The sequence below is a fragment of the Odontesthes bonariensis genome, chromosome 21, assembly GCF_027942865.1.
Source record: "Odontesthes bonariensis isolate fOdoBon6 chromosome 21, fOdoBon6.hap1, whole genome shotgun sequence".
Lineage (NCBI taxonomy): Eukaryota > Metazoa > Chordata > Actinopteri > Atheriniformes > Atherinopsidae > Odontesthes > Odontesthes bonariensis.
This window is the reverse complement of record NC_134526.1, coordinates 20,738,869-21,027,226: the sequence shown is the minus strand read 5'-3', so window position 1 is coordinate 21,027,226 and position 288,358 is coordinate 20,738,869. Positions and strand designations below refer to the sequence as shown.

The following is a 288,358-nucleotide window of genomic DNA, read 5'->3' as shown; positions in this document are numbered from 1 at the left end:
CTTGTCACATTCTTGTCAACCCCATGAGCTAATTTACCCATGGCTCAGGTGTTAGAGTGGTCATCTTCCAATCAGAAGATTGGCAGTTCGATCCACAGCCCCTCATTTCACCAACAGCCCCCCTTCTATTGCACCTAAAATACTTGTCAGTGAGACAGCGTAGAGAAATTGCCCTGCGGGTGCAAACCTATAATAAAAAGGCACTGAAAGAGATTCTATGCAAATGGGTCAATAAAAAAAAAAGATATTGTAAAGTACTTTGTTTCATCTAGATAATGTTCAATGTTACACAAGTGTGGAGCATTTATCATCACTTTTCAGTGCGTGGGGCACAGCTGCGTATTGCCCATTATCCTTCTTTGGGGGTAAGTGATGCACCTGCTGCCCCAACAGTAAATGCTGTCATGAAAGTGTAGTTCTAAAGTGTTTACTTATAAACAAGTAACACAGATCATGTGGGGAGGCCAGAGGGGAGGAAAGGGACAGACACCTGAATTCCAAACATGGAAATGGGCATATATTGTCTATATAGATCACTAATTACAGACACTGCTGTTTTTCACATCCCCTTTTTTCAGTCTGTAGTTTGACCTGCAGTACTTATTCTCACTTTCTTTAATCTATAACTGTGCTACTTTTGTTCTTTTTTTGCCTGAAAATTACTTCAAAGTTTCACAGACATTTTAAGGCATGGTGATACATCCCAACAATAATGATTTACCAGTTTGGTAAACTCCGCATGTCCAAAAAGGATGCTTTTGGTGTGTATTGTGATAAACATTAAAAGTTATTTTCTTCAAGGGATCAGCAATATCATGAAAGTAAAAAACTAGTCAAATATAAGAAGCTAATCTTGCTAATGGATTGCTCAGTTAGATCTGACTCTATACCAGTGTTGCATGTGGATCAAACTTTTTCTGTCACGGTTTGGCAATGGAGACGAAGGAGGAGGACCCAGATCCAGACACTGGACAGGAGCCAGAAGGAAACTTAAGGGGTTTATTATGAATATAAATGAAAATCACAGCCACTGCTGGAGAACCACAAAACTAAACTAGAAAAAACAACAACACCAAGGAAGAAATATCAAAAACTAAACTGTACAAAACCAAGGAAGCTGAATCTATCCATGGGGATAACCATGGGTATGTAGACGGGAAAAATCATGGGTAGTTTGATGGAGGATCTGACAATGACTGAGAGGAACTAGGAGACTAAATACTGTGAGGAGAGTGACTAGTGAATGAGTACAGCTGAGGATTATTGATACAGGTGAAGGGAGTGGATCTGACGACCGGCAGGAGGGAACTGAGGAAAGGTGAGGAAATGGGAAGGCTAGACTAATAGGAAAACTAAACAGACAAACCAGAAAAACACACAAAAATACATGGATCGTCACATTTTTATCACCCATCCATCCATCACCCATCCATCCATCCATGTTCTATACCCGGTGAATCCACCGGTCGGGTCGCGGGGGAGCTGGAGCCTATCCCAGCAGTCATCGGGGTACACCCTGGACAGGCCGCCAGTCCACATTTTAATCACGTTTTTAAAAATTAAAGAACCAAAAGACAAGAAAATCAGGGAACGCCTTCATAACTGATGGAAAAACAGTTTAGTTGTTGTGTAGCAATTGAGAGAAAAGTTGAAATAAAGAAACATATCCACGAGTCGGTATGGCCACAATTTTGACTGGTACTATGTGCGAGAGAGGCCACCCTGTGTGTCACGATGGATGCTTTCAGCTATCAATTTTTGTTTTTCTGGAGGGGCAAAGATATGAAAATAAAACAAAACATGGAGTGAGAAAGAGTTCGAAGACTTTTTGACAACTTGTCGCTGGTGATTCTGCAAAATTCTCGAGCGCTGCGGAAGTCATGATTGAAGCAACTGGGCGAATGCTGCACCATGCTAATTTCCAGCCGGTGGATATGGAAAGGCGAAGAAAAACTGAAAACAGAAAATAAGGAAGTGGCCGTATCTGTAGCCCAAGATATTAACACAACAGAGTGCGTACAGAACGGAGACAGCAATGGAGGGAGGAGAGAGAAGGTAAATGTATGGTACCATGAGATATAACGCAATGTCTGGTTATCTCCTGAAACACCTGGTAAAGAGGCATAAATAATGTAAAGCTGACAGCAGAGAATGTAAATTGAACCTTTAATATGCAAAAGGATAAAAGTGGAATAAGGAATGACAGGAATGTCATTCTAAGGGTGGGTCAGCATGAGAAGACAATAAACATAGTATTTACTGTCTATACTATACAAGATATTGGCAAAAGTATTCATTCACCCATCCAAATCATTAAATCCAGGTGCTCCAATCACCTCCATGGCCACAGGTGTATACATTCAAGCACCTAGGCATGCAGACTGCTTCTACGAACATTTGTGAAAGAATGGCTCGCTCTCAGGAGCTCAGTGATGAATCACGCTTCTCCATCTGGCAATCTGATGGGCGAGTTTGGAGATTGGAGTTTGGTGGAGAGAGGATTACGATGTGGGGTTGTTTTTCAGGAGCTGGTTTTGGCCTCTTAGTTCCAGTGAAAGTGTCAGACGGCGAGTCAGGTTGCATTACTGCAGGTCTTATATTTGTTTTCTATTATGTGCCATATTTTAACTGCATGTTATGTTTAATCCATTTTTGGTTATTATTGGTGTGGTAATTTCCTTTTAATTAAGTTTAATTGCATGTTTAGGAATAGCCGTGTATGATTTTTAGGCAGTAACTGCATCCTCTGACGGGGAGCTGCACCAGCCAATCGGCTGCTGCAGCCGGCCCGCAAACTGATTGGCAAGCAGGCCAGGTATACGGTGTCCATTTTAGGACATCCTCAGACTCAGGTGTCAGACTCAGAGAAACCTCTGTCATCCTCAGATAAAACTACCTCAGCTTCAGAAAAACCTCTGTCATCCTCAGATAAAACTACCTCAGCTTCAGAAAAACCTCTGTCATCCTCAGATTAAACTGCCTCAGCTTCAGAAAAACCTCTGTCATCCTCAGATTAAACTGCCTCAGCTTCAGAAAAACCTCTGTCACCCTCAGATTAAACTGCCTCAGCTTCAGAAAAACCTCTGTCATCCTCAGATAAAACTACCTCAGCTTCAGAAAAACCTCTGTCATCCTCAGATTAAACTGCCTCAGCTTCAGAAAAACCTCTGTCATCCTCAGATTAAACTGCCTCAGCTTCAGAAAAACCTCTGTCATCCTCAGATTAAACTGCCTCAGCTTCAGAAAAACCTCTGTCATCCTCAGATAAAACTGCCTCAGCTTCAGAAAAACCTCTGTCACCCTCAGATTAAACTGCCTCAGCTTCAGAAAAACCTCTGTCATCCTCAGATTAAACTGCCTCAGCTTCAGAAAAACCTCTGTCATCCTCAGATAAAACTGCCTCAGCTTCAGAAAAACCTCTGTCACCCTCAGATTAAACTGCCTCAGCTTCAGAAAAACCTCTGTCATCCTCAGATAAAACTACCTCAGCTTCAGAAAAACCTCTGTCATCCTCAGATTAAACTGCCTCAGCTTCAGAAAAACCTCTGTCACCCTCAGATTAAACTGCCTCAGCTTCAGAAAAACCTCTGTCATCCTCAGATAAAACTACCTCAGCTTCAGAAAAACCTCTGTCATCCTCAGATTAAACTGCCTCAGCTTCAGAAAAACCTCTGTCATCCTCAGATAAAACTGCCTCAGCTTCAGAAAAACCTCTGTCATCCTCAGATAAAACTACCTCAGCTTCAGAAAAACCTCTGTCATCCTCAGATTAAACTGCCTCAGCTTCAGAAAAACCTCTGTCATCCTCAGATTAAACTGCCTCAGCTTCAGAAAAACCTCTGTCATCCTCAGATAAAACTGCCTCAGCTTCAGAAAAACCTCTGTCACCCTCAGATTAAACTGCCTCAGCTTCAGAAAAACCTCTGTCATCCTCAGATAAAACTACCTCAGCTTCAGAAAAACCTCTGTCATCCTCAGATAAAACTACCTCAGCTTCAGAAAAACCTCTGTCATCCTCAGATAAAACTACCTCAGCTTCAGAAAAACCTCTGTCACCCTCAGATTAAACTGCCTCAGCTTCAGAAAAACCTCTGTCATCCTCAGATAAAACTACCTCAGCTTCAGAAAAACCTCTGTCATCCTCAGATTAAACTGCCTCAGCTTCAGAAAAACCTCTGTCATCCTCAGATAAAACTGCCTCAGCTTCAGAAAAACCTCTGTCATCCTCAGATAAAACTACCTCAGCTTCAGAAAAACCTCTGTCATCCTCAGATTAAACTGCCTCAGCTTCAGAAAAACCTCTGTCATCCTCAGATTAAACTGCCTCAGCTTCAGAAAAACCTCTGTCATCCTCAGATAAAACTGCCTCAGCTTCAGAAAAACCTCTGTCATCCTCAGATAAAACTACCTCAGCTTCAGAAAAACCTCTGTCATCCTCAGATAAAACTACCTCAGCTTCAGAAAAACCTCTGTCACCCTCAGATAAAACTGCATCAAACCTCAGAAAAACATCTCAAAGGAGTCAGGTCTCAGGAAAAACGGCCTCAGACTCAGGTCTCAGACCAAACGGCATCAGGTCTCAGACCAAACGGCATCAGACCAAACGGCATCAGACCAAACGGCATCAGACCAAACGGCATCAGACCAAACGGCATCAGGTCTCAGACCAAACGGCCTCAGACCAAACGGCATCAGACCAAACGGCCTCAGACCAAACGGCCTCAGACCAAACGGCATCAGACCAAACGGCATCAGACCAAACGGCCTCAGACCAAACGGCATCAGACCAAACGGCATCAGACCAAACGGCATCAGACCAAACGGCATCAGACCAAACGGCATCAGACCAAACGGCCTCAGACCAAACGGCATCAGACCAAACGGCATCAGACCAAACGGCCTCAGACCAAACGGCCTCAGACCAAACGGCATCAGACCAAACGGCCTCAGACCAAACGGCATCAGACCAAACGGCATCAGACCAAACGGCATCAGACCAAACGGCATCAGACCAAACGGCATCAGACCAAACGGCCTCAGACCAAACGGCATCAGACCAAACGGCATCAGACCAAACGGCCTCAGACCAAACGGCATCAGACCAAACGGCATCAGACCAAACGGCCTCAGACCAAACAGCATCAGGTCTCAGACCAAACGGCATCAGAGTAGCGGGGTGAAGTTGGTTTTATATTCGACATTCGCCTATTTTCCGGCGGTTTAATTGTAATAGCATCACGAAAACCGCACCAATTAGCATAAGGATGGTATTAATTTGTACAAAAAACTAAGACTAACATACCACAGGCTTTATCAACTCACCAAAGTAAGCAAGTCTGGCGAAAGATCAGAGTAACCGCGCCGAATATACTTCTACGGCAGCCAGAGCGCTTAGGGACCATCGCAAAAGTGTACGCCTTTTTTTTCTTCTTTTTTTAATAACTCACTGGATATTCAACCAATGAACACCAAACCACTTCTGATGTGTTTGTGTTTCTTCCTGTAGAGATTCAGGTGGAGGCTGCTGCGTTCTACACAGGAACACCGTACACCTTTTGGGAGCATCTGGCACCAATGGAGGATCTTGATATAAAGTTACCGGAGTCTCACAAATGAGAGAGCGCCGAGTAAATAACCTCTCCCCCGTCTGCGAAGATTTCTCTTCTTCTTTCACTCTGCTTCTTGTCCTAATCATCCTGAATCAGTTATCTTCACACTGATATTGCGCTCTACATACGGATTCGTTCAGGATTTTATACATTACCAAAACCCCACCCTTCTATCATCTCATTGGTCCTCAAAGTCACGGGCTATACATGACCTAATTACTTTATCCTATTTTACACCCATACAGGGATCTGCAAAGCCGCCAAACAGCTATTTTTTCCACACTCTTAGTGCCGACTCATAGGATACTTCAAATTGTTGTCAGCTTTGCTCCTAAAACTTAAACTTTCCCTATTCCGTCATTAAACACTCTTTCATTTATACACTCAATAAATATTTAGACTTACCTAATTACTTTATACTATTTTCACCCATACAGGGATCTGCAAAGCCGCCAAACAGCTATTTTTTCGTCATTCCTAGTCCCGACGATACTTCAAAATGTTGTCAGCTTTGCTCCTAAAACTTAAACTTTCCCTATTTTGTCATTAAACAATCTTTCATTTTACACTCAATAAATATTTAGATCCATCCCTTAACCACTCCCTACCTAAACTCCTTCCCATAACTCCTCCCCTAACACCACTCCCCCTAACCCCTCCTCCCCCTCCCCCCTATAGCCCCTCCCCCCACACCTCGTGACCTGGGGTCACTAGAGTTCACCTGTCACATCCAATTAACTAATTAAGTTTGACAAAAGGGTGTTACTTTAAGTGTGTGACATTAATCATCGGTTTTATCGGCGATGTTTGCCGCTTAAGAACGGACAGGATGCACGCCCCACGTTTTGCTTTTTAGTTATTTTTTCTTTTAGAATTTTTTTAATGTTTTTTTCCTCACAATATGAAATGTTGTGAAATCTACAAAAACATTTTTGTCGATTTTTTTTAATATAACCTAAACAAAAATGAAGAATAAAAAATAATGCATGGTCTCAAAATCCCCCCCCCCCCCCCCCTTACATAACCTACAGAAAACCACCCAGACTTCGCTCCAAGACAAGATTATTTACATGCCAGTATTCAAAAATTAAATGCTTGAATTAGGTTTTCAGTTTGTGTCAGACAAGATCAAAGCTGATTTTATGTCAGTTTTACAAATGAGGCTCCAGGTTCTAAACACATACCCCACAGATACAAAAAAACACAAGACCAGATGCATGACGCATGAATTATGTGAAATTCTAAGAGCGCAGAAATCCGCAGTGAATCATCAGTTAACTGCAAAAAGAAAGAAAACCGTGTGAGAGGAAAGAGAGAGCAGCACAGAGCTTAGAAGAGAGAGAAGAAGCAAATATAAAGAGCAGCGAGGTGTGAGAGAGACGGCAAGAGAGGGCGAAAGAGAAGAGAATTAACAATTGCAAAAGTAGAACAACAGATGGAGGGACAGGGAAGGAAAGAATGGGAAAAAAAGAGTGAAAAGATGTAAGGAGAGGTGGTACGGAACAGAGAGAGCTGCAGCTTACTTAATCATAGAAAACAGTAAGTTAAATAACTTACATGTCCATCTTCTTGGCTACACACTAATGCAACAAGAAGTCCCACTAAGACTCCACTTTATATGGAAACCTATTAGAGCAGCAGATAAAGAAATAAGGAGGGTTTGAAAAGTTTGAAAACAGTGATATAAGAAAAATCTATTCAGTACTTAAGATTTGGTAATTAACCTCCATTTGTTTCGACTTTTCTCCTTCTCACTGTGGAAGGAAAGATAGAGGCTGCAGTGGTCCTCTTGTTCCCAGGCAGGCAGACTTGGCTAATTGAATACAAAATCAACACTTCTCTGCCCTGCTTACACGCTACACATGCTAAGTACCTCCATTAGAGAGAACTGAAAGGGTAGACGCAGTAAAAGCAAAGAGAAACAAATGCTTTCACAACACTTTGGGTCTCTCATGTTCCATTATGCATGCATTTAAAATTGGAATAGGAGAAAAAACAACTGATTTTCTACATTCTACCCTTTCGATACATGTCAGCGAGGAACTGTCCTCAAAATTTTGAATAAAAAGGAGCTAATTGAATACTTTGTGTTGACTTACATGCTAAATCTTGGCATGCGTCAGAGGCTGATATCGCGACATATTTACCGATGTTGACACATACCAACTTCATAACATCCACTCCGTGGATCTGAACTTCCTTGAGACTGTACAGTACATTAATTGCTTCCCCTATTTGGTGGTTAAATAAGTATACACATGAGATGGGTCCTGCATGTGTCACTATCTGTGAGCGTTTATCTATACTCAGCGGTCACATTACAATCTGTATCGACCAGCATATTGAGCAGATAATCACTAAACAGCTTACAAATGATCAACCTTAAACAACTGAGAAAACATTAACATCCTTTACAGTCCGTTTCCAACCGTAAACTATCAATTTGCTCTCTTCATGCTTAAAAATAAAGCATCCGATACAGGTATAAAAATTAATCGCTAGAGATTAAAAAGAATGAAGCGAAACAAGAACATTCCTTTTTTATTTATTTGTTTATTTTTATTCCTGTGTTGTGAGTAGCAAAAACAGCTTGTGATATCACAGTCTATTGTATCTATTTATGTGCCCAATGCCACATTTATGGATCTGACGCCTTCTCATTTATGTTGAAAAACAAATAGAAGTGTTAAGTAAAATGTTATCTTAAAATGTTGGTTGTAATGGAATGCATCAAATCTAACTGAACCAAATCATTGTTTTTAAATCATCCCTGGATTTTCTCTTACCCCCTGTACGTAGATAAGAATCGTTTTGTCAGAGAGATGCACGCCACCAGTATCTGCTGCATCTCAGTCTGCATTTTGTAAACATGTGCTACGAGTCCAGACCCTCATTATAAAGACAAAAATTAGGCTTTTTCCTTTTTCCGCACTCAAATTTATTTAGCCGTTTTCAAAAAGTTACCTCATTTATCATCTTTGTCGTCATTTTCACAGTTAAACATTTGGTGTGATCAATCTTTTAATTTAACTTTGTTTTTTTCTTTTTTGCACCCCCGCAATTTGAGTCACCCAGTTTTTTCATTTTTCTTCAAGCATTTTCAACTTTTACAGCAATTACCAGCTACACAAATTTGTGGACTTCACACGTCAACCTGATCTCACAGATAAATCTGAAATAAACACCCTCTTTGACATTTTGCACCACCACCGGATTCCATGATAACCTATTTTGTTATGCAATTACATCCTGGCACTACGGAAACAACAGCAACTGAAAAACTTTCCATGTCATGGTTGACACACCCCAGTGAAAATACAATAAAGACCAGCAAATGTAAACTTTTATGTGCAGGAGGGGATGGTGGTGAATAGTGGCTCACATTCCCGAACTCAACTATTGTTTCTTTTTCCTTATTTTTTTCACATTTTCAGGCCCTCTTTCTGTGTGGACGTTTCCCACTATTTTCCATGTGTCAGCGAGGGTCAAAGTGTCTGGATGGGTGGTGGAGAGAGGAGAAGGACCCAAATGCATACATGGGTGACAAAAAGTCTTTTTGAAATCTAGTCTTTTTTCACTAACAAAAATATTATATGCTCGACCTAAGATGACAAAATTCTCAGGTTAGAGGCTATTGGTAGTGCAACGTCAACATAAACCAAGCAATGAAACAAAAGTGCAGCAACTTATTTACAAGCAAATATTCTCAAACTGATGGCAATTCCTGATGACCAGTGGCAGCTGCTTCATATGAAGAAAAAAGAGGTTTGGGAATGAAAAATGGGGCAAGTGTAAAATTGATGCAGCAAGAGGAAGGTTGAGTACACATATGATTGAATGAGATTGAAAGGCGGAAGGAAAAGAGAAGCACAAAGGCTGCGGGGAGACCAGACTGAAATGTGGAAAAATGGATGGGTTTAAAGAGAAGGAAAGGTGGAAGATAAAGGAGTGGAAGGGATGAAGGCTAGTGAGCAGAGGGGAGCACAGAGATAAAGGTTAAAGGGGATCGGGGAGAACAGGATTACCACACCCCTGCTTGCTTCTTCTTGCTTACAAGGAAGAACACAGCCACACAGGCAGAAAAAACCCCAGAACATTTCTACTTACCAAACCTTCAGTCACACGCAACTTGTGCAGCAAAGAAATGTGGCAAAGCTACAAAGAGGGCTTACAGTGCAATAACAATACAAAGTGCATTTGTACCACAGTGGATATTACATCATAATGCATATGTTTCGTTAGCATACCTCAGTGTAAAAAAAAACAGTTAAAAAAATTTTGAACTCTATACAAAAAACACAAAAAACTGAAACTTGTTTATATTACGGCTGTCAATTTTCCTTCTAAGTTAGACCATCTGACTTCAAGGAAAAACCTGTTTGAAGAAATGAAAATGTTAGTTCTTCAGACCATAGATGGATGCGCCAGGTCATTCTAAGTAGAGTTCCATGTGAGCCAGCAGATGGCGATCTAGAATTAGTTTGATCTAATGCATGGCCTGCCCTGGGAACTTACTGATAAAATAAGTTAATACTGTGTTTACTAAGTTGCAACAAAAATTTAGGAAACTAGCAGTTATCCTTGAAGAAAAAAAACGAGCAGCCTCACTATAGAACAACAAATCTGTGGACTTGCCAGCCGAAAGGGCTGAAACGATTCTTTGAGTTACTTGAACGGCTCCATTACAAATGGTTCTTTAATCCACTTAAATAAATTTCTGCTCAGTGGTCAATGTGTTTCATACAAATAATTAATACTGTCACACAACCAGTTTCTGTGTTATGTTTTTTTCAGACTTGATTTGATGACGCGATGGAAGAAAATACTGTAGTGACAACAAGGAACGACATAAGGGAAAAAGATGAAAAATGTAAGTTTGGAACTATTTCAAACAGAAGAAAGATGAAAATACTGTACCATGTGCCTCTTGCGAAACCAAATTAGCTTATCAGAATAGTTCAACGTGGGGCTGCACGGTGGTGTGTTGATTAGCATCGTCGCCTCACATCAAGAGGGTTGCAGGTTCCAGATAACTGACTGTAGAGGAATCAGTTTGCCATCTGAAATCAAGAACTTGCACTCTGGACATAATGTCATCCGACCATAATACCATACCATACCAAAAACTGTTTTTACCTCAGTAGAAAGTGATCTCCTACAAATAGTTAACAGCTCACTGGCATCAGGCATTTTTCCAAAGTCACTAAAGACAGCTGCCATTAAGCCACTCCTAAAGAAGAGAACTCTAGATGCCTCTATGATGAACAACTACAGACCTGTCTCTAAACTCTCTTTTATATCTAAGATTATTAAGAAAGTTTTATTTAACCAGCTCAACGACTTTCTGAATGAAAGTGGAAGTCTTGATAACTTTCAATCAGGCTTCAGACGTCATCACAGCACTGAAACAGCTCCGGTCAAAGTGTTAAACGACATTAGGTTGAATACTGATTCTGGTAATGTTTCAGTCCTGGTTCTGTTGGACCTCAGCGCTGAGTTTGATACTGTAGATCACAGAATCCTGTTGCACAGGCTGGAAAACTGGGTTGGACTTTCTGGAGCGGTCCTTAACTGGTTCAGGTCCTACCTAGAAGGCCGGAGTTATTTTGTTACAATTGGCAGCTATGAATCTGAGCGAGTGGCCATGACTTGTGGAGTCCCCCAGGGGTCAATTCTTGGACCTCTTCTGTTTAACTTGTATATGCTCCCTTTGGGTCAGATATTGCAGAACTTTAACATCAATTATCACAGTTATGCAGACGATACACAACTTTATGTGTCTCTGTCACCGGACGACTGCAGCCCAGCAGACGTACTGTGTCAGTGTCTGGAGGAAGTAAACACCTGGATGAGAGAGAATTTTCTACAATTAAATGAAGACAAAACTGAGATCATTCTGTTTGGTAGCAAAGAGAAGAGGGTCAGCGTTGGTAAATATCTTGAGACTCGGAACCTTACAATCACTGACCAGGTTCGTAACCTCGGAGTGTTGATAGACTCAGATCTGACTTTCAGCAGCCACATCAAAGCTGTCACCAAGGCAGCTTTTTACCACCTCAGAAACATCAACAGAATTAAAGGTTTCCTCTCCCAAAAAGACCAGGAGAAACTCATCCATGCATTCATCTCCAGTAGACTCGATTACTGTAATGCTCTTTTAACTGGACTTCCCAAAAAGAGCATTAAACATCTGCAGCTCATCCAGAACGCTGCTGCGAGAGTTTTAACCCGGACTAAGAGATCTGAACACATTACACCAGTTTTAAAATCTTTACACTGGTTTCCAGTCAGTCACAGAATATATTTTAAAAGCCTGCTGATGGTTTACAAATTCTAGAACGGTTTAGGCCCAAAATACATCTGTGATATGTTCAGAGAATATAAAGCCAGCAGAGCTCTTAGATCCAAGGACTCAGGTCATCTGGTCCAGTCCAGAGTCCAGACTAAACATGGAGAAGCAGCATTTAGCTGTTATGCTGCAAACAAGTGGAACAAACTGCCAGTGGAGATTAAACTTTCACCAAATGTAGACATTTTTAAATCCAGGTTAAAAACATTTCTTTTCTCATGTGTCTATGCATGAAATCTGCACAATATATATATATTTTTTTTTTCCACTTTATTTATTGGTTTTCACAATTTAAAATGATACATAAGACATACAGAAATACAGAAATATAAGAAAACCCCCCACCCCCCCACCCCAAGGGGACAAGCAAACAATAGAAAAAAAATAAAATAAATAAAATAAAATAAAATTTAAAAATAATAATAGAACATAATAATTAAAGAAATTAACACAAAATAAAGGTGTGTGAGAGAACATTCATGTGGTTTTCAGTAATGATGAATGACAATATTACATGACATATATACATGACATATCAAAACGCTATACCTGTCCGAGCAGGTATGTAATAAAAGGTTGCCATAACCTGCTGAAATTATTATTAGGACGTCGTAAAGCCAGTCTAATCTTTTCTAACTTCAAGAGTTGTAGCGTATCTCTAACCCAATGTTTGTAGGAGGGTGGAGCAGCCTGCTATGCACAATATATTTTAACTTATATAGACTGTTGCTTGTTTTTAATCATTTTAATTATTTTATTTATTTCTCTCTGAATTTTTTTACGTATTTTTAATGCTTCTTCCACTTCCTGCTGCAATGCTTTTATTTTATGTAAAGCACTTTGAATTGTTTTGTACATGAAATGTGCTACACAAATTTGACTTGACTATAAATATGTTTTATAAACACTGTAAAAGAAAAAAAAAATCAATAATTTTTCAGTTTTTGATTGGGGCCTTTCTGTGTGGAGTTTGCATGTTCTCCCTATGTATGCGTGGGTTCTCTTCGGGTACTCCGGCTTCCTCTCACCATCCAAAAACATGCATGTTAGGCTTAATTGGCAACTCTAAATTGTCCCTTGGAGTGTGTGTGAGCGTGCATGGCTGTGTGTCTTGTTGGTCTCTGTGTGTGGCCCTGTGATGGATTGGAGACCTGTCCAGGGTGTACCCTGCCTCTCGCCCAATGACAGCTGGGATAGGCTCCATCGCCCCGTGGCCCTAAGGTGGATTAAGCGGTTATAGAAAATGGATGGATGGATGGATGGATGGAGCAGCTCAATGTCAGTGATACAGCATCTTAGTAGAAAGCACCTAATTCACACATCCAGTCCCAACAGTAAAACAAACACAAGGTAACATTTCACTTTAGCATTTTAATTTAAATCATTATGCTAGCAAAGACCTGAAAACTCTGAAAAACAGAGGCAATATAGGGGAAGCAAGTAGATGCTGACTGCTGACACTGGATGACATTGTGTAGAAATCAAACACCCAGCATTCCATACTGTTATTATCAATATAAGCATTGTGAATATTAATAGAAAATATGTTTTTTTTTGTCATATTGCCCAGCCCTAATTGTAGCTATATGTAAACACCAGATAATAATGTAACAATTGCAGTGAGTAGTGTGAGCAAGTGCAGGGAAACCTCTCAGCATGATAAATGAATACATATTAAAAAGCCTCTTTATTAAGGCAAAAGTATTTCTTATTTGATTACATAATTAATCACTGTAATAATAATTGATTGAAAACGTTTATGTACTATCAAACTACTTTCAAAACTATTAGCTAAATAATGGTTTGCTGCAGTCCTACACCCAAGGCAATATAGGTACCATAAATTAGTCAACACCTGGAGTTCAGCCTTATCTGGCTGCCTGTTATTTGGCACAGTTAGCCACAATTGGTCCCTTGTTAGAGGCTCCTAAACATGCTATTACTGACAAGAAAACCAGGTTTGAATACAAGGAAGTGCCACTCATTGGAATTTCTTCAACTTTCTTTCCATTTCTTTGGAATATTGCTATTTTCAACATGAACGAAACATTTGTTGATACATTTATACATAGTCTCGACCCCTTACTTGGGGGCTGGCTGGAAAATCTATCCAAATAAGATTTTAGTGACTGTTGAGAACATTTGTGGTCTCATGGGCCACCACTCAGGAACATTTCAGATTTCCCGTGCTTGTGTAAAAACGGCTGATAATTTTTGGAAAAAGTGATGCCCGGATGTCTATAGGCCACACAATATCATCAGTATAATAGATACTGAGTGCAAATCCATCTTTTTGAGCGTGTGCGAATGTAGGTTTTGATGTTATTTCTTGTATAGTGGTTTTCCAAATGAATCATTAGAAACTCTTTGCAATAAGAACGAATATGCCAGAGCATAAACACAAATGCTTTGTCAAAAGTTAAGTGTTATTCATGATTGCATTACTGCTGAAAATCCGTTTCATGTTTGCAGCAAAACTCAGTAGAGAAACAATACTCTTATGAAATGCACAACATCCACTTTATTCAAAGAGTAACATCAATTGAAGTACAGCCTCTATCGACTGAGCACATTGTATAAAAGCTAACGAGTAAAAAGGTGAGAGCTTATTAATGGAATGAGCACACGTACAAACATACAATTGCCATTCAGGACTCACTCTGTAACGATTTCCATGGTAAACAAAAGGGATTTGACTTCAAGAATTACTGAGTCCACAAAAGTGTTAGGGAGAGTGTGCATGTTAGAGAGAATGTGAGCTGTCATTGCCTGAGGGAGTCAGTCAGTCGTCAGGCATGCTAAGCTTGATAAATGATGTGAGCTGTTGTGTCAATGATTATTTACATCACAATGTAGAGGGTATTCGTCATGTTTGTTTACGTCTGTCCCTGCGCATGCTTTATTATTATCAATGATGAGCTCAAACAGGCCAATGTGTACTTGTTGAGCAGTGGTCTTAATGTAGTGTGATCCTGGACAAGTAAAAGTGCATCATGATATTAGGATGTTGTGCGCGTGTAAGTGCTTGCTGTTTAATTTGGATGAATGAACTCTTTGATCTGTGTTGTTTATATGCGCATTTTTATGTGTGTCTCTATTTGAGGGATGAGGAGCAGACCAACTGATGACTGATATCGATTAAGGTGAAGAACTCATTCATTTCAGTCTCCTATTTGGTTTGAACTCGTATTGATCCAAAGTTGGATACAAACACACAAACACATATTTGTTTGTCTAGCTATCTATGTGAAGACATCTGTTTGCCCCATGGATTCTCTAGCCTGTTACCTAATCAAATCTTTAAACACCACAACCTATTCTCACTCCCAGCTTATCAAATACCGACACTTCGTCAGGAGCACACTGTGTTGTTTTTAGATGCAAAGTGTACCCTCACAGCAGCACTTTTGGACTTTCTGGGCTTCCCCAGCTGATAATATAACAGCCCTATCATGACAAGGTGGGAAATGTGTAACAAAATGCAATTTGTTGTGTGTTGTAATATGTATCCTTAATGCTTTCCTAACCCTAACCAAGTACTTTTCATACATCAGTAGTACAATATTAAAGTGAAGGAAAGGAAAATATAGACATAAACATGAAACACAGTGTTGGAAAACCAGGAAACTAGAGTACAGTAGTGCGAGCCAATAAGAGGCAGAACTAGGTGCAGGAACCCAGAGAATGACAATGACATGAAACTACACATGAAGCTGAGCAGAATATATACACTGAGGGACTAATGACAAATGATCAACATATGTGGCGTGACAATAAGACACCAGGATCAGGTGGATGGGAAGTGCAACTGACTGGAATGAAGCATCAGAGCAGAACAGTAAAACAGAGGCCAGCCTTGATCAACCCTGAACCTTTACCGAGCAAGTACCACGACAGCCTCCGCAGTTAAACAATCGAAGCGGAGCTTAAGCAGAGTGACGATTGCTGTGTCCGATCAGAGTGAAAGCATTAAATCAGGGTCAGTGGTGGGAAAAAAAAAACAATGCTGCATTGGAAGTCATGGATCATAAAAAATGTGTGGAGGCATGTTTTTATGTAAATGCATGTGTGTGTATGTGTGTGTCTCCTCTGGGCATGTTTTATCCAATCACTTGTCATCAGTGTTTCTGTCAGTCTGCCAAGAGGAGCCCTCTATTAGTGCCACCGTCTTCTTATAGCTGTCCAACAACAGGCGCACACACGTGCCTTCAAAAACACACCACAACCCAAGTCTGCTTCTTTTTGGGTTTGGTCTTTTTCTAGGGGTACAAAAACAACATTTGCTGAAAATACATGATCAAATGGTAACATCTTGACAAAATATTATACTTAAGATTGAAATATAGTTAGACTACTAAAGTGTCAAGGATCGTCTTTCAAGGTTCGTAATGAAGTTCATTTCAAAACATTAAAAAAATCAAAAAGAATTGTCACCAGTACGTGAAGATAAAATTGTTGTGACATTTTGCAATCCACTGCATTGCAGAGTGCTAACTTCAGCCATACTTACTGAAGTTAGCAGTGTAACCAGTTAGCCCCAGCCGGTCCATCTCACTATAAAGTTCAGTGTGCCTCATTGCATCTTGAGAAAAAGAGGAAGCAGCACTGCCTGGAGAGCATGATCTTCTTCAGTTCTACTTTGCTCCTGATAATCCCGTTGATAATCATGTAAAACAACAGTAAGTCAATAAATTAAACCGTGATGAGCATTCTTTTCCCCTAAAGGCAGTTTGTGATGTTTGCGGGGAGGGGACACAGTATTGTACATGTATATGCAAATACATACATATGCAAGTGGAAAAATGTACTGATGATGCTGTTTGACAACGCAGCTACAGGGTACGCAAAATGTACACCCTCTCAAAATTATTTCAAATCTTTTAGCTCTTTCGTTTCAGTTTAGTTTCAGTGTGATGATGTGCACTGAGTTTTATGTTCATGGGGCTGTTTTACAATGTTATAATTTTTGTTGTTGTTCAAATTGCTGCACCTCAAAGGCTGCTAAAGACTCTTTGCACTAACTACACTTTATATTGTTTCTGTAAACGTTGATGCTGCTCTATCATCAGTGCAATAATTCTCACATTCTTAACCATTCCAGTGCAATAACTACGAGTGCAATATAAACAATCTGTATAATCTGTACATATATTTTTGCATTTACACTTACATTTATCTTTTTTTGTATATGGGCCTATTATACATAGTTTTATTCTTTTATGCCTTTTGTTTTTCAGAGCACCACTGCAATGTTGTTATGTTCCAGAAAGATAATGACAATTAAAAATCTTGAATCATGAATCTATTATTGAAAAGTTATAATGTTGCAGAATAACTTATTGAGAATCAATCATTTAGTCGACGGACTGTGGGAAGACGGAAGTGTGGCAGAGAGAAAGAGAGAGAGAGGTGTGGTTGACATCTCCAGAGATCACTCTGAATGAATTGGGATGATGTGTTTGTAGCTGGGCAACAGCTGAGTTGATGACATCACATGCAGCGTCGGCAAGTAACAGAGATGAAACTCCCTCTGGAGACAACATGAACAGAAACTAGCATCGAAGAGTTCATTATCCGGGATGCATAGATGCGTCTTCTCAGTAATGTCCAGGATTATACTGTTTGTTGGCATTACTAATATGCAGCTCAACGGGTTTGAATATATAATGTGTCAGCTGGGAATCTACACTGCTTATGTGAAAAATGATTAAGAAAAAAGAAAAACCTAACCCTTTAAGGCGATTTCTTACTTTTTATTTACTATTACTACTTATTTATGAGTAGCCGGTATCTTGCCAGAAAAAGACAGATGTCAGAGCAATCACCAGAGGAGGAAGTTTCCACCCTCTAAAATGACTCAAACCTCAAAAATGTCACCTCTATGAACTGAAAAAGAAAATTGGAGTTGTTTTAGATGGAAATAAAAATGGCCTTTTTCCCATCAGGAAACCAGGTGATTCTCCAAACTATGAGCACTGTGACCTCTGTCCACTGCAGACGAGACACTGATAACTTACGAACACTCCACACAGCTCCAATTAATAAAAAAAGAAAGAAAAAGAGATGTGCGATCAACAGCCCGGTTGAATCAGAGGCTGTGAACATACCCTCCTCTGATGAGAGCAATCTTCATGAAAAAGCCGAAAACAACTTCATTTTGGTTATTACTTGCTTTGTCAATGAGAGAAAAGAAAAGTCTGAACATGAATCAATAGATCATACTTTGTAACATTTTCACAAACTGTTGACTTTTGTTTCATCTTTTTCCATTTGTAAAACTCAATGGACAAATTTATACTTAATTCCACTCTTTCATTCAATGAATGTTGCAAAATTCAGCTGGTCAAATGTATATTTTATTCCATCCTCTGTCTTTGAGACAGTATTTGCAGCTTGTCCGTCACGGCTATGGAATAGCTGATACACACAAGGAGGGACCCAAGAGCAGACTGACACAGAGAGACGGGAGAAAGATACTGATTTATTGGTTGTAATGGTGGAGGCTGGCGGAGGTATCCAAAGATCTCAGGAGAGGAACGGTAACACTGGCGAACACGGGTAAAGGCACAATAAGACATAGGAAGGCTTTCGAATGACACCGAGAAGCGCTGGTGGGCCTGATTACCAACAGAGACTGTGACAGTCTGGCGAAGACTGGAGCTCCTGCAGATCCTTAAGCGGCAGCTCTAACGAGCTCAGACGAGCAGCAGGTGTGCTGGCAGGAGCAGTCAGGACTCCGCACCGGACTTCCTGGATGCTGGATGCTCAGCCCCGCCTGGAACGCAGAACAAAACCACAATACCACAGCCAAGTGCAATCATGACATTGTCAAGCTCTCTCCCCCCATGTTAAACAGCCCAGGAATACAATAATTCCACCCATGTTCCCAAAGGCCTAAAGATAAAGTTATAAAAAGTGATACAACATAAACCAGCCAGGAGACGATGGGAGAGACGGGCTGAAAAGAAGGAGCCAGAACAGAGCAGAACACATTTGTTGTTTTGGTTGTCTCAGCTGAAGTTTCCAGAATGGAGTTTGCCTCCGACCACAAATAACATGATAGGAATACTGGTGCTTGCAAAACTGTCAAAAACATACAAACAGATGAGTAAATCCTGATTACTCTGGAAAATCCAACTAATTTGCTCTCGACCATCTATGCAAGATCATCTTTTCAACTGAAACTATTTTCATTGTGGTCATTTTCATCCATGCATGGCACACAGTGACACATTGTCGTGGTTTTGACTGCACTTGAGCACATATAATTGGAAGGAAATATAGTGAAGAGCTTTACAGGTGGAAATATGTCCAGATGTTAGTCCACGCTGTCCGTGCACACACTGGATGTTATTCAGATTTAATGTTGCTCTTGAGATGGAAAAATTCTCTTTTGTCCCTTTGGTTTAAGAAGTCTGTTGACTTCCTGATAACCCCAACTCATTCTGGGATCCTGTGTTGGTCATTGAGGGAAAACAGATTTTTACTCCATCGGGGGAAAGGTTTACACTTTTTGGGGAGGTTAGTTTAAGGGGGTCTCGGAAACTGTGTTATCTCAGATTTAGAACAGAGCACAGAGCAAGGGGGGCTCTTTTGTTCTTTAAAGATAGCCCCCACCTGATTGGGGTATAAAAGGGATATGTGTATTTCTCCTCTTCGCTCTCTGTCCTGACTTGTGCAGACAGGAGACTATTCAAACGCTATGTGCCTTTGAATAAAACTTAAAGAAAGACAAAATCTGGATTTTCTCTTAATAATTATTTGAGTAATCTTCTTACCCACTACACTCTCCTGTGCTTTCCCTCCTCATTTCCTTTGTTTCACATGATTTATTTGCTCTCTCTATTTTTTTTTGCCCCCCCCCCTTCATTAATTACACCGATTCTTCGCTCCTTCTGTCTCTGTGACTGGATCATTATTTACACTCCTAATTCCCTCTACCCCCTGTCTCTGTCTTTATTTATCACACGCTCACTCCCTTTTCTCATGTCTATCTCATTTTCTCCGCTGTGTCTTTCTTCCCTCATTTTCGCTAATGGATAGTTTGCGCGCAAATATAACGAGTCAAGAAAAAGATGAAAAAGAGATGAAAGTGCGCAGATTAAAGAAGAGAATGAGGCCAAAACAAAGGTGTCAGAGGAAAGGGGGGAGAGATAAAGGGTGATGGAAAAGGGGAGAGCTTTAAAAGAGGAAGGGAAGAGGAAGGAGAGTTGCGAAAAGGATTGACTGAGAGGAATAATGAATGATGGGAGAATGGATGGATAGCATGATGTAATGGAAAAGGAAGGGATAAGCGACATCCCCCACCAGATGGTTTCCAAAAAGAAAGATTTGCTCATCTATCTCTTCATATCTATAAACATCGAAGTCATCACGTAGTGAGAATTAATCTGTCACTGTTGGGACGTGACTAATGAAAGTGTAGTCATTGAATAATTTGTTAACCTTTATTGTGAAACTGCAATGTTTTGTACTGTGGGCCAACGTAGCTATCGCATGTTGTGTGAGGAGTCTGGGTTGATGTGAGGTAGTTGGAATCTGGCAAGATTAGCTTGATCTCAATCAATATTCATCACTATGTGTACATCTTGGGGGATGAGATTTTTTTTTACACTTCGGTAATGCTTCGGTAAGCTTGGCTCATCAGCTCGGTCTGTTTAACCGATCTGGATAGCCTGCGATAGTTCGTCCAGTCTTCTACCTGGAATTTTTTGAAAGTGCTTGGTTACTGTTCTACAGACAACTTCCCAGATGGTTCTGTAACGAACCATCTGTAAGAAGCCATCTGGCCCATGAAGCCATGTCTGCTTTGCTTCTATTTGGGATAAGGGCATTAGTTAAAAGTGAGTGACTGTGAATTCTATTGAGTGAGAGGCAGAAATTCGGATAACATCTTGTTAACTGATCAGTAGGGCACTGTTCAAATCATGCTGGATGTTAATCAACTTTATAACTACATAGCTATGCACATTTGTGTACTCAACATTTAAAAGAAAAGCTCGCACTTCATCAGAGTTCTCCATCATTTATGGGCAAAATTATTTGTCTTTGACAGGGACAACATTTCTATGTCAGCATGCAATAGTGTGAATGATTTATTTATGATCACTGGCTGTGAGGGTGTGTGTGTGTGTTTGTGTGTGTGTGCATACATGTGTACACTTCATTTAAGAAGTACATATTGTATTAATGGTTGGAAGAATTAAGTGTTTTGGTGTCAGTGTGACTGAATTACGCCTGAGGGTGCATTTAGACATCTCCTGTGCGCAGGTAATTTATCCATGTAATGAAATGTTTAAATATTTGTATGTATGTATATAAGTAGAGTTTGCATGTGTGTGTGTGTGGGTGACCATGTTTGGGTGTCCACATTCTGATCCGGTTATACCTTTATTGAATTTAACGCTTCTGTGTGCAAAGGTTACTGTGGTGAGAAATACTATTATTTTCTTTAATGTGCTGCTGTTACTGTGGAATGAGTCCTTAATATCTACAGATGGGTTTTTTTTGGAGTCGTGTCTACAGCAGCACCACAACCGACAAACCGAACACTCTCTTGAGAATGCTAGTGCTACATGCTTGGAGGAAGAAGCTGAGGCGGAAAGCAAGTTGAAATCTCTGACTTTGTCACTGGACTGACAAGTGTTAAGACCTGGCTCACTGGGCTGCAACATAAAATGAAGACTGAACACAAGGGGTCAAGAAAGTGCTTTATATTTTATTAAAAGCCAGCCAGTGTTAACAACATAATACAAGCAGCAAGTGTGGTGACCTTCACTGTAAGGCACAGCAGGTCAGCTTTATGCACACTTTCACAGGTGCAGATGATAAAGCACATGCACCAGTGACGATGCAGTACATGCTTATGTATGACAAGTGAATATAACACAGTGGAGACCTGGCATTATATAGTTGATGTTTAATATTGCTTAATAAAGCTCAAAAGTACAAAAATCATCGAGCCTATCGACTTAATTAGCGATTCTGCAGCTCAAGTAAGCTAGCTCCAGGTTGCTAGCTCTCCACTGATTGTTACTGTTAATTTCAGCCTGTAGGCTGAAGATCTGCATGCACCCTGCAGGAGTGCACCAATGAAGGAGCAATCAAACCTTGGAATGATTTCTGCACCAGAGTAGGATTTTTAAGAAAGGATTTGATGCATTATATATATGTAAACTGATACTGTACAAGATCCACAGTTTATGATCGTCTAAAGTCATCAGTGCTTTATCTACCATGGCAGGAGCTGAATTTCTGTAAAAAGACTGTTAGTATGAATGTGATTTTTGAGGGCCAAAAGTTTCATCAAAATTTATTTTCATCTAATTTTATGAAATTCATATGTGCATCCATCTGCTCATATGGCCATGGTGCCCATGTTGTAGTAGTTCACAGTATCATATAAGAAGGATAATTCCGAGGAGTTCAATAAAAGAATCAGTCTTGAGAAATGACCCTGAACGAGTTGAATTATGGACTGTGAATTTAGTCCAGAATTTCAAATGGTGAACTTGAACAAGTTCATTTTTAATCCATGTGAACTGAACTTTGAACTAGTTGTTAAATGGATCAGGTATTTGAACATAGTCCTTACAAGCGGCCTCCTAAAATGAGCCATTCGTGTTTATGAGTGTACAGATGAACATTTTAACTATCAATACCGATTGTAACGTATACACCTTCACTCTATTTACCCTGGCTTTCAGTGATCACATGTTTATACCGGTCGCATGGAGGGAACCATTTCATCTCCCCTTCAAACTCTCCCCTTTACGTGGTTTTTGATCACTTTGTTTCCTTACATGTTCCTCTTCTCTAACGCTCTCCATGTTCCTCTCCTTTCGTTTCCTTTTGCTCTGTACCTATTCTCTCCCATTTTCCATTTACTTTAACTTCCCTCTCCTCTTGTCTGTTCTTCTTGGTTCACTCCCTCTGTTTCTCGCTCAACATGACCTAATTTCCAGTAGCAGCCAGCGCAGACATCTGGGCTTCGGCTCACGTGCCAGAAACGGCATGACACCCCTACTGGGGAAGGGGTTTAACATGGGAGCGCAGGAGAGAGGGATGAAGAGGAAAAGAACACAGAGATGTGGGAGAAAGATGGAGGAAAGTTGACACATGAACTCGGCCTGATACAGTTAGAGGCTGGGAAGGCAGCTGCTGTAAAATGGTTATTAGCTATTAAGAGTTAGCAGGCTTAACAGGGTCACAGAGGTAAGCAGGCTAAGTTGCTGTGTAATCTCTGTGTTAACCAGAGATCATGTCGTGTGCATGCAGATCAGCCGCAAGCTGCATCTTCGAGATTCCCACTAATGCATTATCCTTCTGTGTGTTTGGTCTTTGAAAGGCAGGCAGTCACAGGGACATTCATTTTTCTGCAGAAAGTGTATTAAAAAAAGCATCTGTTGTTTGTAAACACCTGTTCTGCATTATCTTCCACAAGACAGAGCTAGAACCTGTGAATGGAAACTTGCACGTGTAAACAGTTCTTGATTGGAGACAAATTAGGAGTTTCTAAATGGAATCCGACCATTCTGGTATAATTCATCTGCCAAAAAGACAAATGGCTCTTGTAACCACACACCAATGAAAAGTTTAAAAATTTTCTCGAGACTTTCTTTGTTTACACTCCTTTCTCTCCATCTTTCCCTTTGTGTCTGTCCATTTTTGCACTTTTATGATCATTAACCCTCGAATATCGGTTCTATTTGTCTCTTACAAATGTTTCGTGTTAAGTTTCTCAGTTCCTCCCTCTCACTTATTTTAAAACTTTATCCTCCGTTATATTCTTTAGAAACATCTCTCAGTTCACCCTTTAACCTTCTTTTTATGCCTGTTAATCTCCTATCATTTCTTCATCACACACACACACACACACACACACACACAAACAGCTCATCCTCATGCTCCGTATTCATCTCATTCGCATTCATCCTTTTGGGGTTTCACAATTGTTTGATCACAGCTGAACTTCCAAGTGAAAAGAGTTCAGTTCTGATTGATTCACACACTCTGATCACTCACTCCTGGGACATTACATAATCATATAGAAAGGTCAGTTTGTCTGTCTCCTCAGTGAGATTGTCCTGTCAAGTCGCATTTTGTTCCAATGAATAAAACACTGCATTTGGCCTTTCATGTTTTGGCTCCTTTGGGTCAGAATTTCTTATTACTCTAAAATAGCTAGGAGAATAAAAGATCAGATTTTTTTTTTTTTTTAGTTCAAACAATATGACTTTATTTCCATTCCTAACAAAAAGAAGGAAAAAAAAGGAAAAAAGACTGAGGTGTATGGGCTGCATGGTTAGTACTTGCAAACACTCTCTTTGGCAAATGTCAAAGCTTGTAAATCCTTTCAGTTCTTGTTTGGGGTATTGTCACTGGTTGCTCCTGCATGAGGTTTGCAGCTCTGTGAAACGCATGATCTTTCTTTCACTTGTCCTTTGAGTTTTCCCCACAAAAGTTGCTTGGATGAGTCCGCGACAACTGATTATTTAATCCAGTCTCAAGGTACAACACGGATGGGTCACACAAAATGTACTGATTTGTGTTCATAGACGGGATTTTTGTATCTTTTTCATGTTGCACACGCAAAAACAACTATGGAGGAAAGCAGTGTCACAGCACTTACGTCAAGTAGTCCCATGTTTATAGCTGCTTCGTGTTTAACAGGCAAAAAAAAAGTCTGTATTTCGGGGCTGGATGAGGTAGAGGATGGTGCTACGTGCCTGGCTGTCAAGTGTAAGAACAAAGATAGAGTCCTGTGCTGACAAGTTTTCATGTAACTTTACTTTGTAATGTCCTTTTTTACATTCAGTTGCTGTTTCCTTGCCTTTTCAGTCGCTGTTTTCTCTCTGTTTTACACAATTCAAACTACCTGGTGAAGATATTTAAAAAAAGGTGGTTAGCTGTTTATCTCCCACTAATTTTTGACTGTTTGTGTCCAAACCTTTGCATGCTATTGTACAAATGGCACCTGAGTCACACAGGATAGAGGGTTTACAAAGCACGGGACTGTATCACCAAAATTTAAGGTCAGCATCATGATGACTGTCGGGCAGGTTTAGGCAATAACAACACTTTGATTGAGGTTGGCGAAAGTCACAGCTTAGCTACTCTATTTTCAGAAAAATCTATTTCTTCCACATGTTTTGCAGAAAAATCGTTCAATAATAATTCTGCATTATCTACAACAAATCCACGACAGTATTTTTATAAAAGTCAGTTGTATGAATTGAAAAGAGAAGGTAGAAAAGAAAAGGCTTGACGGAGAGTTGATATTTGAGACTTAACTAAGTTAAAGTATGACTGGTTTGCGTGATTTGAGAGCCACAGAGCCTTTCTTAACGACTCAACACTTTTCTAAAGAGTGGAAGGAGTGCACTTATTGATTCATGCTGCTTATTTTCCATCTTCGTAAATTCATTGTGCTTTCCTTCGATTAACTTTCCAGTATTTTCTGCCATCTTTGTCTGCTAATCTGCTTTCCTTCACCCTCATCATGTTTTTTCTTTGTGTCCCATCACTCCTTGTCATTTATTTTTTTTTTCAGCTTCTCTTTTTCACTGACCTCCTCCTTCTCCCTTTTTTCTAGTACCTCATTTGTGTCTTTCTGCTTCCTGCTCCAAGGTCAACGCAGCAGCAGAAAAGGTAAAATAGGAGGTGAGGAAAATGTAGGATGATTTGGATGAACGCACAATGAGGGTGTGTGGATCCATTCGTACCTGTGTATGCGTGTGTGTCAGACCGAGTGAGGCAGAGCGTATAATGGGAAGTAAAAAAAAAAAATACAGACGCGTGCAGATTGCCATCTGGTCCCATTGAAAACGGTTAAGACTAAATGCAGATGGTTGCTCTGTAGGTCAATATAATCAGGTTGGAGCGAAGACTTTAGAGGTGGAAATCACAAATGACTTGGCTGATTTAAATCACTTCCCTTTCGTTCATTTCAAACATTTGAAGTCACCGACTACTCTGTTTGTTCACTTCCTGGGCTGCAGAAATATACTGGCCCTGAAAACTTAAGGAGAGAGGGAGGAAAGAAGGTATTAAGTCTCAACTGAACACATTTTGCCGTCACTCAGAGGGTGGGCTGAACACAAGGAGAACCAGAATCATCCATTGCCACGTGTTAATGCCATACTATATAATGCCCTGCTGCTGGAGGAACTGGCCTACAGCCCTTCAGGAGGACAACCCAGAAGAAGCAATCAGGAAGACGAATCAGTTGGAGCCAAAGCCTGCTCAACATGTGGTAGGGCTTTATACCAGCCTAATAACATCACTGTGTCCACTATTTTCTTAAGCATTTTATCCCACTTTTTTTCCCTCTGGACACAATCATCAGACTCAGAGATGAAAAAAAAATATATACTGTTCAAATGTAGATTGTGATGTAATTATGAACCCCGTGAGAAGGCTGTGGCAGCGAATACCGAGGCTTCAGATGATAACGTGCGAGTTGTGTTATATAGAGCCAACTGTCATATTAGCATACACTTACCACCTTGCAGAGACTTCACCAAAGTAAATAGTTGCTAACACAGTATTGAATATAGAGCTCTGCCCATGATCTCTTGGTTTCTAAGGCAACAAGACCCACCTGTACACAGGAGCAGATTCCCCCACTAAAACCAACCCCAGCAGGAAGTGATGAGAGTGCCGTGAGTGGTTAGAGGAGAACATGACATGAGCAGTGATCAAAGTTAGCCTAAAAAACTCTGTGGACCAGTGAGCTCCTCTATTCTTCTTTCTAATGTACTTCATCTGGAACATTTAGCAGAACCAGTTCTTACTGGAAAAATGTTCAGGTGTTAGAGTGCATATACATCAGTATCTATAATAATAATAATAATAAAATTTATTTATAACGCACTTTACATTTACAATAAAATCTCAAAGTGCTAAGTATCAACTGGGGCACAAATAGTAAAGGGATCTCATGTCATTTTTCGTCTATTATTAAAGTTCCTGTTATTGAATTGTTTATAGAGGGAATGTGAGTAACAACATGGAGATGTAATGGTACTCGGGTTTAGGCCCACCAAGTGGCAAAAAGACACTTGACCTGATGGCACCACAATAACATTTAGAATGAAAAAGATCTGTTGTGCAACCAATCCTACAAACTGAATCAGCAAGAAGTCTGGCTTTTCTCTTTTACAATAAGACAGCCAAATGGATGGCTGCAATTAATCGAGACAACAGGAATCCAGACCTGAAGAAAATTATTTGCTGGGAACATCGTTACCAACGCGTTAGATTTTTTGGGATAAACATCATTGCTGGACAATATTTCTATAAACCAGACAAGATAGCCTATTTAACATCTCTGATGTATAGCCCATGTAATTTGGCTGTGTTTGACCAGAAAATTACACTTTACTCTACTATGTAACAGAATTAGCTGAGATGTACTCCTGGCTAACAGTTTTCATTACAAAACTTAAAATAAAATAGGAAATATTAGTATAAACCTGTCTGATCTCCACTGGAGTCCTTGCCATCTTAGTTTCATTTGCAAATCCTGCTTTGAAGAAAGAACAGGTATCCAGGTTTTCATTTGCCTTCAAGCTTTGCTTTGTGAATTTTCCCAGGTGTATAAAAGCAGGTATATATAACGCAGGACATCCAAATCCTGACTAGATGTTAAGGCCTTTCATCCACTGATTCTTGATAGGCCACGAGAATCCCTATAAAGACCAACAACCTTTCATTTAGAATGCTATTTTTACTTGTTATTCGCTAAATCCCACTTCTGGTGACATAAACTGTGTTGAATGTTGACCCAATACAGTCACACATAAAAAGAGATGCTCTGGGAAAATAAAAAAGATTAAGCCACCCAGGAAAGTTAAAGATGGCAGGTTAAACATTTCTTGGCACTGGCTCAAACTAAGGAAATTATCTCCACAGTTCTATAAGCTGAGTCCCGGTCTGATAGAAATATAGTTGCTTGATTGACAATTCACCAGAGTCAGCATCATCCATTTTAGCAAGTGAACATTCCCATATTTTCCAGTAACAGAAGGTGCCCTTGACAGAGTAATTACTGTGTTTGCGTGAATGTGTGTGTGAATGTGTAGTTTTCCCCTGTTGCCATCTGTTCTTCTTTGCCTGATGATCATCTATCTCCCCATTAGCTGTCAGTCACTCTGCTCCGTGTGACAGCTCACTGTCTGAGCTGCGTACTGTAGCCTCACCACCACACCTTCATGGAAGTAAGATGCATTGCAAGACATAGTGTCCAGTTTGTTCAGCCATTCAGCTGACAATGTAAAGCCGTAGCTAGTCAGTTGTTCATATAGCCGTGATTACTTGATTTGTGGTCCTCATCTGCACACTTCTTTTGACAATCCATCCATCCGTGGGGTTGTGGGTTACCTTCAAGTTATCAACTATCAAGATCGTGTTTGTTTTGTGACATAAATGTATAAATAAAAAACGAATGACATACATTTTAGAGGTGCGAAGGGATGTAAAATGTACCCTAAAATTCAAAGCAAAAAACAGAGGATTTGAGAAGGCATCAGCAAGAATGCAGCACAATGCAGACTGTCTTTTTCTTTTTTTTTCCGAGGCTTTGTTGCTTGATGAGAGAAGTATGCATACTGATGTACGTGGCACAAGGAGTTATATCACACAAGAACAAGGAGTTATATCACACCTTCAGCATTTTAAATGAATGCTGCTCTATGAACATCAGAGAAATGTCTTTCACCGGTAAAGCACCCTCTTGGAATCTTTTCGTAACAGCTCTAACAAGCTCTTCGCCTCACTTTTCATCACTGCTTTGTTGGCAACTGAAAATCTTGCATGGAATCCTTTTCTATAGAATACATGAACAAAAAGCTTGTGTTTTCAACAGAGTTAGGGTACAATTATTTTAGACACTTGCTGTAAAATGTGGTTGGGATCGATAGACAGCCATTATAACTTATCTGACTTGTCATTCATAATATGTACTTAGTTTGGTTGTTTATGTAACATGTATATCTACCAGATCTACAAACTGTGTTGTACTGTAAACAATGTACAAGGATAACTAGAACAGACAACATCTTTTTTTTTTCTCTTTAAGATTTATCCTCAACTTCTCACATTCTTTCCCCCCCCCTCATCCCCCATTTATTTTCTCCGGGGGATAAAATGCATTTGGTTCTAGTGAAATATTTATGCCCCAGTCACAGCACTGGCACCATGAATCATACATCTAAAAAAACTGAGAGTGAAAGAGGCAAAGGGAAGGGGAAACAAGGAACGGGGAAAGAAATAAAATAGATAATTATAGGGAGGAACTGAAAAGAGATGAGCGGCTTGTCCGAATGGGAAGGCAAAGGAGAGGACATGGTTAGAATCATAAACCAGACGTCAGTGGTGGATGAATGGCTGAGATAAGCAAGATTACAAACAGGGCAATGTTATACAGGCAAACCAGGGGGTAAGTGGAACTGTGGGTTTTAAAATAGGCTGCACAAAGCGTTTGACATGAACTGGTATGACCAGATTTGCCTGTCGTGTTTCATTACAGAAAATAAAAACCAAGGGGGCCAGAATTCCAACGGCAGCAAACATTTATTCTGTCAAAAACAACACACACTCTCAAAATTAGCATTAGGTTGCATTCGGGGGAAAAACTAAAAAATAGGTATGGGCAGTGTGGTTAATATGCTAAATTAAAATTTTATGGACAAAATGGAATTGATGGAAGTTCGCTATGTGACTACAGCGGCTTTATTTAAATACTGACAAACACAGTCCACCAGCAGCATGGGGCGTGCAAACACTGAGACAAGATGGTTAAAGGCTAGTTTCTAATCTGTCAAATATCATAGGCTGTAATTGTGAAGGTGACTGTGACCATTTCAGTTGTAGATGATATTTGGGATGGGCTGTGATCACAATCTGTATATCTTATATTGTGTTTTTTGGGTTTTTTTTTATTGCCAGGTATTACCTCTCCTTCTATGAGTCATGTCATGAATTCCATAATCTCCCATGGCTTGAAACCTTTGCCTGACTTGACCTCCTGGCCCTTTGTGAGTATTATATACGCTACTCCTCCTGGTAGTGACCTCGGGTACAGGGACAATGCAGGTGAAAATGTGCAGTGTGAAACCGTAAAGTCAGAGTGGATATGCAGTGCGTATGATTCCTCCTCCTCCTCCTTTGACCTTAACCTCATTCTGTATTTTTCTGCCATGCCTGTTTATCTTTCTTTTTGTGAAACACTTTCAGGTCATCTTACATATCCTTTAGCACATCAAGAAACATTTGTTTGGACAGTTAATATGTTCGTCTCATCTATTTCTCTGGCACTTCAAATAGATTGAAATGAGCACATCCTCTCCCCGTGTGTTCTTTTTCTCTGCGGCGCTTCCCTCTGGCAGCAGCTGCCGCGCCCATGTCAAACGTAAAACAAGTCACGCTTGTTTTAATTGGCACACTTAGGAGTAGATTTACTCGACAATCAGAGTAACTTGTTGGTAAAGAAAATGCATTATATTTTTTCGAGATTAACATTTTTTTATTTTTATTATTTCAACAATACAATAACAATAGTAACCGCCCCCAGCAAACAGACCCCTTCCAAGCCACCACCATCCATGCTGATCTCTTTTTGGTTACCAACATCTACTACTGTGCTCCTTCATGTAGCTACACTATTTGCATCAATGTGGACAAGACATAAATTAACTATAACAAAATTAGACACAGAAAATAGCTCCAAACAAGGTTGATACATCAAATTAGTAAAATAAGATAAATAATTGGTTAACAGAAAATAAATAAATAACCATAAGAAGAAGCACTGTTATGTATTTATCCACCACTACTTAAAACTTGCATCTCTCCACTATATGACACCTTTCAGGAGCCCTTTAAAAAGTTCAAGCATTTGCCCCACTTTGCTTCATGTAGATCCAGTCTGCCCAGTCGTTTATGTGACATTTTTTCAAATGCTGCAACTCGTGCCATCTCCACAGCCCTCTCTTGAAGAGAAGGCACTCCCTCTGTCTTCCACCCCCCGACAAGTACTTGTCTGCCAATCATGATACTGGTTTGGATATAACTTTTGATAAGTTTATCCTGTCCTGTCAGAACTGAATGCTCACCCAAAATAAAATAATCTAGGGCTAAATGGCATTTGTATCTCTGCAATCTCACACAAGTTATCGTAGATATTAGTCCAAAATTGTTGGACTTTATCACATGACCATAAAACATGAACTAAACTACCTTCCTCAGACTTGCATTGCCAGCAGTTTGATGTGGGTAATAATCCTAATACATCCTAAAAAAATGTATTATAATATTCAGAACTATGTTGATTCTAGTGTAGACTGGCTTATGTTTTCGTAACCTTAGAACCGTCAGTTTTTATCAAAAGAAGCCCCAAGTCCTACTCACTTTCTAGTTTGTTGATACCGTAGCACAGAGAGGACAAACCGTACACTGGCTCCACTGCAGAGCAGGCCTTTGGCATTTCATAGAGTCACTCCAGGGTTTTTCATTTAGTGTTAGTTCAGAAGTTTATACAGCTAGATGTCACTCCATTGTACATACTGGACCTTTAACAGATGTGCCACTCATAATGATATTAGAACGCATAAAGAAACAATTCTTTTCGAGTTAAGAATACATTTAGTGGGAATGTCAAGGACTTCAAATTTTGAGGTGAGACAGAGGAAGTAGACGGGAAAAATAATCTCGTTGAGCCGTACGCAGACTGCACATCCAGCATGCTAAACATTAGGGAAAAGAGAGAGCCAGGCTTTTTCGTTTCCAGAGAAAAATTTGTTTCAGATAAAAAATTCAGCAGAGGAGCAAAGCGTTGGCTAAGTGACAAGGGAAAGAAATCCAGCAGCAGCAAGTATCCCTCAAGTGTTACAAAAGACCTGCGTAAGCTCATCTGAGACTGAAGGGGTGCGGGGGGGGAGGTGGGGTGGGGGTGGGGGGGACTGAAAAGAGAGGGCCAGGTGAAACAAGGTCAACGCTCAACTTCCACTGAACATTATGAGAGCTGATTATCTCCAGCCTTCACCCACACGTAGGGCCCTCCCTGCAGAGTGTTCATCTGTGTATGTATGTTCCTCTCTTCCTGTGTGTTGTTATTAATGCTGACATGGAGTAGCTTCTGGCTATTTGCTTACCCTGTCCTCTTTCCAATTCTTTAGTTAAGGCAGATCACAGACACGGCGAACAGCACTCACATACATAACTAACATTAAACATGTCTGTCCCGAGAGCAAGGTTCAAGGCAAAACATCAAAGAGTGGAGGAGTGTTTCACATCCAAACTCTTTTTTTTACTGTGAATAAATATATAGCCGCTTTGCCTTTGGCTGTCAGGCAATTGACTGTGCATGTGCTGATGATATAGAATAAACAGTATGACATAGGATACGTTTGCATTGCTTATGACAACACACATATATACATGTGTATGTATTTATATGTATATAAACATAATTATGTATAAAGAATATGATTGACTGTCAAAGCAATGTTTTAAATAATGGTAAGAAAAACTCTTTATTGCTTTGACTTCGTGTCATTGGATCTACAGCCAGAACATATTTGTTTTTTTTTAACTTGCGTTCTTGCTGACATCCGGCTCTGTTGATGGCCTAATTATTCACATAAAGTAACGGTTAATGCGGTGCAACAGAGATTGATCATTTCCCTGCCCACAGTATTTGCCTGTGCAATACGCCTTTTACCAGAGGATTTCACTAGGGTGACACCCAGTGTACTCTGGGGCTGTATTAGACTTGTGATTTACAGGACGTAAACGATAAAGATAATAAAGGAAGTTTGGGTTTTTGTTGACAATTGCTGTAGTAAAAGCAACACATGCAGCAGCATTGTAGATACTAATTTGGCCCCTAATTGAAGGATGTTGGACATCTGGTTGCTTCTACTCCTTGACTGCCTATAGCTTTAACTTCTGACCCCCCCCACCTGAGAGGACACGCACTAGTGACGCTCCAAACAATTGCAGGATGCATGAAGTAGCCATCATAACGACAACAATTCACAATTGTTGGCATATATGGCATATATTTATATAGGTATATTGTAGTTAGGATATTTGCAAACTGAAGAGTAGTTAAAAAGGGGTGGGTCACTAAAAAAAACATTGTACTTCTTCCCATTCCTTTTTCGAACAATGTGTGGTGTTTTGTTATGTATGAGCATTTTATGTGATTGAATTTTTTATTATTATGTTTTTTTAAATTTCTCTTTTTCTTTCTTTTGTATGTACAAATACTTACATACATTTTCTTTTTTATACATGTTCGAAAATAAAAAATCTATCTATCTATCTATCTATCTATCTATCTATCTATCTATTTATCTATCTAATTAAAGGATAATTGAAGGATTTCTGACCAATACCTCCCATGAGATTTGCTTTCGGACAAGTGGGTGCCACGGGATTCCTGTCTGAATGACGCCTTCACGTGTGAATCATCTAACAAAAGGTAGCTGCATTAAAAAAAAAAAAGAGGCACCAGACTACCAGAATTTACACAACTAAGTCACAATTCGATAAAAAAAAAGGCTTTCTAAATTACATGTGAGATAAATAAATCAATAGAAAGGAGAGAAAGGTACATAAAAAGTTAACTCAGCAGTAAATCGAGGCCTAAAATTATACATATATAAGTAAAAGGCGGCGGTGAAAGTCAAAGCATGGAGTATAAAACTGTGACAGACTCCCCTAGCTCTGTGTTGTACTATAAAGTCCTCCTTTAATCTTCCTCTCAGTTTCATTTGTTAAGTCAAATAGAGCCATGGGCCATATTTTGTGACTGCGCACCCCAAGTCCTGGTTATGTTAAAACCACTTGCTCCCACGAGTTTAAGATCAAAAGACAAAAAAGACGGCAATACAATTTAAGTAGGTATTGATGAGCTTTATTCTGCACTGCTCCAAACTTTTGCTATGCAGTTGGAATGACAAAAAGAAAAGAACTTGGCAGCACTGTCCCAACTGAGACGACAGCCAATCTACTCCTAATTACCCAATTCTTTTAGTGAATTGCTCTCACACAGAGGAGCGGAGGGGACGTATAGATAGATATATATATATATTGTCTGAAAGTCTTCACTGGAGTGATCACTTATGGGGAGATGGGTAAAGAAGGAAGGATGTGCTAAAGTGGAACACAATCCAGCTGAGAAAGCTGAAACTTTATGAAAGGTAGTCTCATGTGGTTCCACTTGTTCAGTCAGTTGAAAAATCCTTCAGTGGACCCTGAAATTCACACTTTTTTTTTTAACTAAAAGGAGAAAAAGCTGCACCAAACTATGGCTTTCATTCCTACGTCCGTGGCTTCTGCTTTTTGATCCTTCTATAAACTCTCAAAGATGCACAAAGAAAGTCTTTGTCGGCTTCCTGTGAAAAGTTTTAAAGTTCAACAAACGTTCAAAAACAGCCCAAAAAGTGTGTTAAGCAAAACTGATTCTAAACAGCCGGCGCTTAACAGCAGTGAAACATGCCACACAGTAGCTTCTGAGCGTTTGAACTGATAATGGTGAAAAGAAAAAAAGTTAAGCGGCATATTAAGAAATTATAACACTCTAAATTAGAGGAGACTGGAAAGCCATGGCTTAGTGAACAAAGACACAATCTCCCAGGAAAGACTGATGTCATAGCACAGCAACTTCTGGCACATCTGTGAGAAATGACTTCCTCTACTCCAGTCCATACTACAAGTTTGAAGTGCAGACCCCTGACCTCAGTCTGATCCCACTTTCCCATATCAAAATGAATAATAGATATTAAAATTTCCCATAGATTGAGTAACTGGCAGATGGGACGGTGTTTTCTGGATTGCAAAGCTGTAATGAGGGAGATTTTGAGACCTTCCTCTCCCGCTGCTAACATGCTTATTGTAGCGTTAAATGGCATGAAATATAATGGTGTATTAGACTATAATGAAAGCTCAGCTCCATAAGAATACGAGGGACATGCACTCAATTAGATTCTTTTTTTTAAGCACTTCATTAATGTGCATACAAATGTGTCTGAACATGGTTTGTTATGTAAAGTGCGATTTGTCAACAAAATCAGAGAGGCGCTACATGATGTATATTTTGTATACAACGTGACCGTGACCCTCATGGTTGCCATTTTTACACTTCACATGCAGTTACTTTCACGACCACTAGAGATTGCATGTTCTCCGAACTTAATCGTGCTGTAGATCATTTCTCCCGACATGAACAGATCATGGATGGACATGCTTTGTGGATGAGAACAGTCTTGCTGAAGTTCGTGTCCCTATAAAAAGCATAGCTCAGCCTCTTCATTTTTCGTTAGTTTCCCATTCACAGGAGTCCTGTATGTCCCACTGTCATTGCTTTTCTTCTTTTATCTTCTTTATCCAATATTTCAAGTCGAAATAGGCGATAAAGGAAAAGGTGGACCCTTTGTTCTATCAGCTGGAGTAGCACTGGTTATGTTTCCATCTTTCTTTCTTTGTCTTTGAATTCATTTATCTTTTTTTTCACCTGTTTTTTTTTTTCCCGTTCAGCAGTCCTATGTTGATGTTTTTGCCCAGGAGGACATTCCCCCCTGCTGTTCACCTCTGATGTGTGGCTACTGTTTTTTAATGCAAGAACTGTTTTTGACAAAGTGCATTTAATTTCACTGCCTAAAGCGATAATAATACAAATGGCTGTGAGTATGTGCCAGTTGTCCCTGAGGCTATTCCTGTTAGACATATGCAATATGGGAGAGTTTCACTTTAACACGTTCAAAAATGGACGTGTAACCAACTCTCAGTGAAATAACGGTATGTGAAATGACTAGTTTTTAGATGCTTTCATTTTTTCCTGCTATTTGGTCATTAAGGGTTGCAAACTCCGAAAATACTGTTAGTTGTTGACTTTTTATGCCATATGTTAGAAGATCATTGTGTGATTAAGTGAACAAGTGGGTTTGCTTACACTTGGAGCTGACAGACTCTAATAATGAACATCAATCTATATGATGTTAAAGTCACGCCCCAGCGGTCATAAACCCCGTAAAAACTCATCTGTGTGCATCCAAAATGTATATTTAAACGTTTTTGGATAAACTCATGCCTTTAAAATGTCCTGGGATAGGACTGTCTCTTTAACCTCATTCAGTGAATGGCGTGTATGAATATGATGATCTGGCCCCACCCACATCATAGCCAGTGGCCGAAACCTATCCTGTCTATTATAAGCAATGACCAATTCTAATACTGGTGTAATTCATCTATGCAATTTTATATCCAATGTGTCACCACTGTACATTCAGTGAAGCCCAGTTTAGAATAAAAAGGAACTTCAGCCATACAAGCAGTATGCACCAGTATGCTTGTTTTTATTGCTTTCTACACAGCACTTTGCACAGTTTTCCCCTCTCTTGCTGTTTTTACATGATTGCTTTCATCTGACCTTATTTGATTTAACTTATTTCCTTATCGTCCTTGTGTCTATGTGCAGTCGTAACCAAAGTAATTTCCCCCGGGATTAATAAAGTCACTGTCTATGCTTTCAACAATTCCAGGGCTGACTCAGAGGTGTTAGCTTGCCCAGTGCTTCCAGAAGAAGTCCAGCTTTTGGGATTTGCAGCGAAACAAGAAATGAGAAGCCGCGCCACTGGGCGATCAATGCAAGCTCGCATGCCATGGAAGCTTTGGGAGGTGTGCCATGTTTGATAGGCCAAATGCCGGGGCTTCTCAATTGGCCTTGCTTTTGTTGCATTCTCCACCAAGCCTTGGTTGACTTTTCCTTGTACCCAAGCTTCCCATTTCATCTGTTCCACACAGCACATGCAAATTAGCAGTACAGCCCCAAATTGTAGAAAATAACTATAAGGCTATGCCTACCATTTAGACACCAATACATGCAAAGTCTGTGATTGCCAGCAGAGAAAGAGGTTATGCAGTCTTGTACATCTTTGCTGCAGCATTTGGTTGGGAAAGGTCCTACTAAAATCTGGCTGCACACATACACAGAAAAATGTACTGTAAAAGACTATCCTGTTGTTCCAGTTGTCAATGCTAAAAAGTTCTTGCCAGAGGAGGGAAGGATATGGACAGGGTTTTAATACATATCCTAGAACAAATCATTTTGTGGTAGGTATAGTCTAGTGGTTAGCGTCATTGGCTGGTAGGCTTGAAGTTGCAGGTTTGAGACTATGACCTGCTCTCAACAAAACTAAAAGTAGCACTTAAAGTATGAAAAAAACAATTTCGAGAAGGATCAACCTAATACAATCGGAAAATAACAAAGGCAAAATTAATAGCAAAATCAACTGAAAAAAATAGCAATACTACACAAAAAAAAATGCAATTCAGGAAAAGCAATACATAAATTGTTCTAGCAAAAGCTATTGAGAAATAATAAAAGTTAGAGCAATGTTATAGAACAATTATACAAATATAAAACTACAACATGTAATTAAATGAAATCAATAATTACATATTTCTACATTTATTTATCTTCTTATTTGGTCTCCTTTATGTTGACATTTTTCTTATTTCCGCATGTATTCTTTCATTAATTCATCTCTTTATACCACCCATCTACTGGCCAAAACTCTTTACTTTCCTTTTGCATTAGTGTTCTTGCATTTGTCACCATAGTGCTCCATGCGCATATTTCCTATTTTAGTCACTGAGAAAAACAAAAGGCCTGTCATGAACTTTCCACCTAAATATCCAAAGGTCCAACTCATTCAGGTCATCATCATTTTGATGGAGGTTGTAAAAATATAATAAGTAAAGAAGGTTCAAATCATGTTGAGAGTAAGATGGAAATGTCATACATTGGCCAGTGATACACAGGTAGCACCAGTACGTGAGAGAAAATAACCACAATGACGTTTACTGTCCGTTCCTAGTTTAATGCGTACATGAAAACCAAGACTCACATTAAAAGAACAAACATAAACAGAGAGAAACTGAGGTAGAGTAAAACCTTCCATGGCACATAAGAAAATAGCTCATGCTATATGTCCCTGCCAGTCTTGTTTTTTTCCCCATAGTTTTGCATCTTTTACAAACTAGAGAGACGAGTGTGGGACAGTACTTGGGAAACAGATGCGTCATCTGTGGTAAAAACGCTGAAGGGGATCTGTAATGAAACTCATCTCACTGGCAGGATTTTCAGTGACTGCTCAAATCAGATTTTTCCACTCGTGTGGACACACTTATATCTTCATTACAATCTAAACAGTGAACAATCTGATTCTGTACCTTCTTCGTTCCCCTGTTAAGATGGCGGGGTGACAAATTTGGGTCTTAAGAGGGGAGGGAAATGCATGCTTGCCAATGTTGGTAGTCATTATGGAGGATTCTCATCCATTCTGCATCGGCTCTCTTCATGAAGACTGAGGTACTAAAACACATCCTGCAGGCAGGTGACCAGATACCCACATGTGGATCATACGCACCTGCGAACAAATGTGGATTCATACACAAATTTTCAGCAGCTTGGCAGATATTGAGTGAGTCGTATAAGTTGTTCAGCTTCCGGATTCTCTAATTAGATGATTTCTAATTAGAGATTTAATATAAAAGTGCTTCGTGTTGATATGAAAAATCAAGAATCCTGCCAGAATAACATTTGCTTGGCATGATGAAGGTGGACACTATTTTGATCCTCAGAGGGAATTGCACATTCCTTCATTTGGGGAACCCTGTCACTGCATGTGACAGTGATTAATGACACATTTATTTCTGCTTTACTCTGACTGTAAACTGACACGAACTTGGCAGTCAAGTGCAGTCAGAGTGACCACGTTTACATAATAGTAGAAAAAAAATTGTGCCGTGTAAAAAATGCATAATATCATTTACGAATTAATGAAATTACATGAAAATAAAACTTCTCAAAGCCAGACTAAACAGATAACGCGTTTAAAGATCAAATCACTCCTGCATGAAAACGCTCAAAAATGAGTCAAATGATAGTCTTTGTTGCTCTGTATGTCCTCCAAAACTCCATATTTTAGTAAAAATGGTGAAGTGTTTCCCAACAAACCTGCTCTTCTTTCCATTATTTTATGTTGATTTTTTTTCAGACGGCTAAAGGCATCAAAAATTGTGATTAAACAGCAGCCCATTAAGACTGCATTTGAACTCGTGGTCAGTCAGACAGTCGCTCTGCTCTAATGAAATCCTGATTTTTGTAACTACATTTATCTTCTGACAAAATCGTCTTTCAAGGAACTCAAAGACGATGAAAGATGTCAAAAGATATTGTACAGTGCATAGTTCTGATTACTTTTGGCCTGTTTATCTCGTTAATGTATATAATACTCAATACAATCATATAGGTCATTGTATGAATACCTTATTTTACTGTTCTCGTGGCAGCTCACCCTCCCCTCTCCTTATGGGAGCTCAGATTCTGCTGCTTCCCATATCACTCAAACACAGATGTGTGGACTTTGAAATGGGCTGCCTAACATTTTATTTGTGAGTGAATGAATTTTACAGATCCATAAGTTTGCAAAATGTAAATATCTTTAGGATAAATGCCCAAACACATTGTGATTGTGTCATTTTCACTGATTTAATATCTATTGGAGGGATAATGTAAAAACACGGCAGATGACTTTGGTTAGTATGATTACACAGAAGATGACTATAGCGCATTAACAGAAAACATGGACGGAAACGTTATGCAAGGGGTATTATTACTGCACTCAAACACACACACACACACCCAGGGGCAAGCTTGTATATACAGTATATATATACACACACACAAACACAAACCTTCATCCAGGGTGTGACATCACTGTGAGGCAAGCCTGACTTAGGGCAGTGTGGTGGTATTATATAACGCAGCTGGCCAAGCACGGCAAAGCGTTTTCATCTGGGCTAACAACAACTCTGAAAAATATTGTTTGCGTGTGTGTATATGGAAAGAGAGAAGAGACATGTTAGAGGAGAAAAAAAGTTATGTTTACCAAAAGAGAAATGGCAAAGAGAGACAATCTGTCGCAAGTCGCATCATTTGTCACATGAGTGTTGCCAGTCAAAGCTCAATCCAACACAAGGCTACCCTTTATTATTCACCAGAACAGAACTTGAGAAGAATCTTACATTTGTCAGAGGGTTGTAACACCTGACGATGCCAAACCTTCAAGCATATACACGATATTGCCAAAAGTATTCACTCACCCATCCAAATCATTAAATTCAGGTGTTCCAATAACGTCTATCACCACAGGTGTATACATTAAAGCACCTAGGCATGCAGACTGCTTCTACAAACATTTGTGAAAGAATGGCTCGCTCTCAGGAGCTCAGTGAATTCCAGCGTGGTACCGTGATAGGATGCCCCCTGTGCAACAAGTCCATTTGTGAAATTTCCGCCCTACTAAATATTCCACAGTCAACTGTCAGTGGTGTTATAACAAAGTGGAAGCGATGAAAGCGTCGGATGCAGTAGGGTAAAGCCCGCCATTACTGGATTCTAGAGCAGTGGAGACGTTCTCTGAAGTGATGCATCACGCTTCTCCATCTGGCAATCTGATGGACGAATCTGAATTTGGTGGTTGCTAGGAGAACGGTGCTTGTCTGACTGCTTTGTGCAAAGTGTAAAGTTTGGTGGAGGGGGGATTATGGTGTGGCGTTGTTTTTCAGGAGCTGGGCTTGGCCCCTTAGTTCCAGTGAAAGGAACTCTAAATGCTTCAGCATACCAAGAGATTTTGGACAATTTCATGCTCCCATCTTTGTGGAAACAGTTTGGGGATGGCTCCTTCCTGTTCCAACATGACTGCTGCACCAGTGCACAAAGCAAGCTCCATAAAGATATGGATAAGCGAGTTTGGTGTGGAAGAACTTTACTAGCCTGCAGAGTCCTGACCTCAACCAGATAGAACACCTAATGCACTTCTGGAAGAATGGCCAAACAGTTCCTTAAACACCCTCCTAAACCTTGTGGAAAGCTTGCCCAGAAGAGTTGAAGCTGTTATAGCTGCAAAGTGTGGGCGGGCGTCATATTAAACCCTATGGATTAAGAATGGGATGTCACTTAAAGGATAAGACCGGTTTTTTGACATTGGGCCCTTGATTTAACATTATAACATGATGTTCTACTCACCCCTGCTTGTTGTTGAACATTTGGAGCTGTTCTGAATTTTTGTCATAAAGTGGGTGTTACTGATGTCATCATCGTGCTACTGCCACAGACAGCCCACAGACCTGCTGCCTATTTATTCATTCGGCTAAAATTCAAAATTAGTAACCCGGATTTTTTTAAGTAAGCGACGCACCTCCACGTTATCAGTGCTAGTGTACAGTAATTAATAAATTATAAACAGCATAGTTTGTGCCTGTATAAACTTGCCCATAGGAAACCGTTTCATGGCCGAATATCTCAAGAGAGCAGCCAGACGCCTCGCGAATATCTTCGGAACAGCTCCAAATGACCAACAACAAGCAGGGGTGAGTAGAACATCATGTTATAATGTGAAATCAAGGGCCCAATGTCAAAAAACCGGTCTTATCCTTTAAGTTCATATGCGTGTAAAGGTAGATGAGCAAATACTTTTGGCAATATAGTGTTTATTTGTAATCGTGATAAGGAATTCTCAACTGTTTTACACATTTCCATCCAAAACAGGTCTTTTTTGTAACAGATGTATGTTTTTGTAGGCTCGCCTGACTATTTGTCATGGCAGTTTTCTCAGTCTCTCTGTTGTCAAACAGCTGAAAAATGAACAGAAATGATTCATTATGAAAGCAAACTGGCGGAAAAATAGTTTGGTAGTAGCACTGCAGATTTTGCTCTACTCGTGTGGTCTGTATTTATCTTTAACACCTCAGAGAAATGAGAGGACGGCAAGAGACGGAGAGCAAAGGAATAATGAAAAGAGATGGACAGGAGATGAAAGGAGAGTAGAATTAAGCCTTTGTGTGTCTGTGTGCAATTTTCAGCCGGCAGGCGAGATATCTGAATGGCTGTCCCAGATACCCAAATAAGTCTCATCGCATAATTTTACATTACAATTGCTTAAGTCAGCAGGGATAGCACTCACATGCACAAACACACTTTGTGCACATGATTACCTCAGCTCCATTATCTGCCTCTCATGTTGCCTGGCGTATCTGCCCCTGTATCACTGGCGAGAACTTTGTTCGATGGCTAAGAGTGCTGAGATTCATCCATCATAATCAAACACACACACCGAATGTACCCAAGCAATGAAAAAAAAAAAAAAAGGGAACACAAGCCCTCCCCGCTTTATGAAGTTAAGTATCTAACGAGTATATCCATTTATGATTTATACTATGTGCATCATTTTCTGGGTCTGTTCGTGCGTGCTTGCACAACAAGGCAGACTGATCCACAGCAGGCGCTCTTTGACTGTTATTTAAGCGCTGCGATTCTCCATGGGCAGACATTTTACTCATATGCACGAGTGAATGCGCACACGCAGCCAATTAACACCTTAGTCTCCCCCTGGTACACCGCAATCAAGCTTTGTACTTTTAATCAAACATGAGTGCTCACATTGCTACACACCTGCATTGTGATCGTTCGTATTACAAAGGCACACACAGTTTTAGCAGCTCCAAATATACGGGCAAGTTCGGCAACAAAATATTAGCCTGTCTCAGTGATTAGCCTGGAACACAGTTCGCCTCCAGCCCACGCATGCTTGTCTATCATCATTTGAGAGGGCAATGTGATGGGATAGGAACACTAGGGCATGCTTATTTATGGGTTATTCCCCACATGGACACCTGCTTTATGCACATTTTGGTTAAAATCTGTACTCTAACTGACTCATGAATGGTATACCCGCCAACATCTTATTAATTTCATTTAGTAAAAAGCCAAAAGTTGAAGCATCTTTAGCAGGTTTGCTACATCTTTTGTAAATCAATGCAAACTCTCATCTACCAATCTAACCAGTTTACCATTGAATTCATTTTGTAAAAACCTGGCTTGTGCACAGAACAGTATTCACAATCACAAAAGCGTGCTTGCAAGGAAGCAGCCTTCCTCCAAGTGCACAAATAAGGTCCCATAAGTACAGGCTGAACATGCTCTTCGTCCTCCCTTCACACTCCCAACTTCTTCCAACATGCTTTTCCTGTGAGGTTGACTTTTGAGACTATGGCAGTGGGGACATTCTACCGTCTCAGTTAAGCTGCACTTTCTTTTGTTTTCTGTGCAAACAGGAAGTGGTGTGGGTGTGTTAATGATGGCAAAAAGACAGTGCAACCACCATTTAATTACTGTAACTATTACTGCTCCCATCACAGCCATCCATACATTTTCTATACCTGCCCCATCCAGTTCAGGGTCACAGGGGAGCTGGAGCCTATATTAGCTGCTAGAGGGCAAGAGGCAGGGTACACACTGAATAGGTCACCAGTCCATCACAGAGAAAACGCAGCCCGCACTGACATTTACTCTTAAGATCAGTGTAGAATCACAAAAATACCTGACATGCAGGTTTTTTTTGACTGTAGAAAGAAGCCAAGAAAACCCCAGAGAAAACCCACGCATGCGCAGGGAGAACTTGGAACCAATCACAACTTCTGACAGCAACTGTTGTTGCATGCTTGCTTCTTTCACTACTTTCCCTCTCACCAAGCTCCTTATCCCATTTCCAGAGCTGCACACAGTCGATTCCTCCCCTCGACTCCTTCTCCTCGTGTCTCGTTCAATCCAATAAGAGATGTAAGCAGAGAGGTCGAGGTGACAGGTGTTTAACGAAACGAGACAACTTCGCTTTAGAGCATCATTTTAAAGAGACATCAAGTATATATGACAGGTTGCATCTCGCTGCATCGTTTAACAACTATTTTCTGGCAGCCCACCGCTTTCATTTTTGTCAGATGAGCACAAAATCACACTTACAAACATTCCTTACAAACATGCTGAACAAAACTTATCCCAGCTCATAGGTATTCTGGGCAAGCTTCCTCTCTTTTTAATCCTCTTCCTTCCAGTGCATTTAAGAAATCGAGACATCTTTCAAAATGTTTGGCTCTGACTGATTTTTAGGTAACGCGCTGGAGGACGGAGGAGAGAGGAACCGCGTGGGTGTTGAGCAGTTCCGAGCTCCTATAGGGTGGTTAAACTGCTGCTTGTGACACTAGAATAGAATCCTTGTGAGGCAGCATTGCACAGAGCAGTATAGGTGAGCAGGGCGCTGTGACCAGTACTGCAGGCGCCACACCCAAGCTAAAACCAGCATCCTGCATTTGATACGAGACTTTGGAGGCAGAGACGGTGGCTCATCTATTTTCATTGGGTAATTAATAGTTCCACACTCCTTTTCAGCAGGCCCAGGTGTAGGCAGCATGAGTAATAGAGGTAATCGCACTCAACAGGAAGGACTGTCAGTAGTTGTTTGACTTGCATGACAAGCAGTAAAATAAAAGCAGTCATTGTAATAGAAATAACGTTGTTCCTGGTTTTAGTAGCACTTGTAAATGTGGTGCTGGTAGTGCTACGGGCACTGTTGGTAACACTGCATGAAAAAGTCAGAATCCTTTTTTTTTTTTTTTCATCAGTATCCTGATGCGATGTGTCCACGCACACCGTCGGAAACGACCCGTGCTCTTGATGAAGGAAGGTGCGCGCTCAGCTGTATCTGCCCTTGAAAGCTTCTGATTCTTGTCGCTGTGCTGTCGTGAGCGATCCCCCACTCTGTGATCAGAAGAGTGCGCACTCCTCAGATCAGAGTACTGTGACAGGGATCAGAAGTTCTCAAGTCACAGACACAGCTAAACGTGTGCCCGCCTTCATTCAGAGCGTGGTTGGTTTCTGACAATGAATAGGGATTTCACAAGTTCAGCTGCCAGTGATATTGAAATATGTTTGAATTATCCTATTTAAAAAATAGGATGTCTTTCCTCCAATCATTAAATCATTGGCGACAATGCTACCAATCATCCTAAAAACAAATTTTGCTACGAAAGACCATCTTAGGTGTAAGCCAATGGAGAAAGAACTCTCTTTTCAAGTATTCAAATTTTTTAATCACAAACGCTGTTGCACTCGTGATCTTTATCACGTGAAAATGCTTGCCATGTGCGCAGCATTGGACGTAATAAATGTCTTACTTTCTGCACGCCAATCTCTTGGTGAAAGCAATTTTTCGAACATCCCTGACTCGAACTGTTTCCACCTCTTGGTCCTGCTTTAGTTACAGACATATCTGAGCCACAGCTCATTGGCCAACAGAGATGTTATCAAACTGTAACAAAACATATTTTATAGAGTTTTGTCCTGGGGCACAATTGTATCTTTTTATTTCTGACTTTTGAGCAAGAGGACAAAAGTAAGAATTACAGTCTCATGGCATTTGGTGAAACTGACATGAGGAGCGATTTGAGGCGAAAGGGGTTTAGTACTAGTGGTGAAGTAATGACTGTCAACAAGGACTGCTGACACTAAAAAATACACACACATCATAACATCTACTGCTTTAGTTCTGAGTTTTCTGAGAGTTCTGCCCTATCTACAAAAGACATAAAATGGGGTTACACGCATTCAGTTAAATACAGTACTCTGAATGCTGTGCTGGGAGAATGCTCCTGTGGAACAGAGGTGTCCAAACAGAAGTTGGCAAACTCAGTCAAACAACCTGCTGGTCTCCTATATGACTTTTATCACTATTTCATTCGAGAAAGAGCAAAACAAAACACTGAATTGGATTAAAATAGGTCACGCAGTCTGAGTTGCTGATGAAGATGAAGCACTGCATCAAGCTGTGTATATAAAATCGTAAATATGCCGGAGATGTCAGAGGATTTAGCCTAACATTTTTATCTTTTCTGCTCATGGCTGCTAAGCTGGAACAAGTGTTTCTTTCTGGTGCCTCTGACCTGCCAGTTGATCTGTATGGCAGCAGCCACTGCACCTGATGAAATATCGCTGCCTCCTTTCCTGCTTAAAAAAAAAAACGTTTTTGATGTAATGATGGAATAGTGAGTCAGAACAAAAAGCCAGTCAGCACAGGGCCTGTGTCATCACTGTGCACTCAGATTGGCTCAGACTCTCCGGCAGCTAATTACGTGCAGGTACGTTACAGTCAACTGCAATGATGTATGGGGCCTTTCATCAGGAGGCGCAGCGCTTAAAGGTCAAGCTCGGTATACGAAAGGAGCATACAAAGTCATGTTCAGTCAAAATAGGCGAGTGAAAACCCAAAGTGCACAGAGAAAGAAACTTTCATGTGTTGTGCTTTAGACACAGCTGCAGTTCGCCTCCCTCAAAAGACTGCCTTGAAACACACTCACACACACAGATGCTAGCCTACATTGGACTGTTGCGGCGTGTTTTGTTGCTTTAGCCCTTGGGCTCTTTTCTCCCTCTGTTCTCTTCATCCCCAGCAGAGAGAGAGAGAGATGGGAAAAAAGGAATCATCTTCACTATTTCTATGTAGAGCAGAACTTTGCTTTTTCCATTATGCCCGCGTGAGAGATTTGGTCAACCAGAGAGACTGTGCAAAAAAAACGCTTTGGATATTTCAAAAACATGTACGCACGCACACTTCTACATGTTTAGTGACTTAGCTGAGGTTCTCACCCACAGAAAACTGGAGTAAGTAGTGCTGCTTCACTATGTTGTTTCAGGACATGTGAAACAGGACATGCAGCTGTTTGTTGGAACAGTGGCTGCTGGGGGTAAAACCAGTTCCTCTCATACCACCTCAGGCTAATAGCACCCTGCCAGGAGGACGCTATCCAAAACAGTTTAAAAATAAAGATATTTGATCCATATAACAGGTCATGCTAAGGAATATATTTAGCTTCATAACTTTGTTAAGTTAGATATCAGTTTTTGAAACAAACAGTTGGAATTCCAGACGGAGCTCAAGTGCATATATGTACTGGGCTGAATTATACAAACAATCGGAAATAACAAGGAAATAACAAAAATTATAGCTCGACTAGGCCATTTAATTGGACTACTGTTCTTGACTTGATATACAAGCTTGAGAAGGGATCGACTTATTGACCCAAGCATGTCTGACTCCACTATGAAAGTTTTCCTTTCAGCTTTTTAGTGCTCAGTTTAGCTGGTGGCAAATTGGTACCACATTTAGTGCTGAATTAGACAGCTTTATAGTTTTGTACATTTGGTCAAGAGGATTTCTAAAGGAAAAGGGATTTAAAAGTCTGTTTTAAGTCGGGCTTAACACAATATTGTTTTTCTAATTTTAGATTAACTTACTGCGTGTTTTGAACCACTGTGAAATATGAAATAGAAATGCTCTCATAATCAAAAAGGAGAAATTATAATAGAAATAATCCCAAATGGATAAATGGAAAAAACAGAGATCTCAGCTCATTGTGCAAGGGCAAGGCACAATCAGTCAAAATAGTAATACGTCAGGAGAAAGCCGCAAGCACAATTATTTATTTGTGTCTCATTGATGCAGCCTTTACAGCACAAAGAAAATCCAAGGTCTCTGACAGCGGTGAAGTGGGGCAAATGAAAAGCTTTAGAACTGTGTTGGAGGTGATGCTGACTCGGTTAAAGTCTGTCTGAACGGCCTTGAGGCTCTTTGTGAAATTACACCCAAAAGGTATAATCACACAATCAGAAGAGAAGATGTAAATGCACTGACATCCTATCCGTGAAGTGCATGAGAGAGCACTTTTGTCACGCCCACGGGACTCATGTTTTAAGTTTTATGTTTTAGGTTACGTTTTGGTTTTTAGTCCATGTGTAGTTTTGGCATGTTTTAGTTTCCCTTCACTCAGTTAATTAGTTTAGTCCCCTCACCTGTCTGTCATAGTCACCAGCTGCACCCTGTCTTCAATCACTCCCAGCTATTTAGTTTCCAGTCTCCCCCGTCATTTTGTCGGATATTTTCGTTACCCCCCTACCCTGTTACCTTGCTCACCTACCCACCCACGTTACCTGTGCTACCCATGTTCTTTGTCACCAGCCTGAAGCTAAGTATTTATTTATTCCATGCCTTGCCAAGTCCTTTTGTTTGTTTTTCTCAGTCACGTTTTTGAATCCGGCTCAGCCGTGCTTTTTGTTTGAACTTTTATTTTTATTTTTGTGAAATGAACCAAGTTTTCTTTTATAAGTCCGCATCCGTGTCCAACATCACCACCCCACGCTGACAACTTTAGTTCATCTATGCTATAAATGACGTTTTAGCAACAATTAGCCAATTATCCATAACTTGTCTGTACATACAGCCCTGTGCAAAAGTCCTGAGCCACCTGTAATTTCTTTATTGCCATGATACGATTGTAAAGGGAAACATGAGGAAAACATCAAATGAAACACAGTGAATGAGGCAAAACGTCTATATTTTGGTATGACCTCCTTTACTCTTCAACACAGCCTGAACCCGCGTAGACACACTTTCTCGTAATTTTCCCCAGACTTCTTAAATGACATTCCAAAGCTCTTCTTTGAACGTCGGCTACCTTTTTGTTCCGTTCTCTGTGAAGATGATCCCGCACTGCTTCAGTAATGACGAGGCTCTGAGCTCATTTGGCACACCGCAGCCTTTTATTCCCCATTTCCTACTTCTTAAGAATGCCAGCAACTATTGCAGACAATAGGTGAAAAAGCAGCTATGGTCTGAGGAAAAACAATTTAAAAGAGCTATAGGAGACGTGGGAAACTTATCACTGAAGACCACTTTAAAAGATCAGAAGAAAGTCTGGATCCTTGAGGGCAAGATATGAAAACAATAAGGGATGGCTCAAGACTCATGCACAGCACTGCCAACTACCATCAAATTATCAAGCACACTCAAAATGACTTATGACTGTAAATCAGTTGAAGTAAAATGAGACAGGTTAATAAGGTATTTTGGGTTAAAATGCCATTTATTGGCTTTTTGAAGCACGGCATATTAAATCTTTGTTACATATACAAAAGGTTTAAGACGCTTTATTTAATTCCTCATCGGGTTTAATGGCTTTAGGGTTGTTTTTATGGCAGATTGTCTTCCATGTGGTTGACGTATAGCAGCTCCCATCATCTCTGCCACAAACTGTCATCGGTTCAGTAAACTCCACTGCATCACTCGACAGAGTGTGAATACTGTGCAAAAAATTCAAGTGTGTAAAATATAATGTGTTTTTATTAACAGATGGAAGTGAGAACGAAGAGCCTCGCCACACGGGAAAATTCAGTCATCGGTCCCGAACAAATCTAGCCTGTTGATTTGAGAAGATGTCACAAACACTTAGATGGCATGAAGAAGGAAGGATGACAACTACATTTACACACGCATTCGCCTCACTAATAAAAGGAATAAATCAAAGTAGGCTTTCTCTCTCAATCAAGATTTCCCTCACGGTGAATGAAGATGTCAGCATTATCTTAAATTAGCCAACACAACACAAATATATGCAAACACACGACAAAAGTGTTCTGTGCAGTGCAAACCACAGAGCCAATTAACTTTATTACTGGCTTAACAGCAGGAGATGGCGGGATTACATAACACAGGCGTGTGTGTGTGTATTTACACACATACACCCACACAAAACTGAACTTTTTGATGTCCCACCTGCTCCTTGTATGCGCCCAGGCGTAATCTCATACATGTAACATGACGCACACGTGTGCACACACAAAAAGCCCACAGATTGGTTCATCACTTTCGGGGCAATAAAGCCCAAGTCAAAACACATACACACCCATCACCTAAAGTGTTGTTTTAGAAAAGGTAACATATTAGAAACACAGAGGAAATTGGTTGATCATCAAATAGGAGAAAAGCCAAAATACAAACAAGTGTGTCAAAGTTTAAACCATCATATTTAGTCAATGTCAGCATACAATTTAAAGTGACATGATGTTCATGTAAGAAAGTGGGTAAAGATACACCCACAGCTCTGATCAGGTTATCACGAGGTAAGAGTTTTACCTTATTGCACTGAAAACCAGAACAGCCACTAAAGTAAAGCAGCATGGGGCTTACTTTGAATATCACTGCAATCATTATGGGATTTTTCTACACCAATTTTCTCATTGAAACCACAGCCTGCAGTTGCTGCCAGCTGAGAAAAACAGGACTTCAATTACTCTATGGTACCTGATTTCATTGACGTAATTTGTCTTTATTTCCTTCTTGATTTAAGGCTGTGGGAACCAATGAGGCCGCTGCGTAATGCAATCACGAGCGTGTCAACGTGAAACTGATGGGTTTGCCCGGCACACACACAAAACACACTCACTCTAAATTGGTTGAAAAGTTGATTGTATTAGCTCCACAGATCATTTCCATGTTAAAAACAGCAGGTTTCTTATCGTTGAGGTTTGAATTATTAATTTGTTTTTGCAGCAGTTGCTCACTTACTGTTGTGGATAAAAGAGAGCTAAGGCTGGCCTGGGCTCAGTCCTTGTGCATCCATTCTCCAGTGTCATTGGGGGCTCTCTCAATCACTCCATATCGATTATCATCCATGAGCAATGTTTGAGTAGCAGTGACTCACTAATTGTTGCAGCTGCAATTTCTATGAAAACCTCTTCTCATTTCATTACAAGTTACCATCCTGTATTTACTAAAAACGGGGTCTTACGGAACAGAGCAACCCAGTGCACTTAGTCAGGGTGACCAGATGTGAGTTTGTGAAAAAGAGGACCCCTCAGCGGCGGGGGTGGAGGGATGTAGTGTATGCATGTGGCACCATGGCCATGTAATGCATAAGGTCCAACAGTCAACTTCTGCTATGTGATGATGAGCTTCATTGGCCTTTCAGAACATTGTAGCCAATAGGCCCACTTTACACTGAACTTTTCCACTGAATCTGCACTATGTTGGCTACTTTCCACAGTAACTTGTCTCATTTCTTTTTTTGGGCCAAAGATTAAACAAAGTTTAACTCTGTGGGGAAAGTCCACTTTCAGTGTGGCGCTTTAATGTCCTCTAAGAAGATCACTGTTGGCCAAGTGTTAATTTTTCTGTTCAATGTTTGCCCCTTTATAAAGCAATAACAATAAATAAAAAAATATATGTATATATATATATGTATGTATGTATGTATATATGTATGTATATATATATATATATATATATATATGTGTATATATATATATATATGTATATATATATATATATATATATATATATATATATATATATATATATGTATATATATATATGTATATATATATATATATATGTATATATATATATATATATGTGTATATATATATATATATGTATATATGTATATATATATATATGTATATATGTATATATATGTATGTATATATATATATATATGTGTATGTATATATATATATATATATGTATATATATGTATGTATATATATATATATGTATATATATATATATATATATATATGTGTATATATAAATAAAAATAAAACCTATGTCTTTATATTGCTACAGATTAAAATAATTGCTTCCCATGTCATGCACTGAGCTCCCCATGCATCACGACCAAGACGAAAACGTGGGTATTTTTTCTGGAGTTGTCTTCTCCCCTCCCATTCTCACTTCCACTGGATCTATGCTGTAGATCTATGCTCTAACCCTATGAGGAGAGTTTATCAAAATAAGCAAGTTTGAGTAATGAAACACAACGCGAATCGGATGTAAACATATGTGAGGCTAAGATGGAGCAAAGACGACGAGTTTGAATTCCAGCTGGACGCAATTTTTAGCTCTCCAAAAGAGGACGTCTGGTCAACCGAACTGCGTCTCATAGTTTCACTTATGTCAGATGAATAAAACGTAAAAAAAAAAGAACTGAACCGAGCTTTGTATCGACAAGCCACAAAATCCACAACACATATTTTACTCCTATGTTTTCATGCACGTCAGACAAATATCTAAGGACAAATTGCAGCGGAGCATTCGATGCAAATGCAGTCTCTAAATCGGGGCTTTCACTTTGTACTTTCACGAGTCTCCAAAAGCCACGTTGCAGATCAACGTCTTGATTTATTGGTCAAATGATGTATCTGATCAAACTGAAACAGAGACCTCATTTTGTTTCATAATTAAATGCAAATATATGCTCAAACACACGTCTGTTTTTACTAAATGGTTTTGAAGAAGTAAAGGCTACCTGAGAAATGCTCGCTCCTGTCTTGAGCTAGCTTGCAAGCTCAGGTTTGAAAAGGTTTAAACTCGAGCTAGCTTGTGTGTCTTTCCACAGGACCTGGGAAGATTAGAGGTGGGGGGAATAAATAGATCTTTAGATGCATCGAGATGTTGATGTGGACGAAACTGAATCCATCCACAAATGTCATAATTAGATATTCAATTTCATTCAAAACTAGCATATAGAGGAACTTAATGAGAAACCACATTACATGTTTCCAGTTAGGGAAGGATGAAAACACCTTGCTACAAACCAGAGGACAACGAAGCGTGAACAAAGGAAACCGACTGGAATTTACAAACTATCCCAACGTTTTGTGCCAAGCATTTGTGTCCACAATAAATCTCAGAACCAGGGTTTCTGTGAAATGTTGCATCTCAAAGAGAATTTACTGAGACAGTGATCTTCACCCTTTACAACAAGACCAAAAAAGAAACCATGGAATCATTTCAGTCAGCACATTGGATAACTCTAACGTGTGATGCATGCCACACTGCCTCAGAATCTCATGCCACCGTAACAGTGCACTTTATTACAGCTGATTGGTAGATGGCTTCTCATGATCATTCATTCAATGTTTTCTTAGGTGTAGGCATCACAACTGTTTTTGTTCAGGTTTTGGTAGTGTTGTCAAAACCACCTAAACTGACACCAAGTCGATAACAGGACCAGAGTACCTCGAAACGGAGCCAAGACGGAGACTTTGGCAGGTCGAGAACATGTTAAAACCAGCGCCAACCCGGTTAAATGTTGACAATGAAAACTCTAAGCACTCATCAGACTCATCCAAGAGATCCACTTTAAAATAAAACACTTGCAGAATACACGTGCGTGTATTTATTAGTGCATAATATGGAATTTCTTGTTAAAATAACAGGTTGAGCTTTAGGTCCGAGACTCCTTCCTGTGTTTTGTGCGGACAAACAAGTATTTATATTAACTGTGTCATTCTTATGTTCATTTTTATGTGTTATATCAAAACACACAAGCACTAGGATTTGATTGTGTTAAAAACTAAACTGACCTGTATAGGTGTAGAAGTCAAATTAGCAAAGCCAATAAAGCAGCCAGTCTATTGGATCAGCATATTTTTCATTGATTGGCAGCATTACTTGGTCCTCACGCTGGTGTCAAATCTTAAGCTCTCTCATTCAAGCAGGGGAGTTGTTGCAGTGTTTTTGTTTGACTTGACATTACCCAACACTGATATCTGACTTTTGTTGCACATACTTTATGTGGCCTGTCACAGAGGCCAGGCTCAGAGGCGAATATTCATCTTCTGGGACAACTCAACCGTCGTAAACTTAGGAAAGTTAGAGCTTAAACTATGATGTGGATTTATACACCTTTTCAACTTTCGGATCAGATGATTTTTCTCTCTCGCACTAAATCTTTTCAACCAAATAAAGTCAGTGTCAAGCCTGTAGTATGAAGCCACCAGTGGGTACCCTACTGGTGCAACACCGACTGCTATCTACTGTAGGTAGGGAAAAAAATATTCATATGAATATTCGTATAAATATGAACACAACCCTACTTAAAATGATAAACAAAATGTATGTCCCTGTAACCCCCTGTGATGAGTGACCCACTCATCCTAAGACATCATGCAACATTCAAGTTTATAGAATCCTGTCCAAGACCGAGACACGGCCAAGTAAACAAAGTCAATTCTGAGACGAGATCGAGACCACCCAGTGCTATTTAACACACGGGTGTGACAAAACAATATCCTGGTTTGGTTTAGACACAAAGGCCAAGAGCTTACAGTTTCCTGCACTTTAGGATACAGATATGCAACAGTGTTGCCCTGTACATATAAAAAATCACAGCTCTCCTGTGAATTTAAGGGTTTGATTGGGTCCGATCCAAAACCTGCGACGCTGACGTTAGGTGTGGGTCACTGAGTGTTGTTTTACGTAGCATGTACTCCATAACGTGTTCCGACACCTCTGTTCCTTAATGTAGTTGGCTCGTAACTGTAGGTTTTGTGCAATCGTGTAAAATGTCCTGTTAGCAAAGTTAGCACCTGCGCTGCTATGGCTAAGTCCACCATGTCCATGTAAATAAAGGGGACATTGGCACATATTCGTGAAGTTGAACCAAGTTGATAGCGGTGCACATTACGATGTCGCAGCCAAAAGCCATGTGTTCGAGTCCTCTGTAAAATAAACTTTACATCCAGAGTTAGTGATAATCTTCAGCCTGGAAGGCATTTTTTTTACCCCTAAATGTTCAGTTTCACTGCCCAAAAAACTGTGTTTGTATGTGTTCAATAGACATAAACACATAGAACAATCTGCAGTTATCAAAATATCCATGTTAATGTACAGGACCTGAAATGCTTTGTTAAGTTTAAAATACAAAAGCCTCATCAGGTTTAATCCACCATATTGTACAACTACTATAGAAAACACTTGATTTGATGCAAAAGGCCACACTCTGGGAGGCTCATGCTTTGACCACGATACAAATGCATAAATGGTGGTTCACACGCAACATGCATTTCCCACGCTGAGACGGAAGAGACGATGCCCATCATGGTTTCCCGTTATGTAGAATAGATAGACGAAGCGCAAGAGAAACAAGATAAACAACCCGCATTCATACGCCGGACTGGATCTCTGACCCTGATGCTCTACGTACACTCAGATTCCAGCACATTGCTGAGTGCATTTTTCTAATGTGTGGCTTCACTTTGCATGAGTCTGGAAGTTACAAATCCAATAAAGCTCCTAAACAGTTCTACAGTAATTCTGTCCATGAGTTAACAAGGAGGTTGTTCTGCCGAAATCTACTAAAGTAATAAAGTAAGTAGTTATTCAGTATTTAGTTAACAGGCAATTGTTATGTTTACCCTGAAGTTACAGTGCTCCGTTCATTTTTATTGCCTCCAAGTATACCGGAATTTTGCATCCTTCTTTAACCTTTGTCTTGTGTTAGGGTCGGCACAGACCCGTTTTTAGGTTTTAAATGCATAAAATAACCATATAAATTTGTTTATTGCATCAAGGCTTTATGACTTTGTCAGGAACCTCTATTTCAACAAAAAATTTTTCACTAAATTTTAAAATTCTCTAGTTGAAATTAAGACCTTTATGTTGTCAGGGTCGGTTTCGACCCAGTTATAAAAATAAGATTATAAAGCAATAATTAGAGCCAAAACTGAAATCACAAGTTCACTGTCAGCCAACACATTGACAGCCAGCTCCTCTCCCAATCATGTGAGCTTTAGGGGATTCTCATTTTGCCTTGTTTTAACCCTAACCCATTTTTTTTTTTTAATTGAAATTGAGGGGTATACTGACAAAAACAAGGCCCAGGGGCCCACACCAAAAATATTAAAACCAATATTTTTATGGATAAGGAAGCCTAACAAGGTAACCAAGAGCTGAGAAACAAACTGGATGATAGATCATTGTTTTTGGTGTATTTTCCAACTAAATTAAAACACGGGTCAAAACCGACCCGTTAACATAAGAGATGGTAACAGGGAACTAACACAAGACGAAGGTTAATAAAGAACAAGCTTTAACACCGTACATAGTAATGCCCCATTTTGATATAGGTATGAATCCATTCAATCGTAAAGCAGCCTACCTAAGACGAGGCTCTTGTGTGTGAACAGAAGAAGTGAGGTATTGTGAGCGAAATCATTGCGCTTTCATCCTTTTTGCTCCTCATAATCAGAACTACCTTTTTCCTCCCTGGCCCCCTTTAGAGAAGTTGAGAATAATGACGACTTTTGTTGGCATGGGTACCTTTCAGGGAGTGCGTGTTTGAAGAAGCATAATAGGATTAAAGATTCCTGCTGTTTGGACATATATATAGCGCAGAGCAGTTTTTGAAAGGGATGTCTATACACTCCCGGACTAAGAAATGTACCGGTGTACATGGACGTGTCCAAGCAAAAAAGCAAAATGGGAGAGCCGGGGGGGGGCTGCCCGAGCCAAATGTTTGTCTCTCTGAATCAAATGAGAGGGGATTTTCTGAGGAGGAAAAGGGAAAATGGAAAATGACAAAATAATTGAGTGCTCTTTTCTTTCTCTTCTCTATCTTTTACCTGCATTCTGCAGAAGAAGAATGATCTGCCAGCGTCTTTTTTTTTTCTCCCTCTCTAGAGCTGACACAACCACTCACAAATATTTTTTTCTCTCACTAACACACACACACACACCTAAGGCGCCTCTCAGTTTGGACCACACTGTTGTTGCGTCTGTGAGATCAGATGAATGAACACCCCCATTTCAATTACTGACCCTCCTCTGGAGCCCCACTGGCTGTCTTGGAGGCGGTCTCTCACAAGTTACACAACTTCCGACCGCCCTCTTAAATGAAAACTGGTGAGGTGTCAATACTCATCACGGAGAGGTTTCATTTCTCACCTGAAACCTCGGCAAAAATAGGAGACGGCTCTTGTTCTCTTATCACTGTTGAAAGCGAAAAATCAGGGTCAAAAGGCTGAGGGAAGAGAAACTTAGTCGATGTGGTAAAATGGGATGGAGGAGATCATGTAAAACAGCCCAACATGCCCATGAATAGTGTGTTTAATTCCCTTTAAGGAAAGTATTTTTGCATTTACATTTGGGCTAATGTATTTTCTTGAAAAAAAAAAAAAAAAAAAAAATTATATATATATATATATATATAAATTTGTTACATTTTTACAACAAGGTGAAAAGCTTAAAGAAAAAAAAAAAAGAGTACTTCACTGCGTTATTGCAGCAAAGACAATGATGCACTCATTCTGACACACCTTCACACACAAAAACACCCAAACAAAAGTACATCTTATGAAAGTTAGTTTATCGGTGTTTAAGGCAGCATTTAGTAATTCTGCAAGTAAATACTTAATCCACACTAAATACTTGAATTTTAAATAATAACATTTTCTTATACTTTTCTCGTCCTTTTTTTAGGTCAAAGTTTGGTAGAGTGATTCTCTTTAAAACGATTTCAAGATCCATTTTCATAATAGATATAGAAAGAATCGTTTCATGTTTCCGGCGATTAAAAACTACTAAAACTGTTCTCAAGGCTTAATGTGAATCAAGCTGCAGTCACCTCATTCAGATCGAGAACTAACTCAGGTAAACTGACACATGGGCTGAATTTGAATCGATAGCCCCTTTCACACTGAGGAATAACCCGCGTTTAATCCGCGAATTTAGCGTGTCCGCTGTTGCGTTCACACTGCCGACCCGGGCTGCCGCATCAACTCGACTCTCGACCCGCGTCGGACCCTAGTCTTTTTGCCGAGCCGAGTTTGGTGTGAACGCAATTGACGCGGGTCGGACGTGGGCGTGGCGTGACGTGAGGAGTTTAAAAGACAGAATGGACAGCTGATTCAGAACAACAGCGACAGGTGAGGACAAGTTTTACTCTGTTTTAGCCTACATCAAGTTGGAGACATTTTTTAATATGGCCAACTGGGGAGACGAGGAGGGCCGCGAGCTCCTCAGCCTCCGAGCAGAGGACGTTATTTACCGCCACATTTCGGGGACTATAGTGCTCTTGTATTCTCTGCATATGTTCTTCGGCGGCATCTCATGTTGTAACCATCCACACCCCGTAAAATAACATCTCCATGAACTGCATATACAATTGCAAAAACGAGTCCTCAAGGTGTATTTAACCCTACCTCCGACGCATGGCTTGTGCCTACGTCATTGTACACGCCCAGCATTTTATGTGTTTCGTGTGACGCTCTGCCACTAGGCAACGCCCCCTGAACTCGGCTTCAGGCGACACGGGTCACCCTGACACGCCAAGCGTTCACATTGCTCGACGCGGGTCGAAGGTGCAATTTGGACCCGCTAAGGTAGCGGGTCGCAGTGTGAAAGGGGCTGATGATAACCCAACGTTATTCACTGGACCAGTTTGCATTTTGAAGAAGAAAAGAAAAAGAACATGGAAGATGGTTGTAGAGGAATTAAATCAGAAATCATGGACGCGTCATGTTGTCGTGTTAATTTCACATGTGTGTGTCCATCATCATACCCAAAAGAGTCTGAATGTCATGTTAAATGTGAATAAAATGAAATGAAATGATCTGCAAATCATTAATGCCTATATGTAAAAGGCAACAAGATAAAATATTACATAATGAGTTGAGGTGTACGATCAGTTGTTTTTAAAAAGTCATGACAAAAAGAAAGACAAAAAAGGGGTTTAAAAACGAACAAAACAAACAAACAAAGGAAAAAGACAACTGAAGAGAGCATCCACGGAGGCAGACTTTGTAAAAGACTGTGGGCAAATAGTTCAGTAGTTTAATAATTTAAACACCTACAGTAAAAACCATCATAAAAGATTATTAAACTCAAAGAAAGTCCTCGTATGGTTGTAAGACTGAATAATAAACCACTAATAAACATAATGGGAAACATTTTCCTTTTAAAACTACTGCGTCAATCTCCTCGTTTTACAAACACTTATCGAGTGGAACGGGTAATGCAACACCGGCCCATGCCACCTTACTCCTGTCCCATCTTTCTTGAAATGTGTTGCTGGCATCAAATAAAACAACTAAACATGAACACAGTAGAAACAAAAGACACCCCATAACAAGTTCTCCCAGCATCTCAACTTTTTCTAAACAGGGTTATCTTATCACTGTGACCCCTCAGACTTTGGCTCTTTTTCTTATTTCCATAAGAAAATCATCAAACCACGCCCTCTGCTAATCTTTCCATGAAAAAAACAAAACAACCCAAAAAACAAACTAAACTCAGGCATCAACGAGCTCCACACTGCTTGCTGTACCGCTGCACGCCTTTTAAGAAAAGAAAAGAATTGTTGCTATAGATTAAGATCATGTCGGTGTCTAAAAGCTGCTCGAATACAAAATCCATCAACATTTATCTGTGCTTCAATCACATTGAATTCTTACAGAAAAGTCTGTAATATTGATACCAGCGCTTTTTACATTTTAGGTCAACGCTTATGATGAGACAAGTTACTCAAGTGTGGTTGACAGATGTCAAAGGTATTGAGGATATACCCTTCAAATGGCATTTTAATGTCTTCCATTGTCACAAAATGCATAAATAATGTGTCCCGTGAACGGTTTATCAGCAGTTCGGTGCGATTTTTACAACACCATCATGACCTTAAATTTGCAGAACATTCCTCGCCGTGGTGTCATCAGAATCTGGGCACTGCAGCGGGTGTCGATCATCTTTTGTTTTCAAAAAATGAACCCGGAAGCTCAAATAGAGCAAGCAACAGTGACAGGAGGACCGAATACAAGTGACAGCTAGCACTCCCCTAAGTTCTGATGAGGACACACGGACCTTTACCTCATTCCGTCCTGCTGTTTAAGTGGATATATACAAATCATTTCTAAAAAATGTCGCAGTTCGCGGCCTAAAGCCGTGCGCAAATGTTAATATGACGAAACATCTGGACCGTGAATAGATGTTTTCTGTCTGTGAATTCACCAACACGAATAAAAATCTGAGGAATTAACACAAAAGCAAAGTTAAATGTGTGTCAGAGTAAATTTCAAGAAGAATAGTGTTTGATTTAAGGTTCGCTATCCCTACAGCATCTTTCCTCGTGCCTTAAAATGGCTAACAGTTTATTTTCAGCAGTGCGTTATTGTATTTATTGATAATTGTAACGGTTATATACGGTTAATAACAGTAGATCACACATTTTTCAGCATGAAACAATATTTTGTGAAGTCCCACACGTCTCGACTCATCGACGAGTGAAGTGAGTTACTCCATTGAACACTATCCCTGTTCTCGCAGAGGTTAATACATTTGAAAAGGTCATTTGTTCCCAAGGAAATTCACGACTGAGTGGCAGAAGTAACCTGCTGAACAAATGTGGCTCTGAGGAGACTCTTTTACAACTACACTGGTTTCAAACCACACAGCGACAAAAAGTAATGTTACTACATGAAGTTCTGAGTTACTTAGCGCCAAGTACAAGTGCTTTAGTGACTCAGTTTTTAGTACTTACTCCAAACAGTGGTGTTTTTTTCTGTTTGTGGAGATTTAGGAATACATATATATATACATAAATTAACTTGTTTGGAAATACTGTGAAATAATTATAAAATCACTAGTGTGAGTATTTTGCCGTTCTCGTTACAATGAGATTCTTCATCATAGATACATACATCTTTGCCTCATTTAAAATGTTTGGGTACACAAACGTCCAAGTTTCAATTCGGCTTCAACTCCAGCAAAACTATAAGTGAAACAAAGGCAAGTCGTAAACACAGCAATAATTGGATTATACATACTTGTGGCCGAAGAAATGAGAATTGCAGAGGGTCAACAACATGTCAATCAATCAGAGTGGTGATATACGTTACATATCACTCAACAGTAGACATGGAAAATGATTTTCTCAGGAGTGTAATGCATGTTCCATTACATGCACAGTATTGAATTAAAACTCAAAATACAAAAGCCTTCATAAATTGACATTATGTCGACAACAGAACGAGCAAAGCTCTCAGTAGCAAACTGTAATACTCTCAGAACTCTTTGTTTGACACTGCTGACTCGTGTGGTGTCAGTGAGCAACTTTAGCCCAAGTTATTGCTTAAATTACACATATTTTGTGTAATTTTGTCATTTTTGTGTGTAGTTTTTTTGGCTACTGTATATCAAACGTCAATACGAATGAGTCAAAATGGAACATTAGAGCACGAGTATAGAAATTTGGATTTATTGCAACAATGCTAAGTAAGAGATATATATTTTTTTACCTATCAAACAAGGAACAGATTTGTATTCTACATATTTGACTTTTTGAGCTTTGCAGTGTTAAAAAATAAATAAATTATGATACTGCTGACTCATCTGAGAAGGAGAATTACTGTAATCTGACGCAGCACATGGTTTGTTACAAAGAACCATATGGGAACTTGTCATTGGAAAGTGTTTGAACTTCAAAGTAAATCAGATTAAAGTAGTTTAGTTGGTAAGGACAACAAACACGTTTTTTTTGCTGAAGAATGCCTTCTGTCCCCTTCCTTCACTGAAGAAATATCCTCAACTTCCCGTAAAATGGATGCTGTAAGCGTCAGAGTTAACTTGTTTACGGGCTGCTTTTGCTGACTGCTGTCGCACTGAAAACCCGCTCCGCTGGTCCGCCAGTATATCACACTGATTGGTCTGAAACAACAGTTTCTTTGCTCTTTTCACCACAGTCAAAGCCTGGAGCCCGGCAGGTTGGATTGCGTTGTGACCGGCTTGCTGGTTTGCGAGAATTAAGCTGCCTTGTCAGGGGTCAGATGCCCAAACGATGCGTACACACAAAAACCACGCTCAAGCCTTTTTTTTTTTTCTCAGACACAAACCAGAAACAGAAGTGACACAGTTGTGGATGATATAAATAACTGGAGCTGCGACACAATGCCTGTGCATAAGGATGGCCCCTCTGGGGTGTTGGAGGAACTTGTTAATGCGATTTAATGAACATATTTAGAGATCCTGTTGATTTTTCTGGCACACGATGCCCACACAGCAGACCGGTCTGGGCCAGATCTGGCACTTCTGGCCAACTGTTGCCGTGGTAAGTGAACCGGATGTGGGCCAGAATTGGCAATGGTGGCCCGCATCCGGCCCAGTTTTGGCCCATGTGTGGAGCAGCTCTGGCAAACCGGATCTGGGCCAGTAAAGGGCCGACATTCTCTGAGTTATGTGGGCCAGATGGAATGCATCATGCGGGCCAGAAATGGGCCAGACCAATTTTGCTATTTGGGGGAAAAGTTGGTTCATGCACCTCTTTGTGTTCACTTTAAACGCCATTCTTGACGCGCCAAAATTGACGTTACAAGTGCTGGCGCACTGGGCACTTTGGTGTCATTTGAGCCAGTTGTACATCGCCAGTTTTTTGGCTGCAAACAGGAACAGCTGTAGGGAAGAGTATGCGAACAGGTCCGCCTCGACAGGCATCTGCGGGACCCATCAAAACACAGTATGGTACAACAGTTGTAAACAATGCTCCACAAATAAGACAGACAAAAAAATACATTTCCTTCTCTCTGCTTTACATTTGGTTTAAGACGGAGCTCTTTCTTTGCCATTTCTATTGTTGTATCCTCCATTTGATTGTGGTCCAAACGGTACCTTTTTTTTTTTTTTATAAATATGCAAATGTTTAGTAGAGGAGTGTCCACATCCATTCATGTCTAAATATAGGGGTTGAAATCAGGCTGGGAGCATATATGCACAAAGCTGCTTTTCTTTGCATGAAACCAGTTTTATTCATCTGGCGACAGGTGTGAAATTAAATGAACAAATAAGTAAAGGCGATTCAGATTTCTACAGTCGAACAGAGAACGAAAAGAGCAGAAAATAGAAAGTTTATATGGATACAAAGTCACAGGTGCCCTCTAAGGTAGAGGCAGAGGTGAGAATGAACGTAACGATGAGTAGTAGACCTTTTTGTCTTTGACTCGTCTTGATGAAAACCTGATTTCCAACTGGATCCGTGCGACCCGTATCTTGAGCGAGAGACATAAATGTAGAAGAAAACACATTTAGAAGCGAAACAAAGGAAGCCGGTCGAGGATCGGCCAACGCTTTCTCCCATTTCCGCCGCGATAATCAGCAACCTTCAGCTGACAAAAGAGATTGCTTTTATGCAAGGTGAGAAAAAGCTGTTGTGACAGGACATTGTGACAGGACAGCAAGCCTTGTGAATGGTGAAATTTTATTCTAGTCGCTCTACAGAGAGAGAAAGAGAGAGAGATAGAAAGAGAAAGAGAGATAAACAGTGCCACTGTACAGAAGAGCTCTTGTGAAATTCACACAAAAAATATTGTTTTAACTCTTTATAATTCTCCATGATGATGTATTCCAGTATGAATTTACAAGCGATGTTTACAGGTGTCATTTCTAAATATATTCAAAATAGTTCCTTAAAAGTCTTTGAGGAAGTATTAGTTTAAAAAAGAAAAAGAAAAAAAAAGCTCTATTCTTACAGCAAACAATAAAGAAAGAGGTCTTGTATCTTTGGAGGGATAGCAGACTCAAAGTAGAGGGTTGCTTTTTTTTTTTCTTTTTTTTTCTTCTTCTTCTTCTATCTTCTTCAGAGTTGAAGTCCTGACTACACGTGAGGGAGAGGGAAGAGAGAAGCAGAGCTGGTGATACGGTAATTCTCACCTGCCATTGGAGGAAGAGCGAGGATGTCTTGCCATAGCAAGCCGAGCCCTGACCCCTGAGCCTGCCCCCTCCTGCGGGCAAAACGTGGCCCGGTGAGGACCAGCTGGCCAACTGAGGAAGTTTCACAGGGGTCAGGTCCTCGCCGCCTCCCTCAGAACAGCAGCAGCATCTTCGTTGTGTTTAACACAGATAACTTTTTTTTTTTTTTTTCCTCTCAAAATATGTATATACTCACACCTGGTTACAACGCATTATTGATCATAACATCATAACCAAAATGAACAAACAAACGCAAAAAGAAAAAAGAGAACATAAAAACATAAAAAATTGTTACATTTGGGGTTGCATGCCATCACCTCATTAATTATCATTAAATGTAATTAAAATACATTTTTCTGCATTAAAAAGAGCAGGGTTGTCATCACAAGGGTGTGTCTGAGAGTGTGTGTGTGGGTGTGTAAGTGTGTGTGCTTGAACGCAAAACAGCATCAATTTACATGACAGTTCTGTAAAAGTCGAACAAAATGAACAAATCATCATGAGTTCATAAAACACAATGGTGCCGTTTGATATTTTTACATGTGCATATTGTTCACTCGTCAGCTTACGCAAGCAGCATGTGGAGGTAAATATATGATAAGAATAAATATGCAGATAAGATGCAAATAAAGGAAAAAAAAAGACAAAATGTTACTCTTCAGTCACCGCTGGGTAAGCTGATTGGGAAGCAAGGAGAGGTTCACTGCCGTATCCCAAGAGTGCACAACAGTGATAAGACAGTGGTTGTTAAAAGCGATAAAGATGAAGCTTGAATTGAAACACATTGGCTAATGCAGTCAAATGCCATTAGAAAAAAAAAAAAAAACACAAAAAAGAAACACGGAGAGGAAAGAGAGAGATTCCAATTTGTGTATTCCACATGAGGGGTAGCTTTTCTGGGAGATGTTTGAGTAACACCCTTCATTCTGTTAAGGGGGCTCAGTTTGGCAAGAAGCAGAAGTGCACGCAACACACTCCGTGGTGAGCGAAACCATTTAAGCCCCCCTGCCGTCGTTCCCCTTTCCCCCCCTCATTCTCTTCCTCTTCTTCTCGATTTACTTGGGTTGCAAGAGCTCGGGCACAGAGCCGAACTGGAAGACCTTGGACTAGTAAACATCAGAAGGAGAAAAGCTCGATTCTGCTTTGTAGCCGCTATAAATAGTGTCTTTTTTTTGTGTTTGTTTTTTTGTTTTTTTTTTCTTTCCCCCCCTATCTCATTTTCTACAAAAAACCTGCGGCGCATCGTGTTCTGTTGCTACGGCTCCCTACAAATGCGCAGAATCCTCCTGAGGTATTTTATTTGATACAATTTGGCTTTGTGAGACCAATCAATCAAGCAAATCAGCCACTTAAGATCGTTTCACGATTTTTTTCTTTTTTGACTGTACAATTTGTACAGTTTTATGCTACAAAAAAGAAAAGAAACAAATAAATACAATATAAAGAAAGTGTTTCGTGGGCACAAGTGGAAATGGAAGTTTGTGCATGTGCAAGTCTTTTTCTGCTAAGTGCTTTCGAAAAAGAACGAACAAAGAAATAAATGCATAAACAATCGAAGAAACCAAACGTTCTGGTTCACGTTTCGAGCTTACCAGAGTTCCAGATGTTCCACAGATGGATACGTAGTCGATGAATACATAAACAGTGGAGCCTCCTCGGATCCACCCAGCTTGTCCAGCCCACCCCTTCCCACACCCCACCCAAACAACACTACAAAGGCAAACAAGGGATCAGTCTTAAGCAATCGTCACATCCTCAACAGCCCTGGCTGATTGTACATCAACAAACAGTTGGGTCATCCAAAAACTTCTAAACAAGATCTTCGGTTTGACTGTAGCGATTTAAAGAAAAAAAAAAAAGGATACAGAACCACTATCGCCACACAAGCCCACCAAACTTTACACAAACCAACAGAAAACAAAGCGAATCGTTATCGATCACACAGGAGATGTGTCATGTTGATGGAGGAAGGGAAGAAGGAAAGAAGGAAGGAATCGTCAGTGTTTTTCATAGCTAAATACCCTGTTTCTCAGTGGCAGGGAGGTCCAAAGACAAAGCACACATCAGCGACCAGCTGCCGATACAGTGACAGTGGACACGGCTGTGTGATCTCATCCTTTTCTCCCTTGTATGTCTCATCTTTGCTCTCTTCCCTTCCATAGTCACCGTGCTTGTTTGCAGCCACAGCATGACACAGGTTTACTAAGCACAAAGGTCAAGGATCAAAGTCTCGATTGTACAAATATCCATCCATCCGGCAAGACTCAGCCCCATTCAAAAAAACATGTAAGATATGCATCTGAAGTCGTATTTGTGTGTATTTTCTCTTCTCTTGACACAGAAAAAAAAAACACATGCAAAAGAATCTACTACTCTTGATGGTATTTTTCAGTAAGCTATGCTTTCTTTCAAAAGCAAAAGTGGGAGAGGTTTCAAAAAACTAATGGCTATTGTGCTACCAAATAAGCAAACACTAAAATCCTACATAGGGGGATCTGAACGCCAGAATCCCTTATAAATCTTATAGCTCAATAGAATAAAAAAGCAATACTTTGCAATTATTTTTCTATGTGCAGTGCCACAAATGAAATGCCCATCAGTTGCCTCAGGTTTTCTTGCTTTTCTTCCCCTTTCTATCAGTCATTTTGTCAGTCTGTAAACATTATTCTTTGATAGCACCTACATAACTCTCATCCTCTCTTCACTGCGGTGTCCCTCAGCCTGGGCTTAAACACAGACAACCACAGTCTGACTCAACTTGCAATCCCTATCTGCCACAAATGACTGGTTGCTCCACTCTGTCATTTTGCCACTCACCCTGTTCCTCCCTGTCTCTCCTCCCCCGCTGCCAGGTGTCTCAGCAGCCATATTTTGTCAGAGTAACAAGCAGCAGACTGTTGGACGAGCTCACTGCGACACCCCTGCCCTCCTGGGATGTCTCCACGTCAGGACCACCCATCTGGCCGCCCTGTCAGGCCTCTTCGCCTCAACCAGTGAGCCCCATGCCTGACAGTGGAGGTGGAAAATGAAAAAGAGGAAGAAGGTGGGTGGGTGGTTCAAGGAGTTATCTCCTCCTTGCCTACTTCTAATTCCCCTGTCATTCAATTACTCTCATCCTCCTCACACAGTTCGAGCTAGTATCAACGGACCCTTCCCATACAACTGCAGGCGTTCCGCAACACTATAACATAAGCTTTCCATTCCAACTAATGGGACTGCTCCAATTCCTTTCCCCTTTGAAAAGCCGGGGACAAATGTTTCCCCATCTTATTCTTATTTCTGGATACCTTATGGCAGAGTGCTGGCCATGCTGCCAACTCACTGGTACATGGGAGAGAATTGACAGAGACGGTGAAATCGTCTGTAAAGAGAATAGTTGTAATACCGTCACACCCGAGTGGGCATAAGTTCTTTTCGATTACAATGTCAAAGACAAGAAGAAAAACGTAGTGCGGCTATGGCATCCCTTACTGGATAACATAGTTGATAAATTATAATACAAACCCAGAGAGGAGTATTAAGGAGAGAACACAATGTTCCTTATATCAACTAAACATCTGACTCCAGACTGGGAATTTTCTTATACACCCGTCTATTGCTGAACTGGGCTGAGTTTAGGACGCCACGTGGGCCTGGGTATGCACTAGTCTTATTGGCTGAGTAAGGCATCACATGCTCTTTATTGTACATGTCATTGGCTATCCGCCCGTCCCTTGAGCAGTATGAAGAGGTGGACTTAACAGAAGAGCGAAGATTGTTCGCATCATTGCGCGTTTTGATGGGGGCTGCTCCTAGGGCCGCCGCAGGAGAACTTCCTGCCAGCTGTTTGTAAATATCAGAGGAGCTACGCCCATGCACCAGTCTGCTGCTGGTATCATCCGTCAGCGAGTGGCTGAGGAAAGGGTTTTCCGAGCCATGGTTCGGGTACAGGGACTTGCTCCTCTTGCTTTCTTCCAGGCTGTGGTTAAAGAGCATTGATTTTGACCCAGAGCCAAAAAGTCGTCCAGAGTAGGGACGCATGCCGAAGAGGTTCGCGTAGTGCGAGTCAGATGCAGAGTCGAAGAAGCGATCCTTCTCTTTGAGGCTGACACTGCGTGCCGGTCGGCCCAGGTCTACATCCTTAGGCTTTTCAAGCATGATGTTGTCAAAGGAGTGCTGACGGCTCAGCCTCAAGCGGTTCCTCTTTTGGACATGCGGCCCATCTGTCTGTGGCCAATACAGACCAAACATTTCGTCTGGCTGTTGCTGCTCTTGGTGGTGTAGGGTGGGACTGAGCAAGGGGTCTGCAAGGAGCTGGTCCTCGCTAATATCATATAGGTTGGCTGTGTGGAGGCATGCCTCACAGCGATTATAAGGTGAGCGCGTGCCAGAGGCTGAGGAAGTTGCAACAGGTGTATATGACCCTCCTGGCTGGTAGCTAGCGGTCACTTTGGACAAGCAGGAACGGCAGTGTGTCTGTTTGTAACGATCAATGGATTCATGAGGGGACAGAGAAAGGTTTTTCTCTTTCAGGTTGTAGTGTTTAGAGTAGGCCGAGTCTGGCAGAAGATCTGAATCTGGGTGATGCAAAGGTGATGAGTTCAGATGAATGATGGGCTGCTCACACTTCCTGTAGTTTTCACTGTGGTCCGAGTACATTTCAGGGTAATCCAAATCGTCTGCAGCAAGACCGTGACTCTCGTGGTAGTGCATGGGGTCTGAATGGAGGCTCAGCTCTCGGTCTGAGTCAATGGTGTAGATTTTCTCTCCCCCTCCTCCTCTTCCACTTTGGGTGGTGCCGCTGACCTGCTTAGTTTTTAAGTAGGACAGCTCAACTTCACTGCAGTCCCTTGGGTATTTCGACGTCACCGATCTTTTTTTTAAGTTGTCCTTGGGCTTCAGGTGCTTGTTGTTTTCTGGGTCCTTGTAGGAGGCTGCCCTGCTTGAACAGTCAGAGATGTCGGAGTGGGCTGCGTCCTCGGGGAGGTAGCGCTGCGTCTTCATCGACAACCGTGGGTCTGGCATGAGCATGTCCGGCATTGGAGAGGGCCCTGGGGGCGCAGAACGAAGCGTGTCCATTGACTTCTTCCACAGCGTCCGCGATGGCTTGGCATTAGTCTGGACCGAGTCGGCACTCACTGCGACTTCCACCGTATTCGGATTGGCATCATTCAAGGTCAAAGGATGCTGACCACCTTGGAAGATATAGTTGTTAAGGTGGTCTTTATGGCGGTTAGCAAGATAAGACTGCAGGTCACCCGTGTCCCCATAGATCATATCTTTGGGAGCATAGCTTCGGTTGTCAGCATAGATGAAGTTGCCCTTCTCTGCCATCATGTCCATGATCATGGGGCCAGCTGAGTGCATGAATTCTCGTTTGGGTGAGTTCATGCGGGAGCCACTCAGATTAGACATGTTGGTCATCTGTTTGGCAGACTTAATGAGCTTGAGCATTTTGTCCTGGGGGCTGAAGTCAAGATCTGTCTTTTTCTTCATGTCAATGTGGACTCCATGGATGCAGCTCCAGATTCCCTGTGTAAGACATATGGATGAACAAAGAGCAAAAAGTGTGAGAGAAATACAAATTAATTAGATAAAGAGATAGAAAGAGAATGAAACAGTGGTAAAAAAGAAAAAGAGGAAAGAAACAGAGAGACAAACTGTATGGTGATTACTTATATGCTTTAGCCAAATATATCCGTGCCCTTTAGGCTTTATGAAAATGAATTACATTGTCAAGGACTCAGCAAATCATAGCAAAACTGTATTGTTTGAAACATTATCAAATGAGGCCATCTTTCACTGTCTGTGAAATGCACCTACTAACAAAGAAAATCTGACTGAGGCTCACAGTAGAGACAGAAGTTGATTTAATTCTAAATATGAATCCTCAAAACAACCATATTTGATGAAGTTAGAAGGAAAATAACGGAGTAAATAAAGTGACTTGTGATTCAATCCAAACACATTAAAACGACTTTAAACGACCAGCAAAACAAAAAGTTTTCAGTATCATCACAACCAGAAAAGCAAGAAGTGTATGTTTTCCAAAGGGGACACATACGAGATATGATGCAATGCAATGAAACAAGCCTTTCGGCAGCTCTATTAATTTTACAACACGACTGAAAACTGAAAGCTTGTATAATGTGAAAATTAACCAGTGCACTGAGAGTTCATCCAAACTACGTGGTCAGCAGTGCCCCCTTGAGAAGCTGGTTTCATGTTTTATGTTTCTTTTGCCCCAGACCAGCATTCAAGGAACTCTGAAGTTGATGAATTTTGCAAACCAATTACCCAACTTGGATCTTTAAAAGTTAAAAGCAAAACACCTATATCATTCTAAAGAGATCATCTCACACTGAAAATCAGACAGTTGAAGACCCGAACGGATGCCTTTACGATTTAAAGGTGAGAATAAGAGCAACAAAAAAGCAGAAAACACTGAATTCATACTTAAAGGTTCACTAAATGTTTACTTTGAGGGCATTTTGACTCAAAATTACTCATGAGAATGGCTGACATCTTTCTCATGATCCTCACTTTATTTTCTCTCAAAGAGCCCCCCCCCCAACCCACTCCGCTGCCTCCCTCGGATAACGTCTACATACGGAGTCACACTGCTTTAAAAATAGTGCAGAGACACTGCAGTGCTTTTAGGGATGCATGTCCATGTCTTCTGCTCTCACCCACAGCCAGAGAGAATGCTGACCTTTTAGCAGAATGAGAGAGAACACATTGATTAAACGTGGGTTGCTGTGGTTTCACCCAAAAAAAAAAGAGAAAAAAAATGCTGCAATTAAGGTCTATATTTATCGATATTCAGGGCTGCCTCGTGATCCCCCCTCGTGCCTCCATCCCCTTCCTTCCCTCTCATCCTCATCTGCACAGCCCTTCCTCTTCTCTCTTGCTTCAGTCAGCGTCTTAGTTTAGCTGTAGCTCTCTGTCCCCGCTCTCCTCCCTTATTCAGTTGGCAGCAAATACAAAAAACAAAGGCCTTTCTGACCTCAATAGTGCAGCATTAGCCTCTAGTATAGCTGCAGTGCTTCACTGCACCTTATAGCCTTGATCGTGACCACTGTTAACCCAGTGAGAAGACCCTAGGCTCAGATATTCGCACAGCCACATATTCACTTGTTTTCATACTCGGTTGCTTGTTTGTGTGTTTAACTTAGATTAAAAAACTAATTTTGTGTAACGTAGCAGGCGATTTATTTATTTTTTTCTCCCCCCCAAACCACTGAACAGGCTAAAGAAAAGTTTGTTCAACGTGGCTGCACATGCAAATAAACACCTCACAGACAGAAACTGCTCCTTACCCTACTGATGGAGAAAAGAAGACCCGGCGTGCCGGTGCAGACTCCGGTGAAGCAGTATCTAAGCCTCCAGTAGAACAGATGCTCCGAGACAAAGGTGATGAGGGAGAGCCCCATGGCGGTGGCCAGCATGTAGAAGACGCCTGCCATGTTATCCACATCCAGCTGACTAGACATCACCTCGTTCTTCTCATTGTGGCAAATTCCTGTCAGCCACTGGGCTTCCAATTCTTCCATTTCACCTGTAAAGCAAGTTTTATTAGTATATTTATATCATATTGTTGCAGTACGAACAATTCATATTTAATTATGAAAAAAAAGAGTCTTTGTCCAAGGCTATCGTTGGAGGCAGAAACGATCTCTTCTATAAGTCCTTCTTGCAGCAGACCAGAAGAAGCCTCTGCCTGAAGACACTCGGACACACACTTGTTCAATAACTTGGTTGCATAGAGGGTGTGCAGTAATGTCCAGTTTTTTCTTTTTAGCAATTTATGCATCATTTTTTTCTTTTTCCCAGCTCTATGGGCTCCAGAACGATAAACAGCATAATAGTAAAAAATGAAAAATGATGATTAATAACAAATGATTGAATTCAACATCCTTCACTACATAAACATGGTTTATATGTGTAGACTCTGATTATATAATTACATTTTAGTAAATGCAATACTTTAGATCAGTGGCCTCAAACTGATCCGTTAAAGGGCCGGTGTGGCTGCAGGTGTTTGTTCCAACCCTGCAGCAGCACAGCTGACTTGTTTCATTCAATCAACTGAACTGGTTAAGACCTTTAGTGCAGACGGTTCAGTTGATTGAATGAAACAAGTCAGCTGTGCTGCTGCAGGGTTGGAACAAACACCTGCAGCCACACCGGCCCATTCACGGTTCAGTTTGAGGCCACTGCTTTAGATATACAGTACCAGTCAAAAGTTTTGTCGAACTGATTTGTTGAAACAGCGCAAGCTCCTGTCAGGCATCATAGCTAAGATGAGTAGGCACATGGCTCAACACATGGGTGGGGCTCATAAGGGAATTGGAAGAAACACTAGTGGAGCTAAACACTAGCTACTGACCAGCAAAATTGTCACCCAAGACTGGAGATCAGACATACAAATCTCTGAACCTCCTGGATTAACTACAAGAAAGGCTACGACACAATGCCGCGCACATTGATACGGGAATGTATCAACAGGACACTAGGAGGCTTCATCAAGAACTTAATGGTGCTGTGAAAGACAACCCTGGAGGCCAATTCCTGGCCAAATGCACAAGTTAACATCAAGTGCGGTATCTACTAAGAAGATGCTCTGTCCCCACTGTTGTTCTGTACAGGCCTGAACCCCCTGAGCCACATCATCACAAAGAGTGGTTTGTATTCTTTGGATACCGGTTCCAAAGTGGAGCAACCATCAGCCACCTCCTCCACGTGGATGACATCAAGCTGTATGCCAGGAATAAGTGAGACATCGACTCAATGGATATACAGCAAGGACATTGAAATGCCATTTGGATTTGATAAATGTAGCTTATATCTGAAGGGGTTAACCTACCAGAGAGCACTATAGCAGATGTTCAGGACAGCTGTACCCAACCGTGGGATCCCACAGGCTAATGGCGACCATGAGAAGGTCACAAGGAAGTCAGCCACAACCAAGTACCTACAAAGAGTTTGAATCAGGCAGGTCCTGAAGAGTCTACATAGGAAGAGCAAAGTCAAAGCCATCAACACATATGCTCTGCCAGTCATCAACCTGGCAAAAGGAAGAGATAGAAGCTACTGATATCAAGGCACGAAAGCTCCACATGATGCATGGGGGGCTTCACTCCAAGTCCGGCACTCTAAGATTGTTCACTAGGTGGAAGGAGAAAGCTGGCTAGTTAGCGTTAGAGCCACTAGCTGGGATGAAACGGCAAATATGCAGGAATACATCAGGAAAATGGCCCCCAGTAAAGAACTGCTGAGAGAATTTTTCAGGCAGCTGAAACCCAGGGAAGGAGAGAAGGAAGAGGAGGAACATCTGTGCTGAGTAAGGGTTGGAAATCCCAAAGTCAAAGTGGGATATACCTCCAAAGGTAGTGGAGCATGACAAAGCTGAACTCCTGTGGCACTTCCAGATCCAGACTGAAAAACAGGTGATGGCTAACCAACTGCACATCGTGGTGTTTGACACACTGCAGAGGGAGGCAGTAGTGGATAGATGTAGCAATTCCAAGTGACAGCAACAGCAAGCTGAAGGAGGAAGTTGAAATATGTGGGAATTGAAGGCAGCAGTGGTACCAGTGGTAAACAGACCACTTGGGGCCACGACCCCCAAACTGGGATCAGCAGATCCCGGGGACAACATCAGAAACATCTGTCCAGAGGAACACAGTTCAAGGAACAGCTAAGATGCTGTGTAGAACCCTAAAACTCCCAGGCCTCTGGTGGAGGACCTTTGCTCTATTTTGGACAGGCAGTGCATGATTCTAATGCAAGAAACAAACCACTTGAACAACAAGCTCCTAACATTTGTGGAGGAAACCACTGTGTTGTGCTTTTTATTGTGGTTATTTCCTTTGAGTCTAAAATACAAAGCTACAAATGCTCAGAATCTATCTTTGCTGTACTGTAGAAACTGCTTCGAGAAATCCCCCGAAAATAATGTGAAGTTAACTCGTAAATTAACCAATAGGAGACATTTGGGGGGAAAATAGAGAAACCAAAATTTGTTAATATCTGTATAATGAAGGCCTCAAAACCTGAGTATCTTTGGTAGTACTTGTTCCTGTTTTATATCATAGTCTGGGCAATGTTTTCTCCAGAATGTTCTCTGGAGTTTGATTGCAAAACGTAATTAATTATTTTCAACCACAACAAACAAAGCCATCCTAAAGGAATAACAGACCCTACAATTAAATACTTCAAAACATAATAACCGTAACAGATTAGGCACACAACCCCTTTCGTGTTTCATATGTTTTCAGGTGCAGCTGCTTTGCAGTACGTCTCATTTTGGCTTAAGAGTAACTTTGTAAACCTGTACATTCATTTTTAACTGCTTTTTTTTTTTTTTTTCAAGGCCTGTTTGTGTCACCAGCTACTGAGCTCACCGTCCCTTCTATGTTGTTTTGTGTGTTATTAAAAGGAAGCTGGAAAGCAACAAAGACCTTATCTTTTCTCATTCCTCACTCTGTGTACCCTTCCCTCCGTTTCCCCTCCTGCTCTGACTTCCTCGGTGACATTTGGCGCGTGGCTAATCCAATCTGTGTCATTCAGGGCCGGATAACTAAGGCTGCTAGTGGGGAAAGACAAATATCATGGTGGTGCTCAGCTTTGTGTCTTTGGGTGCAGACTCACAAGACATCATTAACCCTTAAGTACAATTGAAGAGCATCTGTCTCATGTAACATTTGTGAGTACACTAATGGATCTACCCAGGCCTTTTAATCATATTATGATAAGCTCAGAATTAAGACTGATCTTTAGGTATCAAAAGGTTACTCCTTTTTTTTTTCTTTCCCTTTTCTTTTGAATCAAGTGCATTCAAAGCTGCGGGAGTGGCCACTGCTCAAGCTGCTGCTCTAATTTTAGGGTAGAGTGTTGCTGAAATCCAAATGCTCTCCTCTTACAGTATAAGGAGTCACAGGGCTCAGGCTAAAGTCTGGGAGACAGTCAGTTGGAACACAGGATGAAATGTCACTAAAAGTTTTGTCCACATATTTAAAATAATGTCTTATTTTGAGGAATCTACGGTACTGCGCAGAAGTCTAAAGGGCAGCCCTGATTTCTGTATGTTTTTCTTTTTCCAAGCAGCCAGACTTTCTTGTCATCTTTTTCAAAGATCTTGAGCAATAGTTCTCCAGGTTTTCTGAAGGTCTTCGGCTACACATTTTAAGTCCAGTCCTTGTGCCTGACCATTTTCAGAGGAATGTATGTTTTTGTTTCTGAAGCGACTTAACAATGACCTAAGAATCTTTCAATGAAAAAGGCCCCTAACCAGTGTTGTGTTTGCACATAACAGGAAACTTATGGAAGAAACCAAATTTAAATGGTGTCCTGAAGCATTTTGTTCCTAGCAGCCTGTTGCAAAGACACATAACTTGCTGACATTTCAAGTTTACATTTTTGGTTGCATCTACAAGAAAATACCGAAGACAACACAGGTTGACAGACTTTAAATAGTCTTTTTGCACCAGCAAGGCGTTTTTTCGACGAGCTGTCAGCTGAAAACTTTCATGGCGTGCAGTGTTGTCCTTCAAACATTTCAGGATAGATGACAAGAGGATGACAAAGGAAGAGGCAGGCTTTAAAACTATCGACAGAAGTTGGTCAGTATCTAAAAGTGATGTCCTAAATCAAGCCAAGACCTGACAGATCCATCTGGCTCCTCAGTTGATTGATCTACTGTTCTCTGAAGCCTCATCACAAATGGTCTCTGTAAGGGTGGCTGTCGAGAAGCCATTCTTATGGAAGGGAAACGTGAAGAAAAGGCTGAAGTATACCAAATGAGGCAAGAATTGGACAGAGAATGGGTGGCAACAGGTCTTGTGGAGTGAATGACCTCAACATTATTGAAAACTTGTGGGATCATCTTGGCAGATACGGAACAAAAGGCATCCAAAGAAGGGCTTTGAAATCTCCTGTGAGAAGCTCGGAGAACTATTCCTGAAGACTACTTAAAAAAATTACAAAAAAGAGCGTCTAAGAGGGGTTCAGGCTGTGCTGAAGAACGAAGGCGTTTTCATACAAAACTACGACTTTCAAGCTCTTTAGAATCAGAAAATCGTAAAAATTTGATTCGAGCTGTGCAAGTTCTCCAAAAAAAAGAAGAAGAAAGAATTTCCAACCTTTGCTATTATGAACCTAAAAGCTATGATCTAACCCAGTTCATCACTCTGCACAATGTGCATCTATCTTTTGGCTCTTTCATCAATGCTCAAGCATGAGCCGCTCCTAAACCTTGCTGAATGATATTTAGATTTAGGCAGATAATAAACCTGCTTTACTATAAAAACTAATAAAGATGATTGCATTTGTTAAGGATTTTTCTCAAGGAAATTTTTCCTGCTGTCGCCCAACAGGTAAGATATTGACTTTATTGACCAGCATATTTAGTCTCAAGTAATTATTTTTTTTGTAACCCTAACAGAAAGAGCCCTCTTTGTGTGTCCCTTCATGAAGTACCACATACCCTCCTCCCACACTGTGTCTATGTGATCTAGTAGCCTCTGCCAACATAAATGTCACTGTCATCTATCAAAGACCAGCCCTTCTCTAACACTCTCCTTGCCTTTTTTCCTCCAATGCTGCGTGTTTCATTCTCTCTCCACCCTCTTTCTGACCACTGCACACAGCACTGTCCCTTTCCTGATCATGTTGTCACTTTTTCACCCCCTGTTTAGTGTTGCCCCTCTCTTCTGTCACCTAAACTCTATTCGGTCTCTCCTCAGTCTCACTCTCACCCCCTCTTCTCACCTCCACCCTTACCGTTGTGACTCATTTCCTTTTTTTAATAAACAAATTGAGCGACGCTGAGGTTTTCAGTGTGGCATAAAGAAACAAGAAGGAGAAGACTGGATGCCATTAGTGAGGAGCAAAACAAAAGCGGCAAAGATGATTTTTTTTTTGTCAAAAATATGGCCCGCATACTCTGAAGCCCGGATAACATTCAGTTAGACAGGATTATTGCAACACCGATGTTCATTTAATCAACTTCAATGCACTTTATGCCAGTGGCTGAGAACACTTGCATCAGCAAAATGCTCCTGTTGTAAAATGAAAGTGAATCTGTCACTAAAAGCTCTCGCTGTCTCACTTTCCCTGTTTTGCAGCAGGAAATTGTTTATGGAAAAACCTCAGAGGCTACTGTAATAAAGGAATGTTGTGATTCAGATCGAGTGGAGTGTACACACACACACACACACACACACACACACACACACACACACACCCGCAGCAGCTTTGGCTCTGCAGAGAGGAATATATTAGAATAACTTACACACTCTGCCCTCTGTTTAGAGCCGTCTTTGTGTCCAGAATAACATCAAAGGACTATTTATACTTCACTGCTTTGTGCTGTCTGCAGACAAGGAAGTGAAAATGCATGTGTGTGTGTTTGCATTTACTACAATGCTGGCAAAGAGCAATGCAACCTTTCGCCTTTCGGATAGCGAATGGTGTCATACACGCGGAATTTGCATACGAGAATGCTGTGTGTGGGATTCTCACCATCTCCGATGATTGCCAGGATAGCCAGATCCACCTGTCGCTTCCAGTAGGAGCCTTTCTGAAGAGCAATGCCGTAACCAGTGGTAGCAAAGATATACCTGAACACAAGCATGTCCACACACACACACACAGAGAAGCACACACTTTAACCTTTGAACAGATATTTCAACCTTTATTTCTCCAGATGGCTCCGACTCTGACACTTCATGTATATCAATGCGCGCAAATGTTATGAAGTGACAATTTAGGTCACGGCTGTCAACTAAAAGTCATCAAAAAAATGTCACGAAATTCATTAGGACGGTTTACTTCTTAAGACAACACTGCATCTGGAACTGTAGTGACAATCTGTCACAAGATCATTCAGGTGATGTGACTGCTCGAAAAGTTGAACTCCTCTCAACTTCCCGAGACAAAACCATTATATATACTCCTAAAATATCAAACAAAAATAAGAGTAAGAGCATACTATACTTTTGGGCTGATGCCATCACAAGTCAAATTCATTCTAAAGAATCTTTCACCGTGTATATATTAGCATAAGTACTGTAGGAGGGGATCTTTCTGCACCCAATATAGGGCTGATAGATAACATTTTGTGTGTTATTGCCCATATCTCTGTCCTTCAAAACTATTCCACATCAAACTTGTCTCAACAGTGTAAACCCGAAACACAAATGAGCGAAAGGATGACACTTTTAAGGAAGTGTAGCTTTAGTTACCCGCTGCCGATGGTCACCAGCTTACATCCCTCATCTCTTCCAGCCATGTAGTTCAGCACCGCTGCATCGTAGATGAAGGCGTCCAATTTGCTGAGAAGGGAGACAGAAAAGAACAGAGGAAACCAGAAACGAGTGAGGGGATGAAGACAAAATGTGACGGCTCCCGCGGTTCTCTAAAAAGAGTGAGCGAGTCGTGCACAGGATGAGACAGGAGGCAGAAGAGGGTCCCGGTTTTCAGAGTGTGTTGCTTGCAGATCAATTGTGAGGTGTTAAATCATCTCCAATGGGACTGCAATTCGAGCGTAACCAAACACAATAGACACAGTGGGCTATAGCGGCGGTTCAATACAGCAGGCCTCACTGATGATAGGACCTTGGAGACACATGGACAACCTAAACAAACTTTAGACAGACACAAACATTTACACTGTCTTGCTTTCTCTCCCTCCGTCCACACAGAGACCCGTAAACAAGTCGAAGCATTACGGAAAAAGATCCCAGCCTCAGACTGACATTTCCAATGTAACTGATACCCTCAGCAGCCACTGCTCATGCACAAATATGCACACTCAAACACTCTGAGCCCTGCTAATAGTCCAGTGACTGGCTGGCATTTACTGAATGTCAGACCCAGCACTCTAACGAAGGCTCACAGCCGATAGTTTAGCTGTATAATCAGCTTAAACCACCACTGGCTCCATCCACTCGCAAGCTGTGTGTTCAAATGTGTGGGGAACCGGGAGGGTGTGTCGGCGAGCTTGTGTGATGAGGCAGATGAGAGTGCGTACGAGTGCCTTTCTAAGAGCGCTCTTATGTCTGTGCCTGTTTGTAGGCACAAGACAGATAAATAAAGCTCTGAAGCCATCAGCCACCACACCTCTGTAAAACCTTTATATGTGTGAATGATGGGCACCAGCAGAGATTCTCTTCCCACATTTCATCCAAAGCTTTGAATGTCACCTCTCAAGCTGGAAAATTATCGCTTACTGTGACTCTGAATCGTATTTTACACTTAACGCAGGACGACTCCAAGTACAGCACATACAGTCGTGAAAGAGAGAGGAAACCCTCCATCAATAAATTACAACTAAGGTTTCATGTCATAATAAAAAAAATAAAAAAAATCAGCTCGTCCTTACCAGGTCTTACAACTGAGTGAATACGATCTCAAATGAACAATAACATGACGTATGACACCATGTCCTTATTCATTTGACCAAAGCTAAGACAAAACGCAGAAGCAGCGTGTGAAAAACGAAGGTGGGAAACTAAATTTCTCAACTTTTTTGGAAATGGGACTGATAATTATCATCATTGAATCAGAGGTTGAAAACTTAATTTGAAGAAATACTTAAGATGTTTTTATATATATATATATATATATATATATATATATATGTGTATACATATATACACACACATACATATATATAAAGAACAGGTTTCACTATAATACCACTTTGTACCATTGGCTGTGAGTCACAAAAGTGTCTAGTCTGCCTGAAAGCCAACAGTAGAAAAAGAAGATGGAGTCGCCGGTGCTGGTAGCAGCAAATACAGGGCATATGAACAGGTAAAGCACGGTGATTAGAAAATGTCTGAAGCTCCTGGCAAGGAAGCATTACCTTTGCCAGGATCTCCTACAGAGAAGCAATTTCCAACAACAGAGCAAAAAAAAAAAAAAAAAAACAAGCCAAAAGAAGAGTAAATATTTGTGTTGCTTTTCTTCACTGGAAATAAATTTTGGCCAGAAAAGGTAGCAAAGCGTGTGCTGTTAACATCGTGGATGCATAGCAACAACTTTCTCAGCTGATTCCATGGTGTCAGCTTGCTGTATGTATTGATGGGATGCTGAGCCAGAGGAACAGCAGTGGGTTAAACTAGGATGTATTTTTCCGGTAAGTGGGAAACTCATACATGGCTACAGTGTTAATAGGTTTGGGATAAAAAATCCAGCAAATCATAACTCTACGTGTAAAGCGTGCTGTGTTATCGTCACCAGCCTGCACGTTATCAGCAGCGAGATCAAAATGAACCAACGCTCGTCCTCTTGTTAGCCGTTAGTCGGCCATTTTCCTTTCACTGAGATGATTTTTCTTTCAATTAAAATGGAAGGAGTCAGTGGTGTCAGCAGAGCCTGTGAAAAAAGAGGAGTCATTGTACCCTTTTGTACCTTAAAAAAAAAAGGTAAAGAAGTGTAAGCCATCACACCCCATCTGGTCAAACTCTTGGCTCCTTGTTGTGACAATTTGCTGAAGACAAAAGTTTCCAAATCCAACCTTTAAGAAGTGGTCTTGAGGGTAGGTTATTTGGTCAAGTCAGAAAACAAAGCATTGTTGTGAATTCAGTCTTTTGAATGTCTGAATTTACAACAATAGGACTGGTACAACTGCTACGGTAATGCCCGACATATGGGAGCAGCTACAGGCTGCTGGGGTGGGTTTTTGTCCTTTCGTGTCTTTTTATACATTTCACTTCACAAACATCACTCAGATATGCTCAGATAAGTGCCAATTCCACCAATGTCCTGGTCGGTTGTAGTCCCCTTCTACAGAGCCCTCCTGTGTTGGGAAATGCACATCCCATAACAGTTTGTGACGTCTGCAGGTAGGACCTTCTCTCAGTGTTCTTTCTGATGAAGTTTATAAAATACTGGCTTGCTAGTTTCACCTTCTTAAAGCTGCCGTCGGCAACTTTTTTTTAGTCATATTAGCTTGAACTGTCATGGGATTCTGAAAGTAGAATATTAAATAGGCTGTTTAGGAAAAATCCCGAATTCTGTAGCTCCCTTTGAAGCCTGTAATCGTGCTTGCAAAAATCGAGCGCTCCCGGCTGTTTTTAACCAATCACGTTAGGTTTATTATTGATCTATTATCTGAGCAGAACAGTCACTAACCACGTCTTCCATGCTGAGCGTGAGTCTGCCCCCAGCTTGTGTGCGCGCACACTGGTGTGAACTCACGTGCACAACCTCGTCCACAGAGGGGGAGGGACCTGAAAGTTGTATCAGTTCGAATTTTCCGACTTTAGACTCGGAATTTTGAAAACCTGCCGACGGCAGCTTTAAAGGGGAACTGCGGTATTTTCAACATTAAGCCTCTTTTCTGAGACGTCTGCAATGTTTCAGAACCCCCCTCACCGCTTTTTTGATGTTTAATGCTGTCTCTGGTATTTGCCTAATTTTGATTCTTCTCAAAATGCTTCAGAACGGCAAGTCTTGTGCATGTCCAGAAAGGTCCGTAAAAGCACAATAAACGTCCGTTTTCAAAATAATCAACTCACCGGAGTGGTTACTGGTGTGCACTGGTAATCCATATCAAATTTCGTTGCGAAAAGTTGCTTCTGTCGTGTTTTATTTGGCAGCTCGTTCATGCTCGCACTATTTTCTTAGCGGTGGCGGAGTAATATCAACGAACATCCAGTACAAAATGTAAAATAAAACACGACAGAAGCAACTTTTCGCAACAAAATTTGATGTGCACACTAGTAACCACTCCGGTGAGTTGATTATTTTGAAAACGGACGTTTATGGTGCTTTTACGGACCTTTCTGGACATGCACATGACTTGCCGTTCTGAAGCAGGTTGAGAAGAATCAAAATTAGGCAAATACCGGAGACAGCAGTAAACATCAAAAAAGCGGTGAGGGGGGATCTAAAACATTGCAGACGACTCATAAATGAGGCTTAATGTTGAAAATACCGCAGTACTCCTTTAAGATTTCCTCTTAAGTACTGTATGTTAAGGAAAAGGTTAAGGCACGATGAATCCAGGAACCCATCAGATATGATCTAATGCAGTGGTATTCAGACTTAATGTGTGCTTTTATATTTCTTGGCAACTTACAGGATCACATACCTGTTTGTGAGTCGTTTAATCCTTGGCGGTACTGAACAGAGGGTCACTTGCTAGTCCTGTTCAACAGAGAGGCGTAACATCCCGGTGATCTTTATTTAAACCCGAGTAAGGAATACCAACTTACACAAGCAGATGTGGGGGGGAAAGATGTAATTCTGCAACAGCCTGGCACGAGATGATTGGGTTCTCTGATGCAGAAGCCAAGCGAAACTGATCCAGAAATTTGAGCTGCCCTGTGGGAAGCTTAAAGAGCTCTGCACACTCCTCTCTCGCGCCGCAGGTGAGTTTTTTCTGCTGAAGATTCCTGATTCACAATTTTTCCTGACGCAATTCTTAAGCTACAAGGAGGAAGATAGGTGTCTTTCACTTTGAAGTACAAAGTGCAGCCTTCGCCAGCAGGTCACGTGACTGCGTCGATTGTCTCTTCAGCTTAACGTGTGTGAGAAAGTGAGCCATTCACCCACTCCCCAATTTAGTTCTGCTCTCAACTATCAGTCAAAATTTGACGTGTCACGGCTGTAAAAATTCTGACAATTTAAACACCGCTTAAACAGATGAGGTTTTTAAGATATTTCTATAGCTCACAAAAAAATGGACTTCATCTTTAGGAAGTACTAATATAGTGAATCATAAATGATTATTATCAGTATACTTGAATGTTTCAATATCAATACAGTCACAAAACCCCACAACATACCTGGACTGTGTTGGACGGATACAATACCATTAACTTACAAGGGATTTATATTATAGAGTAATTAACATTTTTTAAAGAAATACACCAAGATATTTCTGTGAGTTAACAGCCGGTCAAGGCAGCGGTGCGCATCATTGAAAAATGTCATGTATATTTGTCAGTTTATAATTATTCAGTTACGAAATAGTTTTAAAACATCGGGGTCTTCATGATTTAGGTCCCATCGTGTAATCAAATCAATTCAGCTCTTCTGTGCACACTTTTGGTTCTTGTGGCTGTAACAGATTCTGTGTGTAAAGCCTGACAGCATTATGTGCGATCAAAGCTAATCCAGCCATCAAGGCTCCAATAGCTGCATGCTGCAGCGTTGCTCATCTGCTAATACCACAGAATAGAAATATCAATGAGGGTATTACTGACTGCCGACACCTGCAGTTAGCTGGATGTGTAGACACGAGCGGCTGTTTTCGTTTCGGAGCATTTCGCCATGCGTGCGTGCCGTATTTGTTTGCTTTCCTGCTTGTGTGCGACACTGTTAATACGGCACCACGGTCACGAGCAGCCGAGAGTATTACAGGTGGTGGTTCAAGCCGTCTTTACTAGCTTACTTCCAGTGGTCCTATGACTTATGGATGAGGGATAATAAGCTGAAAAACACAACTGAATAAAAAAAAAAAAAAAAAAAAAATCAGGGAGCATGAATTACATCTTCATATTAGAATAAACACTCAGTTTCCCCTTCTACTCACTGTGCCTCGCTTTCTCATTCCTTCTCTTATGTCCTCCATAGATCTATTTTTTTTAATTCCCACCAATCAGACGATTCTGCCTTGGTCTCTTACCCCACCCACTTTGCCCCATCAGCCCTCTGCCCTCTCGTCCTTTTCTTTAGTTTTAACCCTTTTTGTCTTAACGTTTCTGTCCACACTAAGCCACTCACTGTTCCAACCCGTCAATCTGTCCTTGGTTAGCCTTGCGTCAACACCCCCCCACCACCTACCCCTCCTACACACACACACACACACACACACACCATCAGTCCTACTATAGAAAAGCGGCACTAAAAATAGCTCCTGGTCTGCTCAGCGTGGAAGCCCATTCACCCACAGTCTCAGAAGACCTGTCACACACAGACGCAAGCACACACACTCGAAAGAGAAGTACACTCACACATGAAATTACACACAAAAAAACCCAAACAGAAGAAGCGTGCAACCCTACAGCCTTTCCCAGGTGAGCCTTTTTTTTTTTTTTTTTACATAAATGACTGGTGTAAAAACACTTAGAGACTTACAGCTGCCACGCACTGATTGTGTCCTTACCCTGTTTTGAGGCTGACAAGTGCGTCCTGGACTCCTGTCTGATGATACTTCACCATGTACTGGTGCATAGCAGGGTAGTTCTTTCGAATGTTCCTCTCTGTCGATCCGTTTGGAACCGTCCCAAAGCGGAATGGAGGCGAGTATGCATATGGGTTCTGAAACTGTGGTGGGATAAAGAGTAATAACAGCAGTGGCTGCGGTCACCAAATCAAATCAAAGCAAAACTAAATCAAACAGCAGTGGTGGTGGATGAAGTCAGCAGATCGTCATTAAGGAGACATTAGTGTTAATCGGGAGTTCAACAGCACTTTATAGTTTTAGCCTCTGGTGGGTCCCATGTGGAACCAATGTTGTTCTTAACTTTGTGTTATTATCATAATTCTTGACTTTATTTCATCCCATTATTTTATTTTGTCTTATTTATTTACATTTTAAATGTTTCTTCCCATTTACTTTTGGGTATTTAGCAGCGATTCATCGTTTGGTGTTTACGAAGTTTGCAAAACAAAAATTTCCTAATGGAGAACAATGCGATTTTTCCGAAACAAGGGAGAAAACCCAGGGATAACTTTACAATTAAAACATTATTCCAGTTACTGCTCGAGAATGTTTTCTGAACGATTTATGGAACTCAAACTTCTAATGTTTGAGAATTACTTCTAGACTGCCTGTCTCTGCTCAGAAGTCCTTGGCTATCAAAGCTCCAAGATACCAAAGTGAGCTTATACACTTAGCAGGGCCTTCCAACGGGCACCTGTTATTATTGGCACCCCTCAAAGTTTCGACAGAAATCATCTGGATTGGCAGAAAGTGCAATTTTTGTGCACCCAAATGTGCAGACTTCTCGCAAAGCGCCACGTGACAAGTTGGGAACAACACTCTGCTTCTAAAAAACGCCAAATTCAAACATTTGATGTTTTTCCCCCCGTTTGAACCACCTATACTTTATTTGCATAGAACATATTTAAAGGATACCCTTGCTTCCATTTGTTCTTCTCTCCTCACTCTTCCTCTATTTTTTTCCCTCTCTGCCCGAGCCCAATGTTCCTTCTTAGTTACAGTGTGTTAGTGTATGCGTCAAGAGATTCTGTAGTGGTGTGCTTGTCACTGTGGTAACAACCTACTAAGTGTCAGAAAAAGGGGAGCACTGTGCCCTATCAGTTGCACTACAAGTGTGCATTACGAGCTTCATTCTGACCCCGTCGCGTGAGAGTAATTTCTATATCTAATTAAAATAGCTCTGCATGATAATTCCAACATCTTCACGTCCTTTTTTACATATTCATACAGCACATTACTGACTCAACATTTAGGCAGTGCATGAAGGATTTTATTAGCATATTATTAGCACTGATGCGTTCTGCTCTGTGTCTGTTGAACACGCATAAACTCATCCGTTTGTTTGTTCGGAGTCTGCATTGTTTATGCGAGCTGCTTACGGTGCAAATGTATCTCAGAGTATTTCTCGGTAATAATACACGCTTGCATCCGCCTGCATCCGTGTGCGTCTCTGTTGTGTAATCGGGTCAGAGTGAGGATGCTTTTTCAAGTCAAACTCCACTTTGCGTTTGAGTGCGCATGCATACGCAAGTGGTGATGTCATGCAGTGTGTTTGCCAGTATGACAAGCAACAGCCCTCGGGACACACGCTCTCCTAAAACAGTCTTTACTATTGTTTCCCTCTCTTCCCTCAACTTTCCTTCGTTTGTGCCTCTCCAGAGGCTGAGCGGAGACTTTAAGGTCAGGAAAGGGTAAATATGGCAAGGGGGGGGCTCACTGATGAGAATCTTCGAGCCTGCTGGGGGAATTGGGATTGGAAAGGCACTCTTCTCCTTCTGAATAATTACCAATGAAACACTTTTAAGAACTGCACCAGTGGCTGTAGTCAAAAACTCCCTGCAGAGAAAAATTAAAGAGCAGCGAACAAATCTTTGGTTGCGGGACAGCCTAAAAGAGACAGACCTGTCCACTCATGGCTCACTGCATTCAATAATGAATTATTCAAACAAGCATTATGATTTTTTTTACAATTCTAGATGCAAAGCAAAAACAAAAATGCTTAAGTTCTAAGCTTATTTAAGTAGACTCAATCAATGATTAAGAAAAAAATGATATTTTATGTACAAATAAAGCTAAAAGATGTGGATAAGCAAGGATCTTCGGGAGTGTCTGGCCCCTAGTGGCTTAATATTATGTAGTTACGCTGTTTTAAACTAAAATACACAGCAGGTTCAAGACACGTCATCACACATACCGTCACTGTCCTAATCGTGGCTCAATTTCCAGTCTCATCTCTCTCGGCATGTCTCTCTGAATGGTCATTTACCCATTTTTGTCTGCTTCACTTCTTCCCTTCTCCTCTTTGTCTTTCCATGTATATCGTTTACTTTCTGCTCCCTCATGCCTTTCCTTCCCCAGCCTCAGCTGTCAGCCTTGCCCATATCTGTCCGCTGGTTGTCTTGTGCCATGTTGTACGTCTTGGCCTTTCGCTCGTCCTCAGTCAGTCTCCTGCCAGTTGACGTACCCTTCATTCCATCCCTCGCCGTCCTCCTTCTGCACGTTGTCAAAGCCCTTGACATCCGCCTCTCTCTGGTAGTATCTCTCCATACATCTAATCTCTGTCTCCAGGAACTCTGTGCCCTTTTATCTTGCTTTTCTTTTCCATTTCTCCACATTTGGCTTGACCTTTTCTCTTATATTCTAACCCATCTTCCTCGTACCGCATGTCCAACCTCACTACATATCTGTTGTTCTGATGAACTTGGTAGAGAAGAATGTAAAACAACAGAATTCAATTTAAACTGGAGAGCTTAGCTATACACTAGCATTTATCATTTCTAGTCTTGTACAGACTCCATCATCGGGGAGTTTTTCAGCCACCAGCACTGTTGCAGACCCACAGAACCAGCCCTTTCGCACTAAACCAACAGATTTGACCACTATCACAGTTTCAAGTGATGCGTCCACTTTGATTTTTTTGAGTAGGGCCTTCTGAAATCCAGTAGCTGAGTGTGTTTGTACCTTTTAACAGCACCTAAAGTGATTCTTCCATCATTTTCTTTTAGGCATACTTTAGCTCAAAAACTTGGATTCACTCTGCATGTCGTTTTATTTCAGGATTATTTTCCAACTTCTGTGCATGAAAACTAAGACTTTGTGATATCGAGCTGAATTAAAGCTTTCACATTGTGATCCAGCGAGTTATTACTTCCACAACTAACGTCTCAACTGGAAAACAAACCATCATTGAGCCATAACAACGGACTATCTTTCCCATTGCTTGGTCTTTACCTTGTTGTCTGAGAGCCCGGTGACTTGGTCGACAAACTCCTCCTGAATCATGAAGGCAGCCAAGTTGGCAGTGTAGGAGGCCAGGAAGATGACAGCAAAGAAGGCCCACACTGACACTATGAACTTGCTGGTGGTTCCCTTTGGGTTTTGCACTGGCACAGAGTTGTTAAAGACCAGACCCCACAGCAGCCACACGGCCTTGCCCATGGTGAAAGAAGGTCCGTGGGGGTCTGAGAGACAGAACGAAAGAAAAGACAAGTCGGATGGTGTTTGTGTTGTCGAGGCCGACGGTGATGCTTCATGCAACATATCAGAAAATGTCGATTTGCATTTGCGTGCACGCTCACCTTTTCCCTGAGCCAGGTTTCTGTTGAAGCCAAGAGGACTGATGTACTCAAACATGAAGACAGCCATTGCAGTCACCAGTAGGAGCATCACAAACATCATCACCCACACTGATGCACTGAATGGCTCTGCGAGAGAGAGAGAGAGAGAGAGAGAGAGAGAGAGAGAGAGAGAGAGAGAGAGAGAGAGAGAGAGAGAGAGAGAGAGAGAGAGAAAAACACAGAGATTAAGTATCAACATGTGTTCGGTCAGAACTTTAATATCCCACACATCAATTTTCCCGGTTTATTTTACCCCCGCCTCCGTGTTACAATTAACTGAAGGATCAAATCAATATGCGCACACACTGACGAAACGAACATCAAGAAGCCGGGCCCTGTGGGCTCGGAGGCCCGGCAGAAACCCCTCGCACACACTCTCATTTGACTATGTACGGTGAAGGAAACTCTGGTGTCAGCACTCCTGTCCTCCCTCTGAGCTCACAACACTGCTGCAGAGATTAAACTCTGCTCTAATGTACGGGGGAGCACTGCTGGCAACCGGGCAGCCAATGTGTGTGTGTTCGAGTGATGTGTGCGAGTGCTGGCAAGCGGCCATTTTCCTGCTAAGCCCTCATAATTACCACTTTCGCAGCACTAACCGCATGCTGCATACATGTCAACGTGTGTACCTCTGTGTGCGATCGTGCCCGTGTTTACTGGAACGTCTATTTCCCGCTTTTACGCCGGCGTGAGCCTTTGTGCAGGAAGTTGGACGTGGACGCTCGGCATCAAACGAACGTGACTGAGCAGACAGCACGGGGATCTCCGCGGTCCCCACGGGTTTAAACCCTGCAGTTAAGTCCCTCAGGTGAGTGAGTGCCATTGTGGCATGAAACGGGAGTTGAGCTAAATCTCTCGGATGGAAAAAGCCCGTATTGACAGCTGTGTAGGAGAACTAAATGATATTGTCAGCTCTGCATTTCAGGGAACACGCACACAAAAAAAAAAAAAAAAAAACAAGCATGCAACACTGACACAAACTGAAGAAGCAAACAAGACGGATCATCTTCCGCTCGTTTTACTGGCCACCAACGAGCAGCTATTTACCGAGAAAGGCTGACGGCGAGACCGTTCCATTGCTACGTGAGACCATGACGCTGATCCCAGTTTCTACGAACGGGACGGAGAAATCGATGACCTCAGAACGCTCCTCATTGATCGTCAGAGATCCGACGGCCATGACGGCTTTCTTATAGACCACCTTTTAGGGATTGAAGATGGACGAGAAGGGGTGATTAGGGATGACCGATGGGAGGGAATGGAGGAATGGAGAGAGGGTGTGAAGAAAAGTCAAAATTAACATGACGGCCACTGGTTTGACAGAATAGCAGACAAAAACTGAGATTTGCTACAAATTTTACATTTAGCAGGAAAAAAGTGCATGAAAAAGAAAGTACACCCTCTTTAACTAAGCGGTATTACCTATCAGAGGCCTTGGCACGAGGCAAACGCTGCCTCAGATGAACAACAACACATGACATAATACTCTGTGTCATTATCAATTTGATCAAACTCAAACCAAAAAGCAGAAGCACAAAGTGAAAGACAAGTACACCCCGACTACTTTTTCTCAAGCAAAAAAAACTAATAATACAATTGTTTAGGATGCCGTTTGTTGTTATTAATCGGAGGTTGTACTTCCAGAAGTATTTTGGTTTTTAATCGCACTCTCCATTTTAATATATTCAATATGCAAGCAGGAGCCAGTACTTAACAAGATGAAAGCCAGACAGACTTCAACTCAATGAATGAAGTCTGCTATAAAAAAAAATATGGACAACCATAAACTTTACAGCCTTAAAATGAACTCCGGGACTACCTTCAAGTGAGGGCTGATAATTAAAAAGATGCAAAGGAGGTTTTTTTTTTTTTTGCAGAGATGGTGACATTTTTACAGTTGGTGCCAAAACCTGAGACCTGAACAGCTTTTTTTCTCTCTCCGTTTTCAATGTTTTGCGAATTCATCGGTCAAGCTTGTCATAGATATCGCAACTCTAAGGATATATAACGTCTCTAATTATAGCTGAGCTTACCTCTCCCACCATCCCATTCCAGACATTGTTGATTTTCTTGCCATGCTTGCCGTTGGTAACCAGGTACAAGTCGTATGTGAACTTGACATACTTGGCAATCTTCTTCAAAATATCGATGCAGAAACCTTTGCAGCACTTTTTAATGTAGGTCCCACCAGCCTCAGTCGTGTTGCTGCAAAACCACAGAAACATATACATTCATTAGCCTTGCTAATCGTCATTCTCCATGCCAAAAAACAATGAAAGAAACAGCATGGGAAGAGCACTTAACAGAGTCATTAAGCAAGTTAATTATTGGCTGATAATTAAAAGCCTGAACATGGGAATCTACTTTTATATCTGCTTTTGCAAACCCTGTGTAAGTTAAGAGGTCATCTTTCTTTCTGAGTGAAACACAACTTGATGAATTAATACGACATGCACCAACAAACAAATATCACCCTGAGACTTTTTGACCCTAAAGTTTTGGGTCATTCTGTTCGGGAGTGACAGAGGACTCGCTCCAACCCCGCTCCTCCCTCTGTGTCTCCAGAGGAGGAGGATATGACGGCGTCGCATCTGCAAGCCTTGTGCCATCTGCGTGTGTGGATTTGAGAGCTGGAGAGTTCAGACACCGTTTCACTCACGCACACACAAGAGTGCGCGGCCACCTGGGAGTCTCATTTCACTTTCAGATGTGTGGTAATCAGAGGACGATGACCTCGTCCTTTAGTTTAACAACACAAAGTTGACAAAGAGCGGAGGAAAAAAAAAAGGCAAAAGGAAAAAACTTCTGCAGTGACTCAGAGACGAAACTCACTTTATAGCTAATTTGTGCGGGAAAAAACATTGGCCAAACTCACAAGTCTTCCATTAATCTGTAAAAAAAAATGTCTCTCCTACAGTTCCTTCTTTCCTTTCTCCAAACTGGAAAAGATTTTTTTTTTTTTAACAGTCTAATAGGAAGGGTGGCAGGGTGGTTATTGGTTCAACTCTCAGCTGGGGCCTCTCGGTATGGATGGCCAAATAGTTTCACCCGAAAAGGAGAACTTTCTGCAATCTTTCAGGGGGATTTTCTATCGATGCAACAAAGAACTGCTGATTTAAGCTGGTGAGCCATTTGAAAATGAACTAAATCAGACGAGCTCCATTTAAAAGCCCCTGCCAAAAATATACCAAGCATTTGCAAAATCGGATTTCCAGACGAAGCGACATTGTTTTCAATTACTTTTCCTTATCTAAAAAAAAAAAAAATATTGAAAACTGAAATATTCCTCGTTGTACGATCCGATCCCTTTTCGATTTTCCTTTGACGTTTACTTGGCTGACAGACATTAATTATTCAGAGGCACGGCATTTGTGACAGCAATGGCAACACGTAGAGTAAGAGATATAAAGCGGATGGATGGACCAGCACACAGAGGGAGGGGCTTGTGCGAACTGAAAAGATTTCATAACTTGCATTAAGACTAATAAGTTTGCCACTTAAGATCCAGGGCAAGATCCCCTACTTTAAATAATCAAGCCAATTACCATAAATGATTGATGATAAAACAGTTTTCAGAACCCTCATGCAGTCCTCTTGCAGGAGAAGCGTGAAAATAACAGGAAAAAGCACAGCTGAGTCAGGTTTCTGGCCGTTTCAGCTGGCGGACAGTGACTGACCGCAACACATAGGCCAGAACTTTAATAGCTGCCTTCATGAACACAGTGTACCCACGTAGGAAAGCCATAGCAGAGTTCAGGCAGTGAGAGCATGTGATGCTAGGGAGGCAGTTTGTGAAGTTGATATAGAACCACTATAGGGCCTGAGGGGTCTCCAGAGAGGGCAGTGTGGGTCCGTGTATGATCGTGTGTGTTCGTGTGAGTATGGCTTGTTCTTAGGCCCAGCCTGGATGAGAGAATTTACGCTTCTGTATGCATGGATACCCTTTAGACCCCGATCCAAGCCCTCCGCCACTCCCCATTCTCTGCCTCTTTTATCCCCTCCATCTATCCCTCTCTCTCCAAATGGACACTACGGATGCTTGAGTGGGAATTGCGCTGTGGGAGGGCGGAACACAGCCGAATGCATCGGCCTGTGAGTGGACATGTGGCAACAGAGAGTGGATATGAGCTCGCGAATGTGTGTCTGTGTTCCTCCTTGGAGATGCTTCATTCTCCGCCCTACTTCACAGTGATTCCTTGATAATCTCCTTCAGCCTCTTCCCTGAGATCCTATCACTGCCTAATCAGCTCCGTCTGTGTGTGTACGTGTAGTTGTAGCTTCATATACATGCATGTGCACGTGGAATGAGTGGAAAACAGGGACGCCAGTCTCACTTTGTGTCCGCGAGTGTGTGTTTTCCAGTAGAGAGAAACACTAATACCTTTTTTTTTCCCACAAACCAATTACATGCTTTGATTCAGCACCACTCAAGCCTCTCAGTGACACACACACACACACACACACCATGTGTGTGCATCGGGAACAAGCAAGAGGCAAGAGGTATTTGGGCGTTAGAGAGAAAATTGGTAAGAAACCGAAGAGAAGTGCTTAGTTCAGCAGTCGCCTCCGTTTACTGGGGGAGGAGAGAAGCTGCGGCACAGGTCGAACACTGCACCTCTGTCATCGATCAAGAGGAACGCAGCAACAGCGCCGGAGACGACGGAAAACGGACGATGTGGTTTCATCACCTTGAATGCGTTTCATCTCATTTTGCCAACCACATATCTCACACAGAAGAAGTGTGAACAGAAAATTTGTGTGTTGAATGTTTGCTACGTTTTACCTATGTACCTATTCATCGATTCCTTTTGGAAAAAGGCTAAATCCACTTAAAAAAAAATGCAGAAATGTGCCCAAAGACATCAACCTTACTAAGATGTCAGTATGGATAAGATTGATCCCATAAATAAGGTCATATATGGAGTGAGAAAAAAATCTAATTAATCTATGCCAAGTCTTGATCTTAGTTGCATAATGTAGATATGTCTAAAACTTCATCGCACTATTACATCGGAACGAGTTTTTCACATTTTTTTAGGAGGACCGTCGCTTGTTTTGGGCTTATTTTCAGAGCTTGGGTTGCTCGCTATTGTCCTGATATTGTAACTTGTAGTTTCAGGACAACATGTAGGAGTGACATGCAGTGATGGTACCACTACTTGCTCTGTGGTCAGATAGATCAATGTCAGACTTACTCTTTGATATGCTTCCTGCAGGGCACAGAGTTCCTCATGCAGGTACCAGTGAGTCGCTCTACATCCTCCACAATGACAAAAGGTTTCTCCTCCAAGGTGACGATGGACAGGTGGTTGTCGTCAAGCTCAGCATCACCGAAGGAGTTGAAACGTGGCCACACTGGGTACTTAAATGTCAGGCTGCCATTGTCCAGCTTCCCCATCTGGTCAGAGGGAGTGGAATTAGAAAAAAAAAGGTTATGAATAAGTTACTAGTTGCCTTGAGAAAGTTGGCACATTTACAGTGTAGATAGAATGGATCTCGTGAAGTGTGAGCAAGCTAATGTCGGCCTGCTTGTTGTCGGGGTTAGACCTATGACTGCACATTTGTCTCATTTGTCTTTTGAACTATCGAGCTCATCTGTTGGAGGCGGTTAAAAGCAAATGCGATTATGTAATGTCATTGCAGTCCATATAAATGGATAGTTCATTCTAATTTGGCACAAAGGCACACGTAAAACTCCAACCTGCTCCAACAATAAGTGCTGGTGTGACTGTAGACACAGCGTAACAGGATTAAAAGTATGGTGAGCGGGGATGGATGACAAAGTGCACATAGAGGTATTGCTATGAATCTATTCACATAAATAGATGGCAAAGAGACAAGGGTGTGTGGGACTCTAGTAGTGACTGAATAATTTAGAAAGTTTTCAGAGCTGTGATGTCACAGATTCCCCTATGGATGCTCTTTACCCATCCACATCTGTCTGCAAATATATATGTGTGTGGGCATGTGTGCATGAGTGTTTCTGTCAGACAGCGAAGGCGGCGAGGAAGACAGGAACAGCAACAGGCACTAAGGCTTTGCTTGACTTTCAATTATTAATAATACAGGAGCCAGAAAATAGCAGAACCCAGCTCTCACTCTTTCCCTCCATCTCAGAACATTTCCACCATCTCACGCGTCTCCCTGTCTTCTAAGTTCACAAGCGGCTCGACTGTGGAGTGGAGTGGACAAACGGGTACACATATATATACACACAGTCAAGAAAACACACACCTTCATGGACATAAATGTGATAACATAGCAATAATTCCATCAACCAGTACCAAAGAAAGAAAGGTTAAGATTCATTTTTTTGGTTTATTTGTGAAAAAAGGGGAATTTCTTAAAGCACCCATTTGACACATTTACACGTCTAACACACATGGCGACGGTTAATCGGTCACACCTTTGACCCTGGAGTGATGAGACAATGGTTGTTACCCACACACACACACGACTCACTCTCGCACTGTTGTCGCTTAGCCTGCACGCTTGGCTAAGTCATTAACAGGCGAGCAGAGGGGAGGAAATGAAATTAGCATTTTAATTGTTTTGCTTTGAGTGGTTTTCTACCCTCTGACAGGGATTAGAGTCTCCTCTCTGCTTTTAGTCAGCACGGCCGTCAGCAGCTCGCTCTGCTGTCAGCTGCATCCCTCAAACTGTGCGTGCGCGTGTGTCAGATTTTGCGTTGAAGAGAGCGAAGCCAGACGGTGCGCTGAGGTGGCATGTGTGCAGTATCTGGAGTGTCACCTTCACTCTCCAGGGATAGGCCACGTTTGGCTATCTGTCTTAGTCCAGCTGTTTTGTATTTCACAGGTGAGTGAGTTTGCGTATCTACACACATACTTGCATGTCTTCGTGTGTTAATGTAAGAATCGGGGGTAAGGTGGCAGAATACAGAATTGAAGACTAAACTGATTGAAAAAAGCTGTCTTTGTAAGACGGTGAAGAATCCAGGTTTCCTGTAACGTGTGTCAAAACTAAAATGACAGTAGAGAACAGTTTCAGTAAAATTCAGAGAGAAAAAAAAAAAGATACTGCAAAGGTCACATCAACCTGATAGGGTGGACTTTTTATTTTTTCACCTTTGGACCTGGAGTTCTAACAGATATGTTAGATTTCTAGGTAAAATAGAAATTGGGCTACAAAAAAAAACAAAGAATATGGAAAACTTGAAGCACCACAAAATGGCACCACAACAACTCTCGCTAAAGGGAGCAGAACACCTAAGATATCAGACGAGACAAGAAGGGCATATATCAGACAGAGCTGAACAAAAACAAAAGACGAAACAAAAAAAAAAGAAAGAATAAAGGGATCAAAGGGATCAAAGGTAACTCCGAAGGAACTCCACAATTCCCAAAGCGGGGCCTTATGCAAGAGAAATAAAACACGAAACACATTTGGAGTTCACTCAAATGCATCCGGTATATTCCCTGTACCTGTGAAGAAGGTACTGTGGTGAGATGAGTCTAAAACTGAACATTCTGAAAACCACCGTGTGTGTGGTGCAAATCGAAAACCCCCGAAGACAGCATCCCAACAGGAAAGCACGGTGGTGGCTGCATCGTGCGGACTGCAAAAGCAACACTCTGCAGTGGTCAAAAGGGGGGAACATTTAAATGTCTTGTTAAAGCCCACATCTCAATTCAGCTGAGAATCTGAGACATGAATGAATGTTATACTGGTGGAACCCATCCAGCTGGAGCTCAACAAAATATGGGATGTGGGGAATAGACCTTTGTTATATTTCTCACGTGTTTCACCCAAACAAACATTTTTCAGCTTTAATGTGGTCGTAGTGTGGTTGGAGCTCAGGCGGTAGAGTGGTCGTCTTTCAATCGGATGGTTGCCGGTTCGGTCCGCAGCTTTCCATGCGCTCATGTCGATGAATCCTCGAGATCGGCCCTCGGTGAGTTCTTCAATTCCAAGTCGCTTTGGATAAAAGCATCTGCTAAAATAAAGAGTCATGACAAACTGGGGCACCGAAACAGCGGTGAAACTTTTCAGTGTTCTTTAGGGGGAAAGCTGCGCCTAGCAACAGCATCCCAAGCTGCTTGGTTTACTCACCCAAAGTGTGTGGTACAAAATGGAAGAAAGACGTGTCTTAAAATCCTCCCTAAAGTCTATTTTTTCCTTGTTGGAAGCACTACTTCTTTCTCTTTTTTTATAGCTATATACACAGTAGGGTAGAGCAGATACACTGTAAACCTAAACCTGAGTAGACACACAGCTTAAAGAATGTTTGAGCCATTCAGTCATGTCTCTAATCTTTAGAGACATGGTTCTAATTTGGTCAGATGAGTCAATAAGCTAAGAGGAGAGACAAATGCTCTGCTCAGATGTTTGACGAAAAGAGAGGATGAGGAGGAGGTGGAGGAGGAGGAAAAGAAGCTGACTTCAGCAGCTCCTCAGCTGTCCTGCTGCTCTCCTCTTCCCACTTCCTCCCCAGTCTCTCCTTTGCTCCAATTAAAGAAAGAGATGGGGGGGGGTGGTTATAAATTAATGCAGAGAAACCCGGGAGGATTCTATTTATCGACCGGCAGGGAAGGAGAATGCTGAATCTTCCTGGATGTAATACCAGATATTACAAGTACGCAATACAAAGATGGCAGTGCAGGAGCGAGCGCGTGCGTGTGAGATGACAGTTCGGCCGGTGGGAGGTTACAGTGATGGAGCCGGTGGGATTACTGCATTGTGAGGAGCAGCAGAGGCATTCCTATGGCATCGTCACCCTGTAACAGATACACAGCCACTTGGTGATGAAATGCCACTCTGCCCGAGAAGAGTGGTGCATCATTTCTTTCTTTATTCTCGATGGAAATCCCTCGTTTTGTTTCAACTACTATCTTTCATTGGCTATTTCTTAATCCTTTTCTTCTCTTTATCTTGTTTTTAATCTTTATAATATTTATGCCACGTAACTTTCATTTTCTGTATTTCAGAATCACCTCTCTCTTTCTGTATCACTTTTTCTGTCATACTGTGTTTGACTTACACACACACACACACACACACACACACACACACGCACTCAAGGGCTATTATCAACCAGGACCCAGTTGAACAAGCGAGAGAACAGGATGAAAGAAGAAAGAAAAACAGTGTTCGGGGATCTTACGCTAAGCACCTTCTCTGTGCTGGTCTCTCTGGGAGAGTTATCATTGTGGCAAGTTGCATTATGGGAGAATGAGTTCCTAATAGCTTGGAGAAACCCATTCAGTCATAAAACAGTATCTGTCACTCCTGTCAGACAAAATTATGTCGGGGAAAATGGATTCTGCTTTCCCTCTCCTACAGCCTAGCCTCTGAATGTTTGTGTGGACGGGAGCGTGTGTGTGTGTGTGTGTGTGTGTGTTGTGTCTGCTTACATGTGTCGGGGTGCACGTGCGGGCTAATGTTTACGTGTGAAAAAAACGAATGCAGAGAGGAGGGACGACGACGGAGCGGCAGAGCGAGAGAAAAGTACGATCGCTGATGTAGACTCGTTCCTCTTTTATTAAGACTCGGAGAATAACGAGGCCCAGATCAAAAACACACATCTGTGTTTGTGTGTCAACTCGGAAGCGTGGGCGTATGCACATGGGCTTTAGTGTGTGTCTGCTCTCCATATTGTGATTCTTCAAGCACAAATCCCATGCCGTCTGTAATAATTATTTGGTGAACTGGCTGCAAACACCGTGTCAGTTCCTGAAGCAGATCCGCCCCCACTGCAGGAATAAAACACACATTCCCGCTTCGAAAAAGTAAAAGGCAGTTCTCCCTTTCAGTTGGTGAAGTAGTGTCGAAACTCTCAACTGCAATCAAAGGGTTTTAGACTTTCATGGATGACAGATATTTTCCTGTCAGGCATGATGCGTATACTGTACATCCATTGGTAGAAATCTGGGTATAGACAGTGTGGACATATGAAGTCGATGCAAAATTGTGACAACCGACATCAACGCCACTTATGTCATAAACACATATCCCGGTAAATATTAGTACTTTCCAGCATCAACATTTTTCTTTCAAGTGAAACAAGAAAAAGAAAAATACTTTGAATACAGCAAGACATCTCACAAAAGTTAGAGTCTCACAAACGAGAGACCGAGGAACTAAAAAGACACCTGAGGGAACGTCTCGCAACTTTTTTAGCCGTTTGTTTGCAGCGGTGAAGGCGGTCCTGTGCCAAGGATTCTGAGATGTATTGCCCAGACTGACAAAAAAGCACATCATTAGATAAACTGACAACTGACAGTCAACAGAGAACAATGCAAATGGAAACAAAACAGTTTGATCTGGTCTGATGTGTTCTTCTGATGAATTTAAATGCAGCGTTTCGGTCATTTGAAAGTCACTGTGTTCCGTTTCGGGGACATTTTCGCACACAATATACCAACCTTTTGATTTCTGAAGCACAGTTATACTGCAAAAATACAATTAATATAGAGGGCACTTGCAAATGCTTTGAATTATTAATCATTGGCTTGGTAGCGACATCTATCATCTTTGTAGGCAGATAGGTGGATTAGACTTCTTCTTTAGTTAGCCTATTTGTGTAGAAACACTTAAAACCATATTTCTTTTCCACTCTAAGGCTTTTATCAACGACAGCCTGGGTGCGTTGCAGAGACTATCGCATATGAATGCTTTAAACGCCCGAGTGCTGAACACCTGTGGTGGGTGGAACAAAGAGAAATCACACACCTGCTGGTGGCAAAGATCCAGCTCTTTTCACTTAAATGTCCCCTTTTAAATTTTTTCCCCCTTTCATATTTTTTTTTGGTCTCTTTCTCACGCTCATTTGCTCTCACCATCTCAGCCCATCTGTCTATCTCTTGCTCATCTCGGTATCATTCCACATTGCTCTCCTCTCGCTGTCTCTGCATCCTGTGCCCCAAGGGGACACATTTTATATTTTTAGTGCATATCCATATTTTAGTGCAGTTACTGAATTTTTACCTCTTGATCATCGCGAAAAGTCTCCTCCACTCTCTGCCACTTATTTCTGGTGCATGGGTGGGACGGCAAAACCAGAGAGACGGAGAAGCTCCCAATTGCGTCTCCTCTTTGGGTTTAGGCGTCTCTCTTGCTTATAGTCTCTTTCTCTACACCACAGCGAAGTGGTTCTGATCAATTTCATGGCTTCTCTGTGTACAGCACACTACCTCTCCTCAGCACAACAACAAAGGGAGTGTGTCTGCCTGCATGAAATATGAAAAAGCTCGTCTCAAAGATTGGGTGGATACTGTGCGGATTGCGGCAAGCTAAACTGCATACTGTAAGGTGTGACCTGAATAACGACCAGATTGATCGCGGGCCAACTCTCTCAAAATGTCTTCCTGTCGATGGCCAGTGCTGAAAGGTAAACATTACGCACATGCACACGCAGGAGAGCAGTGACCCCCCCCCCCCCCTTGCCATGCCAAAAAACAGAGGTCTCTGGTTTTGATTAAGTGCAGTTTGAGGGTGCTATCAGAGAGCACATATCACCAGGCTCAGAGACAAAGGGGGGGAGGAAGAGCATAGAAGAGAAGGAGGGAAAAAGGCAGATGGTTGTACAGAGAAAAGTGAAGGAGAGAAGGTCCAAATTGGGGGAGAAAAGATTAGAAAAAGGAGGGAGAAAAATGCAGAATCTGATGAGTCAAAAGAAATGACAACGATGACAAGAAACACAATAATCAATCAAGCTTCTCTTTTTTTTTTTTTGGCCCATTCGGCTCCTTCCTGCAGAAACACCTCTCCTTTCCTACACCTCCCTCGAACTTGTCCCTTCACCCATTCTACACTATGAGCTATAGGGACATTAAATATGGTGTGCTCAGGTAGGTGTGAGGCAGCCAGATGTAGATATAAAGATGCATGGCCGCCATTTAAAGTCCATTACAATCCCCAGTATATCATTTACAGGGGCCATCCTTTAAAGGAGCCCCCTCGTCGTTTGTAGGAATCCATGAGCATGTTTTTAAACGGGCCCATTGATCAAATAGGTGTCTTAGGATGGGTCAAAGGTCGTGCTTTCGTTAATGCTTTCAGAAATTATCACAGGCTTTGTTTCGCCCTGTTTTTCAGAAAGTTTTTTGCTTCTTAAATTTCAATTTTAGCTTCTACAACATTGTGCTGGTAGTCATTTTCTAAATTGTCTCTAGTCAAATAAGTATTAAGTCACTCAAGTCACTTTACTACACTTCACTTTATTCTTATAATTGATCATTACAATTTCCTTCAGGATCAATAAAGTATCTATCTATCTATCTATCCATCTATCTATCTATTAAATGAACTCCCTGGCTTCACCCTGTTCTTGCTTTATGGCAGTGGTGTCAAACTAATCTGTGAATGGGCCGGTGTGGCTGCAGGTTTTTGTTCCAACCCTGCAGCAGCACAGCTGACTTGTTCCATTCAATCAACTGGACTGTTCAGTTGATTGAAAGAAACAAGTCAGCTGTGCTGCTGCAGGGTTAGAACAAAAACCTGCAGCCACACCGGCCCTTTCACGGATCAGTTTGACACCACTGCTTTATGGTGTTTCAGTCAAATCGTGCGGTCGTGTCAAAATCCTAAGGCGCACGACCAGTCGAAATGGCGCTCGCCCTTGCGACGTCCATTTTTGTCACATTTCGGAGAGGTCGGGACCACAAAGTCTGTCAATGTGCCAACAAATACAATTTTGTGTCCTTGACCGCGCACATCTCCGCTTTTTCTTCGGAACGGACATGAAACTGAATGCACGTTGGGATGCAGTTTCTTGGCAAGTTGTTAAACGATCATAAAATGAGAGATTGTCGGCTTTAACGGGCCATAAAGTCAGTGTTTGAGGGCTGAAGGGATTTGGTGGTAGAGTTACACAAGACTGTCAACCAGGGGATGCAGCTTGTCACATTTCTGACTCAATACGTTCTTTACTTATTGTAGTTTAAAAACTTCATTTTTCTTTTTTTTTTTTAAACAATCCTTGTTAAGCTGCCAAACAATCGTTTCCAAGGTTTAACCCTACGTGATTTCAAAATATATTCACTGAACTGACGTAAACGTAGATATACTGTATGTTATTCTAAAGTTAACTCTACTTTAACAGTAAGTTAAAGTGCTAAAATAAAAAAAAATAAAGCCTAAGTGGGTAAATTTGATCATTTTTTTTTACATATTTTGTCAACACCAACAATAATAATAATAATAATAATAATAACAACATTTGAAAAAAAGAAGAATCAGCCTTGAATACCAAACTCTTTGATTAGTAGAGTGAACGTCTTGGTGTTGAAGCGAAAATTGAACCCGTTTCCGCATGCAAACATAAACCCACCGAGCCAGGCCCCCACAGGTATGGATCCTACCTTCTCCCACTCTCTCTCCTTGTTGAGAACAATGACCATCAGCTTGGGATTTTCTTGGTAGCCGTCCTCCGTGAACGACAAGTCTCTGCCGTCCCACGTCACATTCATCATGTACCTGAGAACCGAGGAGCAGAGGATGAGGAATAGCAGGACGGACGACGAGAAGTAAGACGGATGAGGGGGAAGAAGAGGGGCGATAATGGGAAATTCAGTAAATGAGAGAGTGAAAGGAATGAATGGTGGTGATGAGAAATAGAGGGGAAATGAAATTGAATTACATTAGCATGTGAAAAGTCAATTCACAATCCACAGGCATTACTGTCCTCTTATATTAACACAGACTCTTACTGAGGGTTCTAAAGTCATATTTTATTAACATGATTGAATTATGAAACTGAACCAAACAAAAGTATTCCGGTGTAGTATTTAAAAAAAAAAAAAGGAAAGCATGTTAAACTGCAGATTGTTATGGTGGTGCAGTGTGGCTTAACGGCTACTATAAACACACAAAGGAAAATAAAGATAGCGCCCCCCCCCTGTGCAAAAAGTACTTAAAGCTGCAGTCTGCAGGATTTGTTGTTGTCATACGTAAAGTCCTAATTTTTGGCATTTTAAGAGTTTACATGATCTATCAGAACGCTTGAAGTTGAAAACGGTGACCTCCGTAGTCGCAAATTGCAAGAAATGCTTATTTTTTAACCGAAAAATTTATTCAACTTCCTGTCCCGCCCAATCAAAACACGAGAACTCGTGCACGTCTACGTGCACGCCAGATTCGCGTACACGACTCCTCATTCATCAACTCACCTGTCATTTGCGATCATGGAAGACACAGTAAGTAGACTAGCCCGTAATAAAGTTCAATAGTCTAGATAAATAAGCGTGGGGACGAGCCTACCTTGTATCGCGCGTGCACAATCGGTGATTGACAGGCAGCAGAGCCCAGCTCGTAACCTGATTGGTTACCTTTTACCGGTCCGGTCTGCAATTTTGTAAACAAACCTGCTGGCTTTGGAGGGACCTAGCGGGACATATAGGGGACCTAGAGAACTCTTTTTTTTTTGTATCGGGGTATTTAATGTACTACTTTCAGAATCCCCGGACAGTTCCAGGCATTATGCTTGAAAAAGAGTTGCAGACTGCAGTTTTAAATGTCAAACAATTAAAAATGTTATCACGTCTAAATGAGTGCATTACCAGCTGTTTTACTAGCAGGGTGTTCGCCATTATTAATTCTATTTGCTGTTTTCACTATATGAAAAAGAAAGCTTTACACCGACACATTTAAAGCCCTTTCCCACTCAGTATTTTTCAGAGCTCGACTGTTAAAGGAGTGCATGGTTAGCGGGGTCATTTCAGCCTCATTCTATACCTCCTGATTACTGCTTATTCCATAACCAAGTTACCCTGCTGGTTCTGTGTTTTTCCCCGAGATATTTCAGTCTGACGTAAAGGGACCATTCCCTTTTGTTCTACTTATGAGTACCCAGAGTCGATGCCTGCAGGCGGCCAGCAGTCAAAGCAAGCAGGAGGAAGTGCAAAAGCTAAAGGCTTCTCAGAACAGGGCCGCGAGAAACGCAGAAAAGCTACAACTCACAACATAACGTTGTGTATATCCACAACTTGTCACGTCTGCATCAGATAGTCGCATAGAGTGGGCCCATACTGCCGAAGTGTTCTTGAAGGCACCTTGGACGCTGTCGTGGCGTGGACACGCTACGCCGGAGGAAGTGTTAATCTGTTTAATGCAGTTGTGACACGGTGTAAGTATCAACGATGCACTATAGCTCTCCACGGCAGGTAATACAATGGCTACTCGTGGGTACATTATACACTCCCTTCAGATATCCCTTTCAGAGTGCGTTTGTGACATACACAAAGGAAACATTCTACTCGTCCACTGCAGAAATACTGCAGTTATTTGGAGGCGATAGAAATTTGACACATCTGACATTTTATACACATATTGTACAAAACCTAAAGCCATTGTCAGTCCACACTACAACACATCACACACATGCACGCACACACGCTGTAATGGTTGACCCATATGGCAGGTCACATTAGCTAAGATGGAGGGCAGTGGGGAGATATTCTTGGGTCCGCACTGCCTCCACATTAATCACGACTGTCCGTCCCCACTCTGTCTCCCTCACAGCCTCTGTCAGCGGTCATGTACGACACAGCAGAGACAGCTCCTCTCTTTTCTTCCTCCTCTTTTCCATTCTGAGGCTGGGCGAAGGGGCAGACTTCTAAATGGAGCATGTGCCCACGTGGTATCTGACTGGAAAGCCACAGTGGACTGCAGAGGGTGAGGTGTTTTGAAGTAGTGTAGGACATTGTGCAATATAAAGCAGGTCAGGAATTGAAAGATTTGTACTCTTTCAGGACTTAATGACAAAACAAAAAAAAGGTTGCTGTTCATGCACCGTTGTCCTAACTTTCAAAACGTAATATTTTATTTACAACCTTTGATTACTAAGTGACAGTTATCAACTTAAATTCAGTCATGCGTCTCTTTGTCCCCCTCGTTTTGCAAATAAAAGCACAAGATAAAACCATGAAAATCATTAACCATCATACAATAAACTACATATAAGTGTACTTAAACTACTGAAATAACTCCCACCGTTTATACTGCAGACAGACTATGTAACCTGTGTCTTACACAAACTATAATGGAGATATCAGATGGAGATAAGGAGCGTGTTTTCCGGTTAAAGTAATCTGATTGACTTGCACGTATCTGGGTGAGTAGAATTAGGCTATTTGATTGGTCATGGGATGCAACGCCTGGGTCAGTACCAGTGCCAAGGTTGCCCTTTTTTTATTGACAGCCCACTTCACACTTTGGAACAATGTAGCAGCAGGCATACTCACTGATGATGACTTATATATATATATATATATATACACACACACACACACCTATACCAAAACACATGCACACCACTTTTTGGAATAATACTGTACGTTTGCAGTTCAAAAATAACTGAACACTCTTGATATCAAATTGAAAATGAGTCACCATTGCCTTACCTGATCACAATCACTGAGAAAAAAAAAGATCAAGGCAACTAGTTGATGAGAATATCGAAATAAACCATCTTTTCTTTACTTTAATGACAAAAATGCACGTTTATAACAATCAGGATGCACACAGGACAGGGGGATTTTGTGTGTGCATGTGTGTGCGTGATGGCAAGATTTCTTTTGGACGGACGCCCATCGAACAGGTGGACTGATAGGGCGTTGCTAGGATACGGGCACAGACTAAAGTCTGTATGCTGCAGAATGACCCTAATCATCCCTGCACACGGACAACTATTCCACACCACCGCAACAACACTCCGTGCAGCACCTTATGCTCCGAGTTAAAGTGGGGACCAAGTAGCACAAAGCTCATAGTCCATTTTCGCTCTCTGTCCTGCCTCCCTTATATTTGCAGCCTCCTTATTCATCAAGGGAGGGAAAGAGAGAGTACATGGGTGGGGAGACAGCAGAGATGGAGCACCCACAGAAATGAGATTGAGTATAAAGACGAATGAGGCTGAGAGAGAGAGAGAGAGAGAGATGGAAAGAGGGTATGACGGGAGAGGAAGAGGACTAGGCCTCAATAGAGTTGGGATAAAAATACATGCAGTGTTGTTTTTTTACTTCCTTCCTTATTTCAGAGTAAAAAAAAAAAAATACTTTGAGGTTGAATGGGTGGGGGTCAACTGCAGCAGAATAAACATAACAACTCCACAGCAACAGGGAAATAGGGGCATAACAAAAAGGTAAAAAATCATTCAGGTGAGACTGTGGATGGAAGATATAGGCGATGAAATATCACTACAAGACTGGAAAAGGGCATGTATAAAGGCTCAGAAACAAACAATTAACAGCAATCTGAAACTTATTCAGTATAAGTGGCTGATGGGTACATACATAACCCCAGTCAAATTACACAAGTTTAATAATAACATCCCTGATACATGTATTAAGTGCAATGAAACAAAAGGAACGTTATAGCACTGCATATGGGAATGTGTGATAGTGAAATCCTTTTGGCAACATATTATTAATATGATCGATCAAATATAAGCTAAGAAGTTACCACTGGACCCTAAGCTTTTCCTTCTGGGCATATATCCAACTATACCACACTTACAAAGTAAAGAATCTAGACTTGTAGATATGTGTATATTACAAGCTAAACGTATCATTTCCCTTCATTGGAAAAAGGTTGATGGACCAAGAATTGGACGATGGATTAAAGAGATGGCATCAAACATGACAATGGAAAAGATAACATACATTATTAGACGGAAACAACATGTTTTTGATGATACCTGGAGACCTTTTATAAGTTTTCTAAGACATGATGCTAATGTTGGTAACTTGCTCCAGCAAGAAGAGACTTTGAGGGAGTAGAATGTCTGTGTGATACGATATAATGCTCTGAGAAACGCCCTTGAAACTCATTAGCGCTGTAACTGTTTTCAGTACATATATTTAAAAAGTATGTATTATTATATATTTATTCATTTCTCTCTATTTCTATGTTTTATTTAATTAATTAATTTATTTATTTATTCACTTGTTGCTTTTTTACTTTATCTTATTTTTAGAGTTTTAACATTTTTTACTTATACTTATTTGGTGGGGGGAAGAGGGGAGGGGAGGGAGAATAGGGAGGAAAAGTTTGCTTTGTTGCATGTATTAATGCCTTGTTTGACTTGATGTAACTTGCAAACAAAAACTAATAAACACATGCATTCAGGTGTGTGTTAATCTAATGCCGAGGAGGAAAGACATCAGCAGTGATCTTAGAGAAGCAACTGCTGAGTCCATTCTACAGCGAGAAAGGTTAGTTCCAAGTAAAAAAAACATTTAAGACGGCTGCCGATCTTCCCAGGAGTGGACGTCCCAGCAAGTTCCCCCCCAAAGCCAGACTGCGCAATGCCCAGAGAAGTAATAAGAAAAAAAAAACAAGAGCTACATCTTAAGACTTTACAAGCCTCAGCTAGCATGTTAAATGTTGAAGTTCATGACAGTACAATTAGAAAAAGCCCTGAACAAGCATAACTTGTTTAGAGAGGCTGTCAGGAGAAAACCTCTTCTCTCTAAAAACATCATGGCAGCACAGCGTAGGTTTGCAAAGTTACATCTGAAAAAACAAAAAGACTGCTGGAAAAAAATGGCCTTTGGACGGACGAGACCAAAGTGGAGATGTTTGGTCATAACACACACCATCCACATCTTTCAACATCTACTGGAAACTAAACAGCATATCCGTATAAACACTTCATATCAAGCATCGATTGTGGCGGTGGAAGCAGTGCGCGGTCAGTGGTGTCAGTTTAGTAGGACGGCCTCTGCAGTTATGATTCTATCTTACTCTATACTTCCAGGTTACTGCTGCAACTGTGCTTCCACCGCTCCTTTCCCATCATTGTGAATCCTTAAAAATGAGTTCATAGTAAGATATTCTGCTGATTCTTTTCCACGTTCTACATTTCTTCTGAGGCGGCTTTACTACAGGGGGGGGGAAGAGACCACAACGATGATAAGATGAACTGTACAAGGCGGCGTGCGTCAAAGATGGAGACATCCATCCCTGTTAAGACAAGGACCAGTCAAAGTGATGATGTATACTGTCGGGGTCCTTGAGATCTATGAGGTGCACATGCACAAGCGCCATGCCCGTGAGAGACAAATGAGGAAGTGCGGAAAAAGATGGAGACTGCCATTAATGCTGATTCAGCTCTTTAAGAGGACCCAAGGGTCAGCTGTCATTTGAAAACACAATCCTCCTAAGGCGGAGTGTGTTAAGTATGGCATGAAGGATGACTGTAAAATGTGAAGTAAATGCTAACTCGGCAGTCTCCCTGCCCATGCTCTTGTGCGTATTTATGGTTGTGTGTAAAGTTTTTCAGTTTTTTCAAGCCTGCGGTCGCAACATATACATCTACATAGCCTCTTTAGAAGGATTTTTGTCTTTGAGCTCATCATATCTATATTAGCTTGACGTCAACACAGAGAAATTTGAATATTTCGCGTTTTCTCCAACATGCAAAACAAGGTTTAAGACAAGGATCCCTGCACAACACTTACACCCACTCTCATCCATACCAGGCTTCCTGTGCCATGGGACTAGTTTCAGTTGCCATTTCATACTGACTCAACACTGCTCACACAACCCCAATTCCCAAAAGTTGTGACACTGTGTGAAAGGTAAATAAAAACAGAACGCACGGATTTGAAAATCTCATTTATAAACTCTACTAGTGGGACCAGGCGCTTGAATCCCTAACGATTCAGCACAGCACTCACCTTGTATGGAGTGTTTTGGGGCGTTTAAATGGAGGGTAAGAGAGAAGAGTGGAACAGTCTACCTCCCCTTGCTTTCACCGTTAGGTGGGAACAGAGGGGAGAAGAGGAGAGAATAGACGAATAAGAAAGGTCAAAATCAATATTTCCATCAATATTTGATCAAAATAGAACAAATCATTGCTATCTGTTTCCCAAACAGCTTGCCAACAGCTTCCCCACTTTTCTTTTTTAAATTAGGGTTATAGGGATGTGATTGAAGCCACCTAACGATTCTATTGCAGTATCTGCAGGATGTAGCAATCACAATCTTGCTTGGTTGAAATGTTGAAATCATTGTAATTTTTCTCATCCACAGATACGTAAAACTCTGCTTACTTTGTTGCTTTGCGAGAGCTCTCGTTCCCTGTCACATGACGCTGTAATGTTTTGAAATTGGATTTTTCTTCCGAGCACTAACCCACACATGTTTGCGCCCAAAGCCAATTAAGTTATTTTTTTGGTAATCAACTTGAGAAAAAAAGTGAATTGTGGGGCTGACGAGAGACTAAAACCTTGAGGTGGAACACCGGTAAAAAGCAATGGTCTCACGACAGTCAGATTTTGTCCATCAACCTGGAGGTTCCTGAATAGGTCATTTGTGTAATCATAACAGAAACCTCTTGCTATTATTACAGCTAAGATTAATGCAGCATCTGTTGCTCCTCATGCCCCCTGCGACCCTAGACAGGATATAGTGGACACCAAGAATGGGTGGGTGGATGTTCTTCATCGCTGTAGCATTTTATTTTGAAGAAATATTTAGGTGCTACACATAAAGACAGTAAAGAAAAGCTTGGAGTATGCCGTCTTTAATTTATATAGTGACAAGATTGATAGGTCCCTTGTGAATAGGAGATCACATTAAAAAAAGGTCCACCCCAATCACTTATCTATGACTTAGCAGCTCACTTAGACATGGAGGTGACACTCTGATATGCCGTTAGTATTAGCAAAGAGGAGTTCATGTTGAAAATTAATTTGATTTGCAGTGTTGATTACGTGGCGATGGAGAGAAAAAAAATGCTCCTCTGACTCTAGCCTGTTAATGGAGGCTTTGTCTTATTCACAGAGCCTGAGGTAGCTCTGTTCGGCCTTGCAGTTGGCACTTGTTATCGTCTGAATTAAGACTTTGTCATCAGTTTGTCTTTGTTCTGCGTGCTTTCTTCATAGGTGAATATATCAAAAAGACTCATCAGCTCCTGTAAACTCATGTCTTATGTATGTGAACACTGCTCGATTGGGTCTGGGGTGTAAAATCTTGCCCTTACAACGTCTTAAATGACTCGGTATGTGTGTGAGGCCTAAATGTGGGTGTACACATGTGTATTTGTTCACTTCTAACCCTCATATATCAGGTCAAGAGACTGAAATTACCTGTCAGAACAAAGTACAACCATCAAGCCTTTTCCACACACACACACACACACACACACACAAACACACACTGGCTCACTGATAAATAAGTGCTTAAGTCTTTTAAGGCACACTCTTCACCACAGCAAGGTGAGCCTAGCACTGTAAATCTGCCATGACAGAACATCCTCTGATGGGGGGACATTTCTCTTGCTTCCAAAATATACACACACACACACACACACACACACAGTCATGCACACAGACACACGCACGGATGCACATATTTTTTATTTTTTTATAGAGCACAGGCCGTCACTCTGTCTGATTGCTGCACTGTCCAGCACTCTTAGTTGGTCATTTGTCTCTCGGGTTTTATTTAATTCAATTTTTCTATTGCTGTGCAAAAACATATTCATCTTGGATGTGTCAGAGAGGATTTATCATCACATCTGTCACAAGCAAAGCGAGTAAGGTAAAACTCCACTGAAAGCCCACAATGAACAGGGCGGTTCCAGTCACTGGACTTCTGTCACTTTTGTTCTTTTATTCTCGCAAAAAAAGAGCGTTGCTGAATCGTGACACGTTACAGTCTCACTAAGGGCCAGAGGCAGCTTGCACTGGAAATCCAACTGCCGATCCGACCACACTGAGTCCGGGAAGCCAAACTAATTGCTATATGAACGCTCGTAAGAAAATGCTGTTTGTTTGACATCTTGATTAAAAACAACTCATCAATTGAAAAAATTAACAGAAAAGAAGAAGGGAACAAAGTCCCGTCATCCGCCCACCTCGCCGTGTCTGTGTGTGTTTGAGCATGTGTAATGACCGTGTCCTCCTATCGCCCCCGACCGCCGCTGAAGATCTAACAACCCGCACCGGCCTATGGCCCTGACCTATCGTAGACCAATCATGTTTTATCATTTTCTGGCCCTGAAGCCCTATTGGCTGAGCCCTCTCACCCACGACACAGCCATCTGTGGAACTCATCACCTGGCAAACAACCCAGTCCAGCAAAGCATGCTGAAAACATAATCACCTGGCTCCGGATATATGATTACTGACAACATAAGAGATCTGTAAAGGTGGAACTGGCATTTAAAGACACTAAGGGGTTATTATAACAGAGTAGCTCTCTTTGCACAAAGTGACTTTGAGAAAGTCTTCAGTTACCTCTGTGTCTACTACAGCTGTGTAAACAGGCAGATAAAGAAAACAACCGTGGAATATTAACCAAATAAAATCAGGCGGATTCACTGGAAAAAAAAGTATTAGTGCATTTGCTGCATGTCATTCCCCCTCTCTCTGTCCTTTGCTTCCTGTCTCTATCCAACTGTCCTGTCCATTAAAGGCATAAAAAGCCCCCCCCCCAAAAAAAAGAAAAGAAAACGCTTCTCATCGTACTGAAAATGAATGACGCCAACTATAAAATTAATATTATGCAGACTTTTGAAATTAAGACTACAGGTCAACTCAATAATTGGTCAGCTGAGAAATCGGGCCGATTTTTGTCATTTTTTTAAAATGAGAAACTGGCCGATAGCTTAGTGTTCTACTCAGATTGAAACGTCCATCTTGCTCACCGCTTTGGTCATGGCGTGATCTCATAGGGACATCAGCACAGGGCCATGCTCACTTATGCATTTATACCAGGGCTCAAGGCAGTCTGCGTCATAAACCGTAGGCATCGCCGCAGACAAAATAACTGGAGGAACAGCTCCAGAAGGAGTTAGGATTTATGAATACATTTTTAAATCAACTTCAGAGAAAGCCTAAATATACGAAAAAAATACAAAACCCATTTCCGTCGACCTCTATCAATGACGGGTCGAAACCAGATGATTATAGCCGCCTCAAAAAGAAAAGATCTCAGAAAATCATTGGATGAGTTGGATCATTGGCTCTACGAGATTTTTTTCCCCCAACGTTTCAGCAAATGCTGTCTTAAGTCGACGATTAAAAAAGTAACAACTGCAAGCGGATTTTACACACTGTTTCCCACACATAGACTAATTCGTGGCGGTGCGCCACAGATTAAACACCGGCCGCCACATATTGCGTTTCGTTATAATTTTTTTTTTAACGCTATTTAAAAAATACTCGGATTCGTTAAGCTGCATTTCCTTGCTGCTCTCCCTCCGTCTCTCTCGCATAGCCTACTCACACACACAGCCCCTCCCCTCCGTGCTTCCCTGGAAGCGTGGAAGCTTGCTAGTCTCAGCGTCGCGTAGATTAGCTCAACCGAAAGAATTCACGAAAGGTTGGTATCACGTACACCTTTATAAAATCACACAGTAAAAAGTCCTATAAAAATATTTTATATTTTGAATACATTGTTGTCCCGTCCCGACCCATAGCAAACAAGCAATTACGCCTTCTTTATAAAGTTAACTAGTTGCAAGTTTGCCGTAAAAAAAAAAATGTAGTTGGGTTGTCGAGGTCTAAACACTAGCAGCTGTGAATCAAATAAAGTAGTTTTTTTAAACTCTTAAGGCTGAGTTATACTTCTTTTTACTGCCCTTGCGCTTTCTTCTTGCGTTTATGTAAATGGCTCGAGACGTTTATACTTCATTTAGCTTTGCCGGCGCTTGCGTGTGCTGCATGGCGATTCACCGCCAGGAGAGTAGGTGGAGCAGCGGGTTTTTTCAATGACAAGCCTACTATGATGAAAGGAAATTCATCGCCAGGACCTCTTCGAGTGATTCATGCTTCTTCTTCTTGTAAATAGCCGGTATTTTGTCAGATTTTCAACACCTTGGGGGTCTAAACGACTACTTTCTCACCTGAAAATGTTTCAAATGTTGCTAAAGTTATATATTTACAGAGTTTATAGCTTAAGGGAAATCAGCTTTTCAGGCCGGCTGATTTCGGCTCGGACAGGAGTGAAGTGCACTGTGTGTAAACGCTCTGCATACTGTCTGATCAATGAGTATGCCGTTTTCAAGTAGTAGGCTTGCGTCTTTTCTTGCGTAAAGTTTAGAAAAATGAGGTGACACACGCAAGCTCGCATTCGGGGGCTTGCAACCGCGCAAGGGCTTGCGTTTCTCCTTGCGTCTTGCTTTGCGTCTTGCGTTACCGACTATAAACCAGGCTTAAACCAGGCTTTACACTGAATGTTTGCTGCTTCAATCCAGATGAGTATTGAAAAATATTTTCCGCGATTGAAAAAGAGAAGTGCGTGTTGAGGATGAGGAGCAGCCTGAACCGGAGGTATCAGTCTGAAACAGCTGAACCGGTGTAATTAGCTATGTTATTCATTTGTTTACAATGAAGATGTGAATATCTGCAGATAAGCCGCACCTGTGTCACCCACCGTGACACAGGTGTCACACATCCTTACGTCCCCCATAATTTTCCTTGTTGGAGAAACTATCCAGGTTCTTAACTCCCAATGTGACATATATGTCACATTACAGATCTCTGACAGTGGGGGGTGGTATTCTGGAAAAAAATTCTGAAATGGGTTCTATGTGGTCTATTTAGTCTGTGTTATAACCCCCTTAATAAAGTTTTGTGTGACCAATTATTAACAAAGGAATTATTTTGAAGAATTTTAATTTTTTACACCCAACCAACCAACCCCCCCCACCCCCCCCCGGCCCACCACCACACATTGCCTTCACATCTGTGGGAAACACTGTTACACAAATGGGCAGGTGGTGATGTGGTTTACATATCCAGTCAATATGTTCTTCATACATTTTAGATGTTCACACAACATGGAAGACATTCCCATATACATGTTTATGCGATCGTCTATCAAGATTTTATTGTTGTCACGGAGATGAGCTTGGATATATGGGCCTTTGGCAGGCTCCTTGAACAGGTGAATAATATGAAGCTGTCATGCAAGGTCTCCTGATGACAGTGATTGATTCTCTGGATGGGTAAAGTGCAGTGTTAGCAATTCAGAGGGATTGACTTTGGATCCCAGCTCGCTGGTCATGCTAAGGACTTGAGGTGGAGCCTCGCTCAGGGCAATGCCTTAACTTTCATTCATGTTTCCATCGTAGAAATGCAGAAAAAGAAACATGCATGTACAAATGGTTCTTTTAGAGTGAAATCAATCGGTGCCATTCGGAACAATTTTAGCGACGACACAAAATTTCAAATAAACATTCGAAAAATGGTCATACGTTGCAAAAGATTACACAAATATACAATCCTTTAACCCGAGGTCCTGAAGTTAGACGAATACAACCTCAGAAGAAAAAAACAAACCTGTCGGGTCCAGTGGCTGCAGAAAAAAGCCCGAATCATCAACCCTCCACCACCGTGCCCGACAGCTGGTGAGAGCCGTTTCAGCTGATATGCTGCCTTTTATTTTCTCCAAACGTCCAAAGGACATCGGTCCAGAGGATGGCTGGTTTGTTCAGATGCAACAAAGGAGCTTTCTCATGGTGACCCTTCCCTTCCTTTGTCTTTTTCTGACAGTACTGTCCTCACTTTTTACTTTTTAATCCGCCAACCCAGGCCTGTAGAGTCATGACATGTAGCTCTTGGGTGTTTTTCCTGGTGTGATTTTGCATTTTTTACCGTTAACTGCATGCATTGGGAATGGAAAAGGTGTTGGGCAGACATGCGCCTGTGTTTATTTGGAGCTACATTTCTTGACAATCCCTTTCAAGAGTAATCGTTTCTAATCAACAGCCGAGACAGCGTTTCTGATTTCATTTTTTGGGAAATATGTCGAGGAACTAAATTCTGTCATTAACGCATAAGAATGTCAATTTCACACATCGTTATGTCAAACAGAAACAACACTAGGATGTAAACACAGGCTGTGTGTGTGTGTGTGTGTGTGTGTGTGTGTGTGTGTGTGTGTATCTTCCCCCCTCTGACAGATGGAAGACCAGACAGAGCTGGCAAGACCTGCAACATCTCCCACTGGCTGTTGGGGGGGGTGAACGCGTGATGAGAGCGAACGAGAACTGGAGGAATAAATGAGAAGAGGGACAGAAGGACTCATCGAGGAGCTCTTCAATTTGGGAGAGCACTCATTTGGAGTGGCCTCCCGCTGCTACCCCACTCTCAGTTTCTTCCCTTGCCTCTTTCTTTGCAGATTAAATCACAAACTTCCTCTTCAAATTCCATTCATCTCCTTTTATTTCCCCCTCCTTCTCCTTTAAGTCCAACACCTCTTTATGCTCCTAATTGTAATTCTAAATCTCTTAGTCTTATAACCATCAGTAATGCTGCAGCATATTTCGCCACTCTTACTCCTTCATGCGGATTTGTTTATATCTTATGTGACATTTTGCTTACTTATGCAGTGCGCTTGGTGGCAGCTTGCTCGTCTTCTCCATCTGACCGTAACAGGACGTTTTGGCTTCAGGGATGTCGCCGTACTCCTCCAACATGGCCGCCGCTGCCGACGTTATGATCCCCAGGCCGTCACGAACTCGCGCCTCCAGCGGGTAGTCCCAGTCGTCATACGACACTGAAATCATCCCCGACGGAAACGCCTCCGGGGTTATCTCCGGGTTGCCGGTGGTGAGTGACGGCACAATCCAGATGTAACCGAATCCGGTGAGGCCCAGAGAGCGCGCCTCGTCCAGAATATAGACCGCCTCGTCCTTGGAGCAGTACAGCAGGACCACCGGAGACTGGACCTTCTTGAGCATGATCTGAGAGCGGCTGTCTTCCTCCACTGCATCCAGAGAGATGATATTCTGCAGGTCCCAGCCCACAAAACTGAAACAAGAATAACGAGGACAGTGAAGAAATGTTAATATCTAACTAATAGATTATTAACTTCGCCCAGGCGCTGGCAAGGACAGTCATAATCATCCATTATAATTACCATCATCGATAGCTGTGGCATGAGTTCACAGAGGTGAGGGCTTATTGTTAGGATGAATATATTAAGGCTAAGCGGAATGCGGATGTTAAACTTGGCCCTGTATCAGGATTTACAGTATAGGTTTTTAGCCCACGGAGCAAAAAAAGAACAAGCACTGCCCTGTTGACGTGTAAAGTCCAAAGCAATTCCTGTGGTCATTGTGCTCACTGGTCGCAGCAGAAATCAGAAAACATTAGAGATATCAGCACGATACGCAGCTCCTGTTGCCTGTTAGACCAAATGTGTCACGTGTGTCTTTTTTTTTTTTTCTAAAGGAGAATAAATGGACAGCTTAAAATGCAGTAATGGAAAACGGGTATGCATATTTCCAGAGCATTTTCATTATAGTTCGGGTACCAGTTAGTTATAGCCTGCAGAGCGAAAAAATAACAAGTGCTCATTAAAAAAAAGACAATGCATTTATAGAGTACTTTTTTTCTCATCCTGGGGGATCGGCTGCCCTTTTTACACGTTCGGAATGACAATATATCAGCAAGTCCCATTACATTAGGCTAAAGAGCTGAACAAACAGAGGAAAAGGCAGTTATCTTGGTAATTAAACCGCATAACATGTCATAAACTGGTACACTGCGGTATCAGGGGTTAGTAGCAGCTAGCAAGAGCTAGCGGAGTGAAGCACAAAGAAAAAAAAAAAAACGAACACACGCACACACACACAATGGGGAGTGAGTGTTACGACATGTGACAAACAGTAGGGAAAAGAGGGAAGCTGTTAACCCTCATGTAAGAGTTCAACAGTAGACAGGCAGTGTAACACGAGAGCGATTTGGGACTCGCTGTCCTTTTCCTGCTGTCCAAAGTGATGATGGTCTACAAGTCCCACATGACAGAACTAATAAGAGAGACAATGACACACACACACACACACACACACACACACACACACACCCAGGTAGACTCGCACACACAGAGTAAAACAGACACGACAACAGCGCTAATGATTACAGGCAGATGTAATGCTTCTGTAAAAAGACCATCTTGGGATGAAATCAAATCACCGGCAGCACCCATCAAAACTTTAATGACCCAACCTAGTGGTACTTACTCATTACTGCAGTATTATATTATATAATGAGGTTCACACACCCCCCATGGACCCGGCCTCTATTCGGATCTGAACCACAGTAAACACTTGTGAAGTTGCATGCCTGCATCCTGTATCAGTGGTTGTGACGCACTTGCTGTGACAAAATGTGCCCACAGACATCCCGGCAGACACAAACACCTGCCAGATAACTCCAGATTACCCCTGCAGACGCTCGGGACGCTTTTTATTCGACTGGTGCCCTCACAACCAGATGCCAGATAAACTGTGACTAATTAAATTTAAGAAACAATGACTTTCCAATCCTCTGGGGCAAGTGTGTTGTGTCACTTAACCATGTTAAGATTAAACTGTTAATGTGCCCCTGTTGAAATTCACTATACTGTACAAAGCAATTTAATTATTTCCTCGGGCGCCCAGAAACTAACCAGTGCTCAAAGTGGGAATTAAATAAGCAGAAAAAGGGGACCTGCGGCAATGCTTAGAATTGATGAAAAGTTATTCTAATTCCCTGGTACCAGCAGCTAAAGTGGGAATATTCTGTAGTTTCTCGGTTGCATAAAACAGCAAACTTTTTTTCTGTTTATTGATAAAAGAAAACAACAAAAGTCACAAAACTATGTTTAAGTGGTCTTCAGCTGATAAGCCTGATGGCCCGCCAGTGGGCTATCAGGCGTTTTTTTCTGCTTAATTTCGCCGCATACAGAAGTGCTATTGGGTAAGTATTGTGTAAGAAACCGGGCAGCGACAACCACTTCCTCCTCAAAGTTTTCCTCTCAACGAGATGCCTGATCAGGTCTCCTCCAAAACTTGGCAACCATTTCTGTTCAGCCGGCAAGCAACCAGTCATTTATGTGCAAACATGTAGAGTGTCCCGTTGACGAGGTCAGCGCAGGCGCTTTCTTGCTGGCATCTCCTGCCGCCGTGCCTTTGGCTGGTGTTTTTAAAACAGTCCATTTTCAGTTGCCAAGAGCTGAGTTCGCATGGTGATGATGGGAAACATGGGAAAAAAAATTTAAAAAAATCCCTTTTTTTTTCTTTCTTTTTTTTCCACCAGTAACATCAACGTACGTGTGGACAAGGCCTGGGAGAATATTTAGCCTGCGGCCTACAAATTAAGCATTTTACAAGGAACTATTGAATATCAATACCACGTGACTATTCATCAGGAGATTTTTTCACTTTTCTCCACAACCATTCATCTGATTGTGCACAAACAAGACATTTGTCTGAGAGCTTGAGGAAAAATCTTGGGGCGAAAAGTCATTGCTTTTTCATCATCACCACCGGGTCAATTTGAACGCACCGAATCAAGGCGGTGGACAGGTTTAACGTCAATGTAAATCTTCGTTAGCTTGTCATAAATAGAATTTAGCTTAAAGTGCAACAGTGCCAAAGTAGCTTCACAGAGGTGCTAGAATCGGTGTCTCTTTTATCGCTTGAGACGTGTGTGTCACAGCAACACCATCTGCAAACTCACCAACAACAGGTCTGATAAATGCGACTTTATCCTTTCAAATGCAGCATCTGAACTAAGCAACAACAAAGGAAATGACCCCACCTGTTGTCCACGGTGGTTTTTAGGATATTGATGAACTCCTGGTAGCCGGGGAACTTTGACGTGACAATGGAAAAGATGTGCCAGTCGTACTCCTCCATGATGTTGAGCATCAGCAGAGCCTCCTGTTGGATGGAGGCACCGAACTGGAAGAAAGTCGACTTCACATCCTGAGAACAAGGAACAGAAGAGAGGGAGGGCAGAGAGAGAGAGAGAAAGGAGGGGGGACATCAGTCCGGCTCATTCAAACTGCATCTCGGAAATATCAAAACGACAACAGAGCATTTCAAATTAGGCAAAATACGAGCACACGGACGCTCTTGCTCACACACTCCCCCATGCACACAAACACACATGCAGAGATTGCAAGTAATAAGCTTCTTGTGAAGGAAACGTATGGATGAGGGGCTCAGAACAATTCAATTAAGAGCTAATTGGATTGGTGCCGTACAGACAGGCTGCAGAACTCTGGGCCTTGTTCTGCAGAACGAGGACTGCATTCACTCCGAGCCGCTCATATCCACTCCATTAAACCTGACTGAGAGTCATTTGCCACTTAATTCAGCCAAACTCAGACACGAGCTTGGACAGTGCGGACGAGCTCTATTACAGGTGAACAAATTACCTCTATTCATTTATGCTGCATTTAAAATGACTCATTATAATGTGAACTAAATTAAATTAGGCGAAATGAGACTAAACATACTGAGGAAGGGAAAAAAAATAATAAATAAATAATAGCAGGACAGGCAAAAGTGTCAGAGTTAATACAAACTTTATCTTTAAGTTAAGTGTTCCGAGTCAGTCGGCTTTCTTATTATATATGTGCACAAGACATACACGCTCGACAGGAACACACAGCCTGCAGTCTCTTTCTAAAGTAATTCATCCCCAGTGTGACTAAAGTGTGAAAAAAAGCAAGCGTTCATGCGTTGGGATGTGAGACGAATCAGCATCCATAATGACGGCAGCCTTATTGGGCCGCAGCCCCAATCTTATACGGTGAAAACGTCAAGCCTCATCAGTTCCAAAGTGGACTTTGGACCATAAAAATGCTGAAAAGCAAATGTGGAAAAGAGGTCCATTTTCAATCAGAAAAAGGAACTGAGATTCAAAGTTTCCCCATATTCAACAGGATGTTTTAACTTCAAAGAAAAAGTGGCAGCCTGACATTGTGACCTCCCTTTGCCATCACTTTCCAATGCAAAGGGAACTTGTCTACTGCTAGTTGCAATTCGGAGGTGGCAAACGACACATTAGCTGCGCCAATAGAACACGCGGAGAGGAAAACATCTTTCTACAGCGCTGGCTTATCGACGACTTACAGAGGAATAGAGGGGGATGTACACCCAAGCTGCCATGTGTGAGACTTCTGTTTGAATCCATTCTCTGAACCTAGTTAAGCGTTATCAATATTTGGTTAAAGGTCAGAAAAAAAGCCATGGTTATGTGTTAAAAACACACAAAACATGTTCCAGATTGTGACCCTCAACGGTCACAATCCCAGCTTGTGAATCTCTGCACATCCAAAAGTGATACTCGTGAGGTACCCTCTACATTCAAATCCAAAGAAGCAGGTTCCTGACCCAGTTGGGTGGAGTGGCTTGAGTGGGAGTTGTCCGAGTTAGTCTCGTGATTCAGGAATACAATGCGCTTTGACGAGTGTGATTTTTTTTTTTGTACGTGGTATGGACATCTGACTGCAACATTTGAATAATAATTTAGCACTTCAATTTTCTGTACGTTTGAAATGTGGGGTCTGTCGCATCAATGCTGAAAATGTAGAGGTTTTGGAAATATGGTCTAAAACAAGGCGAAACACCCTGCTTTGTCTAAGAAATCCTGGACTATATGGGAGCCAAAGCATAGATACAATGAAGAAATGTTGCTCTATCCCTTGTCTCGAAAGAAAATACATCAAGTACAAGAAGAGTATAGTTCACCTTTTGTAGTGTAGACTGAAGGAAAGAAGATAGTTGAGCAGAAATAACAAGAAGAGAGATATTACATTCTTCAATTTGCAACAGACTATGCCACTATGCATTCAAACATTTTCAAAATCATTCTGGTGGAGTAAAATTGTCCACTTGAGCAATTCTCTGCTGATAGTCATTACTTTTGGAGGTGGAGTCAGAATATGATATTCTGGGGATTATAAAGGATTAAATGGGAAAATTCATACCTCAGCTGGGTAATATGATATGGGGTACATATGTGTGTGTAATAGTAGATAAGATGTGCTTTCAAAATGTGGAAATAATTGAGACAAAGATCGTTTAAAATCAGTCCCTCTCTCTTTATATGACAACAGAGTTCCTGTATGAAGCCGCATTGTTACCGTTTCCAACTGTGGTGTTGAAGCACAGAGTCTGAGCGTTTATTCAGATTCATCGACATGATTTCAAAATTACGGCGTGATGCTGCAAAACGCTGCTGCAATTCCATCTGCCAGCCAAATGATTTCCAAAGACTAAAGAGAGAAGTTGTTTAAGAAAGCAATTCCTGAAGAAATTTTCCACAGCTCAGATGTGCGAGCTTGGCTTTCCACTCTGCCTTTACTTCCCAACAGCTCCGACGGTGGCCATTTCTGGTGTGTGTTTCGATAGATAAGTGAAGCCGAGTTCTAAGACACAGAGAAGGTCTGGCACAACACGGTGGAAAGCTTTGTGAGAATGAAAATAGACACAAGTAGGAAGCATGGGCTGAGGGCAGTGGCTGGCATTCGTAATCATATTGGAGCACTGAACATAATTTCTTTGCCACATGCATGAGCTTGCATTTCTTTTTTCACCGTCTTGATTGCTTCTGAATAGAGTGGGAATTCATCGCGTTAGTTGTGTCAGTGGGAGTGAATGAGAAAATGAGTGTGCAGCTTGTCCCCTCCACGTCAGGAACCTCGAATGCTCTTTAATGGTATTGTATCTGTATGTGTGATTTGCCAATTCTAAGACACAGGCTCAAGTGCTCTTCAGAGCCTCTCTATTTGTGGAGCTTTGTGCGTATGTGAGTGTGTGTGTGTGTGTGTGTGTGAGTGTGTGCTAATTTGGTAGAAACTGAAGCGATGCTTGAGCATGGTGGGAGAGGAGGGAGGTCATGCTATAAGACTTGTCACTCCCTGTCTTCATCACGGCAGCAGCGGATACTCCCACGCTTAGCTGCAATGTACAGAGGGCAGTCATGGAATATGCAGAATGAGGTCAGATTTTTATGTGGCCATCTATGGAAAAGCATATGTTTAACAAAGGTTTATTTTCTTTCCAAGTGATACGTTTGCAGCTTTCAATCCAATTATTCCAAACCAATTTAGCTGAACTTATGTAACAACATTCTGACAACAATACTCTTAATTCTTTTGAATGGGGGGTCCAACTTTGTCTCTTGACATTTTTGGTAGCTTCCGCTAGTGTCTTTCTCAGCCTCTTCAGCATGACAACCAATTCACAGTGATGGAAACAGTGGTGTTACCTTGTGGGACTGCAGAGGGAGCCCAAGAGCAAAAGATTGCCAGACTCTCTTGTGCTGCTTTAGGGTGTTTGAATGTTTCTATAATGCACAGGTGAGTCGTATTAACTCGTAAAAGAACATTTAGATCAGTCTGAAAAGTCACCAAATTCTAAAAACAGACAGTTTTGTCTGGACATCACAAGCCTATTTCCAGCTCAAGTCATTATTTCTTGTTAATTTCATATAGCAAAAGCGCTGCATGAAGTGCATTCATCATTTTTCCTACTCTAACCACGTAGTTTTGATTTCTAACACTGACCACGAAAGGTTTCTGCGCTTTGGTAAAATGTTGCTGTGTGTTTAAGTGAATGTAACCCAGAAGTGAAAACACAGTGAGTGCTCTCACAACGATCAGCCAACGGCACCCAAATGATTCGCAGGAGGAGTGAATGACACCGATCGTCTTGGTACAATGCAATGTTCGGCCAGCAGACCTTAATTCCTGGCATTGGGGTGGACGTTGCTTCGACTACACGCCTAAACGTTGTTGCAGACTGCGCACTCCTCTCCATAACAGCCACACTCAACGAAAAAAAACATCAGTAGCATTAAAGGAACACGACTAAGAGCCCAAAATGTGTTAACTCGAACCTCTGAATTCCAAAGATCCCAACCCAATTGAGCATCCTTGATATACAGCAGAACAGGCCAAACCCCACAAACCCCAAAGGATCTGCTATCAATGTGCTGATGTCAGCCATGACCAAAAGAAAGCAGTCCTTTGTCCAAGCTCTGACAGGTCAGTTTTGGTAGAATAAGGAAGATAAATCCAATGTTAAGGTGATTTTAATGCCGTGGCTACTTCGTGTACTTTCTCTTTCAGTTCCCCGACTCTCATCATGTCACATCCAACACATCCAAAATGTACTTTAAAGGCTGAATACGCTCATTTTATGTGCACAAACGGAAACATTACCAGGAGAGAGAAAATGCACGAGCCACGGCTTCAGTGTTTTGTCCCAGAAATGGGCAGTTTAGGATGACTTAACCTGCAGTTCTGAGACAGGAGTGGCCTCTTTTCAACACTTCACTGAAGTAGACACTTCGGATAAACACTGACAACAAAGGATTCAATAAAGCTGCCTTCATGCTCGCTTTTCCACCAAGAGAGGGCATCCACATATGTCTGCATTCAAACTGACAGGAGAGAGACACACTGAAAATGGAGTCACTGCGCTTAACACAGTTTAATGTAGTAAGGCTTTCACTTTTTTTTCTGACAGCTGCTTCATCACATAATTTATTCGGATCCCACATGATGTATAATACAGTAGCTGCTAATCACATCATCTGATGCTCAATACTTTATGAAATGAGACAGGAAACATAAAACAAACGACTAAAATGGAAAGCAATTATCAAAAAGAATTAGCAACAGAATCTCTGAAAGACACGAAATCAGAGACACGGATAAAGAAGAGCTGGATGCAGGGCGGAGAGACAGAAGAGAGGAAAAGTACACGAGTGGGGAAAAAAAAGACAGATGGAATGACTAAGCAGCGTCTGATTGTTTCTAATTGGGATGGCTCATGATCCGTGACATCAGAAAACAGCCAATCATTTCACCCTTGTCAAGTGTGACATGTCTGCTTTCCCCTCACACCTTCAGTCAGCAGCGTTCACACACCCAAGCACACACGCGCAGTTTGTCATTCACCGCTTTTTCACCTCTCACTTTGTCTATCACATCCTCAGTCTCCCACTGTCAAATATCCAGCACTGTTGCATAAACTAAAACCCACACACACAACCACAGTGATGCGCGCACACACACACACACACACACACACACACACCTGCCCCACGAGGCAGGACAGCGTGTCTACGTCGAGATCCGAGGGAAGTTAAAAATAGCAGCCCTCATATCCTCTGCCGCTGATAGCATCATGCACTGTCTGGTCTGTGAAACACACGTGTACAACAAAAAAAGAAAAAAAAAAACAAACATCACATTCAGATGAGTCTGCGGCGAACAGTCAGTTGAGTTTGAGAGGAAAACACTGAGGTAATGCTAAAACCTGCGTATATTTGCGTCACACGTATCCTCCCAGTCACTTATATTTGCCACAAATATTCTGTTATCTGCAAGGTTTTAGCAGCTCTGCTGAGTCCACAGGAGGAGGAGAGGCAAAGAAAGTGTCAAAAATTCCTCGGTGGCCGGTTGCTAAATATAAACAGACAGAACCTAAAAATAGCAGCAGCGAAACAAAAGAGGGAGAAATATCCGTGGAAAACAAACCGTCACGCCAAGTAAACGGCCCTAACCAGTCGGCCCGTAATGGTCACAGCCATCACCAACAAACAGCGTCATTAGCCTCTTGGATGTGGAATGACACATTAACATTACTTTATGCAGTAAATGCATTTCAGCCTGAAATTTTCTGCCAGCCAACACTGGAGTCTGACAGGAAATCCTGCATATAAAATCTGATTCTTGGACAACACCGACACCAGAAAAGGCAAGGCAAGGCATCTTTATTTATATAGCGCATTTCATACCACAGGCAACTCAGTGTGCTTTACATAAAGACAAGGCATTTAAAAGATAAAAACAAGCAATTTAAAGAGAATAAAAAAAATAGAATAAAAATTAAAACACACAGTTAAAAGCAATCAAAGAAGAGGGGGAAAAGAAAAATATAAAACAATTAAGAGGATTTATAGCATTATGCTTTAAAATTATTTAAAGGAACTCAACCATAAGCACACCGAAAGAGAAATGTTTTTAACCTGGATTTAAAAGTGCTTACAGTTGTGGCTGATTTCAGTTCTGCTGGTAGTTTGTTCCAGTTGTGTGCAGCATAACAGCTAAAAGCTGCTTCACCGTGTCTAGTTTGAACTCTGGGCTCCACTATCTGACCTGAGTCAGCAGATCTCAGAGCTCTACTGGGTTTATACTCTACCAGCATGTCATTCATGTATTCTGGACCTAAACCATTCCGTGATTTGTAGACGAGTAGCAGAACTTTAAAATCTATTCTGTATCTGACCGGAGCCGATGTAAAGACTTGAGAATTGGGGTGATGGGATCTGTTCTCTTTGTTCTGGTTAAAACTCGGGCTGCAGCGTTCTGAATGAGCTGCAGCTGTTTGAGACTCTTTTGGGGGAGTCCAGTCAGAAGACCGTAACAGTAGTCAAGTCTGTTGGAGATGAAAGCATGAATCAGCTTCTCCTGATCTACTTGGGACAGAAAAACAGAAATATCATTTTGTATGATCTTTGAGCGGTTCTGCGTGTTTTCAAATACCCAAGATATCATATCAGCATCAGTTGGTGGTTAGGGTGTGGACTGTAAACCAAAAACCATTACCTTTTCAGAGTGTGTCCCTCGTGGAGGACATCTTGTGCTACCATTTAAAAAGGAAACCTGCCTCAGAAGCAGCCCTTATATAGGACGTGAGTAGGTGTGTTCACAGCTTTGATTGGATAATGAATGTGATTAAATTAAGTCTTGTTAAGACTTTTGGACGCTGCTGACCTTCTTGGAAATTGGAAAATAAATGGCATCCTGTCTCTCTGCTCCTTCAAGCCGGTGTCACGCCTAGTCGTTCCCATGCTTACGCATTATCCTGCCACATGGACCGCTGCCCTCCTCCCAGTATTAAAGCTGCAGTCTGCAACTCTTTTTCAAGCATAATGCCTGGAACTGTCCGGGGATTCTGAAAGTAGTACATTAAATACCCCAATACAAAAAAAAAAAAAAAAAAAAAAAAAAGAGTTCTCTAGGTCCCCTATATGTCCCGCTAGGTCCCTCCAAAGCCAGCAGGTTTGTTTACAAATTTGCAGACCGGACCGGTAAAAGGTAACCAATCAGGTCACGAGCTGGGCTCTGCTGCCTGTCAATCACCGATTGTGCACGCGCGATACAAGGTAGGCTCGTCCCCACGCTTATTTATCTAGACTATTGAACTTCATTACGGGCTAGTCTACTTACTGTGTCTTCCATGATCGCAAATGACAGGTGAGTTGATGAATGAGGAGTCGTGTACGCGCATCTGGCGTGCACGTAGACGTGCACGAGTTCTCATGTGTTTTGATGGGGCGGGTCAGGAAGTTGAATAACTTTTTATTTTTCGGTTAAAAAATAAGCATTTCTTGCATTTTGCGACTACGGAGGTCACCGTTTTCAACTTCAAGCGTTCTGATAGATCATGTAAACTCTTAAAATGCCAAAAATTAGGACTTTACGTATGACAGCAACAAATCCTGCAGACTGCAGCTTTAATGCGAGGACTCGAATCTAGTTATAGACTGAGGTGTGTCAGACGCCACAGAGCTGTGGACTATGTGAAAACATGTTTATTAGATTCTGCGGCCTCCGACATCATTTTACATGTAAGAATAGCTTCTAGAAAAGTCTCTACAATGGTGATTTTGTCAGATGGCACGTGCAGTTGTAAAATCTACATTTTATTAGAGCAGAGGGACGGTGTGGAAATACCTGAAGAGACAATGAGAAATATGGGATTGCGAGCAGTTTTATTGGGAATTCGACTGGATTTCAATGCACTTGGACTTTGCTGTTTTTACAAAAAGATGCAAAAAAGGTGGAAATTTGGAGCATGTGCAGAGCGCTTAGTCTGATCCGAGTCGAGCCGAGCCTCTTTGTGCCAGAATCGTTCTCAGGTATTTCTTTTGGCTGGTATTGAGAATCTCAGTTTTGCACGATTTTGTCAAGACTAGACTTTATGCTTGCACTTTAAATGTCTTGGTTGGACCAACGCGATGTTTCCTTTGAATTCATAGTGTCGCGTAAACACAGTTAGCGTTGGCAGCGGTTTAATTGATTCAAGACTTTTTAGCCTTAGTTTGTTTCAAACAAATGATTTTTATGTGAAAGCTTTATTGATATGTTCGTATTAACCAATGTGTGCTCATTTAAAGACAGTGTGAGAAAGGATGAAATATTTGTGTTCCCCTTTTTTTTTTTTTTTTAAATGCATATCCCATCGTTACTCTGGCATTAAAGGGAAATTAAATGACAAAAGAAACCCACAGGTAGCCTATCAGCTATCGGCCAAATTATCATTTTAACACTGGTACCAGTTCAGAATTTCATAATCACTGCATCCCTAGTTATAATTATTTCAGGGTTTGGGCTAAGCATTCAGTTAGGGGGGTTAAGTTAGTTATGGTTTGGTTTTAGGTAGGCTGTCCTTTCATGACTGGTTCATGCACTGTGCAGGCTAAACCACTGCAATGACATTCGTGATCTCTTCCTTTCATCAGATATCCCCTGGTTTCACACGCTTCCCTTTTGTTTGAAGCTTGTTTAATTTCATTTGGGGGGTACACTGAGACAGCTTTCCACTGTCCATGAGAAAACCTCATACATTAATAACGGCGTTGTCACTCCAGCTGAGGCATTTACATGCTTCTGTGGGTTGAGAAAACTTTGTTATCTCTGGTTTATGATCTCCTGAATTTAACTGCCACTGATATGATGTATATACAGTCCATTTTTAAGCAGTGTCGGCAGCACTTATAAAGGTGCTGAAAGACATGAAATGCATATACAAGTTTGCATTCAAGGGGCTAAATTATGCAAATGGACAAACTTGTTTGAGTCTTGTTAATTTTCTCTCTTTTTTCCCCTCTCAGTCTCATAATCTCTACAAAGATATATTACCACACAAACAGCACTGGTGGAGCAATGCCTTTCACTTAAAGCCATTTCTTCTGCAAATGGCTTATGAATCTGTCGCGGCTTATTCCGTCTTTATTAGATTACAGTGTCTTAAAACAATGAGCAGATGTCGTGGTGGCGCTGTGAAGAAGAAGAAGAAGTGCTTTTTGAAGTGTGTTAGTGTTGGGGTTTGAGCAGAAGGGAGCCTCTATCCTTTGTTGTTGTTGGATAAGAGTTACAGCTGGAGTTGAGACCAAACACACACACACACACAGAGGGGTTATTAAACAAGACCGTATTTGACGTCATGGAAGCGTATTTTTGCGCGGAAGCAGTCTATTACAGCAGATAACAGACTCAGAGGGAGAAAGAGAGACCTACTCAAAGTTTATCACACAGGAGCAGTGCCTGTGTGTGTGTGTGTGTGTGTGTGTGTGTGTGTGTGTGTGTGTTTACGACGTCGTTTCATTGTTAGGACTTTTTAAAAAGCAGTCAAGCCCCCACAGGGAAACACTGACAAAGTAGAGTCATCCCTCCCTTTCTCTCCGTCTCCATCTTTGACTCTCTGCATTTGGCCTCTCCTCCCACTCATGCTCTTCTCTAATAAGACCAATATCTTCCTCTCTGCAGCTTCCTCTCCGTTTCGCTGATTCTCTGTCCAGCGGCTCCGTCCTTTCTCGCCTCCCTCTATCCATCTTGCCCTCTTCCACCCACTCCCTACATTTTCTAATAGGGCCAATATTCTGCTAAACTCCTCTGAGAGCACCTAAGCAGGGCTGGCTATATCGTGTCTTCAAACATGATTTCACAGGAAACCCAAAAAAAAGTCACCTAATGGCGTAAATTGGTGAAAGGCCCTAAAACGAATCTGGGAATAAGAACATTGAGGACGAGAAGAAGAAGAAGAAGAAGAAGAATATGGCCAATGAAAAGAAGAATGTCTTGGTTTTGATATTTAACTAATGACATGAAGATGTCCGCTGCTTGTAAGAAATTAGATACAGAAGACAGAGCGGGGGTTCTCTGATCGGTTTTGTTAAATATTCATTGTGATAAAAGTGTGATTGATGCTTCATCCATTTGCATGACAAAAAATGTTTTCTTTTTCTCTAATCTTATAAGGAACTTGATTACAAGTCATGTGACATATCAGATGAGTAAGTTGCAGCCGACGGGTGCACAGTCGACCACGATGTAAATCTGAGGAGCTGAAAAATGATCAGCATGCAGAAAGCAGCAGGACGCCAACAATGTGTGTTTACGCGTTTTCCTTCCAAGTCCTTCCTTCTCTTCCTTTGTTTTAGCACACATTCGCATCCGAGCCGTTTCTTTCATTCAATCGTCTTTTGGCTCTTAATCTTTAGAGCTGCGAGTCGTAACTCAGACGCTGGCAGGAATCTGAATGAACAAAATCCAATTGGCTGAGTAGAGGTGCTAAAAACACGAAAAAGAACTATGAATTAGGAGTCCCCGCTCAGCCCAGGCCTCGGTGCGGCCGTGCTTTATGGAATGCATAACTCGTACTTTGACAAGAAATCTCATTGCAGGGATTATTTGTTGAAACGTGATTCCTTTCAGTGCCATAAATGCAAAAAAATCCCGAATGGTGGCACGAGTGGTTTAGTCTTTTTTTTAAGAACAGAAGATTCAAGATGAGACTTCAGCACGAGGAGACACCAATACAGAGACGTAAACTGTTAAACCTGACGTAATGTAAAGTTGAACAGGAAACAAGAAAGCCCAACAAATACATGCATGACGCACTTAAATTCACAATCCACTCACATTACGTGGTCACACACACACACACACACACGCACACACCGTCTACTCAGGACCCAGGGGAGGTCTTGAGCGTGTGCTCGTATCCGTGTGTGTATGAGCCTGTGTACGTTTCTGTGAATCAGCGCCAGGGGGCTGTGTATCATGCTGAGCTCATACCAAAGACACAAACAACACAACATAAACCTCATAGGGGGAGGAAAAGAAACAAGAAAATCAAAGGCCACATTTACACGGCAACAAAACACCTACACCTACATTTACAGAGGAAGAAAGGCTGAGGTAGCATTATGAGGCGAGTCTCTTTATCTATTATATTATGTTTTTAGGAGCTGCATTAGCATACTTTCATTTCAGACTGAATATTTCAGCCGACATACACCTGAAACGAAAAAAGAAAAATCGACTAGCGGGACCAATGCTAAATACATTTTTATGATAAAAGTTGAAATACCCCCCAAGCAGATGCTGTATTTATTTCCATTTCATCCTACTCTTTTGTTAAAGCCACTTTAATCTGAGCCATTACCCCACTGTATTATAATATTTTCATCATTTCTTTGCTCACTTGAGTAAACCTGGATGCTGCCATAACCAGCATCTTCATCAGACACCCGCAGAAACTAAATGAGCCATAATCACCGTAGCAAGTAGGTAAAAACCCTCTTTTGTGCCATGAGAAAATCTTGTTGATTTTAATCCCCCCATGTAAAATACCAATCAACCCCCTCCCCCCTCCCCCCTCCCCCCCAAACTTTTGCCGTGACAAACTACTATATGGGGACAAATCAATGCAATATAATGCACTGGTAGTTTCCCCACAGAGATGCATGGGTCGGCTGTGATGGTCATCACAAACTGTGGTGGCAGCGCAAGTGATTCATCACCGCTGTCACCGAAAGACACTGACACCAAGAGACCTACTTTGAGGAGGGCTAGAGAGACAGGGGAGGGCAGGAAGGATGGGTGGAGTGAGTGGCAGAAAGATAGATGAAGAGGAGGCCTTAAACAAGGTGAGGATGGATGAGTAGAGTAGAGTAAAGGGAGGCAGAGTGGGGAGAGATAGGCTATATATAGTGGAAATTATGATGGTTATCATTTGCCTTCTTCTCATGGTTTTGTGGTTACTACAAAGCTAGAGTCCATTGATGTTTGACCAATAAAAAAGGGAGGACTAACTATCGGTTCTAGCAGCTGTAAAGCTGTCAGCGCGAATGAACGAGTAGCATGTCGCTCATCAAATTCACCATCGCCCACGCATTCCTGATTAATGCTACAACGATACCACAGGAGAGAGGTTGGAAAAGATCTCATATGAACACATGCGTTCACTCATCAACTTTCTCTCACATTAGCAAAGTGCAGTAGAAGCGCAATGCCCCACACCCCATTGTCATCTCTAAGCTTTCCCATTTCCATTTGATTGGCTGCCAGCGAGACCTGCAGCGTAATTGGCTGCGTTTCATCGGCCAAGCAGACGGACGGCCCCCCTAGGAGTAGTCCATCAGAGGATATCCGTGCACGACATGCACAATTGGACTCGCTCACACAAACACGCGCGCACACAGGGCCAGAGGGGAACTCCCTAATGCCTAATGTACCTTTTGCTATCACAGATGGGTCAGTTACATTTCACACAAGAGCGATGAAGAGGGACAAATTAAGAGCGGGAAAAAAAGAAAAAAAAAGTAGTGATCATGATTGGGGGCTGGATAACACGTGGTAAAAAAAAAAAAGAAAAGGGAACAGGTGAGTTGAGGAAGGAGTGAAGTTTTCTTTCTCTTTTTCTTTACTCAATCATTCTTTATAACCATTTCTTTTCCACGCTGTTCTTTCATTGTGTGTAAGGTGAAACGACACGTTTGCCTTTTCCGTGATTCATTTACTTCTTCAGGAAAATTGCAAATGCCATCATTTGCTCCCCAAAAAAAGGTTTTAGCCGTCACTTTTTCTTCAAAGTTCAACAGTCAAAACTACATCGAACTTAGATTGCACTCTAGCATCCGAATGCCCTGGCGGCCTCTCAGCGAAAGAAGTTAAATGTCACAAACGTTACGATTTAGGGCTGAACGATCTATCGTTTTCGACCGAAAATCGCGATCTCAGACAACACGATTTTGCGATCGTCAAAGCTGCGGTTTTTTTTGGTGCATTTTTTTTTTTTTTGAAAAGCTGCCGTCGGCAGGTTTTCAAAATTGCGAGTCTAAACTCGGAAAATTCGAACTGATACAACTTTCAGGTCCCTCTCCAACCTCTAACAAGCTCCGAATCGCCCCCCCAAACCCCTCCCCCTCTGTGGAGGTTGTGCACGTGAGTTCACACCAGTGTTGAGCGCACACAAGCTGCGGGCAGACTCACGCTCACCAGCGTGTGCACAAGCTGTGATTGACAGGTAGGATTCCTCCACCCTAACTTGATTGGTTAAAAACAGCCGGGAGCGCTCGGTTTTTGCAAGCATGATTACAGGCTTCAGAGGGAGCTACAGATTTTGTTATTTTTCCTAAACAGCCTATTTGATATTCTACTTCCAGAATCCCATGACAGTTCAACCTAATATGACTAAAAAAAAGTTGCCGACCGCAGCTATTTTTTGGGGCTTTTTATGCCTTTAATGTTAGGACAGTTTGAGAGAGACAGGAAGCAGGGGGCAGAGAGAGGGGAAAGACACGCAGCACAGGGCCGCCCGGTGCGGGAGTCGAACCGGGGCCAGCTGCATTGAATTAATTTACACTGAAACTTGATTTAAAGAAAATAAATCGTGGTTGAAATCGAAATCGCAATCTCTGCCAGAAAAATCGCAATTTCAATTTTTTCTTAAAATCGTTCAGCCCTATTACGATTGCTGCAAAAACGGAGTAAAATGCTAAAATAATACAGAAAGAAAAAGGCCGCCTGTTGACTTTGTGCAAAGCTGTTATCTCGGTCAACAGGCACCACATATCAGAGAGCGTCAGGTGCAGCAGGTCCCCTATCAGACGCCAACAAGATAGCAGGATTTATAGATTTACTGTGTTTCTGAGCCTGATCAGTTATGCGGGCTTAGAATATCTTTGTCTCTAAATACACATAAATATCTGGTTGTCAAATAAGAAGACTGGATTGTAGTAGAAAAAAACATATGAAACTATATCATAAATCTAGAAAAAACAACCTCACAGTTAAAGCAACAGGTCCATGAGGCCGGATTCCCACCAAACAAGTTTCACTGAACATTAGTTCGTGAGACCACAATGAATGCATCAACTAGTTCATCAACTTCATCAAGTTCATGAATGCGCACAAGAAGTGACACATGAAGTTGTCACAAAAAGACTGAAATCAGAGAAGAAGAAGAAAATGTCATCATTCAGTCCACAGAGTGAATGCAAGGTAATAATCAAGATTGCTTGCCTTCTTTTCCCTCCACACTAAAGCAAAATCATTTAAATCTTGATGACATAACAGGGCAGGTCGTCAGTGAACAGAAATAATTGTGAGCCGTCTCCTTCGCATACAGGCCCGGAGCCGTCGTGCTCACTGGTGTCAGGCTGCTGTCAGCCGTAGCCTCGGCAACATCGTTTCTTCGGGTTGGGAGGTGACGCAAAACAGCGATGAGCGAACCTCACATGGTCACTGGTCTCTGTGCAGTCGGAGGCTTGTGTGTTGTTTTTCCGAGAGAAATTGCATTTAACTCACTCGACCCGAATTTGTTATTGCACCAAGTCATCACAGTGTGAAAATCCAAAGTAATTTGTTTTTGCAGCTCGAAGCACATTTATCACAGCTGCTCGATGACCGAGGCATGTGGTGGGCAATGAATATGGAGACAAAATGCATATAGCACCAATGATACCAAAGTATAGGGTATTGTTGGCAAAAATGTTACATTTTGCATGAGAAGAGACAAGTCGGCAACAAAAAAAGTACAAAACACGGAAAGGGCAAACGGTCATGTACTGTAATTAACAGCCAAGTGTGACGGAAAAGCAAATTGAGTCATCGGTGACGCTGGTTAGAGGCGGAACATCTTGGAGGAGCAGGGTCGTCCTCATGCAGCCTTTCTGTGGTCGCTCGTATGAGGACTAAGGACAGTAATACTTTCTGACTGGAGTCGTGAGCGGAGAGGAGCATCTGTGGATCACTGCTCACAGAGCACAGGGGGAGAGACTCAACTAGGTCACTAACACGTGTGTACAGAAAGGTCTGAGAAACACGTTTTTTTTTTTGCTTTTCTTTCTGTTTTTTCTTTTTTAAAGGCAGCCATTGATGCTTCTTGTAAATCTACCCGCGAGGACTTGTCGTTTTCCCTTTGGACTTACACCGGGCTGTGTGTTCCGGCGTTTTAAAGCGCACTTTACAGATGGCTCGAACGTTACAGCGGAAAGTGACGTTTCTCTTAGGGGAATTCGTAGTAGTAGGATGAGGAGGAGGAGGAGGAGATGAGAGGAAAGAAAAGAAAAGGGACGAAACAAATGGGAAAGGAAAGGAAAGGAAAGTTGCTGACCCACCAGTGTTGTACTTGAACGAGTTCAAAAGAACACGTTCATTGATCACGCTCATTTTTTCGCGAACGTTGAACTGAATGCAACACATTTTTTAATAAAGAACTTGAACGTGAATTAGTTCACATTATGAGTCATGAACGGCAGACATCACTGTAAATGAACGTTGGAATTTGTTTTCCATTGAAAACTGAGTGCATCTGTTTTCTCTTTTGAAACGCAACGAGAGAAAGTTCCTCCCTCCTGTATTCTCGCTGGTGCCGCTTAAATCATGTATCACCAGACAGAAATGGTTTTGACATTGGGTGCGCAATGCATTGCGGGCAACGTAGTGTCCGGCTGAGAATAATTGAATAACATACTGGCTTCCGAACGACGTTATCCGTGATGAATTGCGCGCGGAGGGCTGGAGGAGCGAGCGAGCGAGAGCGAGAGAGAGAGAGAGAGAGCAATGACGAGAGAGAGAGAAAGCGCTGCAATTCAAAAAAAAAGGCTCGTGGAAGTGATGGCACGGAGACAGACACCGATTCTCCTTATGAACATTTAAAACAATTTTACACTCTTGCAAACCAAGACCCCGACGGCAAAAATCTTACCTTTCTGTGTAAGATACTCACCTGCGCAGCAAAAACAAGTTAGGACATCAACAACGTCCTTCTCGAATTTGAAACGGCACATTGAGTTAAAACATCCATCCAGTGTGAATGCATATATGCACGCCCTCGAGGGTCATAAGGGAGGAAAGGGAAATGGTCTACCTTGTCTGTACTGCTGCAAGTTTCATCACCTGGTAAGAAACCCACAATTGCACTGAGCAATGTCTACAATGAGCAGTTTCAAAGAACGTATAGTGATTTCTAGCTCGTAGTGTGAAAAAAGTATTTATTTGAATATCTCACGAAAAAAGTAAAATGAACTGAACTTTGAACTAGTTCAGAATTAAAATTGTGAACTTTGAACGTGAACTGTTCACTTTGAGCATGTATGAACTGAACTTGAACTAGTTCAGAAAAGCTGTGAACTGGCACAACACTGTGACCCACTTTACAGCTCCCAAAGTTTCAAATCCTCTTTAAAGAAAGACTGAGTTGTGGCCAAGAGTTAAGCAGGGCACAAACAAGCGCATGCACATTTTCCACACTTGCACACACGCACAGCACACACACGTGCACGCGGACGTATACAGACAGACGGACGTAATCTGAGGCCTGTGACCTGAGAGACACCGCGAACAATGGAGCAAGTGCTGCTTTTATTTAACACTGCATTAGCAACACCTGGTAATGGCAGCACCAAACGACACAAACACACACTTGTGGTCGTGCTCGATACGGTTTGTTAGCTTCCTCATTTGACTTGGTCTATTTTTGTCCCGCAAAAAACCCTCTCTCTCCTTTCTCCTCTCTCTGATCCTCCTTCCATTGTGTCTCTTTTAGCTTTGCCTTTTTCCACACCTTCCGAGCTTCTTTTCCTTTTCTTTTTTTTGTCTCCTCTCTCCCTCCTCCCCGTGCCTCTGTGCACGACCTGCATTCCAGCATTTTGCTGATGTCAGTGATAAGATCTGCACGTGATTGGCCGGGGCCAGATAAGAAGCAAGAGAAGAGAAGCGGCATTTCTTTGGAGAGCTTTTCTCCTCTCATCTTGCCCCCGCAGCCTGCAAACGTATTAATGAACTTACATCTGTGCACGAACGCGCACTTTTGCACACGGGAATAGAGAAGAAAAAGATTGAGAAATGGATATTCAAAGAGCAAAAGAGAATGGGGAGGAAGGCGCCAGAGAAGACGAAAGAGAGAGAGTTGGGGTACAGTGGTGGGAAAAACAAAAAAAAAAAACAGCTGCCCTAATTTGCAAATCATTATGAGTCACATATTTATAGCTTAATCAGCCAAAGGGGAAAATATTTTTCTTCTTTTTTTTCTTTGTTTACTTCACTTTCATTTTCCCCTTTTCATGTCTTTGTGATCTCGCTTGTTTGTAAAAGATTCTTCTTCGACTGAAACAGAGCTGCCCGTTGCTGCCGTCAGGTCCCAGTTATGTTCCCCAGTACTCATCTCTTTCCTGGAAAATCTGTCTTTATTCTCAGGTACAAGTTCATATAAAAGCACCCCCCCTCCCTCCCTCTCACTCACTTACATCCACATCCTTGTAAGCGGTGTTTTTCCTTTGGTTCATTCTGCCACTCATCGAGGGGACTGCTTTTGAGTAATCAGCCATGACATTAACTTGGCCAAATTAGCCGCTGCTAAATCTGGAGCCCAACTGTATTAAGTGCAAAATGTTAAAGCACCGATACGAAGTCTTCCACCCTCTGTGCTGGGAGCAGAGAGGAGCAGCGTGGCTGGGCATAAAGCCTTGCAAAAGAAGGCAATTAAGGTTTGATAAAGAGTTGGAAATAAGTCGAAAAGTTTCGGTGACGGTGTCAACCAATGAGCAATAATGAGATAGTGCACCGATCTGGTCCGAGTGTTTCAAGATGGGAGGGGCCATACAATTGGAACTGTAGCAACATGACATCTGAAATTCCTTGAGTTGCCCACCCAAGTATGAACACTGTGTTGGAAATCCGGCATTTTTTTTTTTTTTTGGGGGGGGGGTTCCAGAAACAAAGAAGGAAAGTTCGATGGACCTGCAGTTTACGAGAAAATTAAACACATTTATGGTAAGGTTTTTAATTTTTTTACTAAAAATGATTTATTATGTCGTTTCTTGATAGATCTTTGAAAGAAAATAAGGAATGGCCATTTTAATGTGCACAAAGTCTATATAGGTCACCGCTACCACTTTCACTTGCAAAAAACTCAAGAGCTGAAAGGGTGTGAGTTTATGCAGTCACATCATGGGGACATGCTTCTACTTTTGGGAATGAAAAACAAGTCCTTACAGCATTAAACCTTACAGTTTGATTTTTTTTTTAGGTCAGGATAAGGATTAGGATCTAACAAGTAGTTTTCCTGTCCAGGTCGAAGCAAGTCTCAAGCAAATCGATGTGAGTCAATGTTAGATAATATGTAATGGAAAAAGTGACTGTGTATGGGCTCATTTGCATGTTTGCAGGGAGAAAAACAAGGGAAATAACATTGGGCACAAACACTGACGCACAGACATACACGTTCATTAAATCGTGCACATTTGAGCCATTTCTAATGCTTGAGGCACTTGTGTCAATTTTAGCGTTAGTGCACACTGACCTCAGTGTTTGTGGGGATGTGTGCGCACGAGTGTGGGGCATTTACTCGCCCCTCAATAACTGGAGGCTCTGCGCTCCATACGTGCAATCATGTCTCTGGGCACGATGAAGAATGAGGCTCCCATACGAGAGAAAAACCACTCAGCAAAGATAACGCCCAGCGAACAATGAAGGATGCTACTTGATTGTGCTGTTGTTTGTCTGATATCTCTCAGACTCTCAGCAGAGTTGCAGTGTTCACATCTCCCTCCACTTCAAGGATATTGTCTTTATATCTCGCTAGCGTAATGTTAGCTTCTGGGTTCACAGCTGAGCTGAGCAGTTTCGAAGAACTGATCACACAAGAAAAAATCCGTTGTCGAGCTGTATCTAAGGTTCGTCCTCATTACTGCAGTAATCAACAGTTCATCCACTGCATTGAAATCCTATGGGAGTGTAACAATTGTTCCAGTTCTTAGTCACACCCTCAAGTGTTAACAGGGAAATCTAGTTTATGAAAAACACGTGTTTCTGAGTGAAAAACTCGCATGTTTGTACACTTGGGAGTTCCCAAAATGAGTATTCCCATCGCTGCAGCCAGTCATTCTGGAAATGAAGACATTAGTAGGACCTGAGGTTGCATGGGAGGGGCAGACGGCATTGAGCTGCTTAAAGGTTGGCATCTTAACACCCCGCAGTGACAGACTGACAGCTGCGGTAACATCTAAAGTGGCCCAGAGGAAAAGCAGTTAACATGAGCACATGTCTAATCTTGCTGCTCGGATGTACACATGCTGCAACCTAATCTGGCGAAGCCTGCACCGAGGTACTCAAAGGATAGTCAGGCGACAACCAGAGTGCGCTTAAACTGCATTTAGGCATGCTGTCCAAGGGTGAACCGAAAACTGAGGTTCGCACCCGTCGTGAGGTCGCATCTCAACCGATAGCGACTGCAGACGGCACTGCCAAAGCATACCAGGAGGAAGCAAGGCTTTAAAATGTCTCTATCGGCAGAACGAAAAGAGCAACAGGCCGAAGAGAGATCTGATACCGGACTGGATCATATCATTTAGGCGGTGACACATGTTCCCTTTCAGAAATACAACGCTACTCTACAAATGATGCACAATGTTAAAGCTTAAATCTTCTCCACAGATAAGCACAAGCATCTGGAAGTGTCAACAAGCTACTGAGCCAGCAGCGCCAGCATCATTGATCACTGATCAGGTTCAAAGCTGCTTACCCAACCAATAATTCACAGGTTTTTAGTCCCTCTTGTTTTCCCCTCTTTCTCCCTCCAATTTGCTCGTCCTACAGTTGCCCCCTCAGTTAGTTCTCCCTCTGCAGTACAGTCTTTATCCCATTACAGCCGCTTTTGCTTCTGTGGAGCACTTTTAGTTGTTGACACAATGAAATCTGGCAGGATACATTAGTTAGCACCTCCCCCATTTCTCCCCCACTCTCTGGCTTTCAACAATGAGTACACTTTTTCATCATGCTATTCCCTTTTTCTTTGAGTTTGCCCCAATTTCCCCTCCCTCCCTCCCTCCCTCCCTCCCTTCCTTACATTTGCACTTTCACTTATATCTTTGTTCCGCAGCACACACCTGTCTGCTAACGACTGATGTGTTTTTCTCATCCATCCCGAGCAGCTTTTATGTTGTTGCCAAAAACTAATAGCAAAGAATTCCAACACATATTCATTTTTTTTTTGTTGTTTTTTTCCCCCATTCCGCCGTCTTCTGAAGGGACACGCTTGGAAAGATTTGCAGCAAGCGGAATGCTCAAACCGAGGTTTAACTGAGAAGCTTGTTAAAAGGTGGAAACAAGATATAGCCTCAATGATGTGTATAGCAAAGATCCTAATGAATAAAAAGGGCCCTGTGGCGGCTGTTTTGGGTTCACGTTGTGCTGTATTGTGCTCGTGTCAATCAACAACCAAAGCAAGGGATGAGTTTCTCTTATAGAATTATAGAATCAGTTACATCAGTCTCCTCCCATGTTATCCTCTCCTATCATAGCGAGGGGGGACTCTCTGTATAATATGAAACTGCAAAATGTGCCAAAGTGGCCGACCTGCATCAGATCCAACTAAATGGATATTTTCCACCGTTATCTCTTCCACGTGGAGACGCCAACCAGGGTTCTATTCAAAAGCGAAGCAAAATTTGAAGAGATCTTTTTAAAAGTCGTCTAAAAGATGTGCTACTCGGACATATTTCCATTGACTCGTGTGAGGCGAATAAACTGAGCTGTGCAATGATGCTCGAGGGTGCTGGTATAGGTTATGTGGCAAGTGGTTATAACTCCATAGAAGAAATAGTTGACCCGACTGGACCAAGAGCTCTTATTGTTTGGCAACTCAGACTGGAAACAGCTGGCGAGTCACCTCAATTTAAACTTCGGTTACAATAAAAGTTCAATTTGAACCTACAGCAACTGCAATGTTTCTAACCCTAACCAGCTAATATAGTCAACACCAGGCGACGCGCAGACTGAAAACGAAAAAAAAAACTCTTTTGTTGCCAACACAGTGACTTAAAACAGAAAAAATACAACAAATGTGAAACGATGAAAGCTCCTTATACAAGGCATGGTCCACAGGACTCTATCCAAGCCCAAAGACCTGCTATAATAATCTGTCAATCACAAAATGGGGATTTTTTTTCCAAATAATTGTTTTGATTTTGTGTCCCATGAGGTGCAAGGAGGACACTTCCTTACCATATCTATGGGGATGAAGAAAAAAAAATTGTAAATTTAAAAATTAAAGCATTAATTTAATGATCTCCACACATTTAAATCAAGTCTGTAACCTACTTTTGTGGACATGGCATTCATCATCTTAGTGCAATTAGCATGATTGAAGTAATAATTAATCATTTAAGACCGGTAAGCCGGCCATACTGTTACGGGAAAAAAAAGAAAAGAAAAGAAAAACTCTTTTTTTGTGTGAAAGGGCCTTCTCTCTCTTCACCTCCAACTAACTTCACTCGAGACGATGTTGTATTTGCTGTGCCTTGGAAGTGGGAAGCTGAAGCTCTTGCTTTGCCATTAATTATACGGTTAACTTATAATGTTCTACCGGAATTTTGTTTAAGGATTTATATCATGACACAGAACTCCGAACTGGTGTTCTTTCATTTTTTCACATTTTGGAAATTGAAAGCACACTTGCAATAAAAATCCTAACAATAAAGCAGATATTTGATCTCTTCTTTATTTATTCTAAAATTTGAAAAAAAAAAGAAAAAAAAAAAGAAAGGTGCAGTGGAGCTGGTGTATCCTCGCTCGCTGCCTCATCACTATATTCCAACCAGGTTGTTTGGCAGGAGACCAGAGCGGTCCCCTGGTGATGGGAAGGGCTTTGAATAAAGCAGGCGTTTCATTTGACGAGCCCTGCATGGGGACCTGATGGCCGATTGGAACGCTCCCAGGGAGAGATAGCTGATCTCTTTACCCGTCGGTCCTGTATCCTATTGGAGTATCACCTTCCATCACACCCTGCATTCAAAGCATGAGAGCGGCTTTCAGTAAGCCACACTGTCACTCTCACACTCTCTTTACCTTTCTAACCTCCCTGTTCCTCCCCTTTTCCCTGCCATCGCTCCTTCCCTCTCAATCATTACGCTATTCTCCATCTTCCTCTAGTTCTCCCCCAACAGATGCTCCTCTCCTCATAGAGCAGGCTCTTGGTGATTTAGCTTTCGAAAATGTGCATTATGGCCACTTTGTAATCTGGTGACGCCAGCCGCAGTTCATTATGACCAGAACAGATACCGATCCGGTTCAGACTGGAGTGCCTGGGCTCTGAGACACCAGCACTGACTTCCACTGGTAAGGAGAAAGCAAGCGGCAGCTTATAGTGTCCAACTTACATGCTTTGTACACCCAGTCACCCACTGCAACCTCCTCCCTCGAGGCGTTTTGCGGTGTTGTGCTGTAGCAACATTACACTACTTCTGCCTCTGCTTCTGGGAGGCGACCAACATAATTCTCACTGCAGCAAAAAGTTTGTTTGGTGAAAAAAAAGAGAAGAAAAGTCATTTTAAACCCAACTCTTAGTCCTTTAATGCTTCTGATAAAAAAAAAAAAAAAACCTCTTCTCTCAATTAATCCCAACTCGGTTCCACTATCATTCCCTCGTCATCCCTATCTTCATCCTTCATTTTTTTTCTTAAATTTTGTTTCAAGGTGGAGGCAGCCGGCCGGAGAACTGCTGAAGCAGCACTGGGTGCACACGCTCACACACACGCTCACACACGCGCACCACGTCAAACGACTGAGAGGAAGAGCACGGGGAGACTCACAAAGACACAAAACAGTTACCGGTACTCAAAAAGGCTTGCCAACAATGGATGGGCGACAGAGCGGTGACGGAGGAACAACCCCGCCGGTAAAAGCAACAGCAAACCACCCCACACATACGGCAAAACTCCAAGGAGAGACTCCAGACTTGTAGAGAAACGAGTCATTCATCATCTTTGTCCATTAAGTCTAGGTCTAAGTCTAGGTGTTGACGTGTTTTTTGCAGTTTTTCCTGATAAGAGACATCACAACACTTGAACTCTAATTCAGCTTCTTCTTTACGTAGAAAAAGTGCGCAGTGAGGGCCGTTGGCTTGCATCTGTATGCGTCTGCGCACTTCTGTGTGTTGGTGTGTGTGCGTGGCAGCCAGACTGACACCATCATGTCCTCTCACCCTCCCTCCTCTCCATAAGCCAATTCACCCTTGTCACTCTGCTATTAAGCAGCTTTGCATGGGCACAGCTATGGCTGCAACTGTGGGAATATGCATTTGACCATCGTTTGTGTGAGTCGAGCAACGTTGGGAAGCCATTCCAACATTAAGCATTACCGAATCTCTCCCCAATATCCACAGTGCATTTACCCCTTGTTTCACTTCCTCACCCCAAACCTCAGTTTCTGTGACTGTTATCTGTGCAGGCGACCCGGCTCTGAACTTTTAATAACGTTAAAACAATGCGGCGAAGCGCCATAGTCGCGAAGCCCGTTGTAGGAGCTGGAAGCGATAGTCTATTGTGCTTCAAATGCATTGTTCAATGTTACGTATTTACTCCAAAGGGATGGGGATCACAGCGGTGGGAAAAAAATGGCCTTTGTAGTCACGGTTTACTGTGAAGTGCCGCAAAGCTGATATGCTTATATAATTATAATATTGGCCTTTTTTCTTTTACAAACCTATTGTGGCAGCTTTTTCCACCAATCAAAATAAATTAGCCGTGTATCATTAAGCATTGTGTATCTTATTAGCCTCTCATTCATATCCTCATTAACAGTTATTTCATATGATCATTATAAAAGTCTCAATTAGTGTATTACCGTTACCTTCCCCTCAATTTTCTTCATCATTCCCTCCCAGCACACCCCAGTCTTTCCAACCCTCTCTTTACTGCAGTGAAGTCTGCTCAAAGCAGTGTGTGTGTGTGTGTGTGTGTGTGTGTGCCAGGTTCACTAGTGGCAATCGATAAGAATTTGGGCAACAGCTCAACATCATTATAGAGGGATACCGAGAATCACCCAGGACAATGTGTGTCTGTTTGTGTGCAGGCGGCAGCTATATGGCTATACGGTCCATTTCTCTTCTCCCCCATCTTCTCTGCAGCCAAAAGCACTCTGCTGGCTTTTTTTTTTTCCTTTTTCAATATATAACAGTCAGGCCACAATTTAGCCCGCACCTTAAACTTTTTGAATCATTAAAATCGAAATTCCAGTTTCAAATACGCCTTACTTCTAATCCCTTCAATATTTTTCAACATTTTCCCACTTCTCGCGTTTATTTAAAGTTCAATCTTTTTTCTTTTTTCCTTAAGAAGGGTTTGATGAAGCACCGGTGAGCGATCAGTGCGCTAATTGCAGTATACAGCATACTCTCATACTCTCCCTTTGGAGAATCAGGCGGGACTCCTGATGTTCAGCCACTAGCAATGTGCATTTTGAGAGATTATGGAGTCTTTCATCCTTTAGACACGCCATGAACTGGGTAAATTTAACACAACAACAGCGATTTCTTCTCCCGGAGCGGCCGTGGCTCAGCCGTCCAGTAACCGGAAGGTTGGCGGTTCGACTCCCACCCTCGCCACTCAAAAACTGGTGAAACTGACAGCTGGAGGGGTGTGAGTCCACCTCCTTGCCACAGCCGAGGTGCCCTTGAGCAAGAAATCGCACCCCCATGCTCCCCGGGCGCTGTGATTGGCTGTCCAATGCTCCAGTGTATGGCACCTCTCTCTATGAGTGTGCATGTGCGTGTCCAACAGGTGCCAACCTGGAGTCAAAAGCGGAGGACAAATTTCGTGTATGTATATATATTAGTGGTGGGCATAGATTAATTTTTTTAATCTAGATTAATCTCACTGAAATCTTGAAATTAATCTAGATTGAAATGGCTCATTCAGAATATGCGTGCTACCCAAGTAATGACTAAAAATCAGTCTTTGAGATAGGGTTTCTTAATACAGGGAATGCATTAAACCAGGTGCTCATTTCCTGTTTCCAAAACCCATCACTGATTTGGGGGGGGGGGGGGGGGGGGGGGGGGGCGGCATTCAGAGAATTTTGTCACGGGCCCAGCCAAACCTGTCAGCGGCCCTGGTTGGGAGGGCCAGGTGGTGCTGCTGTTGAGATACCGTTGTGTGCAGTGCGTCTCTGTTGCGCCTCATGCGCTTGATCATCTCGAGGGTGGAATTCCACCGTGTTGGAACATCTTGCACGAGCGGCTCCTGAACTTGCCCAAGGGAGGTTTGCTGGACTTTCAGCTCGTCTGCGTTGGCCGGACTGTGTTTGAAATGTCCCACCATTTTACGACACTTGGCAAGTGCAGCATCAAACCCCTTCTCGCAGTGACATTACAATCGCTCTCTGTACAACATGTGCAACACACGGCAGTACCCTCCATGCGGCCACTATTAGGAGCGCTGTCTGTTCCAACAGAGCAGATTTTGTCAACTATCCCCCACAGATTAGCGACCTCCATAAACTGCCTAGCACAGGCTTCTGCAAAGTGGCGTTCTTCTGTTTTCATCACACCTAACGGCAGACAAAGTACATCGGCCTACACCCGAGCTAAAATATCAAGGTAAAAGTCATCACAGTTTTCTTACCTATTTTGACCCAGTTCCCAACCCAACTTTGAGAATAGATTAACAGCGATATTTTTTATATCGCCCGATAAGACTAATTATCGCAGCACGTTAACGCCGATAACGGCCCACCACTGATATATATATATATATATACTGTATATTCATGACAATAAAAATCTGATCTTAATCTTCATTCCTTGTTCTAAGATTTCTGGTTCGGGTTTTACCTTCAACGTCAGTGCCTTTAGTTTTGGTTTCTTAATTAGGAATGAATGCATACAATAATTCATCATCTTCCTCACCCTGGAAGTCAACAGCATTAATCAATGGACTTTCCTGCTTGACATGGATGCGTCCGTTCTAGGATATCATCTAAAGCAGTGGCGCACACTTACAGAGCACTAATCACTGCATATAGCTCATCATAAATCCTGAATAAATCCAACAAACGTACACAGCGGCAGCGAAGGGGAAGCGCGCACGTGTGTGTGTAACAAAGTTGGGGTTTTTGATGACAGTTCCATCTGTATTTGACAAACAGGCCCCTCAGGCACAGAGCGGCAGTGATATGATTGCAGTACATCACAGACATGATGATATTTTCAGAGGAAGTGGGAGTGTTTCAGATGGAACATTAAAGTGAAATGGCTGATGGGTAAGGAGAGTCTTTATAAAGGAAGACTGTGCTCGATGTGAGGTGGTTATAAGCCTTTAGGTGACTGAGAATTGGGGGGAAAAATGTATGCAAAGACAGATAGATGTGATTACGCACAAACATAACCTCCCACCACACACACTCACACACAGTTAACATGCTTTTTAACATAGTTAAGCAGAAAGAATTATGACTGATTGCTCCAGCACTGCGACAGCCTCCAGGTCTGTGTGTTTGTGTGGATGAGAGACAGTCTGCATGTGTGTCAGAGACAGAGGAGGAGATATTTTGAAAAGGTAAACAGGGCGAGGACATCTTTTGCCTCACGCCGGCCACATCCTCAGCTTTATTTGCACCCGGCAATCGACAATCTAAACTTTACAGCCAAGTCAAGTTGCCGGCTCGATTAAGGGGATGAAAGTTCACTGCTAAATAAGAAATCTTCTGCCTACATTAAACAACCTTTATAGCCCAAAACACTTGCCCCCCCACCCTTTTGTTGGCAAACACTGAAGATAAAACATTATAACATCAAGCAGTAAAAGTTAGTTTAAAAATTGAGCATTTATCCTGCTTTAATTGGCTTTTTCACTTCTAAATTCTAACAACTGGAGAAAAGGCTGGGAAATTCTTTCATGAGTAGTTAAAGTGCAACAGTTATATTCATTATCGCATTCAAGACTTATTACAACTGTAAAAGTTCCGGGTTTGGGTGTTCCCTATTCTGTGGAGGGATCCGAACTCAGTCATTCAGTAAGCCTGAAAAAGGAGACCCCCGACACCCCCACCTGCAGCGGACTATGAGTGTCTGTTTTAAGGCAAGCAATGACATTTTCAATGACGTTTCCTCATCCAAGGAACAAAGTTTCAAGTCTAAACCTGTCCCACAGGAAACAGCTAAGTGAAAAAGAAAGAAGTAAACTACATTGTGTCGAGTCCTGGAGATAAACTCAGAGTTTCTGGTAGACAATCAGAAATCAGATTAGATAGATATAACTTTATTGATCCCTTTGGGAGGTTCCCTCAGGGAAATTCAGATTCCAGCAGCACCATTGCGCAAAAAAAAAAAAAAAAAAATTAAAAAAAAAAAAAAAAGAAAATAGTATAAATATTATACATGCAAAGATAGATAAAAAGAGCTTTCCTTTACAAATAAAATCCCACTGAAAGTGACTCAAAGCTAATCTCCATCTTTGGATGGAGGAGGCTGATATGCTCTATTTTCTTTGTTTTATCATGTCTTTTTCAATATCGTGTCCAGCTTAGATGGTGAAAATGTTGCTGAAGCTCCTCATCTCAACTTACTGCAGTTGAAAAGAGGCCCTGTTTGTGTCTCAAGGATGCTTCCCTCTAAAAAAACTAATCTGGAAACCTGTCAGTCTTAGCATCTTGTTGCGATTAAAAGATTGTGGTGGTGCGACTGTGCTGTGCACGGTTTTCATCTTTGTGCATCTCTGATACTAAATATAAACCAGGATTACGGTTCGCATGATATTCCAGTCTCTCCCCAGTGAAGAATGTTAAAAGTGACACATCTCCCCCTCTCCAAAATCCCTCCCTCCTTCTCTCATTTTAAATCCAGTCTTATCTCATCCTGTCCTTCCCTCAAGCTTCTTCTCATCATTCCACTTAAACTCTTCTACTAATGAGTTCCTCCTCCTCTCCGTCTTCACCCTCCCTCCCCCTCCGTGCGCCCACTTTCTTTCCCCTTTTGTTTCAGTGCTGTGTTCTTCTGGGAAAGGCAATGCAAAAGTCACAAGGATGGAAGGGGGAACATTAACTGACTGCAGCTGACGCGCACATTACCGATTCCGAAGCTGCTCGGACATAAATTCCGCTCTTCGCTTTGCCATGACTGAACGGCTGGCTTTCTGTGGGAGGTCAGAGATGTTGAGCAGGACGGCCTCGTTCCCTCAGAATAATCACTCTGGAATAGCAGACACTAATGAGGCGAGATGCGTCGTGGAAGAACATTTGGGTCTTAAATTTGTCTCTTTTGTACCAAAAAAAAAAAAAATCTGAGTAAACACACCCAAAGTCAACACAACCGGAAATCAAAGCGCACGTAACAACAGAGGCAACAAAAAGGAAGACGACTAAAAACCAGAATCGTCTCAGAATGCATTAAAAATTGTTAAAGATGAGCTGAATGACGCTCCTGTATCATGCGGATTTGGCTTTACTGATCAAAAACTCGTGTCTCTGACAGTGCTATTAAAAGATCTGCGGCGTTAATTTAACTGAGTGTATAATTAAGATTTCTGATCCACCCGTCCCGTTTCAGCTGGTGGTGGTAGAAGTAACACGGCAAAAGGGTTTCTCTTTACTCTCTGAAGTTGTGAATTCGGTCGTCCCCGGAGATAAACCCGGCCCGCTACCACACGTGCCAGCTTCGCACACGCAGAGTGTAAAACCAAAGAGCCAGCTCACATTCCCGCAAGCATTAGCATTAGCCTTGCTTTTTATGTAAAGGGTGTGAAAGGTTACAACACCCTGGGCACGAAGGTCATACTGGTACTGTCCCATTTTGCCAGTCCTGGCAAATCTTGATTTTTTTTTCCTAAAAAAATGTGAGTGCCTCACCAGCCAGGGTTTCTTAACTGTAGCTTGATTTTTGTTTTTAACAGTTTGCATTTTTTTTTTTTTTACACTGCATCCCAAACATCTATGTTTACGAGAACTACTTTGCAACCAGGTTACCCATAATTCCAGCCTCTTCAAGGGAACAGCTCAGAAAGAAGCACTTGCTGTATGGATCAATTTGCATTTCAAAAATATTTTGTTTCGATAAAACATTCGGTAGAAAAGATGAAAGCGAACAAGGAAACAAAGTGTGAATAATGACGGTCGGAAATTTGAATCGTATGACGGCGCAAGTAAACGTGAGTTATATGAGTTTGTGTCAAAGTTCTTCTTGGTTGAAAACCACAGTTAATAAACTGCAATTATTTTGTGGTGGGAACAAAAATAACAGCCCCATTCTGACACCTGACCAACAGGAGCATTCTCCCAGCACTGCCGTGTAAAAAAACACAAGAACTTCAACAACAACAACAACAACAACAACTGTTACGCACGTCACTGAACATCTGCGTTCCCCACCCACCTCCACAGAAGCCCTGTCGGTGTAGACAGAATTCCAACAGGTTAATAGATCTGTCAGCTATCACAGAAGCCCATTTTGTGTGTTGTGTATATGGCGCCCCTGCAGTACATATTGACAACAGAGCGATCCGTGCTCAGACTCAATATAAAATCCCAAGAAGGACGGCAGTCTCAGAGCTCGTTTTAGCTCTACATATTTGTAGTTAACCCCTGATCATACTGGCCACAACTGTCAATATAAGATTGTGTCAGCGAAATCCATTCAGAAGACTTTCTATCCATCTCTTACTTTGAGCTGCATCTTCTTTTCTTTTATTGTTTCTGAGGCACAACTAGGGCTGATCGGCTGGATGGCCAAATCTTATTTCATGCTAGTTACTAACACACATGCACACACACACACACACACAGTCATCCTCTCATTAGCTGCAACAGGCTAGTTGGGCTCAGGGCCCTGGAGCAAGAGGAGGAGAAAAGGGAGAGGGTGACGAGGTGAGAAGGAAGAAGAGGCTGATATTACGAACACTGGAGTGGTGGAGATAAAGGTTAGTGTTATTGAATCCTGATGTCCTGCTTCAAACCTCCGTGGCTGATGAAGTAGATGAAGATGGCACAGATAAAGAGAGAGAAAGACAAGTGGGAGAGGAAAGACGACCAGAAGACACCGACAGCTCATACAGAAGACAGGAGAGATGATGCCAAACAAAATGTGTGCAATATGTGCGTGTGCTTCATAACCAAGGTCAGGGTGCCTTTAGGCAGTTCATCTGAGCTGGCCCTACTAAACCCAGTTACTGGGAAAACTCCTCTTTCTCTTCATTTCCCCATCATGCCACTCTTCTTCTTTTCCTTCCTTCTTTGGTTTAATTTCCCTTTCTGGGACCTCAGATATAAATCTTATTTTTCCTTTGCTCAAATCCTCTCCCTCCTCTTTGTCCCGTCGGACCGTTTCTACTGCAGGAAAAAGAAGCGCCAATGAAAACGGTTATCTCGCAATGACACAAGCCTTTCTACTTCCAAGGCCCCCCCGTCCCCCTTTCTTCACACAACCCCGTCTACTTCAAGTTTCTCACTCTGCACCCCCCTCCCCATTCCTTTATCTGTCTCTATCTTCTTTCTCTCTAGTGCCTCCATAAACAGGGCAGAGAGACTCTCCATTATCAGAAAAAGCCCCACGTTTTTCTCATGTCATCATATTGAAAATCTGCACCTCGACGGTTATTTCTACAGTAACACCATTTATACAATAAACAGTTGCCAAAAATAAGAAAAACGTAGTTACTTTCAAGCATCAAAGGAGAACAAGGGAAGGTATGTCAATGCTATTTAGGCCAGTTCAATTGGGGAGAAAAAACTAACATTCCCACTGCAATAAATGTTAAAATGCAAAATTTTACAACCTACACAATAGTTCACACACCATCAAGTCGACTGATCCATCCGCCATCGCAGCCCAATCTTACCAGAAAACGTGTGAGGCGTACAGTTATCCACTTGTACAAAAACGAAGCAGTCTCATAACCCACTGTTGCAAATTGTAATGGTAATGCATCCCTTAGCCATTTGTTTTAGTTTTTTTTTTTTTTGGTCGGACAGCGTTCACATGACGAGACAGTGTTTGCCCCACATAGCAAAACTGGTCTCATGGGCCAGCACAGGGCCAGCTGCAGACACTCTGTGTGGCCCACACTGGCCCAGTTCTGGCAAACCGGATCGGGGCCAATAAAGGGCCGTCATTCTTTGCGGTATGTGGGCCAGATGTGGTTTGCCAGTGTGGACCAACTCTGGCAAACCAGAGGTTAGCCTCAACCCTAATCAAGAAATAACCACACGTGCTTTATTTGGCACAGATTCAGCACCGGTCGTTTTTTATTTTATTTTGAACAACATGTAAAATTGCAAACATAAAATATTCACTTTAAAAGTTGGATTCAAACTGATTCAAAACAGATGTTTTAACATGAAACACAACAATTTGAAACTAAGGCAGAAACGTTGCAATCCTGGATTTTTGTAACCAGACATTAATTCCAACGATAATCGTGTACTTTTAATGCCTCGCCCTAATCATTTGTGGGTGAGAGCGGAAGAAAGGGAAGGGGTCACAAGTGAGAGGGAAACCCAGAAAGTAAGACTGATGAAAACATTGTGCAGGACGAGACTTCAACTAGTTCTCTTGCATCAGGGAGCTCAGGATGGGACAAAGTTTTTTTTTTTAAATTTATTTATTTATTTTAAATCGTTCAACAGCTCGATTCCGCTCCCATGCATGTACACTGGGACGAGGACGGTAACGCCTTTAAACGGCCAAGTCGAGTTTTAACTGTAGCTCGGATCAACTGTGCGTGGAGCCGTGCCGGCTGTTGACAAGCTGTTGAGCTTTAAGGCTGCACTGCAGCAGAGACGCTTTAATTGGGCAGCGCTCGCTTTTTTTTTGTGGGCACTCCAGAGAGACGGCTTCTAAACAATGAGAGTAATAACACGCTCAGATGTGTGTTTACTTTTCTCTGAGTAGTTTTATGAGCGGAGCTACAGACTTGAATGGACTTGGATACGCATGGTCTCCTGAGACCGGTTAAGGAGAAAAAAAAAATAAAAATCGAACATCCTCTGCAACAGGAAATTGATTCAGGTGGAGACATAGCCAGAATGAGGCTGAAAACAAAGTGCAGTTGTTGACTATTTTTCCACATAAAAATTCCCAATTACTGTTGTCATCGCACAGCCTCATCAACACATCGATAAACTGATGGGGGTCCTAAACCGTCCTAAGTGATCTAGCAAGCCTCTGAGAAGCAATGTGCCGAGGGGAGCTGGTAAAATAGGGCAACATAATCACCACGGACAACATAAAGTTTATGACTTTTCTTGATCGTCTACACTTCGCAATTGTCACCATCAGAAGGCACCTCACCAGAAGCTTGCAGAAAAAATGCCATCACTGAGACCGGTGTCACAGCTCGCTCAACTTTTTGGGAAAAGTGAAAGCTCATATAGCCTACTGCTTTTTTATTCTTGCAATTAAACATTTAAGTTTTTTTTTCCCCCCATTCCCAGCTGGGAAATGAGAGTATCACAGCATTTTCAAATTTCAGGCCCAGAACAGGAAGCGCTTGCACACGTCTGCTCTCTCGTGCACGGCGTTCTCCTTGTCGAGTGCGGAAAAACAAAAGAGGCAGGCTTTATTGTCTGAATAATTACTTTACACGCCACACTCACTCTGCAAGTAACCGCGAGACACGGGAAAACACAACACAACACACTCTGGAACCGCCTAAACAAACACCCGTAGAGTGGATTACACATCTTTCCCTGGTCGATACCAAACACCGTCACGCTGCTTTCGCCACAAGGAGACGACACAAAAGACGAACAAGAATTTGTTGGTGTGCGTGTGTGGCACAGCACACGTGTGTGTCTGCGCGAGCCGTTTTCTCCTCACGGTTTCTGAAGATGCCTTCCACCCGCTCTTGGAGCAGACGCACACGTTCAGGCATATCTAACACACTTATCTAGGAGACCCCCTGGTGCAGTCTTGCGGCGCTGCCCGATAAACAGCACGACGTCCTTTTGTTTTTTGCGATAAGAATCTTGAGCACGCGCTCCCACATCTCCTTAAACCCACTTTGTCCGCCACACGAAGAAAAAGATCAGTGTCTGAGCGGTCTCGTTGACATTCGTAGATTTAAATAACGGCTTATTACCTGAGCATAATAGCTTATTTTCTTCTCCCTTTCTGACTGAGGCCGGGAGTTAGTTTCTGCTCCGAGCAAAGGTTTGAGTGTCTCAGAAGGACAAAAGTCAGTCAGATGTGTCTTGATAACTAAAAGGGATCATTGGCAAAAATATCGCGTGTACCACATCCAGTGCACTCATCCAGCTCGCCACAAAGCCCGAGGAGAGGATAAAGATCTCACAGCATGACAAAAAAAAAAAAAAAAAGGGAAATCCACTGCTATGAATAGTAAATGAATGGGAATGTTTCATACACTAGCTTAGAACCATCATCTGATCAACACGGCTCGCTGTGGAGGTATTACGGGACGTACAACTCATTGAGGGGATTACATGTCCCAGCTGGGGGGGATCTTCAGATGAGCGCAGAGGAGCTATGGGACGGGGCTCAGGAGACACCTGGTCTTAACAAATTTAAATTTGGTCTTTAACCCACCAAGGCCTGAGTCACGTGAGCTTTATAAAGCATTCATTTGAAGTGAATGCAGAAACAGGAAGTGCAAATTGTGCCTTTTTAAACAAAAATTACACACATTGCAGATATGCTGAAGAAAAGGGCGTTAATGCTATCTCAAATGATTGCAATTACATGATTAATTGTTAACTGTGAAAGGCCTACCTGTTTGCTGACTGAAGAGTGGCCAGTGCTGCATCTTTGAGCAGAGGAGCCCTTGAGCAAGACACTGAAACTGAAACCAAGCCTTTCTAAGAACCCAGCTCATTAAGAAATGTGTTGAATGTCGACTGTGTCACCTGGGAGGCAGATCCTACTTAATCAAATCTGTTTTACACATTTAAGTTGAGATTACGCATTCCACTCACCTGGCTGAGATAAGAAAGAGACAAAGACATTTTTTGAGAAAGTGGTTGGAGTGAAAACCTCTCTGACTTGAGGCACTGACTGATCTATGGAAATCCTTGGGAAAATCTAAATTCTAGCAACCTTGTGGAAAATGCCCTCTAAAGTAGTCTCAGATCTGGGCAGCATATGTTATTCATGGACTGCATTGCAAGTCTTATTCATCTCTGATCCCTTTCATACCCTCACAAGTCAGACTGGCACACTCTCTGCATTACGGACGATATCTCACACACAATACTGTATCTCCTGTTCAATCAGGGCTCATTACCCTATCTAATAAATTCATTATCACATATCCATGGCTCCATATGACCAGAGGCAGCTGTTCACCGACATTGTTTCAGCACAATTCGCAGTCATCATTGTGGGAAAAAAAAATCTTCATTACTGTGTTACTTTCTGTGTTTACATCATGAGACGAGTGTGGTCAAATTTCATTATCACGGACCCTGCTCTGCTCAGCAGAGGGACAGATGCTGCCAACACACAGACAGCTTTGCAGCTCGAGCCTCCGCTTTCTGGCATGGACATATGTGGGATGCCGGGGGCTGCGGCTGTCACAGGCTATAGCTCTTTGCACCGCTAGTTGATGCGAGCGGATGGGGTTGATGTGATTGTTTGATAAGAACAGAGCTGTTTATGTGCACGTGTGTGTGTGTGCGTACATGAGGAAGACGACAGGCAGAGAGCGGTTGTTCGTGGGCCGGTGTGCTTTTTCCTTACATCAACATCTGCAAACGGACAGAGGAATTAAACATACACAGCATACACTCACCGTCTCACTCACACACCGACAGCATGGACATGTGAACACACACACACACGGGCGCGTTAATGCAGACTGAAAGCAGCCAGGAAAAGAAAAGGCAGATGACAGAAGAAATAAAGGTGATGTGGCTGCGTAGCTGAAGTGAACAGACAGAGGGAAGGATAAAGGGAGAAGACGAAAGAGAAGAGGAAGAACGATCTGGCGAAGGGGAAGAAAGCAAGAATATGAGGGGAAGAAAGCCACACGGGAGAGCAGAAGAGAAGGAAGGCGAGGAGGGAGGGAAGAGAGGTTAGCTGGATAAGTGGGGCAGTGCTGCAGCGTGACACATCAGCATTCTGAGCACAGCTGCAGAGAGCAGCGCAACAAACGCAGTCGCACCCACAATCCTCCTCACTCTTTCTCTCACACTCGCAAGAGACGCGGGCACGTATAAAAATTTTTTTTAAAAAACACACACGCAAGCAAGCTTCAAACGCGTACAGCGCTGCCTGGAAGAGCATCACACACGTTATCTTGTGCAACACATACAGACACAAAGCTTTGAGTGTTCTGATAAAAGCGCCAACCGTTGGGTCACATAATCCACCCCAAACACGCACATGGGCAGGCACATACAACTGAGCACAACGCGGGAGATAACAGCTGATATCCGTTTGAAACGGAGCACTGCGGAGCTGCAGATCCTGGGTGTTCGCTGAAATCCAGAAACTTCTCAGGGAACACAGAGAGGAGGCTGATGGGAACCCGGCAGCTTCTCTGCTGCTCTTTGAAGCTTTTCCCATACCAAATGTGCCCTTTTAACATTCATTCTCTGGCTGCTGGATTGGCCGAATGACTAAATTTGTTTGATTGAAAACGGAAAAAGTACAGCACCGTGCAGAAGTCACCGTCGAGCCATCCCTCCCTCAGCGTTTCCCACAGATGTGAAGGCAATGTGTGGTGGTGGGCCGGGGGGGGGGGGGGTTGGTTGGGTGTAAAAAAATTCAAATTCTTCAAAATAATTCCTTCGTTAATAATTGGTCACACAAAACTTTATTGTATTAACCCTTAAGAACCCAGACCCATTTCTACTTAAATGAAAATTAAGGGGGTGGGTTATAACACAGACTAAATAGACCACATAGAACCCATTTCAGAATTTTTTTCCAGAATACCACCCCCCACTGTCAGAGATCTGTAATGTGACATATGTCACATTGGGAGTTAAGAACCTGGACAATTTCTCCATCAAGGAAAATGATGGGGGGCGTAAGGATGTGTGACACCTGTGTCACGGTGGGTGACACAGGTGCGGCTTATCTGCAGATTTTCACATCTTCATTGTAAACAAATGAATAACATAGCTAATTACACTGGTCGGAGTGTTCAGCTGTTTCAGACTGATACCTCCGGTTCAGGCTGCTCCTCATCCTCAACACGCACTTCTCTTTTTCAATCGCGGAAAATATTTTTCAATACTCATCTGGATTGAAGCAGCAAACATTCAGTGTAAGAGTTTAAAAAAACTACTTTATTTGATTCACAGCTGCTAGTGTTTAGACCTCGACAACCCAACTACATTTTTTTTTTACGGCAAACTTGCAACTAGTTAACTTTATAAAGAAGGCGTAATTGCTTCCTATGTGTCGGGACGGGACAACATTGTATTCAAAATATAAAATATTTTTATAGGACTTTTTACTGTGTGATTTTATAAAGGTGCACGTGATACCAACCTTTCGTGAATTCTTTCGGTTGAGCTAATCTACGCGACGCTGAGACTAGCAAGCTTCCACGCTTCCAGGGAAGCACGGAGGGGAGGGGCTGTGTGTGTGAGTAGGCTATGCGAGAGAGACGCGAGGGACAGAGAGACGGAGGGAGAGCAGGGAAAGGAAATGCAGCTTAACGAATACGAGTATTTTTTAAATAGCGTTAAAAAAAAGTAATAATAACGAAACGCAATATGTGGCGGCCGGTGTTTAATCTGTGGCGCACCGCCACGAATTAGTCTATGTGTGGGAAACACTGCTCCCTGCTTTTTGCCGGTAAAAACGAGGAAATACGGGGCAGCGGCCTCTTGAAACATGTGCAAGCATAAATGGAAATACAAAATATAAGGCAAAGAAGAGAGTTTGTACAATACTAATGAGCTTGAATGTCAGCCTTTTGAATGATCACCTTTACTCTTCTTGTCATTTCTTTAAGCAGTCTTCAGGAATAGTTCTCCAGGCTTCTTAAAGCTCTCCTTTGGATGTTGGCTGCCTTTTGTTCCGCTCTCTGTCAAGATGATCCCACACCGCTGCAACCATAACAACACTTCAGTAATAACGAGGATTCTCCGCTCCACAAGACCTGTTGCTTCTGATTTTCAGTCCAGTTCTAGTGCCATTTGGTACACCTCTGTCTTTTTCTCCCATGGTTTTGGATGGCGGGAGAAAGCCGGAGTACCCGGAGAGAACGTGCAAACTCCACACAGGAAGACCCCAGCCGAGATTCAAACCAGAAACCTTGCTGTTGTGAGGCGACAGTGCTAACACCACACCACCAAAAACAGTTTAATGGCCATCAAACATAACTTAAGGAATGGAAATAAATCACATGTGATTGCAACAGGCTAAAAATGGCCTCTCTGCTGCGTTGGCTGTTATGTGTAGACACAACACAAATTCATCCCTTTTTAAAGATGAATGATTCAGAGGTCATTGTTGAGTGGTTCAACAAAAGAAAAAAAAAAAAAAAAAAAAAAAAAGGGGAAAAAAAACAAAACACATTCCTTTGACAATGGTACAATGATACAAGCAGCCGATGTCACAACCACTTTAAAAGAAAACAAGAAAGTTTGGCTCCGTGCAAGTGAAATGTAAAAAAGTGAGGGGTGACTCAAGCCTTTTGCACAGTATTGTAATCATAAAAGACTTTTTTCCTTCGCCATCAAGGGGAAATTAAGGCATACAAGTAAGCACTGGCGGGAACTGATGAACAGGGAGAAAGAAAAAGGTTTAAAACAGCATGAAAAAGAGGCAATAATGGATCCCAGGATATTCTTGTGGAGAGCAGAGTAGCTGTTTTACTGCTGTGCAACTTCATATATCTGAATGATGTCTAACTCGTATTACGACACTGTAGAACGTAATGCACGTGGATACACCCCACACAAGTCCCTGAATCTGACCCAAAAGCAGACAAATACAGCAAAAGCACCAGACAAGCTCGAAAGATCCCTACATGTAAAGAAAATCCCAACAACTGGGATGAATGGCAAGAGGTGGCATGGTTACAGAGGACAAGGAAAAAGAAAACCATGTAATGTAGTTGAGCTGATTCAGGTCAGTGCAGGTAAGAATATCTAAGATCCAGACAGGTGGGGTAAAGTTCACCACACATTCACTTCAGAGCTCCTCTCGCTGACAAAATCTCAAAGCCACCGAGAAAGAGGCAGCTTTCAAAGACGCGGATTAAGTTCAACGATCCAGAGAATCAAGGAGGGGTCGCCTCTGCAAAGGCGAGGGATCGGAGGGAGCTGGCGTTCCAGCTGCACTTCAGTACTTAAGGAAAATGTCTGGCAGGGGATGGGGTCTTCTCTTAATTCACTGTCAGTCACTTGGGGGAGAGAACGTAAACCAGAAATAGTGACCACCAACTTTTGGAAAGGTAGAGTCTTTTCATATCTAATATACATAATTAGGAATGGATCTAGAGAAAACGAGAGCCACATTTCATCTTCCGTCCACTCTAATTTAAGTGAAAGAGATTTCTCCACTGCCTTTCCACAGGTACGACGTAGAGAGAAGGCCATTTAATCCTTTTACTACAAGACTGGGAATTCTGCGCCATCTAAATGATGTTCGACTTCATGCCAGAGTAAAGAACACGAGTAGAGATTTACGTGTGAAGATTTCGATCTGAGAAGCTTTGATCTAAGAGAAACGTGTCTGTTTGCTCCACTTCTAGTCACAAAAAAACTTGAGATAGGCAGACTAGAGATTTGAGATAAACTGCTGAGACCAACTTTTCTTTGTGCAACATTTCGTACAGTGTTTTTATCACGTCATAAAACATCCACACGTGCCACAGACGTGCATTTGAAAGCTCCATCCCCCATGTTTGCAGTGTCCATCGGTACATTTCAATGTGTAATTCAGACATGCTGAATTTGGCACATCCAGATGGATGCAGCGCGCAGCTGAGGGGACTGAAGTTTAAATATTCCTCTGAACTCCTCTGTGCATCAGCCGGGTGCGGCACGTAACCACAGTGAAGTGGGTTGTGCAGGCTTTTATATGTGTGTGATAGAGAGCCTCTAGTGGTCAGGATGGGTAACTACAGCCCTCACTGAGGACCCTGAGCTGTGAAAACATGATGTGAATCTTTTATGTTTGATGCATCCCACCCTCTCAGCACAACTCAATCCTCGCATACCGAACTATCAAACACCGCTTTGCATTCTGGGTAAATGTGCACTCACTTACGCATATGCATGCATGTACAAACACTGACATTTTTCTACCTGTGATGACTATTTGCCCTCATTAATTTACAGGAGGAAAACATGGTGAATGCCAACAGATGCATTTGTTTTCAGGAAGGCTAGCTTCTGCTCTGAGGTATGCTGCTCTGAATCTCCAACATCTGCAGGCTGCTGAACTGTCTTTGACTTTATGACCTCTGAAAGGTAAACTCGGCTCCTTGCTCGGGATTAATATCGACTCAACATCCCAAAAACCCAAAATGCATTTGCAGTTGTGCAAGGTGACGGACACAGGCTAAAGCAGTTGGCTCTCGATGTTACTAAAAATGATACACATCTTAAATAATGTAACGTGTGCGCTTACACATAATGTTTTAAGTCAGAGTTCCAATTGAAAGGTTAGAATTGCCCCAAAAAAAACAAAAAACACTCATTTCCACAATCAGTTGATCAGATAAAGCTCCAAGTGGAGTCATCTTTAGACCCGAGATATTAATCTGTTATTATAATCTGGACCAAGAGTAGCTTGGATAGCATCAGTGTTTCGAACACTATCTGTTTGGGCTCCTGTTACTGAAGAGCCGTTGTGACTTACAACAGATCGAGCATCTAACCCCGTCCAAGGTTGGAAACCTCCGGCTCTTTCCTTCCGTCTCTTTCTGGCTCTGCAGCCATAGATTTACCCAAATCCTCATTACTGAGGTCCACAAAAAGGTTCTGTTGGGCGTGCATGTTTTGCCCACTCACCCCCCCCCCCCTTCCAAAAGCACCATGTTCAAACGTGGCAGCTCCCTCGTAAAGTCTCAGCACAAAGTCAACAGCCATCGCAGAGGTAATAGGAAAGTGACAGATGCTAACATTCCCTGTGCAGACTTATCCAGGCAGTTCATGGCGTCCAACTGGCGACCTTCCCGGCAACAAAGCCTTTAAGTGATCAAATGCCCACTTCGGTGCTTCTGCCACTCATGGAAGGGGATTTTTAACAACAACAATAATATCTGAAGAGATGAAGAGGCTTCATATGGCTGCCCTCTCATCTACGAAAAAAAAAGAAAAAGAAGAAAAGGAGCACCTATTGGCGGATGGGTGTGTGAGGAAAAAGCTGAGACAGTCTAAACCTACTTTGTACTGCAGTATTTATGTGTCTTTGTGGAAAGAGAGAGATGATGACCTACTTAGTTGTGATCTCAGTCTTTTTAGAACTGTAACACCTACAGCAATTTAAGCCTTGGTGTAGCCTTAATTAGCCATAGCACGCACATAATTGCAGTACATATGTGAAAAGCGGGAAACTTGTGACCCTTTATATACAAACGGAAAAAAAACTGAGCAGAAAATAAGTGGTAGCATCATCCACTCTTAGTGTTTTTTGATGGGGGGTAATTTAGAACAAAAACAACATTTTTTACATGTGCCTGCTTCGTGACAGCTGTGTATCAGCTGGCTGCTGCCCTTGCTTTGTCATTTTTAACTTTATTAACTTTAAATGAAAGAGACCAGAGGGGCCAAAAATTGCTGTTTTCGTGAAACGATGATAACCGTCCTACATAACAATATAAGAAACTACTGTTTGGTATGGCTGGTTACATGCAAACATGTCACAGCCATGACATTGAACAGAAGTAGCCGTGAAGGGGACGTATGCTCAGTAAAGAGCTTTATGAAATATGTGACCTGCTTTGGTAGAAATGATACATAAACTGTACAATAGTTCCCCTTTTCCATAATTTGATGGCCCAATTCACACTGGCCCATCTTAGGGAGAGGAGTGACCCATTTGCTCAACTTTACCCCTGTCTTGCACTGGTTTTGGCTTTTATGCGATCGATAGCGCTCGATAACACTTGAAGCACATTATTACCATTAAAGAGAGCATACAGTGGAGCTCACAGTAGCACACACTGCAAACTGAGCTCAGACTACCACACACCAATTGTTAAATACTCTCATCTGCTGTTTGCCTCTATTTTAGGCAAAATCTAGTCACAGGTCCTGCGTTGAACTGAACCAGGTTGTTAAAACACCAAACCACAATACGGAAAGCCAACAGGGTCATTTTTCTGTCAAATTTCGCATAGTAATTCAGCTGCAATAACCCTGTCTTTCACTGTCGACCCGTTCCTCTGTGCTTCGTTCAAGCTGTTGGAAGCTAATATTAAGAACTGCTGCTTATGTCTATGTTAGAACATTATTGTTTACACAGGATGATTCTGGTACTGAGCTGCATTCAGTAACAAATGTGAAATCAAAATGTCAAACTTACTAACTTACTGCCTTACTTCTCAGGTACAGCAAACAAGGCATAATTTGAACTTGAAGTCGACTGAAAACGAAGATGGGATATTTCTATGTTGAGCTTGGCGTCTGACATAAATCCACCGCAAATCTGAGGAGCTCGAGATTTTCACCTCAAATAAATTTCCAGGGTTTTTCATTTCATTTTCTAATTGATGCTCTGAAGCACAGAATAAGGTACTCATTTTATAATATGAACCACTTTCCTTACTTAAGGACAGGATGTGTAACATGTTCAATGACCTTGATCATGCAGCATGAGGAAAAAGCCAACATCAGCATGAGAAGCAAACTTGTTTAATAACTGCAGTACAAGTCGGGGTATTTCCACACGTCACATTTGATCACGGACCTTGACATGAGGAAAAATAAATCAAAGACGTCATCACCTCATCTTGTGCAGAAAGTTTTATTTTTCGACCAACACGCTCGCATTCTAATAATTTGCCATCTCACTTGGGGGAGATATGGGAGCATAAATATGGGAGAGATGGAGGGGTGGGGGTAAAATCTATTTTCCATGTTCCTTTTTATTTCCGTCCAAGCTTGACTGAGAGATGGGTAATGTTTGCCATGGGGGATGCCAGATCATATCAAATTATTTGTCACACACTGAAACCAGAACTTCAAATCATCAAGCTTTGAACCCAAGCAAAACAAAAGCACTTCTTTCAGGACTGTTTGACCCCATTCTGCCACACACTTGCTACATAAATTCTGCAAGTGAATGAAGACCAGCAATATGAATGAATATGTGCATGTTGCCATTCTACATTAAAAATAATATCCTCGAAGGAAGGAGAAGCCATCACAATTATTATAGCTCACTCCCATTGCATGTTGTTTGATAAGAGCATAATCAATGAAGACCATCTAGACTGCTCCCGACTTCCTTTATTTGCTGTTAAATCATCCCCAAACTCAAACTTCCCTTTCTTTCAACCACCTCAACGAGGTAGAGGCAGATGGCGGGAAGGAAGAAGGCAAAGAGAGGTATGATGGTGGGGGGGCGGGTGCAGGTGAAGAAATGGGTCACACTTTGCTGGGCCGTTTGATGTAGGAAAAGTGAAGCAGGGGAGGGACGGTAGTGAGACAGCTGTTGGGCGCGCGGGGTGATCGGGTGACACGGGGGAGCGCGCGCTGACAGGTAGCTGGGGAAAAGAAATGCAGCGAGGACGGGGACGGCAAGATGTCACTGCAAGTGAGGAGCTACGTGGAGACATGTAGCCAGGAGCCGGCCACGCGGAGCAACTGTCTGATACGTTTCATTGTGGGAAGTGTACGAATGTGCTTTGAGAGCTTAAATACGCACGCGGTCTCAGTTACATGCGCTGCTGTCAAAGTGGACAGATCTTATCCCGAACGATCGAGACGAAAAACAAACCCGTCCAAGCAGTCGAGACATGAAATTGGACAGACTGATGCGCGCGTGATGGTCAGCCTATTTGCGCGTTCACTGGTGTAAAAAAAAAAAAAAAGAAAAAGAAAAATGGGATACCTCACTGTGTAATGCCTAAATGCGGATGCACACATCTACAAAGTCAAAGATTCAGCACCAATACCTCATTTTTGCAGCCAAGGAAGCACCTTTACGAGCCACCATTGCCATCCTCGTGTCATTAAAATTCAACAACTTATTCGTGGCGTGATAGCACAGAGATGCGCATGCGCAGTCCATCACATTTATTCAAGTCGCTTTCACTCCTTTATGCAATACAAAAGACAGTTAAAGCAATATATCACCAAGAGAAAAAATGTTTCTTCTTTTTTTTTTCCCCCTAATCTTATGTTTCGGTGAGGTTTTTAGGCATCTAATCATTTTTTTGCTACCTTGTATAATATTTGGCTGCGTTAAATGCCACAAAGGAAAACCTTTTTCAAACATGCATCTCACAATTCCAAGGATTTCACGTCAATCTAACACATGCCTGAAAAAAAACATGCTCAACACAGACACAAAAGAAAAAGAAAAACAAGCTTTCCTGAACTTTTAACGTAAACTTTTGTGCTGCGATGCATCTCGGCTCTTGTGTGACGTTTACTCCCTCCGCGTGGGAAGCAGGCCTTGCTTGCATTGTTGCACGGGGTCAGCCGTGTTTGGTTTGTCGATATAGAACACCCATCGATTACGCTGCCATCGATTTCTACATCATTGGGAATAGCGCGGCCAGGTTGCTCAGTGATGTGCCTGACAATGCAGCGAGGCTTGTATACATCTCGTCATTCAACTGATCTTTCACTCAGCTGGTCCCACCTGACCTCCCACCAGAGTCATGATCAGAGGCTGTACATGCAAATACACAACCCCCCCGTGTCCAGGCAGATATGTGTAGAAATGAGCAACGGAATAAACGGCTCACGCGGAGAGGGGATACAAGGCAAGAGGCAAAAAAAACGGATGAACACACCCACTGCGTGACCACCCTGCTCAGCAGAAAACTCTGCTAAATCCTCAAAACCTCATTCAACCGAGACATGCACATTACACCACCTATAATCCACTCAATCACCCCACCATGATTAAGGCTCTGACCCCTAGAGGCAGCTTCGGTATTTGTCTGTGAGAAGTTTTTTTGTGCAACCAAAAGGATATGAACGCTTACATAAAAAAAAAAAAAAAAAAAAAGAAAAAGAAAAAAGAAATCACTTAAAATCTGTGAAGATGAAAGACCCCATGGCACGCGCATTAAAGGTACAGTAGCATTATGGTCTGGAATGCATTGAGCGACGCTGCGGCCAGCCAGGAGTTAAAAGCTCATTTGGTGAAAGAGAAAAAAAGTCGAGCGAGCCAACACAGAAATCGATGGAGCTAATGTGATTTAATAAGAAGCTCTCTTTACTCGCGCAACGCCAGTGAGCCTTGATAGACATCTTATGCTGCTGCGTTCGGCAATTTCATTTGGAACACATTCAGGGTTTTGCAGTGGCTTCGGCAAATGGTTGTGGAGGGAGGGTGTGAGGGAGAGATGCCGCGAGACCTTCGGGGGGGGCATTTAAAAAGTACAAAGAAGGGATGAACGGGTAGGTTCTGCCATGAAACGAACGGAGGCAAAACGCTCTCGAGGTGCGTGAGGTCTGTTTCAGCTAAAGCATGTTCACAGCAAGACAAATCAATGGTCGCACTGGACGTCTGCTGCTTTACTTAAGAAAACACTGAGTAATGAATAAATAAGGAATGAGGACTCGAAGCTTGTAACAACTCCCCCTAACACACCAATTTAATTACTTGAAAATAACTAATATGGCATTTGAAATCAGTCAATATAATGGAAAAGAAGTGATTGATAAAGTCAGCATCTGCATAAGGAATCTATTACATCTTACATATGGGCTGACCAACACATCACCTTGCAGCATATATAAAATAATATTAGCTACTATCCGTTATCTTGAGTTACATTAACTGCTCATTGTTGTTCATTCATTGCTGAAGTCCTCCAGGGTTGTGAATACAAACGGTCATTTCTAAGTGTTCCCTCGATCGTTCTGTCTTCGTAGAAAAAGCCAACAAAATGTTGCTTTAAAAAGAAAGAAAAAAAACAGTTCTCCAAAGTTTTACCCAGCTCCGTGATGTTGAGTCTGGAAAGTGTCCGAATGGCACACTGTTGAAGGACAATGTTGATTATCCTTCACCATTTTTTCCCCCTTCACATCTGTATGGTGCTTTCTTTGCTTCAGTCGCTATTGTGGACACTTCCAAAAACATCCAATGTGGATGTCGTCATCATTGGGGATTTGTTGGGAGCCTCAGCCACCATCCTTCACTGCAATGTCTGAGAATGCATTCCCTCATGAACAATCCTCTGCTGTCGGTTACATATATTTTATGCAGTTGCAAACCCGATTCTCTGGAAAGCGTCTAAAGTTCTTGTGTGAAAACCACCCCCAACAGTTTAAGAATGACAGAGGAGCATATTGTTGTGTTTTGATGGAGAAACATGCTGATTTTTTTGGCATTTTTAGCCCAGCCATTTGTACATATTTGGCATGCGCGTGTGATAAGACTAATGGTGGGAAAATTGAGTCGAATCAAAATTGGACAGCACGGACTTAAAAAAGAAAACAGAAAACATGTTCCCTCCGTTGGAGACACCCACAGCAGACACACAGATCTCAATGCTTGGAAATGAGCGGCTCCGTGGGGTAATTAACTTACAATGATGACAAACGAGAGATGCAGGGGGTGTGGGTGGGGATGGAGGGATTGATGTACTGAGAGACAGTTAAACTGCTGGGAATTTTACACAGGGTAATGAAATCTCCCCATTTCCTCGGTCTGTCACTTGCCTGCGAGTGTATGCTGCATGTACATGTACACACAACCGTCTTTGGCTTGGCGTGCCGACGTATGCGTCCGTGTCGGAGAGACGCTGCGTGTGGGCATGTGCAACATGTGCCAGTGAAAGGTGATGCACTTCGTATGCGTCTGTGTTCAGATCCCAATGTCTGCAGTGAATTATTCAACAATAGAGATATTGTAATAAAGGCAGAGTCAGCACAAAACCCACAGATCTTCTGTCTGCCAGAGGCTCTGTGTGTGTGTGTGTGTGTGTGTGTGTGTGTGTGTGTGTGAGATTTACAGGGGGAGATGAATGCAGGAAGAAATAATGTAGGAGGGGATAAAGTCAGAAAAAGGCGAGCTGGAGCTATGAAAAAGAAGACTCTAGGAACAGGTAAGGTCAGATGGTAAAAGCCACGTGTAAACGGTACACAGCAGTGCCAACTTTCATGACAGTTAAAGACTTATGGTGTTGTTCCCACAATATATATGAGAAAATATAATCCGAAAGGGGCTCTGAGGAGGCTATACGATTCCGCTTTTGTACTGGATTTGAACAAAGCTGCTGGGATGAATTTGGAACCGAACAGCCATAATGATCCATTGGCTTTGAATGCCACCAAATTAAAACGTCTTCATTAGTTTTCATTGCTTTATTCGTTTTTATTGCTCCTGCAGTTTTGCTTAAAAAGGGCATCTGATGAGAAGATTATTACCCAGATTACACGGGGGAAGGTCGTGTGAATATGAAGATGGGGGACCCCCCCCCCCCAAAGAAAAGTGGTCAATTTTCCAATTTGTCGATTTCAACTTTTCCTACATGTAACAAAGTAGTTTTGAAGGCTTGTCGGAAAGTTGACTGTTTCTTTTTGGGTCAGATAGCCCACTCGTAGGTCTGAAAGTTGCATTAAAAAAAGAAAGAAAATCCACCCTTAAAACAATTTTTAAGTCATGTCCCTGGTACTGCAAATAATTTTATTAGTATATGAGTTTTAAGGTCTTCCACTAGCTTATTAACCCCAAGCTCTTGTGCTCTCATTTTGAATTTTTTCATTCATTATTCTTTGCATTCATTTGGTCACCTTGTCAGACTGCGTCCAACTTATAAAATGCTTTCTTTTCAAGCTCGACGAACCCTGATGGCGGCCTTAAGCTTCAGGTTGAGAATCTTTCCATGTAAAGAACCAACATTTTGTTCCAGTATTTTTTCTAGTCACACTTTTTTTTTTTTAGCATTTATCTGGAATAGAATCTCAGCAGTTCACAAACTTTCGAAAGGATTTTCAAGGATTTCTGCAGAGGGAAAAAAAAAAAAACACGTTCTGATGTGCGTCGAAACAAACGTGTGCAGAAGCGATGTTGCAGCAGCTCTGCAAGCAGGTGGTGGGATATGAAAAAAAGTCCTGCAATGGCTGTGCCGAGAGGAAAAACCAAGGAAATTAGGCCAAGGAGTGGGGGAGGGAGGGGTTGTAAAAGAAGAAGCAGAAAAAAAAATTACAAATAAACAGTGACATAAACCTGCAAACAAAGAGGAGGGGGAACCAGACTGACAATGCAAGTGAAAGAGAAAATAGACGCAGAGCCAGCAGGAAAGAGGGAGTGGGAGCCAAACGATGCTGAAAATATGCATCAAGCTGCTCCGACATCAGACAGAAGGAACATTAACAATTAAAAACAAAGAGGTGCGGAACGTGCATTGCCTGATTTCATTATCGGTTATTATAATATTAGAGCCTGTGTTTTTTTATTTGCGGTTAGCCAACACCTTTTCCCTTTCATCTCTTTCATCACTCGAACTTTGCGATGGAAAGAAGGCAGCAAGAGCGACACAGACATGCAGAGGTGTGTCTCCAGCTGTGGTTCTAATGGCGGTATAGCGAGCGGAGCAGATGGAGTCGTTAGCTCAGTGGGCCATTGGCCCAATCTCTCTCCCTCTCAAGCATACGCCGACGAACGCCCAAACTCACCTCAGCATTACCTCTGGAATTTTGCCTTGCCTAACGCTGACTCGTACTTTCCTTAAAAACATAAATAAATTAAAAAAAAAATAATAATAATAAAAAAAGAGGGGATACAAAGTATCAGGTGGTAGCTCAACCAACATTTCAATGCCAAAAAGGGTTATTGGGTTATTCCACTATGGGGCATATTTTGGACAAAGCAATTATTGTACATGGGGTATTGGGCTATTCCAAGTTTATGTAATTGAAGTCAGTACTGAGTGTGCAAAGGCTCCTTGTGTGTTTTATCCGACCTCCAGGCTTTCCACCATCTACCATGTTCAGTGCTGCATCAAGCGAACGTTCATCCTAAATTTCCCATCGCTGGCAACGATGAGCTATTTGCTTCGGTCAGCTGACGCAACCAAAATCCTCCTTTAAAGACGTTTTCTGGTTCACTCGTTTCTCACTGTTTGACCTGCCGGGAAACCGCCAACTCTGAAAATCCTTTTTCACTAAACTCCCTTCATGACAGCTCGCACATCGTATGACAAACTTCCAGTGAGTTACCACAAGTTGCATCATGGGTGAGTGGCACTCCTGGCTGGCCTAGGGTGAGAGTGGAAGCCGACTGTTCCTTAGCATGCAGCAGCGTTGCTTTGTTCATTACGTGGAGCGAGGTTTTTATAAAAAAATAAATTAAAAAAAAAAGGGAATTAAAGAGATTAATCAAAAAAGCACATTGGCAAACCCATTCAAAATGTGGTTTAATGGCTCCAAAGACACTGACGGAGGACCCATTTTAGTAAACAATTAAAAAACAGCCAAGGAGCCAGGGAATATATGGAGGCAGCGAGGAAGAGTCAAAGAATCGAAAATGACACAAATGTAGCCAGAGAAATAAAAGGGGAGGAGGCGGGAAGGAGGGAGAAAGGTGAGTTAAAGCTTCTTTGTTTCCCTCAGAAGCCCATGAGGGAGGCGTTTGAACGAAAGAAAGAAAGAGTGAGACACAGAGAGAGAGAGGGAGAGAGAGAGAGAGACCGCGCTTTACACTGCACTGCGCCATGCTCTTTGCTCACATTAGGAGTCTTTTTCCAACCTCTCTCAAGTCTCTTTTTCACATGAGCGTACACACCCAGATGCTCAGAAACACACACCGCGCGCACGGCGTGGCAGCGAGTCGCAGGCACAGATAGTGCCCCAACCAGCTCAACACTGGGACTGGCACAATCAATTATAGATAGATTTCAAAAGGGAAGACTGCATACGACTATGAATTATGGACTCGTAGCCACACACTGCAGAGATCACACCGGAGCAAGTCACAGCACATGTTAGAAAAGGCCGCCACAGCGTCGTGCTAAATATAACCGCAGCACTGTGCGAGACGGCACAGCATGCATGACGATCCTGTGTAAAGTGAAACACTGAGAAAAACCATCCTGGATCTCACTCTGTGGCTGCGTTATCACAGCACAGGGAACTACTGTAAAAATCCAGCCGTACTTGTGAAGGTTGTGCCTCAGTTGCACCCTTGAGTCCTTGCTGTACACGGGGGGGGGGGGGGCTTCTGCAACTGCAGCAACTGGTTGATTCATTTCCTGATGCAAAACCACAACGTGCCGTGGCACCGCATACGGTGCAGCACGACAAGAAGAATCCTCCCTGAGTTGACATGCTTTTGTCAAAGCCACCTTTAAGCTGAGGTTCTCCTTTATTTATCTGTTTTCTGTTAGCAGGTGTACAGCATGTTCTGTTAGCATCTGTTTTTTCCTCCAACCGGCTCGCAGGCAAACTCTCGCGCAGACAAACGTGGATGCAGTCAACTTATCCTCAACATTAAAGCTGAATAAATGAAAAGGAGGGCTCATCCCCTCCTCCTCTTCAAATTGGCTGCAGCTGTAATGTAGCACACCATCTCATCCTAACTCTCAGCCTCGGCCAAGCAAACCAGACGCTGGTGCAGCTGTGCAAGAGTAAAAGATATGATAGTAAATTATACATCAGGCAGTTTCAGCCAAGAAATCCAATACGTCAAAGAGACATAATCAAGCCGGCTGACGACTTCTATGATGCTAGCCGTGTTCACTAGTTGCTATGACAACTGTCCTGGTAAGTGAAGCTAACTGGTGACCTTTTTTTTTCCATTTAATCCTCCCTAGAATAGCAGCGTGATGTATGCAAATTATTTTGAAGCAAACTACCCAAAAGCCATGGATACAGCGCAAATGTTTGTTTCTGAATGCAGATTACCACCATCACGGACATCCTCTTGGGTATTGCAAAAGGGTTGAACTTTGCGCTTCATCGAAGCACCTGTGGCTTGGTTTGGCACTTTGCATCACAGCAAACCGCTATCACACGTCTCAGGACACCGTAATGAATGACTTTTTCTTCGAAGTTGGAGCGTCTCATTGAGCCTGTTCTAGTTTTAAAAAAAAAAAAAAAAAAAAAAAAAATCCCAGTCTGTAAGTGCTTCAGGCCCGTGGCTGTATAGTGATCCAGCAGAGGGCACTCAAGCATCAGCTTGGCCCGATGCCCCCCAACCATGATAACCACTCAATAAAAGGAGCCAATGTTGCTAATGGAGGAATGTAGTGAGCAACGGCAGACCCAAATGATGGATTGAGGAGGCAAGGACAGGTGATGGAGACGAATAAAGGATTTATTAGAAAACTAAGGTGCTGACAAAGGCTGGAACAAAGAGCTACAAATTAACTGAATGGAAACAAAAGCAACAACTGATCAACTGGAAACAAACCAACATGAAAAACATGGAGGATAGCATAACACTGGGAGGGCCAAACAACAAGTCTACATACATCTGTCTCTGGCACTGAACAAAAGGAAAACCCGGAGGATGAATACTGAGGGAGGCGATAACAAACGCGGATCAGGTGTGGCAATCAGTTATGGAGACGAGGTGTGACGCGGGAATTAAGCATGACAAAATGAACCAGGAAGCGAGATACAAAGTGAAAAAGTAAGAAACCAAAAACAAAGCCATGGCAGTACTGGGAGGAAAAAAACCTGACATTAAATAATCTAGGAAATGGGTGATTTTTTTTTTTTACACCTTATCAAAACCAAGGACGCTTACTGACGACGTACAAACTCGCCACCATCCAAACAGAGGCAGCGGAGGAACTGCATATAAGTGAGTTAACAAGTAAATCAACATAGGGCACAGTGAACCACTGCAGATCCCTCGCTGAGGACTCTGGCTGAAGTAAGAACAGCATCACTGACAAGACAGCCAGATTTATCTGCAAAGATATATGGCCCAATCAGTGTTGTTAGACTTGCAATGGTTCATTGGGCATTATAGCTGCAAATAGTCAAGCTTTGCCCACAAACTAGGCTTAGGCTGGCTTCACACCATCTGCTTGAGAGCGCTTCTGTGAGGAAAGCGATTTCCATTCAGCTACGGGAAACTTTTTCAATTACACGACATGTGCGTCTCAGCCGAGGCTCAAGCCTCACCGCAGCTGTGTGCCATCGAGTTTAGGCGAGGTGCTTATTTTTCACCTGGGAGGTATGCATCAGGGAAGAGCTCCTCAGCAAAAGACACAGCTGAAGTGTCGTTTGGTATCACATCAGCAGCAGTACACCTTTCAGTGCCGTTTCAATGAGTGGCCAATATCTCAAAGGCGTTGGAAATGTAGCTTACTTCGTAAATATGACCATTTTCCTCATTTCAGCTGTTCTATACAGTTTAATCACATCGAGCAAGTTCATGACAAAGCACTGAAAAGCACTTCACCAATTCCTAAGATCTCTCACATCGGAGCCTGTTCGGGACAATGTATCCCATCATAGTTTTCAGCACGAGTGGAAATACCTCCGTGGGAATTGTTTATCGGACATCGAAGGGGAAAAAAAGCATAACGCTGCACCAAAACACTCTCCAAACCCAGAACAAGAAGTACAGCAGACAGGTTCATTTTTTGTTAGAAAAAGTAGTGAGAGGGAACATCTCATTTTCAACTGATTTGGGAGAAGAAAAAAAAAAAAAAAAAACACAAAACAACATGGATTGTGAAAACTGGTACTTAAAAAGCTTGCAGAACATTATAATAAGTGTTGTATTGTAACATGTCATGTGTGCATAATGTATCAGCAGTGTCACAAGCAGCAAGTCTGTATTTTTGCCCCCCCTCTCTCTCCCCTTCTTCTTTCATGTGCTCAGGGTGCAGTGCTTCTCACTGCCATTTCTTATTCACTGTGGCATCGAAGGAGGACTGATTATTAAATATATATGCTGTTTTCCACATATAATTTAATTATCAAGCTACAGTATTTGTCACTCAGACAAAACACACAAATCAAAATGGCTACACTTCAAAACATGACATCCCAATGAAAGAAAAGACACGCGCGCACACACACACACAAGAAAAATGAATAAAAAAAATTGTGTTAACGCCTGCTGGAGATGGAAACTCTCGGCTGAATTTTGAGTTAAAGTTTTGCCCAGTTGTGATGGTTCTTCCTCAGTATTTATCTTTTCGTTATCGCTCGGATCTTCTTTTCCTCGTTGTGTTATTATTTTTGGCAGAAGTGCAGTCTCTCGCACTCCCCTGCAGTTCTCCACCGGGGGGCTAAACCTCCCAAAACCTCCTAATGACTGTGTCTGCTCCTACAGATTTAAACACTAATATAAAAAAAAAAAAAAAAAAAAAAAAAAAAAAGAAACAAAACCAATAAAGGTGGCTTGCTAAATCCTAGATCTCTAGGATCTAGGATTTTGCTAAAAAAATCCCCCCCCCCCCCCCCAATTCCTCGAACCGCGGGCCGAGGATAAGGAATGGCAGCAATCTTTCAGCCAGGCTTACTAATCAGTGCAAGACACCGGAATAGTTATGGCCCTTCTGAATGCCTCACTCAGTTTTTCTCAACCAAAGCGGGAATCTTGAAAGAAATCTCTATTTGTGCCGAGTATGAAGAAAGACATCGTGGGTGACGAGCATCCATGTAGATGCTTGAAAATGACAGCAGAAATATTGCCGTTAATTCCAACTCTTATTCTTATTTAAAAACCAACATCACATTTCCCCTTCCCTCCCACTTAAAAAGGTGCTCCTAAGTAGATTAAACAAACAAAAAAAAAGTGCATTATCATTTCCCTAATATCACTAGCTATTAAAAACATTGTTTGGTCTCCCTTTAATCATCATTTCATTTCATTTCTCCTTCCCTCGTATCAATTTGGGCTTAGATTCATCATCCTCAACGCAAGTGCTCCATCCCCGTCTCCCTCCTCTCCTTGCATTATTCACCTGCTTCTCTCATTCTCTCTCTCTACTCGCATTTCCATCCAACACCATTTTTTTCTCTATTTAATCACCCCGCATCTTAGCCTCCGTCACTGACAGAAATTACTGCATCCTCCGTTCTTTGTCGCCTATCAATTTCTTTCTCCTCCTTCTAGCCTCCACAAACCCCGAGTCTTCTCTTTTTAATTGTGTGGTCGTCTCTTTCTCACTCCTGCTGATCTAAATTGACAAAAGTGTTCACATTGTTATTCCCCAGACTGTGCAACATTCATACCCGAACACCCTGACTCACACAGACACACACACCCTACTGTTGCCTTCACACCCCTGCTGACATCATGGCCAGCAGTGTTTTTCCTCAGTAAATCCATTAGCACCAACAACAGCACGAGAGTCTCTCTCTCTCTCTCACACACACACACACACTGAAATAAACAGTAAACACAGAACACAAACCAGACGTTTAAACACAGATTACAGCAAACACAGAACAACAGAAAGCCCTGACATTTCAGTCTCGGGTGGGCCTTTGAGTATCGCACCTGTATTAGGATCGACATAAAAGTACATGAACACAGCATGCAAGATGGAAAAAGAGCAATATGTTTACCAATGTTATCTTTTTTTTTTTTTTTCCCCCATGTTGATAGATCCAAATTCTAGGTCAAATCCGTCTTCATACCACAGTGAATGACAACCAGAAACACTCATTGCTCCATTTATTAGCTAGAAAGTACTTTTTGTTATTTATTTATTTAAATCAGACTGTTCCTCAGAACGACTACATTTTAACTGCCAACTTTTTTGGTTACCTTAAACGCCATTATATTTGGTATTTTGTATTATATTTAGGGTCCTTGTAAGTAGTAACTATCTACAGGCCTCCATGACAGTGGCTCACTACCCAACATTCACTGCCGCTGAAATGGGACAAACACACACACACAAAACTGAATGTGTGCAATAAATAAATAAAAACTGCCCCAGGTCCACTTTACTGAACTCACTCTGATTTGTTTACAATGAACAGAAGCCCAAACCTTGAAAAGTTGTTTAGTTCTTTAATCACTCGGCTAAGGAAAAGAATCCCTTGGCTCTGTGGTCTTTTAGAGCAGAGTCCTGGGTCAGATCCCAAGACAGTCTTTGGTCATCATTGCTCCAGCCTGCGATGATTAGCCATTAGGCTTCTGCACCATGACATGCAGTTGAGACCTCGCCTTCCCTCTTCTAATTTTAACAAGAGATGAAAAAAAGAAGAGATGAAGGGGGGAGGATTAGCAACAAGAGGAAACGCTTTCCCTCCCCGTCTCTCTCAGGTCCCCTCACACTTGTCCAAACATAGAGAGCTTTATTCTCCAATGTGCCCCTTTTTTTTTTTTTTTTTTTTTTTTTTTTTAAATGTCTCACTTCAAAATGTTTCTCGGCTTCTGTGTATATAAACATACACACACATATCCCCCATGCCAGTTTATTTTACTTCCTCCCTTCCTTGTTCCTTCTCCCTCTGTCTCTATGGGGTAAAAGGCTTTAACGGACTCTCGGAGAGCTGTTGATTTAGCATTAAGAGTGTTAATGCAGGAGGCCAGGAGGGGAGGACTGCTGACTCCGATACACCTTAAATCCACCATATGCCAATAGATAGGATGACACCTGGACCTCTAGCTGGGATCCTCTGATGAATAAATTAAGGAGCTCTCATCCCTATTTATCGATCAAAGTAAACCTGCAGTGTGTTTGTGTGCAAACGTGTGCAGCGGAGATCAGTGAAGAGTGGCCAGGGGGTTGATTATAAAAGTGGGAAATTAACAATATCTAATTGGGTAAAGGTGAGGAGGGTCGATGTGTATGTGCTGTGTGCGTCCTCCGTGTCCACATCAATTTTTCCCTACTTTAGTTGTAAGATTAGAAAGGCATATGGCAGCTGTAATAGCTTCTTTAGGACGATTAATCTTAGGAGCAAGAGGGCATATGCATACACACACCTTTAAACAAGCAAAAGCCATCATCTACACTTTGCCCATCAAGCTTCAGAATAACTCCTGGGTGCGCGTATACAACAATGTCTGAGACCAATTATCCCTCAACAGCGGCGGTTTTATCATAACAAATATGAAACATTTTAATGTAAATACGATCCTTTTTTTTTTAGAGCGCAGTTGACGTTATTTTGTTTCACGGCCAAACAGTGATAACCAAAGTGTCAAGCTCTACTAAAATGGCAATTAAGTTCTCCGCTTCCCAGAGTGCGGGAACTTGGTACAGATTCAAAAAGAGGCAAAAATCAGCCTGAATCAATAAAGTAAAAAAAAAACAAAAGTTGAAGCAGGGATTGCTGCTGAGGCAGAAATATGCTGATTTATTTATTTTCTTGTCCAACTCAGAGGCAAGTCCCAAAATTGCTGCATCCCACATTTTCCATAATGCAACTTAACAGCAGTTTGTACACCCTCCCTCTTTGGTAAATGCAACCATCTATCAAACTCCACAGGCCCACTTTGTATAAGGGCTTCCTCTTATAATTTGTTGGATCACTGAAAAGCTCCCTGCAGATTACATTACACAACTACCTCTGCAGTTAAACGTCATCCAAACGATGTTAGCTCTCCTGAAGCGCAACACAAGGCGAGCCTACAATGACAGAAGTCATCAGATGACAGTGGAGGCAGGGGGTCTGCAGACCCCCGCCTCAGAGAAGTTTTATGTCCTCAGCCATACAAAAAAAAACTACCAAGGCCAAAAAAGTCCCTTGACTATGTGTGGAAAAATGGGATAAATCAAGGCTTACAAAAAACTGCTTCAATTGCTGTTACACAGTGTAGATGGTACCACAGACAGCTCCCATGTCCATGAGTCGTAATCATTGCAGCACCATGGAGAGCTCCGCTGGATGTCTAACACAGCCCCAACTTCACAGCATACGAGCAGTTGTAAAAGAGGAAGCAGCGTGGGGACTGAACGCTTGGATCTATAAGCCTTTAAGCCTAAAACCTAATGGTTACATATCTAAAAACAAGAGGGTCTCACCTATTTCAGCTCCGTCTCAGAATAATTATGTTGTTTTTTCTTTTGGCTTGAAATGCTGAACTATCCTTGAGAACCATCAACCGTGACCGTGTTCAAACGTACAAACCACAACACTGCAGTCTGTAATATTAAAAAAATAAAAATAATTTTTGCTAGACAATACACAAAATTATTTTACTTTTCCCCCATTTTCAACAGTATAATCCTCACCATTTGCCCACCTCTTGTAGAGCTTAATGAGAATTAAACCCAAGGTTGCCCAATGTTTCTTGCCCAAATGCACCTCACATAAATGGAGAGACAATCATCAGCTTAAACACAATAAAACGCCCAGGTAAAACAGATTAAAACTCCTCATAAAGACAACAAAGCTGGAGGGGGTGCCCCGTGTCAGCTGCGCTCCAAAACGCTTGCACACCCTCGCGGAGCCGTCTGGCAGACGTTAAAGCTGTAACCTCTGCATTGAATGTGACTGCGGAGCTTAGGAATATAACACGTTTGAAAATGTCATCCGTCCCCTCCACTCCCCTGGGGCCTTCTGACGGAGCGGTGGTTTGTTGGCCCGAAAAAAAAAAAAAAAAAAACCAGTGGTCCAACACTTAAGATGGACAGCTCCACATCCTCTCGTAATGTATTTTGCATGATAGGGACTCCAGTCGTGTGCACCACTTTTCATCACAGCACGATGAGCTTAAATATGGTCTTTAAAAAAAAAAAAAAAAAGAAGCCACCTGCAAAATGGCTCCAAGACTGTCTGAATCTCACAATTACTCTCTAAATGATTGGAAAAAAAAGATAAAAGAATGAGAGGAAATTAGGTGATTACTCTGCCTTCTCATATTGGAGCCGTCTGGCTTTCCCAAACCTGTTCTCATCTTTCCTCTCGCTCGTCAGTGTCAGCCGCTTCGACTTCACGTTGTTCTGTTCGCACGACTTACACTTGTGTCAGGAGAAAACAAAAGGCCGTGATTGTGAGAAACAAGCCAGCTGTCGTAGGGTCGTTGTATCTGTGATCAAAAACTGAGGCTCGTGAGGAAGTGTTGACAACATCTGCCCCTCCTCTTCCTCCAGATTGCATTTGATGTTGGAAAACTCTGCAGAGTGTGTAAGCCATGACAAAACAAAAGACTTCCCTCATGTCCATGTGTGCATATGAATATGTTACACCCTTCTAGAGATAATATTCAGTCCGTCATCATGGTGACTCAAACAGATCTACTGTACTTGTGCGTGTACAGCATGTGTGTTTGTGTGTGTGTGTGTACCCAAAGGTGAGTCCACAGGCAGGCACTGACGTGTTTTGCCAGCTGACTAAATAACTAGATCAGAGGAAGTGCTTACTCATGCTCCCCACCATAAAGACCACTTTAAGTGTGCTTCTGCACTATGCGGCGTACAACAGTCAAAATTAAAGAAGAAGAAGAAGAAGACAACCAACCAACAAGCCATTATAGACAGACATTATAGGATTAGGAGAATAATGCACGACTCGTGCTTTTGTTTGTTTTTGTAGATGTCACGTTGGGAAGGTGTTTAAGAGCAATTACAACTACCACAGCAGGTGCAATCAAAAGACATCAAACTTCAGGCAACTTACAGATGAGGCCCCCGCTGATTGATAGCGTCCTTGCAGAAGTAGCTCCAAATATTCATCCATCCATCCATTTTTTACATACACGCTTAGTCAAATGTAGGGTCGGGGGAGGCGCTGGAGCCTATCCCGGCTGTCATTGGGCGAGAGGCAGGGTACGCCCTGGAGAGGTCGACAGTCCATCACAGAGCCACACACAGAGGCAAACTCTCCGGTGGAGAAACATTCAAACTCCACACAGAAACTCCCCAGCCGGTAATCGAACATGGAATCCATCTTGTTGTGAGGCGACTGTGCTAACCACCACATCACCTTATTTAATATAGGCTATATATATATATATATATATATATATATTTTTTTTTTTTTTTTTTAATAAAGCACCAGTGCGTCAGTAAACTCTCACGAGCTGCTAGTTTCCCAGGTATTATCTGTCCTATCTTCGGTGACTTTTAATTAGCACTACATTTAGCTTGCCAAAAACGAAACTCACGTTGTTAGCTTTGGTTTTTGACATCTCGCTCGAGCCAGTGGGAGCTTTCGTGTTTCGAATACCGGCTACTATAGCCTAGTCCGCATTGAAGGTAAGGGCCCAGCCCTTTACTCTGCATTGCCTCTGATGAGCTTAATGAGGACTGACAGATCAACTAGCCAATGATAGTCCGTATTGAAGATAAGGGCCCAGCCCTTTACTCTGCATTCCTCTGATGAGCTTAATGATGACTGACAGATCAAATAGCCAATGATTTACTAATATTAGTGTTGCATTTAAGGACATCATGTCAATGCCCAATTGATTACCAAAAAAACTGGTAGCTTACTCCTGACGTTTGTTTGTAGCTCGTTTTTCATAAGTTTTTTTGAGCTGAGAGTTTCTGAGAGTTTTTGAGAGTAAATATGGCAAAGAGAGGAGAAAGGTTGGGAATAAAACTTTCTGGTTTTATTTTACTTTCCAGTTTTATTCATAACTATACTGTGGAGTTTTTTTTTTTTTTACTGAGGTGATTGTTGTGTTCATAACTCATTCATAGCCCATAGAACTATGGGATATATAATTCATAAACTGACATTTTCTCAGGCTTTTTATTGTAGCTATGGATTTATAGAGCAATATAACAGATACCTAAGTCTCTTTCTGAAAGCTAATATTTGACTAGAATGCAAAACCTCAAAAATGTAATCTTAATCTAAAGCTCAAATTTGTCTGTTCCTGAAACATGTACAAAGGAATGAATATATATCTTGGATAACAACTAATTTGTACATCTATAGCCTACGTAACATCTTGGAAAACCTGTGATTAAAAAAAGGAAATATAATCAATTTGGAAGGGTTTTGTTTCAGTATCTGTCCCCTATTAAGTTTTAGTGTTTCCCATCATATAGTAGAAGGACATTATACATTTATACAGTATAAAAGTAGTATCACTCATAAAACCAGTCTTCATTGATAAAGTCAGCAGAGTATCGGTGCATTATGTGCCCCGTTATTAATGGTGGTATTCAAATGCACTGTGTCAAGTAAAATTGAAAAGTAACTCCTGTAATGAATGGTCTACTTGCTGCTGTTTATCACACAAGTTACAGTTTTCACTGAGTGCAAGAGGTGAAAAATATGTGACATATCATCCAGTTGCTTTCTGCGCTGGTGCCACGCCATTATTCAGGCAACAGTGACACTCTTTTTATTTTTTCCCCAGGGGGAGGGGGAAAAAAAATCAGCATTGCACTTTTTGCCTTTCTGCTGACAAAACTTAACTTCTTTCTGTGTGGGAGGCTATTTTAATCTTCTTCAGAGTATCATATATTCCTCTATGGGATTTTTTTATTTTCAAATCTGCCACCATCAGTGTGGTAGCTGCTTTGCTCTCTTTTTTTTTTCCTACCGCTCTGACTCGATTCATCTTTCCATACCCAACCGGCAAAACCGAGCTGCAGTAACCAGGGGAAACGCTGTGTGACATCACACTCAGACTCACACGAGCTTAGTTAGAGAAAGCAGAAACCTAAATCCTCACCTACAACACACACACCCACACACACACACACACACACACACACAGAGGCAGAACAGTAAGAGAGATTAGGAACTCCAACTATTCATAAGAAGGATTCTTCTTTCATTTACTCATTCACACACTCTCACACACACACTCACTCACACACTTTGTGCTCCTTCAAATAATTCTATTTAGAACGACGAGTCAGCAGAATCGTCTAAGCTGGTATACAGGGTTATGTGGAGGCTGATGCACACTCATGTACGCACTCACAGGCCAGCACTGCAGCTTCTTCATCTAGCTAATTCAGTTTCTCTGACTAAGTCCAGTTTCCACTGCCGAATGCCGTCTCACTCGCAGAAGAAAAGAAGTGTGGTCATCCTCTGTCCTCTCTCTATGGCCATGAGGGATGAACTAATTATACCAAAAGATCCCTTTAAAGAAGAGATGATGTAGTGGAGGGGAGATGGCCCAGTTCTGCTCAAAATGGAAAAAAAAGAACTTTTATAGCTTATTTGTTCACACTTGCAAATGCAAAGAAAGAGAAGCCACAATTCATATGGCTCTTTAATTTTTTTATCTATTATCATGTGGACCTGCTTATATTTTCACACTACTTTTTTGTGCTCTATCCATCTCTCCGCCTGTCCTTCAGACATATTGTCGCATAAGGCAGCGTTACCCTGTTCTTTTCATTCATTCATTCATTTTCCCTTTTTACTCTTTGCCCTCTACAATCATAATCACATTCTGGCCACTGAACGTTGAAATGGGCAACGCTTAACAAATACAAAAAAGTCATATGGTGGCATATGGCAAACAATTTGTCCACCATTCAGCATTTAAAGCGACAATATACTGTATGTGTATGTACTGTGTTTTTCCTTAAATTCCCCCACTGAAGCATTTATGTTTAAGTTACATCTTGTGTGCTTTGAAAAGAAAAGATTATTGTACTAAGTGTACTTCCATAGTGACTAAAATACACACACTCACCAAAATAACACTATATATTTATATGAAAGAATCATGTAAAGGAACTTAAAAAACACCAATATGCTGTGAGCTGGTATTCCGACATTGAATTGTTTTCATGTCCATATCCACAGAAAAAGGAGAAAGTGTATCCCAGCATACCAATCCGTACACCATACCTGCCTTCCATTCATAAACAGTATTTACTCCTCCCTGTCGGTTAAGGCACTACCCTTAAAATAATCTCTTTTTTTTTTTTTCAGGCCACACTGCAACAACACCAGTAAAGTCAATCCATCCATTTTCTATAACCGCTTAATCCAACTTTGGGGTGGGGGAGCCGGAGCCTATCCCAGCTGTCATTGGGCGAGAGGCGGATGTTACTGCTGCTGTTGTAATTTTAGCACTAAAACCTAACGTTAACGGCAAATTTCACAGCCAAGCCAGCCAAACCAACATCGGTTTAGTTTGCTAACAGGCTAGTTTTCATTTCAGCAATAGCTTGTTTTCATAAAGAGATAAGCTAATGCTTAAAGTTTTGAACACTGGAGTTTTGAAGTAGTTGACGTGGCTTGACATTTATTACTATGTGAATATATATTTGTATTTAGCAAGCTCCTTTCAGCTTTTTTTTTTAATTTGGAGCTCAGTGTGCTGCAATGACTGATGGGTAATCTTTGGACTTTGACAATAATTCCAGAGTTTCAAAAGAGAAATTAGTAAAACTGACACTCAACAACTAACACAGGTTCAGTCAGTCAAACGGAGTGCGGTATTTTGTCTGTCTCTGTTCTTATACTGACCCATTTTATTACTGACACACAATTACAAAATTGACAAATAAAGCACAATTGGAAAATGGATGTTTAAAAGGCAATTAAAACCTCTTTCTGGAAAGAGCTGCAAAGAGACACACCTTAGTGGGTTCACGTCCTTAAACAATCTCTTTAGAATTGAAATAGACTGCTGATTTATTAAGATGAATGGCAGCCACAAATGGATACACGCATACGCACCCACCAAAATCACATACACACTGCAGATGAGTGGTGGGAGAGATAACAAGTAGAGGGTAAGAGGGTTAATAACTGTCTCCAATAAAAGGCTGGCGAGGTTGCTCCTATTTATGTGTGCCCACACACACAAGCACACACACACGCACACACACACACACACATGCACTCACAGGTCAGCCTGATGAAATTGCACATGATAGATTGATGAGCCAATTGACAGGACACATCTTGCTGTGTTGCCGTCTCTTGATGTCATACATGCTTGCATGTCACAAAGGTAGCAATATGGAGAGATGTGGTAACAGAAAGGTGCAGAAGAGAGGATGTGGGAGATTGAAGTGAAAGGAAAAAGACAAGAGGTGTGTGAGTGTGTGTGTGTGTGTGGGGGGTAATGAGGGAGTAGATGGAAATGGAGAGAATGATAGCGTTTAAGCCAGGAGGGGAGCTCTTTGTCTTCCTAATGGAGCCATTACCTAAGGGTGTGATCCCCGAGGGTCAGTCTCACACAACTGCGCATGTGCATACACACACATACACGCACGCACTTATTTAAAAGAGAATGATATAGATTATGGCATGAGCAGCACTGCCAAGAGATGAAGGACAGGTTACAGCAATTTGTAGTATATTAGCAGAATTTTTACTTGCTGGAGTAACCTCCAATCTTTCAGTTAAGGCCGCAATATAAAAGAGAAGTTCACCGGCGTTAAACAAAAAAAGATTGCCGCCGCAATCCTAAAGTCATAATGATATCATACAATAAGGAGGAATATTACTCATGTACTAACAACTCTAGCCGTTGCTCTGCCCGTATTTTATATTTCCTCTCTACATCTTTATAGCCTGGGTGCAATAATTACAACAATACATGCCCAGTTATATTGTTGTAATGTTTTAAATACTTGAACGCAGTTTTTCTAGAGAATATAATTGTTTTGTATATGGGATTATCGTCCATCGACTCTTTTGGGTTATCACATGCGCGAGCCTACAACCAGCCGGTGAGTTACATGCTGTTTATAAAGTTGTTTTGTAACGTCCCCATGCCAGTAATGTGAGAACCATGCATATGGTTTTGATGGTAAGGCTTGTGACTTTATTGTCGGATGGTTTATAAAGTGGTGTGACGTTTCTGCTGTGTGCAAGTTGTTGTTTTACGTGGAAGGGTTAGCAGTTGCCCCTTAGCCACCACTTATTAGCCTCGCAGGACACGCTGTGCGAACAGCGCGATCTCCACACAGGGAGCGCAGATTTGCACCTCTCTGTGTCCTACTATCAGTATTTGACAACCTCTAGCAATGGAAACGCGCTTCAAATGCCCCGGAGTTCCCCTCTAATCTACATCACATACTACGTTGCTCTGATTGGTTGTAGGTCTATCCAGTTGAGTGAAGAGGCATTTTTTGTCCTGGTTCGGTCGAAACACGCCCCATACTCAAATCTCTATCGAGCGGTATCAGACTCACATTCTGACTAGAATCGTGAGTATGACGTAGTCAGGCTAACGTCTTTATCTGTACCCACAAAAAATTCCAAATTGTGCTCTCACTCACCCCATATCAACTTGTCTCTTGCTTATTGCTCTGCTTCCCCAATTTTCATCTTGTTCCAAACCCCACCCTCATCATCTCCCACTTCTCTCTCTCCCTCCCTTTTCACCCATCCCCTCTCACTCTAGTCCGCGGAACCTAATTTAAAGTGAAAGAGACCTTTTTTGTGAGAAGAGGCGCTTCCTGCTCAGACACCTGTGCACAGACATTCACACAGAGTAACGATGCCCTGAAAAGATGTCAGGGAGATTGCGAGCATTTTAACTAAGCCTGCCTTCCTTGTTATGTTTGTGTATTAGTCCCATAACTATTGAACATAAATGCAGTTACATCTGTCCTTGGGGAACATTATATTCAATCTCTGTCTACTTGAGGTATATTAACTATTCAGCAGCATCACAAATAAACTACTAAATAATGGGCTTTGTGTCATTTGATTAACGCAACATGCTTGCCATTTTAAAGGACAAAATATTGTCAGTTGTAAAAGCAAAAAGAAACAATCCTAAATTAGGTTGATACTTTGTAGGCCTCCCTGGAGTTATGTCTCACTTGTTCACTTCTCTTGTCCATTCATTCAGACAATAAAACTGCTCCAGCTCCTCAAAATGGATGGGTTTTGATGATGAAGAGCTATCTTTTAGTCACACAAAAGACGCTCAATAGGGTTTGACAAGACATTTAAATGTTGCCATTTAACTGCTCAAGTGTTGCTCTAGTAGTACGCTGTTGGTCATCAACATGCTGAGAGGTAAACCTTCAAACCCAGTCTCAATTCTCTGAAGATCGAAACAGATTTCCTTCAAGATAAATTGGCCTGGGATCATAGCAGCTTTTCTAATTTCTTTAATTCAGGCAAACATCACCTCACCATGATGCCGCCACCACCATGCTTCCCTATGGGGTTGTTGTTGTTGTTGTTGTTAGGTTTGCTCGACACATTGTGTTTTTTCTAGGTGGCCATAAAAGTAAACTCCCTTTTTTCTTTAAGCTATGGCTTTTCTGGCCACTCTTCGATAAAGCCCAGCTTTGTGCAGTGCACGGCTCCCCTGGCTCCTATGTGGACAGACACTCTGATCTCTGCTTTAGCGCTTTGGAATTCTTGTAGGTTTACCTTTGGCCTCTTTGTAATCTCTCTGATTAATGCTCTTGCTGCCTGGTGTGACAGTTTAACTGGTCTGCTTTTATTTTTTTGGCAGGCTTGCTGGGGTACCATAATCTTTCCCATTTCTAATGATGGCCATTTCTAATGATGGATTCAGTTTGGATATTCTTTTATAACCCATCCCAAAACTGCACTTTGCCAGAACTTTGTCCTATTTTAAACTTTTTTCTTTTAGAAAGCATTTAGACTCGACGTATCTTTTATTTTTCATTTGGACTATTTTTGTGAAACACGTGACAAACACCATCCACGTATCCAATGATATGTTGATGCAGAAAAACACACAATGCCACAGATGTGAAATAAGAGCAAAGTAGCCACATGTAATGAAGATTCTTCGGTAATTGTCACACGTGCAAGAAAACAAGAGGGAAAATGGCATGCCTGTTTGGTATCTCTTTCATTGTCAGTACTCTGACTGAGTGTAATTGAACAAAATAAAAACGCCAGAGAAGAGGAACAATTACTTGGTGTATAAGACTGGAGCGATGTTTTCATATAACGATGATAAAGTGTTTCCCATCGTGCTGCGATGGAGGCAGAGAGGAGAGGGAGAGAGAAAGAAACCAGGAGACAGAGACGAGAGAGGTAAGAGACAGATGACATTTAAAAGTACGGTTTACTGATTCACCTTTAGGGCACGTGTCGCTTTGGCTGCTGATGTGCGCGTCCGTGTCGCACAGGAGGTTTTGAACATCTGAGAGCAAACTGAGCTGAATTAAGTCGTAAATTAGAAGGGTGTGATTGCGCTCGGCACTGCAAGACTTTGTTATCTTTCAACTCTATCATTTCCAGCAGCCTCTGCACTGCACTCACTCAGAGACACCGTGAGGGAACAACGACAGGCCTAATTTTACTGTGTCCGAAGACCCTCAACATCAGAAAGAGAGACGGCAGACAGAGGTAGACGCAAGCGGCAGAGGGTCAGGCGGAGCAATGAAAAGGATGAAGGGAGTTCTCTGATGAAGAATGGAGGGGTGAGAAGGGGAAGCCTCACAGCTCACAGAGTGACTTCAGCAGCCTTTCCCCCCTTCCTCAGCCCATCGCTGCCAGCCTGCCACTCAATTAAATTCTAATCAATGGAAAAGCCTCATTATCCCCACTGCCTGCAATGCTGTGGAATTGATCTTTGTCCCTATGGAACAGCCACACAATGCATTACTATAAAGCTTTGGTCAGGAAGACCAGTCAGGATGTGTACATTCAGATGAGGTTGAGATGGAATCAAAAAAATACCTTCCGATCATTTACATGACAGGCTAATTTTGTAATGCTAACAGGTGATACACCTGAAAATTTGTCAGAAAGTAATCAGAAGAGCAAACAACACAATATAATCTGCTTTGTCCCATCAGTGAAGAAAGTTCAGGCGGCACATGCAGATTGCCAACTGCAGACCAGTATTTCAATTGAAATTCTGGAGATGGCACAGAGACAGGTGCGCACACTATCACACACAAAGTACAAAAGGGGTTAGGGAGAGTTAAGGGAGAAAGATAGGGGCACTTTTAGACAGACACAAGGACAGAGGTGTCCAGGGGGAGGCGTGTTTAGAGAGCCCCTGCCGGCGACCCCTAAGGAGCAGACAGATGATTCTCCACAGGGACGGTGTGCCTGACAGCTTGATGGCACAAATGCACATACCTACCCACACATCGTCCCACACACACACACGTGCACGCAACATTTGAAAGAATACATGACTACAAGCTGAGAAGGGACCTTGAAAACAATTTACCTCCTTCAGCACACCAACAAACTCTTTTGTGTACGTATGTGTGTGTGAGTGCCTTTCAAAGACACGCGCTGAGAAAGTGATTGTAAAACGCTGCAGCAAGCAGAAACAGGAAAAGACAGCAGACGGTGGGGGGGGAATGAAGTGAGAAGTCATCCAATCATAGATTTGATTTTTTTTTTTTAACATTAGAGCCAGTTAAGAGGAGAGGAAAAGTTCAGTAATCCTGTTGGCCTGCAAGTACATTTTTATCATTGTATTGTTTGGGTTGCCAATGTATAAAAAAAAAACGTTTTTAAAATGTACATTGAATTTCCGCATCTTTTTTTTGTCCGTCTGCACGTTGCTGTGGGTGTTAGCATTTGACCCAAGGAGTGAGTGTGAGCGTGCATGGTTGTTTGTCTCATTTTTCTCTGTGTTGACTCCGTGATGGACTGGCGACCTGTCCAGGATGCACCCCGTCTTTTGCCCAATGGCAGCTGGGATAGGCTCCGGCCCGCTATTTAGTTTATGTTAGGGTAGTCACAGCTGGTGTATTATGAACAATATTAATCATTATTTCCAAAACACAAAATTCTCATTTGTAAAGTTAACTAACTGTAGTACACAAGATCAAAAAGCTTGCCGTGGAAACAATTTATGTTGTTGTGACGTGGCTGGAAATCCAACCAGGTCTTCAATGCTGTTTGACACTGTGTTAAATTTCAACAACCCATCTTGATAATTCATCAGTTAATCTCTTTAACAGAGTCGAGGAGCGAAGGTCTCAATACATTCTGGCAAAATATCAGGAAAAGGTAGGCTGGACTTTCCTAAAATCTACCACCGCCTGGCATCATACTGCATTTTTCCTCTGAGCTAACGGGTATAGAATGTGATAATGAGACAGAGCTGATGAAATATTTAGAGGAATTTGATGTGAGGCTTTAGTTGGCTTCAGTCTGTTACAGTTGGAAGGTCTGAATGTTCACGATGATGTGGATTTGAAAAAATGTGGGATATGAAATTAAATTAAATGTGTGAAAGAGTCGCCGGTGTTAATCGGTTTTGTACAGCTGAGCAGCACTGTTACGAAAAGTCAGAGCCCAACTTCTGCATGGGAGGTGGCCCCTTTCTGTGCATAATCAGGAAGTATAAATGACGCCACCATGTCAAACCAAGATTTCCCTGGCACGCAACACGTGTTTTAGTTAGTTTCACACAGCTAGTTAGAATAAAGGTAAGGAAACTGAATGATGAACGAATGAATGCATGATGAAGAGAAAACCACAAACTTTAAAACCAAAAAATTTCTGCTGTGCCATTTTATTTTGTCTAAGTGCTCAAAATCAAAGTGCAGCATGCAGTTGGATTGATGCAGCTGAGTATTTTAAAATGTCTTTTCATTTATTTGCTTTTACATTTGTTGTAATCAAACCATTTTTCTGTGCTAATATTGATTATTAGAGGGAAATCTTGCTATTGGAGAAATATATTGGGTGACTGTAGCTGATCCTATGAAACACACACACACACATTTAGAATGCTAAATGGCCTTGCTCTGCAGTGACAGCGCTGCAAAGCCATCATTTATGTGTGTATGTTTTATGTGTTTGGAAAACAGTCATAAATTACAGTCAGTATACTGCAGGGAGGCCATAGTTAAATGAGGAAGCTTTTAATCTTCATCAATAGCTAAGTGTGCTTAACATTTTGTGTGCACTATATATGGGAGATGACTGAACAGGGTGTGTGGCCTGAAAAAACCCGGGCTTCGCTTTTCATTAGTGACAGGTTCAGACACACGCGCATACATTCACGCATCATTTGCCCTCTTGTCTTAAAGTGGTAGAAAGATGTTTTAAAAGTGTGTTCATCCATCGCGTGTGCGTTTGGGTGTGAGGTAAGAGGCAGATTCCTTTGTCAGAGAAATCATTTTCCGTCTCTGCTCTTTGTGTTTGTGTACTGTGTGTGTGTGTGTGGCTCTGTCTTTCTGTCAAGGCATATATCTCAGTAGGTGTGCTCTAACAGTGCCCTCTCCTCCTTGTCAAGGTTGAACTAAACTAACATTTCAAACATACACACTCACACAGACTTACAAAAACACTTGATCACGTTGCACCCACACGCTCGAACCGATGCACAAAAGCTGCGCAGGCAAACACGCAGAAGCTCCCCTCGTCGTGGCTCCTCATCAGCCCTCTGAAACAAGCCATTGAAAGGACTGCGATTTTGATTAGTTCAAATCCTTTAATAACAAACCTCAGTCTCTTTTGGTTTGCTCAGGAGCTTCACTATTCAATCTCAGAAAGCCAGGGTCGGCCAGGAAGAGCGTGGGCTTACTGCAGGCAGGAGAATAAAGGATCACTTCTCTCAAGGACTGCTTACCTGAGCTATCATACAGTGGTTTACTTGGATGGCAGCAAGTTAACTCCAAGGACGAAAAGTTGGTTCACTGCTAAGTTGTGCAAAAAAGTTGAATATATTGAATATATTTGGGGCACTAAACAGGAACAAATCTATCTGAATTTTGATGTTAATAGGGGTCAAATCCACCACAAAAGTTCGCCATTCTTCATCCGTTTTGTTCATCCAACATACCTATGCGATGATGGAATTGCTTAGAAAGTGCCTTAGAATAAAAAAGATAATAAAATTCAAATTTACAGGATCGCAGAATCCTTTGAGGCGCCTTGGTCCACTGAACTGAACAACAACAGACAATTATTGGGAACCATAAAACTGGGGCCGCTTACTCCACCAATGAATGATGACAAAATGTTTGTCTTTGGTTGAGTTCAACCATCACACAAGTTCAGTGGTAAATGAGCTTTCTGACCCAATGAAGGCTTTTCAGTCAATCCCATCAGCTGCCAGGCATGTCAGTCAAACCAGTCTTTGCCTTAAAAATATATATTTGAGGCCTAATATCAACTTAGTCGTGGAACTACTTAGAATTAGCACCATAATGGCCTTTTATAGGAAAAAAAACACAAGGTACTGTTCAGGCAACGTGATGGAAATAACATAAAATGGGAAAACGAGGTTAAAACCCCACACTGGCCTCAAATACTTTGGACTCTCTGTCTCTCTTTTTGTTTTATTCCCTTCCATCCTCTCTTTTCATGTGTCTGCAGGTAAAAACCCCATTTCCCTGTAACCCGTAGGGAACACTGACCTAACTGTCAGTGCTCCCCGGAGCCCCGGCTAACTCTGCAGACCGATTTGTCAACGTTGACCCTGAAACCCTCCCTCTTTCCACCCACCCCCCCGCCGTTCATATTCCCGCCCTATCCATTGTCTCTTCTTCTGGCTATTTTTAAATCCTCCCCACATGTCTCGCTGCCTGCCCGTTCTTCCAAAAAAAGACCAGAAAGTACCAAAAGCTGCACAAGATGGGCAGAGAGGGATAACACAAAAACAGGCAGAGAGGAAGAGGAGGAGGAGGTAGACATGGGGAAATCATTGCTGTAGCTGTAGGGAAGACAAGGACAAAAACCAGCACATTTAGTTGATGTAAAAATATTGGGCTGATCCTGAATTAGGTAAATTTCAAAATGGCAGCTTTAAGTTATACACATCATTTAATGATGACTTAACATATAACGTGAGAAATGTTGCTCATAGCAAAGATCCCGAGGAAAATTATCACCTGATTCCGCAGTTCCTCGCAGCTTAATGGAGCATTTTAAGCATCCCTCAGCTCTTTATTTTAGACTCACAGGCCAAACTGGTGTTGCTTCAGTTTAGTCTCAACTCTCACAAACCTAATTTCCAGCTGCAGCTGCCAGACATACTAAGCTTTAAACCTCTGAACAAAGTGTTTTCCCAGCACCTAACAGCTGATAGATAAATTAATCAACTGGTTATTAAAGGAGCAGTTTATGAAATGCAAGATAAAGACTACATTTAATGAAATCCTAAGGAAAGATTACTGTCCTTTTTGTTCAGTAATAGGTAAATAGCTAAGTTTATCAGGAGAAAATAAAACGAAAAACCGCACACTACAAACACTGGAGCCTGGTTGTTCTCTGTACCTAATGGATGGATTTAAGGGTCACACAGTTCTGGTTTCAACAGAGTTTGCATACAGTAATAACAGTACGAAATAGGGGGGGAACTTAATAGGATGCGCACTGACTTTTCTCAGCAAAATCCTTATCGCTAATAGCCATACTATCAACTTAATTAAGGAAAGCTTTCTTAAAAGCCCCTCAGCCTTGCTCCGCTTTTGCTCGGTGCTTCTCATTCTATCTCTAACACTCTCATTTGTGCTCATTTCATCTCTTCCTCTCGGTTGCTCTCTCAAGGAGAAAGCTGTTGAGTCACTCCTTCCTCGTCCCCATTCTCTTCCCACAACCATCCAAGTCAGCTGATTCCCACAACACTACGACACAAAAGCTGAGAGCTCGCCACCCTGTGTCAGTTACACGATGCAACACGACATTTTAAGGACTACATATTAGGGGCTATGTGGCTAAAAAAAGAAATGAGAGCGAGAGAAACCAAAAATAGTTCTCCCCCAAAAAGTCTCCATTTGCTGCAGCTTTTTAAGAGCTGAGACAAAGATGTAAAGGGATGTGTTTGTCGCCACTGGAACCCACACGAAAAGCCTCTTCAAATCACATAGCTGTCACTCTAACTTATAGCTAAATATGTCCCTTCCCTTTTCATGTACAACACAGAGAACATGCTTTACACCTACATACATAAGAATGCCAATGCAAATCTAACACAGAGGAGGTATGACAACTAGCCAAAGGATGGATACAAAGCTTAAGTGGAGAGAATAGATATTCTGCCACTTTGACATCTTGGGGGTTGAAAGTTTGCCGTGTTGCTGATGTGAGGCCTGTGTAGCTCTCAGTGGACTGTCAGTTGACACGAAGACACTCAAGTTTCTTTTCAGGCTCGACAAGACCTCTTAAGTTGTCTTTCATGTTAATGGGTGCATTGCAGCATCCTTGTTTTTAGAGCTGAAGTTTTAAGAGCAAAGTGCTGGGGGTACATTATGTAGACTGTGAAAGAATAGGAGACGGCTGTAGGCAGAGAAATAAACTAAGTGTGCTGATAAAACATGAATAATGCCATTTTCCTGAGAACCCCCCGCCCCTACGGGGCTCACAGCTTGTTCTCTGTTCGTCACGCGGGGCCATTCTTACAAGTCGTCCCTATTCTCCACACACCCATCCATCTCTCCGTCCATCCTTGTGCCTGTCTAGCCCGCTACTTCAACACAATTAAGGTTGACTTCATGCTCCACGGGGCTTTCCATCATAATGGAGAGGCGAGTGGAACAAGGGAGAGGTTCATCGAAGGGATATTTAATTCATGTCACTCTTACTGCCTGCATCTCTACGTTCCCTGTCTTTTAGCACAGCTCACTGCCTCAAACATGGTGCAGTGCTGGGCAAGGCTACACTTTGTGAACACTGACAGTGGGGCTCGTCCATTTTAATAGAATTGTGTTGCAATGCCAGAGAGGTTCTACTGTACACAGGATGCAGTGAGCGGGCAAGAGAAGCAAATCAGCACCCTTCTAATGTGACTGTTCTCTGCATACACTGTAGAGTGATGTGACAACAACGTTTCTGCATGACTGTGTGTCCATTTCACATGTATATACATATACGCTCGCACATACAATACATGTGTGTGTGTGTGCATTTAGTCAGAGGTAAATAGAGCAAAAGTGAAAGACATGGGCGAAAAGTGAGGAAGAGCTGCATCAAACACTCAGGAGCGGTGGAAAGGACGAACATGCATGGCTTTCTTAAGTGGTGTTTGGATGTATGTGTGCATGAATAGGTGTTTCGATTGAGAGATGATGAGTGCCGTCCCCTTTCGACACAAATTCGATAAGGGGGAAAATCTCCTGTTACAATCTATAAACGTTTAACAGCAGACAGGAAGGGGGGGGTGAATTTCAAGATAAGATGAGAAATGCAGATGAGAGGAAGAGATGCAGGAGGACCTGCTTTGACTTTGACAGAGTGAAATACTCCCACTGCAAAGACTCCAGCATGAAACAATTTAAATAGGGCATCACACTGTTTGTCTAAAAACAGAGTGGTTATACAGTAGCTCCCAAATGGAAATTGCTTTTCTTAGTTGTTTTGCTATTTTACCTAATTCATTCTAAAGCAGTTGAGTCGGAATATGTGCCATCTGTCTCTCCTCCATTTTCCACGCTTTCACACCAAGATGATGTCTGAGGAGTGGGAGTGTTTTTAGCTCCTCTTCTAATTAGATCAAACTCAAAGTGAGTGGCTGTTGCCTGACCTCCCAACAGGCTGGAACCTAAATCTAATCCCACAGCAGCTCAAAGATATCGTAGTGTGGTTTAAAAAACAACAACACACCTTTAGAAACAAACCGAGGGAACTGACTGCACCAAAAAACCTAAGAAGAGAGATACAGAGAGACACCGAATCCTAAATGTGTCGGCAGATATGAGACGACTGTGTCTTTGCGTGTTGTAGCACTGACTGATCCTCCAACTCATGGAATACAAACAAGCCTCGCCAGCTCATTAAAAAACTGTTAACAACTGGGGCTTTATTACATACTTATCCTTTGTATTCAGGTTATTTAACCTTTATTCAACCAGAAGGGTCCTGGCACACAAAATAAATCTTTCATGTAATTTCTTTACATGGTCAAGAATAGTTTTCTGGGCTTCTTGAAGGACATTCCAAAGTTCTTCTTTGTCAAGATGATCCCACGCTACTTCAGTCATGTTGAGGTCCAGGCACTGCGGAGGATTCATCCCTCCATCAGACCTGTTGTCACTGATTTTCAGTCCATTATCATTAACTCGGCCTTTTCTCCCTGTTTACCTTCCGTGAGAATGGCCTCTTCAGGGCATCACTTTCAGATACTGTTTATCCGATGTGGATATCATTTTTGACCAGGCACCTTTTTTGAGTTCTCCATTTGTCCAGTACCTCTTTGGGAATCCCATTGTTGGGAAAAATCAGTCAGGTCAGTGTCGAGCAGCTTAACAAATCAAAAGATAAAAAGATCATTAAACTTAGAAACTTGTCTGGTACAAGGACTGGACTGAAAGTGAGGGGACAAAGCAGCCAATGCCCAAAGAAAAACTTTGAAAGTCCTCAAAAAAGTCAAAACTTTTACCCAAGACCACTTCACAGGGTTACAAGAAAGTCTGTCATCTTGGCAGCAAATTATAACAAAAGAGAGCTTTTTGGGTGTACTGTATACAGGGCATGAAAATGCATGCAAATGAAATTAGAAATTAATAAAAGCATCAAAAGCCTAAGGACAGTCAGACACAGCATCTGCAGGCAGAACTGCAGCCTTCTTGCCTCGTCAGTGAGAAACTTTTGCCAGTTAAAGCATCGGGAGAGAGCGATAATGCCACCATTTTTAGATGCCGTCGTCAATAATGCAGTTTCCCTGTTTGATTTGTATTTTCTCACAATATTTTTTTATCTATAGATGTAATTATGGTTTCAAATTGAAAAGACTGAACCATGCACGTGCAATGCTGTGAATTTTAGCACAAAATTAGATGAAAAGGAACCTAAAAATGAAGTGTTATGTGAATGTGGAAACTGGCACGCCACCTACAGGTTTTGTTGAGTTCATACGTCTTGTCATGAACATCAGGGGGGTTGGAGCTGCAGGCAAGTGAGGGTGGAAACTTTGTAAACCCTGACACTGCCGGGGAAAAAACCCTTTGTCGACTTGTTAACAAGCTGTCAATCTACATTCCCGATATGATTGTTGAGATGGATGAAATCAATAGAGTGATGTGTTTAGTGTTACAAACACATTTTTGTGTCAACAAATAAGCTATCATGTCAGCGTCCCTGAGGGAAAAGTTGGTTTACATATATTCATATGTGTGTCTTATGAGTGTGACAGTAGATGGTAATATAGTCTGAAAAATCAACCCCTCACTCTCAGCACTGCCGCTCTCCCTCCACTGTAACTGACTGACACGTTCGGCTGAATGATGTTCCTAGTTAATAAGAAACAAATGCTTACAGTGAAGCTCTTGGCAGATGACTCAAATGCACAGTTTCAGCATCTTGAAAATGAGATTATTGTTTTCTTATCTGTGCTGATGATGTTCATTACACAAAACTGAGGAATGAAAGGACACAGACTCTCACTGCAAATGTTATCTGAAAATTAGGTTCAAGCTGAGATCAGTGGCAGGGGGCCAGGCTAAGGTCATTACTCTCATTGTGGTCGCACATAAACCGATGTCTCTTTTTTCAGCATAACACATAACTGTAGGGTGTATAGTTTTTATAAAGAGGGACTTCACTCTTATTTACAGATACTGATACAGATATTGTAGAAGTATATTGTTTGCAAGCGTTATAAGTCCTCTAAAATGGACCTGTGTACCTTGGAAGTCTTCATTTCAAAGTTTCTGCCAAGAAAAAACCTCTAATATCTTCAGTGCATGGGGCTCTATGAATATTCTAATCTGACCCCGCCCACATCTCCACCTGCCTGCAGCTGACACCAGCCCTCCCTTTGAAACAGAGAACGAATTTAGGATTTATAAAAATCATAATCATAATCATAATGGTTATGTATTCCCTGTCCATGTGTTCAACAATTCAGGTGCTGGTGGCACCAGGAGCCAGGCTAACTTACAGCTGCTAGCAACCCCACACCTCCCAGAGTTAGTCTGTTTTCAGGGGTTAGCGGCACCTAGAGAAGCGAGGCCAAGCAAGACGCCATGTCACTCAGCGAGCTGTGCAGGCCGACAGGAGGCGCTAGTTTCGTGGAGCTAGCCCGGCTCCTGACCCTCTCCAGCCCATCATCTGTGGTTGGCTCCTGTGCTTCTCGCTGTCTACCAATGCTCGCCAAGTGCTCCTGCTTCTCTGTTCTGTTGTGCTCTCCACTTGGCCTGTACTAATTTCTCTTCAGCTTGTGGCCGAGTTGACAACATTTCTCTTTTATTATATTTAATGTAGGGTTTTTGATGTTGGCTTATGATGGCAGTCAGATCGGTAATTCAATTCGCTGCTTAAAAAAAAACATCGATAAGAGCTAAGTTCTCACACACATCAGTCAGACAGTCACTATTACACAGAGGCAAAGACAAGCATACAAGGGTATTAGTCTGATGTGAGCCAGGCTTTTGGTTTTTTTCAGCCTTGTAATGACACGATAGAGCAACAAAACATACATGCTTGGAAATATTTGTGCAGCAGTAATGGCATCACCTCCGAACGAGTTGTTTGAATAAAGGATTATTTTTGGCGCGAGACAAATGATGCAGCCTGATCAATTCCTGAACGTCACCAGCCGTTAGCAGAGAATCTCTCATGGCAAAAGGGATGTTGACAAAAAGATTGGGATTCACAGAATGAGTCACTCAAGAAAAGAGGAGTAAGAAGCAGCACAAGGATAAAATGCAGAAGATGAAGTGCATAAGAAGATTAAAGACTAAAGTAAATGTCTACATGAGTATTTCATCAAAATCAATTTATGTTCTGTTTCACCATCACATTAGTCCTTCTATCCACACACATTTGTGGATTGAATTAAGGGAGGAAAAGATGTTTTGGATTGCGTTTTTAAACATTTTAAACCTCCATTTTAAACATCTCCTTTGCAACTTAGTGTGTGCGTTCATTGTGTTCATTGGTGCACACGTGCTGCTGGAATCTGCATAAACTCCCACTATTTCTTTAGCTAAGCCAATGCTCTGCTACGAGACGAAAGGAGAAGAAGAACTTAACATAAACAGCAAAGCTACAACTATGTGGAGCAAAAACAAACCTCCAATACATGTCATTAGGGAGGGCGAGAAAGAGAAGGGAGGTGAAGAAAAGAGGGAAATATAGTCATAGTCTCAGCTAACAGCTCTATTTCCTCAAGTCCCACGTATTCATCCAAATCGATTCCCTTTGAGAAGTGAGAGGCCATTTCTCATCTTAAAGACAGCTGCATCTAGCTATTGGAATTGTGCACACATACAGACATGAGTTAGTAGTAGATGCACACACATGCTTAAGTGCTTTTGGGTTTACAGTCACATACTTACACATTTATGCACAAACACTCTATACTGTAAGAGTACAGAACAAAGTGAGCATAACAAGCAAAGAGTTACCATGGGAAACGCACTGAGGACAGTGTTACCCATGTAAGAGGATATGTGACAACACCCCAGTGATGTCATTATTGTGCTCTTCCCCGATCCCAAGCCTATTATAAACACACAAAACAAAGTACTGTAGGACCGAAAAATATTGATATAGCATTCTGCACATAAACAGACACATTTATAGGCTAAAGCCTAGTTGTGTGCACACAAACAAACTCCACCAATGAGATCTGCGTAGACGTGTGTGACAGAGCAGTGGGCCCTGTGGTTTAGCAGGCTGAAGATGCTCCATTTAAATGACTTTGTTATTTAGACCAAACAAAAAACAAATGTCTCCTCGCGGTAATTGGACAAACTCATAAATGATACTGTAGAAAAGTTATCCGCTCTCTCAGGCTCTCTCTGTGTTTCCCTCCCTTCCAGTCTGATTTGCTGTTTGACACAAGCAAGCAGCAACAAACATCACAGAGCTCGTGTGTGCGTGTGTGTGTGTGTGTGTGTGTGTGTGTGTGTGTGTAATTAGACTGCCTGAGGGGAGACAACAGGGACGGATGAATAATGTCCTTTGATCACGGCAACACCACACCCACAAATTTACTACATTAATAATGACATTTATACCAGGTGTGTGTGTGGTTATTTGATAATAGAATTTGAAAAAAAAAGAAGAACAATTTCAGCCAGCAGTCGCCATGTTTGCGGCTACGCAAGGAATATCATACCAACATGGGTGGCCCTCATAATCCTGGGATTTATCGACAAATAGAACTCACCATTATGGATCCATAAATTATATAAATGCACTCAGAGTGAGGGTACACTGTGTGTCATGGTTTAACTACTTGAATGGAAACACTGAGCAACATTTGCGGATGAAGCCATGCGGCACAGCCTCTGCCAATCAGGGCCAGGAGATTGGGGCTGGCAGGGCATCCTGTTATTACCTGATGCGAGTCACTGACACTTCACATTGTGTAAGCATCCTGTTACGGGTCGGGGTAACTTAGATATTATGAATTTAGATGAAAAATGCACAGCTTTTTGTAACATATCTTGTCATTAACCCCAAAGGTTTCAAAGGGATGAGCGTGTAGGTGTGGGTATGGATGTGTTTGTGCGCTGAGACGGGTCGACGCCTGTGATTGATTTCGGCTAAAATTCACTGCACCGTGATCGCTCAGAAAGTTAGTTAGAAGTGACAGAAAAAGTGTCTCTTTTCTTTTTTTTTCCCCCTCACACAAAGTGCACAGAATCCCTCTGAGTGACAGACGGCAAGGACCATCAGGTGCTGCTGCTGCTGCTTCTCTCTGGCACTGACTGAGCTGTGTGGAAGCTGTGAGACGTGTTCGTGTTGTAGAAGAGACACTGCACTGTCATCGACCAGCCCTGGCAACAGCTACATTTGCTGCTTGGCACTTTTTCCCAGAAAAATGTTGTGGATTGGGGCTAAAAAAAAAAGAAAAAAGTTCAAACAACAGAGCCGGAACCGGATCATCACTGGACAGATCAGTAGCTGGCTTTGGCAAGGATACAGCTTACTTAGGCTTCTTGGTCACATTCATTTTTTTCCCTTTTATTGCACTATGGTAAAGAAGGCTAGCCCAGCAACATGTAGAGCTAACAGCTGTTTGATCATAAATCTGTGAGTCTCAGACTTACCTCTGAATACAGAAAGAATATCTAATATTCTGCATCAACCAAAATATTCATTAACCTGTTTTAGTTGCTCTATAATTAATAGATAAAGCCCATGTTGATGAAGTGCCACTGTTTTACGTCATTCTGGAAATCAATTTCAAAGGGAGATCAGTGTTTGCGTGTCTGTGACTCTGAGCCCAAGGATTTTATTTGTTGCATCCGGAATGGAATTTTTGTTTTTCTTTAAGAGACGAAGCCGAGGTGGATATTTGTCACTGCTGCTCTTACATGACGCATACTTTATAAAAAAAAAAAAGGGGGGGGGGACTGACAGCCTGAGAAAACAGCTGCAGCAGCAGAAGATAAATCAGAGTGGAAGTGTCAACAGGCAGCTCTGACTTAGGGCAGGCAAGGCTTGCAATACACAGCTTTAGGGCTTCGTGACAAACACGATCAAGTCGCTACTCCTGACCTTTGAGCAAGTCGATGAGCATTTAGCGTGAGAATTACACATAGCCAATCAACCGGCTAATCCTGACACCCACCCACACAATTAATAAGTAAATGAATTAGAGAAGCCTCAGAAGAATACACGAAAAGGAGGAATAAACTAAACAAGGAGTTGCATGGTTCCACCTTCGAGCTGAATTGCTTAGACTGCAGCAAGGAAAGATAATTCTTTCCCTAATCAATAATGTATTCTTTTCAATACAGGGAAGTGTGCATTATTCAAGAAAGACTGAGAGGTGTATGGGAGGGGCAAACACAAGGAGATACGGCAACATCTATCTAATTAACAAGCAAGAATGAAAGACAGAGAGGGGTGGAGATACAGAATGGAGGGAGAGCAAAAAAAAAAGAAAAAGAGAGAGATTATATGAGGCAAGTATACTTTTTTCATGGGGGAGCTCCCAGATAGAGTTCTCCAGAAGTTGACATGGAAATGGTTTTGACTTGAAGTCATCAGCACCAAGAGATTTATCCTTCAAGTGAAACGCGTAGAAACGCACGCACATACCCACACCGAGCTAAATGCATCCAAAGGCACTAAAGCATACATGCGCAGGGAAATTTCACACAAGCCTATGCACACACAAGTAGGAAGGTGTAATCGAGAATAGACAAACACACCAAGGGTCTTACCAGGCATAATCATTGGAGGCGAGCTTCTCCTCATCCTTCACTTGAGGATTAGGGAAAATCTCCATGGAACAAGGTGGAACAAGACTCCGCTACCGCACAGGGTAACCGTATAAACATTTAACCACGGAGGGCGAGGAGTTACATAAATCTTTAAAGGACGGGAAACAGCTTTATGAAAATGTTAAGAGGAGAGGATGCGTCAAAGAAGCCATTGGAAGACTCCTAATCCATATTTGGTATGGAAAACACACATTTTGTTGTTTTGAAGTGGATATAAGTAACATACTTAACCCTGCCAGGTATAACCCTACTAATTGTGAATATTTGACTATTTGAATATTTGACTCGAGAACTTTGATCATATAATACGTTCTCTAGTCCGTAATCAGTATGTATAAAGAAATAAAATGTATGCAGACTGGTAAAATACAAAGTTACGGCTACGCATCTCTTGCCGTGAACAAACCTCAGGCCTGAATTTGCAATTAAATGTCAAATAATCAACTAGAAACCAAGCACTGCAAAGTGGTTCTAACGGTGTGTGTGTTTTTTGCAAGCCTATGGGGACTAGAAAAAAAAATAGGCCTGCATATTTGAACGTGAAGCAGTGGCCACGATTAAGCAGTACTTTCTGTGTTTTCAGTAAGTTTCTGTTCGATAAAAACGTACTTTGTATCTTAACCTTGATGCCGTACATAGGTGGGTACTGCAGCGGCAGCTTCTCAGAGGTGGCAAGGGAGGCAAAAGCTCTTCTAAAATTTCAGAGGAAAATATGTTCTCTATTTTCTATATATATTTTAATTCTGTGATTCAGCTCAAGTTATTGGTGGATGATTATCACTCTGTGAGATCTAATGTGCTGCCAAGGGAGGCCTATAATGCCCAAACTGCTTTTCATTCTTGAAGGAAATTATTAGCCCATCAGAAAATTCTGACATTATTAAAAAAAAAAAAAAAAAAGAAATAAAAAATGTAGTAAAAAGGAAAACAAGGTAAGCTCGCTTCATTTTTTACCAATCAGAATGCAACTTCTCAAGGGAACCCAATATGTCATCCAAAAGACTACAGATGCAGAAATGCACTACTTCAGTGTGAATAACTTAACCTGAGTAGAAGTGGAGTCCATGCATACCTTGGCAAAATATTCTGTTGGTCTTTTTCTCTGTTTTAAAGAAGAAATGGCTTCACTGCATGGTTGAACTACTGATATAGATGCTAATTATGACCCCAGCAAATGTCCCATCCGAGAGATTATTCTCTTATTTAAAGCAAGTGAAAAAAAACCTGCAGAACAAAATGCACGTGGGAATAAAGACTGATGAACCTGGCAACTATTCCTCTGGAGTCAGTTTTAATGAAAGAGTTAAAGAGAGGAGGGGGTGGTTGACTTCTGCAAGGAACTGGTGAGTCAGTGTTTTTCGCCTCCATTACTTTGGCTTTACTTTTCTTTCATGCAATCAGATTAAAACACTGGGTTCAATTTACAGTGTTATTATGTAATCATATTGGGGCATTTTCATAAAAGCTCATTTTTCCTTTCATTGACAATGGTCTCTTAAATTGCTGAGGCCAGATGATACTGGAGTTGAGGCTGTGGGTCAGCATTGTGCAAGTATTGCTTTGAACATCACTCAGGATCTGTTGTAATCTGATTGAAAGCTCAATATTTTTTTTTATTTTGTTGTAGGATGCACTTATAAGAAGTAGATTGTGCACACACATGCATTTTGCATAGTCTGCCTCCTCAGTTACAATAGCCACCAGGTGCTTGTACTGTACTGGCACAATTGTGGTGAGTGATAAGATACATCTGCACAAAGCATGGGAAGCCTGTACGCTTTTGGGAGAGAAAAAAAAGCTGTGAGGCAACACAAAGACAGACAAATAGGAAATTTTTCTGTTAACGCGATCTTAGAGAGTAAACAACTTTGCTGTCAAAAAGCTATCATTGCTGTGTGGCTTTTGAAGGACAAAAAGCAACTCTCCAAACCTAAATAATTCACTTTTGATATGTAGAATTGGCACAAGATTAGTGTAATCAACCAATAAATCAAGCAGACTTTATTTATATTCATACATACATATATATACTCATATGTATATAGATGATAGCACTAAATACTTTGCAGAATGCAAATGCGAAAACATTAAAACCAAGTATTTAAAGCAATGCATCCTGTCCCATTCCACCCCATCCCTCCCCAGCTCTAATGGACTAAAATTGTGAGAGATATCTCAGAAGACAGCAAAGTTATTAAATGACTAAATCCTTTAGGGTGTTGTGGGACTCAGATCAAGGTCCGGGTCAGGTAGGTGCTGGTTATGGTTAGGGTTTGTGTGGCTCTCCAGAAAATAGATGTAAGTCAATGTAATATCCTCAGAAGTGTTGGAAAACCACTGTGTGTGTGCTCCTGAAATAGGTGGAGAGAAAGTGCCAATCAGTACATTCAGTAATCCCCTTCCACTCGGCATCCCCTCTGGTCAAGATGAGGGATTATCTCTCACCCCTTCATCTCTCTGCTGCCTCTGTCCACCTCCTCTATAACACCCAACTCCTCCTTTCTCCTCTGCCCTATTTACTTCAACTTATCTCTTTCTGCCCTTATTTCCTCTTCTGCTTTCTCATAGAAAGGCGCCACATGTACCATTACAGGATCAATAAACCATTACCACGGTAACTTTAAAGTATTTGTGTATTTACTTTAAACAAACGAGATAAATCTCTGAAAGTCCAAACCAGCCTCTATGCGATTTCCCATGGAACACAGGCTCAGGATTGATAGGAAATCTGCAGGAGCGACTGGCATTAAATGGGAGGCAGAATCTTACTCTTCTAATATAACTGAAGCTATAGTTGTGATCTTTTTAACAAAAAAACACTGAGGAAAGAGGAGGGTTTACAGAAACACTATGTATCATCAGGTGAGTGGCAGGATAAACCCACCTGAGGCTTTAAGTTGGGGGGGAGGGGGGATTTGGAGGAAGTGTCGTGGTAATGGAGAGAACATTAGCTATAACACAAATTCATAATTGGTTAATTTGTTCACAGCAGTTCCTGCAAGATAATTTACAACAACTCAACGGACGCATTAACATAGAAAAATGTTAAATGCTGCATTGCTAATGCTCGTCTGGCTCGTACACTAAGGATAACAGTAACAAAGTCACATTTTAGTTTTCAGCACTTGGTGTAAACATCAGTAATAATTCTTTGTATACTTGAGCATTTTTCTGACAAACTACGTGTTGTACCTTGTTGTTTCCAATAGTCATTACAGGGGGAAAAAATCCCATGAAAAAGGCACTAAAAATCGGAGAACCAACAGGGAGAGAGGAGTGGCTGCTGTCTGTGTGTCTCTGAGAGCTTAGTGTCACGACGTGTCAGTCTCGGTCAATCCCAGATGTATAAAGCCACACGTGTTCCAGATGTGTCCAACTGTACAATATGTTCACCAGCAAAACATCAGAGGAAGCGAGGGATACCGCCATATTCAGCTGAGGTTGGCAGTTTGTGAGGAGTACAGCAAACACAATAAGTGCATCATACAGCACAACAATGATGTCATCGATGAAGACATTGTTTTTGTTTCTCCTTCCAAATGGGCACTTACATTGGTGGTTATGTCCTCTTTTCTTTCTAAATCGGGCAAGAAACAATGGCGATGGTGTCATACCTGGATGATGTTCTGCTTCAGCACAGGTTGTACTCATATGGTAATGCTTTATTTTGTACCCTACAGGAGTTCTATAATAGATATATAACATTATTCTCTTACTTACTTACATTTGAACTGCCCTACGTTTTACCCACATCTGGCCACCTTTTCCTCAAATTTGTTATCAATGAGAATGATTTTACCCAAGTACAGTCCCATAATACACCCATCACAGCTGGTGAGCCGTCTTTGATCTCCCAGGCAAATAACACATTTAAGTATAGCTCCATTGTGAATGTGATGAATTCCATGAGCTCATCGCTGACACATGAATCCACACAATCATGCGTGCTGATTTATTCCCATTCAAGGTTCAGAGTGATTGGCAGGCAGGGGAAGCATTGCCTATTTAAATCAGGCAACCAATCAGGCCTCTTGCACCTTGTCTGAGAGAATCTTGCACAATGAATGAAGATTTCCTATATTACAGCCCATTGGACCACACAGCCAGTGTTGGCCAGACAACCACAACACCCACTCCTTTCGTGATTCCTTCTTTCTGTCCTCTCTCTTTTTTCTCTTGAGTCACAAATCTTCTTCTTCGCCCTTTCCTGTTCTCCACCTGCTTTTCAAATACTTCTGAAGCCTCCAACACTTTTCTGCAGATACTTACCTCATCCTCCTACCACCTTGTCTTCCTCCACATCATCTGTCTGCCAGCACCTGCTGGTCCTCTCTGTATCTTCTCCAGTAAACTCGTGTTTTTAAGGAACAGCTAACTGTCGTGTCACTCCTCAGTCAGTAAGATTTTAACAGACTACAAAGACGGCTAACAAAGGCTGAGTAACAAAAGCCAGACATTTTGGCAAATGACTCAACAACAGACAACACAACAATTAATCCTTATTCATCCATTCACCCATTAGACCCCACCCTGCATTGCATTGCACAACTTCATTCATTCATCAAAAACATCTCCATAGCCATTCATTCTTCCATCTATCACCTTTTCACCCGCTGCCCATCCTCACTGTCATGCATCCTGGGAATCCCCCATACCTTATCAGCCATGATCATGGACGAGCCTCCATGAATGCCCAGGATGGGTATGAGCGTCTGCGAGGAAATAAAATCCAAAATCTGGGCGATGGCCTCTTGGTCAGTGCCGTCCCCGAACACCACTCCGTGGATCTTGGTCCCTGACATCAGGTCGCACATGTGGGTGATGATGCTTTTCGGGTCAGTCTCGTTGACCAGCAGTGTGACCACATTGACGTCGATTGGATCCTCTTTGCTCCACAGAGCCCGGATGTCCCGGTCTGAGATGTAGCGTGTGCGTCCCAGGATCACCGCAATGTTCAGGACTGGCACTTTGTCCGAACCACCGCCACTCCTCTGCTTCTGAGCTGCTGCGGGGTCAGCCATCATGGTCACCACAAACAGGAGGGCCAAGGAGAACGGCACACTATTTCCTCCACTCCCAGAACTGCTGCTCCCTCTGCTCCTCCTCTTACTCCCTTTGGTGCTGAGGGACATACTGCGAAACCACTTCATCCCCTGCGTGGATAGAGGATGATGGGAAACAGTGCAGAGGAAGACAAATCAAAGAGTGAAGAAGATCGAGCGGAGAAGAGTGGAAAGATGATGGAGAGAAAAAGCAGATGAGATAAATTGTTAATGCGCAGCTCTTTTAGCCCACACAGTCAAGTAGCTTTCTATTTTTTTCTTAATTCAATTTCTCTTCAGTAAGTTTATCAAACACATAAACCTTGTGAGGAGGGAGATGTCCTTGGGAGGAAGTTGCAAAAGGGTGTGAGAGAGAGAACATGACTAACATGCGTATACTTGATGGTCACGACTGCTGGGATCAGCTGATTCAGGAACAGGCTGTGCAGTTCAGTAGAGGCATGTAGACATTTATACAGTGTATACAGTAAAGTGTAATAACTTCCCTCTCAGCCTTCACTGAAGATTGACGCATAATTTAGAGTAGGCTATCAAGGGGGATTTCACATGTGACACATGACAAACAGTGTGAAATGTAGTTGCTGCCAGTTGTTCCATTAGTTCAAGATTATGTCCTAAGTGTTTTTTAGCAAGTACTACTATTATTTTAACCACGTTAGCAGCGTTGCTCAAGGACTAATAATCTTATTCTTCTAGTTTCTCAGTTCTCGGTTTTGTGTTTAGTGCTGCATGGGAAATGCTAATATCTTTTAACTTATCTAGACTGTTGCTTGTTTTTTAATTCATTTAAATTATTTTATTTGTTTCTCTTCATATTCTTTTATGTATTTTTAATGCTTCTTCCACTCCCTGCTGCAATGCTTTTATTTTATGTAAAGCACTTTGAATTGTTTGTACATGAAATGTGCTATACAAATAAATTTGATTTAATTTTGATTTAATACTGACCTGCTAAACATTGCTATATTAGCATTGTGCTTAAGACCATGTCTGAAAACTAATGTTAGCATATAACTCAGAAGATTGCCGTGGTTGGGTAGAACCTCACAGAGCTACGAGCAGGGTATGAAGATCGAGTTCCACGGCTGAAGCAAATGCTTGTGTGTGCGCGTGTGTAAGAACTTGTGCACAGGTGAATGGTGGACTGTTCATGTGAGCATTTACAGGCATGCAGGTGCAGTGGATACGCTGCACCAATCAACAGAAAAAGCTAAATGATGTCATCATTTCAACGCCCCATATCTCCCCAAAGAGAGAACACTCACTGGCCTCCTTGCAAACCTGGTGCTCAGAGAGCATGAGACATCATCATATGTTGTAAGATATATGAGCAGGTGTGCTGAACAACAGAGCGTGAGGAAATGCATAAGAGCATGAAACATATGGTCACAAATTGTGCCTGTGTGTACTGTTGATGATTTATGAGATTGACTGACAGAACCGTATGTTTTTGTGTCTGCGCAAAGCCTATCGGTGCGTGACCGATCCACATGAGCTATCATTTATCATGACTCTGCGGGAGGCCGCATACGTGCAAGTGCTGAGATCATGAGTTCATCAGAAACTTGTCTCATTTACACAGCATTTCTACTCAGAAGTGACGTCTTTATAAAAATCATACCGATACCCCAACATGTGGCTAAGTAATGCAAAAAGAAATGCCGGCAATAGGACAGAGTGATGCATTTCTTTCGTAGTTCTTTGTTCTTAGTTTGTGTAAAACCCCAAAAATGTCAAAAGTTTAAAAAGGAATTACTTGAAAACTCCATGGCCAGAGACCATTTAAACTTTTTCTACTCAATTTTCATTGATTGCCACAACTTTGCATGCATTTCAATGATTGCTCCACCCTACATGCCTAAAGATGGGCAAAAACAGGAAAAAAAAGGATCTGCATTGGAATTTCAAAACATGATGATGATTTTGTATCATTTTCTGTGGGTAAGGATTTGTCATACTTTGGGATTTTGAAATAAAATTGAGACTGCGGTGGAAGGCTTTATATGAGCTGAGTAATGCATGTGGGCTCACTGTGTCATCCTGTGTTTTTTTCTTTAAATAAGCAAAGGACTGCTTGTCCCCCCAGCCAAAGCACAGTTAGATTGAGAGATGAATCATCCATATTTCAGTCCATTCACTGCAGAGAGAGCTATAATGCTTAATGGATTCTTAGTGTCTCTGTCAAGAGGTCGTCACATTCCTTTACCAAAAAAAGCTGTAAGATTACATGGAGGCTTGCTCTGACAACTTTTGAAATAATTTAATTGTGAAGAACTGGGATTTATTTGAATTGCAGGAATTAACAACATCATACATACATCTTGTCAAGGGATCATCTCCATCCCTCTTAACTTTCATGTTTTTCCAACTCACAGACTGACAGAGAATATAAACACAGTCTCCAATAATGGTGGTCAGCGAGTATTTTCCAAACCAGAGATACATAAATTCAATCATTAGCTCATCCGATGAGAAGACACCTCACTGACTTCATCAATCAGCCACACCCTTAACAACACCTGCCTCATATTATCAAGATTCTCTTATGGGAAATCAACTCTGACCCAAGAAGGTGAACACAGGCATGTTGCAGTAGCTCTAGTAATATTGTGTCCTTCTTTTAGTCTTGTTGGGATCTTCAACTGAGTTTATTTCCGTGAAAACGTTAATAATTGAAACATTTTTCTACCCTGGTTTGGATGCTGCACTGCTGAAAGGATTTCTGCTTCAGTAGTTCTGATCATTTTTTAACATCTTTTACAATGCACAACCAAGCAAACAGGAAAGTTGTTTGAACCTTGGAGTTGCTTATTGAGCTTTCTAAAGCCCAAATAATGTCCAGATGGCCTTAAATCGGAGCAAAACCGACAGAAAAGAGGAAGCTTAAACCTTCAATCATTGTATAAACATGAAATCGCGAAGCAAATAAAGTGGCTGAGCAGTACATAGCTTGGAGTGCTGACAAGGACACAGCGGGGATAGCTGAAATGCAGTATTATGTGTTTCAAAAGGCATGGCTTTAGAAACAGACTCAGACAATGCGGGCAGACAGAGACTGCAGATGGAGTCGTAAGAATAAAGGAGGAGGGATTGCAGCACTTCTCAACACCAGATAGTGTACTACTGGACATATAACTGAGAAGGAGCATTACTGCACTTGGATATTGAGCTGTTGGCTTTCACTTTCTGTCCATGTTGTCTAGCGAGAGTTCACCTGTGTTACCCGCTGAGGCTGCATGGAACATTATTACCTCAGTTGTTGTGAGACTACAAACGAAACAACCCAATGCTTTATATGGCGATCTCTGAAGACTTCAACCCCGCCTCTGTCTCCGCTTTCCAGAGGTTCGTCAGCTGATTTAAATTTTTTGATCTATTCTGTTATTTTTCCATTTTATTTATCACCCATACAAGGATATCATTTATGCAAGGGTATCGATAAACTGTAATTCATTTAAATTTAATTCAAAAGATTGGGCTTCTTCTGGTGCCTTATGATCAGATAGGGATCTTGGAAAGTTATAGGCCTGGTAGACGCCATAGAATCATGTTTTTTTTGGTAAAGTAGGATGCACATTTGGGGAAGCCACTGTCATCAAGGAGTGCTGGTTGCTGTGGGATTATTGGTGTTGTGGGTCCACAACAATGTTGTACAGGTGACCTCCACATATTAACACCATGACATGAAGTTCCCCAGCTGAACATTGCATCATAATGAGATGATCAATCTTGCTCACTTTACCTCAGTGGTTTTATAGTAATGCTGTGGCTGATCGGTGTATTACATTTTACTATCACAGCATCAGCAGGCCCATCAAACATTCGTGGGTGTGAGCTTCCAGACGACATATAAAGCCCACACAGTCAAAACAGTGTAGACACACAGGGGCTTAGTAAGACATACTTTTTGGATTACCTAAATACTTCTAGATAGATCCTTCCATATGTTATGTAAACATATTGCACACATGAACTCAGTTACTTCTTTCATGTGTTTTTATGTTATTAATGAATTAGCAATTACGAGAAGCTACTAGGGCACTTCATAATGCTCTAATAAGTTGCACTCACAGCTTTTACTGTCGCTAACTACAGTGTTGGTGCTTGCAAAACCAAAAAGTTTAAAAGGTCAAACAAGCACGTATTTGGTAGATTTAGTCCATTGCTGACAAGATTATTTTTTTGGCTCCATTGGTGGTGTGCAAAAACTGAAAAACAAAATAACGGGGGTTATTTTTTTTTTTCTTCTTTTCCTTGTCTCAACTCTGCGGCACTGCAGGGATATTTTGGGAAGTGGAGAAAATCTGGGGATAATAATCAGAGAGAATAAGTAAAAGCAATGCGGAGAGGGGGGAAAAGAAGCACTATATGAGGAGAGAGATACAAAGGGTAAGAGAGAGAACATGCTCAGCCAAAGCGTATTGGGCAGTTTGTCGTCACACCAAGGCTACCGTTCCTTGGCACCACAATAATAAATGATGTTTGGCAGTCACATCCATACTACTGGCAACACAAACACACATAGACTTTTCTACTGAACATAAATAACAAAACAAGCACTTTGCGCCTGTACATATGAATACCAGGTCTTAGAGGGATAATTCCCAAGCATCAGTGAATAAGAAACATTTTATGAGGTTAATTCTTCTCTTTTTGCCACTGAAGCAGTGAAAAATCTCTTGCTACATTATTGCCACGATTCCCACACTGCTTCGCCGTCACTAAGCCTACATTTCCATTTCACACACAACTAGACTTCCCATGCATCAATAATTCAGCTGCATTCTCTTTACATGATGATTAAAATGATTGTATTTACCACTGCAGTCACATTTGCTCTTCCTGTTATCTTCCCAAACTGCATTAAAATTACATTAACAGACTGTATATACTCTGTGAATATGATTTATTTACAGAGTTGGGGTCAGAATGGTTGACACTGAGGATGATAAGTGTATGTTTTACTATGCCACATCCCAGATGGTGTGCGTGTGAGTGGACTGTGCATATTCTCCGGTTTGTAGATGTTTGGTTCTGCAGTTTTGTTTTGTTTTTTCGGCCCACACTGGCTCCTTCATTATGCTACGTTCATTCATCACCCTGCCATCTATTCCCTTATCTGTCCATCATGCCTTTCATCCTTCATACTGCTTTCATCCTTCAAACGTTTATTCAACATCAACCATTTTTATTCTGTGCTGCCATGGCTTATGATGTTTGCATAAGTCATTTTTTTTCTATTATTTGAAATTTCACACTCCTCCATGGTCTCTGTCTGTGTTACCGTTGAGATTTTCAAATCTTTACACCCTCAAACCAACTAACCCCCCTCCCATCACATGTCTTCACTTTTCCTTCAACTGTCTTGGTGACTTATTTGACTCTCCCTGTTGTCCATCGTTTTGAATAACCGGGGAGTTCGGTGCTTTTTCCACCATTCCTCAAATCCTTGTTCCTCCATTGTTTTCCATCATCATCCCAGTCCATATTTATCTCACCATGCATGCCAAGTTATAGAAAGAATGATTAAAAATACAATTTGATTCTAAAACAACTTGTTTCCCTTCACGCCCACCATTTCCATCCATCTCCACTCATATCTCGCCCCAACTAATTTGTTTCTTCAGGTTCTGTACTCTTCTGTCCCATTCTATCTGAAAAGTTTCAATATGAAATGAGATTTTTGTTTTCATTTGAGGAACACCAAGCCAAATTGTATGAATAACAATGTGCCACTAAAGTTATGGGTCCGCTTGCCTTTGCAAATGAAGTAACCATGTGTGGAGATTGGAAGAACATTTAAATGTAAGACAGTTACAAAGCTGTTGCTTGCTGTTGTTTTGTCACTTTTGGGTGACTGAGCTTATCAAACAATGCAGGCTTATATTTCTTTTTCAAATTGCCATAATACTGAAGAAAACATTTCTCTTCCTTCTTCCTTCTTCCTTCTTCCCTCTTCCCTCTTCCTCTGCATCTGCTTTTTTTTTCTCTAACTGTCCAAGAAATATTGTTCGCTGCACAAACCATCCATTACATCCACCAAAGGCGACTCTGGTTTATTTGAATCAAATAACAAAACTTATAATTTCATCCCCTCTGTTCGAGTATTTTCAATCATTCTCCAAAATTCCCATTAATGCTGTGATGCTGCAAACAGAATGCAACAATTTGCAAATTTAAACCTTATCTAAATGGAAAAACATAATACGGAGACGGCATAGAGCAATTATTGAAAATTGCAAAATGTCTTGTTCCTTAAAAACAAACTTCGCTTTTGTAATTATTTTGAGAGATGCCAGCAACACATTTGGAAAAAAAAAAAAGAGGGGACAGAAGCATATTTGCTACTGTGATAATAACTAATAATAACAATATCAATAATAATAATTTGATTAGTCAGACCACAGGACAGTGTCCCTCAGTTTGTCTCCATTGAGGTCAGGTCCAGAGAGTACAGGAGCTTTTCAGATTCTTGTTTACACAAATCCAGGAATTTTAACTGGAATTTATGATAACACTTTTCTAAAGTGCTCCTGAGTCTGTGCAATGTACAGTATTCTAACCATTTTCAATAAAGTGCCACCTAAGGAAGTTAGAGTTATAGCTGTTCATGTATATATATCTCTGAAGCACATGTGTCAAGGCCAAAATGTCAAAATGTCCTGGTTCTATAAGGTGCCATTTACATCAAAGCATCTCTAATAACACTGCATGCAGCTCTTAAAATGTTACCAAAAACAGATCAGTTTAATAATTCAAATTGTCTGGGAAAAGTTGTCCGATTGAAGATTCTTCCGAGGTCTGAGCACTGAAAGCAGCAATGTCTTCTGCGGTGGTTTCGGTTTGAGCTGAATTCAAAATTCGAACAGGGCAATGCCATTACCCCGAACTTAAAGTAGAGAAACACCTCAATGTTTATCTCTTAACGTTAATCCTTCCTTTTAACGTTGAGTTCCCTCAGCTTTGCTTGAGTGCTCTTTTAAGTTGCCCACGAAACACACAAATTGTACCTGACATTCTTCCCCCCTGTCACAGAATTTTCTCCCAGCGATTCCCTCATTCAGTCGCTCTCTCAGGCCCCAGCCATCTGCTCCAGGTGCCCTGACATGTGCATGAGCGCCCATGAGAAGCCCAGTGGAAGTAATCGTCTGTTACCACTCAGGCTTCAGCATGTTGGCTGCCCACTGCACATACCTCTTTACCTTATAACAAACCCACTGAGTGTCTGTGTGAGTGTGTGTGTGTGTGAGAAAGAGACAGAAAGAAATGGAAAACAAGAGGGAATGGCAATTATGTCACTAGAGTCTGTCAGGGGAACATGTTATATGTTCCTACACTTGCTTTATATGCTTGATATGTTAGCTGCTATCGGTCTTTCTTGCTTTAAGGCAAAAGACAAAGATCTGAGCCGTGGTCTTTCTGTCTTTGCCCAACAGCAAAAAGGAATCTTTTCCCCGAGGTTACCTCGGAAGGCCAGAGTCAGAAGTAATTTCAGAATTTTTCGGCCATGGACAACATTGATTCATTTGAAACGTAGTTTAGCTATGCTGCTTTGCCGGAGAAACACTTTTATGCCTGTTTCGAACTTGAATTTTAACCCCTTACTGTTTTCAGATGTTTCCTTGGACCGAATCTCTTTAGATTTACGCCCTGCTTATAGTGTTGACATCTTTATGTAGGTCACATTAAAAATCAATCCTAGATCAATCCTAGATCACACTTAAAATCTCAGTCTCTGTATTTCTCCCCACACCCTTGTCCCTATGGCAGGCTTCAAAACTGGCAAAAAAAAAAAAGATTACAGCAGTGTTACTTTGAAACTCTTTTTGTGTGCATGTGTCTTTTGTTGCACAAAAACACCAGCGAGCACATAAATTCACACTCATGCTGATCGGTATGATAAGCACAGAGTAAAAGGATATGAGAACACTGTCTTTCTGTTTTAGTGGAAAGAGTGGAAGCCCTGAATGTATATGGGAAGAGGTCCCGGTTAATATATTTTTCCCCCCTTCTTTTGGTGTTGTGAAAATATAGATTGGTCTTCTATGGGCAGAGGCTGACGCCTTCTTATAGACAAAGGGAGAGAAGGGAAGGAGAGCTTTTCTGTGACAGGACCACTGCGCTTCAACGTGACTGAATCCCGAGAACAGGAGAGAGGAGAGGAGCTCGGGGATGGGAGGGTGGATGTAAATTTATTTGGATCTTATTATTAGGTTCCATGAAGCCAAGACAATGCAAGTGCGACCCCCACTGGCACAACGTGGACCTGCCTCCTCCACTCCTGGCCAAGGCACTCATTACACACAGATTTTTTTTTTCCTCTCCCCGTCTCTCTTTTCAGGGCTTGGGTTCACTTTATGTCACGAATCAGCAGAGAACAGTCGCAATGTCTGTCCTCGAAATTAAACTACAACTTATAAAAACGAGAGGCTTTTTTCTTGGAGATCTCTCCAGTGCAAAACACATCGTTCGTCCTGATATGGGATGGAGAGGAGCTGCTGGAAGTTGTGCCAAGCAGAGGCGCGACCAAAATCCCGCAATGTGTTCTCCAGCCTAAGAATGAAATCACCAAAATGGGCTTTATTTAGCCTGTCAGTTAAGGTAATCTGTTTCGGATAAAACATGATTCTCTATGTTAGATGTGTATAACTGGGAGAGGACTGGTGCAAAAGAAACTACAAAGGAGAAAATACCCCCCCAACCCTTTTAGACACATTCATATTCTAGGTGTACTTTCATCTTAAACATGTACGTATGTGTGGAAGTGTTGTGTGGATGATGACTGTGGCTGCCTGAGCTCCACTCACTGCGCCAGCCTTGTGAATTAAGAGGAAATTAGCACTTAACGTCAGAGCCGTGAGAAAAGAGCTTAATTTCCCTCTTTTTCACACGTCTTATGCTGCCTGCCATCCGCCGTTTAAATCCAACTTGATCGTATTTTACGGACAGCTGTGCTCTCTATGGCGTGGTGCCGCACTTTGGGATAAGGGACGCTTGTGCGGCGCCCGCGGATCAACGGAGAAGGATCGTCAGAGAAAACGCACAGATACAGAGAGAGAAATAACAAAGTACTTACAGCATCTCCCTTCCACAGAGCTCCAAAACAGTGGTGTGAGATGACATTGCAACAGTCCACACTCTCCCGTGAAAAACCATGCAGCCTCTGATGGTGATCACTCTCACTAACACTGCACAACAGGAGAGGGAAAGACAAGGAAAAAAAAATCACAGAATCTCTGGCAATGAATAATTCCCACCGTTTCCGAAAAAAAAGAAAATTATGAATGAAATCCTCCGTTTTAGCACTTCACAAGCGCGCAGCTGCGAATCAAATTACTGTTGTTGTAATCCAATCTTCATTTTGTGTGTTTGTGTGTGTGTGCGCCTATGCTGCTGATTCTCCACTGCAATCTCTGCTGGCCCCGCGCATTGTGGGGGCTCAACTTGCCTCCGTATGATTAGAGCTCCCTGTATCCCGTTATTCCTGTCCCGGGAGGAGAGAAGCGCAGAGGAGGGAAGAGGCAGGCGAGCGGCCGCCGGACGCACGCAGAGACGCACACGCTCATTGACTACTACAGTAGGCTCGGGCAGGCAGGCTGCAAACCATGCATGGGACCCGCTCCGAACGTCTCTCGGTCTCTCTCCTCGCGCGCGTGCACGAGTGCTGATCGTGCTCGCGTTCTTGTCTCAGTGTGTGTATGTGTGAGTGTGCCTGCGCGCTTCTGCAGAGGCTGGGGCAGCTGGATAGACGGACTAGCGGTCCGTCGGTCTGTCGCGCTCTCTCCCCCCCACACTGCTCTCTGCGCTAAAGCTTGAACAGCAAGCCACTCAGTTAAAAAAAAACAAAAAAAAAACAACACACAAAATAGGCAACAAGGGGAGTGTGGGCTAATCGCAACAGCTTTTTAACACCCATTCCGTTATTTCACCATCGCGTTCTCAGTTTTGTCAAAAAAAAAAGAAATAAAAAAATCTCCCTTTGACATCAAATGGCCCCTCAAGTCATGTCTTTTGGGACGTCTATCGAGCCAATCCATCCGGAAAACTAGAGCACAACAGAGCAGAAGTGGTACATACAACTAAAACTATTAAATGCCACTTGAACGTCAGTAGCTTCACCCTCACTGTGAACGAATTAGCTGACACAAGGGCACCACTGACACGTGTCATCTAAGATTGCATATCAACTACATATAAAAAGGTTGCGTTAATAAATAAACAAGCACACGTCCTGTTGTGAATTATCCATTGCTAAAGTATTAGACTTATCTTTCCCATGACCTGTACATGTCCAACAGTTATCTTCTTTCTTCCAAGTTCTTTGCCATTGTTCGTTTATCTGTAAGTCAAGAAGACTGCGGCTTGGTGTTGACACGCTTGGCAGCAGTAAACCAAAATAAGTCAGCTCAGGTCCTGTTAGGGCAGGTTCTGTTGGGGAAGGATTTGTCCTGGTTTGAGAATTGCCAAATTAAGTTACATTTGGTCTAAATATGAATTGGAACATGCCTGTTGAGCTGGATTAAAGTTAGATTCAGGCAGGAGCCAGTGGACTCGAGCTGACTCTTGGCGTCTTTCTCACCTGGGCTGAATTCTCTTCTGACCTGCTAGAATTGGAGCTTTATGGGCTACCTGTTAGCAAAGTTACAACAGTTACATAACTTGACTGCTGCCATGCTGGAAAAGGGGGCCAGGAAAACTTTAGTTCTTCTATTTTGAAGTCTGGTCCGTCCAGACCAAATGTGTATGAGAAGTGAGAGACTCACAGCAAAGGTCCAAACTGACACCTGTCGAAACCTAAATATACAATATCAATTTGGCTGATGAATAAATCTGGGTCACTTTATCATCTTTGTGTGTAGTGACTAGCCCAATGCAGCATCCCACGAGGGAAGGTGGATGAAGAACTAAAATTTCTTCAATGTGGTACACAACAAACAGAAGGCGCTGCTCAGACAGGAAGTCCAAAAATAGAAAAATCCAGAAGGCATGCGAACTAAAAGAAAGTCAGAACAGGAGAAGGGCTGGTGATCAGGATAACACATCCACTGGAATAGAAAATATGACAAAGGTGATAACCAGGCAAATGACTAAGAAAACCTGGGATTATGAAGAGATAATTATGAACGCAAGTCAAGGATATAAGCTTCCTCTGAGGGGAGGGGAGGTTAGCCTCTAGAGTTATAGGGTGAGGGGCTCGGTCAAGTGGAAGGGGAATAGATAATAGCTAACAGTTCCTCCACATTGAAAGGATGCCTTCCAGACATTCTCCTTGGGGAGGTGTTTCGGGCATGTTCCACTGACAGGAGGCTTCTGGGTAGACCCATAACCCATTGGAGAGATTACATTTCTTGGTTGACTTTGGAACAAGTCAAGAATTGGAAGAAGTAGCTTATAAGAGCAAGATTTGGGGATTTCTAGCTAAAATGTACAGAAAAGTTCATATTTCGAGCCTGCTCGCAAGACACCGTTTCAAAAAGCGTTATCAAAAGTGATGCAGCACAGAATGAGGCTTTGCCAAAAAAAAATCTTCAATCTTCACAAAAGGGGATCATTTCTTGGACTTTACCCATTTCGTGTCCTTCAACAGTTTTCATTTGCGGGTCACCCTCAATGGGGTAAACCCAATCATGGCTTACACTGTGATACAACCCCAATTCCAAAGTTGGGACACTGCAATGTGTTATTAAGAAAATAGCAAAAAACAATGCAATGATAATCAAATCTTACAAACTAATCTTTTATACACAAACATAGAACAAAGAAAACGCATCAAATGTGTAAAGTGGTAGATTTCGATGGCAGCAACATGTCTCAAAAATGTTTGAGACGGGGGCAACAAAAGGCTGGTAAAGTAAGTGGTACTAAAAAGACATGGTGACATGTATTTCTACATCTCCAACAGAGCAGCATGGAGGAGATAGAGCCTCGGAGAGAGGGAAGGAGAGAGCAGTAGAGGAGTGGCTGGGGTTACATGCTGTAATACAGGCTTCACAAATGGCCATATAGTCACAACTCACACCTGACTGGACAAATTACTATGAAACGACAAGAGATGCAGTAACCCGTGTGTATTTGAATGTGTGTCTTTGTGTGTTGCGTGTGGACTGCTTCCATTATCGAGGGTAGATGTGTTGTAAAACTGTGCCTTTCACACGTCTTCATCTTAAAAAAAAAAGCTGTTTTGAGATTTTAAACGAGTAGTGATATACCGAGCAACTGCCCCTCGTTCCTTTCAAGAGCAAATGAGCACATTTCAATCTGCCATGTTACTGTATGAAAGAAAGGCCTTGGTAATCTTACAAGGACAAGCTACTTCACACACCAACAAATTCTGCAGCAAACCTGTTGCGAGGCTGTAATAAAAATGTCACAGAATGCCATTGTGACATTAAAAATGCCACAAGGCTCACACGGGTCACCATGAACTCATTACTACACATCACAGATACATTATGTTGCCCTTACTAAAAGTATAGTGATCCAAAAATGAAGGGATATGAGGCCATATAATCGTAATATTAATGAGCCCTGAAACATTCATTGTATGGAGATTTTATGGATACAAGTAGGGTTAGAAACACTTTTCAAGAACTTAAAGTTAAGTGAGAAGCAGTCTGTTATCACAGAAATTGAAAGTGTTGAGCCGTATCACAGATATTTTTGCTCTCTCTACAGAAATTCCGCAGTAAAATGTGTTTATCATTTGACAATACACGGTAAAAGCTAATACACGGCGTTTCTGCATTTGAATATAGATTGCGATCTACCCTGCCCGGTCAGAAAATCTACTGTATCCTCTTTGAAAATTGATTTCATACATAGATAGTGATCCGATAGCCCACATTTGTCCAGTGTCCTGTTTGTCGTTTTCATTCATTTGCTGGAGGCTACGCAGCATGTAGGCTCAGACTGTCCTTTCAAGGGCCAGAGGAAGGGTAGAAAATCACAGCTTATCGTGCCACCATCATTGACCCACATAAATCTGGGAATGAAACTTTAAACTTTTAAATGTCCTTTTTTCAACTACAGCGTTGCTTCTCAAGGATCATTTTTTAATTTGTTGGTTTATTTTTTAATAAAATTTCACAAAGTTTAGATTAAAACATTCTGAAGAGGATCTAAAATGTCCTAACTTGTTTACATGAATTCAACATTAATGACAGATTAATTTCAGATTCACAAGATAAGGGACAATTATATAGTTGGCAGGAAAAGAGGCAAGGTCATGAGTCAAATTTTCACATTCCAGAAGTTGGTATTACAATATTACAAAGAACACATGATTAAGAGAAGTTTGGAACATCGAGCATGATGCTTGCACCTGATGTGAAGATGATCTCTCAGTGTCACTGGGTTCCACTTGAACCATCGACTGCTCGTGTGCAAACCAGTGATCATGCTCTGCTGAAGACAGAAGGACAATGTCGGATGGCACCCCAGTGCTTCCATGCTGGACCCTCTCCAGACAGTCTGGTTGCATCCTCTTGTGCATGAATACCACAGTCAGAGAAAGGGCAGTCATTTCCTTCCTGGTCTCCTGTGGTAACATAAATGCATAGGACTAAATGCCAAAAATGCAAATTCAGCTTCCATGTTTTGTATGGCAAGGCCCTCAGGTTTAACAACACAAGGTTTGCAGAAATCCACAAAACTAACAGAGAAAACTGGAAAATCTCCCCCCGTATGAATTATTTATGTAAATGACCTACTTTAGAAACACGGGAATCTAGCGCAAGTTTTTATTCCTTTGGTCTCTCAAAAGGTCCCCGTAAACCTAGTTGTAGATTGTGTAAACGTGTGTGCAAGCTCCATCATCATTTGGGTGAGTTTTTGAATACAAACTTGGTTTATTGAAAACTTTAGTAATTTTCCAAAGATTTCAACAACAAATTACGTCTTTGAAACTCTTTTCAGTGTCTTCATTGACCGAAATCTATTGTATTTAAAAGATTCATACAAATCTAATTTGATTACAGCAAAAGATTTAAAAACAAACAAAAAAAGCTGATAGAGAGGCAAAGAAATATAAGAAGTAACGTTGTGCAGGAAGACTACAATCAGCCAGATCAAATGTGACAGGTAAGGGTGACAGGAGTGGGTATAAAAACAGCATTAAAGGCTTAGTTTTTCCAAGGAAGGATGGGTTGTGACTCACAGTGTCTGCCCAAATATGTTTCTCAATGCAAGATTATGAAACAAATTTGATCCTTCAACGCTACGGTGCATAACAATTTAAAAGGTTTTGGGGAGCCTGTGGGAAATCCCAATCTGTAAAGGTCAAGGATGGAAACCACTGTAGGATGCATGTGACCTTCAAGCCCTCAGATGGTACTGCGTGAGAAACTGTCATCTCACCATGATCGGTAGCCACATGGACTCTGGAGAACCTTGAAAAACTATTTCACTGAACGCAGTCCAATACTGCACCCAGAAATATGACCTGAGACTGTATAACACAAGAAGGAAGTCGTGTATAAACTGTGCAGAAGCACTGTTGAGTTCTCTGAGCAAAAGCTCAGAGCTGCAAATGTCATAAATGTGTCTGTGATGACATGGGGGCACATCACTGACGGGTGGCTTGCTTATATGTGAAGGTACTATTCACATAGAAGTGTATTTTGGAATTTTGGAGAGACATATACTTTCATCAAGGCAATGTCTTTGCCTCAATGTCTTTTCTTGATTATTTCAGCAGGTCAATGGCAGACCTCATTCTGCACAATTTACAACAGTGTACCTCCGTGTGCACACAGTCTGTGTACCTGACTGTCCTGCCTGCAGTCCAGATCTGTCTCAGATTACAAATGTATGCCTCATCAGCAAAATGCAAATCAGACAACGACCACACACTGTTGCGTGATCTGAGAGCCCATTTCAGCTGCCATTGTTGCCAGTCCTTTACAGGGCCACACAGGGACAAGCGAGACAGATAACCATGCACTTTCACACTCACTCTAAGGATCCATTTGGAATCACCAATTAAAAGCATGCATGCTTTTGGATGGTTGGACAAATCCGGAGATAACCTACGCATGCACGGGGGAGAACGTGCAAACTCCAACACAGAGAACCCCAGCCAGGATTTAAAACAAGAACCCTCTTGTACGGTACAGATTCTCTGCAACAAACAACCAAAGACTACCTTTACAGTCACGTTGCATGTACTAGGAGCCACAATTAGTGCCGATGAGTTCTAGCCCCATCCTTTGCCCAAAGTGTGTACAAATCCTAAGAGCTTTCTGCCTTGCTGGGTGGCTTATTTTTGGCCGGACCTGGCTGAGTTATTGAGGTTGACCTGCAAATCCACACTCCTCAGTGCTGTGTGTGTAGTGTCTCCATCTCTGCGAGGCCCCATAACGATAGAGGTTCATGAATAGAAAGAACAAAGTCTTTTGTATTTCTGTAGCTTATATTCAATAATCAACACTTGAGAGAGATTTGTGAAATGAAAACCATGCACTTGGGGAACAACTAGACAGTCCTGGATGATCCCGGTGTTGAGTTGGGGGGGACTGAAGGTGGCCTCGATTTAGTTTGAGTGTGATGGCTCGGGGACACGAGTAGTGGCAGACATGCTGGGATGCCATTTGTGTGGGAGTATGTTGGTGTGTGCGACATGCTGAGGGAGGGGGAGTGGGGGGTTTTGCCAGGTCACCAAACAGCTGTCTGGGACACAGAATGGCCCCAAGGTGTGTGCAACACACACACTCATATACAGAAGGTAACACAACTACAAATATAAGACACAAATCCAAGGAAACAGAGTAACAGATGCTGTGGTATCTTGCTTCCCAAACACTCAAACTCTCTCACACACACCACTGCAACAAACCATACGGAGAGCAATCAGTCCCCTTATAGTTGCTGATCTTTTTATTGAGAGCATAATTCAGCGCTTCCTGAGGTTTTCCAGCTGCAGAAATCTGATAATAAAAATAATTTCTCTCACTCTCTGTGGCCACACTGTCTTACACACAAATACACACAGCTGAAGAATTCACAATAAGGGACATGGGGAAAGGGGAATATGGAACAGAGTGACATGAATCACCAAAGTCATTGGGAGGGAGATAAATTAATAGAGTGGGGGAAAACAAGCATGTGGAGATGTGTTTGCACCGTAAAAGAGTAAGAGACGAAAAACAATAACTTTGAATTAGATGACCGGAGGTCTTTTTCTTTATCTTTTAATAGCATGTGAATGGAGATTCCCTCTCCGCCTGAAGACTCTAATTCTCTTTAGTCATTATGAGTTCTTCACCCAAAACAGCATCTTTGCCGTTTGATGAAAGCAAACGACTGACTGGTGGCACAATATGTGAATGGATAGAGGTGAAATGACGAGTCTCCCTAATTTAAGACATCAAATTAACCTAATGTGCTCCCTAAATGACACCCGAAACTTTAGAAACAAACTCATCAAATTGACTCAGCCGCAGCTATTCAAAGCTCATTTGGATTCTCATTGCAATGTACTCACTGAGGTGAAATAACTGTTGTTGGGATTTTGTGTGGCATTCAGTTGCACAAGATATTAGGTATTTAGCAGAGCACCCACCCACACCATTCTCTCTGCATTCCCCAACAAAGCCCCTTTAAGCCTCATTAAGTGCCAGGGGTATATGTTAGGATCAGAAATTCTTCCTCTTCGAAAAGCAGCACGACTTCAGCCTTGATTGTTACTGTTCCACATACATTGTCAAATGCTATATATCTTGACCTTTTCTAACATACCAGCAATTTCATGCTATTATCTCTTCATATGTTAAGCCTTTCTATGCCACCACATCCAAGGCTTTGTTGTATTTTGCTGTATATTTACACTGTGGTATCATGGCTGGTAGTTTTTCTTCCCATGAATCTGTGTGCATATCTTATGGAAAAAAATAAAAATAAAATCAGAACTTGGATTTGAATAAGAAAATAGATAAGAGCCTCCCATCGGAAAAGCACTGCAGCGATTAATACGTTTTTTAGTTTGTGACGAGTTATATTGACTGAATCTGATGCAGTGAGCAGCTTCTCATTCCAAACACAATCATGTTGGAAGACCCATCCTGCGGTGCTGGAAAGGATTTCACTGTTTCAAAGCGTTCCATTTACTGGTTTGTATCAAGGTTACAAAAAAAAATTGGGACTGCTGAAACTACCAAAACTGGGTCACGAACTCTCCAAAGCTTCATCAAAACCTGAAAGGGTGATGGTGAAACATCTTGAAATGAACAGCATTTCCACGTTTGGTGAAATCAATGAAATAAATGAAAATCAAAAACCAAACTCACTCCCATGTTTAGGAGTGAAAGCACGCGTTTCCATGTGTTCAGTGCAAAGACAATTCAAGCATAAAGACTGGATTGTGAAGCAAAGACAAAGGCCTTGTGGTCTGATTAGTCCAGATATTGTCAGGGTAAGTGGTGAAGTGAGGACCCAAATGCAGACATGGATTTGGACAGGAGGTTGTAGAAGAACTTGACTTTATTCAAGATCAAACAAGACAAAACTACTGACCCAAGTAAATGACAAAGACAGATATGAATGTAACAATGACAGACAACTACAGACTACTTTAATGCAAACCACGTAAAAACCGAAACCTGAAAAACAAATAATGCGAGGTTGATTTAGTTGTTGAGGTCTCGGTTAAGCAAAGTTACATTCTCTGAATTTACAGAATGACAAGGTTTTACCATTTATAGTTTTTCTTCCCTGAGGGCATGGGAATACTTTAAGAGCACAATGTTAGGGTTCATCATGGTAAAATTGTGAAAAAGTGGTTCAGGGAACATGAATCATCATTTTGCGACATTGTCAATAGAGAGTCCAGACCTTAACCCCATTGAGGTTCTTTGGGGTGTGCAAGAGAAGACTTTATGCAGCAGTCCAACTTTCCCACCATCAATACAAGATCTTGGTGAAAAGTTAATGCAACTCTGAAAGGAAATAAATGTTGACACATTGCATTAGAATAGATATTTGAGTGTGTGGCTTTAACCCTACAACATGTGGCCTAGAAGCTTTAAAGGTATGTAGTTGAGATCAAAATGAAGACTCCAGGAGTCTTAAGCCAGGCAACTTTTAAAGCAAATGCCTTCGTGCTTGTTTCTCTTTTAACGTTTAGGTCACTTGGGACTGAAGGGATTCACTATGTTTGACATTTAGCCAAACTGAATATGGTGTCTAGTTTGATGTGTCGAGAATGAAAATAAAGTCTTCTTGTCCAGACCATCAGAGTCTTTGTAAATGCTCAATGTTTGTCAGAAAAGTTGTTCACCATAAACCCTTTTTTCACAGCAGCCTCTCTGACATGAAACAGTACTGTACTCAATTAAATCAATGAAGTCCCTGTGCTATGAAGGTAAAATTCCCATTTTAATGTAATAAGTAAAGTCTGTTTTCAGCAGCTATTTCCCAGAGAAATGGCTACTGGTATAAAATTGAATTCCCTCATGATGTCAGTTCACCAACTGTGGTGAAGATTAATATCCGCTTATTTTAGGGCCTGGACAAAATGTAAAACTATGGCTTGAATCTTTTTCAATGTCAACCTGCAAGGCTTATTTTATTTGAGTAGATGCATGTATAAACTGTATTTTGATTACAAAAAAGCGTAAAAATAAGATATGCACATACAATTGCACTGGAAGCTGTATTGCCAACATAATCTGCTATTCTCTTTAAAACATAAAGCTCCCTTAAGTTATACTTTATTCTTCTTATTAGATGGTATTATAGTTTCATAGTTTCCAATTTTATGGCTAAATCTGACATAAAGTATCTATAAATGTATAGGTTATTTACACTGGTCTTTTATGGGAATGTTTTTCTCTGAAATAGGAAGTCTGCAAAGGTGCTACACCTTAGAAAATACAGTTTGTGGTAAATCTCAGAGCATCCTAATGTTCTTTGCTCGTACTGGAATCCATTGTAAATTCATAATACAGTTAATGTGGAAGTAAATTGGAAAATAGAAATAAAATAATGGCTTCCTCCTACTAATCAAATATTGCTGTGGTCTAAACCAAACCAAACAGAGCGTGAGAAGGAAAATAAATCAATACAATTGTCTGCTGCGGGACTTAGAACCATAGTGTACAAGATGAATTGCGCATGTTGTTGGAGCCGTTCCAAGAAATGTAAAATGGTTAAGTTATACTCCCGCAACTGGGAACATTATAATCAACTCTATCGTCTTTTTACTTCCCCTCCATCTGTGTCAGATCAGATTGGGCACACAGTGCCTGAGCTGTTATCAGTACTTTGCTCACAGACACTTCTGCAGAGTAGATGTCCACTGGAAAAGGAATTAAATGCGACTGAGCTCACTTTAATGCCACCATCTTGCAAACCAAGTTTTTCTCTTTTTTTTTAACTGTCATCCCAACAGACTTAACTGTCATGTCACCACCTGATAAATATGTTTTACTCTGAATCTGAGCAGGTGCTGAAGTATGAGAATTTTCTTAAGAGTGTTATAACCAATTTTGTGGGATGTTTTGCTGAACAGTCAAATAAGGATATCCAATTAAAAGTCGATAGCAGGTGTTTCATTACACCATTGAGATAGCCTGTCATCGACTGGTACCAAGTTGAAGGATAGACAACTAAAGAGACATATGGAGATGTGTCTATCTGCAAGGGTGTCTTTTTAAACATGTTTCAAAAGGACCATAAGCCAAAAAGAGAGATGTTTCTTTAACAGTTGCTGGCAATGTTAGTCTTTGAGTGCAGCTTTGACTGGCTCATTTCAATCGAGGAGAGGCAGACCTGCATTCAAACCCAGAATCTGTCTTAAAGACATCAAAAAGCAGTGCCGTCTGACATGCACAAAAAGCCTGTGACTGATGTCATTACAGCGGGTGATGAATTAAAATTGATTTGGTTACGTTAAATCTATGACCGCAAAAAGGCCTAAACGAATATTGGCGTTCTAACAGAAAAACTGTTGCCGGGCGATGCTGCTCATGTCAGGGAAGAAGGGGGCGGGAGGCATTTTGTTTTATCTGTCATCTTGGCCTTTACTTCTTACAGGAACATATTTCAGCTGACATTGCTTCACTAACAAACACTCTCATAATCTCGCATGCACACTTTATTTGCATCCTTGGAGTCTGCCCTCAAATTCTTTTATGGTGACAGTATCATGTTCAGCAGCAGCATCTAGTGGTGTGATGAATGAATATACTGTGGATTTACAGTGTACAGGCCTGTTAATGTTGCAGAGCTCAACAAAGTACTTTATTTCTCAGAATGTACCAAACCAAACTCTCTATCGGGTTTGTTTTTATTGTGGTTTGACTTAATTTCTCTTGCACTTAGAGCTCCTTGGACCACATGTTGGGGTTTATTTATATACAGATGTCACACACGGAAGCTTCTGGATGAGAATGCTCACAATCATAAAACAAAATGTAAAAGGGTAAATCCAAAAATATGAGGTCTCCAGTGTAGATAGTTCTAAAGGAACCATTTGTTTTGAATTCGATATATCTTCCATTATCTTTCTATTTCTTCAAGCACCACCGCAAATGTCCAGAGAGTTTCAGGTCAAGTAAGGAAGGTCAGCACTCATTGGTCTACTTTGGTCTTAAAGTAGTTCATGCAGAGCTCTGAGGGGTGTTTGAGCTCGTTATTCTGCTGCAGTATGAATCCTTCTCCGATGCAAACCAGAGGGTTGAGCATGTATTTGAAGAATAGATTACTGCTTCTCCTTGATCTTCCTGATCAATCCATGTCAGTTATCTAACTCAGCAGTAAGAAAAAAAAAACTCCCCACCACTACCATGCTTGACTCTGGGCTTGATACACTCTGTCCTGTGTGTCTGTCCTATCTGCTGGAACCAGCATATAAGACTTTTCTTTTCTTTGATTTACAGTGAAATACTGGTATGTGTTTGGCTTTGTTCCCATCATGAGAAGTGATATGGAGACAATACTCCTATGAAACCAACTCTAGGTAGATTCCTTTTGACAAATCCTGGAGACACACATTCTTTATCCAACTCTATCTGTGATGAAGTTGCTTCTCCACCTCACAGTGGACAGAGGTCCAAGTGCTGGGTTTCCGATGCTCCGGTCACCTTTGGTCAACTTGCTGTGCCCAAACAAACTTACCTTGAGCAGAAATTTGATCTATGACGCTGTCACTTAGCCCTAATACCATATTTCCCCACTCTCACGATATTAACTGGAAACAAAGTCACGTTTTTTAGGAGGTTAGCAGCAAATTGATTTACTGCAAATGAACAGTTTTCTGAATGCTACATGACATCCTCTTTAGTGACAAATGAATGCGCACGTCAAAGGATGCAACTCCCAGTACATCCGACTTTGTGCACACAGGAGTTACCAAACGTGCCTCATGCATTCTTACATTTAGAAATGTATGTCAGGGAACATCTGACGCTTAATTCACAGTCAAACACTGCCACTCAGTGGTTGTGCCACCTCCCTACAGATAAATCCAGATTGAGAATACTGTACATGGCCCTGTGACGGAGTGGCGACCTCTCCGGAGTGTATTCTCAAGTGATGGTAGCTGGGATAGTCTCCAGCTGCCTTGCAGCCTTGAACAGGGTGAAGTGGGTATGTAAAATATAAGAATGGATATCATTCGCCTGCAGGTTACTAGACCACTTAAAAATTCTTTGAGGCTTGTTGTAAAAGCAACATACTTCATTGGTTTGTAAATCCCAATTAAAGTAATGACATTCCAGAGATTTATATAATTTCTGTGCTCGTGTAGGAAATAAGATTTGGCAAAAAAAATAAAGAGTGTGAAACTGTAATACGCAATACTTTGGTGTGTTTTTTTTTTTTAAATTGTACAACTTTTATAAACCATACTGTCAACCATCCGGTGAACAGTACCCATTTTTTGACACAAATTGACTGCTGTTGCCGCAGAAGTTTGCTCATACATTCCGGAGTTAGGAATGATGGACGAACTGAGAAGATTTGTCATGTTTTGGGTCATGATGACATCACTGCAATGATGAGACTCTTGCTACTCACCAGACAAAAGTGTCATTGTGCAGCATCTGAACTAAATATTATTGAATTGTAAAAAACTTAGCAATAAATGCCCAAAATGCTTCTTTTTTTTTTTTTTTCCAGTTTATTGACGTTAGTCAGGTTGTATAGAATTACAGGAGCTGTTATCCAGCATTTGGACATTGCATGAGCTTGAAACCTCAGTTTGATATTTTACGACCTTTTGAAGCAAATAAACAATCATTTGAAGCACAAGAACAATCAATGTATTTGGTCCAAAGTTCTTCATTAGTTTTTAGAAAAAAAAAAATGTTTATGTTTATTTTTCTGATAACCATGTGTGTCTTCACTGAGCCTCCCCTGAACCTGTGAGGAGCCTCCTGGGAGGACCCAGCGCTCATTTTGAAAACATTCGATCTAACATTTATGCATCTCTTACCTTGAGAAGAAGCTGGGTTTTCGTGAGATTCGGAAGCTGGTAAGAGTTGTTGTTTCAGCTCTGTGAAACAAAACGTCTGTCCCTTCACATTAACATCTGTCATCACCCTTCAGTGTTTTGGCACTGATGGATATTGATTCTTGCTGACCTAAAAATGTGTCATTCTGTTAAAAAAAAATCTGATGTCTTTAGCTACTTACAGTTTATTAATATAATAATAATAGTGTTTTATATTAAGTTTGCTGATGACATACAGCATACAATACTGTGCAACGGTCTTGACCCACCACTTATCTTTTCATATATTTTGAAAGGAAAATGGGAAATAGGTGCATTAATATATTTGGACATGTGCAAATGTAACCAGAAATACAGTGTGGAAATCTATATTTGGTATCAGCACCTTTATTCTTCAACACAGCCTGAATCCTCTTAGACAAGCTTTCTTTCAGTCGTCTTCAGGAATAGTTCTCCAGGCTTCTTGAAGGACATCCCAAAGCTCTTCTTTGGATGTTGGCTGCCTTTTGCTCCGTTTTCTGTCAAGACGATCCCACGCTGCTTCAATGATGTTGAGGCTCTGGGGAGGATTCATCCCTCCATAAGACCTGTTGCCACTGATTTCCAGTCCAGTTTGTGCGTCATTTGGCATAGCTCAGCCTTTTTCCCTGTTTCCCTTCCTTAAGAATGGCTTCTTGCCAGCCACTCTTCCATGGAGACCATTTCTAATGAGGCTTCAGTGAACAGTATGTGGATCAACTGAAGGGCCGTATTAATCTTTGTGAAGTCTTTGCTGGATGTTTTTTCTAGTTCCTAAAGAAATCACTTTCAGCTACTGTACAACTGTTGTAGTTTTTAAGGCCTGGAACTTCTTTTGTCCTCCACTTGTCCAGTTTCCTTACATTTTTATTAGGGCACACTGTTTTATGTCTATTAAACTGTCATTTTTGGTATTTATTGTAGATGCAACTAACTAACACAGTGCTACTGTGCTACTAAGAGTGTCTGAGATACAATTTAAAAATAGTTTATTTTGGAAAAATGTCTGTTATGTGTCAACACAACACTGGTTCAGCCCTGGAGTTAGGTGCCTTTTTTTTATGTTTGAATGATTGTCGGCATCAAATGTCTATGTAGAATTAATTAATTAATTAATCAACCAATGATAAAAAGATAAAATCATTACTCTGAAAATGGTCAGGTACATAGACTGGACTGAACATAAATGAAAAAGCAGCTAATGTCCAAAGAAAAGCATTGAACAATCCTCAGAAAGCCTGAAATATCATGAACATATCATGGAATGAACGGTGGATGAATACTTTTACACAAATAAACGTCATATTCTGCTTCTGAATGTGCATGTGACACTTTATCTGTGCTCATTTATAGTATAACCCCTGCCTGAATCTGAGTTTAAACATTCTGATTCATGTCGTGATAAAAAAAAAACCCCAAGAGCAATAACTTCCATCTAGACCATTTTCAACTGTACTTTTTGTGTTACCTGTCGGGCAACACGTGAACCAAAAAATGATTTAGCAAATCATCTCAAATACACTCTGTAGAAATGTAAAGTTATTGAGTAAACACAATCAACACAAGAAACTAAGCAGACTGTGTCGGGAATAGAAAATCAAAACTCTTGTATTCTTTAATTGACAGGGAAACAGCCTTCAGGACAATGGTTGGTCATCACACAATAATCGGCAACGGTACAATAGATGGAATCTGCCTGTGTGTGGAACCTTAAAACACTGCTCATCCCCCTCGCTTCTCCCTCTGATATGAGGGAAAAATACGCTATAGAGGGCTTATTATTGCAGACACATTGACTCTCCTCAGACAGACAGAACACGTGCACCTTCTCCCCTCTTTGTAAGGCTTAGGGGGGAGCCTGGGCCAATCACAGGAGGGTTGAAAGAAAGAAAGACATAGAACGAATTAAAGAAGGAAAGAAAGAAAGAAAAAAAAACAAGGCTTCTTTTTTTTTTATTATTGTCAAGATCTGTCATAGTTCAAACTTTCTGGGGTCTCGTGTGAATGATCATGATCACCAGCTCATTGTCAACCAAGAAAATGCAACTGATTAATAATCTGGTCGGTTCTTTACAGAGCATCCGGCCGGAGGCTACTCCTACGTAAAATATACATCAGATAATTATTTTCACCAGAGTTCTACTATGTTCAGAGTATCATAAGGAAAAGTGAAAAAAATATTCACCTCGTTTACCTTGAATAACATTGGTTCTAAACAAAACAGAACCAACTAGGTTTCCACTTCTCTCTATAAAACTGTATAAAGAGGAGAATGGTCCTCATACAGTAAATAACAACCCCATATTGCATTGGACAGTAAAGAATAAGGTCATTTAATCAGTATTTCATAAGATACCAATTGATAAAAGTCCAGCGCAATTAGGTAGTCAATCTACAAATGGAAACATCTGAAAATGCAAATATCAAAATCTCCAAAACATCCAGATGATTCTTTCCCAAAAGTTTTTTTTTTTTCCTTGAATCAGAACATGCAATAATCAAAACTGTTTCCTCAAAAACAGGATTTAAATACTGAGATCTAAAGATCTGCAAATCGTAAGAACAATTACGCAGTCACTCTACCAAACAGTGTTGATTAATAGGGCAATATGCTTCCGATTAGCGCTGTCTGCACTTACAGAAAGAGGCCGTCTTCAGGCCACTCAAAAACTCCCACTGCCGACAATCTGTGCAGTAACAGGACAAGAAACGGGATGAAGCAGCTGCACAATAATTGGTGTGTTGATGCACATACTGTACAAAAAAGAAAAAAAATGAAAGAAAAGAAAAGATTTCAAACTAGAGAAATGGGGAAATGACCAACTGTGCCATGTTCAGGAGGGAGGACAGACCCTCCAAGTCCGACGTCAGATGTGCTTCTCTGTGTCAAAGCTGGAAGAGGAGTGCTCATACATTAAGCAGTAACTCTTTCAACTCGGGATTTTCTGAGAAGATGCCAACATTCATCAGTCGTCCTTATTTGCACTTCCGTCTGATTTAACAGCCCGAGGAAGAAAACCAATCAGAAGGCGCTGATTTTACGACAGACACAAAAGCCAAATCTGTCAACCTGCTGCAAAACGAGGCTGACACACAAAAAAGTTTACTTTTTTTTTTTTTAATTACTACGTTTTATCTAACAGTTGTGCCCTCTACATGCATACTATACTGCGTGGGAGAGGAAAGACTAATGAGAGCGTAAAATGGGAATGATAAACCGCTTCATTGCTGATCCTGTGTTTACATTGGTCTCTGCGAGCATCAGCAGACTCCAAATGCCCTTTTAAGGCAAATGTATTCATCTGCAAAATAAATCTAAAACCAGCTTTTTTTTTATCAATTTAAATTAAAATCAGGACTTGAAGCATTTTAGAATAGCTGTTTCCGTGCTGCCACTTTTTACTGACCCGCAGAGACCTACTTAGCCTGTTATGATTAGTTGCACTCGAAATTGGCAATATCATGATAAATTGTAATCTCTTTTTCCTCTGCGCGAAAGGAAAAGTAAGACGGAGCCTAAAGTGATTATGGTACAGCATCAAAGCACTTTGGTTTTTCACTCAGATTACTGAGGATTTGTGCATGTTTCATGCTGATCACAAAAAAAAGAAAGAAAAAAAAAAGACGCTGTCCCAGCCAGCTGCCTTTAGAAATTTCAGCTGATAAAAGAAGCTTCCGAGCATACTAGTCGTGCACGTGGGCCAAACCAGACTGTGCACAAAGAGAGAATTAAACACATATTGTGCTGTGTCAGAATACAAGTATGGGTTGGTAAGGAAAAAAACATTCAGCCTCCAGAGGGAAAACACTTGTCACACTCTGTCATTCACACCTTAAGGGTTGTGTGATTCCATCTGTGTGAAGGTTCATTTAACCCAACCGCGACGTGCGAAACAAATATGATGCATTGTTGTCAAGTGAAGTGGTGGGTAAGAGAAGACAAAGAAAAATGCGGGAATGATCAATGGCTTATTGAGTCCTCGGCAGAGATGCATGTCCCTCTTCTGCTTACATTAACACCATCAGCAGGTGGGCCTGAGCTTTTTGGAGAAATCTACAGTACCTAACACTGCTTCCAACAACACCCACTCCATCACAGCCACAGTTAGGGCACAAGTACCTACAGTAGCATAAACACTAGAAATAGAAATATTCTCAATATAAAAATGGTTTTATATTATATATAGCAGTTCTACAGTATGTATGGATACAAGAATGTGTGTGGATGTTACTATATTTTCCACAAGTATATATTATTATTGCACTCTGGCTACACATATTTAAAAGTTAGTTTGGTTGTCTTTAGATGTACAGAAACACAGGTGTCACAGCTGATCCAGCTGGAGAACAGACTTAGAAGAGCGGCTCGGTGATGCCATGCTTGGTCTCCGTAAGAAGAAAGGATTCTGTTCAAAATGTGAACTGACACGTAGCCAGCAGCCCAAATTCATATATATTCGGGTGCTTACAGGCTGATATTTTCTAAATTTGCACGGACAAATAAATAAGACATCAAAGCAGAGTTTCTTTCTCTTCAAAATTTCATAGATTCAAAATCTGGGGTAGAACTCGCTTTTAGTCCTCGTTGAATAATATAGGGTATGCACCCGCTTCACTGTTCTTTCCAGACACACCCACCGAGTGGCAAAAAAAATTCAACATGATTTATTAGCTGCGAGATCAAAAGTATAAAAGGTGAATATCATCTAAATTGAAGGCTGTTTGTCTCTACAGGGACACTTACGACCGACTCAGGAGCTTGGGGACAGCGGGCATTCATATCTGGCCAGAAATCTGGTGTCCTGATATTCATGTGCCCCTCGTTTCAACGGAGGGCAAAAATTCACAAAACAGAGCCTGAAGGCATGTAAAAGTCTGGATTTGTGATCATACTTCAAAGAGGACTTTATCAACCAAGTGTGGGCGATGAAGACCCCAATTTGCATTCTGGTTGTACGCACACTGACAGTTTGCATACAAGCCAGTCGGAGTTTATACGTGTTTTTTCTTTCTTAAAAAGTTACCCACTACCCCCTTGATTTAAAACATTTTGAAAACATTGGACTCGAAAACCTGAGGATAGGAATTACAAGGGCATCCATCCATCAAATGAGTGAATAAATACCTTCATTTGAACATATTTAGAGCAAACTTGAATTGTCAGTTTCTGTGCGACTAGAATGTGCCGAATTCACCTGTTGATGTTGCTCAGTGGTTGTCATGACGAGCTAACACGCAACCCTTAATCTACAATGCAGACTAAAAGAAGGGTTGCTACACAGACTTTTCTTTTCCATCCCTTGCTAGAAAACATGGGTAAAACTATTTCGCCTTGTCCGTATTTGTCAAACTATTTTACAGCAATTATCGTTACACAAAAACTAACTCCAAATATCGACTCCAAATCCATGTTTCTGAGCCTGGATTTCTCTATCGAATAGCAGGAATGATTTGGCTCCCTTCGCTTCACTTTTTAGAAGTCTGTAAAAACGAGCTCTTCAACATTTCAGACATGTTTTTGTGTGTCTCCCTGCCAGTCAAACATTCCATGGTCACTGAGTCAGCTGTCTATTTGCCATTCAGTGGGGTGCAAACCCAGCACAGTCACAACTCTGCCCACACATCACATAACCTCTATATTTGAACCGAAATGAAATTTTGTGGAGATGGGAATTCTTCATGTTTATGTGGGAATCCATCGAAAATGAATTTGGCTTGCGTTACTGAGCCCGCTTCTTGAGACTGTTATTTAGACACCAGGTACATAGAAGTCAGAGACAAATCTACAGAAACACATCACACAGAAGTTCTCCTCCGTCTCTTTTCCAAAATAGAAAAATAAAATCCCTCTCCTCAAGTTCGGCTTGCAGTTTAAGAGGAGGGTTAATCTCCTTGACCGCTCTCAGGTTATTATTTTTTTTTTGAAGAAACATACATTCACAAGTGGACAACAGAGGAAAAACAAGCAACTCGAAGTTCAAATTTGTGTGCAAAAACATTTTAGACCTCTATAAAAATATGTGCATATGGATAGAACTATTTTTAATCTCACCGAATACAGTATTTTCCTTTATTTACACTGCGCAGATACACAAAGAAACAAACTACAGATCTGCCCCACTCCCCTCTCTGTCGTTACAAGCTTAACAACAACATGGCCGACTTCCGTGACGACGGATTTGACAAAACTCACACACAAAGAAAACACACGCGCACGCACACACGCACACACACACCTCTGCTCTGATCAATGTGATCCAGGAGCAGAGGAGGGGCAAGCAGAACTTCTGTAGAAAACCTGAAGTTGCATATCCCACAATACCCCACGCTCGCATTTCACAAACCACTTCCTGGAAAGGTCAGTGGTGATCAGCCAGACGCTGCTTCCTGATTGGCTCGCGTGGGTGAGGACAGTGTGTGAAAAAAACTTTGGCTACGGAGTAAGGTGGCTTTAGTCCTGGTGTGTGTTTAGTGTCAGTCCCGAACACACACACACACACCTTGTACAGTGAGTACTACTTGAAAAGTACAGCCTCAGCTGATCTTTTTGTCTTTCAAGCGAAGTTTAGAAAAATCGATCCATTGTTTGTTAGTCGAGGAAGCGTCTGTAATGGGGTCTCTCTGGAAAGAGTGATCAATATCTTTTCATTATTTATCAAAGCAAAAAAAATCAAAACCTCACACAGTCATCCTCTTTGTTCCATTCAGTGATCTCTGCTGACGTCAGCCGGGGCCCGTCTCCTCCAGCTTTAGTGATTTCAGAGCAATTAATTCACCTCCTAAATGAAATATTCAGTGTTTACTGGGCGGTCCTCCGATTCTTTGCACTGAATCCTGCACCACTTCCCAGTCTGCCGTCGAAAGGGGAAGAGCAGGTGGCTGTGTCTGTATCTGAAATCCCCGCCGACAGGCCGCTCATGAATCGGGACTGTGGCTGGTCAAAGGTGAACTGGGGGAGGGGGATGTAGTCCCCTGCGAGGGGGGAGTGCCTCGCAGCGGGGGAGAGAGGGTGTGTCTGTGAAAAGGACATAGTGTTTGGCAGGAGAGGAGAATGAGGCTGGATGAAGATGCTGGGGCTGATGGGGATGTTTGGGGGTGTAGATGTGGATGCGTGAGCTGGAGTGTATGCCTTTGTGTGTGTTGGGGTGGAGGCCTGTGAGGGACTCAGTGTGTGAGTTGGTGAATGTGCTTGGATGGGTGTTAGTGGCGGCTGCATCTGTGTGCGAATCTGCGTGTCTGCCGACACATCTTGCATGTACGTGTTTGATTGTGTGTGTGGGGTCAAGTCACCGGACGGCGTCCTGCGTCTCAGCATCATGCTGCAATCTGCCAGCTTTGGGGGTGAGGCGATCTGGGGGTGTTCCTTCTCTGAGGGCGGGTGGATGGATATACAGGGAGGACTCATTTTCTTCTTTCTGTGGTTGCTACCTACTGACTGCACCCTCATAGGAAATGCCTGACCGCCTCTCTCCGACCGGTGGGTCTCCAGTGTAAAGTCCTGGCTATCACTGGTGATGACAGCCTGCGGAAGGCAAACCTCAATGGAGTGGCGGCGCTGGTCGTCAGAGTAACCAGCGGATACTGGTGCCGGTTTGTCCAGGAAGCCCTGGTTGTCAACACTGAAGCCCTTCCTGATATCCTTCAATCCTGCTCCGAGTAGACTGAGTGTGCTCCTCGTGGAGGAAGGTGGCTGCGGAGGAAGAGGAGACGAGGAGCTGGAGTTGGAGTCCAGATTGCATGGCGAGACGTAGGGGGAGAGGGAGTGACTGCGTCCGGCTTTCCGTCTGCTCTCCTGCCCTCCTTCTTCTTCATCTGGCCACCTGCGGCGGGCCGAGCTGGTGATGTGATACACCTCCTCATCGGCGGGGTCGGCGAGGGAGATGGCGGAAGGCGGCCGGGGTCGACGGAGGCTGACGGAGCGCGAAGGCAGACGTGGGGAGGGAGGTGGAGGGAGAAGCAGCGCTGGTGGAGTTGGTGGAGGAGGGAGAGGAGAGGGGGAGAATGGTAGTGGAGGAAGGGGAGAGACAGAGGGGGAGCAGGGTTGAATGGATGAAGGAGGGGGCAAAGGTGAGGAGGAGGAGGAGGAGGGGGTATGAGGAGATAGAGGAGGCAGATTGGCAGAGCTGGATCTCTCTTGTTGCTCACACCCCTGGGACTCCACAGATTCCACCTTAACTGCCACCTGCAGCACACAGTACACCCCACACTGTCAGTCACTTTGATCAGCTTCTGTGGAAGCAGATGCATGCGTCTAAGCGTATATGAAAGCAGCTGGACCGGAGTCTCTCACCTGTCTGTGAAGGGCCCGTGGTGAAGGGCTGGGGGTTGGTGGGGCAATGCGGGGCAGGGTGAGGATGGGAGGTGACTGAGGGTGAACGGGGGAAACATCTGGAACCTGCAGCAGAGAGCGGCTCTCACAGGGCTGGGAGTGGACCGACATCACTGAGACTGCAGGGGGAGACGTGTCACGTGTTCATCACACAGGGTTAAACCACGTTTACAGACTCAGGGGGGATAGAGGTGAATTAGCAGAAAAGACATGCATTGTTGGGTACAAACACACATACCGTTTCCTGTTACATTGTTATGATAAACACTTTATTGTGATGGAACATTTGGAATTGAGAAACATGAAGCTTTCAATTAAAAGACTTGGTTATATTAGTTTGAAAATGCTTCAAACCTGCTATCAAAATAAAGTGTTTTGTCTGAATGAACCTCATTCAGTGGGGTTACCAATCAGAGCAGAAATGTTACGTTCAGTAGCAGAACTGAGCAAGTTACCTCCATGGACAGTACAGTCAGTTTGCCAGATGTGGTATTCTGCATTAGACCCTGGTTACACTAAAAGTTTAATGTGACGATGTTAAGTTTTGTTGGTGTATGTTTAGCATTTCTTACGTGTCCTTTCAAGTGGACAAAGAGATAAGGGAGAAGCAACTCCATCAGAAGTGTCACATCTTTTGTGAAACTGTGTAACCACGGTCTTAGGCATTCTGCCCACACAGGTCCAGTAAACCTGGACGTACAACCCGAAATCAGAAAAAGATGGTATAGTATGGTAAATGCAAAAAAAAAAGATAATATGTATAAATATATATATATATATATATATATATATACATATGATCTTTTTCTTTTTTATATATATGTATTTGTACAAAATAGATTTTAAAAAGATAAATAAAAAGTGGTTCTTTGCATACAGTGTGGACCCAAGATATATCACAGGTTTTGCATCCATTCATGCATTTCAGGCCTGCAACACAACCACACAAAAAAAGTTGGGACATTAAAATTTTACCATTTTGTAACGTCATCATTGCGTTTAGGTACTTACATAAAATGATGTTGATATATCTATAAAATTTAACGCACGTGGAACCGGAGAGTGTGACATTTAATATATTTTGATGTTTCCAGTGATCAGCACCTCATTACTATTCTTGATTCGCCATGCTTCTCAACTGTATGCCATTCATTATCGCAACAGATGTCGATGAGGCATTTCAGATGTTATTTTGTTCAAGTCTTCCAGTAAACATGTCTTATGTGCAGAATTTGCCTCGTCTTGTGGAAAAACTGACGTTACAAAAAAATATTTAGACTTGAAGACGGCATATGTAGCTCTAAAATCTCAATGAACTTTTTCTGCATTAATGCTGCCATCACAGAGTACTGATGCAGCCCCATACCGTCACAGGGCCTGGCTTTTAGACTTGGTGCTGATTACAATCTAGATGCACTGTAGAGAGAGAAATATGAAAATCCCTTTCCATTTGTCTTTGAGGATTGCTGTTTTCAATCCGTTCAATTACTTTTCTCACACATTTCTGCGAATACTGCTTTCACGTCTAATCATGATTGAAATCGAGTGTTGACATCGCTTGTTTCGAAATATGTACATTTGATTGAAATAACAACCCAACATTTTATTGGAATGCGTTGCAGGCCATGAAATGCAAAAATAGAGAAAAATAGGCAAAACATGAGCTATGTTTGGTTCATACCGTCTGCATCGTTGCGTTTTTTAAATCAGCATCTTCCATTCCATCTCAACTTTTTTTCACATCGGGGGTTGTAAGTCTTAAACAAGTTCATTTTCAGTGGATAAATTCAGCTCAAGCTGTAAAGTCACTTTTCTCAAACGACAGACAGCAGCTGTAGCGAGCGCACTTTCTTTTCTTGTTGCATCGACAAATTTTCTGACTTTGCAGCTTGGCCATGGGGTTAGCCGTCATTCTCCTTTAGTAGTCAGCCATTTCACAGCTGAGCAGATGAGCCCGTGTGAAGTTTGCAGAGATTCACATGTATCAGCTCATCCACTACAGTGAGTACCTTGGGACAGAGCTGGGTCTGTCAACAGCCAGGCCACAACATGCCATTAGACTTTGACTGCAGATGAAACGGTTCCCGTCAGTGTTTACAGAACAGTTCTCTGCAGTGTGTTTATTTTCTACTTTAACTTTGACTGTTTAGTGAGAAAAACAAAAAGGGGAAAAAAAATATATAATGCCAATAATGTTATGTAACACTGTTCTGAAATCTAAAAGCAAACAGTAGAAAACAAAATTATTAATGCAAAGTATTCACAGTATTCTGTCAGATTAATTCTCTATCGACATTCTCTGTCTCTGCTGAGAGAATTTTCTCCTTTCCTCCATCCCACTTCATAAGTAATTCCCCAGCTTTCCAACAGCAGCGATTTTTTAAAATGTTTTTAGGCCAAGTCTCTTTGCTTAAATCTGCATCTATGTCGGCACAAAAATCCTTCCTAAATGTAAGTGCTATTAATACCCAAATTCTAAAAAGCATGCCATGTAAATGACAGATCTAAATCTACTCTAAGACCTAGAAAAGACTGATTTTTTCTAAGCTCACTGTAAAACGCTCAACATCCTGCACCTTGCACATTATTAGCATTCCAAAGTAGACGTGTGCTGGCCGACTTTCTTTCCCTATCTGTGAGTTTCCATCTCATGTATTTATTATTTTTCATGAACCTATTTTCTTTTGTGTGTTTTTTTTTTCTGTGTCCTCTAAAAGGATTCATTAAAAAACTAAAATAAGAGCCTAGAATAACTCAGCACTGATGGGTCGACATTAAGCGCTTTTTAAAGCGCTGATTTAGCTCGGCATGCTTCATGGAGCGATTTCTGTCCGTGGAAAGTTTAGTAAACAGTTCAGGCAGTCGTGTCTTTGTCAGTGGCTGGTTAACATACAGGAAAGAGATACAGAAAAACTCACTCTCAACAAACGGGTGCTGATTTCTGACAGTTAATCCTTGAAGTGACAAGTTACCTGAATGCTGGTGCTTGGGACTGACATCTACCTCCTCCAAAGGGTAGGGAGCGCTGGCGGGACGCACAGGTCGAAACATATAACTGTCATTTGGCAGAGAGTGCATCCTGGACACGGACATCTTCCTAGTGGACAGCAGGTTCTGGTCGTTGTACTGCACCTCTTCTTCCTACAGAGGGAGACAGAAGCCATGTGTTTATAATCTTGCTTTGTTAGACTCAGAGATGGGGACTCAAGTCACTGTGACTTGGACTCGAGACGACTTGAGTCGCTGTTTTGATGACTTGTGACTTGACAAAAAATAAAAGACTCGAGACTCTACTCGGACTTGGAAGTTAAAGACTCTGCACTTGACTTGACTTGAGACACGATGACTTGAATGACTTGAGTGTTATTCAGTTCATGTTTTCAGTTTGAATATAAAATTAATAAATTAATTTAAAAAATAATATCGAAAAATAATAATAGCGCAGGCTGAGAATGGCGTCATGATTGGTAAAAGACGAACAGCACAGTGCAAGACATGCGGCATCAACATCTCGGACAGCCAGTCGACAACTTCGAACTTTGTTCGTCATTTGAAGATCCATTCTGACCAGTAACTGCTTGTCAAATTAGCTAATATTATCTTGTTAGCCTAGTCCGTAGTTAGCTAACGTTAGCTTGATGTGATACGGGGTGGACAGGTTGGACACATTGGCCATTAATGTTTACTGACAGTTACTTATATCTGGTCTTTTCACTTTATTAAGATCAGATTCTGCAGGTAAAATTGCAATAATGTGACTTGACTTTGACTTGACTTGACCTGTTACAGGACTTGACTTGACTTGACTTGCCCAAGAAAAAATTACTTGAGACTTACTTGAGACTAGCACATGTGTGACTTGGTCCCATCTCTAGTTAGACTTACTGCATACAACAACAATGTATTACAATCAATTTATCGATTCATTTGAAATGGCTAGAGACACACCGCATGCTGCTAATAATTGCAGTTGCAGTTGTAAAAGTAGAGTGCAAATGGGTAAAGTATCAGCCTCCCACCTGTCCTGGTGAATGTGGGCATGGTCCAACATAGGTCCCCCCCACGGAGCTGCTGTCAGAGGTGTTGCTTTGCTTGCGTTGCCTCTCCATTGCCATTTCCAGCGCGATCTCTGCATCCATCTCTGCGTCTTCTTTAGCCTCCTGTAAAATGAGATATGCTTCTAGTTTATAATGACAATTATACAGCACCTATACAGCGTATGTCCGTCAAAACAAGAAATGTTCAGATTAATAAAACAATACTACATACGTTCAAGTATTTTTCTTTCCCACACATGAACATTTAGTGTCTTTGCCTCTCTTGTTACTGTACCTTGTTGCTCTCCTCTAGATGTTTCATCAAAACGGCCACCACCACATTGACCAGAACAAACTGGGCCATCAGCACAAAGGTAACAAAGTACATTGGAGAGATCATGGGCAGATATGTGAGACAGTGCCGGTCGTCTGGGTGACACTCCCTTAATGTATCCTTGAGAATCATAGAGCAAGATTAACAGGGTAGAAAAGGAAGGAAGACAATGAGAAACAAAGAGAGTGACACTGAGAGGCAAACACAGACACACATATTCAAATACTGTCACAAGTAGAACTGAACAACGGCCTGTCCTTAAACTACAGTGGCCCTGAAGTGCAAATCACAACGACAAAAGAGAAAACACAACGACATTAAACAAAACGGAAAACCCTCGGGCGGCATGAATCGTCGCCGACTGGACTGGTGGTGGTCCGTGCTTTAAACCGGAAAGACTATGGTTAACATATTTTCAAATTATGAGCGCTGCTAGTGCTAACGTAGGCGCTGCTATTAAAGAGCATTGTGATGCAAATATCCCGCCTTACATGCTGCTTTATCTCTTGATGTTAACAAAAAGATCTGACAAGATGTTATTAAACTTTATATGGAGGAACAAAGACCACTATATTAAAAAATCAGTAATAATGAACTCATATGATAATGGTGGCCTTAACTTTTTAGACTTTTACACTTTAAATAATTTTATGCCAACCAATAACCAATAACCAAATTCTCTCTACATTAGGACGCCTAAATGTGTTTTTACTTTGTAATTATAATGTTGAAAAAAATCCCCTCAAAACTATCCTACTTTCATAAACAGATGCTTCTTTCTTGGTCATTGATCTACAAACATAATTTTTCCCCACATAGATACTACATATGGAACAATATTGGTATGAAGTTCCAAATTGAAGATGTTTTCTTGATAAATTGTTTAAGCAAATTTATTTTGAAAGTATCATTTCCGTTTCGGTTGATGTCGTTGTCGTTTCTCTTTTGCCGTTGTGTTTTTTCTTTTGCTGTTGTGATTTGCACTTCAGGGCCACCGTATTACACCCTGAGGCTGCACTGCAAAAACAGACTTATTTGTAAAGAAACGTGGACAGACAGTCTGTCTAGTCATAACATGTTGTGTGGAAATGATCAAATTAAAAATCCCATATTATCAAACTAAACTGACACTCAACCATCAAGTTAAACTTCTTCTTACCCCATATTCTGTAATATCCCATCTTTTTTTAATTAAAACCCAACTATAGCCCAACTGAAAGCTTGGAAACAAAGGCTTAAAAGACTCCCTGCAAAGGACAGACAGTCCTGCTAATCTGCTTTATTGTGTAGTAGTTGTCCTAACAGGTAACAAACATTGAAGATGAAGACCCTTATTTTCTGGCTCAGACTGGAAACCACTAATAACTCATGTTATTACAATCTTTACCAGGTCAGAAGTGCTTTACACATTAGTTTCCATTTCCCATATCAAGTCTTCTTTGAAACAGGAAGAAACCACCTTCAGTAAACGTGTAAACTTTTTTGCACAACTGTGGATGTTTGAGCTAATTGTATGCTTTCTAATCACCTTTTCTTTTTGACATCTTTTAAAAGGCTAATTGAAAGCAGCAAAAAAGCTGACCAATGAGCTGCCACCACCCTCTATTAGTTCTATTGGACTCTATTAATGTCTACTTCACGGTAAGATTTAAAGGACACATGACCCACTGATCAGTGTCTATACCTGCTAAATACACTTGAATTACCCGGGTATACAGAATGTATTAAAGGATTTTCTTGCTGGGATATAAAACATGAAACAAATTACTGGGAGAGCATTACAACTAAAAATGCGATTTTATGTTTAAAGTAGAGCAAAAAGCAAAGGCAAAAAATGAATAAATTCACTAGTCAGTGAGTGGAAGAGAGGACAAAGGAGCAGCACAGCAGCAGACACTGACATGAATGTGCGTGAGTGAGGAGAAGTGTTACTACTAATGAAATCAGGCAGTATTCTCTGATTTTCTAGCAAAAAAAAAATAATTCAGCTCGACATCAAGCCAGTTTGCAAACACTGCAAAACTTGATCAAAAACCACTACAGCCTTAGATGACAAGGAGGACTTTGGGTTTCATCTCAAGTTTAATCGAGTACAGTTTATTGTACCGAATCATGAATTGTTTTGAACTGAGTTTCAATCGAGAATTGACTTGAAATCAAATCGTGACATCACGAATCGGAATAAGAGTTTAATCAAATTGTATAAAAATCCACAGCCCTCAATGTCTATGTCTTACATAAAAAGCAGTTAATAAATACTGTTCTTGTTCTTTTTTATTACCAGTCTAGTCATCATGTATGAGTGTGTATGTGTTCGTACTTTCATAATCCCGTTCCAGTTGTCTCCAGTCGACACTCGAAACAGTGTAAGGAAGGCCATTCCGAAATTCTCAAAGGTTGCGTGGCGACTCAGACCTTCACACGGGTTGTTGTCATTGCATTCTAATCGACAGACAAAAATGCATGCAGGCATTAATAACGCAGCAGTGGTGTGGAAAACAAATGCTTCAAATAGAACTCGCAGCCCAAAGAAACTTTATGAGTATAGTGGTGAAAGTATTTTGCACTAAGGGTGTTTCTCTTCAACAACTGTGGAACTTTGTCAGGATACAGAGGACGGAACAAAATATATGTATGTCGCCTATGTATTCTTGTGGAAAACCTGCTGTGCAACACCAGGAAGTTAGAGATGGGAAGAAAAAAAACGAATCACCTTCCAATATGACAATCACCTAAAGCACACAGGAATAATCATAGAGTGCCTGCAGGTGAAAGGGTGAATGTCCTTGCGTCTCCTAGTCCGAGTGTGGACAGCCTCCCATAAACCTCAGGAATGACTTAATGACCACATTATGCCTCCTTGCAAGGGTAATATCTCCTTAGATTTACAATATCGAGATCATGAGTGACGATCGAGCCAAGCTCCGGGTTATGTGCTGCTAGCCAAAGTAAAATGGTTTGGATCAATCAGCATACTGTAGTAGCTGCTATGAGAAGATTTTTTAGGTCAGTATAAAAGCTGCTCTGGCATCAGTTATATTAGGGCTTACATAGTCCTTCTTTATTTAAAAAAAGAAAAGGGCAGAGAAAGACAATGATAGCTCTTCCCAATGGAAAATATGTTCCCACTGTGCTGATATGATTGGTTAAAGCTAACCTGTGATACATGTGGCTGACGGATGGTTTATCAAATTGGCTGTTTTCTTGAATCTAATTCTATTTTTTTTTTGAGGGCGTGTATGACAAACCACCTGATTTTGTGAAGCAACAAAGTGAGTTCTTTGAACAGAGGTGACTAATTTATCTACCGAGCAAGCAGTCGCTAAGTGCTATGTCCCTCTGGACATAACGCAGTGAAGGAGAAAAGAACAGTCTTCTAGGGAACAGGGTGAGTCTCAGGGTCAGCTTCAGCAGAAAGCCCTCAGGAGCAAGTGTGCGTCAGAACAGTCGCTGGTAGATATTTTCAGTAGGTTTACACCCCAGTTCACATACACAGGCAGCGGGAGAGAATGGAGACAGTCCTTTGAGTATCATGCGCTTTGTTTCTCTCTATATCAGTATCCAGGAGAAATGGGGAGAGGATTTAACAATGCCACAGTTCAGCTCAGAGGAACTGAATAAAGCAGCTTTACATAATATGTGGAAAACAGCTTTATGCAAAGATTCATTTAAATGAGAGACAAAAATGTGTTGTGTGTGACAAAGATATCGTAGACATACAGCGTAACTCACATAACGTATGAAAGAGTTGGAAAAAGAAAATTTCGAGAAGAAGCAGATTATCAAAGAGAATCTATAAGATTTGATATAAAGAAGGAAATGCAAAATTCAGCTATTTGTTGTCAGCAGTTCCCCCGGCAGGAAAAAAAGACCCTCGTCTCTCTCCTCGTGTCTGACTCATGGTGCAGCGGCATGAGGATAGAGGAGGTGATGGTGACTCATTTGTGAGTGGATCAAAAGATCAGTAATTACATTTAGTTTCAGAATTAAACTGAAATGAGTTCAGTATGTGAGATGAACATCTGTTGTCACGATGTCATCAAAGCTCCTCTCCACTGAAAATCATGTTTTTAACATGTCCATATAATGTGGGCTGTTGAGCATGCATAATTTAGCTTCCTCCTGTTAAGAATGACTCTAAGCTGTAAACATTTATGCTTGAGTTAACCCGAATATCTGAAGTGCCAAACAGCAAAGCAAAAACAAAGCACATATTGTGTCATCTACTGGTGAGTGGGAAAATGGACAGTGCCAGATTAGTACAGTATATATACACGAATACATTTTCACTGAATGAGCAAAAGGGTATATTTATACTCTGATCCATTTTTGGGCGATGAGTGTCATAGTTGAGGGGGGATTAATAGCTACTGGAGTGGAATTTTTCGCCAAAAATATAAATATTAGCTTTTAAATACCACGTCAATTCTACGTGACTTCACTTCATTTGCTCAGTTCTCTGCAGACAGTGTAGCCAGAGTTAAGATTTCAACATACCCATGATTGTACAGCACCGTTTGTCAGACAGACAGCTGAGACAGACTCATCACTGATCGTCACTGTTCCACAAAACCCCTACTGACTTGAAGATATGGAGGACCCCCTTTTATAACCTTCTGTCATGACTGAGTGTGTGCTCGAACATGGTAGCCATGAGCCTGACTTTGGATGCAGTTTATAATATCCAAGAAGATGTAAAGAACTTTCCTACAAGCCATAATATAATTCATTTGAGTCAGCTATTCCAAGACATGAATTAACAACGAGGCACAGATTGAGAAAATAATGCATTATTGCATGCTAGAACTTTTCTCAGCACTTTGACATAATTATATGAGAAACTGGTGGGGGTTTTTGCTTCATAAATCCTGAAAACAGACATGATTTTTTCCTGCAAAGTGTTGAGCAGGAACCATAATGACATTTCTCTGAAAGCAACCTATTTATCAGCAAGTTGATGCCTCTTTTCATCTAATCCTCTTGGACAAAATTGGAGAGATGGACTGAATATTGAGGAAGCAGTATGTAAATAAAAGCGATCATGCTGACATGAGAGAGTGGAGACAAAGAGTCAGGGACACAGATGGGGGAAGCAGCAAGTCAGGAGACAGTTCAGGCAGGGAAATTTGCGACAAGTCGTGACTGCGGTAATAACGAGCGGATTCAAAACCCTTTTCTGCTGGAGCTAGGGGGACCGATGTGTGTGAATGTGTGTGAGTAAGCAGAAGTGTGACTGACCCAGTTTGCCAAAGAGCTCCACTCCCAGAGCAGCATAGATGAAGAAGAGCAGCATGAAGAGGAGACCAAGATTTCCCACCTGGAAACAGTAGCCTGGTTAAATGGCACTCTGCGAACCAAACACTACAGCGTAGATATTGCTTGTCAAACACTCCAGGGAATAGAGGGAATTAAATTTATTTAACTGCATTTATTCCACTGACAAATGTCTAACCTTGCATTATAAAACAACGGACCACATTAACAGAATGCCTTCCCTGTAGGTAAGCGCTTTGCTTTTTTGTCATGAATTGAAGATATCGGACTGACTTGTGCTAAAAATGTGGCTCAAACAAAGAACTTGGTTGCTAGCAGCTCAAAAGCTGTACTTGCATTAGTAAAGTGCTACATAATGTAATTTCTTTTTCTATTTGACATCTTTGGCACATTTCCAAATAAAACCAAATGGACTGCACAACCCCATAAAAACATATAAACACCTGAGGGTCAAGATGCCTGCTGGTACGTGGATGAGGATGCCTTGAATCAAAATATTCCCCAACAGGCACAAATCTTTCAAGGCCGTCTGCCCCATTTCTATGAATAAAACTAATAAACAAAAGCATTCTTTTGTGTTTGAGACCCCAAAGTCTGCGTTTACCTGAGGCAGTGCTTGCATGACGGTATCCAGAAGAGCTCTCATTCCTTTTGCCATCTTCAGAAGTTTTAGCACTGCAGAGAGACACAGGGAAAGTCTGAAGTACTTGCTGCAGAACCTACACAGGCCTATGATAGCAATGGTAAACTCATAAAACTTTTCATATCTTTATTTTAAAGCCTAATTCACAAGATACATGATGAGTTATGAGCTGGTTTGTGTGTGCGCGTGTGTGTGTGTCTACCTCGTGCTATCCTGAGAACTCTCATGATTCTGATGATTGTGGGATTTATTGGCAGTGCTGCTTTCATTTTTAACTCCTCCAGAGTGATGCCCATGATGGACAATGCCACTATAGCTATATCCAGCTGATTCCACCTAAACGATCAAAGAGCACAATTTAGGCACATAAAGAAAAAGAGAACATACTTCTAACAGGCACGTATATCGGTTAAATGAGAAATTCACCGTCCTCAGTTAATCATGTGGAGGTGAGTGTACTCTTTCCTTTAAAATGCAGTGCTTAAGAAAGTAGAGGACTGGAGAAAGCTCTAATGCTGGTTCAGCCTGAATGTTGATGGTAAATAGGGAGCAGGGAATTTAGATTAATGGGTAGACCACCCACTAATCTCCATGGTTGGAAAAACACTGATTTAAACCCAGATAAGGCCCTGCCAGCACCCTAACACAGACACACTCGAACACAATGTGCAGAAAACAAAGGGTTATATTAATATATATATTACGGCTTGGCAAGTTAAAGGTAGGGTAGGAGATCCTGGATTTTGAGTCCAGTGAAGCTGCATTTTGAAAATACACAGGTCAAAAGTCCCAACCATTTTCTTCAGATTCCCCCCGAAGCCATGTCTCTAGAGTACATGAACGCGCACGAGCACGAAGGTGCACGAGTGCTGTTCTGACAGCAAGCATCGATTGTTGCCGTATTTAGTATTTAGTATTTAGTATATGCTAACTATATGTTAAATAATGCTAGATGCTAGCCAAGCTGGCTCTAGTTTAGCTTCCTGCCAAGCTTCTGGACGCGTAATTCGTTCACGGAGCAGGGTACGCGCACAGGGAGAAGGAGGGGGAGGGAGGAGCAGATTGCAGTTTGATAGACGCATCAGAATCCAATCATTGTTAACGGTCCGTTCAGTATGATTGGATAGTGTTTTTCCTAGATTGTACGTTCTAAAACTTTTCATATTTGTGTCAAAACTTTTAATTAATTGGATGCAATGGGGGGTTTGAAGAGTATTTCAAGCAATATTTTAAAAAATGCTCCATAAAAAGAACCCCTACCCCACCTTTAACTCGTCATTATCGCGTTAACGCATTGATTATTTAACGCCGATAATTATTTAATTAATTACTTAATTAATTATTTAATTAATAATAATTAATAATTTTATTCATTAACGCATGTTTTTTTTAAATTATTATTTAAAAAAAAATATTCATTTAATGGGGGGGGGGCTTTTGTGAGTGACAGGAAGCAGGGGGCAGAGAGAGGGGGAACGACATGCAGCACATAGCCGTCCGATGCTGGACTAGAACCGGGGCCAGCTGTAGCGAGGACTATAGCCTCTTGTACATGGACATGTGGTCAACCCACTACGCCACAAACCACCCCTGTTTTATAGGCTTTTATTTTGTAAAAGTCTGTTGCTCACAGGCTTTTATTTAGTAAAAGTCTGTTGTTGTCTGCTGCGGAACCAGAAAAGAAAGTAATTGGCGGATCCACCAAACAAGGGTACGGAACTTTTACTCGGCCATTTTCATTTTAAAGTTCTTCCAGACGGCGGAGTCGACAGAACCAAAGTCATCTGTAAACACTGCCAAGTTGAATTGTCTTCTCACCGTAGTAGTTCCAGTCTAAAATATCACTTAAAGGCAAAACACACAACTGATACTAGCAAGTCTTTCAACGAAACAGACAGTGGAGCGAGGCTTCTACATAAAAACTACATAAAAATGCTGATGTTAAAAGTGTGTTTGCACAACAAATGTTATGGCACTTTCATTCATATGGCAGTAGATTTAAAATAAAACTAAATGCTAAAAGCTATACACTACTTTTCAATTCATTTTTGGATTTTGCGTACAAATGCGATTAATCGTGATTAATCAGGGAAATCATGTGATTAATTAGATTAAAAATTTTAATCGTTGCCCAGCCCTAATATATATACATAAAGTCAGAAGTTTGATGGCTTATTATTTGTCATCATTTCAGAAAATAGGAAAGAGTGTATCATATCAGCGGTCACCCTCCTGTGTTACCTGTCTTTGAAGAACCTGTGGATCCCAAATGCCACAAGTTTGAGCAGGGCCTCAATGACGAAGATGATGGTAAATACGTAGTTACAGTACTTCAGAACCTCCTCCAAATACTGAATAGCAGAGACACACAAATGTACACAGAAAAGCAGAGCTTGTTGATAAAAATATTTCTCAGTTTGTCCTATATCGTGTATCAATGACACCTTAAACAGGTTGTAAAAGTAATTCATTTTCACTTTTTATTTTTGGAGAGAAGAAATATCAATACATAGGCAATTTATTGCTAATAAATTGCAAAGAATACAAGATAATATAAATCATACAGAAATATACTTTAATAAGTGAAATGCTCAAATATCAAATGAAAAACATAAGGAAGTCTCTGGCATTGTTTTAGGTTTTTGAGGGAGAATATAAAGGATTACTATCATTAAATGATGATTTTCTGGTCACAAGTTAATATTTGCAACACGAAAAAGAAAAAATTGTTAAAAAATGCAAGGTAATCATTTTTTCTGCCTTAACAAAGTAAAACTGTGAGAGTTTGAAAACATTTCTTAAATGTCAAATTTCCTATGGAAAAAACTGACAACTGAATAAACATGGAAAATTGTGTCTGGACTCCAGGAAATCCTTTTTTAGTCCTGTTATCTCCAGCTAAGCGTCTACCAGGTGGTAACAGACTGTTGCCCAGTTGGTGGCTCTACCTGATTGGATTAGGATTTCTCATGGGATCTCGGAGAAAGCAGTTTCCTCACAATAACATCAAACTTGGGACAAAATGAACACATAGGCTACTGGCTTTCAGTGCTTTGCAGACAAACTCAAAGCTGTTCTACGCTGTAAAAAGATGTTTTTCTACTTATTTGTTTTGAAAGAAAATGAACTAGTGTCACACTGGTGGTTAAATGACAATGAATATGTACATAAATTCTTCCTTCATGTTCGGCGAAGATGCATAGGATCATTTGGATCTGACTAGGAAGCCACTTTAAGACTCGATTCTAGCACCTATCTCACCAGCTAACTTCAGCCTTTGTGTGCAGGAGCATACATTACCTGGGGCTGGTTGTAGTGCTCAATGCTCATTGTGAAGACATTGATGCATATGATGAAGGTGATGAAAAGATCCAAGTAGTGGCTGGTGCACAGTGTGTGGATGGTCAATCGTAAAGGAGAATAGTCCGCATAGTATGGCCTCTGCTTGGCCTCTGGAGAAGACAAACACACAAGCAAGACACAGACGCATGGACAGGCAGACAGATAACTGTGAGCGACTGCGCTCTGAAATGGAAATATTACCTGTTAAGTAGTGTGCACAGGTAGGTAGACATGTCAGGAGAAAGAAATTCTCACTGCCTTGAGCTGAAAATGTGCCCTTTTGCATTCTTATTCAACCAAGATATGTTTGCACATTAATTCAAGGGCCAGATGCATAAAAATGTGTGCACACACACAAGCAGAAAATGGCTTTACGCGTATTCATCAACCTGATTTCCACTCCTATTTTTTGTCATGAATTGATGACACTCTCCAAATGTGTCATTTGCCTATCAAAACGTAATTTGTGCCACAAAAACGAACAGACAATAAAAGCAACGGTGAGGAGGAAGCACAGTTTAACCGCTTATAAAATGAAGACGTTTTCTGGCGAACTCTGTTCTGTAATCATGAACTGAACAAAAACTGCTCAGTTGAAAAGGTAAAAGTGAATAGCTCTGTGAGTTCTGAGCAAAGGGCCCCACAGAGGTAAAGAAGAAATTGTTGGATTATAAGCCAGCAGCCAAAATACGCATCTGCCCCCACATCACATCAAGGCCACAGCTGAGGTAACTCCTGTTTTAACTGCACATAAAGGATGAAAGCAGTCTGTACAGTATGCAGTCTGCATGAAGAAGGTCAGGAGGTAGACATAGATGTCTCATGGAACATAGTATGTTCGCTGTTTCACAACATTGCTGTGCTAGAAAGTCACGAGTGATCTCTAAACATTAAGGAGGCCCTTCAAAGCCATTATGCATGACAGTTGTTACTTACAGCACCCACAATTGTTGTAAATGAAAATTAACACCGTGAAATTTGACGTTGGCAAACACAGTCAAAAGATAAAAAGCCACTATCACACAGAGGTAAAGCTGAGAAATTGTCTGTTTTTTTTAATGGAGCCACTTTTTCTGTATCCACCTCATGTCGGGGTTCCGCCCCTATAAAAACGTGCGTGCGCATGGTCTGAGGAATGCGCGAGGTGCGCACATTCGCAATGCAGCATTCCTTTGCAAATACCCGCTTGTGAGTAGTTAAAGATGTACACAAGGCTTTTTTATGTATATGCAAGATTTTTGCATCTGGCCCCTTTTGTTTTTGCACAGGGGCCCTCATGAGGACCTCTAATGGTAGCCTAACCCATCATGGTGGTGTCCAGACTGAATCATTGCCCCTAGTCCCTAAAACAGTCTGTGCACACTACTCCCTGTGTGGCATTTTTTTAAATGAGAAAGGACATGAGAGTAACAGATAAGTCAAATATATGGGCTGTATTTCTTCATGGCACGATGCACAGCCCCAGTATGAGGATAGTATATTTAAGATGTTACATACAGGTACTCTGCAGGAGCAGAGTGTTCACCTAAGTGCTATAATATATGCTACCAGGTGAAGCTGAGACTGAACAGCATTTGCTGCAAATTACTTTTGCTCATCTGATTGATTCTCCCTTCTACTTTTTTTTTTTTTACTTTGCTGAGAGAACACACATGATTTGGACCTCTTGCTGCACCAGACTAATGTACCATTTCAGTGTTTTTTTGATGGTGAAAAAAGGTAAGGAGTCAGTTCAGGGAATATTCCTTCAATGAGAGCACTTTTACAGCCATGGGTGCCTCGAATAGTTAAATTCTTAAGTGTGTTTCTACTTTGTGTTCCGCTGAATCCGTGACTAACATAAAGGGAACTGTCAGACGCATTACTGCTTGGAAATAACAAACAGGCTCAAAGAGACCTGGTATAAAAAAAATATGCTTTTCACCCAAACTCACATTAACAACGGTACAGGTACAGACTGTACTCGCATGTCCATAAGGATGATTTTTAATGTTATACGTGCATGTGTTTGTCCCATGTGCACCATGCCCCGTCTATCTTCTGCATGCTGACATGACTCTGATGAAATGTCTTTGATGTAGAGGGGCTACACAGGGTATGTTCAACAATACACTTATTGCATACAGAATCGTAAAAACATTAAGTGCTTTTCAGCAAGTCCTTGCTGACTTAGCATGTAATATCTAGCTTGAAATTAGTTTGATGAAATGAATTCGCCTTGCCACACCGTTGAATTTCTTAATTAACTTTTCATTTGAGAAAATGGCTGTGATGCTGAACGAACACTGGAGCCTCTCTCCTCCCCAATGGCATCGCTACAGGAACAAATCTCAGTATTCTAAAACTATGTCCTTATTTGAACCGATGAGTGAGTTTGGTCTGATAGGATGGCCAAACCCTGGAGTTAGGAGTTTGTTCTGGAACAGATGAGATTAAATGATGTTTGTCTAGAGTTTTAGACCACTGAGACAGGCTACTAATCCAAGATGAGAAGAGTTCTCTTCGGCTCACACCACTTACAACCTTAAAATGCAATTCTGTGGTTACAGAAGTGGATTTGAAACCATGTGCTTGGAGCATTTTACAGTTTTAGAGCACATAATCTAGTATGAATTGTGAATGTATTGTGTTTTGACTCGCTTTTTTAATAGGTGGCATGTTGCTGATGTTTCTACCAGTGTGTATTTTCGAAAAAGCTGTAAATAACACTATCTAACTCACTTATCATCCATTTTATACAAGGTATTAGCAGGTATAGCAGCCAAAACGTCTGCTATGTTTCTGAGTCTGCCAGTCAAAGCATGTTTTGAAGAAACGTTCTCGTTCTACCAGAGTCAAGAGGTGTCAAGGTCAGGCTTGCGCATGCATTTGGAGGGGTGGGGTTAGGGGTGCTGGCATTTTATAGATGAGAATTTTACAAGCAAAACGTCTTTAGACATATTGAAAAAGTTTCCACTGGTTACTTTGCATGCAAATATGCTCTTTGAAACAAATTAAAGCAATAAAAGCTCTCAACTGATGTGGTGTTTAAGGTACAACTTAAGCATTTCAAACACACGACCTGTTCTTTATTTTTTTCATGATATGATTTTCTTTTAGTTTTTATGGTAGTGAGTAAGTGATAATATTTAAAGAGTGAGCATATAATGTTTTTATTTAGTTGTTGTGGTTACTGAAGTTTCTCATGCAGTGCTCGGGGAGGGTTGGGGAAGGGCTGCAGTCATGCAGTTCCATGCATCAGAGTGGCGTAGCCCATGCTCTTCTGTTCGCATGAACTAGCCAGTCTTTCAAACTCTCCCTCTTTTCTTTCTCAAAGTCTATGTATATACATTTCCCTGTTTCACTCTTTGTCATTCTCTTTTTTCAGTCTCTTTCAAGCTCTGAAAGCAGGCAGTGCTCAGAAAAATAGACTACCGACCAGCCCCTCCATTCTCCTTACTCCTGCGCTTTTTCTCTATCATTTTGAGCCTCTTCTCTTCCCGCAAGCGGGCCTCCTCCTCCTCCTGGTCCTGTCGGCACTTGTGGAAGTTCTCCACCACCACACCAACAAACATGTTAAGGACGAAGAAGCTGACGATGAGCAGGAAGGAGATGAAGTAGAGTAGCATCCAGGGGTTGTGGTTTCTTACAGGCTGAGAACAGCAGAGCAGTGTAAAAGATTGTTAGGTTTTTTTTTTTTAGACGATACGTGTGCATTGTTGTGTCAAAGAGAAAACAGTTTACTGCTTTGAACGTGGAAGACGTATATTTTTCACGTCATTACCTGCTGGTCCACTCCCACTGCATCAAGTCCATCATACATGATGTTGACCCAGCCGTCCTTACATGACAGTACAAACAAAGACATCAGAGCCTGGAGAGGAAAGGCAGAGAGGAGCTCTAAGTCAACCCACTGACGTTTCGCTGCTCTTAATATCTTTATATTAGGAGTGCAACCATAAATCAAGCATGAGCCCCCCGTTAAGGTAGGCATCTAGCACTCGTGGGGAAGACAAGCACACTCTGTCAAATGTAATTAAAACCAAATCGCCTCATAACTGAAGCAATATCATTGTTCAGCCTGGGAATATTAACACAAGGAGAGAAAAATCACTTGGAAATAGCTCTCAGTGACATAATGCAGCTGTACGGGCTTTTTACATCATTCCCCATCATTCTTGCTTTATCTTAACTTTGTCCTATTAATCCATACCTGAATCAGGTTGTCAAAGTTGTACTTTCTTCGTATCCAGCGGTAGCTGGCCTGCAGACAGTCCGACTTATTTGTGATGTTTCTTGTGTCTAGACCTTCACAGTGATAGAACTTTCCTTTGAACAGCTACAGAGGGAAGAATAGAAAAAGAGAAAGATGCCTTCAGGGCTATTTGGCTGTAATTAGACATTATCTCCATTGCAATGAGGCTTGCAGCTTTTTAAGCAGTCAGCAGTGATATCATAATGATACATTTTATTTAAAAAAAGCGCCTTTCTTGACACTCAAGGACACTTTACATCACATTAAAAACACAATAAATAAAACAACACCAGTTAAAAAGAGCAATGAGGCTAGAGGGAGAATGCAGCTTGGAACAGATCGGTGTTGAGTTTTGATTTGAAGAGGGTGCTGGAGGACGGGGGTGATATGGTGAAAGGAGGGGGTTCTGGTAATGATGCGGCTGCAGAGTTTTGGACCAGTTGAAGCTTATGAGGGGATTTGTGAGGGGCACCGAAGCAGTAAAACAATATTTTTGAGTTCTTGGCTAACAAGAGACGTAGGAGTTATGCCATTCGTTTCACACACAACCTAGCTGTCATTCTTTCAAAACTCTTCAGGAACAAAAGCTCATAATCTGATGGACATTAAAGACACTTGAATTCCCTAAAGCCACAAATATGTAGCTGCTCACTGTCACTGATGTTTAAGCAACCATGAATAAAAGACTTGTGTTCTCGAGCTCCAGAGAGGAATAAAGAGCTGTATAATCAATGCAATTTTTAACACCTGTGCTGTGAGTTCATAATTACCTGGACTCCCAGGATGCCAAAGACAATGAAGAAGGCGCAGCAGATCAGGACAATGTTCCCAATTGGTCTAAGAGAGGTGATGAGTGTCTCCACAACCAGCTTTAATCCTGGGGCTCGACTGATCACCCTGGAATATATACACCAAATATAACTATCAACTCATACATAGACAGTTTTAAGAGTGCCAGCAATTAATACAGGCAAAACTGGCAGAAAAAAGTGCATCACAAGCATCCACACCCACACACAAACAAATACACTTCAATACGTACCTCAGTGGACGAAGTGTTCGTAGGAGACGAAGGACTCTTAGAATGCCCAGGATTCTGTTTCCACCGGTGTACGCCAGAGAGACCAGGATGTCGACAAGAGACACAAACACCAATAACCCATCCAAAATGTTCCAACTGGACTGGAGGTAGCTCTGATTCCCAAAGCAGAAGCCAAGAGCTACAACCTGGTGAGACCACATTGGAGTAAAGTAATTATGAGAACCCCACCCAATCTGCACATCGAAAGGTACTAGAAAAGGTAAAATGGAAAACGAGGATGTTTACCTTGATAGCCATCTCTGCTAGGAAGATCACAGTGAAAACGTAGTTGGACACACTCAGGAACACTCGCTCCTAAAGTGGAACATTAAATAAATCTTCAGACATCAGTTTGGTAACTCAATTGTCAATCAAAGCAGGCCCGCATGTAATAATGTATAACAATAAGTCTGACTAGCTTTTGAAGCCATGTGGCCATTATTGTCACTTTTATTGTTTTAATTGCTGTCAGTTAATCAAGAAGAGGGAGAGGGATGAACTGTCTACAACAAGTGCCTTCAATAAGAATGTGAAAGGCGGAGTCTGAAACACACCGGTGGAACGTGTGTGTGCGCGTGAGTGTGTGTCACACCGTGCTGTGAGGCTGTATGTCGGGTCTCTCCAGAGCGATGGTGATGCAATTAAGGAAGATGAAAACCAGAACCACATGGTCGAACAACTTGTGAGAGATCACACTTTGGCACCACGCACGAAGTCTGGACAAAGACATAATCGTCTATGACATAACTGTGGTCAGTTAAAGCTAAAGAAAAGACAACAAGGAGTGAGAATGCAGTAGAAAAACAATCTGAACCTTAGTGGGGGACACTGGAAATGTTTTTTTTTATGGAAATGTGTACAAGAATTTCTCAAGTCAATGGGATGTAAATCTGTTTACAAAATCACAATGCTTGTTTTGAGGACAAAGGAAGTTCCCAGGACATAAAAAAAAAAAATATTGTGGTGATTTACACTTGATTTAAGTTTGATTTAAAGATAGAGTAAGGCTACTAATTAGGATTCAGGTATTCTCCAGAAAATACACAACAAACAAAACTACGTGCGTGACTCACAGGCTCTCTGGAGAAAACAAATAGAGCGTCCAGTCTTCATGCTCTTTGCACCAGCGGGGCTTCATGTTACGGAGCTCTCTTTTGATCCAGTAGCAGAAAGGACTCTGTGGGGGGTAAGAGGTCAACATTAATGTAATTTGCAATGGCAATAAAAAAACTTTATTGCATGTTATAAACCAAACAGCTGTCTGTTTCATGTTGGCAATTGGATCATGATGGAAATATAAAATCCTAATGACCACCACTGTCATTATGTTTGCTACCCAAACTGAATCTTTCATCTAATCAGAAAGCAGCAAGCAAACTGCTCACCCCACACAATCCTGGAGCAGCGTACTAACAATAATTTGAACTGACTGATCTGCACCTTAGTCTTTTGAATGCTTAAATAATTGATTTGAACCAAAAAATGATAAAAGACAAATCAATAGGTTATAATAGCTGCAGATTGATTTTTTTCATGACAGATCACTTCATTAACTTTGTGTTGCAGCTCTAAAACTGATACAACAGGTGCCATCATTTCCCATTAGGTATCTCTGGGGTTTAAAAGCCAGGTGAACACCTCGGTCTCTGTCACATTATTTGAGCCCTTTCTAATAGACCATGGCTTAGCAGCTAGAGTGGTTAACCTCAAACCAGAGGGTCGGTAGTACAACTCGCAACAGTTCTTGCCCAAGACCTTGAACCCCACAAAGGACATGCTCATTGGTGTGTGACCGTAAAGAAACAGTGTATACTGCATAATAAGTGCAATATGTGTACAAATAAGTGTTGTGTCAGTGTTTTTGTAAATGGGAATCACACAGTAAAGCTCTCTGTAGAACCGTAAAGTTGAAAAGGTGTTATGTGAGTGTGGCCCATTGGAGCAACTTTCAGGCTTTTCCGGCTGCTGTTGCCATTTGGTAGTGGGGGATGGTCACTGAGCTGCCAAAATATATAGGTAGGTGGCAATTGAGTTGTTTTTTTCATCCCTCAGCAGAACATTGCTTTGTGTGAAAATGAGCAATGCTATTCACCAGCCATTGATTTTAATGTTGTGGCTGTTTGGTGTAAATTTGTAAACTAAAAACACATGGCTGAGGACAAAGTGTGTTCACTTGTTCAACTGACTCAATTAAGGCAATAATAGAGGATTTTTTTTAATTGCTGTGTGAGTCATTGGTTAAGACTACAAATTGCATTTGTAGGGATGGAAAATAGTTCCGAGGAGTCACAGCCACTAAAGAAACAATACACCATTTAAACAGTTTCCACGGGGTTGCTGATATTAGCCATTCCACATTAAATCTATAGGGGCGTAGTAAACATGTCTTTTGCTGCATAAGGAGAGGGAGATAATTGGACAATAACAGGTGGACTTTCAACTTAACTACTCCACAAGCTCAGTACAGAGTGAACTCATTAAAGTTTGTAATAAAACAAACAGAAGAAAGCTTAGATCCACAGCTTCTGTACTTCAGGATTCTAATTAAAAACAGCCCAGAGTCAAGCCTCTCAGACTCTGCTTATTTGGCGCACTGCCAATTATGTGAGTATGTGTGCATCTGGGTATGTCCTTCTGAGTGTTTGTTTGTCAGGGTGTACGTAGATGAAAAGAACTTGATCCTCGGATGCTCTTGGAGCTGAAATCCCTGACATTGACACTCACAGAGAACATTATGAACACATCTCCCATTGTGCACACACATATATGCGTGTGAACATGCAAGCACACACCTATGTCTCCTGAATTCTGCGTACCAAGGGAGAGGCCTTTGTGTCAGTGAATTTTATGGCTTGATGAACTCAATTTGCAGCCAATAAAACCATGAACAGTGTTACAACAGAGGTCACCGAAAACAAGCGAGGGAGTAAACCCTTCTCCAGATTTTTCCCACACCTGCATACACGCATTCACAAAAACACACACTCGGACACGCGAGTTGTTTTAACACACTGATAAAAAAATGACTGCCTTGGTCAATCAATCAAAGCCTGATAATTAGTGTCCCTCCTGGCCTTGCAATGCGAACACAAAATCATTTTATCTCAAAGTAACTGAGAGATAAAGGGCACAGAAGACAAAGCAGAATGGGATAAGTGTGGTCAGACAGGGAGAAAAGCAGAAATAAAATGTGTTAACGGAGTCAGAGAGAGCAGATTAATGGATTAAGATTTAATAAATGTCAAATGTACCTAATTTCTTGCTCAGACGTGTATATAATTGTAAAGCAAGTAAATGAAAGGTTGATGAAATACGTTGGGATGGTATCGTGCTGTGGACCTTTAAAAACTGCTCAGACCTCGCCGCAGAGTTCCTAAATGTCATTTTGAAAGCTATGACTCATTGTAACTTACGTCATCATCTATGTCATCCTCAGGCGAGAAATTGTCTCTGGGGTCAGAGTTAATATTTGGGTCATAAGTCACGGTCCTCCCATTGCAGTCGCTATACTCTCCTATTATGGAAGGGCAGAGAGTAGACGCCTGCAGAAGCTCCAAGGACCCTGGCTTTAGCCTGTTATTTATTCCAGCCTTCTCATTTTCGTCGTGGCCATCCTCTTCTTCTCCACCTTCACCAGACAACAGGCTCTCTCTCTCTCCGCTGGTGTCTCGCCTTTTGAGGCTTGGTGCCCTTCCCAGGCTGTTCCAGCTGGAACGGCGGCTTCCCCATGAGCTGCCGGAACCACGCGGGGGAAGAGGGGAGCGCCGACCGGGACTTGAAAGGCTCTGAAGAGCAAGGAAATAAGGTTTAACACAGTGTGCTGTTATGAAAATATATGTCATTTATTATAGGTTATAAAAGGCTACCTGGCAATCTGATGAAAAAAGAAAAAATCTGTTTCAAAAGTTACTACTAATGCTATATAATAATATGTTATATATAGTATAAAGATATGCTGAGTGTATTGCGGCTACAGTTTGAGTCTGACAAATAGTTTCAGGTCTTCCGGTCTATCCCACAGTAATATTTCTGAATCAAATTTAATATAAAATCCCATAAAGTTCTGACAGAAATTATTATAGACGAGGCAAGAATTTTTGGGATTCATTAGTGTTTTTTCTACAGTGTTTCCAAGTTTTCATCTGCTAGCTATCTACCAGACCACAGTTTACGGTCTATACTAAATATTTGATGCCAAATGGATTTGTCCTTTCCACTGAGATGGCACCAAGTGCTCAATGTCCCTCTTTATTTCCATCTTTTATCATCAAGGAGAAATCTCTACCTTCCCAGGTCCTCTGGCTGAGGAATAACTCAAAATAATCACTCCTCCACCACTGTGCTTGCCAGTTGGTATGAGGTGTTTGTGCTAATATGCTATGTTTGGTTTTCACCAAAGACGAAACTGTGCATTATAACCAAACATCTCCACTTTGGTTTCATCTGTCCAAAGGACATTGACCAAAGTCTTTTGATCAAAGTGGTTTGTTCACATATAACTTTACACACCAAAGCTGAAGGGAAAAGGCTTTCTCCTGCAACCCTTCCAAACAAGCTTGATGAGTCTTTTTCTAATTGTACTGTCATGAACTTAAACATTAACATTCTAACTGAGTTCTGTAAAGTATGAAATGTATCGCTTGGGTTTTATTGCAGTTTCTCTGAGTAATGCACGGTCTAACGTTTGGGTGATCTGCAGCTGCTTTGTTGTTTTCCACTTGTTAATAGTCTTTCTCTTCGTGGAATGATGGACTCCAAATTGTTCTGAAATGGTCTTATAACCCCTTTCAGACTGATGGGCAGCAACAATTGCTTCAAGCATGGCGTGTTCAGAACTTGATGGTTTTCATTTTGGCTCTTTGTTAACAGATTAGAGCATCCACACTGACTGCCTGAGCAGCCGCGCGGCATCTAAAGCTCCCATTACATTGTTGTTCATCTGAGGCTATATTTCCCTCATTTCAAGACCTAGTGAGGGCCACATGAGTTTTTATTATGTCCTGATAGGTAAAACTTTAGAACTGAAAAACAGAAGGTGTATCAAAACAAATAAAAGAGAGAACCTTCATAGAATATTTGAGAAACAAAGTGACTGGATCTGCATATTTGCACTATATGGTAAACTTGATTGGTTGACATCCAGGCTTCCTGTGTGACATGTATACAAATTCTGAGCAGGTCCAGTTGATTTTGGCTTTGCGTCAAAAAAGAAAATGACTGGAGGGTTCATAATAGGGACAAAGCTTTAATCATCATGACTGATCGACTGGCTCATGTTTCTATCGCCTGTTGGCATCAGCATCTAGATCTAAAACATCAGAAAATATTGTTTAGAATTGTGGCTGATGGAGAACATTAATTTAAGATCAGATTGTCAGCAAGATAGTGATCGCACAGTTTTTCATTTAGTGGCATGAAAACCCATTGTCAATAGAAATTGCTCAACAGAAATGTGGAAAAAGGTGATACTGTCACATTCATCTCCCTGCCCAAAGCGGGCGAATAGACCTGTGCTGTACTCTCTGTCATGCTGTGTGAAACCATCTTGCTGACATAGTTCAGTTCTACTTGTGCATCTTGTGGGAAAGGTGATGAACCCTCCTCCTGGGTGATAATATCATCATCCGTACATCATTATAGGGTAACTAAATTGTAAAAAACCTTGGCCTTTGCTATAACCAGATCTCAATCCAGCTGGACATTTGGGAGATTCTGGACCTACACACTCCTGAACGCCATCATCAAAGTGTTGAAAGGAAGAATATAATTTGGAAGAATGTTGGTCCATCCCTCAAGCAAAGTCCCAAAAGGTCCACTAACCCATTAAGGCTTGATTTAAGATGGGTATACCAGTTGTTTTGGAAGAACACTTTGGCCCAACTCACTACACAGAGACACCTAATGTCATTTCTATGTGTTCTGCAACATGTAATGCATACCTGCATCATCAACAAGAGAAATTGATATTCTCTCTAAAAAGTCTGATTCCTGAAGTAAAGGCACAAGCTTTGAACCATTGTTGGTCTCACTTACTAAAGAACGCTGGTCATAGGCTGATGGGTCTATGGATGTCGAGCTTCCACGACGAGACTCCACGTGACTAATTCCTGCCTCGGAAAAACCTAGTCCAACCTCGCCATATTGAGGTATACCCTCTCTGTACAAGAGTTCCTCCTCGAGGACGGACTCAGGTCCCAGAGAGCTCTTAGGAGTAGGCATGGGCGTGGCTGCTGTGTGCATGATAATGGGAGGGGCCATAGTGCCACGAGGGTCAATGTGACCATTAGCTGTCATCATCAGAGAGTACATCTTTAGCTCTGAGGAGAAGAGATATACGGTCGTTATTATCATCATTCTTCAAGTTATCTCTTCACATTTTAGAATCCACCAGTTGTAAGAACACTACCACAATAATAAAAACAATGTGCGGTGAACTGCCTTCTCTCACTTCACGTACCAGTGTCTCTGAGCTGCTCTACCTTTTCGTCCTCTTCAAAGTTGTCCGATTTCTTTTCGTCATCCGACTCTGAACGATTAGCATCACCCTGCGACACACACATACACGGATGCAAATGAGGTCTTTTTTTTTGCATTAATTAAAAGTTTTCCCATCAGTTTACCATGAGAGAGAAAACTGCACGGGGCAGAACTCTTTTAAGTATGGCATTGAGCGCAAACACACTGAAGTGTGGCGCGTTGAGCGCTTGAAGGAAGCTTCTGTGGCTGAGGATGCAGTGGACACCCAGGGGCAAACATAATAACAGAGTTGAATGGTGATTTGAAATCATAGGAGGGTGTGTTGTAAACCCCTTTAAAAAGCAGTGGTGGCTTAGTGACATGACAGTTTGATAATTGAAATTTTGGACTAGAGGCAATTAGAGAATTCCCACTGGAGTTAATTAACAGGAAAACAAGGCCGTCAGATAGGAGGCGCACAGTTGTGGATGAGAAAGGGATTTGTTCAGAAACAGGATGTTAGTGTATCTATCTATCTATATCTATATATATATAATATATATATAGATAGATAGATATTAGCTTCTGCTAATATTAATGGCATAGAAAAAGTCTATCTTTCTATGTAATTAAATGTGTGCTTTCCTTGAAAGAATATACTGCCAAAATTAAACAAATATATAAAAAAGAGTAACAGGAGAATGTTGCTGTTGATAGCATACATACAACCAGTGCACTATTTTATGCTGAGATTTTTATAGCAACTTTGGATTGCTGTCGATATTTTAAAAGCAAAGTGCCCCCAAAAATACAAGCACAATTACTGAAAAATTGGGAAAAAGAGGCATTAAAAATGACCCCTGCATCTCATAGTATATTCAGATTGAAAAACAGAGCATACTAAGGCAGAAAGAGGTCTTTGTATCATATTTTATTCAAACCTTTCAAAATGCATGATGGTAAATGATGATGAGTGTAGCAACAAATCAAACAGACCTGAGCTCATCATCGTATTCAAAAGGCCAACCCCGTCGTTCTCACCTCAGCCTGGAAGCCTTCAACCAAGATTGCAACTAATAGGTTGAAGAGCACATAGTTGCCAAACGTCATGAGAGCAACAAAGTAGAGAGCCGCCCATGGAGACGTAGAAGCCATGCCGTTATACAACACCACGTTCCAGTCCTCCTGGGTGAGAATCTAGAGATTGGATGAAACACATAAAGTGTGTAAGTGTAAGGAAGGAAGGGGTGGAGGGGGAGAGATGGATAGAGGCAGAAACAGAGAAAGACAAAGAGAGAATCTGATGTTTAGCAATATAAAATTAAAAACCAAGAGAAAGAGTGAATGTCCAGATGCAACCAAATGAAAAAAAGTAAAAGCATTTTGATTTTAGAAACCTATCAGTTTGTTATCGTGTGTGTGCGCAATTCAAGATCCAGTATGGAAGCTGATTCCGTCTCTGTCCACTCTTTAAAAACTGCGCACAAAAGACAAATCACTGTGTTGTTTGTCTGTGCAGTGTTCGGGGTGTACTCTGGTCAAATGCCAGAAAACTACGATAAATGTACAGAGTAAGTTAGTGTAACTTCTTCACATGGCAGTCAGCTCTTGATAAAATGGTTCTTCAGCACCAAAGAGAGCTCAGTGCATTGTGTGTTCCACCCCGCTGCTGACACATCCAGCATCCAGTATAAATAAATAAAAAGAAAAAAATCCATCTGTAACAACTGAACAACATCTCCACGGGGGAGGGAGAGCAAAGAATAGAACATAATGATAAAAGAGAGAGAGTGGATGTAGTTTAAGTACAGTTTTCAAAGCATTTGACCAAAGCTCGGTATGCATTACATGATTTTTGTCTGTCACGTACAAAGATGACAAACGCAAAAGAATCATACTGATATCTTTGATTGCGGATACAACCGATAATCCTACTTTTGACAATTAAAGCGATTCAAAGACCTGCACTGTAAGGGACTTGCGATCAAAGATAGCAACTGACAAATTTCTGACGCTGTCGGAGATTTAGCTCAGCAGCCAATAGTAATGTAGCCTGGAGTGATATGTTAATCAACCCAACCCTGTTACCAAAACAAACCATCTCTAAAAGAGTAGGTGGAAGCCAAATGAGCAAAGCGCATCTCATGGCATTCGAAAAAAGAAGCAAATCTGGTTGAGCTGTGGCAGCAGGAATCTTGTCTGTTTGAGTGGAAATACAAAGCCTAGGAGTGTAGCAAACAAGCTAACAAATGAATGCAAACCTTAACAAACACCATAAACAGTGTAGCTCAACCCTTTTTTCACGTCAATGTGAACCTGTGTCAAGGTATCCTCATTGTGCGGCCTGTGTACATCAAACATGACGTCAAAGCCAAGGTCATTAGATGCCTTTCGACCAGTGCGGCCTTTGGAAAATATATAGGCCTACAGTGAGCAAACTTGCTGCCTTAAAAGCAAAGGTTTGGCACAACCCTCCACACACAAATACACACATGCATGCTGGCTTTGACATTTGGTTTGATTTGTTCGACCCAATTAGGACACAGGGCTACTGGGACAAATGTCAGGCGACTGCAGACATACAAAATGACTACTGTGTTTTCTTGCATGTGTGATATGCAAGTTGTCTGTCAACTTTTTCAGATTCAGCAACATGCTTAAGGAGAAGACCAGTGATAAATCTGTTTCACTTATTCATTCATTTCATGCATGCCTAAGAAGCAGCAAAAGGATTCAAACACAGCACACACAGGGGGGGAAGTGATAGATAACCATGAAGAGTCTTTTTTTATTATAGAGTAAACAACACAAGATATTAATTTAGTCTAAGTTAAAATCGAATGTCATCTGTGCTCAGCTCTGCTGGGATCAATCTGCCAAACTTTATCTGCTGTCAGTGATGCTTGTAGCATGATTGATCAAAACATACAAAGGTTTGTTGTTATTTTTTTTTTAATCTTGGCCTATGGAGGTGGACTTGGTGTCAGATCATCAATTGTGAATGATGTAGAGGGTGGAGTGCTACTCCAAGCGGCTCATTTATTTCAGGAGTCTCATCTTAAACCCCCCTTTTCCAGTTTTTGTTGGTCAGGAGGTCGTCTTCACAAGGTCTCTTCTTCTTCTCCTAAAGCTACCCATTGTACTGAAGTTTTTATAAGACATGTATTACCACTGAAGCTGGAGATCTGATCTAATCATGGGATCTGATCACTGGATGATTTTATGAGAAGAAAAAAAAACAACAACAATAAAAAAAAAAACTCGGTGAGTAAAAGCCGATTCATAGATGACCAAAACCCTAAAACAGGGAAGCATCAAATAAAGCAAAAACTAAGCAGGAGGGCAGGGACCATCTCTGGAACGGGGGGTCAAAAACTAACCTGGAATACAGTTACGATCGCCCAGAGTAGAGAGTCAAAGTTCTTGCGGTCAGGGATGGTGTCTCCGTTCTCCATCGGTAGACTGAATTTACAACCAAAAAGATGCATGCCCAATATACTGCAGAAAAATGAAAAATGCATACATAATGATTTAAACCTATGTAGCCAATGGGGGAAAACAATATTTTTATAGTCATGAAAAATAAGCATTTTTTTGTGACAGAGGCCTGTGCACAAACAAGCTGGGGAACTTGTGTGTTTTTTTTATGTGTTTGCACCTGAAAGTAAAGATGAAAAGCATCAGCAGCATGCAGAAGGTGGCCACATTGTCCATGGTCTTCATCAGCACTACCAGCTGTCTCCTCAGGGCAGGCAGGAAGCGAACAAGCTTCAGCACCCGCAACAGACGAAATGTTCGTAGGACCGACAGTCCACCATCCGACTGACCAATTATCTCCCACACACTGATGAGCACAAACAACAAAGCTTGTCTTAAATACCATTGGATGTGTATTTCTTGCACTAGCAACATCTGAAACTCAAATGCATTTATGGGTAAAAAAAATAAAATAAAAATGGAAATGTTAAGATTACCTGATGATAACTATGATGCTATCGAAGATGTTGTACGGGTTCCTGATGTATCCAAACAAGCCAAAAGCCAGCAGCATGAAGCCCATCTCCAGGACAAACATACTGGTGAAAACGATATTACTGATCTCTAGCACATCAGTCAGTTCTTCAGGCTGGAGGGAGAGAAAGCATGAGAATACAAGAGAAAATGAAAAGGAAAGAAGACGAGAAAGAAAACACAAACCGTTTGAAACGAGTTCTCCACTCTTTTGACCCTGTAAAACCTTTTTGGTCTTTGTGCCCTGAGCTGAGGCATTATCAATCAAGTTCAGAGCCGCAGTCAGGCCCAATCAATCAATGTGAGAACAACAGCACTAATATATTACCGCTGATCTACTCCACTTACCTCACCGTATGCTCAGTGATCCAGCAAAGATTTTCACAGAGCCCCCTTAGCCCGCTATAAAACATTTAGTCAAGTCTTTTATGAAAAATGCAGCAATTTTGTGCTCTGCTAAACGGGCTCTAGGACGACGTCTGCAACTTTTCCCAGAGAAGCAATTTAGCTTCAGCTGAATCAGTGATCTAAATTTGCTGAAGTCCCTAAAAAAATATGACAGACTCTACCACCCAGTGGTGGAAGAAGAACTCAGACAGTGTCAGATATGTGAAAAAAAAAAAAACTCAATTGAAAGTAAGTCCTGCATGAAAAAAAAATAATTCAGTTTAAGTGTTAAATAAGTAATACTATCCAGAGAGGGCTGAAGGTTTGGGAACTGTGTGTACATTCTCTATTCATTTGTATAAATGTGACCAAAAACATCAACAGATTCTGACTAATATTTTTTTCAACCTTTTTTCTACCTTTTGACTTGAAAACTTGAAAACATATTGATGTCTTCGGTCAAACCAATGGAGAAATGCCCAAACTCCCAAATTCTCAACTCCCACTATGAAATCACCGTTTTGCCCTGGCAGGTACATCATTTTATTGTAATATGTTTATTTGTTTAGATTATCAGAACTACAAATGTATTGTCCAGGCCGCATATCACTGTTGTAACTGTTGGGGTTGATGCTCATCTGAACTAATTCCCATAATGTTATACTTACAGGGACACCAGAGAAATCTCAGGGGGTTGGGAGGTGATTAATGGGAAAGGAAATAAGAAAGTTCTGCTTTATAAAAGTACTGATCTCAGATTTTGGTTGATATTTTTTCATTTTGGCGTTCACTAAAATATAAGTAGGTAGTATGTTTTGTTTGTAAAATCATCAAAGGTTTGAAAATGTCGGAAATCACTGGTTTAAAGTTTAACTATGTAAAAAATATAATAAATCAAAAGCATTATGTGTTGCATTTAAAAAAAAGGGATATCAACCACACTTTCAAATCTTCTGAGAGGTCAATTTTTTTGGAAATATTTGAGTAGAGTAGTACAACATTTTTCTCCAAGGTGTAGTCGGGTGGAAGTATGAAGTTGCATAAAATGGAATTGCTCATGTAAAGTACAAGCAGCTGAAAATAACACTGACGAGGTACAGAAGCTGAGTAAATGTACTTGGTGATTTTCAACCACTGCCGCCCACTTCTCCCAAATATATCATCTTAACTTCCATCCATATCAACTTGTGTGTTGGGTGCTTTACAAAATATAAGAGATTGTCTGTTTTATTTCTATCACATTTCACATCTGATTTTTGTACATTGTATTATTACCTGGAAACGTGGTATTTGACACATTTGACGCTGAAGTCTGCAAAATGCTTCTACTTTTAAATTGGTATAAATGTAAACGATTCTGACACCCTCTTGTAAAAAGAACCTTTTGTATTCACCACCATTGGCTGAAATCTCATGTCAAGGTGCCACACCCGCTCTAAATCTTAAAAATATTCCTGCTGCTGCTCCCCTTAAATTATATTATATTTTCTTTTCTTTCTTGGTTTTCATATTTCATTTGGAAACTATCGTGATTTCTTAATAACCACCTTCATGCAATCCCAAGATTCAGATGTAATGAATAATTACAATCCTCAGGTGACTGAATCTTTTCAAATCATATATTCATAAACTCCATATGCTGACTCACAGCGGGTAAAGCGCTTACGCCTTAGATGCAGATTTTTTTTTCCTCTCTCAAATGTCCTGCACTGGAGACTCATTAAAGCACCCCACATTTCTTTTCATGCGGGGATCAACAAGCAATAGTCCCAAAGCAGATTTTTTTATCCTGACCCATGGCATATAAAAGCAGGCGGGCCTTATTAAAGACGAACACTGACACGATTCATTTCCAAAATCCCACTATCTAAGTTAGTAGTTAATCCTCTTTCTTGGCAATTCTGTTCTATCAGTATCCTGCAAAAAGATCCACTTTTACAGCTGAACATATTGTGCTTATAAATTAAATTTAATATGGCTTTACAATCACTTACTAATAATTGTATTCATCAAAACTGTGGAATCTTGGCCAATTCCCTCGGGAAGATTAATCAAACTAAATTCAATGCTGAATACAACTATCGAACATGCTGCTGTAACCAAGTCAGGTCACTGACACTTTTGTTTAAGCACCAGAGAGATTATCAACATGATTTCTGATAGAGGGCGCCATAACACAAAACACCACAGACCTCACCCAACTGCACCCCAAAAAACAGAAACGCACCATCTTGTGAACATGGAAACCAGAAACAGTAGAGGTAGAGTTCCTTAATGAGAGCCTGTGTTTTATCAACTATATGGGTTACAGCTTCCACTGTGTAGGGGCCTCTCTGCGCACATGTGTAAGTGTCCTGTGTCTACACATAAGTGAGCGGGGTACTGCCTGCTTTGGAAAACAAGGTAACAGTACCCAGTAAATTAAGCCATGCCATGCTATTAGGAAACAACTGATATAAAACGAATTCAGCTTCAATGCGGACAAGAGTTGTTAAATCTTCTTGTGTGAAGATAAAAATGATAGAAATAATGCACCCTGACATTACTTTTGTGCCCGCACTGTGAGGATGTGAATTCCATTTAAATAGAAGAGAAAATATCAATGTCATTGTTGTTTGTCAAAATATTCCTTTTTTTACTAACCAGCACAAAATGCCTTGCAGCTCCTCAAAGCTTTACAAAAAGCTCTCTACAAGCTTTTCTCTTAAGCACACATAATACACATATATTATTTTCAACAATGGACAAGCTGGCGTTTTCATTACCTTTATGACCCACTGACTGTTCAGCAGGGAAATGAAAAAGCACACTGCAGAGGGCAGTTCCCGTGCCAGCTGATAGGATTATATATACATCTTTACATTCCACTTCACAGTCTGTGGAGAAACAGCAGTAAAGCGTGGCTTATATAGTAGGTCAAGTCAGTACAAAACAGCTAAAGGGTACAAAGCTTAGAGCCAAAGATCATGACACAGCAGAGCGTTGGTCGTTTCTCTGGTTTTGTTTGATGTAGAATTACCTGAGCAAAACTAATTTCAGCTGCCTGTCCTGGTTAATGACACGTTCCGCACAGAAAGGTGAAAAGAACTCATCTAGTTTAAGGATCGTGAAAGCAGATTATTCTTAGAAAAAGCACTCTAGTGCATTGGCTGTAGCTCAGGAGGAAGAGCAACCACCGACCTACCTATTGGAAGGTCGGTGGTTTGACTGCCAGGTTCCCCGGGCCACATGTCGAAGTGTCCTTGGGCAAGACACTGAACCCCACATTGCCTATTGATGCGTTCATCGGTGTATGAATGCATAGAAGAAAGGACCATGTAGTACTTAGGAGATGTGCTGTGTAAGTGTGTGAGTGAATGGGTGAATGTGGCATGTAGTGTTAAAACACTCTGAGTGGTCACCTAAACTAGAAGCATCAACAAAATATTTGTGTGGATTAAGCTATAGTTCTTGTTCCTCATTTCATGGAACCTGAATTAGTCTCAAAGCATTCTGAACAGCTGCTGTCTCTTTTTATTACATTTAACAGACCGTGTCTTTTAGGTATAATTATTGTTGTAAATGAAATAACAAAATCAGTTCCAACAAGGAGACATTTGGAGTGCTCAGAATTTTTAATCCCGCTCTGCATCTGACCTTGCCTTTACTAATCTGAGGATGAAAATCACAACAGAGTACAGGAACAGTCCCGATCGTGCAGCAGGGAACTGACATAGATAAAAACTACCCCGACAAGTGCTAAACTGACGGGGACTGATAATTTTCTGAATGTATTTTAGTTTTATGTGCCAAACTCTCATATGTACATAGGTACAGACAGGATGCAGACATATTTTAACATTTAAACTGGAGTGCTGTGGTATTTAAGTCAAACAAAGAAACACAAAGCATGATTTTTTTCTTTCCCATAGAAAATGTTTCACACAAATGTAACTTAGCCTTTAGTTTTTGTTTTTTTTAAAAGCTTGTTTTTGCATTGCTTTGTTATTGTGTGTGCATTTCAATGCACAAAGCACAGGAAAAGTGACATGTTTGTTTATGTTTGTGGGCAATTACCAACCATGGGATTTACCATCAATGCTGCTATTCTTTTGAGTCATTAAGCTGAATAGTATATCATCGAGAAACCATAACTTACATTTGTATGCTGAAGTCAACATTTGCAAAATGTGTATATGAAGTCACTTTAAGTGCGTTGTTTTTATTTTCATTTTTGATAACAGCAGTCTATTACCAGCCTGGAATCAGTCTTAACACAGCTAAAATAAGCTCTCTTTGCACATACACACACCAGCTTACATTAATACATGTCTTCATACACCCATAGTCTGAAAAGTTTGGCTAGGTGTCACATATGGGGGATGATGAGAACTGAGGGGAGTAGGAACTCATACATCACACTTCAGTCTGTTTATGTGTGCTTGTGTGTGTGTGGTATTACCCAAAAAAGGCAATGGCTCGCCCAGTTGCTCTTTATGTTTATACCACAAAGATAGAAACACACTCACACACACACACTTGTCCTGGAGAGGGAATTTAGGGAGAAGGAGGCAATGAGAGACAGAGGGGGAGGGAGGGGAAAAAAGGGAATAGAGCATGACAGAAGAATCTTTTTTTTTTGTTCCTAAACTAAAATAAACAGGGTGTACCTGTGCAATACACTTGAATGGGTCTAAAAAATCAGTACAGTCAGTATGTCTCCGCAAACAGAGTGTGTGAGAGCGGGGGGAGGGGATTGAGGAGCAGCATTGTCTGAGCAAAACTTTCCAGATGTTGGCTAGAAAGACTTAAGCAGAGAGAAAAGTTTGGAGTGCGTGACACTGCCCCGGTGCGTGTTTTATGTGTGAGAAAGAGGAAGAGAGTGGGAGATGAATGGGTGCTGCACTCCTCCCCTCTCTTCCCATTCTCCTCTCTCCTCTCAAACAATTTCAGACAACCGAATGCCATTTTCACACGCAGCTGCCGACAGTTCTCATCAAACCTCCCAGGTCCATCTGAGACCTCTAACAAGCCCGTGTTCCCAGAGACAAAAGAAAACCCAAGCAGACAGTTCCCCTGTCCCTCTTACCTGCTCGTGGTACTCTATCCCCATGCTGAGAGTATTGACAAGGATGGCAATCATAATTCCTCGGTTGAAGTATTTACTTTCCACAATCCTCTTCAGTTTATCCCTAAAGCCTATCCAGGCCCGAACAGCTCCATTTCTGCACTCGGCAAATCTGCGCCGTCTGAACCGACTTCTACCTCCTCGTAGATCAACCCCCTGGAGGTCAGATTATTTAATAATAATTTAGTAATTACTTATGTTTCAGAAAATGCCTACATATATATATCATATAAAATGCTAAGACAAGTAAAAGGAATTGCTTGAAAACAAGTAACATAGAATCACCTTTTTATTCTATCTTCACATGGATTTTTACTGTCAAATCGGCATACACAAATCCAACATCAATATTTCAACTCATCTTTAGTCTATCGCCAACCATTCTGACCTGAGGGAAGTCATGTAGTCCATCAGCGTCCCCCTTGCCTCCCTCCAGGTCTCCTAGTTCCAGTTCCAAGGTCTCGAGGCTGCGGGCGCACAGAGGGCAGCTGAGCAGCTCCAAAAGCAAAGGGCTCGGCACCACACCTGCCAGCTGGAACATCAGCCTTTGGCGACCTGTAGGGAGAAATGAATCGAGATGGTCAGAAATTTGCCGATGGGATGGTTCTGGCTGTCTTGATGTTGTTGTTTCTTTTGGATTAACAGAGCAGAGCAAAAAAAAAATGTTTTGTACGATTAATCTTTCACCAGAATTTCTCTCATCATTTTATAAATGTAAACCTATTTTATGCTATGTGGTATATCTAGTTTGAACTTGTGCATAAATCTTTGTTTGTTAAACCCACTGACCACTTATAACATGCCGATGCTAACAAGCTGATTCATTAGTGTGTCAATTTTGATATTCTATTCCAATTAAAGTAACTGCAGGGAAAACTATCGGTGTGTACAGCAGCTGTTGCAGAAGTAGAATTTGAAGCTTCCATCGGCGGGGTAGGACTGAAACAATCCAGGGGAGCCCAAAACACAGGTCACAAACAATCAGATCCTTTACGTTGGATGGATATAAAAAAAAATGGTTTTCCTCTGGCCTGAGGTGCCATTCACATATCTAGATTGTTTTGGTGTGAGTTGATTGGTTTTTTAAAAACTTCTTAATGAAATGTCAGGAAGGTAATCATCTTCTGGTTCCTAAAGTACCAAAAAATTAATTTGGTGAAATTAAAAATAAAATTTTTTTTTAAAAAATAGAAAAAACACAAGACTTGTGATTATGACTGAATGTAAATGTTAAAGAGACACTTCTTAGCTAAGCTTAGCTACCAGGTTAGCTTTTAACTTAACAAGCTTGCAATGTTTGACTAAGAAGACATAAAAATTATCTTTGTTATCTGTAACTATCTTAATTGGACCTATTTCTGCATTCACACACAAAGAATTGCAGTAGAAGGATGCAGCTGAGACTGAAGAGGAGGCTGTTGCAGCTCACTCATGTCACAAAAATAAAATTGCAGGTGTAGGAGGAGAAGTGACGCAGATGAGGGTTTTACTATGGTAGAGGGAAAAAAGTTCCTACAGGAAATTGATGACAACGGGGTTGGAGGATGATGGTGAATTTTTCAAATGGCACTTTGAGCATCATATCTGAGTACCTTTGAATTGCATCATATTTAAAAGTGATGCAGTAGTGTAGTGCAGACGTCTCTATGGCCAATATCTTCAGAAACCCATGACACCAATACAATTTAGACAGATGAATAGCACCACAGGACAGAGAAAAACGATGTATATCTAATTTAGGATGGGCGACTTTCCCTTTAAATGTATTGTGTAATAAACTTTCAGAACGACAGAAGAAGCAAACAAATAGGGAGATATTGTGAGACATTGCAATATAATGATATGATTGGAAGAATGTAGTGTTCGTGAAGTTTTGCACAAAGAGCAAAGGCTTTAGTTGGCTTTAGTTGTTGCAGTAAGCACTGCAAGCTCTTCCACAGTACAAGATTCTGGCTCCCTGCATCATATCCTCTGTTCTCTGAGTAAAGCCTTTTAAAATCAGTACAGAGGAAATGCAAAGCACGGCTTGGCTTGTGGAATCACCAGCTCTTCAAAAGCAGCTTGAATGACTCGTAACGCTGTTTACAGTCTCGCCTTGTACCTCAAACTGGAAAAAGGGTGTTGAGAGAATTGACATCATATTTCATTGTCTTTCATATCACGGCAGTAAATACGTTTTTCCATCTGGTTTTGACTCCAATTCTTGTCGGACCGTTTACATTCTCACAATTTCTGTGTGCAAATTTCATCAGAGCAAACACAACACTCGTTGGGTAAAAACACCACCACATATTGCATTAGGGCTTGATCAGATTACAATTTCTCTAAAATTAGATTTGAAAGCTGGAGACTTGAAAAACTATTCCCAAGTACATTGGTCCTCATATGGTATAAAGGGGCTATTCTTGCAAAAACTGAGGATTTGACACGGAGTCATCTGACAACGCTGAGAGCAAACATGCTCAGAAATGTTCTGTTCAAACGACCAAATGTATAATCTTAACACACAGCTCAGATGAAATGTGTTCAGACTAAATGTTAGACTTACTCTCCAAAGGGTTCAGAGTGTGTTGATATTAGAGGTGTTTTGACTATTAAACACACTCAAAACCCTAATAGTGTCTTTCCTGAATATATTGTGTATCAGCTCACTTAAGCCTGGAACAAATCTTAATTTTGCTTAATTTAGTTTGGAGAGTCAGCAGACAGCAGTGTTTGAACAAGTGTTTGTGTATACAATGTGTGTAGTCTTTAGTAGTTTCACCCTGTTAGGACAGAACAGACAAGTCTATCAAACTCCTGCAGATTTCTCATATTCCTCTTTAACTAACACAGCACCATGTTGTCTCCCTGCGGTCTGTCCTCCATCCTTTCCTTTCTCATGCCATATCCTGAACTAACCTCCTTTTTCCTTCTCCGTTTTATCTATTTTCTCTTTGTTCTTATTGATCTAATTTATTTTTCTCTCTATGCCCCCCTCTGTAGCCTCTCCCTCTGGATTTCCTATCTTTAATACTTTATGCCACTCCTTTGAACTCAATATTTTCTTCTTTCATCCTCCATATTTTCAGAATACCATTACACACCTGTTTATGTTTACCATGCTTTGCACTGCCTACTTCTTCCTCCTTCTGCATCTCCCCACACACCGTGTTGATTCATTTAATCCTGGCCATTTATCCACCTCTCTGCTCTGATGACTGTAAGACTTGAGACATGGATTTCTTGTCAGAACTCTAAGTGCTGCTTAAGACACATGCACCAACACGCAGCACACAGGCTACCTCAGGTCAAGCTCGGGTAGAGGACACAGACACGCTCTAAAAGAAGGCGCAAAAAGGGAAGATCCAAACTAGAGACAAGTGTGAGTGTGATGACAAGACCCTAATGGAGTCCAAGGGGTAATATATAATCATCAAATGTAGTTAACATGTTTGGAAGCAGGGCTACCTCTAATCATCCAGCAAACATTCTACCACCTGGTTTCAGCACTGTTTTTCCAGTTCTTTTGACCACACTTCCCCTTTCCCTCATCTATCCATCCATCCATTCATCCTATCTTTCCCTCCCTAATCTATCCACCTCGTCCCATCCCTGACCGCATCTGTACCTTTGGCATCCCTCTTCTTACCCATTCAACCATTTATCCACTGGTCCCTACCTCTACTCTCCTCTTATTTTTAGAAATCATCTGAGGGGTCTGCAGTCTCCCCACTGCAAAAGGGTGGTGAGGACAAGGGAGAAGGTCATCGGGACTCCGCTCCCACCCATCAAAGACATAGCAGACAGGCGCTGTCTGTCCAGAGCCCATCAGATCCTCACAGACCCCACCCACCCCAACCATGGACTGTTCTCCCTGCTTGCGTCCGGCAGAAGGTTCCGAAGCATCTTCTGCAGAACAACCAGATTGAGGAACAGTTTTTTCCCCCTGGCCATAAGACTGCTTAACGCACATCCATCCATCTCCCCCACATAACAACCCCCCCCGCCCCCCCATGGACATGGACAATACTCGCACATCTGTATTACACATTGTACCCGGGGTCGAACTTCTGTTTGTGCAATTTCCCTAAGGCTGAGTGCAATATTTAGCAATATTTTTGCACTAAGTGTATTTTATTTATTTTTTATATTTTTTTATTCCGAGTGCTGGCACATAGCACTTCCATACCTATTTATATTGTATAGTACTGTATAGCTTTCAAAATTTTAGCACTGTTGACCGGAAGCCAAGTAACGACATTTCGTTGTCAAAGTCTAAGTCTAAGTCTAAGTCAGCTCATGTCAATTACTGCCAGCGAAGGAGCCCCCACTCTGAGTCACCGTCTTCAAGATGTCCCAGATGAGCTATTTATTCAGCCTATCATTCATCCTTACTCATGCTCCCAATTCTCCTTTGTACCACCTAATACTTTGACTCCTCACCACACTTGTAATCTTACACTGTTGAGGTTCGGTTCCTGCTCTTGAATTGCATAATGTTTAGGGAAATTAAGTGAGATTTGAAAAAAAAAAAAAAAAAGGATGTTAAAGTATTTAGCTTCTTTTTAGTTGTGGCTGAAGTTTTCAGGCTCTGTGGAGATAGTCCTTAAGCTGACACCTTATCAGCTTAAGGACAGCTATAATCCATTCATGTGCCTGCATGTTCATGTGGACTGTTTGTTTTTCTTACTGTGCTGTCCCATCAACTGGTAAAGCTTGTTCAGTGTCTCTGTGTGTTCAGATGCTGGGTGGTTTGGTGGATGCTGCTCCGGACTTGGCCCGCACTGCTTTGAGTGGGGGGGTGGCGTCTTACTGCTGTAGCTGCACACAAAGGACGGTAGGATAGTTGGATAATTCATCCCCCCATTCAGTCTTCCAAGCAATGCCCCCATGCCCTGAGTGACAGCCAGATTATCGCTGCTGTTTCCATTTGTACTTTCTCTGCGAACAGGAAGCGACTTCATCTCCAGCTCCTCTACTCCTCCAACGTGTCCTTCTATGTCCATGTGCTCAGCGGTTACCACGCTGACGGTGTGCTGTCCCCCGTTGCTGAGGCGACAGTGCTGGTGCTGATGGTGCTGGAGGAGATTGTGGATTGGTCTCAGCCACAATGCACTACCCGGTCCTGAGCCTCCACAGCCTCTGCTGGAACCCTGGCCGTGCCCATTTCCACCACTGTTACTGCCACCCCCGCTACCGTTCGGGTTCACCTTTTTACGTCGTTTGCTGTTCAGACAAGGGGAGAAAGTAAGAAATGATCATGGCCAGATAAAGTTCAACATGCACATCATTATTTACAGCAAAGACTGTGATGTAGGTATATTTGGTTGACATTCCCGTACCTGTGCCATCCATAGTACATCCTCTGCAGCCTGCGAATCAACTTGCGGTAAAGGTGACTAATGTAACGTAGCATCTCCTCATAACACGAGCCTGGTTCGCTGTAACTGGCGAGTGTGGAGTCATTAGACATGTAGCGAGCACGCTGCTCCCTCATCAGGGCGTTCTCTCTTTGCTTTGTCTCAGAGAACTGGGTGGCGATGACCACGAGGCACAAGTTGATCATGAAGAAAGAACCCACCTGGTTGGGAAGGTAAAGAGCATCCACAGAGAAAGCTTCATAAAGTGAAACAAACCACAGAAAAATATTGGGTCAGATTTCTGACCAGCTGTGACATGTCCCTCAACGCGCAGATAGTTGCAGTAACTCTTCAACCTTATAGTTGGAATATAAAATCAGCATTGGGGGTACTTGATAAATGATTGATTTGGTCAGATGCTGGGATGTTAAAACTGACTAAGAAAACTTTTAAAGACATGCGTAAAATCTAGATTGAAATATGTATGTTACTCTCTTTCTAACACTATATGCTGCAGAAAGGCATGAAATTAGCATTCTCCACTTTTTGATATTCCTTTGTCAGACATTCCAATTTATCTTTAATACTCAGTCTCTAAAAGAATATTCTTTTTGTTTTTTCTTTCAGTTCTTTTTAAAGATCTATTTTGCTCTCATCCCCATTTCTATCACAACCCAATATTTCTGCCTCTCCCTTCCAGTGCATAATGAACACTTCTACATCAAACAGCAGGCGGGCAGGGAGCTCCGTGCAAAATATACTCTAAGTTAAGATATTTGAAACCCCCCAAAATAAAATGATCAGAGTCAAATTATGCACAACAAGAAGTATACAGGGTTCAACAGCAATGGGGCCATGCTCCATGCAGAGTGTACTGTTTAAATTCAGAAAGGTTATTCTAAGTTTGGCAAAGCAGTGAAAGCAGTGAAATCAAAATAGTGGGATATATCTTTTCAAAAGAAACATGCAACAAATGTGGATAGTGGTTTGGCATTCAAACCACAATTTGTGTGTATGACTTTATACAAAGAAGCAGGACATTTAGAACAATTCCTTTCACTAAATTTTGTTAGTGCAAATAGTCCACCTCACTTTGCCATCTGCATCTTTTCCCTGCATTCTCTGTCTTTACGCATCCACATATCTCCTCTTTGGCACTTCTTTTGATCGGCAGGTCTTTGTAGATATCTTTAAAGACACCCATCAGCTTACCTACTTACACATCCAGACTGACTTAAGTCTTGCCTCTCTCATTTTGTCTCCATCCTGTCCAATCTAAACCATTCATCTGATATACTCAACATCTTCCCCATCCTTGATCATCCCAATGCAATCGCAGTCTTATTTTTTAATAAGCCGCCTCCAAATCTGCTTCTTGTCTTATTGTCAGTGGCACCCTCTAAAACCCCTTTAAAGTAACAAATCTGGTCTCATTACCATCTTGTCAACTTTCCCTTTTTGCTCTTCCTCTAAACCCTCCTTGCACTTTCTTTCTTCATCTCTCCTCAGCAACTCCTGTTTCTTCTCACATTCTCACCATCCACCAACCTACGTGTCAGTGACACACATGTATTCCATCTTTCCTCTTCTTTTATCCTTGATGTACAGATGACTGCTGCCCCAACAAAAAAAGCCACATGAAAACAGAGGAAAAGCTAGGATTGCAGTGAGAAATGCAGCTGTATCTGGGTCAGTCTCAAAGACCATTGTCCATGAAGATCTGGGACACAAATTATGGGCCTCATCAAATGTGTAATTCAATTGAGCTCTTGCAAAATGTTTCCATTATTAAGGTTTGATTGTTAACTAAACTAAAAAAATAAAGGTGGTACTTACAATAATGAGCAGTATAAAATATATAAAATTGTAGAAGGAGTGAGCATCCATGACATAGTACATGATGTCCACCCATCCCTCCAGTGTGATGACCTGGTGGTAGTAACAAACACACAGAGACAGAGAGAGAGGAAACGTTTTAGTTAAAATATGATGGTCAGCAGAATTGAACAATGTTCCTTTATGGATTTGTTCATTTCTTTTTATAAACAAAAAATGATATTGCATATGTAGAAAACTGGGCATTCAGACACCCTCAAAAGTCCCTCCAACTTTTTTTGAGCATATGAGTGTGTGTGTGTGTGTGTGTGTGTGTGTGTGTGTGTGTGTGTGTGTGTGTGTGTGTGCCATAACACTGTTATGTAGCCATACTAATGACCAGTGGTGATGCTAGGACTTGAATGTTATGATTTATCTCAGCCCAATCGATAATACACCCCCACCTCAACATTCATGCCCTCAGCGAGCATAAAACATTACAAACTGCCAGAAGCTATACAAAAATGGCAAGAAAGCACTACATAAACGGTACACAAAAAAACATACCAAAAGCCACGTCTTTGTGCGTCTGTAAATTTTTACTAAATCCATCTACACACAAAGAGGCAGCAAACTGACTGTTTTCTGGAATACTTTGGGTGAATAAGAAGAAAATAGACATGAGAACCATGACGTTTTTCTACAGAAACAGACATACATGTTTTACTAAATACAAAATGCACAGGCCTCACGATTAAGATCGAATTGACTATACCCTCATTCATATAACAAATTGAGAATTTGAAAAAGAAACTATGACGTGTTTAGCCATTTTGTAAATTTGAACGACTGCAAAATATACATGTGGAGGAAAAATATGCATCTCAGCTGACTGTGATTGAGATGACCCAGATGAGATAACTTGAAGATTATACCTACGCAACAAAGGATCCAGTCCTGTCACTGGTGAAAGACCTAATCGACGCTTTCCTTAAACCCTAACAGTATGCATTGACCTGTATGACAGAAACGTTGGCCGGTTTAAAGTTAGGATGCCCCTGATCATTAAGTCACCTTTTATCTCTCATCTAAATGTTTTCATGTTGAACTTTGTCGCTTTCACTTTCATCGGTCACCATTCTTTCTTTCTGTTCATTTTAACAGAAATCCGGTGAGTGAGTGATAGACTGTTCAATCACAACATCAATTCTGATACAGACAATATTAAACTCTAGACTGTCTAAATTAGATTCCCTTTCGTTTCAAATGCTCCTTAAAAAAAGATTGAAATATTTTTCAAATTCTAAACTATTTTACGGGTGCCGCAATCGGGCTGTAAACTCAGCTTGCTCTTCAATAAATGGAACCAATGTCTGTTGGACTGGATGCTAACTCTACCGGGGTAAAACCAAGGAAAAGAGTGGTTGTGGGGAATCTTGAATGTGGCACCTGTGCTTTTTAATGTTTATTTTCCTACAAGACAGTCTTGAAAGAGTGCAAGAGGAATCTTGATGCTGCCTTTAAAACTGCCTTCAAGTTCCCACTGACACAGGCACCAGCTGGTCTTTGAAGTGTCACTGGGGAATCTCAAAGCAGAGTAAAAAAAAAAGCTTAAGGATCCTCATCATTTTTAATGTATGGTGCACACAAGGAAAATAGGTTACATGGTGCCTTGATACTGTCACGAGATATTTACCCTGCACTGATAACCCCACAATGAAGGGTTGTGTGATGATAACACCATAAAGTTACCATTTCAATTACTAAGCAAACAGCATCAAGACAAACAAGTAAATCAGATTTCTTTCACAGATCTGATATTGTGATTTTTATTTGCAAGAGATTTGGAAAGGGCTGATGTGATATCAGCAACTTATCTGCTTGGTTTCTTCCTTCATGAGTTGAGCATCAACAGAAACTCTAATATTAAACATATGCAACAACATCATGCGACCATCTTGTATTTTCTCGAACCTAAATTGTTTTCCAGGAAAAAAAACTGCTTGTAATTTTAAAATCAGCAAAGGAATCAGCATGGGACTGTGTGGTGTTTTGGGTGAATCGCTTAACCTTATGACTCAATTAAGTTACAAGCTTGGTTGAAATGGGTACTCATGTGACATCTTAAAACTTAGTTGTACTCATCAAAAGTCCCAACGTAACCCTGAAGTAACTCAGTTTGGAGCCACGGACTGTGATTATTTCAATGTACAATGCATGTACAGATACTGAGGGAATAAAGGTATGGGAAGGATTAACAAACCAAGATCCTAAGCTTACATTCAAAATAGCTCTTCCATACCCTTTTCTCTCTGTAACATCTTTTACTTTCAATCTCTTTCCATGTCTGTTCTTCAAATTGTGACCAAATATTCTCTGAAATGAGGGAAATGCTCAGAATATTTTGTTTGAGACTGAGATTTGTGTGCCCCACCTTACACCGCCTCATCTTGTTCATTAAGGAGTGCAACTCTCTCCGTCTTCTACACCCCAACGCTTGCAATCTAAAAAAGGTCTCTGTTGTGTAAAAACAAACAAACAGAAAACTGGCCGCACACTGCAAGCACACGGAAGATATTAAGACGTGCGCTCACAAATCATCCACCTGGCAAAAAGCTAATCTCACATAAGACCCAAAATGCTGTTTACAAAACACCCTCTCCCCCACCCCTCCCTTCCAAGAAAAAAAAAAAGTACAAAAACAGCTAAATCTAATCTTCAAAGCCTCATGAGCTGAGACCATACACAGGAAAGTTCTGAGTACCAAACAGGGATTAATATGTGTGTGTGTGTGTGTGTGCGTGTGTGTGTGCTCACTGTTGGTGCTGTCTGGAGTCATTTCGAAAGGTAAGACTCTCTTTGAGAAAGCAATGTGTATGTCAAAGGATATTATATACACACAGACAAATATGTCATGGAGACGTGGGCAGATTTACAGGAAGGGATGAAATTCATATCTCAACAGCGCAGACAGTGTTAGCATAGACTATGGAAGTCCAAGGTTGTTTGGATAGTTTTAGCTTCCTAATCCAAATTCAGCACCTCTGTCACTCCTCACCTGGAATATGGCTATCCAAGCGTAGCCAATGTTGTCAAAGTTGACAGCTCCCTTGTGGGGGTTGAGATCCCCGGGGCGGCAGATGTTGTAGTACTGGTTCCAGTTAACACAGCCGTTAACGCTGGCCCCACCCACCGCGAGGGACGATCCAATCAGAGCAGAACTTTGGTGCGGCGCAGCCAATGAGCAGTCCGCTCTGCCCTCAGAGTAGGGTGGCACATCGTGGCAGCGCAGCATCCCGTTCTCGCGAGGAGCTGAGCAAATGAACGGGCTGTCTTCACCTTCCTCAGTCATGTAGTAAGGATTTATGGACATGTTGTAAATTCTGATGTAGGGGAAAAAATGATGGAAACCACTGAATATGTTGTGACACTACATAGATTGTAGATACTTTGTGAATTCACATGAAATGACTTCTTATTTGGAACACGTAGAAGCAGAACAGAGTGAACCACTAGAAGTTTGACTACAGTCTAACAGTCAAGCGTTTTAAATTGCACTTCTTAAATTTTTGACAGTAAATTGTCACCCATTTATCTAATGAAATGTCAAACTGAACATACACATACTGGTAGCTGTTCTAAACATCATAATCTGTAGGTTGATGATAAAGTGGCGCTGTACATGACACTGATGTGCCTCGTGTGAGCTACCTTTGGAGTTAGTATACTCTTCTTCCTTAGCATCCAAATAGGTGATTTGACCTCCAATCAAAAAGTTATCCCTGGTAACATGATGAAGGATAAACCTGCTGTCCTATAAAAGCTCAATGGCGCTTAAAATCCATTTGCTGTTTGCTGAGGACAGTGTGACTTCTCACTTCCATTTTGCACCGTTTCTTGTTTGTTATTGCAGGTGATCATGTATGGCCTCAGCCTTCTATGGCTTCTACACTTTTTGACAATCTTTATTGGTCTTTACTGGGTTGAAAATGAACGCAACGTTTATTTACTTCGAGTCACAGTAAGTAATGCCCCATATTTGCCAGTTGCTGAATGTTGTTAAGATATTTTGCATTTAGAGCAAATCCCCACATAAAAATTAAAAGACTCTAGCAAGCCAATAATCTATTGGTGGGGATATATGTTTCTTGCTCATGATAGAGACTTAGGAGTGGGTCCCACAGTTTACCCACCCATCATTTATCAAGCCTCTTACATTGGAGAGCTCTCCACCGCAGTGACTTTGGTTTAAGCCTGACATTCTGGCTTCATTCTGAAGGTACGAGAGGGAGGGACCAGTTCTAGATAGATAACTTCTGACCACTGTTGGCTCTGCTCTTTTTCAGCGCTTAAACAAATCGGAAATCCTTTTTTTCATGTAACTTTTCTGCCTCTTGCTGCCCCTATTTAGGTCCTACCTTCCAGCACATCAGAATTTGTTTATATGACGCTTGTCTGCCTGTTGAATAGCTAAAAGAAAAAAAAAGGCTATTTGAATCAAGTTTATTTGTGCCAAGTAGGAAAAGGTTTGCTTCCCGTTGATTTGAAAAACTCACAGGGGAAACATCTAATCATGAGAATGTGTTCATGTGTGTCATCTTAGACAGTAGGGTTACATATTGGTCGGGAAGTCAGACAACCATTTGTTCTGTGAGAGGAAACAGAGCAGCCTTCTGTTCCTCCTTACACACAGAAAAGATTAATCCACTTTTACTCTGGTACAATTTGTACCATTACATCAAAGACAGAATTAGTTCAAGGACCTCGAAGTGACATTATTGGCCTCCTAAGGTTACAGACACTGGCGATTGTTTTTTTTATTCATGTTCCCTCCTATAATTTCCCTCCCTGTGGCTAAATTGGTGACTGATCTTTTCTCCGTCTGCCTTAACGCATGTGTGCCTCTGTGTGTGTTTGCCTAATTTTAGAGGGGGAATGTGTATCTGCTGCTTTTGCATCTGATGTTATTACACCACAAAACAGAATCAGATAAATGGGGGGAAATGGGCTTGTCTGCTGTTTTCACAACGTGTGCAGTGAAGACAGAGATGCGGCATTCTATTCATCTATCTTTGAGACGAGAGTGAATGCAGCGTGAACTTTCTGGGTCATGGGTCTTTCTGAGCTCTAGAGTTCTGACAGAGTCACATTGGTGTAGTCCATGTCTAAATAAGCCTTTTTATTCCCTAAGCTTTCGTTAAGGGCTGGTGGTTTGCTACTGGGCTTTCAGTTTTTATACATGATGGTTCGAGTGAGACGGATTGAAAATCAGTTTGTCCTTTAGAAATATGTCTCTCTCTTTTTTTCTTTTTGTTCGACCAATCAGTTTCCCTATCCAAGCGAACTGGACCAACATCAGTTCGGCCTTAAAGATGCAAGCTCATCACAAGTGGATCCGTACTGTGTGCTTGTTCTTTTTTAATTGAAGCAGAACACCTAAAGTTGTAAACTCCAAAATGAGCATGTCATACGGTCTTTAACTTTGAGCTGAGCTAATATGTGGCAATTGCTGTAGAGCTCTTTCCAGAGACGATGGTCTTTTCTACTGTGTTCTTAACTTTCTTTTTTTCTTTTTTTTTTTGTTGGGTGAAGTTTTTAAATGATACCTAGTCACATAATCTGCAATGAGCGAAATTGACGTCAGAGCTCGTGCACTGACCTGGTCTGATTTATAGGTTTATCATGACACATATTATATAATGCATCTCTGAGACATGTAAATCAAGTAAATGTTCCTCTGCCCATCTCTTCGTTTTTAGTCCTTACTTCTCAGGGCCAGTGGTTATATCCTGAGGGCACTACGCAGTCTGCATACTCCAACAAGCTACAGTTTCTTCGTGCAATCACTAAATATTACACAAACTATGAAATGACAAGGTGGGTCGGCGGTGGTGGTGCTGCACATGAATAACAGATCAGCTTGAATGGGAAAGATTTATGGAAACTGAGAAAGAGAAGAGTTTAAGTGAAAATTCTTTATGTTTAAATTAAATAATATACGTGTAAGCTGCAGTTACTACTGGTTACCTTATGAGGAGAACAGCACTTATAAGCAGTGTATGTTGGTGTGATTTAAAACTCTTGCTATTAAAGTTAATCATCTCATCTCCATTTTCATCTCTGTTTTGCCTTTACTCAAGAAAAAACAAAACCACGTATCTCTTGAAATCGTAGGAGTAACAATTCCCTGCATCTCCCTCACTTACTTTTAGCCTAGAAAGACACGAAGAAATGCAAATTCTGTACTACAAGGCCGAACTGCTTACGTTCTTAGGTCCTCTCCCAGGAAGCAGCGGTTGCGCAGTAGTCCCGCCCACAGCTGGACTCCCACGATGCCAAAGATGAAAAAGACAAAAAAGCAGAGGAGGAGAACATTTCCCAGCATGGGCAAGGTGTCCAGGAGCAGCGTCACCAAGATCCTCATACCTACACAGTGGGACACAAACAATAAAGCTGCCATGAGAAACTAACAACTCGGACTGTCCCACATGCACAAGTTCGAAATGTACGAAAGCTGAGTTTTGCAACGGCTCGTCTTTTACTAGCCCCTGGTTACTCAACACCCTGACAAATTCTATTGATCTTGTGAGTGTGAGACGTGTAACTCCACCCTCACAGCCAATATAATCACAAGCGGTGACAATCCTCAAAGTGACAGTTTGACATTATTTCATCCCCTGGGATTTGAACTCACAGCTTCCTTGTGGCTAATATTATCTAACCTCATGCATTCAGCATCCATCTCCAGATGTCAGACACGTTCAGTGTCAACAGAGTTGCGGATCCAGTCCCTGAGGTTGAAACATTGTGTTCTGTCCTTTTTCACTTAAAGCACAGCACTTGTCACACTGATCACATTTACAGGCCGATAACAACGTTCTATGCTTACGCCACACTGTTACAGCTAATTCTTACAACTGCAGAGATGCCTCTTCAAGTTCAGGCTGTCTGTGTTGTGCCACTGCAGGAGAAAAGCCTGCCTGAATCTGTTATCATGACGTTACCTGGGAAACAAAAACAAATAGCTTGTCTATGAGCTTCACAGTTAGGGACCGGCCAAAACTGAGGAAGATGAAGTGGCATTCAGCAAGGTCAGAGGAAAATCTCACTCAACTGCACGTTCATTTTTTTTCAAGACATACTTGTAAAGTCAGACGAGCTTTTCTTCTTAGAATTAAATCAATTCAACAATTTATGTCTGAATGAACAATCTTTAATGTTAAGGCACACGTTGGGATTACAACTAGTAATAGAGGTCATCCAGGCAGATTAACAAAATAAGATTACTAGTATCAGGGCTGACAAGAAAACAATGTATGATTACTCACAATTTTTCATGCTCTGTGGGGAAAATAAACTCATAATTGAAAAACATAATTATGTGAATACAGCCCACTTCTTTTTGTTTGCAAGTGTAGGGATTGGATTTTGGATGCTGTTATTCTGTGACGTACCAGCTGCCCCTGCTCGGAGGCTGTGACTCATCAGTGTTTACTTCTTTGTGCACTCATTAAACACAACCTTTTTGTCAAGGGCATGCTCTACTCCTTAAAAAGCAGCACAGCACCATGTTCCATCAGTTCATCCCGGTTGCAGGATGGACTGATGAAGAAATGATTTGACTTTCCAGACGAATTGACCAATTGCAGTTGCAGTTGCAGACCTTGAGTCGTATCCAATGTAATGCTTTCCCCCCTTTTATTTCTGTGTCAGTCAGACACACAAGGTAAAAAAAGTCCACTTTAAATCGTTGGCTGTCCAGGAAGAAGTCTTCCAGTTCCGTGAGATTGAGAATTCAATCTCCCATTATATGTAAAACTCCTGTTTCAGAAAGGCTATGAACCTCTCTATAGCCATATACTGGATGCATTACTTTTCAGATAAAGGTGCAGTGAAGTCTGCTCATAAAAAAATATATATTTTAACTCAATAACACTTTACTAATATCCTAAGGGAAATGACTTGACTTTAGTATAGGTTATTATAGAAGATATGCTATTGTAATAGATACACAACACACCCAATGCAGAATGCATTCTCTTGACACGATTTTTTTTTGGGGGGGGTAAATGCTGTGATTTAGTTACACACTGAATCTCATTCCTCAGGGCAAAACAAAATACATTGCAAAATATTTAAAACTAGATTGAAAGTGCACTTACTCCAAGAAAATGTACTCTGTTGGCATTAGTTTAATTAGAATAATGCAATCGAATAGTGCATAGGTGGCACTGCTGACCAGAGCGTCCCAAACAGAAAAAAACGCTGTAAATTTCCTTTGAGCTTTGAACTGAGAAGAACAAAAATGACATTTTCAAAGCCCCATTTGTCAACAAGTAACAAACAGTGTGAGTTAATGGTGCTGAGAGGACACAAAAAGGCCATTTGTTGAAAGTAGAATTTTCTCAAAAAAGCATTTCAAGTTGCTAATCAAGTAATAACATTTCTTATTGGACTGACGGCATCCAACTGGAAGGTCATTGCATTTTACGACAACATTGAGCGGGGTGTTACTGTGTTTATTCAATAAATATAGCCCCAGATATATATATCTTAGTATGTGTCTTGCATATTGTCCACTGGCATGAGCCTTTAATGTCAGTTTCCTGCAGGCATCATAAAAAACCTGCTATAAGTCCTTCAACTCTGTTGCGAAGTATGTCTTAATTATAAACTCAGGGAACGAATGTCTTTTCCCATGACATTTGATAATCTGTGATCTTCATAGCTCACACAAATATAAAGTGATCACATCAGTGAACTTTTAAAGTCTTTCTCCGAGCATTAATGAAACCCCTGAAGAATGAAAAAAAAATCCCTTTAAAGCAACTCTGTGAAGCTTCTCTGTTGCTTCTACGAGGCCGACGTAACACCAGAGGAAGGTTTCTTTACAAACTAAGCAATAGCAGAAGCAAATGCTTGGTTTATCAATAAATTCTAGAAAATAGAGTAGTTAGTATTGGCATTAGTTAAGACCCCAGAAATCCATTCGTGGGAAGCTTTTTTTCACAGTAATGTGACGAGCTGCCAACCTGTCAGCCTCAGTGACTTTCGCCTGCTTTCCTTGCTGAATTTTTGCCACTTCGTGTTAAGTTTTTCCCCAACACACACGCAGCTGTGCAGCAGAGGAAAAGCCCTCTGCTCCCGACTCATGAGTCTCATTGAGGACATACAGTGGGGCTTTTGTTGGAGAGGGAACTAAGAAACGGACCAGAACCTGAGCCTACAGTTTATGAGGCCAATGGCATGGTGGTTAAGTGGTGGAGAAGGTATCAAAAATACACTCCATTACTAGTAAAACTTGAACACTGAAAACAAAAGCAAAATTAGAAGGAAACTGTGGCATTTGTTCATGCTGGTAGATACAGCCAAAGAATATGCAACTTCTAGTGGTCACGAGAGCAACTGCACACTGTATGCATGAGGGTGATAGCTGTGGAGTAAAAAGAATGTTCCATAGCCCTAACCAAGTGATGTTATTCTTTAAAGACAACCAGAAAGTGACAGTGTTTCATCATAACGTGTTGTGTTTACATGCAACCAAGGCAACAAGCCAAATGAAGGCCATGAAAGTGACGGTCGCGTTTATGATGATGACTCTGAACTTTTTGTCACCCTCACCAAGTTACGTTATTGCCAAAACTCAACCGGCAAGGGACAAAAGTGTTTTGTTGTGTTACTGAGAGGATGTATATCAGTTTCAACCTCACGTCACACAAAGGCCGATAGTTGAAAAAGCTCCATCCTGCTTCATCCAGCCACCCTTCTTCCTGCCTATGAGGATTTTGTCTTCTGAGATGTAAAACATGAGGAAAAACATTCATATGGTTTGTATTTCCCTTCTGTCGCTTGCATGGGCAGTACTTTACAGGATGCCATATTGAAGGATTTAAACAAATAAGTTATGACTGTTTCAGTTGGAGGACTTGTTGACTTGCTATCTTGAATAAAAAACTTTTTTTTAAAATAACTGCCCACCTGAGTGCTAAAAAGCATATTTCTACAGTTGTTAATACACAACTAAAATTCTAAAATTGTAGATACACAAATAGAAGTAAATGACAAGTATTTACATTGCACTGCATTACTTTCAAATCAAATACAAAGTATGCGTGTGGGTGTGTGTGTGCTTGTGTGAATGAGACACATATATTGTCATAAATGCCAGGTTGCCCGCAATTATGGAAACAAACAAAGATCTATCACCACATATACTAAGGTTAAAAACTGTATATAAGACTTATATAAGACTTTTATAAGACTAAGAGTTTTAGTTTTTTTTTTTCAAGTTTATATGCCACACATTTGTGGATACTGTTCCCTTTCGCAATGTCATCTTTATTCTCTGCTTGTGATCTCATTCGTGTGGAGGCTCTCATTTTTACTGTTGGAACCAGCCAAGTGATATTGTAGGAAAGACCTTTTTTTTTTTTTAAACTTACTCATGTCGTCAAATCAAGATGGACGTCAAAATAACCCGCTATCAGCAGGAAAAAAACAAGGTGTTTCAAACATCTCTAAGTAATTCTGATGACTTATTTAAGCGACAGCAGAATACAGTATGTGTGTGTGTGTGTGTGTGTGTGTGTGTGTGCGTGCGTGCGTGCGTGCGTGTGTGTGTTTATGCAGTGTGCTGCACAGTCGGCAGATAATTTGCAGAAGCTCCCTGCAAGCCCCAGTTCTGTAAACATGCTCACTGTAACCAAGCTACCGCACAAAAACACGTTAAACATCCATCTAACAATTAATTTCCACTAATCCAGACGAATAGAGACGGAGAATGTTTGGAGGAAAAAAAAACAGTAGGAGAGACAAACTTTAGCTTTTCGATCAACTTTGTTGCATTGCACCCACAAACACTCAATCTCTGATGATAAGTTACAGGATAAATAAATAGAGATAGTGTGGAAAAAACACTGATTTTAAGAATTTAAAAATCTCCAGGAGTCTGTGGTTGCATGCACTTGTGAGTGTGTGAGTGTGGGCTTTGGGGTATGTTTGCTTTATGTGTGTGTGCCTACACTGACCTTGAGCTTTTCAGCCCCAAGTGATACCTGTCACTGTCACCTTCACTGCTGTCTCCATCTCTGTCCTTTCACTATCGACCCCCCTCTGCTCGTCCACCTTCGGGTAGCAGCTGGTTATAGCAAAACGTTTCACTTCACCTTGTCCATGGAAGTATTTTTCGGGGCTATACTGTTAGTTCAATGATAAGGTTTATGTAAAATGTCCAGTGTTCAGGGAGGTAGAATATTACAACCTGCAATGCTTGGTGATTTTGTTTGGTTTCTCCTCATTGCCTAAAGCACCTCCCCACCCAGCACACAGACACAGGAAATTAAGTGCAAACACCAGCAGCAAAGTAACAATGTTGTCATTTGCATGAGGGAATATTTGGTCATGTGTCACATACAAGGGGTCATGGTTTTTTTATCTTGCCGGTGCCATTCAGCAAACACACATCAGTAACGTTGACATAATGCGGTCACCGCACTATACTCCCATGTACCAATTAAGATCACATTTTTCAATATATACTCAGTCTTTTTGTTTTATTAAGCCACAACAGATACATGAATACATGGCCTAAGTCTGAAAAACAGCTTGGCCGTTTGCCTAATGTATGTTGGTTAATAATCTTGTAAGCTGTTATGACACCATTGTCCCGTGATCCTCTTTAGCTGTAGATTCATGGCCGTTTCTGTCACAGAGCTTTTAGGAAAGTGACAAACTATGAGCGAGTTCTAGTGGGCTAAAAGCAAGCGCCAAAGTCCTGGAACATCTGTCAACTAATGAAGAAAGCAGTGAGAATGCAGGTGCCAAAACACTGCACTGCTCGTGGCAAACAAACTGAGGGATTATAGGCAGATAGTGATACGCAGTACAGTAGTCACAGGTGAAATACAGGAAATACTGTGAAAAGTACATCAAATAAAAACAAACAAACACTGGCTTTGATAGAACGCTGAAAGGACACTGTGCTGCAGCAGGGGGTGGAGCAAGGGAAGTTTACATTGGGTGGCAAAGGGATGGAAGATGGTTCATGTGCACTTACATCTGTAGGGCATACCTCCAGATCCTTGATGTTCACCGAAAAGTCAGCTCTGCTGGAGGCAAATTCCTCCTCCAACTCACATCTTGTCATGAACTCTATCCATCAAGTTAACTTACTTTTGGCTAACAAGTTACGGACATGCTCTCTTTATCAAATCTTCTTTAGAGTGAGCTATGATACATGAATTCCTAATTCAAAATAGACTAAGCAAACACAGTTGATTAGACTTCCAACAGAGAAGCTCTCACTTTGGACTTTTCCGATGCAGCAGCAGTTTAGGAGTTTAGCAGTTTGTATAGGATGCTTTGCCCAGGTTTTAATGTCCCCATCACTAATCATGGAGGGTAGAGCCGCAAACTATTCTTCATAACACTTGGACTTACTTGGTACTCTGTTGATAGCCCGCAATGGCCTGAGGACCCGGACGGTACGGATGGCTGACAGACTGGCATTGTGGCCATCCAGAGAATACTCCAGCACACTGGAAAAAAATAAGAAATATATGAGAAAGGCAGAGAGGCAAAGTTTTATTTGGTGTACTATACTTTATAAAAACAAAACAGCACACACACACACACACACACACACACACACACACACACACACACCAATGATGTAATAAAGCAACCCACGTAATTACTGTGCATTTTAATCATGTGAGGCAATAGTCTACATAATTTGGAAACAAAATAATAGGCATAACAGTATAGAAGAAGGAAATGGTTAAGGTCTTCACATTTTTTATTTATTTTTCTTTTATGTCTAAATATACTGGAGTAGCAAAGAGAGTGAGGAAGTTGTGAGGAAGAGATGTAGAGGCTTGACTTGCATGCTCAAATCTTTATATACACCCCCTCCCCACCCCCCTATCGCTCCCCGCTATATGTCAGCAGAAATTGTGTTCATTTCACCAGTTCCCACATTGTTAGTCTTGGTTACTGTTGTATAGAGCCTGCACAAATAGGCTTTTGTGCTACAAAAGTAAAAAAGAAATATAGAAACTAAGCAAATGAGTATCAACAACACTTCTAGCCTACATAGATAGACATGTATCGTGCATCTTGTTTGAGCGCTTGGTCATGAGTGAGTTTTGAGTAACCCTGAAATACTGTATTTACTCCTCCAACGGGAAAAAAACATTTACACTCCAGTGTGTGTGAGATTGCATTTGTGCTGGTTTGTGCTTGTTTGCTTTGTGCACGTGAGAATATGTGGAAAAGAAGAAATGTTATTTTGTTCTAAAGCAAGCTGTTATTCAGGGGTGGGCGATTTGGACAAAAGATGATGAGAACAAATTTTTGGGCTAGAATCACGAGCAATCATCTGAATCATATTTCTGCCCACTAATTTAGTGTAACGAGAGTGATCACATGACTTTTGCATATGGTTGCTTGGATACAACGCATCACAGCTAAAAGCTGACAATCAAATATCACAAATTTATGCACCCTATTTCCATTTGTATTTCATTTAGAGAATTCTTCTTTAATTAATTTATTTTTATTTAGCTTTCGGTAGATATCCTCCTAATTGTGTCACAACTTGAAAAGATTGGAATTTGAGGCTTGTGAAAGTATAAAGAAGATCACATATAACAATAAGATCATTCACGTCACTCAGTATCCCACATCCAAACCATACTGCTGTTATCAGGTTGTCGATGACAGAAACAAAACTCGGCCATTCGTGATCATGGGCAGTTAAGGGCAAATTAGGTACCAACCCTGCCATGACAATGACAAAGTCAAGCTGGTTCCACTTGTCACCGAGGTAACAATTTATGCCAAATATCCCCAGGGCCACCATCTTGATGACCATCTCCACCGCAAAGAAAGCAAAGATGCAGTCGTCCAGCACCTGGTTGCACACAATAAAAATAAGCACAAACACACAAAAAGTGATTGGCACTGACAACAAAAAGGTCAGGTCATTGTTAAGTAGAAAGAAGATATAGAAGTGCCAAAAGGAGCTGTATCAGAAAAAAAACTTCTTTTATCCCTTAGTTTCAACCACACAAGGGGCAATTCTGACTGAATGTGGTTATAGTTGTTATAAAAGAGAGTGAATTAATTCCACATTCTTCCTTGCCATTTCTACCACATGCCCACACTGCACACGAATTTGCTTCTTATAAATTTGCCATTTATGTCAGTAAAGAATATGAATGTATGTGGTGAATGCGTTTTCATGTAGTGGAATAAAATGCAGCATGGCACACAAATATAACACTTCCCACGTCAGAGAATATTCTTGTAAGCCCAGCTAACAGGGTGAGTGTCACACTAACCTGTAGTATGCGGCACCACTCTGACTGGCAGGAAACATCCTCACAGGGCTGGAACATCCCCAGAGTCACACAGTTAAGCAGGATCACCAGCATGGACACATGCTCAAACCACGTGCAAGGAGAAGTTAAGGTCATTACGCATTTGATGCCATTTTAAATCATCAGCAACAGGCACAAAATAAGCGAGAAAAGCATAATATGCACTAAACAGCACTGCCTATTTTTTGGGAGATCAAATGTGTGCCGCTCACAAGAAACACGGCCACAGGTAAGTCCACTGATTTATTAGCTGAGGGACATTTATAGTGAGTGACAGTAACATAAAAATCAGAGCTGTGGTACACACAAGATGATGATTTATACATCTGTTGTCATGTGATCCAGCAAAAAAAGATACTAGTAATTATCAATACGTCTGAAACTGAAACTAACAGACAAATGTGTGCAAGTCCCATGCATCTAATAGGACTAAGTGATGCTAATATGATGGCAGACCTTTCACAGTTAAAAAAAAAACAAAAACATTTAGATGCGCTCATGTCTGCTCCAGATCTTGTTGAAGTGTTTGCTGTGGCTGAACAATGACAGGAGGAGAACTATCTCTCAGGA

The 288,358-nt window shown here is 41.5% G+C and overlaps 2 protein-coding genes across 2 annotated transcripts; both read right to left on the bottom strand.

The window, feature by feature from the left end:
* Positions 1–64,912: 64,912 nt before the first annotated feature.
* grin2aa (glutamate receptor, ionotropic, N-methyl D-aspartate 2A, a) lies at positions 64,913–210,109 on the bottom strand. The gene is made up of 15 exons (XM_075453795.1): positions 209,627–210,109; positions 200,143–200,640; positions 116,489–116,655; positions 113,285–113,713; positions 100,310–100,424; positions 92,186–92,388; positions 89,024–89,195; positions 88,038–88,191; positions 86,952–87,077; positions 86,605–86,834; positions 83,314–83,474; positions 77,438–77,527; positions 76,716–76,813; positions 70,511–70,749; positions 64,913–68,723 (listed from the first exon to the last, which is right to left on the bottom strand). The coding sequence occupies exons 2-15, from the start codon at positions 200,635–200,637 to the stop codon at positions 66,762–66,764; spliced, it is 4,641 nt and encodes a 1,546-aa protein (XP_075309910.1). The 5' UTR covers positions 200,638–200,640; positions 209,627–210,109; the 3' UTR covers positions 64,913–66,761.
* Positions 210,110–224,605: 14,496 nt separating this feature from the next.
* On the bottom strand, positions 224,606–287,856 carry cacna1ha (calcium channel, voltage-dependent, T type, alpha 1H subunit a). Its single transcript, XM_075454868.1, has 36 exons — positions 287,750–287,856; positions 287,186–287,319; positions 285,846–285,943; positions 279,674–279,833; positions 276,466–276,790; positions 273,429–273,521; positions 271,575–271,813; positions 270,923–271,458; positions 266,639–266,805; positions 266,212–266,406; positions 260,720–260,871; positions 260,404–260,589; positions 260,126–260,243; positions 257,787–257,942; positions 256,747–256,834; positions 256,323–256,606; positions 253,703–254,074; positions 251,363–251,466; positions 250,882–251,005; positions 250,536–250,604; positions 250,251–250,435; positions 249,979–250,105; positions 249,167–249,292; positions 248,738–248,827; positions 248,414–248,606; positions 244,933–245,084; positions 243,874–243,983; positions 241,835–241,968; positions 241,594–241,664; positions 240,954–241,032; positions 238,036–238,157; positions 235,677–235,835; positions 235,364–235,504; positions 234,317–234,485; positions 231,306–231,463; positions 224,606–231,197 (listed from the first exon to the last, which is right to left on the bottom strand). The coding sequence occupies exons 1-36, from the start codon at positions 287,840–287,842 to the stop codon at positions 229,815–229,817; spliced, it is 7,092 nt and encodes a 2,363-aa protein (XP_075310983.1). The 5' UTR covers positions 287,843–287,856; the 3' UTR covers positions 224,606–229,814.
* Between the last annotated feature and the right edge of the window lie 502 nt (positions 287,857–288,358).

What these genes read in the sequence shown, in the direction of transcription:
- grin2aa (XM_075453795.1), bottom strand. Translation starts at nt 200,637, where the DNA reads ATGAAGTGGTTTCGCAGTATGTCCCTCAGCACCAAAGGGAGTAAGAGG. An exon ending in CCATGATCATGGCTGATAAG is followed by an intron (nt 116,656 to 200,142) that starts GTATGGGGGATT and finishes CCTTGTTCTCAG; the next exon opens with GATGTGAAGTCGACTTTCTT. An exon ending in CTTGTCAGCCTCAAAACAGG is followed by an intron (nt 77,528 to 83,313) that starts GTAAGGACACAA and finishes CTCCCTTCTCAG; the next exon opens with CAAATTGGACGCCTTCATCT.
- cacna1ha (XM_075454868.1), bottom strand. Translation starts at nt 287,842, where the DNA reads ATGCTGGTGATCCTGCTTAACTGTGTGACTCTGGGGATGTTCCAGCCC. An exon ending in TTGAAGGCTTCCAGGCTGAG is followed by an intron (nt 256,835 to 257,786) that starts GTGAGAACGACG and finishes TGTGTGTCGCAG; the next exon opens with GGTGATGCTAATCGTTCAGA. An exon ending in GATAGAGAAAAAGCGCAGGA is followed by an intron (nt 245,085 to 248,413) that starts GTAAGGAGAATG and finishes TGTCTTCTCCAG; the next exon opens with AGGCCAAGCAGAGGCCATAC.